General features: G+C 39.0%; 3 protein-coding genes and 1 long non-coding RNA gene across 5 annotated transcripts; 2 read left to right on the top strand and 2 right to left on the bottom strand.

Moving 5' to 3' along the window:
- Positions 1 to 131,470: 131,470 nt before the first annotated feature.
- Positions 131,471 to 176,430, bottom strand: exoc5 (exocyst complex component 5). Its single transcript, XM_052038715.1, is given in 19 exon segments — positions 131,471 to 132,872; positions 134,897 to 135,112; positions 136,902 to 137,010; positions 138,675 to 138,761; positions 139,369 to 139,489; positions 140,370 to 140,478; positions 140,681 to 140,828; positions 144,000 to 144,072; positions 144,075 to 144,208; positions 146,085 to 146,167; positions 150,529 to 150,669; positions 150,851 to 150,895; positions 153,372 to 153,481; positions 154,337 to 154,365; positions 154,807 to 154,871; positions 158,293 to 158,487; positions 163,242 to 163,389; positions 168,388 to 168,482; positions 176,132 to 176,430. Coding segments are annotated over 19 exon segments (2,124 nt in total). The 5' UTR covers positions 176,159 to 176,430; the 3' UTR covers positions 131,471 to 132,683.
- Positions 176,431 to 176,433: 3 nt separating this feature from the next.
- ap5m1 (adaptor related protein complex 5 subunit mu 1) lies at positions 176,434 to 193,629 on the top strand. The gene is made up of 9 exons (XM_052038839.1): positions 176,434 to 176,590; positions 178,181 to 178,844; positions 179,686 to 179,913; positions 181,556 to 181,695; positions 186,146 to 186,231; positions 187,207 to 187,334; positions 188,001 to 188,097; positions 188,713 to 188,833; positions 191,588 to 193,629. The coding sequence occupies exons 1-8, from the start codon at positions 176,523 to 176,525 to the stop codon at positions 188,793 to 188,795; spliced, it is 1,494 nt and encodes a 497-aa protein (XP_051894799.1). The 5' UTR covers positions 176,434 to 176,522; the 3' UTR covers positions 188,796 to 188,833; positions 191,588 to 193,629.
- On the bottom strand, positions 187,277 to 258,875 carry LOC127583237 (uncharacterized). 2 transcript variants are annotated; one of them, XR_007958232.1, is made up of 5 exons: positions 258,585 to 258,823; positions 239,515 to 239,669; positions 237,123 to 237,570; positions 219,890 to 220,130; positions 202,053 to 202,124 (listed from the first exon to the last, which is right to left on the bottom strand). It is a non-coding gene; the product is annotated as an uncharacterized LOC127583237 (long non-coding RNA). The 2 variants fall into 2 exon arrangements; XR_007958239.1 differs by lacking the exons at positions 202,053 to 202,124; positions 219,890 to 220,130 and adding an exon at positions 187,277 to 187,374 and having other exon boundaries at positions 237,409 to 237,570; positions 258,585 to 258,875.
- A 48-nt stretch (positions 258,876 to 258,923) lies between these two features.
- On the top strand, positions 258,924 to 280,684 carry naa30 (N-alpha-acetyltransferase 30, NatC catalytic subunit). The gene is made up of 4 exons (XM_052038951.1): positions 258,924 to 260,052; positions 272,292 to 272,415; positions 276,935 to 276,990; positions 278,888 to 280,684. The coding sequence occupies exons 1-4, from the start codon at positions 259,303 to 259,305 to the stop codon at positions 279,023 to 279,025; spliced, it is 1,068 nt and encodes a 355-aa protein (XP_051894911.1). The 5' UTR covers positions 258,924 to 259,302; the 3' UTR covers positions 279,026 to 280,684.
- The last annotated feature ends 7,674 nt before the right edge of the window (positions 280,685 to 288,358 follow it).

The following is a 288,358-nucleotide window of genomic DNA, read 5'->3' as shown; positions in this document are numbered from 1 at the left end:
TCTTAGTCTTGGCCCTATTTTTTGTGAGTTTGCATGCATGCACTGCTCGACAACCTCCCTCTCCTCATTCATTTTTTGCGCTTATGGTGCATGACCATTCAGGCTGTTGTGCAGGCTCTGATATCTCATCACACATTCTTCTGCAACTGTCTCCTTTCCATAGTCATTGGTGGCATCGTCCTTCTATTCCAGATTTTGCTACAATCATCATCAGGGAAAGTGGAGAACAACTTACCAATTTTTTAACTTACTTTCAGTTTGCCCTTGTTTATAGCATGATTTATGATTCAGTATGAAAACCCTCAAGACCATTGTTGTGGAAATATAGCTGTTCATGCCTGTAAACAGCTAATTGCATCTCCTTTGATGGTTTCACAGCTCAGCTGAGTAAATAAGAGTCATAGGTTCCTTCCAGAAGAGAAACATCTCACGGAAGAGAAGGGAAAGAAGTAGAATAAACCATATGATGGAAGAAGTTAGGGAGAACTATGCAATCAAGGCAACTTGCAGAACACCAGCAATGTTAATAGAAAATTATAACATGGGAACATGGTTGAGCATGAATATCTAAAAGTTTACTTACAATATTAGAAATTTTAACTCTTAATTATGTTAATTAAAACTACACGTTGGTTGAGATCTACCAATTAATGATAACCTCATGTGATGAGATCTAAATATTTTTTATTCTTCCCTTATAATTTGCAAACCTTGGCAGTTAATAGTTATTTCACATTTCCACTTCATATTTCGTCAACACAGCCATTATATGAGACATTTATATCATTTACTGCTGTAATGCTGCAGCAGCATTCCATTGTGTTCTCAACCAATATATCGGTGATGCTAAGATTTTAGTACACTGCACATTGTCTGTCATTATACAGCTACATCCCCTCCATCTCTGAGGAGCAATACCACACATTTCAACTACACTTTCCACTGCAGAGAGTTGCTCTATTTACCTAAGACAGTCTCTACTCCCCATACCTTCCAATGAGTTATTGCTAGAACCTCAGATTAAGATGTACAATATGGGTCTTCCATATTTTTGCTGTCTATTTGCAGTAGGAATTTTAGAATTTTAAATGAATCTTGTTTTTCATAAATAAACTACTGGCAGTCAAATGGGCACTGCACTGCAGTCAGCAGACATTCCACTCTATTAGTGAATTAAGGGCCTACCAGTAATTGATAGTAGCAGACCAAAGTCTACCAAATTCCTTAGCTAAGCTTCTTGGTCATTGGTGGCAGCTTTCCTGTTTCCTTACTAACTATCTCTCCTCTCCTCTGCTGATGTCAATGAATCTCTTACCCTGTCCCTGGGTGCTCCCCTGGCCCATGCTCAAACGGTGGTTACTTATCAACCTGGTTAACAATGGTTACTGGCAATCCTGTCTTTACCCTCTGTCCACATATCTATACATCCTGGAGACATACAAGATAACTAAATGGGAACCCTCACTAATTTTCTATCCCTGGCACAGGGCTATATGTTTAGTTATAATAGCTCTTCTTCACTTTCCTGGCTGAGATTAACAATTCTGAATGAAATAGATCAATGATTTGCTAAGTAAATTCACCAAGGTAATCAGATATATTGGCTACTCCTTCCTGTTTCATTTTAGATAGTATTCAGGGATTTGCTCTCAGGATCTGCTCTGGAATTCCATTCAATCACAATGAGGCTCATTGGTTTATGTTATTTACTATTCAATTTTCTTATATTGGAGCACATGAGTTCCTGGATTTTTACCTGTGTTTTTTTTATGTTGCATTTCAATTTTCTGTCTATTTCCTGTGAAAATGACAAAATATTTCGCCTTTTTCATAGATAAAATGCTATGAAACTGGAGAACTCTTTAAACAGGCTGCTAAGAAAGTATCATACAATAAATACAAATCCTGAAGGATATTTTCAGAGCTTTTACTTTGAGTTGTCCTTGTGGATCCCTAAGCCTAGTATTTTAAATGGTTTACAAATAAAAAGCAACAGCTGGAAAAGGTCACCAGATAAAATGCCCTCCAGCATATTAATATGAAATATTCAGAAAGCCAGGAAAGTATTCTTACAGGGGCATCCTTTATCTGCAAGATCTTAGTAATTGAAATAGTTTTCCATTTGCCATACAATTGTTTTGCAAGTTGTTCTAATGGACCAAACAAAATTGGATTGTTATAATGGGTTAATTAGATACATATATTTACTATTCCTTTTAAGCTTAATACTTATTTTCAATGCCATGCTTCTTGTGCTAAATCTACAATCATTTTTATCTATTTCTATCTCAATTAAATATATCCCCAATTTTTACACTGTACAAGCAACTGCGGTGATTTCTGGTATTTCTTTGCTTTAAGTACTGATAGCGGCATTATTAGCAAAGCTCAAAAGAAGCAGAAAACTGGCATGGCTAATTCAGGCTAATTAGTATGGTGGGAGCTGAGCCTTGTACTTCAGAGGTTCCCATGCCCTTGCATGCCTCTACCTGATTGCCTTGTCCAGAAGCGAACCCAGGAGACACTTCCAATTATATCATAACCTCTCAAAACACCAAGCCACTCAGGCTAATTTTATCCTATTAAACATACTGAAGGATTCAGGGAAAAAAGATCCCTCCATGCACCAATTACCAGTTGCTTCAGTGAACATCTCCACAGTCCTTTCTGTTACAGTACTCTTCAATTGCCCTTTCCTTTTTATGCAATAGAGTTGGATTAAATACAACAGAACACTGACTGCCTTTTTGACAACCTGCCTATGTGGATTTTGATTTAACTCACTTCCCAGAAATTCTCTGTTTAGGTTTTTGCTTGTTTCCACCCCCACCTCCTCCTCCTCACCCCCATTACCACAAGGCCTCCCAACCCCCAATTCATGCAAATTAAGAAAAAAAATTGGAGAACTCCAGCACAGTTTTGCACAATTAATTCCTTTTTGACAAAGTCAGCATGTCATTATCTATCAGACAATTGGTTTTATGCAAGAGAGTTGACATCTAAACAAGATTCCCCTATCTCTGTTTGGACCAATTTTCTTAATGATTTTGCAAAGCTTAATCTGTTAGCGTAAATGTTTAGTTCCATTAGCAACTAAAGTCTAAGAGTCCACAACTCATTCTGCTGAGAGTAAACAAAGAATTCAGGGAAGAGGAGGGAAACAATGGCTAAGCTGCTGAAACAATTTTGTCATCAGATGCTAAGAGTTTACGTGCTGATGATTTTCCTCCCACTACCACTTTAATTCTGTTTAAGATAACGACCCCCCAGTGTAACATTATAAGTCTAGTTATTTGTTTTCCCACCTCTCTGACCAATCCTAATAGCAATGCAGGTGTGAACTCATGAGAGTGAAATGAGCTGCAGCAATTAGTTAAAAAAGTATATGGCAATAAAGTTAAATTTGTAAACTTTCCATGAAGCAAGCCAGAACAGTGTCTGTTTTCTGCCAATGGTCATCCTCACCAGAACTTCACTTTCATTAAAAAATTAAGTTCCTTGTTTAAATAAAAAAAAGTTTTCTTTTAACTAACAATTACAAGACGTATTGCTTTGCAATGCAGATTACAATCCCTTATCCCCCTCCAAAAATATTATTCAAAGCAAGTAAAACTTTGTAAGCTCTGTCAACAAGTTAAATTGATTTTGTAGTTTTGAACTAGTTCTAAACAGTTGAAAAAATCAGTAACTTCTTAATCTCCATGCAATAATTATTTCTACATTTACATTCTAGATGACCAGTCTTGCATGCAGCAGTTATCTGAGTCTTATAATCTATCTTGTTTTGTGTTGAACCACATAAAAATGAATCATTTAAGTTTTCACTGCAGCTTTCAAACCATGCAAATGCTTTCAGTAAATTTCCAGTACTGAATATTATTCCAGAGAAGTTGTGAAATATGTACAGCTGGTAAACTTGGACAATACTATCTGCATTTAGGCAAAGCAACATCACATCAGGCAATCATAAATACAGAGAGGTGCCTTCAAATTGAGATTAAGGAACTAACTCAATTAATTTAGCTTTACACTGATTGCAGTGGCTCGTACAGTACTGTTAGCCTCACATTCTTCCAAATTGGAATCTCGTTTCAAGCCGGCACTTACATTTTAACAGACATTAATTGCAATTTTTGTCCTGGCTAACAACCTCGCTGGCTTTAAAAAAAATGTACACCAAACTAAATCAACAGTTTTATACAAATAGTTGAGCCAAGTTTCTTTATATCAGATATTGATCGAGCACTTTGTGAACACCCAGCATAGGTAAAATGGCTAATCTGTTTTTAATTGCCAATCACATTTGTGTAAGAACCCACCTTGAGCTCTTTGATTTGACATACAGATGGAAGGCTGGGCAAATTGGAGCTTTGCTCCCCTGCTGGAAATTTGTCTTATTTCTGATGTAGGACTGTCAACAGGAAAGAAAGAAAATAATGGTCAACGAGACAGCCACAAACAACTGTCTTCTCGAGCTCAGAGTAGTGAACTGTGCCACAGTTATGTTAAAATTATTGTTCTGCAAGTAGAATGTTCATGGAGATTTGTAAACAAGTTACAATTATTCAAAAATGAAATCTTTGACAGAAACTTTTAAAGAATTATAATGAATGGCTAGGCATATTCTGAATAATAGTCACAGAAAGTATTAAATTTGCTGGCTCCATATGCTGTAAGAAGTAAAGCCAGTAACCATTGTCAAAATGACTAAAAGAGAAAAGAAGTAATTAATCAGAAAACTGAGGGATCAGAAGTAGTGTAAAGTTCATTGATGGCCCACTGAGTAGAATGTACTGTATACTGGAGGCTGATATCACCAAAGTCAGTAAATCCAATTGAACAAAAAAACACTTTGAAAAAAAAGGTGAAAAATTGCAAGAATGTAACTGATATGTTGTTGCAAATATAATCTGCAAAATAGCCTGCCAAGTACATAGCTGTAATTTTCTTAAGCAAACAGGAAATTAAAGGCATCACCAGAGCACAAAATCTCACCTCAAAGACGCATCACAAACTGTGTACCAATGTGCATGAGTGAAACTGGAAAGTTGAGAAAGGAAGCATTATTCATGTTAAACTCCATGGTTAACTGGTATAGAATCATCATCCTGGTTCTTACATAAGAAATGCGCAAAGGTGCCGAACAAGAGGCAACCGATGCCTAAGAGAGCTATATCTTGGCAACTTCATACAGGAAGGAAGGATGATTGCAAAATTGCAGGATATTAAAGATTTATAATTGTCAATGTCCATTAAACCGAGGAGTAAATAGCTGCAAAGATGACTCCTGACTTTAGATCTTTCCACTACTGGATGGTGTACGTCCACATTACAGGGTACATGAGTCCCAAGGTCCAGCTCCCAATATAAACACAACTGAAGCTAATTCTCTTACCCTTATAAGGGAATGGCAGGCTCATGATTAGCAAGCAAAAGCTGAGTAATCTTTTTGGAAAATGGGGAAGCACATAAATTCTTTGATTAAAGTCACAAAGGTGTCTTTTCAAACTGAGAAAACCACCAGCTAAGCAACAGCCACAAAAGGTCTCTTCCCACAATGAGTCCCTGACCAGTTCAAGAGGTGCACCATTAACACAATTAGAGCTTGTGGATCATCCAAGAAGAGGACTGAATTAATTTCAGTCACAGGAGTTTACAGCTGGAGCTGAGGGTAAGCTGATGTTGGATGGGCTCAGAAAATCAGGTAGGTTACAAAACCAGGAGGTTCAATTTAACATCAACATAATTTATCAATTGAAGGGCCAAGTGATCTTTTCTCATCTGTTAGAAGCTTATCTTAAATAGACCATTGCAATCTCCGATTTACAAAATTCCTGCACTAATTCAGTATGGATTAGATCAATGAAACAGCATTTTATGTGGTGATTTTGATAGTTCAGATGCTCTCTGTTAGCTATAAATTGAATCAAATAAATGTTTCATACAAATAAATGTTTCATGTTGCAAAGAAAGGCATAATTCTTTGCCAGTGCAATACATTTACTCAATCACTGCAAATGAATAATTACAAATGAAAATCAATAGTACAATTATCAATAAATTAAACATAACATTAATCAAAAATTACAGCATCCTGTTTGTATTGCCATCATTTTAAATAATACAGATGGATGTTGAATATAAAAGAATTGAAAGCATTATGAAACAAAATCTAAGTTTTCAGCTTATTTAATGACAAAACTGCAAATATATCTAATCATCTACTTATTCTATGTTTTTCAAGGAAGGACTGTAGTAATTTCTTCCATTCTAATAAATTCCATGGACAACCAGATTTCAAGATACCACTCCTAAATATTGCTAACAAGAGTTCCTGGTGTTCTCCAATTTAAAGGAAGTGTAAATCTCTTTATTTTAGATAGGCTAATGTCACTACCAAAGTAAGAGGTTGCTAGGAATGCCATTTGAATGTGTTAAATATTAACCCACTAACAATGCCAACGATAACTTTTATCTTTTGAAAGCTGGGATTTGAAAAAGGATGAAATGTACCACTAACGTTGCTCACTTCAGTGCTGTCATAAGCCATGGCCTCTCAGCCTGGCCAATAATGGCTGCCACTGTCGCCTCTATGGGCTTTGGGACATGCAGGCATATCTCCTCTTCCAGTGGCTGCTGCTATAATCTGGTGAGCTGCAAGAGGAAGGGAGGTGTCACAATGAGTAATGCATAATCTGTCAGTGATGTATCTGACATGATGACAGGGGGTGCAAGTTATAGCTGTGGGCCTGAGCACTTAGTGTGTGAGGACGTGGTGAATGGTGAAGGTGAGGTACAAGTCCTAATTGATAGGGATTCTTGCTAGTTGACAGGGGTGTGGTGCTCGGTGCAATGCCTGAGGACAGTGGGCCAACTATAAGGATCTGGCATTTGAAACTACATTTGCTGACCTGGACCAATCATGTAAACTTATTAACCTCCTTGTGCACTGATGTCCATGACCTGAAGATTTGACCCCTGGCACTGCCCCCCGCCAATTCCCTACTCCCATTACCTTCTGACCATATCTTTGAGAGTCCTCCTGGCTCCTTAAAGATACAGAACTCATTTCTTTTTTCTACTTCTAAAGTATCCAAAATGTGGGCACCCATTCTTCGTCCATGTTGTGGCATTTGTTAGATTCAGTTACAAAACAAATCTAATCAACCACTCCAGCTGCCTGCCATTCTATCATTCAGGAGGCTAACCGAAGGAGCCATGTACAATATTGGCCCCCTCCTGGTGCCTCTAGCCTGATGAACTTTGCAGTTCGAGCTGACTGAACTTGGAAGCGAGAAGGTAGCGTGCTGTTGGGATTGCATTCAATAGGTACAGGGTAACCACATATCAAATCCCCTGCATCATTTCTGAGACTATTGAATTTAGTCCTTGGAGACTCTGGCTGATCAGGTAACAGGATCCTTTAAAGAACATAACAAAAGAAACAGGAGCAACAGAACTGGAGAGGGCCATAAAGACATAGTCATACGGCATCGAAGCAGGCCCCTCGGCCCACTGTACCTGCCCTGACCATCAAGTACTAGTCCCATTTACCAGCACTAGGCCCTTGGCCTTCTATGCCATGGCATTTCAAGAGCTCAGATAAATATTTCCTAAATGTTGTCAGAGGACTTGCCTCCTTCGGGTAGTGAATTTCAGATTCCAGCCACTCTCTGGGTGAAAAAGTTCTTACTCAAATCTCCTTCAAATCTCCTACTCCCTGCCTATGCCCTCCCATTATGGGCCTTCTCCATTGATGCTTCTGCTTCTCTATTCTATCCAAACCCCTTATAATCCCAATCAGATGCCCCCTTGGCCTCTTCCGCTCCAAGGAAAACAAGGAAATCTAGTCTTGTCATCCCCGGCAAACATCTTGACAAATCTTCTCCAGTGCAATTACATCCTTTCTATGGTGAGGCAACCAGAAATACACACAGTATTCCATGTGGCCAAATGAACCTGTTCAGCCATTTAATAAGGTTGTGGCTGATTCAGTCTTGCCTTAAACTCCATTTTTCTGACTGAACCTTATAATCCTTGGCTCCCCCATCCTGGCCTTGAAGATATTCAGTGATTCAGCCTCCACAGCTTTTTGGAAGCAGCAGGGAGGCAGGAACATAGAGAAGTCCAAAGATTCCTATTCCTCTAAGAGGAGAAGTCCCTTCTCAATTTCATCTGAAAAGGGTGACCACTTATTCTGAAACTATTCCCATTTCCTAGAGTCCCCCATAAGAGGAAACATCTTCTCAAAATCATCCCAATTGAACCCCCTCTTTCAATAAGATCACCTCTCATTTTTCTAATCTCCTATGAGTACATACCCAGCTTCCTCAATCATGCCCCATGAGACAACTCCTTTGGCTCAGGAAGCAGCCAGGAGCTTCTCTGAAACAACTGAAATGCAAGTATACCCTTCCTTAAATGTAGAGAATAAAAGTAAATGGACTAGTGCAGGTATGGTCTCATCAATGCCTTTTAAAGTTGTAAGACATCCCTACTCTCAAATTCTATCCCCTTTGCAATAGAAGGGCCAACATTCTACTTGCCTTATAATTTCTTACAGCTTCTGTGTACGCGGACATCCGGATCCCTCTGTGCAGCAGCATTCTTTGGTCTCTCTACAGCTATACAAAGTTCCATCTACGCTGCTTAGACTTTTGCCTATCTTTGCATTGTTAACAAAACTTAGAATTATAGCTTTCCAATCTACTGTCTAGGCTGTTATGAAATATGGTGAATAGCTGGGACATCACTGACAACAAGGGCACATTGTCAGTTAGAGAAACTGGCCATAATCCCTACTTTTATCTTCAGCTCTCAGCTAATTTCCTAACCAGGTCAATGATTATATCTTCCAGTGAGTGGACAGGAAGACCATTGATACAGGCATCAGAACCATCAGTGAAGAGCTGTCCCTCGTGAAAGGAAATGATTTGTTAATCACAATCCTCTTTGGTGATTCCCACATCTCAAAGTCAATACAAGCCCTGATATTCAGTAATAGTCAGACCTGTCTCAACAATAGCTCATTCAGCCAGTACTAAACTTTGGGCAGCACAGGTGCAGCTGGTAGGGCTGCTGCCTCACAGCTCCTGTGATCCAGGTTCAGTCTGGCACTGTTTGTGTGGAATTTGCACGTACTGAATATGTCTTCATGGGTTCTGGGGAAGAACCCAGTGCTCTAGTTTCCTCCCATATCCCAAAATCTGCTGGTTGGTAGGTTATTGGTATCTGTAAATTGCCCCTACTATAGTGTGCGTGTTAGGATCTAGAGCTTCAATTAATAATACAGGACGAATACATTCAAATCCCATCCTGGTGGGTGAAGAATTTGAAAAAAAATTAAGAAATTGGCCTTGGTAAAAGTGTCTATAAAGTAGAGTATCATGAAGGCCCTTTTACAGAAGTAAATCTGTTATTCTTATTGATCCAGACTGTGATAATTCCAATTGGCACTTTGCAGTAGATTCTATCAGACCACTACAAAATGGACTGCAGTTAATGAGAAAGAAAAAGAAAAACTGGAGGAAATAGTCAAAGTTCCGACAGCATCTGTTGAGACAGAGAAAAGAGTGATATTCCAGGTTAATGGTACATGGAACCACCGGGAGATCCACTCCCTACTGAAGGAGAGGACTGCTGCACACAAATCTGGTGATCCTGATCTGTACAAGAAATCGAGATATGACCTTTGGAAAGCTGTCAGGGATGCCAAGAGGCAATACCAATTCAAAATAGAGTCCCTGACCAGCCACCAGTTATGGCAGGGCTTACATGCTATAACAGGCTACAAGACGAAGTCGGGCTGCATAGCTAACAACAGCGCATCCCTTCCTGATGAACTTAACGCATTCTATGCGCGCTTTGAACAAAAGGGAAGTGGATTGTCACCATCCACCCTGACAGCCACCAACGCAGCTGAACCTGTGATCACAGTGGAGGACCTAAGATCAATCTTCCGGAGAGTGAACACAAGGAAAGCACCTGGCCCAGATGGCGTCCCGGGCCACGTGCTCAGATCTTGTGCTGATCAGCTGGCAGAAGTATTTGCGGACATATTCACCCTCTCCCTGTTTCAATCTCAGGTTCCCTCCTGTTTTAAGAAGACCACTATCATCCCGGTACCAAAGAAAAGCAAGGTAACATGCCTCAATGACTACCGACCAGTGGCTCTGACATTGACCATCATGAAGTGTTTTGAGAGGTTGGTCATGGCACACATCAACTCCAGCCTACCAGACAACCTGGACCCATTGCAATTCGCCTATCGCTGAAATAGGTCTACAGCGGATGCCATCTCTCTGGCCCTACGCTCAGCTCTGGAGCATCTGGACAGTAAAGACACATACGTTACACTATTGTTTATTGACTACAGCTCTGCCTTCAATACAATAATTCCAAGCAAGCTTGTCACCAAACTCCGAGACCTAGGTCTCAACACCTCCCTCTGTAACTGGATCCTTGAATTTCTAACAAACAGACCGCAATCAGTGAGGATAGGCAGCAATACCTCCGACACGATTATTCTCAACACTGTTGCCCTACAAGGCTGTGGCCTCAGCCCTCTACTCTACTTCCTATACACTCAGGACTGTGTGGCCAGATTCTGCTCTAACTCCATCTACAAGTTTGCAGATGATACCACCGTTGTAGGCCGTATCTCAAACAGCGATGAGTAGGAGTACAGGAAGGAGATAGAGAGCTTAGTGGAATGGTGTCATGACAACAACCTTTCCCTCAATGTCAACAAAACAAAAGAGCTGGTCATTGATTTCAGGAAAGGGGGCGGTGTACATACACCTGTCTACATCAATGGTGCTGAGGTAGAGAGGGTTGACAGCTTCAAGTTCCTGGGAGTGAACATCACCAACAGCCTGTCCTTGTCAAATCACATAGATGCCATGGCCAAGAAAGCTCACCAGTGCCTCTACTTCCTCAGGAGGCTAAAGAAGTTTGGTTTGTCCCCTTTGACTCTCATCAACTTTTACCGATGCACCATAGAAAGCATCCTATCTGGATGTATCACGGTTTGGTATGGCAACTGCTCCGCCCAGGACCGCAAGAAGCTACAGAGAGTTGTGGACACAGCCCAGCGCATCACAGACACCAGCCTCCCCTCCTTGGACTCTGTCTTTACCTCTCGTTGTCTTGGTGTAGCAGCCAGCATAATCAAAGACCCCATCCACCTAGGATATTCTCTCTTCTCTCCTCTTCCATTGGGTAGAAGATACAGGAGCCTGAGGGCACGTACCACCAGACTTATGGACAGCTTCTACCCCACTGTGGTAAGACTATTGAATGGTTCCCTTATACAATGAGATGGACTATGACCTCACGATCTATCTTGTGACCTTGCACCTTATTGCACTGCACTTTCTCTGTAGCTGTGACACTTTACTCTGTACTGTTATTGTTTTTACTTGTACAACTTTAATGCACTCTGTACTAACTCAATGTAACTGCACTGTGTAATGAATTGACCTGTACGATCGGTTTGTAAGACAAGCTTTTCACTGTACCTCCGTACAAGTGACAATAACAAACCAATACCAATACCAATACCAATGCTGAAGCCATTTTACTGAGGCTTGGTTAGGAGGAAGGCAGGACTGGCAGCTCAACATTCCAGGATTCAGATGTTCCAGACACAATAGAGAGGGATGTAAAAGAGGTGGGGGAGTTGCACTACTGATCAGGAAGAATGTCACAGCAGCATTTAGAGGAGACATCCTGGAGGGCTCATCTAGTGAGGTAATATGAGTAGAGCTCAGGAATAAGAAAGGTGCAATCACCATGAGGCCTAGGTTATACTATAGGCCTCCCAATAGCCAGCTGGAGATAGAGGAATAGATATGTAAGTAGATTATGGAAAGATGTAAAAGCAATAGCGTTGTTGTAATGGGTGACTTTAACTTCCCCAATATTGACTGGGACTTCCTTAGTGCCAGAGCTTAGATGAGACAGAATTTGTTAGGCTAACAGTCCATTTTTGGAAAGGCTAATTACAACAATATTAGGCAAGCATCTGGGGAGAGTAGAGTCAGTATTCAGGACCAATGTGTTCATGTGAGGAAGAAAGATAAGGATGGCAAGGTTCAAGCATCTTGGATAACGAGAGATGTCACAAATTTTGTCAAAAAAGAAAATGGAAGCATATGTAAGGTTGGGGAAGCCTAAATTGAACAGGCCCTTTGAGGAATAGAAAGGAAGTAGGAGAAAACTTAAACACCGAATTGGGAGGGCTAAAACAGGCAATGAGATGTCTTTGGCAAGTAGGATTAAAGAGAATCCCAAGGCATTTTATAAATACATTAAAAACAAGAAGGTAACTTGGGAGAAGGTCGGACCACTCAAGGATAAAGGACAGAAATTATGCCTGGAACTAGAGAGTGAGGTATTAAATGAGGAGATTGCTAGGGCCTTAACAGAGATCTTTGTATCCTCTTTAGTCACGGCTAGGTCCCAGAAGACTGGAGAATAGCCAATGTTGTACTCTGTTTAAGAAGGGTAGTAGAGACAAACCAGGAAATTATAGGTCAGTGAGCTTTACATCAGTGGTCGGGAAATTATTGGAGAAGATTCTTAGAGATAGGATCGACTTGTTTCTGGAAAAGCATGGACTTATTAGAGATATTCAGCATGGCTTTGTGTGGGGTGGGTTATGTCTTACAAACGATTGATTTTTTTGAGGAAGTGACAAAGACGATTGATGAGGGGAGGGAAGTAGACGTTATACACGTGGACTTTAGTAAAACTTATGACAAGGTCCCTCATGGTAGGCTGATCCAAAAGATTAAGGCACATTGGATCCATGGAGACTTGGTAGAATGGATTCAAAACTGGCTTGGCCATTGAAGACAAGAGGGCAGTGTTGGAGGGGTGTTGTTGTGACTGGAGGTCTGTGACCAGTGGTGTTCTGCAAGGATCAGTGCTAGGACATCTGTTGTTTGTGATATATATATATACAATGAGGATGGTTGTCAAAGGATTCAGTAGGATGTAGACCTGTTGGAAATGAAATGTGAGCAGAGAAATGGCAGATGGAGTTTAATCCTGATAAGTATAAGATGTTGCACTTTGGGAGGTCAAATTTAAGAAGAAAGTATACAGTAAATGGCAGGATCCTTAGGAGTATTGATGTACAGAGAGATCTTGGGGCACAAGTCCATAGCTCCCTGAAAGTGGCAACACAAGTAGATAGGGTGGTAAAGAAGGTGTACAACATACTTGCCTTCATCAGTTGTGGTGTTGAGTATAAAAGTCAGGAAGTCATGTTGCAGCTGTGTAAAACTTTAGTTAGGCCATGCTTAGAGTATTGTGTGCAGTTCTGGTCACCACATTACAGGAAAGATGTGGAGGCTTTGGAGGGGTTCAGAAGAGGTTCGTCAGGATAAGATAAGATAAGATATCTTTATTAGTCACATGTACATCGAAACATAGAGTAAAATGCATGTTTGCATAGTGTTCTGGAGGCAGCCCACAAGTGTCGCCACACTTCCGGTGCCAACATAGCATGCCCACAACTCCTAACCCGTATGTCTTTGGAATGTGGGAGGAAACCAGAGCACCCGGAGAAAACACACGCAGACACACGGGGAGAATGTACCAACTCCTTACAGACAGCGGCCGGAATTGAACCTGGGTCGCTGGCGCTGTAATAGCGTTATGCTAACTGCTACACTACCATTGGATGTTGCCTGAATTAGAGAGATAATTTTGCTATAATGATAGGTTGGACAAACTTGGATGGTTTTCTCTGGAGCATCAGAGACTGAGAAGCAACCTGATAGAAATATATATAAACTCTGAGAGGTATAGATAGGGTAGATAGAGTCTTTTCCCAGGGTGGAAATATCGAATAGTAGCGGGCATAGCTTTAAGGTGAGAGGGGGAAAGTTTAAAGGATATTTACAAGTCCAATATTGTTTTACATAGAGGGTGATGGGTGCCTGGAACATGCTGCCAGGGGAGGTAGTGGCAGTAGATACAATGGCAAAATTAAGGAGGAACTTAGACATGCACATGGACAGGCAGGGAATGGAGGGATATAGACCTTGTGCAGGCAGATGTGATGAGTTTGGATTGGCATCATGGTTGACACAGACATTGTGGGCCAAAGAGCTTGTTCCTGTGCTGTACCCTTCCATGTTCTATGTTAACGGTGAATTGGTTTCAGGGAGTATTACAAGAATCAGAATCAATCATAACTTCATGAACTTTTTTTGACAAAAGTGTGATGCTTTGTTACGACAAAAAAAGACATGACCTGACAAAAATACAGAAGAAAAGGGTCTAAGCCTGAAATGAAAAAGAATGAATAAAATGAACCAGCTGGGAATGGAAACATTAGAAACCAGCATTTGTCAGTTTGGAAGGCTAAGCTCCATCAAAGTGACAGTTTTAGGTACAGTGTATTTTGAGGGCGGAAGTATATACTGGTTATAAAGAGAACCAGTTGCACACTGGTAAAGATGGTGAGTTTAAATTAATTCAGTACAATGTTACTGGAATTAGTTATTTCCTAAACTCTTAAATCATGCAGCAATGACCTGATTATCTTAATTTTTTAAAAACAAATTAGTGTCTATAAACTTTTGCATGGGTCTGAATACTCTTACGATTTTACTCAGTGGAGTTATCCATTGTCAATGGATAAAAGTCCAGTTCTCAACTGGTAATGCTAGATTATTGATGATAAGCCCACATTGCTAGTATTAGCATGCAAGATAGCCCCCAGACCGTACAGTACACACCAAGTGTCATCATGCTTTAAAAAACCAAGCTGAACCGTACTGAGTGATGAATTAATTGGAGTTGGGCCTTAATCCAACAAGGTGGTTAAGGTAGCAAACCTGTCAATTTAAAAATCCCAAAGACTGTAATCATTAGTTATTCTGTTTACCCCCACATTAAATCTGTCTTAGTGTGACTAACCCTTTTAGAGCAGAAATACTACCAAACCTTTAAGCCCACAATAATTAGATAAAATTACAGGGCAAGGAAGATGACTAAATGAAAAAAAGCGCACAGATAAATAAAGAAAAAATTGTAACTACTGGAAATCCAAATTAAAAATTGGAAACATTAGAAATGGACAATAAGTCAATCAGCACACGACAGAAAATTGGATTAGTCCTTCAAGTGTGATTCTTCAACTGAATTGAAAAATGTGAAGAGAATGGAAGTTCACTATTTATGTCAAGTGTAGCGGTTAGTGTAATGCTATAACAGCGTCATCAACCCGGGTTCAATTCCGGCCACTGACTGTAAGGAGTTTGTACGTTCTCCCTGTGTCTGCGTGGGTTTCCTCCAAGTGCTCCAGTTTCCTCCCACATTCCAAAGACGTACGGGTTAGGAGCTGTGGGCATGCTATGTTGGTGCCGGAAGCGTGGCGACACTTGTGGGCTGCCCCCAGAACACTCAACGCGAAAGATGCATTTCACTGTGTGTTTCAATATACATGTGACTAATATAGATATCTTATAGTCCAGTATTTCAATGTGACTCTGTGCTAACACTACCCACATTTCAAATCCCACCATGGTTAATTAAGTAAATCTAGAATTATAAATCTATCCCTAATAGTGATAGTTAAAATAAACATGTGGTTCTCTAATATGGGAAGTTCACAAATATCCTCCAGACCCCAGCAACATGGTAACTCTTAACTGCTTTCTGAAACGTATCAAATTCCTACAAAAAGTGCTGTGAGAGGAAACCAGACAAACCATTGGCATTGACTCCTGCACCAGACTGAGCCTGGAAAGATATCTTCACTAACATGTGAGGGCGGCACGGTAGTGTAGCGGTTAGCATAACACTATTACAGTGCCAGCGACCCGGGTTCGATTCCCGCCGCTGTCTGTAAGGATTTTGTAAGGATTCTCCTTGTGTGTCAGCGTGGGTTTCCTCTGGGTGCTCCGGTTTCCTCCCACATTCCAAAGACATATGGTTAGGAAGTTGTGGGCATGCTATGTTGGCACCGGAAGTGTGGCAACACTTGAGGGCTGCCCACAGAACACTCTACCCAAAAAGATGCATTTCACTGTGTGTTTCGATGTACATATGACTAATAAGTAAATATCTTATCTTATCTTAAGTGCAAAAGTACCTAAATTAGGCAAACAATTCCACAGGCTAGTCAAGCATAGTCTTCACAGAACTGTAGTTTGCAACCAATTCCCAGACCCTTCCATTATGCGCACTGAGAAATAACCTGTCCCAACAGCTGGACATCAAAGAGAGTTGAATACACAGTTGTGCACATTCAGGAAGCAGTAACCCTGAGAGTCATGCCGATTGCCCAGAACTCTCATGGTACAAGGTCAACCATATGCAAGGAGCTCTCCTGCCGAATGCCTCCTACCATCACCCCTCTGCTGATGATTCAGTATTTCTCCGTGTTGAAAATTTCTTGGAAGAAGCATAAAGACAAAGTCCTTAAATATTTTCTGTGCATGATACTTCAAAGCCAATGTCATGCAGCTCAGTCCTGCCAGACTGGTCCTCCAGCAGGTGATGAGTAATCAAGCACAAGAATAAAAACTACCTGACCTTGTCCTTATCAATCTTCCTACTGCAGAATGATCTTAAAACTGGGCAACCATGAAGGCCTGTGGATCTTCAGCAGAATAGCAGTCCTTTCAAATCTAAAGCCCCATGGGTTAACATATGTCTCACTCTGATATCACTATCCAGTGCAAGAACCACCCTGCTCCAATGAAGAATGTAGAAGGACATGGTAAGGGCAGCATCTGGCTTACCTAAAAATATATGCAAACTTGTTTAACCTGTAATACTTACAAACTAAGTAGTGTAACTAGCAACTTAAATACAGTAATAAGTGATCTCACCACCAATGGATCTGATCAAAGCTCTATGGTTCAATGACCACACATGAGTTTTTAAAGTAAGTGAATGTTTTGAAGAAGGTGTGTCCCGCTAGCCTCATTGGGCTCAATTCATTCTGTCCAAATCACCTATCACAATCAGTCATCATACCAAGCACTTATGGGTTTATCTCTCCCTCAGGCCCTTGGAACTGCTGCAAGACACACCCACATTTCAAAGCTTGCCAAGTATTCCACTGTGACAGCCACATCGCCCAAATAAATTGTGTGGCCTACCTAACCAGTGTGGGGCAGCTGGGGCTGCATCATCGTAGCCATTGTTGAGCCATCATATCAAGTTTCACTTCTTCCCTGCACAAGATTTCTTCTGTTTTATAAGCCACAGACAGTATAAACATCTATCACTTTTATCCCTCCCCTTACCAATACTCTGCCCTTGTGCCCTTATTCAGATATCTATGAATTGCAATCCAGCCAAGCAGTGGTGGAAGACCAACCTACTGTAGAGCAAGAATACAGTCGGGATGAAGAAACACTATCACTCAATTTCATTCTCAGGGCCACCAGTTTAGATACAGGCACAGTGTATGATTTAACAGATAAATAAGAGCTGGGATATCTGTATGGTGACACACTGGGTTGGAGTGGCCTGCAGCTAGGTCAGGGTCAGGGGCCAAGCAGGTGTCATTTTTCTGGAGGCTGAGGTTGCACATGGGTTCTGCAGCGGAAGGTTCCGATGAACACCTTGATGGAGATGTCCACAGAAGAAGACTACTGGGTTTCCACAGTGAACTGCTTGGCGCATTATTAGATCTGAGATCAGTGCCAAGGAGCGGGATTTCTGCAGAGATTGAAGCCTGTCATTTTGAGAACTGAAGTGGTTGGCAGCTCCATTATAGAAAGGATGTGGAAGCTTTAGAGAGGGTGCAGAGGAGATTTACTAGGATGTTGCCTGGATTGGAGATCATGTCTTATGAGGAGAGGTTGAGTGAGCTAGGGCTTTTCTCTTTGGAGTGAAGGAGGATGAGAGGTGACTTGATAGAGGTGTACAAGATGATAAGAGGCATAGATCAAGTGGACAGTCAGAGACTTTTTCCCAGGGCGACAATGGCTAACACGAGGGGACATAATTTTAAGGTGATTGGAGGAAGGTACAAGGGGGATGTCAGGGATAAGCTTTTTACACAGAGAGTGGTGGGTGTGTGGAACGCACCGCCTGCAGAGGTTGTGGGGGCAGATACATTAGGGACATTTAAGGGGCTCTTAGATAGAAAACTATGAATGATAGAAAAATAGGGGGCTATGTGGGAGGGAAGGGTTAGATAGATCTTAGAGCAGGATAAAATGTCTGCCGAAGGGCCTGTACTGTGCTGTAGTGTTCTATGTTCTATGTCCATTAGCACAGGTGATGCCTCAACCACAAGGAAATGAATAATGGCTGATGACTCAGCTTCTACTGCAGCACAGAATCACACATTGGCTACTTCAGTGGAAGACAGACTGCTCTCAAGCCAGCCCAGGTTGCTTCCATGCAACTCAGACTGTGCCATCGTGGTTATGGACACCTGAATTCATGGGCTTGCAGAGAGTAAAAGCAGTTTGACAGACTGCTCCAACAGTCCTCCAACAGGTTGCTGGTATTGCTGAGGCAACCAGCAGTGACTCTGTGAAACAACCACCCTTGTGCCCTTGAATTGCAACCTGGCCAAGCAGTGGTGGAAGAACCACCTACTCTCAGGAACATTGATGTTTTTCTTGCCTCCTCAGCCATTCCACTGGCACCCTTGCAGTTGCTTGTCAGCCACCCAGACCAAGCTGTTGCCACACATCTCAAGATGCCCATAGTCCAAAGCAGTTCCTTCAAAGCCCAGAGATGCTCAGTGTTATCATCCAAGGCTGTTTGCAATCTAGCCCATTGAAATTCGGTAGCCTTTCACCAGCAACGCTGAAGGAGCATCAAGAGAAACAAAGGCACCTGGAAAGGAAGGGCTAAATGGAATACACAAGGAAATTGTTTGACGTTTCTATAGAACGTGGAATGTTTGACTTTCAAATTTGATTTGGTGAGTATATTTTATGGTTCATCCACTGTCTGAACCATAAAAAATTTCCTTGTGCAAGGAACTGCTTTGGACTATGGGCATCTTGATATGTGTGGCCACAACTTGGTCTGGGTGGCTGACAAATTATTTGACATTTCTATGGGACGTGGAATGTTTAACTTTCAAATTTGATTTGGTGAGTATATTTTATGGTTCATCCACTGTCTGAACCATAAAAAATTTCCTTGTGCAAGGAACTGCTTTGGACTATGGGCATCTTGATATGTGTGGCCACAACTTGGTCTGGGTGGCTGACAAATTATTTGACATTTCTATGGGACATGGGATGTTTAACTTTCAAATTTGATTTTGTGAGTATATTTTATGGTTCAGACAGTTGGATCATTGTTTGCACAGGTCAGTGTTCTGCTCTATCATGCTTCACGTGGCATCTGTTACTTGCCTGGTTACTCCATTAACATTTCCCTAACCCATGACCTTTAGCAACAGGAAGACAGAGGTGCATGGGAGCTGCAGGCTCCCCTCAAAGTCATCCGTTATTCCGACTTGGAAATATGTTGCCGATTGTCCAACACCACTGGCTCTGAATCTTTGAACTCCCTCCCCAACGGCACAATGAAAGTCCCTTCACCCAGGAGGAATACAGCGGTTAAAAATATGGCCCATAACTACCTTCTCATGGACAATTCAGGAGGTGCAATAAACATTGGCCTTGCCTACAATATTGGCAATGCCTACATCCCAGAAAAATGAACTAAAATAAATCAAGGCTTTCATTGTACTCATGATTCCCATTTTTGTGGGTGGCACCGTGGAGTCATCAGTCACATCAACTGCATGTAGTTCTTGCCTCCCAGTAGTCTTTTATTTGCCATTGTGGCTCTAATATAGATGGCCCTAGACACTGCCGTAGAATGAAGGTATCATCAATGCATCCAGGATTCTGGGTACTGACCTGCATGATATGTTCTGCATATTATGATAATATGGTCTGCATAATATGACCTGCATAGCCTGGTCACACATTAGTTGCACAGTAAGGGTGTAGAATTCTTCTCATTTATGTATGTTCCATTTCAGAGTTAGCATTCAGTAAAATGCCTTCATCATGGGGAAGCCTACAAGCTTTACTAAGTCACATGATCACTTGCCTGCTGCTTTCTGATAAGAGGGAATGCAAAGTAATGAACACCACTGACCTCCTTCACACAACATTGGAAGGTAAATTGCAAGTTGCTGCAGCTTGGAAAATAAATGACCTATGGCTATGGCCATAGTCACAGTTGCTTTGACAGCCATCGGCAATGTAGACTTGGCCCCTCTCTCATTTCAGAAACAGTTTCACACAATTCATTCTCCCATAAGAAAATTGCTGCCTGAACACCTGGTGCATATGGCCTCCCATGGAAGTCCTTCCTCCTTCTTCTGCTTACCTGCCCTCTTCCACGAGCTCCCTGATCATTCCTTCCTTTATGCTCTTCTCCAGGGCGATTCCCACCAGTATCTCCAAGTCTGACAGCAATGGATTTGTACAGCGGCTTTGACATCCAGACCAAGTAATTCAACAGCTGGCACACCACTCCTATTAGGATTGAGCAATTTACTTTTTTTCAGTTAACCTTTTTTATGTCAGTGATTTTTTACCAGAACTAGGAAAAGTCAGGAACTTCTCCTACGTGCCACCCTGTTACAGACCTTTTGTTTCATTCCCTCCACCCTTCACGTCTTCTTTGCATCTAAATTCTGCTTGTCTAATTTTCCCTGTTCTGATGAAAGATCGCCGATCAGAAATGTGAATTTTATTTCTCTCTCCACAGATGTTTCCTGACCTGCTGGATGTTTCCAACATTTTCTGTTTCTATTTAAGATTTCCAGCGCCCGCAGTTTTTTGTTTTCATGGCAGTGTCACATGATTTCTTGTCTCCAGCCATCTATCCGGCTGACCATCATTCCCCCATCTATGAAATTCTTTAGAGATTATGAGCAAAAGAACAAATTTTTAAATTACCCCTATGATTTTTCTTTTGCTTTGTTCATAGGGGTACCGGAAAAAATATCAGTAAATCCTGAATTCACAGGAGTTGTCCATGCTACTTCTGCAAAAGGGGTATTTAGGTCTCTGCAAGGAAAGCTGAATGAACACATCCTTGAAAATGTGCTGCAGCCTAGCTAGTAATAAACTATTTCATAAAATGGAAAAAAACACTGGTTAATTGACATTTGATCTCTGTGATGGTGTTGCTCTTTAAGTCTTGGATGGTAATTCAGTATTGTATGGTTTTCATAAAGTTCTTTGTATTCTGCTATTTAAGTCCTTTCCACAAACTTGTTGTTTATTGCTTGCAAATTGATTAAAAGAATGAAATAACATTTCCTTGTGCAAGAAAATTGGATTTGAACATTGCAATCACTTGTTCTAAATATGTTGATGAGTTTTGTAGCTCAAACTCCTACTTAATGCAGGTTAACATCAATGCACAGAATACAGTAGCAGGCCTTTTAAGAAGATTTAATGTGAAGGAGACAGTCAATCACTATGGAAATTATACGTTTCCTCCATAATATTCCTCACTGAACAATAAAAGCATCTTTAACAAGATTTGTAAGGGCCTGCTATACAAATATTTATTTAAAATGTTAATTGGGGGAGGGGAAGAGGAAGAGGGACAAACTACTTCATGGGATTTTTGCACCATAATTATTCACTTTTTACTCACATATTTTCTTCTGGGCAATATATCAAGGGTTAAAAGATTTTAAAATATCCAGCACAGAAATTATCTCACAACAATATTATTTTTAGCAATATTTATCATTCTTGGAATGCACTGCGGTAAAATTAATTTAGATTTTCTAATTGTTCTAAAATGTTCTAATTAACAGTTTATTATATCTTATAGTATAACAAGAAAGTAGTACCTGATTTATAAAATCCTTAGTTTATGTCTAACATAACAGATATCTAAGTGAAATATGTGGATGTCTTTCTGTTGTTCTCTTCGAATTTTCTGCTTTTCTTTTTGTACATTAAACTCATTTCCCAGTCTTATTTCTACACTGTTGAATTTGTTTTCCACCTGTACTCTCTCTGCTACAATCTAAAACATGCAGAAATAAAATTTTAAATTTTAAAAATATTCTTGCCTCCTGCATCTGGCAAGCCATCTTTCTCCTTCAACACTCTGACTCAACAACTGAGTGCATTTTTTTTGTCTGTGTGTTCCAAAATGGCCAAATTCACTAATTATACATTGTGAAAGGAATTTGCTTCAGTGTAAGATGATCCTAGCGATATGCTAATCCCCTTTTCTGCTTGCTGCTGCCTGGAGCCTGCGTTTAATATTGTTTTTTTTTCACTGTACAACAATAAAAGTTGAGGCAACAAAGAAAATAAATGGGCAGCTAAGAAGGTGCAGCTCCAACACATGGCAGGGCATTTTTCTCCTCTCCTTCTGGCTGCTCTTTTGTAGGCAAGTGACAAAATACAGCGCCTCGAAGTCAAAAGCAGAAATCCAACCACCTTAGCAACTTAGTGTGACACACTGGCCCTCACACTGAAGATCTATGAATAGTCAGCATCAACAGACAAAACGGAACTAATCTTTTGTGACAGATTTATTCGTTTTCAGGGAATGGCTTGCTAAAGACTCAATGCACTCCAAGCACATGCATCAACAATGGAGACCTTCTGCATGAAAACACTTGTCAGTCTTACAATTACCCCATCCTCAAAAAAGCAAGATCAATTCTTAATTATTGTAAACATTGAATGGTTTCAAAATAATATTGCCAAAGTTTACAAGTCAAATATGCATATCTACCAACTAAAGTAGTTGCGTGCACAGGGTTACGCCAAAGGTACAAGCAAGCCACAATGACCAACACTTGTATTTTTTTAAAAAAGGCTTTCGAAAATGTTGCTTCTCTCTGCCTGACAGAGCCATTTAAAGCCTGCAGCAGGCCACGAGGAAATGTGTGAGTTTGTAATGTGGCCTCAGCAGCTGCAGCAGTGCCATTTAAAATTCAGCTTACTTGCAGGAAGAGGGCTAATCCTACCCCATAATTCCCTACAGCCAAACTGTCCCCCTCCTTGACTGACAGTGAAATGCAAAGACACTACCATGCTTATCTCACGCAACCAGATGGCAGGCTTGGATCAATGCACACATGCCACGATCAATGTGAGCGATAAAGAATTAGGAAAACAGTACTACATGCTCCCAGAAAGCTTGTACACTGCATAATTATTTTATGATTCTACACATGGTTACATATGATACTGAAGTCGAGGAGGAAGGTGATAATGAGAATGACAGAAATAATTTTTTACTTGTACTTTAAAACACTGTGAAAGCCAGCAGTTTGGCATATGGTAGTCACGCTGCCTTTCCATCAAACTTATCAAATGCTTAAAGGATGTCGCAAGATCTCTTTAAGCCTTGTGTTAAAGAGCAGTAAGGTTTATGGGTTTTTTTGAAAATGAACCTAATATTGATTATGTTGCTGTAATGAAATGTCATTACTTCACTGTAAAAGTCAAATAGAGCTAGTGAAAAGGAATCTATTACACTCCATGCACATGAAGGAACCTTCAGAGGCTGCTGTTCATGATCGAAAGGGCATCCACAAAATTCTTTGATCTCTGATTGTAGAATTTAGGAACTAGCCAAGTCCAGGCACATAAATCAGCTGATACATATTTTACCTTAAAGCTGTTTATTGTGCAGCAATGCATGCAATGGGATGCTTGATGTGCTTTCGCCTAACCATACGTTCCTTGTCCTTTGATCCCATCACCCATAGCACTCCTAGAATCTATTCCTACTGCAACTTTTATCTTAAATAGGAACATATGGAATTCGGCTTTGGATACTGCACTGTGGTTTCTGTAGTCTTACACCTCTTGCTGAACCTGAAGGCAGGTGTTAGGCTATACAACATAGAAGAAATTACATAAATTGCCCTGTTGGCAAAAATCAAAAAGCAGCTAATTAAGCTATTATAGTAAGTGAGTGCTCTCAAGCTGGTTTACCTGGTTTTGCAAGATTGTGTGCATGTGTGGGGAGGATTCCTGAATAGAGCATTCATCCACTGCACTGCCACAATCCGAGTAGTAAAGATTTCTGGGTTAGCTGATATCTACATGTCATGTAACTCCAGCAAAAATCAAATGCAGGGAATAAAAGCAATGTAGCAGTTATGATGTTTTGACAGGACAGGGTTGATTAGAAGCCAACAGGGAATTGCAAAAGGAGGGACATTTCTGGTGGCCTCCACACAACAGGAAATGGATTCCATTGACTGACTGCAGTTTGTAATGCAGTTTCTGGGAGGTCAAACATTTGTCCTTTAGAACCAAGCAAAACATTTGTGCTAAATGTAAAAGCAGTTATAGCATCTTGAACTAATGCAAGCTTATATGCTAAGGGCCATGTAGACAGAGGGCGCCACCAAGAGGCTTCTTTGTAATGCTTGTCATTTCAATTGCAGTAGTTTGAAGATCACAGTGCAGTGATCGAGGCTGTTGAAGAGAACATCAGTCAGCTGAGTAGAAACGTAATCGCTTCCCTTTTGCAGATTTTATTTTTACAACGCCAAGATCACACAACCTGCAGATCCTAGAAACACATAGATACCTGAAATTTAATGTTGTTAATTCTTTCCTGAAGCTTTTTATGGGAAGATATTTTACACAACATATAAATCAATGGTAAATAATCACAATGGGAGGTTAGGATCCTTCCTGCAGCAAAGTCAAAAAGCTGCATTTTCCAGTAGGTTGACATTCAGCCTCAATTCTTGAAACAACGTTAACATCACAAAACAAACTAAGTCTGAAGTTTCAGTGAAGCTGCACAGATTGAGCAAAGACCACCACAGCCTGATTGATATTAGTTCCTTTTTATCTTGGTATGAGGTAATGGGCTGAAAATAATAGTTCTGTCTGCTGCCTCCTCCAGATCCTTCTTAATGGCATTCAGTCTGCAAAGCACAATCAGCTCTGGTGAAGGGTTCCTTTTGAAACATTAAGCCAACCTTATTTTTCAAATGCTGATTGATTTGATGTAATTTTTTTTACCTTTTTAGTTAATTCAGATCTGGGATATTTATGGCTTTAGTAGAACTCTAGCACGTTACTTCAGTAGCTTATTCCTGGATGTCTTTCCTAAATAATTGTTTACTTATTTTTAGCTGCCATTGTAGAGCTTTTGTTTGCTAGCATAGCAAATTGTTATGATTTGATTTTTTTTTGATTTTTTTATTTACAGCGTGGTAACAGGCCCTTCCAGCCCAATGAGTCCACTCTGCCCATTTTTTTAAAAGCCAAATTAACCTACCCGTACGTCTTTGGAATGTGGGAGGAAACCAGAGCACCCGGAGGAAACCCACGCAGACACGGGAGAACATACAAACTCCTTACAGACAGCGACGAGAATCGAACCCCGATTGCTGGCGCTGTAATAGCGTCGCGCTAACCGCTACGCTACCGTGATGTGGAATACAATGCCTGAAGGATAAAAGTAGATTTAATGGTAACTTTCTAAAGGGAATCAGATACATAATTACAAAGAAAAATAAATGCGGAGCCATTCAGAAAGAGCAAAGGAGTGGGACCAATTAGATAGCACAGACATGATGGACCAAATGACCTTCTTCACTGCTGCATGATTCCATTACAAGAATACGCTGCCTCAACCACTCTCTGTGGTAAAATATTCCAAGCAGCAAATACCCCCACAGAAAATGTATCAATTGTATACTCATGACTTCTCTCACCCTGTACCAGAGGAAATAGTTTTTCCCTCATCAATCTCTTAAATCCTTTAAATTTAAAAAAAAGCTTTTTTGCATTTCAACCTTTTCATTTCCTGTGTTTCAAGTCTCACAGTCCTGGCAATATTCTTCTTTTACTTTTGAACCCACTGAAGCACTCATCTTTATGCATTGGTATTTTTCCACTTTGCACAGGAAGACCTACAATTATTGTGCGGGGACCTCCAGGAATGTGTCACCTCAACTAGCTATTCTACCTCATTTTCTAAGGATATCGTGATATTAGCTGCTTGTGAGCTGCTCTCTAATGTGTTTATGTGACACTCAGCAGAAATGGCTATATTGGATAGTGCATTGTGTGAATGGGTGACTGCATGATTTTCACAGAATAAGTATGAGCCAGAATATTGTAATCTGTTCATTTATGCATCCTGTTCTGCAATTAATGTTTTGCAGAAGTTATCTACCATAGCTGATAACCAGGGGAAAGAGACAACACTTAAGGTGCAGTTAAAATTTGTGCATATTTTAAAAGTAGGGAACTTTTTTGCATGTTCTGAAGAGATACCTAGTGGTGCAGAATACCAGGTTAACTTTAAGGCTTATAAATTGCTTCATGCATGCATTGTACTTTCAACCAACCATAAACAATGTGTTGGTCCTTGATTATAAATTTAGGAGGTTTATTTCACTTTGGATGAAATCAAATGCATTTGACATGTTGGAAAAATCATTAACAACAGGAATAAAACCATTTGATGATTGATCACAAAGTAAACACCAAAATTTTTAAGATTTATTATATTTTACTTTGTGCTCTCTATTTTTCCCACATGAGTTACTGCTGTGTATGTTCAATTAATGGTGGAGTTAAATTGCAGTGATACCGGTTTCCCCACATCCCAGCAAGCCAACTGACAGAGAGTTGTCTGTCATTTCCTTTCTGATAACACATCTGTTAAGCTTGACTAGATACTTCAGCCAAATCAACGCCAACCAAAGCTGAACTGGTTTCATAGTCTGAAAGGTAGCTGGAGCCAAGCTTTGATTTTAGTGACTGTGGTGTAAAACTCTCCATTTCCTTATATCCTTTCCTCAGTTTCATATTTGGCCTAAATTTCTGCTGACATCTCACATAACTGTTGAGACAGAAGGAAATCAGAACCCACGACATGTCTGTGATGATTGTGATGATCATTCAGCCCGTCTACATCATATGTTGACTCATACCAAATTATTTACACAGGTGTAAAATATTGTGCAGCACTGCTGATATTAATTTTAGCTATGGGTGCAACAAGGTCGCTGATGTCAGCCAATGTGGCAGTTTTAACAAAGTGATTCTCAAGAAGTCAGGATTACAAATATCTCGGTTTTGCAGCAGTGCTTTTGCTATTGTTTAATTCATTTCACCCATTGGTGTGTGCGGCGATTAAACAGACATACATATAAGCACGAATTAAAACTTAATAATACATCCTGTCATGCAATACTTAGAACAAATCCAATATCTATCGATTTCCAACAGCATCTCCCAAACCTACAGCCACCAAGAAGGACATGCCAACCAGCCACATGAAAACACCACCAACCACAGGTTTTCTTCCAAGTCAACGACCCAGGCAATAGAATTGTGGGAGTACTTTCACCAGAAGGAGTTCGAGGTGGCTCATCACCATGTTCTCAGTGTTGGTTAGGGGTGGGCAATAAATGCTGGCTTTGCCAATGATGCTCACATATCATAACTTGAAAAAAAGGCCAAACACCACCATGGGGACCTATTGCAATATGAAATAAACACAGATATTTCAAGGTTTGAACCAGAACACAGCTATGCTTTATATCTTAACTATAATTTTAAGACTTTTTAGCTGTATTTCCTAAAAAGGTCATTTTTTGATGTTGCTATTTATAGATTTTACATAACCTCAGCGACATTTACCACATCAAGTTTACAGATGTAGGAACAGAGGTGCAGTCTGCAACATTTTCTCAAAATCACAGCATTTGGAGGAGTGGCAGCTGGAAAGCATTTCACTTCCTGAAATTGAGATAACAAGATTCAATTGAATCACGAGAAATATGTAAGTGGCTTTCCAAGACATTTAGCATTGAGATGAAGAATTCTATAAACCATCGAGTCATAGAGTAATACAGCAAGGAAACAAGCCCTTCATCCCAACTCATCCATGCTGACTGAGGTGCCCACCTAAGCTAGTCCCACTTCCCTGCATTTAGCCCATATCCCTATAACCCTTTCCTATCCACATTTTTATCCAAATGTCCTGAGATTATGACCTCCATATCAACCTAAGAACTTCAGAAATAGAAGCAGGAGTAGATTTTTTTGGCATTTGTTCACCAATCTCCTGTCAAAATTGTACAACCACTAGGTGCAAAGACATTTAGAAAATCATTGATTGCTTCCCATTCAATGGCTATTCAACAATCCAACCTTACTTGGATCTGCAGCACATGAAGCCATTTGACCCAACCTGGCTACGCTCTGGCATACTTTAGTTAACCATACCAAATGACTGCTAATATATGTTGCAAAAATATCTTATAAAATCAAGCAAAGTAACAAACTATATATTTGATGCATTCTAATCTTTCCAATCTTGCTCTGGGTAAAAAATAGTCTTCACATTTTCATATTCAATAATTGTAATATTGGACATAGCATCACCTTGGAAAAACCCATCCTTAGATTAAGATCTTAATTTTGTTCTTAACTGTTATTCTTGTATCTGATTCTATGGTGTGGGTATGAACAAAACTCTGGTTTCAGATGCTAGAATTCTAAGTGTGGAGCTAATTATCCTTATCTCACACAAATGTATATCTAGTGTTGACTGTAGTATGAATATCTGTTTTCTCCACAGTTACATGTGTGTCATTAGCCTTTATTTATAAAGAGATCAACACTTAATCAGCCTGTATACAATATATTTGAATGAATTTATACCTATTTAGAAGCCTTGCATTCCTTTGTTATAGAATATATAATAAATATTTAAATCATAAAAGAACAAAGTCATAAAACAGCTGCACATTCTACAAAAGTAGTGTAATTCTAAGATGTTTTACATCTATCAACATTAAACATGGCCTGTAGAAACAACACTGTTAAGGAGGATGGAATAGACTTTGCTTTTGTGAAAAGGAACTAACATATTCTGGAACCCTATCCTAATCCTTGTTTTGAGTTGACTGATGTAGATCGGATTAGCAAGACTTACCTACCACCCACCAAACATAACTTCTGAAACAACTCGACAGAATCTGTGCAGTCCAACACACATGTACAGCAATCTGATGAACAGAAATAAGTATCAGGCATTGAATGGGGGTTTACATCACATGTAACACTGAAAAAAACTAACTACAAGCTTCAATAATTCTTCTGTAAATAAAAACAGTGATTTCAGAATTCGGGAATTCCTATTTGTTATTGTTTGAAGGCCTGTCTATCAATGTCTGAAGGCCTTCTTTCTCTTGATAAAACAATTTGTAACACAATTCTATTGAAAATTAAACCCCATTTCATGCAATATGTTGGAGTGGCAGTGGAGATCACAGTTATGTGGCTGAACACCAGAGAAGTTTCTTTCATACTTAAATCCCTCCAAGCTGCAATAAGCACCATACTGAAGTTTTTATATAATATTTGGTGGGCAAAATATTATCTGCAATTTCATTTTGGAAGAAAAAGTACTATTAGAGATGGCGATCATTGTCATAAAAACCCCTAATCAATACAGAAAAAGGAGTTCAAAGGCATATGGTCTTTGACTGTTAAATTAGGGAGAAAATTTATGCAATTTATTGTATTTAGGTTCCCATGATTTGTACCAGTGAGAGAAGTTTACTAAGAGTTGACAGTGACACAAAGCCTTGCACAATAATTGTACTAATTGTGTACTAATTACTCCCAACATGTTGCCTACTCTTTTTATAGATGGAGCCAGGGATCTTGACATAACTCCTTCAACCACCCACTCTTAGAATCAAATGGTTTCAGGCAAAATTGACAAGTTAATTAATGCCATTTTCCATTTCTGTATCAAATATTGACACACTTCCAGTAAGCTGTATCCATCCATCCCTATCTTAAGTTCTAATGGACAGTATCAACTATTCAAAAAGAAATTGTCCATGTTGCAAAAGTGTCTTTGCCTTTAGTATTTAGAAACAACTCGGAGCTGATTGGGTCCATAAATGTTCATTTGGACACGTTCAAGTCACATTCTGGACTTTACATAGAATAGACAGCAGACTGATTGGTCCAATTTGTCTGAGTTGGTGCTTATATTCCACACGACTTTCCTCCCTGTACATTCACTTTATCTCAGCCATTCGGCATGAGTTTCTACACCCTTTTCCTCTCCTGCACTCATCTGGTTTCTTTTTGATAGCATTTAAATTATTTGACTCAGCAAGTTTCACATTCTAACTTTTCATATTCATTCCATGGACTTTCCCACAGATGAACACACTCTTTCCATGTTGCCATGTCCAATGCATAATTCTAAATGTCTGCAAGATGCTCTGGTTAATATACCTACCTCAACCAATGCCTCCGTCCCACATCCCCAAAATAATTTAACTGGTGTCTTGTTTCTGTTTCTGGAAGCTTGTGATATAAATCGCCACATTCGTTTGGTTATAAAACAACAATAACTATACTTCAAAAGTAATTTACTTGCTTTATAAAGGAAGTTCTTTCATTTGCACCCTCCCAAAAATTCCTCATAAAGTTGTTTCAAATCCAGATACTTTGACCAGGGTTCTCAGTCAATTCTCCTAACTCTTTACTCAGCACATTCTCTTCAGTGTCACCAGTCTCTAAACCCACTGAAAGTTCTGTGGCATTATAAATGGAAGTAAGCACCACGAAAATAAAGAGCTCAAAATTAATTGAAGCAAATCACTGATGATATTGTATAGTCGCAAGAGGGCTTATCATAGCAAGCCTTATACATGCCTTGCTGAATAAACATTCACCTCTGCTTCTCATTCAGCTGGAGGAGCACATTAGTTTGATTCCATTGTTCTGCTAATCTCAGCTGGTGATAAGGGCAGCACTGTTGGTCTTAGTGTCTATGGTATTGGGAGCTGAAAATCATCCTGATCATTCCTGACTTTTACTAGAAGTCTGTGCTCGTGAGCATTGGGAAGGCAGATGAGGGGGTGGAGCTTTTAGCAACAAAATAATCTGTCAGCATTCATTTCTGAAGGCTAACACATGAATATCAGCTACCTGAATGAGGTGGAGATGTCTGTACCCCAGCAGAAACTATCATTCAGAAGGAAGGAAGGAAGAAGATTTTCAAAGAAAGTAGAGAAGTACATTTAAACAATCAAACAAATTTTTGTGCACTAAACCAAATGGTATCTTATAGAACATAGAACAGGCCCTTCAGCCCATGATGTCTGTGCCGACCATGATGCCAAATTAAACTAATCCCTTCTGCCTGCACATGATCCATTTCCTTCCATTCCTTGCATGTTCATGTGCCTATCTAAAAGCCTCTTGCATGCCATTTTCATGAATGCTACCATCACCACCCCTGGCAGCACATTCCAGGTGCCTAACAATCTTTGTGTAAAAACTCGCCCCACACATCCCCTTCCAACTTTCCCCTTGTATCTGAGTCTGATTAGCTAAAATGTAACCAAAACATACCAGCCATTTTGAAGTTAAATTTTGTTTATGGTTTTAAATAGTTTAGAAATGTGCCTCCCAAGGATTAAGTGTCCAATGACAGAGCCAATGGGCAAATGTTTCCAGGATGCCTGAAATTTCTACACCACTCCTCATCCACTTCTGTTTTGAAATATTGAATCCGAAACACATTGAAATCAACCTTCATTTCTTTTACAAACAGTCCATGAGGGTTTGCACCTCGTAGCCTTGTGCACTCTGAGCTCCAGCGAAAGCTGCTGATAAAAGAACTTTCTTTTGTTGCAAGAATTTTACTCCTGGTGGCTGACAGTGGAGAAACTATAAATATCTAAAATTATTTCATTAAGATGGAATGATACGAGACAGAAGGAAGCTATATAGCCCCAAATTGGCTTCTTGAATGAACTATTAAATTAGTCCCACCCTCTCTTTCTTATAGTCCTGCACACCTAATATTTCATCTAATATATCCAATCCCCTTTTAAAAGTTACTATTGAGTCAACATCCACTACTCTTTCAGGCAGTGTGTACCAGACTTGACCAAGAGTCACTGACCTGAAATGGTAACTGTGTTCTCTCCACAGATGCTGCCTGACTTGCTGAGTATTCCCAACATTTTCTATTTTTATTTCTGATTTCTAGCATTTGCAGTTCTTTATTCAATTCCCCCTTAACCTCCCCCAGAGAACTTCCCACCTATCCCAAATTCCTCCACATAACCTCATCCTGCAACGACTTCAGAGTGGTGACTTCATTTCTGAAGCATGTCGTCCAGACTATGCAGCAATAAATGCATAGTACATGGCCATAAAGATTAATAAAAATTATAATACATTTATTACAAAAACACAAAATTTTGCTTTAAGTGTTTGAAAATAAAATATAATAAAACTATTGGACTTGCAATGCAATTGATATGGGGCATAAATCTCAGTTTGCAAGGAACTGAGCAAGGAAATGGGCACAAAGATATCTCAGATGTGCTCACCCAAGCCCTTACATCTCACTATGCCCCTGCAATTGGAGAGGCCCAACACTAAGTTCAGTATTGCACATCTACAAAAGCCTCTTGCAATATTTCCAGATTTAATAGAGTCCATGACTCTAATAGCACTTATCATCTTAACTCCCTTTAAGATAAGCTGGAGATGATTTAAGAGGAAGCTAGAAAAACTCACAGAGAGAAAACACCATACCATTAGACTGATAGTGATAAATGAAGAGGGGTAGGAATAGTGAAGCATGGTCTGGAAGGCCCAGAGGTCCTATCATTGTGCTGTGTGTGTTGTGCACATTAACACAATGGTAATCAATGCTTAATACTGGTTCTAGATAGCTTTGATTATACTTTTCCTCTGCCTTGAGATGCCTGCTGTAGGTAAGTCCAGGTCTCAGAAGCAAATAGGAGGGCAGGATCATTGCTGCCTGGTAGACCATGAATTTCGTGCCTGGTCTGAGGTGTTGATCTTCAAATATTCCACATTCAAACAAAGGCTATACTGGTGGTGAATTTCATCACCAAGAGGTGGCTTTGGAGGTAGGGGAAGTGGTGGACATTTTCTAGAATTTTGTCATGTACCTTTATTGTTGGAAGGCTGTGTGGTGCAGCCGTGGCAGGTTGGTAGAGTGTCTTGGGAATGTTGAGTGTCAGGGCCAATCTCTCATGTGCTTTGGTGAACGAATCAGTCATGTCTTGAAGCTTGGCCTCCAAGCATGCACAAACATATGTGCCAACCACATACCCCAGCTCGACTTCTGAGGTTTGTATGACCTTGGTTCTAATGTATAGTTGCCATTGATTGAACACTTACCCATTCGTAATTAAGATTAGCTCTACTCCAATGCCCCTCCTATAAGCTTTAGAGTTCTGGACTACCCACAGCAGGTACCTCAAAGCACTGGAAAAATACTGCAAACATATGATAACATTTTGTGGTAATTGCACTTCAGAAACAAGGTCATGTGAACCTCAGCAGTCAAACTGTAGTAATCAGATAATGCTCATATTAAACTCACTGAAAGGGTAAGTGAAACAATGTCAGTATCCTCTCACAGGCCGAAATCCTCTGCACCAGGGTCATAGTTTGACTCAGTCTACCACGTTGGGCAGGCCACATCATTTGTATGTCCCATTCCTGAAACAGACATTGTTCCAAACTGTCATGGAAAGAGATTATCAGGCAGACAGAAAAAGATTAAAGTGCTCAAAGGTTCCTTGAAGATATATGACATCTTCACCAACGCCCTGTGATCAAAGGTCATATATCTTCAAGGAAGCCTATGACTGCTCAAAGTGGAAAAGGAGCATTTAGGATGGCATTGAGAACTCATTGAGGTGATACATCGGTAGCGCACCTCATTGAGGTGATACATCGGTAGCGCACCTCATTGAGGTGATACATCGGTAGTGCATATGTGGTGGAAATGGAGCACCACTTCACGAACTACTCGCTTGCCTTTCAGTCAGGCTCCTCCTGCTCCACTTTAGCCCCTTCAGCCAACTCAGAACCCACAAAACTCGAGCAGAAATAAGTCGTCCTCAATCCCAAGGGGCTGCCTAAGAAGCAGAAGATATATTCCAGAAAACATTAGCGAAACTGCTCTTCAGGACTTCTTCATTTCCAATTACTCCTTAAAACTGCAAAGTGCACATGTGGAGCTTTGCGACAGATTTCCCTGCATCATCAAGCTGAGTCTAAGAAACAGATTGAAGCAATTGATTTATTGCATCCTTCTCAATACCTGGGTGTAACCACCATATGTAAACACCATATTAAAAAAAAGTGCATGAAAATAATAAATGTTATTTCTTGTTACAAATAGCAAAACAAAAATCTTTCACCAAAGGTCATAAAATATTTATTACAATTAACTAATATTTGAAAGTAGCTATCAAACACAAGAATGTAGGTTACATGTGACAATTACACAGACAATGTTGATTCTGACAAGCTTTAGCCTGTCAAATTCCTGTAATGATATTTAATGTTCCCTGGTGTTAATATCTGCCTCAGGTTTTGTTGTGTCTTATGCATGATCAAAGAGAGATTGCTTAGTCAGTGTGATATTTTAGATTTAGATAAGAGGAGAAAGGACTAACTATAGGTGAGATATCTTGTTATATTCTCCTTGATATCCTGATGATTTCACACTTCAAATCCCCATTGAAAATAAAGCGAAGTATCACAAAGAACAAAGTGAACATTAAAATTTGTGCACCAATTGATGGGTATCTGTTATTGCAATTTTAAGCAAAGCGGAGTTAACTTTAATCATTTGACAGCTTTGCTGTCAATGCATCTCACCTTGAGGAAACTACTTGCATTAGAAAGCCTTGGTTATCGTTCTCTTCTCATCAAAATATAAAAGAGCAGGTAAAGAGTTTTTAGCTTAATACAAGCTGTCTATATGGCATTTTACACCAAAAGCTTTTTACTGAAAATAAACTCAGCATTGCATGAATTGATAAAGAAAATCTAAGCTGCAAGCTGACTTGATCAAAATATATATACTTTTTTTATGATTACTGGAGGTAAAAATAAAGCTTTGTAGAATGGTCAGAAAGCCCTAATGTTCTTTGAAGAAGTTGTAATGCGAGGGATCTTTATTCTGCTGTAGCCTCTGGCCATTTCTCTGAACCAGAAAAGCAGTGATGGAGTGCCAATAGATTTGCCCCTTGGCAAAGCTGCTGGATGATTTCTACTGGAGTGGACAGGGAAATAAGAATTTGTGTTAAACAAATCTGTTATCTGGAGGGCAAAGACTTAACAGGAAATCTCTTAAACCTTTTGAAGGCTAACTGGTGTTCTGACCTGCACCTTCAAGTAACATGGGTATAAGTGAAGCTTTCAGACACTAATGATCACTCTGAATCCTTGGCATCACTAAATGAACAAACATGCAGACTCTTCCACTGAAAATTTAAAAGATGCATGCATTATGCAAAGAATTTTCAAGATCTCAGAGTGACTTACAGCCAATTAAGAACTTTCGAAGTCTAGATATTGTTGTAATGTAGGAATTTTGGCAGTTAACTTGTGCACAGCAAGATCCCACAATCAGCAATGCAAAAATGATCGTGTAACGAGGGAGAAATTCTCTCGGTCACCAGAACTAATCATGTATCAGACCTGCCTGGTTGAAGTCAATACAACCAAATATGCAGAGGTGAATACGATAATAGAGCCATAGGGTTGTACAGCACAGAAACAGGCCCTTTGGCACAGCACAGCCATGCTGACATTTTGTCCATCTATACTATTCCCATTTGCTTACAGTGGGACTGAATCCTTCAATGCCTTGCCTATTTAAGTGTCTGTCTAAACTCCTCTTAAACACAGAAATTGTATCTGATTCCATCACCTCCTCTGGCAGCGTGTTCCAGCTGTAAACCATTCTCTGTGTAAAAAACTTATCCCTCGCATCCCCTTAGCAGCCAACACTCGTGCACACATTTATTGCTGGCAATTAAAGATGGATTTCTTACTCAAGCTCTTTTGCCAATGTTGAATGAGGGATAAATATTGGTCAAGGAACCCTGTTTGTTTGCAAAATATTGCAATGGTATATTATATGTTCACCTGAGAGAATAAATAGGCCCTTGAATAACATTTCACCTGAAAGATGGTGCCTCCAACAATGCTGCCCTCCCTTGGTACTACACTTGAATGTCGGCTTAAGTATTTATGACCAGGTCTCAGGAATTGGGCTAATTACTGTAAAGACTGGTATGAATGGATTAGTAAGTAGAGAAATAGTCATCAATTCAGGGGTATTTCTGCTATTAACTTACTTGAATTATTTTATTGCATTTTCATACATTTCTCAAAACTTACAGGATAACCTAAAGATATCTAATAAAATAGAATGTCGGTGTGTCCTGAGCATAGCTTAGTAACAAAACAACCTCTACATTTGAAATTTTGCCTGTAAGTTATGTTTAGCATATGAATGTGCACTACACTCTCAGTTTTTACTAAAACCCCCCTAGGAGGCCCTCCATAGCCCAAAAAGGAGCTAATTTTAATTTTCCCCATTGAAAATTGATGATATTATTTTCAGATCTATTTTTGAGCTACTATTTAAGTAGACCTGACCTAAGTACTTTTGGTCTACCTGAATCACAAGAGAAACTGAAAATTTGTGTACTGAGTTTCTGCGGGAGACCAGCTATGATTTAAAACAGTTGGATGAATATATCCGAGAGAAAGAACCAAGTTTAGTGAGATACCAAAGAAATGCCTTAAATACAAATACAAATGCTGTTTACAATGACCAAGGAATTTTTTTTTGCATGCTTCTGGTGGAACAGTAAACATTTCTTTATTAATCTACCTTTGGCTAAAGTTCAAAGACATAACACAAATGCCCTGGCCATGCCATCACCAGGCATTGCTTCATCACTTTTGACAAGGGGAAAACATTTGGCTTTTAAGCTCCCTTTAAGTTTGACAAACGTGAAGACTCCAACATGTGACATTGCTCGTGGAACTGCAAAGGAGAAAACTCTAAAAGATTGCAAACTTATTGTCTGGGATGAATGTACAATGGCTCACAAGGCAGCCATTGAAACATTAGTTCAAACATTGCAAGATCTTAGACACAATAATAAATTAATGGGAAGTGTTACTTTGGTGCTAACTGGAGATTACTACCAATAATTCCATGAGGTACTAAATCAGATGAATTGAAAGCCTGAATTAAAGCATCACGTTTTTGGGAAAAGGTTAAATGACTCCGCTTGAAAACTAATCTGCCAGTGCACTTGACAGGCGATCCAAAGTGTTTGCTTCAAATTTACTCAAATTAAGAAATGGGGAAATTAAACACGAAGATTCAGCAGGAATGATTTTGATGAAAAATGTGGTCCGAATTGTTACATCACTTCGTGATCTGATGCAAGCTGTTTTCCCAAATGTCACGCAACACTATTTGAATTACCAATGGTTGCATTAAAGAGCAATTTTAGGAACAACAATGACATAGCGCAGGCCATGAATAAAGACCTTCTTTTGAAGCTTCCTGGAAAACCTGTACAATCTGAGAGTGTGACAGACATTGATGAGGCTGTACATTTTCCTCTTGAATTTTTAAAATGCTCTGTCACCACCTGGTGTGCCTTCACATAATCCTGAACTAAAAGAAGCAGCTCAAATCATGCTATGCAGGAATTGGGATCCACCAATACTAGGTAATGGCACAAGCTTGTCTATTCAAAACTTACTACCACATGTAATTGAGGCTACAATAATAACTGGTAATGCTATTGGGGAAACTGTTTTCATCCCTCGGATACCAATTATCTGATCTATCTTTTCAATTCAAGTGGTTTCAGTTCCCTGTTCAACTTAGTTTTGCTAAGGTGCAAGGACAATCATTAAAAGTTGTTAAACTTAATCTCAAAACTCAATGCTCGACCTATGGTCAGTTATATGTTGGTTTCTCCAGCATTGGAAAAAAAAATCTGTATATTTTTACACCGGATTCAAAAGAAAGAAATATAGTGTATTCTGAAGCCCTTCAATATTGAAATCAAGTATATTTACACATTGTGCATAGGTACTATATAGTAAATTAAAGAGAAATATATAAATGTAACTTTTATATACTTATTTATTTTCAGAGGATGATTTTTATATACATATTTCAATCTCCCAATAATATTATTAATGGAATAATTGTATATTTAAGTTAGATTTTATTTCATTTACAAGGAGAGTTATGAAACATGATAGCATGGAAATAAATGCAAATATAACAATTACCGGCATAATAACCTGAGCAATGCTGGGTATAGTAGTTAGGAGATTATAATATTAGTTGGTTCAAAATAACTTATTAACCAAGGAACATGGTGGAAATGTAACATTAACTTTGGAAGATGGGCATTGGGATCATGATCTGTAATTAACCCCTGCCTGTTAGGCCTAAGAGGAGCCATACCTAAAGCTCATGCAGCCACGTGATTCCAACAATTTCGGCACTGTCTAGTACCTGCCACTTTGTTCATTTCCTTAGTTATTCCTAAGCCACACTTCAACACCAGCTTAAAGCCAGCTCTTCAAGGCATAATATGAGAGAGAAGAGACTCCACAATTTTACAGTGCAGCATCTGAGGCCTTGGTGAGAACCAGAGAGGAAAAGGGATGTGTTCTATTAGAAAGGAGCCAGGCAACCCACATGACAAAGGTTGACAGCTGTTGCTTTGAATACAAGAAGCTCAAAGACCCAAATGCAGTGCTGCAAAAAGTTCAGTAACATCACAAGTGGTCAAAATCAATGATTACATCCTCAGTGTTATTTCCCACCACCAACATGACCAGACTCAGTTACTGCTCAATGCACCACTTCCCCATCACTGTTATAACAACAATCTCTATCAATAACAACTAACATTCATATGTTCCACTGTCCAGTTCCCCAAGCCTCACATCCATACCACACAGCTCACAAGCACAGCCAGTTAGTCAGCCTTGAAAGGCACTTCACTGAAATATATTGCACTCATTCTCCCCACCTTGTAGACGATGCCAGCACCTTGATGCCAGCACCTTGATGCCAGCAGAACAGACAGCTGGAGGATAGCTATAACTACATTGGAGGCACGGTGGTGTAGTGGTTAGCGTAACACTTTACAGCACTAGCGACCCGGGTTCAATTCCGGCTGATGTCTGTAAGGAGGTTGTATGTTCTCCCCGTGTGTCTGTGTGGGTTTCCCCTGAGTGCTCCGGTTTCTCACACATTCCAAAGACGTAGGAGTTAGGAAGTTGTGGGCATGCTATATGGGCGCCAGAAGCATGGCGACACTTGTGGGCTGCCCCCAGAACACTCTACGCAAAAAGATGCATTTCACTCTGTGTTTCGACGTACATGTGACTAATAAAGATATCTCTTATTTCCTTACCCCCATGTCAGAGCCTGTGGCCACCTCAGGAATGACGCCACTGAAGATGACAGCTTGCTGGTACTTGGCCTTTCTTCCTTCTTCTCACATCACACTTTTACTGCACCACAGAATTTCATCTGTCTTACAAACTGCTGATTACATCATTGTGCACCGGTTACTTTCCCCACCTCTCTCTACCACAAGTCTAAAATCTTGTTCTGTTATCCTTTTAGACAGCCAACTTTAACCTGGCCAGGAGGTGGATGAAGAATAAGAGAGGGAAGATGAAGTCACGCTATCACTCTAGCTGACATTTCCAGCCACCAGCCCAAGTACAAACCTTCTGTGTCCTGCATGACCTTGTGTATTTGGACCGCACGTGGTGAGCCACTGAGCACATGTGTCCTGTGACAGTGGAGGGGGAGAAAGAAGGCCAGCTTCCAGCTCACAGGAGGGCAATTTATTCCACAGAAAACTCAGAGGAGGCCAAATTGAGGCCAGGTGCAGATTGGAGGAACAGCACCTCGTAATCTGCCTTGGTAGTCTCCAACCTGATGGCATGAACATCGGTTTCTCCAACTTCCGGTAACCCCTCCCTCTGTTCCCCACCCCAACCCCTTTAACATAGAACAGTAGAAGCCCCTTATTTGTTTTCTCTTATCCCACAGGCCCCTATACCCCTTCTCTTTCGCCTCTGCCATCCTCTTGGTCTGTCCATCACCCACACACTCCACCCTCTTTTTTTCCCCTCCTCACCCCCTTTCCCTTTATTCCATGGTCCACTGTCCTCTCCATCTTCTTCAGCCCTTTGTCGCTTCCACCTATCACCTTTCAGCTTCTGACATCATTCCCACCTCCCCCCTCCCCCACCTGCCTATCTTCCCCCTCTCACCTGGATCCAACTATCACCTGCCGGCTCTCACTCCACCCCTTCCACCCACCTTTTTATACCGGCTATCTCCCCTCTTTCTTTCCAGTCCTGAAGAAGGGTCTCGACCCAAAACGTCGACTGTCCATTTTCCTCCATAGATGCCGCCTGACTCACCGAGTTCGTCCAGCACCTTTGTGTGTCACTCCAGAGGAGGACTTAACATGTATTCTCAATGAAATGCTTGGTACAGTGGCAGGTCTGCCTGAAAGACCACATGTAATCCCAAGAATGTTGCAATTTTTTAAAAATTGCCAGCAGTAGAAGCCATCCTAGTACGGAAGTGATTGCCAGCTCTGAGGCAACACTTGCAGACAACGATAATGCAGCTTCGAATGTTTGATGTTTCAGCTCCTATTACAGCACAGGCAGAAGTCAGCTGAAATCTCTGTGCTGCTGTGGAAGCTCAAGCTTGTGACATGCAAGCTCTGGCAGTGGATAGCAGTGTTCAAAGGAGTTTTGAATTTCAATACAACACTCCAGCAATCTGTTCTCCAACAGATGGCCCAGATTGCTGAACTGCAGCCCAAGTGGAGTGGCAGAGGGTGTGAGGAGCACAACCCTGTCCTCTCTCACGATCAGAAACACAAGAAATTCTGCAGATGCTGGATGTATCTGGAGCAATACACAAAAAGTGCTGGAGCAACGCAGCAGGTCAGGCAGCATCTATGGAGGGAAATAAACAGCTGACATTTTGGGCCGAGACCCTCCATCAGGACTGGAAAGGAAGAGGGCAGAAGCCAGAAAGGATGGTAGGGCTTGGTTTCCAGTCCTGAAGAAGGGACTCGACCCAAAACGTCGACTGTCCATTTCTCAGGATGCAGTTATGACTGTCCACCTCTCAAGATAGTAGGGTTTGAGATCTCACTGTTGCTGGTATGTCAGTCAGCCCAGACTAATGCCATTCAAACTGAGTTAAACCTTCTAGAGCCAGAGCTACTGAGGCCATCTGCAGCTTCCTCCACTGAAAGTCAGCAGTCTTTCACTGGTCATGTGCAGCCAGTACTGAAGGACCATTTAGGGGAGCTAGTGCAGGCAAAGGCAGGCACTAAGGGAAAGCACCAGTATGTTTCAGTGACATTTGTTAATGTATTTGACACAGTTTAAGATGTTTGATTTTATGTTGAAGTTGTGATCTGGTAGTGGCTTTGATGGTCAATATCAAAGAGGTGCAAATTGTTAGGAAATGGGAAATTAAGGCCTGTTTATTGATAGCACAGTTTGATGAGTTTGTCTCTGACTGCTTGGGAGGGGTGGAAATGGTATATCACCATCCTTTTGTTTCTTCCTCCTCCCCACCACAGCCAGCCTTTAAATCTGGTAACAAGTGCTGAGCATCCTTGATTGCGAAGTTGTGAAGCAAACATCACACCATCGTATTTCTCAAGGCTCACTCCGCCGAATATTGAAGTCTCCTCGAGAGGAGTTCAGGCCACAGAGTCACTGCTTGAGCACGCCAGTGATCTTCTCCATCAAGTGGCTGCTTTGTGCACCTTGTCCTCAGGCACACGGATTGCATCTTTGAATTAACAGCCGTGTGGTAGCCCTTGTCATCCATTTGCTCTCCTGTGGTTTGCTGGTGTGTCAAATACGGATGGTACAGCAGAAGAATGGAGAATGAACACATCATGACTGCATCCTCTCCACGTTGTGATACATGTGCTGTCAGTCACTCCATGGATCATCAGTAGTCCTGGTGAATCTGTGTGCTCGCCCAGTCTGATGCTGTCTAGCAAGGGAGAATAAGCTGAATTCTGCTCTAATGAAGCAGAAAGTATCTGTAGTCTCCCATATACACAATAGAACATAGAACACTACAGCACAGTACAGGCCCTTCGGCCCACAATGATGTGCCAACATTTTATCCTGCTCTAAGATCTAGCTAACCCTTCCCTCCCACATAGCCCCCTATTTTTCTATCATTCATGAGTCTAAGAGTCTCTTAAATGTCCCTAATGTATCTGCCCCCACAACTTCTGACAGCAGTGCGTTCTACACACCCACCACTCTTTGTGTAAGAAAACTTATCCCTGACATCCCCCTTATTCCTTCCTCCAATCACCCTAAAATTATGTATACAGCAAACTGGGAATGTTACAGATACCTTCTGCACTGGACTGGAATGAGCCCAAATCATAAAAGTTAATTCCCATGTAACCTCAAGAGCCACTGGAAAAGCAGCTCAGGTCCAGATGTGATGTTTCAGTGAGGTCCGCCTTACTGAACCAAAGTTGCCTCGTCTGTTGCTTCACACTGAGGTGGGCCTAGAAGAATTCCTCTCAAATGGAACTTCCCGATGAGGGACTTTCTCCTTCTCCTCGTCCTCCCTGCTCTACAATTTGTCTGTTCTGTCGCCTTTCTTCCTATTCACCCCGTTTTGCTGCACTCCAGGAGAACGGCAACAAAATGTCAGGGACCAATTGGGATTGACAAAATCTTTACCTTTGGCGCAACACCGATAGATCACACAAACTACGATGAGATCTGGGAAGACTGGCCTATTCCAATGAACATTCCATGCAAATTTATCAATAACAACCCTGCAAGTAGTTGATGATGTCTTTAAATATTGCAGGAGAGGTAGTTCTTGTTCAGCCATGCAAGGTTAGCATATGGCATTAGCTTCTTCATTGAGGTTCAATTTGCCCGTGCTGGCGTCACATCAGCACCACACTGACCGAGGTCACAATCTGCCAGTTCTGATGCTTCCAGTGGGCATTGGTGTCCCACAAATGAGCATGCATTGGCCAGCAACCTGGCAGCTGCAGAACCCAAGTAACAGGCACCGATGGCCAAAGTCTCAATAAATCATAACGTTTCCAAAATAGTTACTTGGGGTTTTGAAGGGACCATTTAAATCCGAGCGCTATGCAGAATCTAATAGAACCACTCAGGCAATGTTAACCTCCTATCGGCTCTGGGTAAGTGTGAAGTTAAGATGAATGGAGCAATCTTACATTTCTATGCTGCCTATTGAACACATACATTGAAAATGTGCTGGCCACTATTTGCTATGCATTGTGGCTGTGCAACATATACCCCAGAGAGCTCATGTTCTGCCCATGAGCAAAACTCCTGTTGACTGCAGAGACTCTCACAAATGCTGTTAAAGTGCCAACTTCAGAGTTGTTTACAGTCAACAATTACTTCCAGGTCTATTTAGAGCACATCTGGGCCTCTAAGATCCCTCCTACAGCCATCGACTGAACAGTACTGTAAAATATGAGCAATTTTCCAAATTTCCGCTTGGTAAACGATCTCATTAACTATCTCTTTTGGCCTAGGTCCACAGAATGTAATAAACTTAGATATTATGTCTGGATTTGCGATCAGTATGGAAGTAGAACTCATACAATCAGATTGTCCTTTTTGCAATAAAGCATCTGTTGTTGTATCTTACATTAGGATCACACAGAATTCTTCCCTTTGTCCCCTTGGAATAAATAAAATATTGCAATAAACATAGGTGAATTTCTATCATTATAAATTAAGCACACATTAAGTTATTGAATTGACAATGCAATTTTAAAACAAACAGTGTGCCAATTTGATCTGAATGTTATGAATATTTATATATTTAAATTTGCATGAGTGAAGTCTAGGTAGGTCATAATGAGACATTGTTTAATAAAACTGCTCATTTTGTTTGTCAATTAAAATTGATTAGCTTATTACTGTGCCATGTAATTAGTTAGATATATCTTATTTAGCAATGTTCTTTTCTCACTGGAGATTAATTAACGTATTGTAAAAAAAATGTGCATTGCTCTTCCGAGTTAACCTTGCAGCAATTTTGTTTGTAATGAACAAACTATGGTCCCATCTTTCTTAGCAATACTGTCCTGGTTCCTGAACTTTCTACTTCAAATGTAGATTGTCCAACAATGATTGGCAAGACAATTTTTAAAAGTTTGATTTTCAGACTGGGCACTTGTCACTTGTTGTAATGAAGAAAGATAACTCAGTTTTGATGAGGAAAGATAGCTATGAACCAAAGAAAAAAATGACATTTCTCATAGCAATTGTCAGCACTATCAGTGTCACAGGTAATCTGTGGGAGATACCAGAAGTACATGATTAATTCGAAGTACAAAAGTAAACATGAATATTATTTCATAGCATCTGCCTTAACATATGTAGGAAAGTACTATTTTCTAAAGATATCAATTATAAAAAATCACCCAACAGAGAAACATTAACAAAGATAGAATCAGTAAAGTAAGTGAAAATAAAAGAGTTTTATATGGCATTATATCTGACTTGATAAAGAGAGTGTGTGTTGCTGGAAGAAATCTCCCAGCACCAATTAACCTGTTGCAAAGGCTTAATAATTCCCAAGATGCACTAAAATGCATGGAGTAGATAAACAATACTCAAATGAATAAGCAAGTTTATTCAAAACATACTTTCTGATCCAGTAGATTATAGCATCAATCATCACAGATAATGATATTCATGAAAAATCATAAGGTAAGATGCCAGGAACTGTTATAGAAAGTAGAGATCTGGTCATAAATGGTGAGTAAGTATTTTGTTCGCAAGGTGCAGCGAGCAATGGAGTGCTCCTAAATTGAAAGGGAGCACAGTGGGACTTGTCCCCTTAGTCAGTACTTCATGAAGTAACCATTGAATCTAGAAGTTGTCTGAATGGTGCTGAAAACATCCATACGAGCATTAGTATCTCTGAAGTGAATGAGACAGATCAGGCAGTGTTTATGGAGAGTGAAAAACTGAGTTAATACTACAGATGGAAAACCTTACAGCAGAACTAGCCAGTTTTGATACAAATGAAAAAAAAGGCTAACTGAAATTGTTGAATTCTATATTAAATCCCAGTGACTGTAATGAGCCCAGACTGAAGATAAGGTGTTAGGAGGATGAAGCTTACACTGGACTTCATAAGAACAGTGCAGGCTCACTGATCTGCAGGCCACTTACAGTATTCTCACTTTGGTTTTAGGTTTCATCAGTTACACTGATCTACATTTCACAGTTTTAGCATGCCCCTTTGTTTTAATTCTCTTTCTGGATGCCCCCTTTAATCTATTAATCAGGAGGCTCTGTAAACATCGGCTGGACAACCCAAGCTCACCCTTTCAGAGATATCCGCTTTTTCCTATCTATCACCCCACCACACTCTCTGCATTTTAAAAATAACTTCCCCATTTCTGACAAAGGTCTTCAACCTGTCATGTTAACTCTGTTTCTCTTTCTATAGTTCCCTGATCACTCAGGTATTTTGTTGTTGCCCTGTTTTACCTTGAACTGAGATTCAAAATCCATCTATTCCCCAAATTCCCTCAAACTTTCCTTCAAATTTTCATCCATGTCTTCACTGATAATTTTTCCAAGCCTGACGTCCATTGAGTTCAATGCTGCAGAAACTCGATGTGTTCTTTGTACCCAATCCTGCCTTGTGTCCAGCACATCAATCACTTTTGCTTTTGCTGACTCATTGCCTCCCATCTCTTAACATAGTAACTTTAAAATCCTTAACAGCGTTTTAGTTCCTTCGCTGTGTTGGAGTGAAATATGGAACGCAGCTATGATGGCACCACAGTTGAACCTTAAATAAATGTTCCCCATTTCTCACTTTCTCTCATGTGCTGGTAGGTACTTGGAGATGTGCTAATTCTAAAACTAGCAAGGAAGGTAAAATATCTATTAACACTTGCTGTCAATATTACACATGATAGGAAGAAGAGGCACAAGTTGAGAACATTAAAAATATTAAAATCATTAATAACTATCCAATTGATTTCAGAATAAAATGCCAAGGACAAAAAAATAAGGAAACGATAAAAAAAAGTAAAGCATGGAACAACTGAGTTCATAAAATAAAGTGTCAAGTTTATATTGTGCTATAAAAGCGAACACTTTCTGATATTTACTTCTCTCATAAGAAACTGAGTGATAAATCAGTTTTATGAATGATATATTAATAACAAAATTTGCTCATCTTATTAACTTTATTTTAGTTGGTGTCTATTTTCATAGCCTGAAGCTGTTATATTTCCTGAATAGCTTAAGTGATCAAATATCAGCAAAAATCCTCAACAGACATTTATGTCATAACTCTACGCCTACTATGTCTGTTAAAATAATACAATGAGAAATTCTAAATAAAATCCATGAAGTGGTTGGAAGCAACAGAAAACACACTGAAGATTCACTTATTCATGCCTTCACATTTTAAATTAGTATCATTCACATAACAAATACTTTCAGGTGATTTACAGGAGATTGATGGAAAATTAGCAGGAATTGGGTGAGATATGGAAGGTTAAGGAGTAGGCGTTGGGTGGGTTTTACAGATGGCAAGATGGAGGAGTCTGGACCAAGAATTCCATAGAAATAATTTTAATGACTGAAATTCTTGCAAGCCATAGTGGAGTGAGGGAAGCATATAGAAAAACAGAGCAGGGTTACAAAAGCTCAGTGTATATAGAAACATGGGCCTGGAGAAGGTGGCAGAAGTAAACTGTATCAAAGCCATTAAAATTTTTTTAAATATCAAGGATTTCGTTGAAAGATAGGGAAGCAAAGAAAGTGGGGCAGTACAAAATACTTCCAGATGCATGGAACAGAATTGATTAGGAATTGATACACGTGGAGATCATTGGTCAAAAGCATTGGAAAAATTGATGGTGAAGACATAATAGAGAATTGTAAGGGAAGTGTGGGAGAATTGAGGGATAGATGGACTTGAATCTCAGCTCAGAGTCAAAAAGGAAGTAAAGGATATGTCTAAGCGATCAAGGAAGCAAACAGGATGAATCTTTGTCTTAGTGATGTTAAGTCAGCCTTAAAATAGTGAAGGAGGCCATTTGGCCCATCATGCCTAAACTAGCTCTGTGTAGGAACTATCCAGTTTAGTTCCATTCCCCAAAATTTCACTGATAATCCTTCATACTAAGCACACGCCCAATTGCCTTTTGAAATTTCCGATGGAATCTTCACCCTTTCAGGTAGTGCATCACGAATCATAAAAACACTGCATGAGAAAAGAACTCCTCATTCTTCCTCCAGAACGTTAGCCAATTATTTTAAATCTATGATCTTTGTTTACTGACCAAATTGCCAGTCGAAGCAGTTTCTCCCTACTTGCTCAATCAAAACCTGACATAATTTCAGTTTCACCTCAGCCACCTCTGTTTTAGAAGAATAATCCCACCCAGTCCAATCTCTCTGCAAAACCGTTCTTCATTCCTTCTATCATCTTGATAAACCTTCTCCTCAGAAACCCTCACAAAGATCTTTGCATCCTTCTTAATGTATGAAGTTCAAAACTCCACATGATCCTCCACCTGAGGTTTAAATAGAGAGTTTTTAAAGGTCCAGTGTGACTTCAAATTTTGAATTAACAAAACCAAGTACCTCATACTTTTTTCTTAACTGCCTTATCAACGTGCCTGCCCACCTTCCTACATCTGTGAATATGCAGCTGAGGTACTACTGACCTTGAAAAGCTGTTCAAAATAGGGCCATTTAGATTATACTGTCTCTTCGCAATGTTTGTTCCAAAGTGTAATACCGCTCATTTGCCTGTTAAATTTCAGCCATCTTGTGCCCACATATTTCATTAGTCACTCCATTACCTCCTAATGTTAGCAAAAAACTGCTTACTATTTACTACATCGGCAAGATTTTTTTAACAGCCACAAACTTTGAAATTGCACTCCCAACAATGAATTCCAGGTCCTATCTATAACAAGGAAATTGATCTCTAGTTACATTTCTGCACATCTCTCTCCAGTCAGCAAAAAAAAAATGTATGTATTACCACTTTATGTGTTCTGTCATTGATCAATAAATTGGTCAATCTGTACCCAAATTATTACCATCACATAGATTATTCCATGCACTATTCTTTTTTGAATAGGCATCTTGTGCGGTAACTTATCAACTATCTTTGACAGATCATATATACATGTTATAAGGTGAAGCCATTGCTGAGGTGATCCCAATGTTTACAGTGCTATCTGATTGATAAATCAATGAAAGCTGTTAAAATGAGAAAACAAACAAAGCTGTGAACTGTAGTTTAGAACTGCTGTAGAGAACTGAAACTAAGGGGAGATATTGGAACTGCACAACAAATCAGGCAGTGTCTGTGAAGAGAGAAAAACTGAGTAAACACGATAAATGGATAAATTTACAACAGAACTGGCCAGTTCTGATGGAAATAGGAGAAGCAAATTAAACTGAAATCTTTGAATTCAATTGATGGAAGTTGAGATGGGGCTGCTCAAGCTTACAATGGGACCTTGTTGAAACAGTACAAGAGGCCACAAACAGAAAGGTCAGAGTGGGAACGCAGAGGCGAATTAAATTTACTGGCAGCTGGAAGCCTGGAATAGTTCAGTGGACTGAATGCAGGTGTCCTGCAAAGCAGTAAACTCAGTCTATGTTTGGTTTCTCCAGTGTAGATGAGACTCCATCTTTCGCACGAATGTAGTACACTAGATTGGCAGAAGCGAATTGTTGCTTCATCTGGAAGGACTTGTTTGGGACCATGGAATGTGGGAAGGGAAGAGATAAAAGACCAAGTGTTGCATCACCCTGATTGATGGAGGTGGAAGAGTGGACCTGCAAATCTCAAAAAATGAACACTACTTTGCATTTAGAGGCCATAAAGTATGTAACAATTTACATACTCATTGTTTTAACATTAAATATTGTGACATGGCCATTATTAATGAGGAAAATATCAGTGAGTAAACCATAACCTTTTGTTCACTCCAGTGTTTTCAAATGTCAGAGATTAATGATGATTTTATAATCAGATAAAAAAAAAGGTGCAGTGATATACTTTTCTAAAATTGTGGAGTTACCTAGAGTGCAATTTTACTTAAAGAGAGTATTGTGTATTTCCTAGCTATAGTTACCCTTAATGGAAACAATAGTAACATCACATAATTTCACTTCCCAGGTGTTAGTTTACAGTCAACAATGTGGTGGTTATATATATGTGTACTAAAGTTTAATAATAAGAACAAACTTTTTATGAAATAATCTAAGGAAGCACAATATCTTTTTGTGTTGCAAATGATTTAATCTTGTACTTATAGTATGTTTTTGCCTTTGCTACAAAGGTGGATTTTGCCTTTTACCATTTAATATCTTGTCACAGTTTGTTTGATATGCACCAAGCGTATTCATCTAATGAGGGAACTAAAGATAAAGATTTAGGGGGAATTTATTTTACTATCATGAAGTCAGCCAGTCTTGTATTCACAATTAATATGTGGCCATGAGGAACTTTTGTGCTAATGCAGGTTTGCTCTAATAGAACTAAAGATCCCTAAAAGCTAAGTCCATTCTCCAGGATAAAAAAAAACGGTGGAACGAATAATTCTCTTTCATCTCTGGATCCCCATTGGGCTTTCATTTTTTCCTTTATTTGTTTTATGGAGACTGCACACTGTGAGAACCTCATCATCGTACAGGCCAGAATTGATTAGTTGGATTTATTCCAGATATGTCTATAAGTACGTGTACTTCTTTTTATTCTCATTAGGTAGATGCTACTATTTATGTAGTTGAGTATCTCAATCCCTACCCTTCAATTCAGCTTCATATCTCTTACACTGCCTTGTGTATTTCCTTCAAATTATTTTATCCTGGTAATTTTAGTAAAATCTGCCATTACTAAGCCCTGCAGTTTTAATAAAGCAAATTAAAATATGTTAAGTAAAAAGGAAGCTGTAGTAGAATATTTGTAATGGTGTCCTTTTATGCATTACAAGTACACACACATTTTTTGCAAGCTCATTTTGCTACTGTTATCATACTATCAGCTAGAGACCCGAAGACCAACAAATTTGCATTTCCTGAGAAAATTGATGATTGTCGAAATAAATATCCACATGCATATTGCACTGCTCTGCTTGATAATCCCTAACATTCAACTGCTTAAAATACAAAATCCTAGGAAACACAATCAATCAGCTACACTGAATTAAAATTATTTGGAAAAATTAAAAACATCAAAATAGAAAAGATGTATTTGCTTTTCAATTTAGTACATCGGAATCATAGATGCCTTTCCAATTAAAACATAATTGAAATGAAAATATCACAGCTTATCTAAGCAGGTTCTTGCATTTGGGGTTAGAACAAGAAAACTGCACCTAATCTACAATAATTATTAGGTATAATGAAAGTCTAGATGAATGCCAAGTGATAATCTTTTTGAAATTAATCTCAAAATTTCTATTCCATGAAGAAAGGTATTTTCTAAGAAATTCATCCAGGCCACCCACTACATAAATTGGATGAAAATTTGGGTGGAGAATTCCGAGCTTATAAAGCATTCTTTTCTTACGTTGTAACCTTCATAGTTACAAGATCCGAATGCCAGAGAGATGAAAACAGTTACCCCAGATACCAGTCTAGAAATACTGAAATCAATGGGTGTGGGTAATTGAGGGTGGGACAACACACTGGAGGCTGGATTATATCTGATGGCGAGAAGATGGCTGTGGCTGATGGAGGCCAGTTATTGCAGCCCTGAGGATCACTGCAGGAGTTCTGCAGGGAATTATCCTTGGCCCAAACATCTTCAGCTGCTACCTCAATTAACTTTCATTCATCTGTTTATTTCTGAGTCCACAGAGTTTAGGTCCACTCATAAGTCCTCCATTAATGATGCAGCACCTGTGAACCTATAGTACAACTAGATAATATTTAGCCTTGTATTGACAAGTGATAGGTAACATTTACAAGAAATGAACGTCCAGAAATGATTATCTCATACAAAATAAAGCAAACTCATATCTTCCTTAATTGCCAATGCAGCCACAGTTGCCCATTCTCCTAGAATTAATATCTCTGGAATCCACCATTCATCAGATCTGCCTTTATGTTGTTTATTTAAAATGCTTAATAAAACATAAAAGGAAATGTTGTAGAAGCTTCTGAAACACTGCGCCTAAACTTCATTAATCAAAGTATGTATCACAATAAATGTAAATACACAATAGTTCTGTAAACATAAAGAGTTAATAGTTTTATTATATCTGCCAATACTTTCTTGCATTTTTCTGTTTTTTTGTTTACGGTAAATAATCTTCAATTATATCTTTGAACATTCAGGAAGGACAGCAATTTACGAGGACATCTTTTCTCAGAACAGCATTTTCCATATATCAAGAAAATAAAGCATGACTCTATCATCAGCAAAATTAGGTCTTTTTTTTTGCATTTTTGCATTTTTTTCTACTTGTGCCTGTGTTTCACATTTTGCAGCATTTACATTAGTAACAGTGAACCAACAAAACCAATCACATGCAGCTACACTGAGTGACTACATTATCTCCGACATTAGCATTCTGTGTTGGTCTGAGATATTAACTGCACTTAGACTACACCAACAAGATGATAACAACGAGAAAGATCATACCTCATTCGCAACTCACTTTTTTTAATTTGTCAGATATCATGCCTCAGACTAAAGGTTTCTCCAAAATGTATCTTTATTGGTTTTGAAATGAACAAAGGTTTCTCTGCACAGAACTGCCATGGGGCCAATTATCCAATCCTTCAGCTGCAACAGCTCTTTTATGCTAAATGTATTTCTCTTTAATATCTGAGCCAATTCACTCCTTATTACAACCACAGAACATCTGCAGCTGAATATGCAATCAGTTCCTTCGCATAGTGACAGAGCGTACCACCTTAAACTCAACAACCGTTAGCTGGAGACGGGGGAATGCGGGGTGGGGGGTGCAGTGTGTGTGGGGGTGGGGGCAAAGTTGGATGGGTTCTGAGGAGTACATTTTTCACACAAAGTGTAGTTGGTGTCTGGAAAGATCTGCAAGAGGAGGTGTTGGAGGCAGGAACAGTAACAACATTTAAGAGGCATCTGGACAGGTACTTGAAAGAGCAGGGCACAGAGGGATGTGGAATTAATGCAGGCAAGTGGGATTACTATAGATAGGCATCATGATCGACCTAGACACAGTGCACATAGGGACTGTTTCTATACTGTACAATCATATGAGTCTATGACTCAATAATCTTGCAAAACAGTCGAAGGGAATCACTTTATCCGATTTATCGACATCCATTGTTTTACTTGCAGCATCAGACCAACTCATTTGCACGTAGCCGACACAAACTACACTGTTCGTTGGCTACACTCCTCAGCAGGGGGCGAACATAATGAGTGTAAAACACCAACTAAAACTAACTTACAATACCTAACATCGGCCGGCACCCCTTAAAGATTACCTGCATTGTGGATGCAGTAGGTACTGGCTGGCATTGGACAACTGAAGCTGATCTGAACAGCACTACACAGGAGATAGTGAGCTTGAAGGTTTTCTGATGCTACTTTGGAGGCTTGGAGGAGAGGCATACCTACAGGGCTAGAAGGCGCTCTTCAAAATCTCTGTGAAGGCCGCTAAGATAGTTAGCTGTGGCAATCCATGCAAGGAGTCATACCCCAAGGACTTTAGTGACCTCACTAGCACAATAACGAACATTTCCACAGGCCAAAAATGGGGCAGCACAGTGGCGTTGCTAGTGTCTCACGGCTCCCGTGACCCAGGTTCAATCCTGACTTCTGGTGATGTCAGTGCGGAGTCTACATGTCCTCCCTGTGACTATGAGTTTTCTCAGAGTGGTCTGATTTCCTTCCATGTCCCAAAGTCGTGCAGGTTGATTGGCCACTGTAAATTGTCCTTAGGTGAGTGGTAGTTTATCAGCTGATTTGATCAGAATGTTGGAGAATAAAATGGGATTAGCGTAGAATTAATGTAAATGGAGGCTTAACGCAGTGTGCTTCTGCACTATACCACTCTATCGCACCATTAGCCTCCACCACTGATCATCGCCGCAGTAGAAATTGGGAATCATATTCAATGCCCATGTACTTCACACCTGGCACTGCTGGCAACCTCATTGGTAAATTTCACCCTGCCTGATATGCAGCACATCACCCAAACATATTGTGTCCCCGTTCTCACACCTTTTTCCCAGCAGGACAAAGTGGTGCAAAAACTCTCTGGAATGGCTGCATGAGTCTGGATGAACAGAGCACTCACCGTAATTGAGTGGCCTTTGCCAAAACTACGGCTGAAGCAATGGAAGCTGGCCGTTCCTCAAACCTAATCCACTCACTTCACATTTCCTCCCCATTCCACAATCTTTTCTGAAGTTTTAAGGGCAGATGGTGCGTGTATGCACCAGCCTACAGTGCACCCTACCCTCATTGCAATCTCACACTCTCATTTCTGATTGCCTGGTCAGGTTGCAGTTCTTGGCTGTGGTTAAAGAGCCAGAAAACAGTAAAGATGGAAACGCACCATCACTCGATTTCACATTCACAGCCTCCAAATCAGACGCCGGCACTATGTATAAATTAAAGATCAGCTTAAGGGCAGTATCTGCACTAGCTGAGATACTGGGCATGAGCAGCCTGCAGCCATGGCAGTGGGAAAGGAAAACCCTGATGCCAGCTCCCCAGGGGCAAAGTTGGATATAGGTTTCATTGCAGTGGACTCAGATGTGAACTTCAAAGGGGCAGCCTGTGAAATGCTTTAAAACATTGTCAGGCCTGCCAGAGATCGTGTGTGCAATGTCAAGATTTATGGTGAACTCCAGCAACTATCTTGCTTTGGGCAAAGCTCAGAGGCCACCCTTCCCACATGGAAGTGAAGACAAATTGCATTTGCATCCTTCTGGGCTCAACAATAATACAGCTCGAGCAAATGTCCAATATCTGGGCGCAGACCTCCAACAAGCAAAGGCAGATAGGAAGGGAATGCACAAGTGTGATTAGTTGATAGTTATGGGATGAGCAAGCAATACGGGATGCTTTGATTTACTAATTTGATTTGGATATTAATGTTGTATTGGTTCTTATCTTATACTGTGGCCAAGCAGATAGAGCAATGATTGACAACTGCAGGAAGACCTTCTGTGTTGTGAGATTGTGAGAAGACAAATGGGATTTCTAGTGAAAGGAAGTTGAAGTTGAATTTAATGGAATTCCAGTCGGAAATGTTGCCCACAGACAGCTCAGGGAGAAAGGACTATGGGATCTTCCTTCTGCTGTTGTTCTCATCAGTTGTGGTCACATCTACCACAACTCCAGCTACAAATGTGCAATGGACAATCTTAATGGAACCAACTTACCACCCACAGCACACAAAGAAGTGGGCACATCACTCTTGAATTTTAAGCCCATTGCATTAAATATATGTTATCCACCAGAAGCGAAATAATAACGTTTGGTCTGATACTGGTCAATTGCTTTCATATTACTTCTCTTATTTTCCGATGGTTGTTTAAAATATCATTAACAAACTGACACCCCCTCTGACCACAGCAAGAAGGTGATATCCCCACTCCAATCCATCCTGAGCTGGTTGATTTTAATTTAAAACTGCAGGTAGTGAGGACAACAAAACCCACAGCTGCCTTTTAAAATATGCAGATCAGGCTCCGGTGAAGTCATTGCGGCCTGACAGTTATTTTTACCTGAAGCCTGAGCAGGGGAGCAGCGATGACTTTTCTTTAGAAACAGGAGCCAAGTCTCCATGCAAAATGGAGTGAATGCAGGTAATCTAAAATAAAAGCAGAAACTTCTGGGGATACTCAGCAGGTCAGACAGCAATTGCAGAGAGAGAAACAGAGTTAAAATTTCATGTTGAAAATATTTCATTAGAGCTGGAAGATTTTAGAGATGTGCCAGATTTTAAGGTGCAGGAAGGAGCAAAGATCAACAGGGAACATCTGTTGTAGGCAGAAGGCAGGAGAGACAAGTGGGATGATGGTGCAACAAAAAGGGGGATGGTAACAGTTCAGTTACAAGAGGAACACATTGGGCTCCCACCTTTCACCACCTTAGCATGTTCCAAGGCATTCAACAGTCCTATGAAGTTCTTTTTAAAATAATTACAGTTGTAATGTAGGAAATGCACCAACCAATTTTGCACACAACAAGGCCCCATTAATAAGCACTGAGACATTTGACTGATGAATGAACACCGACCAGGACACCAGAGAGGGTTCTCCTGCTTTTCTTCTGGTGGTGCCATAGGGCCTTTTGTATTTGCTTCAGGAGATAATTTGGGCCTTCATATAACTCAGAAAATTCTCTCAGCTCTGCAATGAAGTGTCAGCTTGCATGAAATACTCAGGTTTCTGGAGTGTAAACTGAACTCACAGTTTTTCATTTCCACAAGGCTGCAACTGTTGAGTCAAGACTAGCACCCTACACTTTACAGTATTAAACTCTGTTAAACACTGTTAAACACATCCCAAATAAATACAGGGATAAATGAACATTCATGATGAGGGCAGCATGATGCCATCAAATAATTGAAATATGACATTTTTTACTGTTGATAAAATTGTATGTCATTCCCTATAGATATGGTTTCATTTATGTCTTTCTTGAGGGTGAATGGAAACAAAGAATCTTTCCTGGACTGGCTTCTTGAATTGTTTAGTTCCATGATGGATTTCACATCAACGTCAGCAGAAGCCCAGGACCAGTTTAGCTGCTTCCTCCATGCACTAAGAAGCTTTAATAAAATTCCTGCATCAGGTCAGGGATTAGAGTTCAGAGGCCAGAGTAATTTCAGGAGTATAGCTTCAGTTTTTTTAAGTGCAACTAGCCCAAAATTGACCAAACCTATGCAAAAGATCAAGGAATTCCAAGCACAAACCTGCACAAATTATGTTCGACACATCAAATTTCTGCAATTTTTTGTGCAATTAAAATAAGACAAATGAAGTAGGCTCTTCCCAAAACTGGACAAATCCCCATAGTAAATGAATTGTCACTGGTCTCCACTAAATATTCTCATTTGTGGACCTTCAAGGGGCCTTAAAATTAATCTTTTACTTTAGGCACAAGGAATTAAAAGGCTTTTTTAAAAAGCTTTTGGATACTTTGCTTAATTTGCTAAGGAACCAATCACTCTACCTCAATATAACTAAACAAATTAAACTAGTAATTCAACTGCCTAAGGCACAGATCTTAAATATGTCAAGGACTATTTTAAAAGATCACTATTTTATTAAATTGTGTTCTAGATATTTAATTGAGCTGGTACATGGGAGATACGACATTTAGCAATATGCCAAGTGAGTTTGAGATCAATAGAAAAGTGAAAGCTTTTATAGTTTTGGGTGTACTTGGTGCACAATAGACCACTGAACTCAAGACAGAAACTCTGACCCTTTCCCCTCATAATACTCCCAGAAATACACTCGTACATTACTGCAGTTATCAACACCCCATCTTTCTAAATTCAGTGTTGCTCCACCCAATCATTACCACATAATGTTAAGTGATAAATTAGTTTAAGCTCCGACTTTGTGTTAATTAAAAGTCTTCATCAATCAGGCCACACCTCTGGATATTTAAAATAAAAAAAAACATGGGAGGAGGTTGAATCAGGATGGGCAAGATTTTTATTCTTAACAGGTCAATCTACCACACAATGCAAATTAAAGACACAAAGATGTTCCAATGCTTCAAATTCCAGTTTCAGACAAAATAATCCCAGTTTCAGGACATCATCTGAAGTCAGTAGATTTTCATTAAACGTCAAGGGTTGTAGAATGTTATATAAAACAATGAGAAAATATTGTATGGGTACATTGATGCTGAGGACTAACTTTCAACTAGGCATTCAGATACATTGTTGAAAAATCATGAAATCACATCTGAGGGAAGATGTGCTTTTGGATAATAAACAGGTTGGGACCTTTGAACTTTTGCTTGATTGACATCGAGTGCTTGGGTGGTGCTTTTCAAACAAGTCTTTCTTTAAATGTCTCATACGACTTCATTGCTCACCTCTCCTAGAAACAAGATGAAGTGAAGAAACAGTGATGACATGGACATGAATCCAGTGTAAAATGAGGCTCCTTACACATTTGCTCAATTCTGTTGTAGCTTCCAAATGTACTTTACCAGAACACATTTAACACTAAAGTAGTGATCATAATTCATCGTATTATGTTTGTTGACTATTTAAAAGTCTGTGCCTTCTATATTATTTTATCTGAATAACAAAAGGTAGTAAGATCATTGGAATAACAAAATAATTGGAAATGTTCCTGAAGTGTGCCCTTCATGTTTTCTTTGATAACTGCAGATAATAGTTGTTTCTTCCATTTATGCCTTCTCCAGCTTGATTTTTTGTTTCCTTATGCCTTGCAACCATAGTTTTTTTCTTTTCACAATTATCCATTTAATCTCTCCTACCTTCCACCTTCTCACAGTATTTTTCTTTCATTCTCTACACCCTCCCCATCTTCCCTGCCCCAGAAAGCCTGTATATTTCTAACTTCCCCAGTTCTGTAGTAATATAATTGATCTCTAATATTTACTCTATTTCACTTTGCATAGATGCTGCCTGACCTTGTGGATATTTTGAGTATTTTATGTTTTTATTTCCTAATTTTTGTTGTCCATGTTAGCAATAAGTTTCTATTGCTTTGAAATATTCAATCAATGATCAATAACTTTCCTGTTTGCTTTATGAAGCTCCACTTCTGTTTTCTATACAAACATACATTACAATGCACATTTCCCATGTTCTTTTTCCTTAAAAAATGACACTTTGAGTCCTCCTGGAATCCAGTAAATTAAATACCCATGTAGAAGCCTTTTCAGCACTTTGCTTCAATACACTCAATGGGATAAAGATTCCAAAGGAAAATTATGTGTGGTGATTCAATGATCTGAAACAAGCTCAGCAGTGTACACCACATTGCAGAAAAATGATTAAAGTTTCGAAGTCTCTGTAAATTTTCACTATCGACATCTTAGAACTGTTAGTTACACAAAAATGCCAGTAACTTTATAGAAGGTTTGTCATGCAATATCACTTCAGTGCAACAGCAGCCAGAGCATTTTTTTGAATATCCATAGTTAAACTTTTCTAAATCCTTGCTTGAAATAGCAAATAGTATTTTCATTTAAAATAATTTTAATTTTAAATAAATCAGATCCTCAAATAATTGAAAAGCTACCCTAGCAAGTTTGGTTTTTTTTTACAAATCTCATGTTTTTAAGACAATGATTCTATAGTCGCATCTCCACAAATAAAGGTAGCCATAACTTTGCACAACTCCTATATATCTATATTGTATTTAGATTAGATTTGAATTAGATTAAGCCCTTTGGTTACAATCACACATATAAAGAGTGATAATACAGCTTACCAGAAAACTACCTCAAAATTGAACATAACAGGAGCACTTATTTTCCAAGCAGTTATAATCTACTTGCATAATTATTGATTACTTAAGATAGGTAGAAAAAGAAGCATTATTTATTTAAAAGTCAGTACACGTTTCAGTTACCTGCGACAAAGTGATGGAAACAGTACAGATGAATATGTAGAGAATTATGAAAGCTTTCTATTGTTAATTCTCTTGTTGGCTGAGAATAGGTTGAAGATTTATAAAGATAACCATAACAGGGAAAACGATAATAAATATTTGAAAGAGCTGATTCAAACCCTTGTTTGTTGGATATCTGAGAACCTTTGATGAAAACACAATTATAACAGGTTGTTGAGTGGAATGTAATAATCTGGAATAGCAATTGGTATGTTTTGATCTTCCCTGGTTCCTTTATTCACTTACAATAGAAAAATTATCAGATTACTTGTTCAAAACGAATGTAGATTTAAAACGTTATTTGCTTTTAACTTTACAGAGCACAGCAATAATATTGTCACCTCATTGTTAATCGAAATACATTAATGATGCCAGTACTTCTGAATGGCATCCACAAAGCCTGTGGGAAACATTTCAGGCAGCCACTAGAGAACACCCCCACCTGCAAATGGATGACAGCCAATTTGTTGGCTAATATTATAGCCTTCTGTCCCGTTTTCCCCCTCACTGTCTAAAGCACTGTAAGTACAACTGACAGGCCTGCCGTACTACACAGCCAGATACTAGCATATAATGAACTTGTTGTTTGGGTATGAACAAGTCCAACCAATAGAGACCTGCATCTCAAGGCTGTCAATCACAGGGAGGGCAAGGGGCAAAGAGTTTTTTTTGTGACTGAGAGATGCTGCTTAGGGTGCAGGAATCTGATCTTGCTGACAAGATGCCCCTCTAAGGGATCCCTACATTACCTTGAGCCAACAGAAAGCTTAAGTCCTGGACATGAATCTAAAACTGCTGTCAGGGAAGCCCTGTCAAAATGCTGGCAGCTCTCCATGAAGCACAGGCCAATCTTCCAAACCAATTCGAGCGCAGAAGGAAAAATGTTTGTCACCCTTTTCACAACATTTCCACCTTTACCATAAAATAAAGGACTTACTTCTAAGCATAATATTTTTCACAGGTAAGATCAAATTTGCGCATTTTATCCAAGTACATTTCATTGTGCGAGTCAAAAACGTATGTCCCTGAACATGACATTTTTCTCAATAGAAAACAGTATGAAGATTAAACAAGAATTGTAAACCAAATAACTTTTAAGTGTGTGGGCAGAAAATAGGATGTTGTATATACTCATATTGTGGAAATCACAACTTCATCCAGTTATCCCAATTAAGCAGTGGCCTTGCATACATCAGGCTTGTTTAGGAGTGTGGTCAATGGTTCCATAAACAGTGCCTTCAGTTTGTTAGCAGGTATCATTATACACAAAGTTATAAACGATCTTCACAAGAGGCCACAGAGAATTTGAAGAAACTGCTTCATTATCTAAATACTTAGAAATACATCATATCAATAACATTTATGGTACAGGTATAAAAGATTTTAAAAAATTATGACAGAGTGGTGATAAATCTGATAAGGAAATGGGATTTACGGTATTGCTAAATTCCTGTTAATTCCCACTAAAATAGATGGAGAGGGTTAAATTCATATGACATTGTACTTCTCCAGATGTAATGTATCTCGTCAGCCATGTATAATATGCCATGATATTATGCACTTTAATATTTGCAGCAGACTTCTGCATTACTAGATGCTGGGAACATATCTTTTAAGTGTTTAAAGTCCTCTCAGTATCATTGTTTGTGCAGCTTTGAGGTACGGCTATGCTTGTTTAAAATGTAAAAAAAAATTCCATTTTGCCATGGATGTCATTCCAGTTGGATCATCTTGAATGAATCTGCTTTAATTAGAATTTTCTGCATAAAGTAAGCTCTGATTGGTGACTGCGATCATCTGTTGACACTGAAGGAGCCGACACAGCAGTCAAGCACATCTGTTACCCAGGAACCCAAGTGATCAGTTAGTGTTCAAAGAGTAGACTTGATAGTACTGCAACAGAAGAATTCTGGTTATCTTGCTTCTCGCCTGTTTTGCATCATCTTTAATTTGCCTGTTATCTACATGCAAGTTTTCCTTTGTATTTTTGGTTGTTTAACCCTTCCAGAGACGTAGTAATTTTTCAGTACCAAAAAAATAATTAGGAATAAGGTATCCTGTTAGCATTAAAGATATTTCCAAAACCAGTGACATTTCTTGATAATGCAAATAAAAATGAGTTTGCGTACATATGAGAAACATTGCCAAATATTTCAGTGTCCAAGAACGATCTTAACCACCAGCCAAACAATGGCCATGAAAGGAATAGATTAGCACACAATCCGATGGATGTGTTCCAACTGCTCCTTCATTCGTGATGAAAATATTCAGGGAGCCTTTGTGGTCTAGAGTTACAGGACTATTACACTTACACCACTGTGTCTTTAGTTGTGATTTTTTTAAAACTTAAAGATCATTCAAAATTCAGAAAATTCTCTTATTATTCACAAAGCTATTTATTGTTATTATTAATTATAATCACTTAAAAAGAAAAAGCAAAATAATTTTTCAAGTGTTACTTGATGCAAAGTATGCCAAATACTGTAGTCGAAGGTTGTTTGTAGTCTTACAAGTCCATTGAGCATTCGGCAAGTTTATTCATCTGATCAAACTGTAGCATCATTAGGATGATTTTGACATACTACATCATGTAGAGGGAATGTAGTTATTGATTTTTTTTTATATACTTAGCTTTACAGGACACAGTAAGTTCCAGTTCTCTTCCCTAGAAATTTTCAACAAAATACTGAAACATATTTGGTTTATTTTATAAATAACCAATTTCCCTCATAATATCTTTCTGTCCAAATAACATGAGTTTCCATCATAAATATTCAATACTGTACTGGGGCTTTTGCATTTATTTTCAGTGATCATGTTCTATATTCTCCTAATCCCAGTAATTTGAGATCTACAGTTCCTTCACTTCACTCATACATGAATATTCAATTATATGTTACCTGACAGGTTATGCTTACGTGCTATAAAAAATCCCTTTGTTTTATATGAAAAGAATTGATGGTGGGAATTCTTTAATGAAATTCAATATGCAAGAGTTTTGAATGGAATCATACAAGCAAAGTTTGAAGAGTTACGAAAGGTTTTGGGACAAGGAAACTGAGCCATTTGGATGCAGCTTCACCACTGTCAAAGGGTTGCTTGGTTTGCTGTGGATTTTGTGAAATGAACAGATTATTCAAGGAGTGAACATAAAATAAAGAAATAATTGCATTTATTGCACATTTCGTGGCCTCAAGAATGTTCTGGGGTGCTGCTATACAGCCACGCAAGAAGATGCACAAATTTTATAATGTACGAGTTGTAGCTAATTTCTCCGAATCAAGCTTCTAGAGATATGAAATAATAATGACCAGAATTTATGTGTTGTTGAGGGTTCAGTAATGGCCAGGACCAAAGTCATGATTTTTTTTACATTCCTCTGAGAGGGAAAGCATTGGTTTAGTATCTTAATTAATGGTGCAGTATTCACTCAGTATTATGCAAGAAAGCCAACATAGATTTTTCACTTAAGGCCTTGGGACTAGACTTGAACCCACAACCTTCTAACCCTGAGATGAGAGACCCACCAGAGAGGCAAAGCTGACTTCTTAGGAATAGTTTGTGCTGACAAGAATTAAGAAGGCTACTTGGCAATAATGATCATTGTTTTCTGAGCAATTACGTTTCAGACAATTCAAGGAGAAAAATCAATGTCATGGAATATGTACAATTTTTTAAGTTGTTTAACAGCAATTATTCATGACTATATAAAACATGGTTCAACATTTTTAGAACACAAACATGAGAATTTTAATTTTCATACAGACCTCATTTAATTTTACTTTTACTGATATCAGTTAATCTGTATTGATAAAACTGAAGTGATTTAGAATTCCAAATTGTAATGCAGTCACCACTATCACTGACTGCTGTTATGTCACAATTAAATTATAGCTTAGTGTACATGTCAGTAGCTCAAAGGCTAGCATATAGAGTATTTAGTGCAAACTGATTAACATAAGCATTTTATCTTTACATAGTGAATCAATGTAATTTCACTGGCTTACATTATTATTATAATTTGCCATGATCCCAGCATGACCCAAAATCTTTGTTTTTACATTTCAGGGAATGATTTAATTCATTACAATCTTGCTGCCCATTTTTTCATTAAAGCACTCCGATTCCTTAAAGATAGTGGGAGAAAATAAACTAATGTTCTCAATGCACCCCAAGTAGAACTTAAAGCAATCTACCTTGCAGTACAGATTGCATTAAAAATAAAACATTGTAAAAGCCTGTAATATTAGTTAATGCCAGTTCAATCAGCAGTCTTCTTCCATGTGGCCAGTTCAAATAATGGCAGGAAAGTAAGTGTTAAAGTCTTGAGAATTAGTGATGGCATTAGGCTTTCATATGGATTCATTCCCTTCATGACATACAAGCTCAGGGAAAGCAGTTGCATTGTGGTAACTGATTTCACTTCGCTGCCTTGGCAGTTCAGTGACATTGTGATGTCCTATTTGTTCAATGAACAGGAACACCTTCCACGGGCTATATAAATACAGTTCAATGCAGTCCAATATTTACAATGCAAATAGAAACTCAGGTGCTTGTTGAAATGCAGAAGATTGTTAACCACATTTTATTTTGACACCGATGGTGCAGATTAGATTTTGCATTATCAGCCTCGGCATCCAGACCATTTGACAAAAGGGTTCCATGACTTACGTCTACATTTTAGTTGGTGGATGATATTTTCACATAGAGGATCAACCATCACTTTTTTGTACCCTTGAAGTGCAACAAAATCTCTTCTCATGGTACAAGAAATGATATTGAAGAACACAACAGCCACAGAAGTGGCATGGATTATCGCACGCTACCTGCTACTCATCTGTGCAAGAGTCCCTGGGAGAGCTGCTCTTCTGGTGAAGGATACAAAGGAACTATTTGAAAAAGTAACAAACAGTAAAAAAGAGGGCGATAGAGAAAGACAGTGAGAGATGAAGGATGTGTGGAGGCTGGAGAGCAGAACTATCAAGGCTGAGCAAAGTTTGGCTGATTAAAATAGGAACTCCAATTCAAGAGTTGGGAGAATGCACAGTCAAGAGTTCCGAAAAAGCTTCAGCATTTTCAGGGTTAACAATCTGGTTCAGCAGGAGATGAAAGAGTAAATCTTCTGCATCTGAGTCTTCACAGAGCACTTTATCCATCAGGAGTGGAAGTTGAAAAGTTACACAATCCCCACAAGTCTTGATCTTAACAGATGTAACAGGGTTTTGCTGGCATGGCTTTGTGATGTGCACACTTAGCAGGTAAGGATCCAGGTCCAGAGCACAGGAATAAAACACTCGCCTGTAAAGAACTGCTCATGCCTTAAAGGATCAGATATAAACTTATTACAAATTTCCCTGCAGAAATATTGCACATGCTGCATCAAAAGGTTGAGGATTGTCCAAAAGGGTGACATGAAGAAAGAGTTGAAGAGTTGGGCTGCCTCAGATGAAGGTTGTTATCTATGGTTGGTGGAGCTGCCTTTCTAAAGGTTAGGCAGGCCTGCCATGTTTAAAGAGAATGACAGGGTAATTGAGGACTGCAGCATGAATGAAGAAATGCTTGCCAAATGTTTCCTGAAGAATGTGTTTTTATTTATCTGTCACCAAAACACAAATATCACTGGTAAATCCAGCATTTACTGTCCATCCTAATTGTCCCCAAAATGTGCGGCAGCTAGGAGTCAACTACATTGGTGGAGCTCAAAAACCTGCAGATGCTGGAAATCTGAAATTAAAAACAGAAAATGTTGGAAACGCTCAGCAGGTCAGGCAGCACCTGTGGAAGGAGAAACAGAGTTCCCCATCCTTCATCAGAACTGGGAAGTGTTCGTTCCCAATTCTGGAGAAGGCCTACTACCTGAAATGTTATTTCTGTTTCTCAATCATATTGTTGGGTCTGGAGTCAATATAGGCCTCACTAAGTAAATTTTCTTCCCTGAGAGGCTTTAATCAACAACATGGGTTTATATTGCAATAATTTTATAATCACTATCACTGATACTAGCTTCTTGTATCAGAGCTATTCAATTACTGAAATTTAATTTCCTTGCTGAACTTCTGTCCCCAGATGAACAGTTCAAGCCATGGAATGCTAGTCCAGTAATGTGACCATTATGTTTCACATGTAGTGTCCCTGGAACAACTATTTTAATTTTGACCTTGGACAAAGGTCACTGGCTCTTTTTCACCCTATCAGCAGGCAGCCGATGTTCATACACTTCCAAGAAATCCTTCTGAGGACATGCCCGTTTATCAGGGAACTAGATAGCAGCTGTAAAAATGAGAAGGGATTCTTGACTCTTTCTAGGGGTTACCTAATCATCCCAAAAGGCAAGACAAAAGTCCAGATCTCGAGCATGGAATGGTGGATGCTGAGATCCCATGTAAGAAAGAAAAACAGGCAGCTCAGAAACAATAATTGACACTTATGTAGTACTGTCAATAGAACATAGAACACTACAGCACAGTACAGGCCCTTCGGCCCACAATGTTGTGCTGACATTTTATCCTGCTCTAAGATCTATCTAACCCTTCCCTCCCACATAGCCCTCCATTTCTCTATCATTCATGTGTCTATCTAAGAGTCTCTTAAATGTCCCTAATGTATCTGCCCCCACAACCTCTGCAGGCAGTGCGTTCCATGCACCCAACACTCTCTGTGTAAAAAACTTACCCCTGACATCCCCCTTATACCTTCCTCCAATCACCTTAAAATTATGTCCCCTCGTGTTAGCCATTGTCACCCTGAGAAAAAGTCTCTGACTGTCCAGTCGATCTATGCCTCTTATCATCTTGTACACCTCTACAAGAGAACCACCTCGACATGTGGAGAATATTTCAATGTGTGGATAAAAAATAAATATGATCAAGGAACAGATACTAGCCACAAAGGGAAAGTTAGGAAAGGGAACAAAAACTCTGGTGAAAAGATGGGTTCAGAAACAGTGGAACATCAGGAGCAAAAGTAGGGCATTAAATTAGATAATGGCAGGTCTGCACATTTAATCCGTTTTCCTGCTTAGATCTATATTGTTTGACAAATTTACCTAATGAAAACCTGTTAATCTCAGTCCTGAACTTTCATCTGTCTCACAGTCAGCCTCTACTCAGTCAACTGGAGATTTTTCTGCTAATTTGAAATTAGCCAAAGATGAAGGTATATGGAAATTCTCACATAATCATTCTGAAATCAATCGTTTAATCAAATACTTCAGAGTGACATTTCTACTTATTTGGTGAAACAGCATTGTGGTAGCAATTGACCTTTGTCAATAGTTACATCAATATTGTCTAATTCATTGTAACATACAGTAATATTTACATGACTCAGTCAATGCTTAGGCACCAAGCTGACTTTCATTCTTTCAGCTGAAATATCTTCATTGACATTTTCTTACAATATTTTATGTAATGGAATGGAGTTTTCATGTTACGCACCTACTAAAATATAAAGTGGGTAGGACTTGAGAACCGTGTTACCAAAAAGATGTAATTCATTTACCATTCTACCATACAAACTAATTCTTCTTCCAATCCACATGGGTAAAATTTAGCAGGTGATGATCTCAAAAATACACCTATTGAGCAATTGATTCTATTGTAAAGCACAAAAAACCAGTCGATTATAGTTTAAAACAGATTATCACTGGATATGTTACAGTGATCTTAACTAAACAGAATAACCTCAGCTTTCAACGTAAATACATGTTTAAGCTTTGACAGTTATCATGCTGTTCTCTTTGTATGAATACCTGTAATTACACCTTCCTAAACTTTCTGCTTCCTCCCGTGTCTGCAATGTGGAAGTCAGGGCAGCTCATTGGGAGATCTGTCTCCTGCCCTAATTCAACCTCATCTAGAACCTAGAACCTCTCAAACTCAACCCCTTTGCTTTTCCTTCTTTCAGCAATCCTTTAAAAGACTACAAAAATAAAAAAAAACTAGATGTCCCCAATCATTAGTTTTTGGTTTACCTCATTTTCCACCCTGGTCTGTTCCTCCCCAGGGGTTTTCCGCACCATTGCTGTTCGACCCATCCTCTGGGTCCAAATTCCAGAGTTGGGGTCCACTGCTACTGGCATTTAACCCATCCTGGAACAATAAGGTAAAAACTATTCTTCCAGTTAAACAGAAGTTTGACTTTAACATTATTTTCCTTGTTTTCAGATCCCTCCATAGTCTTCCCCTCCTTACGTCTGTAATCTCCTCCAGTCCAACAAACTTCTGGATGGCTGTTATTCTGCTGTTTAGATTACCCATGGATGAATTACTTCACCAGTGGTGGCCATGACTTTGTTCATTCAATTTCTGTACCTGGGTGTCACTGACAAGGCCAGTGTTTATTGCTCATCCCTAAATGCCCCTGAGAAGATGATGGAGAACCACCATCTTTAACTGTTGGAGTCTTTCTGGTGAAGGTACTCTTTCTGTTGAAGGTACTCTCACAATGCTATTAGTTAGGTGGTTCTGAGATTTAGACCCAACAGCGTTGAAGGACTGGTGATATATTTCCAAGTCAGGTTGGTGTGCAACTGGATGGGGAATCTAAAGCCACTGTTCCCATGCATTGCTGACTTTGTCCTTCTTGGAGGTTTGGGATGTGCTGTCGAAGTAGCTATGCAAATAAGCACAGTGTGTTTTATAAATGGTGCACATTGCAGCTTCTGTGTGACAGCGGTGGAAGGAATGAATGCTTAGGTTGAAGGATGGGTTAGACTGCTTAGTTCTATAGGAGACATAAGAGATTGCAGATGCTAGAAACTGGAGCAACAATCTACTGGAGGAACTCAGCGGGTCGAGCAGCAGCTGTGGGAGGAAAGGAATTGTTGATGTTTTGGGTCAAAACCCTGCATTAGGGTCAAACTTATTGGGAGCTGTTGAAGCTGCACTTATCCAAGCGAGAGGAGAGTATTCCATCATACTTCTGACTGGTGCTGAAAAGCCTTTGGGATGTCACAGAGAACCCATGGTGCTTGATTCTAAACAGTCAAAGATATTACAGATCTTTGAAGGAGACATAGCTATGGACACTGGGCTCACTGATGAGATGGATTAAGCATGGGAGATAACACCTCATCAGGAGTCCTGAAGAAGGGTCCTGACCCAAAACGTTGACCGCCTGCTTTTCTCCACGGATGCTGCCTGGCCTGCTGAGTTCCTCCAGCATCATAGTGTTTTTCACCTCATCAGGTTTGTCATATCCCAGCAGCATATAGATCAAGATTCCTCACAGCATAAATGAATAAAACTTCAGAGGGACCTTTTGAAGCCTCAGTTCAATCCTCCTTTATTAACTGAATGTCTGTTCTCATGTGCAGTTAACACCTCTTTTAGCTTCATCATCATTTATTGCCTTACCACTTCCAACTGCAATGACGTGGATTAAGATGCAATTTGAGGTTCAGACATCTCTGAGTAAAAATTAGTTGTTTAAATTTTCCAGCATTTTGATGTCCATCATCTTAAGAAATGCAACTTAGCAGTATTAAATTCCCGCTTTTCTCCACTCAGTACAACTGCAGTCAATATATTTCATTCCATTTGTTGCTGCTTTATAAGAAGAATGTATCTCTTTACTGCTGGGCTTTTGAAAATTATTAGGTGAAGATCTCGATCTCCTGTCTGTTCTCATTTCATCCACAATGTTCTGTTTTGTCTTGCTCTGTGGCCTTGGAGAATGGCAGCTGACTGACCTGAACTATTAAAAATATTGTCTTTTGCTGAACACAGTATCACTTATCGCTTTCATATTTCTGTCAGCAAATTCAGCTTCACCAACGCAGCAAAGTTCTGTTCTTTCTTGCTCCCTCCACAGCTGGCTGTGTGCCTTTCTCACCACTTATATCAGCAGGATGACCCAGCAGCTGACTGAAAAAGATGAAAGGTGTTACTACAAACATGTCAGCAGTGACTTGTTTTCTAACATTCCTGGTTCCAAATTCATTCCCCCTACTCAATGGACTCATCTGCAAAAAATGTGGCTGCTAAAGTGATTTTCAAAGTAATTAACAGAGGAAGAAAATAGTCAAATGTGGAAGAACATCCCCTTTTTCAGCAATGGAAGACTTCATCAAAATTAGCACACAAAAAAATTCTGGTTAAAGGGGTACATTATGAGGGCTATCTTCAAATAAAGCCATCAGTCTAAAAACCAAGCCTTACTTCTGTTATAATATTCTTTTTGCATTATGGAAAAAGTTTTCCTCTTTCCATTCCCATCAACAACAACATGACCCACAGGCAATAAGCATGTGAAACACATTTTGTAGATTTCCTGCTGTATTTTCAAGGAACTTCGCACACAGAGTACACAAATCATTTAGTGAAATATCAATATTTATACACATTAGACACCTGAATCTGTTCCTCAGGTTCATCTTCTGCTGTCCTACAGACAGAAGCTGTGCACAGCAGTTGTGTGTTGCCTTGTCAATTTGAAAGCTAACAATGCTCAGTTAAGTAGAAAGGTTGAAATGTTTGAACCACTGGCAAGTGTATTGCTATACATTTACATTGGTTGTTGCCCAGAATGTGGGTCGTACCATTTCAAAAATTTCTTTTAAATATCAACTTTGACAATCACTGGCTGAGTTAGTTAACATGTACTTAAGCTATGTCCTTAAATAAGTTGTTTGCAATTTATTATGCTTCAGGAATTTTAACATTTGTTCTGTGAGCATCAAATCAGAAAAAGCCATATTTATCAGTTAGTTGCAGTATTACATTTACACTTACTGAATTTGTTACTGTCATTCTCAATTCAAATAAATAATGCTGCACTGTTAAAAATAAGTCGACTCTGCATTTCATGCTCAGGATTATTCCAAATGAAACTCATATTGTTTTGCCATCATCATTGCAAATTATCGTTATAAAGGAGAAAGGTCAAATCTTTAGGCCCTGGGTACTTGATAGTTTAATCAGTCACGTTTAAAAATCATTACCTCATCAAGCCTGCAAGGCACTAAAAGATGCATTCAAATTTACATAATATACTCTGCAACTTAGTAAGAAGTCCTTTAGGGTACTTAGAACAAATGTGTACAAAGATATACCTAATCCAATATCATTTCAGCCTTTGCTCTTTTAAATCTGTAAAATTAATGAATCATGATACTTTAAATTACTGTGAGCTTCATGGCCATAATTTTGTTACTTTTAACCTATTTTTTTTTCAAAATTGCCTATCGGCATATGTGCTAATGAACAAGCAATAATAAAAAAGTTGAAAAGATGTCCTACTTTACAAGGAAATGTAAAATCCTATTAGTGAGATCAAATACATGTTCAGACATTCTTAAGAAATGGATAATTCAAATAAAGGAGAAACTGTAAGGCTAACAAATCAATTGACAATGCATTGAATGTAATCACCATTGTACTCCAGGTCAGTACATGGAATTAAACATATCTGTTCAGAAAATATAACAAGTAAGGCACTGTCATAATTTAAAAGTAGGAGAAATATTACACAAAATGGTTACCTTACATCAATGATTTTCATACTGGTTATTCAAGCTTATTTAGTTGCTGTTCCATTTATTAGATAACCATGTAGTTGTGTTTTGGTAAGATACTGTCGGGATTGTATAAATTAATGGGATTCCTGGCAATAATTCAGCAAATGGGTTTTGAACATCCATTCCTGAGCATTTCCCTCAAAGAATCACATGTTGAAGTAAAAATTACATGTGCTATGTTTTATAAAATCAACATTGGACTTTTCAAATCCAAAGCTGCTGATATCAGGTCACTCACAAAGTAGAGCATCTTCAAAAGAATGTATAATTTGTCATTTCTCCTTTCATCATGCAATAACAGTATTATGTTAGCCTTCACAATTTATGGCTTTTCTGGAGGCAACATTTTAATTTTCAGTCAATAAAACAGTACTATCACAATTTCTGAAGTGTGGTCTCAGATTTTAAGCAAATTATCCTATGTATTGGAACTGGAAAGCTGCAGATGTAAATGAAAGGTAAAAAAAACTGCAGATGTTAGAAATTGGAAATAAAAACTGAAAGTGCTGGAAATATTCAGCAGGTCAGGTAGTGCCTGTGGAGAGAGAGATTTAATGTTTCAGGTCAATGGCCTTTCTCTGCTGCTGATTCTTCCAGGAATGCCCAATTTGAAGAAGTTTGTTTTTCTCTCCAGTAGGACTTCAGTCATCTCTTCTGCCTTGCACATCTATTTGTTTCCATTTTAAAAGGTCATTTACCTGAAACATTGATGTTTCTCGATCCTTTGACAATACCTGACCCACCAAGTATTTCCAGCGGTTTTTGCTTTTATTCATGGAAATCGAGCTCCTGGAAAATCTCCTGTGCTACTTGAAGTACAGCAAGTCAGGAATGAAAAGAACTGTCAAAAGGGTCCGACATTTGAACTTTGCCTGTTTCCAAGGATCTAATGAATCCCCGAGTTTTGAACTTAACAATAGCCCACCTTTTATTTTCAGAATCAAAATCAGGTTTATTATCATTGACGTATGTCATGAAATTTGTTGTTTTGCGGCAGTACAGCGCAAGACATAAATACATAAAAATTTGAAAGCTAACATGCTTTAATAAATAAAAAATTGTAATTTATAGCAACTTTGTATGTCTTTTTTATTTTCATAGCTTTTCAGCACTTTGGCCTCAATTTCTGGAACTCCATTTTCTCTCACCTTCTATCCTTTCAAAACCCATCTTGCCATGTCTTCAACACTTTATGGCTACAAATCCACTTTTGATTTGCCTTGGAAGTTGCAATAAAGGGGTTCTTGCTGCAGGCACCTGTTTATATGAACTGAATCAGTACAAGACCCTGCTGACATTGAGCAGTATTAAAATTTGCAGCCCCACAAGGCAGCCTTGTATAAAGCTGATAGCTGTTTGCAGTAATCAAAGGAAACTGCTAAATCTGATAAAAGTATTACTTCAGCTTGTTTCATCATAAGGACTATGACAGACTACCAAAACAGACACAAGAATACCAGGCCTTGGTTTTTTAAGGGTGCTTCAATAGTACATGTGTTAGATGACAGGATATTGGTAGAAATATCAGAGACTTTATTTTTAATAGTGGCACTCTTTAGTAAGCAAAACATTTCTTGTACTTAGCAGATACTGGCCATTGACAAAACCAAAAGAAAAGCATTATGACTCAAATACTCCCATTAACCCATCGAGTAGTGAGATCTTTGGATAGCTCACTTGTGTTCATTCTCCTGTGTTTAACTAGACTTAACCCCCACTTAGCACTCACTCCTTACACTCCCCAAACCCACTCTCATGCTTAGATGAAGGTCCCCAGTCCTCAGTCCAGGAGTAAAAGCATGGAAGATTTCCTAACTTATTCTGAGACCAGAAATACATTGAGTCCATAATCCAGTGAGTCCATTCAGCTGGACTGATAAATACGATAGGGAACTTTACACATTTATCATTCTGAAAAATAAGATTAAGCAGCAGGTGGACAGAAATCCATAGCTGCCAGCAGCTCAAGCAAAATGGAGGATTCAATGAGGTAAATGAAACTTTGAGGTAATTTTAATTGAATATTTTGTTTTAGTTGTACAAATGAAATATTAGCATGTGATAGCAATAGCAGGATGAGTTATTTAGAGTGCATGTCCAATGAAACAAAACCACGAGCACCATTGAAATAATGCTTAATCAAATCTTCCCCCGGCTCACTCAGACCTCTCTGCTTGTACATACATTCTATTCCACACACATGAAAGGTTATCAGCGGCACAGAGAACAGCACCAATGCAAATGTTGTCAGAAGTTTGTGTCACCCTGGAGGTAATTATTCAGATCTATACATAGGATTTCAACGTAAAAGGATTAGAGGGGCAAAGAAAATTGACCATGTCTCTAGGTTACAGGGAAGGCAGCAGATTCTGGAAAAAAAACACTTGATTGTTTTATGCCTCCACTGAGCCACTGCTAGAATTTTTTTTCTCAGATACAAACACCATATGCATCACAGCCAGAGCAATGGCAAGAGCTTCACATTGCGTCACGATGTGTGTCATTCCACAGCCTCTCCCTGCATCCATATTGCCTAGACCATCCTAGAATATTGAAAATACAAGAAAAACTGTACAAAAAAAATACTCAGTAAAATTACACTGCATGAACCTTACTTTTAGTGCCAGAAAAAGTGCAGCATGTGCTCCATGCTGTGAATCCAAGCAATATTTGTGAACAATTAACTGAGAAGTCACCTTATCCCAAACCAGAAGAAACAATTAAAGTCTGAAAGTTCAGTCTAGAGGCAACACATCCGGTTGTTTATGAAAATTAGAAGCCAGCAATTGTCACTGCTACTTCATATTTTTTTGCATACAGAACTGTTTGTAGGATATCCAGTTTAATGAAACAGTGCTTTACAATATAAAGAAAGTAATCAACATCAAAAGAGAGACTATTCCCCTTTAAGAGCAAATTACAGGAACAGCTGAAAAACATTGTCATTATCTCCAGGAAGATAATTAAAAGGTAAAACACAACTGCTCTGCATTGCTGCTACCAAAATCTTCCACAAAATAGAAAGGAAAACAATCTGATAGTTCATTAAATCAATGAAGAGTAATAGTTAAACATTTTTTATATGTAAGAACTGGTCAGCTCAATTATTATTGGGTAAATCATAGCCCTGCAGTTGTACTACAAGTCATTGCCCAGATGCTGTCAACTTGGATGATGAAAGCAATGAAAGATGCCTGTGCTCTTTACCCAGGTGATTTTGAAGCACGCAAATAAATTGAGACATGAGTTGCATGGCCTCCACGGGGGGAGTTGTCAGTGCTGCAGTCTGGAATGTATACTGCTTTACACCCATCTCAGCATGGGATGAGAAATATTGGATTTTATTTTTTGCCCTGCGCAAATAAAAATTAGGAAGACAGAAAGCTGGAATGAGGCCCTTGTTTTGTCCTGGTGACTCACACAGAGTCAGTGGCACAAGTGTTTGGAACTGCCGTCTCTCTACAGAGGCTGCCATTCATTTCTGTGGGAAAAAGACCACTTAACGCGATGATTGTTTCTGCTCAAATTAACAAGACATGAATAATAACAAAAACTAATGCCCTGCTAAGTGTTTGAACTTTTACGCTGATCGCTAATACAGCAGTCACCTATGAGCCTTTTGCTGCCTGAAGGAAAATGATTGGGGCAACAGTGAGGCAGACAGTGAGAGAGAGATGTAGCATGGCACTGTTCACCTTCTCCGTCAGCAGCTTAGATCTGAGCTTTACATCTGTTTGTGTAAACATGGGGTTGGCGCTCTGGTGACAGCTGAAGGCAGGATCTCTCGCTGGCCTTTTCATGACTCAGACCCCAAAGAAGATTACTGAAATAGACACTGATCAGCATTCTGGCTGAATATTCATTTCCCCAAAAACTGTCAATTCCATCAGTTTAAGAAAAATGAATAAAGCCAGCAAAAGCATGTCTTCATTCCCTTCATCTGTAGCTTTGAGTACAACATATACCAGCAGTTCAGAACACTAAAACACACCACTTCATTCTCTGCATTTTCAATTGTTTTTGGTATGCTATTCCAAATGCCATCATAAAGAAAATAGAATCAAATCTTTGTATTCTGCCTTTTGATTAAAGTTCTCAAAGTTATTAAGAACTGCCTTTTTTAAAAATTGGCTTCAAATTACAACTGCACACATTTCCCTTGCATCTCTCCAAATGTACAGGGGTGTTTTTTTTAAAGTTTTCCATTATAAAATAGTATCTCATTCCTGCAAAAGGTGTGCAATGCTCCATATATTCAAGCCCAGTTCCAGAGCTGCACTGAAGCAGAATACCTGCTTAATATGGGCAGGCACAGTAGTGTAGCGGTTAGCATAATGCTATTACAGCGCCAGCGATCTGCGTTCAATTCCGGCTGCTGCCTGTAAGGAGCTTGTTCGTTCTCCCCGTTACTGCGTGGGTTTTCTCTGGGTGCTTCGGTTTCCTCCCACATTCCAAAGACATATGGGTTAGGAAGTTGTGGGCATGCTATGCTGGCGCCGTAAGCGTAGCAACACTTGTGGGCTGCCCCCAGAACACTCTACGCAAAGATGCATTTCACTGTGTTTTTCGATGTACATGTGACTAATAAAGATATCTTATCTTATCTAATATACACTCTCCCCTAGACAAAGAAACATTTGATCTGAACTAGGCAAGGTCTGCTGATGCATAGCCTGAAATGTTATTCCTATTGCTGGTGGTTCTTACCTCTCAGCAACTACTGGAATCTGCAATCCCTCGGCAATACTTCCAGATATAGACATTACCCCCACAGGATCATGAGAAGTCAGGCAGATTGGTCAATCCTCCATTGCTTATCAATCCAGAGAGACTTTTTTAGTGCAAGATCCCATTTTTAACTTCCACTGCACCACACGGTGGTCTGTTCTGTGTGGTAATCACCGAGGATCTTGACCTCTGCCTGACTCCGAAGTGAGGAGGTCCTAGTCTTGAACTTCTGAACTGATAAATTTGACAGGTGACCTCCGGGTGCCTGACGAACCACCCTCAGCGTCTCAAGTAATTGAGAACTCACGATTGGGCAGGACAGCTTTAGCAAGGTGGGTTGCAGGATGAGAGGGTTTCAGTGACAGAAGGTGGGAGCACCAGGGTGAAGGAGGCTTAAATAACTTTTGTCAGCTGAAATTCCTGGCTTTAGGATAAATGAGCTTAAGCAAACCTTATGCTTTCCATCACCTATACCCACTCACCAAGTGACAAATCAATACTCCTTCATGGTTAACATCATTTGAAAGAAGCTCTAAGGACAAGCAAGGATATGGAACATACTCTGGTTAGGGAATTTAAATGGCCAACGCAATGAGCAGCCTGGTAGTACCACCATGGCCGCAATGAGTCCTAAAGGTCATGGATACCAAACCAGGCCTCCAAAAGATGAAGGATTTAACATGATTAAGAAATCTACCACATCCTCATGAGTGTCCTGCTCATGAGAGCAGTGACTACTGCACCTTCCTTCTGAAAAAAACCTTTCCTTCACATTGTATGGAGTATACCCACACTAAGGGCAAGTATGGATCTAACTCCTAAATGAGACATCCAGGAGCACTGCACACCACCAACAAATTCTTATTCTGCAAAATCCAGATCCAGAAGTTAAGAACAAAGGTTCTTAACTCTGGATCTTTGACAGACCAGTGGTAAAGGCCATCATCTCCTATACTGTGAAGGTGCCACTGTAGTGCTGCAGTTAGTGCTACTCCAGGGACCTGGGTTTGATCCTGACCTTGGGACATTTTAGTGGAAGATCCATTTTTAACTTCCCCACTGCACCACATGGTGGTCTATTCTATGTGACCTGGGGTGCCGTCTGTGTCCAACAGCTGCTTTGGTTTAAACTCCACATCCCAAATATGTGCCGGTGAGGTAATTGGCTGCTGTAAATTACCTCAGTGTGGTGAGTTGTGAAAGAATCAAAAGGGGGATTTGATGGCTGTGAGAAAATCTGATGCAGGGCTAAAGCAAATAAGGTTAGGAATGAGACTGATCGGCTTTGTTCTGCTGATAACTAGCATGGATTTAATGAGTAGAATTGCCTCCTTCTGTGTTGCAATGAGTAAGAAAGATGTTTGCCATCACCTGGCATGACACACTAATCTGACATAAGGATGTTCAGATTCCAAGGAAGTTCAGCCTCTGTCTGTAGCTCCTGCCTTACAGATACTGCCTCCATGGCTCCCAACTCTGCTGTCCAAACACTGCTCTCTGAGGAGCAGGCTGCTGCAGATGCTGCTCATGTTAGTCTTTCTCTGATGACCAATCCAAGGTTAAAGTGACACCAATAAGTGTTGCCTCACTGTTCAGTGACCTGGCTTCCACCCTGACCTCTGGTGCTGTCTGTGTGGAGCTCGCACATTCTTCCTGTGACCACAGTCTGGATTTTCTGGTTTCCTCCCGTATTCCAAAGATACGCAGGTTGGTAGGTTAATTTATCTTTGTAAATTGCCCCTAGTGTTAGAATCTGGGGGAGTCAATGGGAACGTGGGGATCATAAAATGGGAATAACGTAAAATGGGTTCTTGATGATCAGTCCATGTGTCGATGGCCAAAGGGCCTCTTTCTGTGCTGTATGACTCAATGGCTCTATCCTGATGAGATTTGGATGTCATCCATATTCAGACTGATTGTGAACAAACCCTTCAAGTGCATAGTCCTTTGAAAGCGGTGTCACAGGTAGACAGGGTGGTGAAAAAGGCATTTAGCATGCTGGCCTTCATCAGTCAGGGCATTGAGTACAGTTTTTGGGACATTATGTTGCAGTTGTACAAGTTGTTGGTGAGGCCGCACTTGGAGTACGGTTTACAGTTTTGGTCACCCTGTTATAGGAAAGATGTGGTTAAACTGGAAGGAGTGCAGAAAAGATTTACCAGGATGTTTGCAGGATGAGTGGTCCTGAGTGAGAGGGAGAGGTCGGTCAGGCTAGGTCCTTATTCCTTGGTGGCGTGGGGGTGACCTTACAGAGGTTTATAAAATCATAAGGGGCATAGATAAGGTGGATGGTAGCAGTCCTTCCCAGGGCTCGGGAGTCCAAAACTAAAGGGCATAGGACTTAAGGTGAGAGGGGAAAAATTTAAAAGGGACTCAAGGGCAACTTTTTCACACAGAGGGTGGTGAGTACATGGTACGAGCTTCCAGAAGAAGTTTGAGCAGATACAGTAGTATCATTTAAGAAGCACTTGAATAGGTACATGGAGGGGCGTGGCTTAGAAAGATATGGGCCAAATGCAGGAAATTGGGAGTAGATGGATGGGCACCATGGTTGGCATGGACTTGTTGGGCCGAAGGGCTGGTATCCATGTTGTATTGTTCTATGACTCTGCCACCAAACGGTAAGAAGGCAACTGTACATACACTGAGGGTTTGCTGCAATATTTTTGTGAGATTTAATCAACACTCACCCTCGCCAGCTACCATCTGTGATATCAGGTTGCTTTCGAGTATTTCAGGAAGCTCTAGAAATACACCTTTAAATATGAAAACAAGTAGAAATCTTGCCCCATTTGAATGATCAGCATTTGTTAATAGGGCTATGAAAAAGAAACACACAATATCCTTCAATCAACGTGAGAATGTACATAAACCTGAAGAAGGCACCAGATCAGATACGAGTTATTTATACATCATTTACCACTTCAGTGGAAATACCATGTAGATGTTCTCAAATAGCCAGCACCAATTAGTAAAGTTACTCTGTGGTTGTGTGTCTGTATTTCCAATTAAAACCTAACCAAATATGACAAAACGGTCTACAGACCTTGGCAACAATCATGCTACATAAACTGATGTATATTTTTGAATTTGTTGATGTGAAGTAGATATTGCTGGAGAGGTCAACATTTATTGTTTAGCTTAGTTCTTCGCACAGTTGAGCGGTTTGCTGAGACATTTCAGAGGGCAATTGAGAATCATTTATGATTCTGAAGTCACAAAAGGACAGGCTTAGTAAGAATGGCAAATTTCCTTGCTGAAAATATACTGTATTAGTGAACCAGATAGTTTATCCAGTAGTTGCATGCTTAAAATAGTTTCATATCCAAATATACTTAAGTACTTGAATTTAAATGCCCCAGCTGCCATAGTGGGACTTGAATTAACTTCTCTGAATCAAAAGTCCAAACTTTTGGATACTGGTCCAACAATTTTCTGTTATGCTGCTGTACTCTCATCTATGTCAATGATTAGTGAATATCAGAATCAATTACATGAAACATACTTAGACTGATTAATCCATTATCCAAGAGCAAAATTAAACATCTTATACAGTGACAGAATCCTGTCAGTAATGGGGAAATGAAAACTGAGCCACATTTATATATTAAAGCTCATCATCTTATATTAGGATTCGATGTCTTAAATTATGTGCTAATTATTTTTAATTGCAAAATATCATGGGAGGATTATGTGTAACCACCTCTAACCTTGGACACTGTAATGTCATACAATATGTAACATCTGTGACTCCTCCCTTAATTGTTCATATAACGAGTTTGAACTGTTTCATGCAGCTTCTGCTGGAAACAAGCTTCACCAGTCCAAATAACTCAGAATCTGGCTAAATATTACTGGAGAAAAATGAAAACTGCATTGGACTGAAATGGGGGTTGTGATTCTTCCACAGTATCGATGTAAATAAATGTGCTAATGGACAGAATATTCCTGCCTGTAAGTAGAAGAACAGTAGAGTTTGTGCTAGGTGAACTGTGCAGATTTTGTTGGTTAAATACATTTGCATGTGCATAGACTTTGGTTCTTATCAACCTTCCCTCAAAGTCCCAGGCTCTGAGGGTAGGTGGTGCTACTGGATGGAGAAAGTATCAGCTAAACGCAAGTTCTAATTGCTCAGATTTCTAGCTGTGGTTTAAGAATTATCTTTCACACTGCAGTGGGTTTTCGTGCTGGCTAAACACAGAAATAAAGGAATAACATGACAAACAAACTTCCATATAAAAACCATTTAGCCTCTCATACCTGTTTCTGCCTTTGACAATAACAATACAACTTACATTTATGTAGCATATTTAATATAGTAAAATTTCCAAAGAACATTATTAAGAACATTATTGTCACTGAACCACAGAATGAACTAACAGGACAAACAACCAAAAGTTTGGGTCAGAGGTAGGTTTCAATGAGCTTCTTAAAAGAGGAGAGGGAATTAGAGAGTTGGAAAGGGTTAGGGAGGGAATTCCAGAGCTTAGGAGGCAAAGCAGCTGAAAACATGTTGCTAAAGATGTAAGGATTTAACCGGGGATGCACAAGATGTAAGAATTTGATGAGTGGTAGGATCGTAAATGTTTGCAGAGCTGGAGAAGATTACAGAGATTAAATCAGATCATGGTACATCCATAACTCAGCTTCAACCGTCTGCCTTTGATCCATATCCATGATACCCTTAACTGACCATTTTCTAATGACTTCAGCTTTGAAAATTTAATTGACTCTCAATTAACACAACTACTTGAGAGTCCCTGTTTCTACTATCCTTGTGTGAAAAAAATCACTCTTAATTTTGTACCTTGGTGGCCTAACTCTGACTGTTGTATGGGGCCGATCTTTGTCTACCTGCCCTTGGGTCATGCTCTTTCTTCCAAAGTGGCTCTGGGCAAAGCTTTCTAAATGAGACTAAGTAATACTTGTGTAAGTTGGTGCACAAGCGTCCCAGCTTGCGAGCTGGGAAACCTGTGGATGTTTGCACTGCCCCATCAGACTCTAGATGAGACTGTCCTTTTGTTATTCACTGACACCCTCACCATCTATTTTCACTTGCCTCCATCATCACTTCTATCATTCAATCTCTCCCTCCCACTGCACCCCCTCCTCTACATCTTAAAACTTGCTTTATCGCCACCTTTTCTCAGCTCTGATGAAAGTTCATCAATAAGAAAGGTTAACTCTTTTTTGATGCAACTTTACAGGCCCACTGGTGAGACCGCACTGGGATACTACAGACAGTTTTAGTCTTCATATTTAAGGAAGGATAAACTTGCTTGGAGAATATTCACCAGGTCGATTCCTCAGTTGAAAGGATTGATATGAAGAAAGACTGAGCAGGTTGTGCTATATTCATTGGAGTTTAAAAGAATGAGGGATGATCTTTTTGAAACATTGAAGATTCTGAGGAGATTGACAGGCTGGATGCTGAGAGAATATTTCCCCCACTGAGCTATCTGGAACCATGACATATGGGTTTGGAATAAGGGTCCCCACTTAAGATGAAGCTGAGGAACTTATTCTTGCAGAAGGTTGTGACTCTTGGAAGTTCTTTACTACAGACAGCTGTGAAGACAGACATATTCAAGCTGGGGATTGATGTATATTTGAACAGCAAGAGAGTCAATAGGTATGGGGAGAGAGTGGGCAAGTGGTATTGAGATCAAGGTTGGATTGGCCCATGACATTAATGAATGGCAGAGCAGGCTCAGAAGGTTGATCAGCCTACTTCTGCTCCTGTTTCTTATTATATAGATAGAAGATAGAGTGCAATATTCCAGAATGAGGTTTCAACCAAGAATTTGTATAACCAATGCATAACCCACCTTATTTTTCATTCAAACCATTTGAAATAAAGTCCAAAATTTCATTATCTTTTGGAATATTTAGTGCAAATTTACAGGTACAAACTTGGTGGGTGAACTAAATTCAAGCCGTTTCTCCACAGCTCTTGGTCTGTCATCTTTAAGAATATATGATGATTTTGTTTTCTAGATCCAAATAGATGTCCCTGTGTTTCTCCACTGCATCAAGTCTGATATCTTAGTGGGAGTAAGTGACTGGAGGGTTAAAACAACCTTGCTTGCTGAACAATTCATCAAAGAACCAGAAACTCACCTACTTCAGCTCAAAAGGTACCCTACTAATTTCCAACTACTTCCTTGCAACTTTTTTTGAGTATTTTTAAAGTCAGCATGGCATCCTGTCCAACCTGTGACCAACTCCTATCTCGTCCATCCATTTCCAACACATAGGCTTATATAATACAAATTTGAAAATTAGATTTTTTTTTGTTTAATTTGTTGCAGATCTCAGCAAATGTTTACAAGCCATTCAATTTTTACTTCTGGTTATTGATCCTCTTCAATAACTGAGTTGGGCAATAGTGAAGTTTGATGCCATTCATTAAATCTGTTGTGTGGCTTTTTTTGCATTGTTAGTCCACGGGCTAAGTCCTGCAAGGCTCCATTCCCTGGCAAATGCCCCTTTTGACGGAGCACTGATCGAAGGGGTAAGGAGCTAAGTCCAGCCCGTTGAAAGTGCCCCTGGTCTTCCAACAATTAAAATGAATTAGTAGGAATTTGGAAGAGTCTGAAATTGCACGCATTATTTCCTTTTACACGGTGAAGATACGTTGAAGCCTTTCAAAATTTAACCCGCCACTCAATCGACATCTCAGGGGGTCTACAAGGATGGCTGATGTGAGAAATAACAGCAGTGGAAGGGCCGCAGTAGGGAGCAGTAATCTGGAATTGGAATTAAGGCAGTGAGGCTGCCAATGAGAGTAAAGGGGAGCTTTACTTTACATCTGATCATGCTTTATCTGACCTGCTATACCTGACATTGGGTGACGAAAGGGATTCTATAAATCAGTTTCCAACTGTTTTTCAGCACATCACATTAGTATTAAGCAGTTAGCCATAAACGCAATGAAATGGCATGCAATTTAAATATGTTTTCATAGAAAGCCTTATCCGTGACTAAGATTGCCATTTACCTTTACTGAGTGGGATGCTAAACAATATGCAAATAAAATCATAGAGGGTTTTCAAGATTAGAAAGGGATTCTGTACACACTAAGTCATGATTGTCAATCACTGGCCAGCATTAAGGGATACAATTATAAGTCTTAAAAGCAACACTTCCCTCTAGCTCTCACTGATTAAGGTTTTGAATTTATACCCAAAACAAACGTATATCAAAACAAGGCTGCCTCCAGCCTGCTGTCATGTGTAAGTACAAGTGGATTCAAATGCAGTCCTCATAAACATAAAATGGGTACAAGACTTAATATTTTACAGATATCAATAAATGCATAAAATAATACATCAGAAGCTTTGTTTCCCCCAGAATCACTAGTGTTGCTCAGGTTTAATATATGCTCAAATATCTGAGTAAACAAAAATCATCCTCACCTCATCTCTTTAATATGAGTGATAACCCCAAAATGACAGCCAGGTGCACAGGTTGGAAGTAAATCATTCTCCACGTAAGAAAGGTCTAGGGGAGGCAGCAGAATGGCTGAGGAAGCTTAATACAATATTATAATGAAGGTACTAACCTGGCACTACCATAGAGAGGTGGTGTAGATAGTGAGTGTAATATAGAACAGAAAAATTAACTGTGGAATGAATTCCTAGGGCTCTCCCCCACTAGAGTATTATATGTCTTGTTTATCAGTCTATCGTCACCCAGTTGGGAGAGATGATTGTTATGATTGGTCATCTTGCATCTACTAATTCCTACATTGGGAGGTAATTTCATATACCACAGAATTTTTATAATTTTATTGTACTTATACATTTTTAAATGTATGAAACAGGGTAAGATAAAAAGCAGTAGATGAGATCAGGGCCTCTAGAGTAGCATCAATCTAAATGACCTTCCTGGCATGGGACACAGGGGTCCTCGTTCCCTGGAGACAACAGCCAACCATCGCATTCATTGCTGCCATCTGGGTAACACCTAGGAAGAGCTCTACATTAAGGGTTCAAAAATCAAATACTGACAAAACGAAAAACATGGTGTTAAGGATTTTAATTGTGCAAATGTTGTATGGAAAGTAAATAATATTCATTGTGCTTGCATATGTTGTGCTTATGCAGACTTGTAAATGATTTTGATAGGTTTTCCTTTATTTATTCATGCGGCATGGATATCGCTACCAATGCCAGTGATCGTTGTTCATCCCTAACTGTTGCCAAACCAAGGCAACCACTGTGGTAAGTTTGGAGTCACATAAGGATAGCGGAGTCCTGACGCAGTGTTTTGACCTCAAACATCAACAATTCCTCTCTCCCCTACAGATGCTGCTCAACCCACTTAGGACAGAAGATTTTATTCCCTGAATGACATTAAAATTGGTAAATTGGTTTTATTATTATCACATGTACCAAGGTACAGTGAAAAACTGTTTTCCATGCCATCCATACAGATCATTTCATCACATCAGTGAATTGAAGTAATACCAAGAGAAAAACAATAACAGAATGCAGAATAAAGTGTTACAGTTACAGAGAAAGTGCAGTCCAGGCAGACACCAAGGTGCAAGGCCATAATGAGGTCCATCTTATCATACATAGGGATCATTCAACAGTCTTATCACAGTGGTGTATATAATATTAGTAAACCAAACAGGGGGTTTGATTTATTTAAATGGGAGTTTTTCTGGGTTGCAAAGAAGAAAGTTTATGTATAAGCTAAGCTACAATTTTAAAATTATTTGTACTTGCTTTAATACTTTTAATTGTTGAGAAATGTTAAGCATGTTTTGTGGCATGAATGGTGGACATGCAGACTGAACACTGCAATAGGGTACGAATGGTTAAGGTACTGACAGGATGTGGTTGTACAACAAACATCTCCGATATTAAACTGACATCAATCTTCATCTTTCTGATGTCTTTCCTCAGACAAAAAGTTTTCTCTGCTACCCCTGAGCCTGTTGCTCCCTGGGTGGGTGATCTCACTGGTTTCCTTTGCTGGGTTCAGGACCCTTGACCTCACTATGGCCTTGCACCGCACTTTCCCTGTAACATTTTATTCTGCATTCTGTTATTGTTTTCCCAGCAGAGTGTGTGTTGCTTAGCACAGGAGATTTTCTTCCCTGAATGACATTAAAATTGGTAAATTGGTTTATTATTATCACGTGTACCGAGGTACAGGGCAAAAACAAGCATTCAAGTGAAGGCTCTTTGACTTGACATGTTAAATCTGTTTCTCCCACCACAAATGCTGCTTGACTGTTGAGTATTTACAGCAATTTCTGTTTTTACTTCACATAGTCCTTGAGACAAAAACTGGCCTACCTTACAGAGCACATGCAGTTGAACTTGGTGGAAGGCTGGGACTAAATGTAGAATTCTATCTGGTCTTCTGGAAAGGTAGACAGGTCTCATAAGCTATAACCAGCACTGAGTAGCCTTCACCTCTTATCAGTCACCCAAAGACTTGCCTTTCTAGATAAATGAATGTTGTGATAGCACTTTGAAATGAAGGTAAGCATTCAGTTGTTTTGTTACTGTGCTGCCCACTGAAAATAGAAGCACATTGGAACGGTGGAGGTGTTTCCAACTTACATTTGGCATATGGTATTGGTTATTATTGTCACTTGTACCAAGGTACAGTGAAAAACTTGTCTTGCATACAGTTCGTACAGACCAATTCATTATGCAGTGCATTGAGGTAGTACAGGGTAAAAACAATAACAGAGTAAAGTGTCACAGCTACAGGGAAACGCATTGCAGGTAGACAATAAGGTGCAAGGTCATAACAAGATAGATTGTGAGGTCAAGAATCCATCTCATCATATAAGGGAATTGTTCAATAGTCTTATCACAGTGGGATAGAAGCTGTCCTTGAACCTGGTGGTATGTGCCCTCAGGCTCCTGTATCTTCTGCCTGATGGGAGAGGGGAGAAGAGAGAATGACCTGGATGGGTGGGGGTCTTTGATTATTCTGGCCGCTTCACCAAGGCAACAAGAGGTATAGACAGAGTCCATGGAGGGAGGCTGGTTTCCATGATGCGCTGGGCTGTGTCCACAACTCTCTGCAGTTTCTTTTGGTCCCGGGCAAAGCAGTTGCCATACCAAGCCGTGATGCATCCAGATAGGATGCTTTCTATGGTGCATCGGTAAAAGTTGGTGAGTGTCAAAGGGGACATACCAAATTTCTTTAGCCTCCTGAGGAAGTAGAGGCGCTGGTGAGCTTTCTTGGCCATGGAGTCTACGTGGTTGGACCAGGACAGGCTATTGGTGATGTTCACATCCCAGGAACTTGAAGCTCTCAACCCTCTTGACCTCAGCACCATTGATGTAGACAGGTGCATGTACACCGCCCTCTTTCCTGAAGTCAATAACCAGCTCTTTTGTTTTGCTGACGGGTGGAATATGTCAATCCTTGGGCTTTAGCAACCCTGTTACACTGAAGTCCATCATCCTCTCATTTTATCCAAGGTAGTCTAGAAACAATATTTTTGCAATATTATTTCATATTCATTTAAATAAAGTTGATTTGTTCCTGCAGTAATCTAGCGGAATAAAAATTGATTGTTATCATTATGACCACTGCCAACTTGGTGGTTGTGGGAAGAAAGAAAAAATAAAAAAACCTACAGACTCTGAAAATCTGAATAAGAAAGTGCTGGAAACACTCAGGAGGTCAGGCAGCATCTGTGGAAAGAGAAACAGTTAACACTTCAGTCATCAGAATTGGGAGAGAAAAACAAGTTAGTTTTCACTAGGAGAGAGGGTGTGGGGAGGGATGGGTAGAATAAAGGCAGTAAAGGTAGGGACATGTTCGGCACAGCTTTGTGGGCCGAAGGGCCTGAATTGTGCTGTAATTGTTCTATGTTCTAGTATCTCTGATAGGGCAAGTCCAAATGGGTTGGTGGGTGCAGTTACAAGCTTTGTTGCCTGTATAATGTTTTTCTGATGGTAAGGCTATGGGACATGCCCAGGTCAGACTAAGTGTATAGAATACAAAAAACTAAGCCAAAATGTTGGCAGGCGTAAAGGCCGGTTCTGATACAGGCAGAAAGAAAGTAGTAGTAAGTTATCTAAAGTTGGAGAATTCAAATCTGACTCCTGCCAGCTGCAACTTGCCCAGATGGAAGAAGAGGTGTTGCTCCTCATGCTTAAATTGGGCCTCACTGTACAGTGTAGGAGGCCACAGACAGAAAGCTGGAGTGGGGGTGGGATGGAGAATTAAAGTGGCAGCCAATCAGCAGCTCAGAGTCACTTCTGGGGACTGAGCGCAGGTGCTCTGCCAAGCGATCACCCAACCTGCATTTAGTTCTGCATTTGCAGTTCTGGTTGTCTCATTATAGGAAGGATGTGGAAGCTTTAGAGAGGGTGCAGAGGAGATTTACCAGGATGCTGCCTGGATTGGAGAGCATGTCTTATGAGGATTGGTTGAGTGAGCTCAGGCTTTTCTCCTTGGAGCAAAGGAGGATGAGAGGTGACTTGATAGAGGTGTACAAGATGATAAGAGGCATAGATCGAGTGGATGTTCAGAGACTTTTCCCAGGGTGAAAATGGCTAACACAGGGGGGCATAATTTTAAGGTGATTGGAGAAAGGTATAAGGGGGATGTCAGGGCAAGTTTTTTTTTTACACACACAGAGAGTGGTGGTGCATGGAACGCACTGCCGGCAGAGGTCGTGGGGGCAGATACATTAGGGCCATTTAAGAGACTCTTAGATAGCCACATGAATGATAGAAAAATGGAGGGCTATGTGGGAGGGAAGGGTTAGATAGATCTTAGAGCAGGATAAAATGTCGGCACAACATTGTGGGCCAAAGGGCCTGTACTGTGCTGTAACGTTCTATGTTTCTCCAATGTAGAGAACACCACATTGTGAACACTGAATGCCATACACTTAATTGGTTATGGGAGGAGACAGCTGTCAATCAGGTTTAGACCACTGCTTGAAAAGTGTGGTAGAGGCAGTGAACCTCATATTTAATAAGTACTTGGATGTGCGAAAGAGGCATGGCCTGCTGAACTATGGACTAGTGCTGGAAGGTGCGATAAGGCTGGCTAACGCTTCTTCAACCAGAACTTTTTCTACGTCATACATTTCCACGATTCCATTTTATGGTTCTGTGATACAATCATGCAAATGGTTATTTTCATCTAGATTCATACAATTCTACAGCATGGAAACAGGCCCTTTGGCCCAACACATCCATGCCGACCAAGATGACATTCTAAGCTAATCCATTTGCCTGCATTTGGCCCATATAAATCTTTCCCAAGCATGTACCTGTCCAAATATTTTTTTAAGTGGTGTAATTGCACCTGCCTCTGCTACCTCCTCTGGCAGCTCGTTCCATCTATCCACTACCTTCCATGAGAAAATATACTCCCTCAGATCCCCGTCAAGTCTTTCACCTTAAACCTATGACCTCTGGTTTTAGACTCCCGTACCCTGGGAAAAAGGCTGTGACAATCTACCCTATGACCCTTTTAATTATATAAACCTCTAAGATATAAGGTCACCCCTCAGCTTTCCTCACTCCAGGGAAAATGGTCTCAGCCTATCCGATCTCTCCTTGTCCCTCATCCAGGTAATATCCTTGTGAATATTTTCTGCACCCTCTCAAGCTTAGTCACATCCTTCCTGTAGCATGGCAAGCAGAACTGCACACAATACTCCAACTGTTGTCTAACCAACGATTTGTAACATGACATCCCAACTCCTGTACTCAGTGCCATGGCCAATGAAAGCAAGCATGCCATACCCCTTCTTCACCACCGTCACCTGTGTTGCCACTTTAAGGGAACAATGTACCTGTACCCCTAGTTCTCTCTATTCAACAACACTCCCCAGGGCCCTGCCATTCACTGTGTATGTCCTGCCCTGGGTTTAAACTTCCCAAAATGCATTACTTTACACTATTTTCAATTATTTTCTTTGCCTCATCCAAAAAATCCCATACTTCAAATAATGCAGCACCCCCTCAATACTACGCTGGAGTATCAGCCAGATTATGTGCAAGTCCTGGAGTGGGACTGGATCCACAACCTTCTGACTCAATAACAAAATGGTACCACTGGGCCAAACTATTGATTGTATAGCAGTTTTCAGTTGTATGGTTAAAAAGATCAAAATCAGTTGAATGAATACATTTTTGGTGGATCTTCCCAAAACGAAAGATAACCTTTTAAATCAGCTTCCTTTTCTACTTATTGCCTGGCAACACTGAATACCTGTGTCATATGGGTGTGATTGACACCCAGAACTAATGAGGCAGTAATGATGGAAAATGGAACAAATTACATCAGCAGGTCATTACTGTCTCATCCATCCCAGAGCACGTATTTCCATTGCAAAATTGGGTGGTGCAGCAATTAATGGGAATATAGTCGATCATACAGCATTATTGTCCAAAGATTGAGTGATAAGTGGAGACCTGTGTGCTTTTTTAATTAGACACAAGTAGATCCTGACAACCGTACATACCAACCACATGTACGTGATTCCACGAAGAGACTTAATACAATTCACTAAGTTAAAACACTGCTAAATTTTAAATAAACCACAGTAGTGGCTTTGGTGTTATGAAGACACAGGGTTACTTTCTCAATAAACATTACAGAAATCATATGAATGCTCATAAGTATGAACATCCATAGATATCCCAGTTCAGTCCCATCAAAATGCTTTATCAAGGCTGAGCAAATATCATAGGTGACCACCATTCATTACACACTGCAAGAGTTCCTTTTAAACATAAACATGCTAAATCCCCCATGCATTTCTAATGACTAACTTAATTACTCTGGACAACTAAATTAAATTTAAAACCAAACACATTGTAACGATTACAAAAAAAAGGAACCATATATTTCCATTAATAGCACAATGAAGACCGACTTGCTTTGCCTTGTACAATGATTTACCACTGGAATTTGCTAGAACAGTAAAAACAAATTGCCCAATTGGCCCATTGCGAATCATGTAATGTTTTATTAAGTGTGGAAACTCACAAGATGAGTGTTGATAATAGTTTTGGAATCCAGCCATCATCTCCCAGTTAGAACAAAGAACGGTATAACACAGGAACAGGCCATTCAGCCCAAGTTGACTGGGCCGACCATAATGCCAAGCCAAACTAATCCATCTGCCTGCACATGGTCTGTACCCTACAATTCCTGCCTGTCTAAATGCCCCCTTAAGCATTGCTATCATATCTGCTTCCACCACTTCCCTGGCAGCACATTCCAGAGACCTACCACTCACTGTGTAAAAAAATCTTGCCTTGTAAATCTCCTTTAAACTTTCGCCCTCTCACCTCTAGTATTTGACACGTCCACCCTGGTAAAAAGACTCTGACCATCTACCCTATCTACCCCTCTCATAGTTTTATATACTTCTCTCAGGTCGCCCCTTAGCCTCCGAAAGTCCAGAGAAAACAATCCAAGTTTAATCCAACCTCTCACTGTAGCTAATACTCTGTAATCCAGGCAACAACCTGGTGAACCTCTTTTGCAGCCTCTCCAAAGCCTCCACACCCTTCCTGTAATGTGGTGACCAGAACTGCAGACAATACTCCAAATCAGGCCAAACCAAAGTTTTACAGCTCCAACACAACTTCTCAACTTTTATACTCAACACTTCAACCAATGAAGGCAAGTATGCCGTACACCTTCTTTACACCCTATCTACTTGTGTTGCCACTTTCAAGGAACTATGGACTTGCACCCCAAGATCCCCCTGTACATCAATGCTAAGGGTCCTAGCCTTTACTGTACATTTTAGTTGTTACATTATGAGATGAAGTTTAACTTTGGTATCTCTGAGGGGTCAATGGCAAAGAAATATTAATATTAATCAGAGAAGAGAGTATTGCTTTATCCAACACACTGAAGATTGTGAAAACTTCCAAATATCATTTATTTATTTTACGTTTTCAATAAATCCACATCCACAACATTATGAACTTTTGGTCCATTATTCAGCACCCTCCTAACATTCTACTCATCTGTTTTCTCAGGTGAAGATTTTTTTTTGTTTGTACAACAGTTCTTTTTAATTATTTAAATATTTTGTGTTTTTCAGTGATTTTATTTTTTAATATTCAAATGTTTTAAATAATTTATTTCATTTTAAATATTTTTTAATATATCTCTGTATGTTAAGGTTATTCAAATCAGCCTTACCTGCTGGGTGCTCTTGTTCAAAGTTTCTCAGAGGAGCTTTGTCAGCTGGGCTTATTCTGACCTACTGCGATGTGCTAGGTCCATACACCATGGCTCCAGCTGGTCTCAGTCAGTAAGAATATCTTCTCAGATGCTGAAAAGATAAGTGGTTAAGGAGGTGACTTTCACAGCATGGACTACTAATTTGCTTCTATATAGCAAATGTATGTGAATATTAAATTTAATCAACTGCCCTTCTGTCCTGAATACTTGAAGACAAACAAGACAACCTTGTCAAAAGGTGGACCTTTCTTGTTGTGTAAATTATATTGAATTTGAAAGTACAAAAGTCAGAATTTGGAAATACAACTAATCCCAATCAACAAGTAGTAGATGCATCACTCGTTCATGCCTTAGAGGTGCTTTCAGTGAGCTTTTGCAATTAGAAAGTTACAGTGAGGTAATCCAGCAGTTTTATGGATGACTGCTTAATACCAAACAGAACGCAAGAAGTTCAAATCTCAGGAACACTCGTCACCTGAATTTGTTTCTTTAATGTTGTTGGGACAAGTTTGATCTAGACTCAATTTGACTACTTTGAGTCTCCCTAACAGTACAGCCCTTTGACGATTGGTTGGAGTAAAGGGTTTTTTTTAGAAAAGAAAATACCCTCAGGTTGCCTTTCACAGAATTTTACTGTTATTTTTTTCAAAATAGCAATCAATTTTGCACTGTCCAAATCTAACCACTGTTGGGACAATTTAAAAAGAGCAAAGGAAACTAAATATACAGATGAAAATGAAGCTCAGAGTTAAAGTGGTGGGAGGGTGGAAGTTCTAGTCCAAACAAACCATGATATAAAGTTGAAATAAGAAGACTTGAATAGCATTACTGTAGCATGAACAAAGTCTGATTAAAATGCAAAATGTTCACCCTGTGATTCCATGCGATTGCAGTAACATGGTCTTTGAGTACTTTCTGCAAATACCTGCAAAAGGGCTGTTTCATTATATTCATTTAACATTGCACAGAATGCACAAAGTATGCTGAGAATGTTAATTTGTGAAATTTTGAAAATACCAAACTAATGAGAAGATTACAGCAGGATTCTTTGTTACATTAAAAAGACATTTAGCATTCCAGAAAGCCTCCATATGAATAAATGAATGCTGACCCATACAGCAGGTTTTCAATGCACACAGCTTAAAATTCAATAGCCACTTTGTCAAGGCATCAAAATTTAAAGTTAATTAATAAGCTTGCTTCTGGTTTCCATAGATTCCTTCAAATGCAAGTGCCATAATAGATGAACAGTAACTTATGCAAAGTTCTCATTAAGCAACCCCTTTAGTAGTCACAGCCACTGAAAAGGACGACTAAAAGTATATGCTGTGACTACCATTTATATTATCCTTTTGCCAATTTTATTAGGGACTTTCATTCTAGAACCAGTATAATTGTTTAACTGCAAGAAAGAATAAGATTATGCCTTCTCATGAAATAATGCTGAACAAGAGAAACAGATAATTTTTGAAGCCCATGTATTTTACAAGTCTAAATATTTAGCCTTCTTAATATAGACTCTACCTGCATATACTCAATAGATACACATACTTTTGGCTAAAAATATACAGAGCATAATTAAAGAGTGTATGCGTTTTGTATATCACCTGCAATTAATGTTCACAATATCAAAGTTTTGCCTCCTGCTTTGAGTTGTATTAAATATTTTCATTGCAAAATACATTTGCAACCATAAGAACACAATAAATAGGAGAGGAATAGCTTATCAAGCCCTTCGAACCTGGGTGATCTTCTACCTCTGTGCCATTCCCTTAAAGTCCTTGTGGATTGTCCTTAATGTTTCAGATGTTTAATAATTTGTTTTATAATGTCTCAACTCATGTAACAAAAAGAAAAAAAACTGGGCAATAGAAAATTAAGAGGAGAGAATGTAAATACAATTGAATTTTTTAGGAATTAATAAAGAGAGATTATTAATGAATCAACAAAGAAAATCTCTTTTTATTACATTATCAAATACTTTCAAGAGCATTTCAAGTTATAGCTGCTGATCATCCAGGATTATCTGAGCCTTCTGGAATTAAAAGGTAGTGTCTGGTACTAGAAGAAAAAAATCAAAAGGGACATTACATATAGAATTATTTGATTCTCTTTGAACACTTAATTAGTAATAAAAAACTGAGGTAAAATGATAGTTTGACCAAGACAGTTGGAATCAAGAGGATGTGATAAAACTTCAAAGAATAAGTACATGTTGGCAGTCTCAACTCAGATCTAATCGACTAATTCCAGTTGATTCTGGGTACGGTATGATTAGTACTATCTATGACACCAATACAAAATCAGGGCAAAATGTTCGCACAGCTAACAGAAAAGAATTCTGTTCTGGAGGAAAAGCTACTAATTAAAAATGGCATTTGGCTGATGCCCTGGGACAAATGTGGACGTGCACAATCATGACACAAATTAACATAATGTACAGCATTGGGCAATCAGAGGCACAACAGTCACCCTGAGGCAAACATCAACTATGTGATAATAAGAGAATTGCAGAAATATAGAGGTAATGATAGAGTGCTCGTGGTCAAGGAGACTTATGGACTAAACCGAGAATTACATGGCTTTTGGAGATTATTGCCATAATACTAATCCTGAGTTTAGTTAAACCAGTAATAAGCAACCCTGGGTGAGTAATGGTCTAGTGCAGAAACAAAATTGTGCCACTGCTGTCAACAGGTTTAAAGTTTTAGGTGGTACACTCCTTTGTAGCTCTTAAATTGATAATAGTCCCAATTTCTCAAATTTATCATCACTGCTTTCAAATCCCCAGAGGCAAATTTAAGGTTTACAGCCCAGAAGTCAGAAAGCATAGAACAAAGTAACGAAGAAAACCAGGGTGCACAACATTCAGTGTTGGCGGAGCACAGAGTTGAAGGGTTGGAGGGAGGGAAGAGGTTGCAAGGATGAGGAAGAGCAGGGAGCTTGAAGTCAAGAATAACAGCACTTACAATGTTATATTGGTCAACTAGGAGACATAACAGTTCAGTAAGCACAGGGTTGATAGGTGGGAGAGACATGGTACAATTAGAATACTGACAGCAGAAGTTAGAATGAGCTGTAGGGGTAGAGGATCAGACACTGCTAAGGAGAGCTTTGGGACAGTTGAGTCTGAGTGGAACAAAAAAAGGATGATGGCAGAAGCAGCAGGTGATCTGAGGCAGAAGTGGAAACAGGTGATGTTAAAGAGGTGGAAGTAGGTGGGATTTATGATGGAATGGATAGTTTCTCCATAGCTCAGTTCAGGGTTAACTGGAATACCGTGATTGTGAACAGTCTGGCTCAACCCGAGATAGTGACCAGGGTGAGGGACACTATCAGTGACTAATGAAAAAGCTGGTGAGTACAATAGCCTTAATCTGGCCAATATTTAACAGGAGGAAATTGCTGCTCATTTAGAACTGCATTTCAGGCAAGCTGTCTAGCATCCCAGAGTCTATGAGGGTGACTGTGCGCTAGAACTGGGCGTCATGCTTATGAAACCAAGTTTTAAGTAATGCCAAGGGCAGCATATAGATGCAAAATAGGTGAGGGGGAAGGATATGTCTATACAGGACTTCAGAGGAGCGAGAACTGTGAGTAATGAAGCCATTGTGGGAGATTCACTATGACTAGAGAATCGAGGCCGTCATTGCTTTGAAAAAAAACCTCCAGCTCATTTAATATCGATTGACCAGTTTTATTTTAAGTGTTTAAAACAGAAAATTTAAAATGAAAAAAATCAAAGTATCATTATAGTAGATTAAAATAAAACCTTCTGGAGAAACCTTCAAGTCATCGAAGTCCCTGAGTAAGTAATTGGAATCCTAATATGGGAATTAATTACAATGGTGAAGATAATTTAATACTTTCATCATTTAGGGAGATACAAAAGACTGCAGATGCTGGAATCTAGAGCAACAAACAGTCTGCTGGAGGAACTCAGTGGGTCAAGCAGCATTTGTGGAGGCAAAGAGATGGTTAACTACTTACCTCCAAACATTGTTCTGCTGGGAAGTCTACGTCTGTTGCATCTTTGGTCTCCCAAAATGCTTCATGACCAAAGAATATTTGGTGCAGCACCTTCAGGGGCTCAACCCGAAACACTGACTATCCCTCTTCCTCCACAGATGCTGCCTGACCCACTGAGTTCCACCAGTAATTTATTTTTGACTTTTATCACTTACTTCTGCATGTGCTCAGTAACTATTTCTTCTTCCTCTAGTCGGGATGCTCTATGTTCACTTACTTTGGTCAGAACAAAATAAATCATGACAACTTTCTTTTCAAGTAATGAATGAAGGTTAGAACGGCCAATTTCAGCCATACTTTGAGTGTGCCTTTAGCCTTCATTGTGCCATAATGCAAGTGCAGAAAATCCAAGTTCTACCCCAGGACATCATCAGAAGACAGTTTCAACATTTTCAGTTGAAGGTCCCACTCACTCTCCTTCTAAGGTGCCCCCACTGCCCCCACCTCATCACAGATGCCAGTTCATTACAGGACATTAAAACGTAACTGGGTGTCATGGTATGGGGACCCAAATTACATTCCAGCTTTAGGCCTATGCAACAGAACTAGCTACTCTCCTATGTTATTCCAGGACAGGCATGACAATATCAGCCATCTAATAATATGGAAGATCCTAAATACAAATAAAAAAGGGTGGAGCTAAATCTGGCAACAATTGCATCAAGCTTCTTGTAATCAACAAGAAAAGGACTGAAGCTCAAAATCTTCTCAGTGAAGTAAAGGGAAAACCCTCCAATTCTGATGAAAGAGCACTGACTTGAAAGGTTAGCTATGTTTCTCATTTTCCATTTTCCGCCCAGTCTAAGTACTCAGATAAATTTCTATTTTATTTCAAGGTTCCATCATCTGCAGTATTTTATTTCTGAATTCCCTGCCTAACACCACTTTATGATTATCATCAGAAGTATGGCAGCTATTCAAGGAAAGCCACTCCCAACCATCTAAAACAGGTAGGATGGGTGAAGATTTAAAAAAAATTGCAGATGCTGGAAATCTGAAATAAAAACAGAAAATCCTGGAAACACTCAGCAGGTCAGATAGCATCCATGGAAAGTGAAACTGAGTTAATATTTCAGGTCCCAGACCCTTTGACAGAAGTGATGGGTAATCAATATGGCATCGCTGTGTCACCTACAACCCAAAAATGAACTTAACAAGCCTGTGGTAACTCTGTTTCAAACCATACAATTAACATGTTGGTAATTAAAAATGTTAATGCTGCACATCGCAGAAATGACACTGCAGCACTAGTTAAATTAAGGTAGATTTTAACAGGTTTTGAGGGTGTTAACATCCAAAAGGTGAATAAAAATAGTCTACATCATTCAAATGATGTGAAATGACTGCAAGTCAAGAAAACAAAGAGATAACTTTGGAAAGGGTCATGGTGTATAATGATAAATGTGGGATCCAAAAAATCTATTTATCAGAAGATATCAAACAATGTGAAAATGTTATATGTAGTAAAGAAAATCTTTTAAATCCTTAGAAAATTAACAAAATTACATCCAATACTACTTACCTCCAAACATCCTTCTACTTGGAAAATGTATATCTACATCTGTTGAACTTTCAGTCTACCAAAATGCTTTATAGCTAAAGAATATACTTTCAAAGTGCAGCCTCTGGTGTAATGCACGCAAGCACAACAACCAGTTTGCATACAGCAACATTGTTCAAAAAAAGAACAAGAGAAAACATTAATTTGTTAGTGCAGGGAAAAGTGTTGGTTTAAACCCCAGAGAATTCTTTGTTTCCTACAAGTAATGATACATCTTTCAGATCCACTCTACAGGCAAACAAGACCTTGATTTTAAAATCTCATCCAATAGATGGCAGTAGTTCCTCAATACCACACAGGAGCCTCAGACATAATTGTGACCCCAATATCAATGCGACAGCAGCTTCTAAGTATTATATGGTGATAGTGGTGAAAATGGATTGGCAAAAACCTGGAAATTAAGTCAGCAAGATTGGACATTTTGACTTAAGCCTAAATGACAATAAATATGCTGGGTTTCCCAACTCCAGTTTGTGCTATGGGTGCAAGAAAAGCCTACATAACTCAATCTCAGCTCTCTATTTGAAAGGACAATGTAGAGATGGAGTTTGAAAGTAACAGGAAATCTATATGGTGGAGATATGGTGATTAAAGGTGTGGGGGGGGGGGGGGGTGGTGACAAGTTCGTGGAATTACTGTAAGACCCACATTAGACCCACCCAGAGCAGGAGTCATGTACCATTCAACCATATGTTAGTTGGCAGCTCAGTCAGCATGTTGTGGCTTTAAGATACTCCAGAGAAATGAGCAATAAGTCTAGTCCATTGTTTCACTGAAGTACTGAGGAACTGCTGAGGAGACATCACACCAAGGTCCCATTCTTTCTTCCAGGTGGATGTGAAAAAAAATCAAGGCACTACAGTGAAAAACAGAGGAGTTACTCCCAATGTCCTGGTCAATTTTTGTTCCTCAATCAATATCACCCAAAAAAAACCACATTATACTTTGAGCTTGCAGTGCACAAAATGGACACCATGTTTACTACACTGCAATGTGATTTCATTTTGAAAGTTTTTCATTGGTTGTGGAGCACATTGGGATTTTCAGATTGTGAAAAGCTTGATACAAGGGAAAGGTTTTCTCTTTTTCTATAATTGAAGGTCTTTCTTTCAACTTTTCCCCAACAATGGGAAGAAAAAGCTTGAGGGACTCACCAGGAAGGCATGGTGGGAGAGAGCTGAAGAGACGAGCAGGGCAGTGTAGCAAACAATATAGTGATCCAGCCAAGTCAGTGAATGCATCTGCTGTTTCACCTTTACCTAGGGCTTTAAACTCTCACCCACCATATCACTCCTCACTTTCAGCAACAGCCAGCCCTCTATTTCTGTGCAGTCCTTCACATCCATCCACCATTCCCAATCCTTATGGAATGTGATGGAGGTGAATAATTCTAATCCCCCAAACCATGCACCAGATTGGAAGCGGAAATGTCACCAGTTTCCTTGCAACTCGATAAAGCCCCGAATATGCTCACCTCCAGTTTAAACTGAGATGGGACACAGGGTGGGAGACAAATCCACTCCCAAGAAGTAGATTGAGAAACTTTCTTGGGATATTCCGTGTGCCTGGTGCATCTTTATGCTTTTACTCAACAAGCAATCTGCTGGAGGAACTCAGCAGGTCGAGCAGCAGCTGTGGGAGGAAAGGAATTGTCAACATTTCGGGTCAAAACCCTGTATCAGGACTGAGAGTGAAGAGGGAAGATGGCCAGTATAAAAGGGGTGAGCAGGAGGGGTGAAACAGGACCTTGTCGCTCCAGATTGCAGCATCTGCAGTGTCTCGTGTCTCTTTTCTGCTCTTATGTCAACTAATCTTCCATCTGAGTGAATTGCCCTATCATCTGCCACCTTTTCCATAATTCACCACCTCCTCCAATCTTTCCCAAACACACCCCATGATGTCATCTTCATTTCTCCACAGGTTTATTCTTCCCCAAACCCAGCTGTAGCCACAGTTTACCCTAGCCTCATGACCTCTATACCTACCTGTTCCTTGGCTGTGGCCTGGTACACTGCCTTCCCTCTTCAACAGACAGCCAAGCCTTTCAATCAAGGTAGGAAGCGAAGGCGAAACATTTTCAAACCCGCTCTGAAGCTGAAACTCTGCTGCTACATGGAAGCCCACAATCAGAAGAGTGTTCAAAGAAACACATACCTCCAACATTCTCGATCATCTCTTCCCCTGTTCTAAATCTCAGTCTGCTAAATATCAGGATCATTGTAACTACCAGCATTGATCAGGTGAATAACTCCATTCGGTCACTCGCAGGTCACACTGGAGACAGGTTACAGCATGGATACAGGCCCTTCGGCCCAACAAGTCCATGCCGACCACGGTGCCCACCCAGTTTGTCCCAATTTCCTGTGTTTGGCCCATATCCCTCTAAGCCCCTCCCCCTCCATGTACTATCCAAGTGCTTCTGAAATGATACTGTTGTACCTGCCTCAACCTGCTATTGTACCTTCCCAGGTTGTCCAGATCACAGATGTAGAGGAGGGTGCCTTTGTGTTTGGCTCAGCCCTCTCTATCTGAGACAGAGAGTTAGGGGCCAAGCAAAGAGCTGGAGTCAGAATTACATACATTTTATACGCTGACTCCTTCACTGACTGAACTATGAGAAGACAAAGTGTGGTGATTGTAATCATATCCCTTTCTTCAGTTTTACAGTGCTTTCACATTTACAGGAAGTGTCCTAGTACATACGTGACAATGGTTCCTCAGAGGACCTTATTCTGTCTGAGGAAGCACCACATAACGTAGATCAGCAGTTCATTTGGTTCAGTGTGAGTGATGGGTGGGCTTTTCTGGTGATTCAGAGTTCACAAGTGCACAGGAACAAATACTACATGACTCATCTGCATTGAGTATGTGTGTGGTTAGCATACCCTTTAGTATAAAGGGATGGGAGGAGGTTGGTAGCAATGTTGAATGTGGGCTGGAGGGTTTCATTTGTGAAGTTGTTCCATGTGACTGGCCACTAATTGAATCTTCAAGCTATACTTCACCCTCAGTGCCCTGAGTAAAGCTGTAGACAGCTGATTCTGTCAAAGCCAGCCAAAGTTGGCCCACCTTCAAATGCATTGACTTCAAAGCATTCCTTTTCTGAATACAAAGGTTTACATTTTTCCCATTACAGCCCCAATCCTCTTGTTGCATAACATAGTGCAGGATGTGGCCCACCACTATTACTCTGTTTATCTTCTAAAGACCATCTCAGGCATTCAGGGATAGTGGCGACTTTCACAGCCACTGGTATCACATGGTTGCCAGATCAACAGGGCATCCAGCTTACCTGGTGAAGTTGCACATGCCCTTGACCACTTGACACAACAACATGAATCAGCAGAAGCACCAGTTTCATAGTCACAGAGTTGAGGAAGGTGATCGGCTATATGTCAAATGGGAGAGCAGATTCGGAAGGCAGACTTCTATTTATTAAGAAAGCTGAGCCCCTATCGACAAGCCCCATGACGTGGGTCATGGACTGACACCTAAACCAAGGGTAGAAAAAGTAGAGGTTGCTAGAGAACCTGTGCCCTCAACCCTAAAAGAGGTATGAAAAAAAATTGTACAATCTTTAAGGTTAGAACTAAATAGATTTTTTTTTGTTTGTATTACTTTGACTATTATAAAGTGCATACATTTTGTATTTTGAGTAAATATTGATTGTGAAATATTTAAGTAGTTTAGTATACCTCAGTCTGTCCTCACACAAATGCTAAATACACCAGCTCCACCACCCTCCACTGCCTCTTCAGCCCCATCCCACTTCCCACCAACAAACTTCACCCTCTCACTGTGCAAGTTTCACCCTCGCTGGATTCACACCTCCTCCAACTGTACCCATTCTTCAATGCACCTCTCTCCTGGGCACCTGCTGATTCCATGTCATCACTGGTATGGACAGTAATTACTTTTGTCTCCTGATATACGGTCACAAACCTCCAAAGGCACCCATACCAGTGGATTCCATTTGAACACCTCCGATGTTCTCCAAGAACTGTACTGCGACAAAAGAACAACAAGCATTTAAGAAATAGCAGGAGGCAGCCATATGACTCCTAGAGCTTGCACTACATTTGAATTTAATCATGGCTACAGTTAATCACTCCCTCATCCAATTCCTGTCCCATTCACCTATTCTTTAACTCTCTCTATGCCCAAAAATCTACCGATCACAGCCTTGAATGTACTCAAAGGGCATCTACAACCATTTTGAGGTGGAGAATTCCAAAGAGTTACAATCCTCTGCATAAAGAAATTTCTCATTCCAGTCCTAAGTGCTTGATCCCTTTTCCTGAAAATATGCCAGTAGTTCAGAGCTATCCAACAAGAGACAGAATTTCAGCGGTTAGCGCGACACTATTACAGCACCAGCGATTGGGGTTCGATTCCCGTCGCTGTCGGTAAGGAGTTTGTACGTTCTCCCGTGTCTGTGTGGGTTTCCTCCGGGTGCTCCGGTTTCGTCCCACATTCTAAAGATGTACGGGTAGGTTAATTTGGGGTTTAAAATGGGCGGGCCTGTTACCACGCTGTAAATAAAATTTTTAAAAAATTTAAAATCCTCAACAACCTTGCATGTGTCAATTAGGTGACCTTCTTATTCTTTTAAATTCCAGTGAGTAATTCCAATATTACTGCATCACTCCTCATAGGGTAACATCCACGTCCCAGGAATCAATCTAATGAGTGTGTTATAATGACCCGAAGGCAAGAGTATCCTTCAAATTGCATATGGTACTCCAAATAAGGCTTCTCCAAAGCCTTGTATAACCTCAGCAAAACTTCCTCTTTCCTGTACTCTAACTCACTCTGCACCAAATCCCCAACTTTAGCACTAAAATTTTTTTACTCCTTTGCAGTTTGTTCATTGCTATAACATTGGAAGGAACTTTTACTAACCATTTGTCAAAGAGAACTAGGAAGGCAGCTGTAAGATACATTATCTTTGGCTTATCGGGTGCTAATAACCCTCAGTTAAATGCACATGTATCTTGTCTTTTTACAGCTTGGTTTCTTAAATATTAAGAAATTTTCAAATTTGAAGGGTTATGTTCTTGCAAAAAGACCCTCATTTGTCTTCTATTATCACTGAAATGCTGCCTTTTTTCGCCAATGGTAATAATCACACCAACTCCAGTGAATAAAGAACTCACATGCAGCCAAACCCATGTCAATAAAACCCAGCAACCTTCCCAATCCAGTTGCTGTCACAGTTATTTTTCCTTCAAGTTTATGTATACACTGGATACCAAACCATTTTTATTTCCTATTAAAATCCCTCCCACATGCTCAGACTTGTAGGTGAATGCCAAACTGAAATGGATTCGGACATTAATTGTCATTGCCTTTAACTGTCATGGTGCAATGGCATTTACTTCTTAGAGTCCAATGACTGGGTGAATTTTCTTAATTCGTAGACTGAATAACTGCTGCTATTAGTACATAGCAGGATTCTTTTGAAAAAAATATGCAACGTTTTCAAGTCTGTCCAGTGACCAACCACTGTTACGGTAAAACAACGATTCCTTTATAATTTTATGACATTAATACTTTGGTTAGTGGAGCCAAAGTGCAATGCCCCACCTCCAACAAAATGTAAGAAATCTAAGAAGTCAATAAGAATCAGCAACAGATATATGCCTTGTTTACCAAGCACATTATAATTCCACATTTGTAATTCCACACACAAGTTACCACAATACTGGTTTCTTTGCACAAAAACAGATTTCATTTTATGTACTTTACTGGCAGGACTATCTGAGTAATATCCACCATCAAACTAAAGCAAACTAACATAATTATGAAATGACACACAATCAATAGAGGGATCCAGCCTGGTGACTACAAAATAGTCTTGAAAATTGCTGTTTTCTGTTGTAAGCAGAATGTCAACATTCAAAGACCAATAAGACAATTCCCTGCCATTTTCCATGAAGGGCATACTGCCACAGAAGATGAAGTAAAGTGAAAAGTAAGCACGGGTTATATTATGTTTACATTTAGTAACACACAGATAGGATTGTTTTTTTTTCCAAAATCAAAAGCACAATAATTTCTTCCCAGTATTCAGTGAGACGTGTAGCCGTGTTATCTACAATTACAGATGCCTTGTCAGAAAGCCTGAGGAACCATAGTAATTATCTCATTATTTATAGAAATTCATTGGATATTGATATTTGAGGTCCAGATTTTGATTTTTTTTCCATAATGATTTACTAACAATGTTGCCAAGAGGAGTCTGTATATCTTTGCTGATCAGGAGGGGGACTAGAATTTTTTCTTTATGCCTCCAAAAGGACATACATTCATAAATCCAAACCCCATTAGTCTGCTGAGAACACAGATGCATTTCTCACTGTGAAGCCAGGGAATATAGACATAAACATACCAATACCCTCTGCTAATGGGATGCCTGTATCACCAAATCAACAGATCGCATCGCATCCGGTGTATTGATGTAAAATTAGTATCAAGTCCTCCACACTCTACTATTTGCACACTTACCAGAAAACTGTTTCCTTTTTTATCTTACTTCAAGATAACTCGTACTGTAACTGGGAAACATCATGTTTATGAAAAATTGCCAGGAGGCTGCTATACCTTAGAAAATTACACAAGAAGAAGAAGAATTACTACAATTATAAAGAGGGCAACAAATTCAAAACCCTGAGCCATGGACACGGACAAGGACAAGGCACAGGTCCAATACACTGTTGGATCTGCTACACCTTCACACAGTTTTGTAACCTCCAATTTTAGCAAGCACAGCTTATAAATTAGTGTATTCTTTTGTTTTTGTTTGTACTAAAAATGACAACCACAACATAAAAGTAATGCTTATGGATTGAAACAATCTGAACTCAAAATGTCACACTGGGCACCATCTAATGAAGCAGTCAATAGCCAACCCAAAGAAGCCTTCAAATTGATACAGGGGATAACATTTGTAAAGGAGGCTTTTAAGGAGCAACACAATCAACCCATCTGGCATTTGTTTTAACAGGAAGTCTTGACCTGCAGAATAAGGAAAGCAAATCATTATTTTTAAATGTTGTACTTTAATGTTTTAAATGATTGTGGTTTAATTTATATTTTACCTTTTTAAAAATGTAATGATTTGTTTCAAAACTTTAATAAATTTTAAGTAATGTTAGAAATTTAAAAACTCTTTAAGAAAAATCTACACACCCTTACAGATGTCAAAGCTCCTGCCCCTGGCTTTGGCTTCCATCAAAGCCTGTCAGTTGTGATCCAAAGGTTATGCCCCTTGTGGTCACCCATCCCTGAAACCTCGATTCAGGCATCAAGGGTGGAGGTACAAACCCAGCAAGAACTTGTCGCATTAAACTAAATGGTGTCAAGAATATGATGGTCCCAGAGAGTTTTCCAACTGGTCACGTTACAACATCATGGCCCAAGTTTTATATTAAAATTAACGTGAACCCTGTCATCATTACTATGGAATAAATTGGCCAGCAACTGCCAAAGTATATTGGTGTCCAAGTTATTCTGCTCCTGTAACAGAACATTGTTCATACATTTAACACCGAAAACCAAGTAAGAACCCACTATTTACAGTATCTGTCAAATACATGGCAAGAAGGAGCTGGTGCATTGAGGAGTAAGCAGACTTTTAGGCGAGTGATAAATGATAGTTACTGCCAAACAACATTGCCAGGCCTGAAGATTTAAATAGCTAATCATTCTTTCAGCAGGCAATTATGGGTGAAAATTTCAAACTACTAAAATTATACATCTTCGCTTTTACTGTCACTTCTCCTTTTCTTAATCCCATCAATCCCTCCCAACACTAAGATCCAGATTATGCATCCTGCATCATAGTTCCTGGTTTAGACTTCATCAGTCCAAGCGAAAATTCCTTTAATTTGTTTAAGGAGCCTAGGGATCTGTTCAACTATCCATGTGCACCAAAGATCTTTTGCAATGGGAATTCTGCTGTCTGATGCCTGATGACAGCAAGACTCTCTGAAATACCCATGGGTGGTTTTCAGCAACATGTTTTATGAGCAGAGTGGCGCATCCACTCCTTTCCTGTGACTTTGCATGTTCTGCCTCATTCTAGTCTTCAATATGTCCTTAAGAATAGAAAGAAAATGCTATAAGAAAATAGCCGTGCCTAAATATTTCAAAGGGAAATTCAGTGTAGTTAACAGATAAATCAATTAAAAACTGAATCCAAAATTCCATGTTCTTTTAATTATATGCAATTGTATGTGGAGAAAAATATTGACTATATTGTCGATTTGAACCTTTGAACTCTTTGAAATTGCACAACAGGGTCTGAATGGATTCCCAATGCAAGAAATGACTGATTGAAAAAGAATTTTCCCCTCAATTCTACGAAATGATTGATTGCATCATAGAGATCTCAAATACACATGCAAAGGTGTGTGTTACCATTGCTCTCTGCATTGAATGTTTCTATACAAGCACAGTATGGTGAATACATATTGCTGAAGACTATTTGCTACTACTTCCTGCAAGTGATCTGTGGTCATTTTATTACCCATCTCCAGCAATGATACAAACTCATGATGAAATTGCAGAATTGCCTGCCCTATTTGGCATCAGTTAAGTTCAGAAAATCATATTGAGTCTGATTGTGAAGATCAATTTGACTAGTCTGTACAGTTTTCTGTGGCAGACTACGGGAAATATTTTGCATTAACTGGCATTATCCTTTACACATGATACTTTTGAAGTAAGTGCAGCGTAATCTTGCTGACATATCACACACACACTTGCACTCTTCTGGAATTAAATTGAAGACAATGAAATAAGTCAGTTCTTGGGCAGGCCAGAATCCACTTCTAATAGTACGAGATCTTGGTGATCTGCTCTGATTGATAGCTTTCAACAGAAGTGATGAGCCACCTTTTAGAGATGATAGAAATCTAATGAAAAGTAATGTCCCAGGAGTATTTTCATATCACCATTAAATTAATTACGTTCTTGCCATTTATTTCAGTATGAATTATTTCAGTTTATAACTCTCCAGCTCTTCAATTGATTGTAAAGCAACCTTATGAATCAGCTGTCATTCTGTATCGACAGTGAATAAATCCAATTCTCCACATATTATTGCGTGTAGTTAAAAAAATCCTAAATTTTATGTTAAGTGCAGTGAATTTCCCTTTTCCAAACTGATGAGTGTAAACACATGCTAGATCTCATAGCAGTACTGCATTTTCTAATTTTTAGGGAAATTAAACAAGATTGAGTCAGAATTTGGGAAGCGATAGGGAGGAAAGAATTCTCTGTTCTGCTCCTTGATTATAGGATGCAAAGTAAGATGACGGATTCATTGCTCCTCCACAAGGTATGCTGTAGCACCATTTGATGAGCCACTTAACACAGAAACAGTGAATTAACAATAACTTCAACATTTATGAACGATTCTCTTTGTAAAACAAACATTAAAAGTGTTATGCTTTGTTGAATCAGCATACAAATTAGCTACAATCACAACTAAATAACCTCTCTGGCCTTGAAAAGCCTAACTTTGTACATTTATTCCCTCAGAATTATAATATCAAAAATCCATTCATTTATTTTGAATTTTAAAGTGTGTTTGTCATTCTTTAACTTTTCCCATAATCCATCTATTTCATTCTCTGTAAAATGTTTGGAAAGCTAGCTAAAAATTGGTGGGACTTCTTCACTTCAGTTTCATTGACTGCTTAGCCAACATAGCAACACAATTATTGCTGGATGCCATACAGTCCCTCCAGCAGCATCAGAACAAGGGAAATCCACATGTCCAAAGCCCAAAAAATGCTGTGACTTGCATCTGATTTCAAACTTTAGGCTAATGTTCTTAAAGCTTACAACACGTTACATATTTCAGATGTGTGGCAACTCACGTGCATTCTTTACCCTGACAAATCATGGAGTATTTAACCACAACGGGCTTTTGTTTGATTTCATTGACCAAAGTACTCTCCAATCAATGCTTCTATATATTCAGCACCTTACCTAGCTTTTCTTAAATCAACAGATTATCTTTTATTAGAAAATATCAGCTGCATTGGGCCACATAATTAAACTGAACTTCCATAATTGTGTCATCATAAATTGCATTTTGGTTATTAGCTTTTGAGTTAAGCTGTGATTACAGAACATACTCAAATTGGGATCTGCAGCAAAAAAAACCTTCTGGCTTGTATCTGATTCATATTTGACAAAGTCAAAATCTATCCTGATATTTATATTTCATTGTTTTATTTAAATATTTCACTAAGGTCACCTGTAAATTTCCATTTTTTTAAAAATATGTACAGTAATGGCACATTACACTATTCACAACACCACTCTTTGATTATTAGTGATTGCTTCCATTTCCTTCTCTGTCACCACCTCTGTTACCAGTGTCATTCCCTTCAGCTCCACATCACCAAAGCTGGAGGTATCTTTTGTTGCAAGGGCAGACATGCTTCAGGTTTACTCCCAAGACCAAATCATTCTCCGATCTACACATTGGATAGCAGAACTGATATAGTGCCAAGTGTGGTATCTTCTATCTCTGAATATTACCACGTCTGCCCATAAAGAGATCCTAATGACTTCATCACCTCAAAGTCAAGCTCTGTGCACATTGACCTCCCAGAGTAGAGATTTTAGCTAATTCAAGACGATGCAGTTCACATCTCCTACACAAAATGACAAACATTTGAAACCAGATTAGTACTTTTGCTACACTGTCAGGAATTGTTTTTCCATCACCTTTTTCCCAGCCACTGAAATTCGCTTGCCAAAATACTTTACCTTGATATTTTCCTTGCCATGTTCGAAAATCTGTTTTTCTTCAATTACCCTTGCTAAGTTTTCAGCTGATTGACTTAAGCATTCCAAAACATTTTCTTTTACATGGAGTGACAATTACTTCACTGTTAGTTGCTGGTACATAACATGATTGAAAGGTTACAGTTTATCAGAGCGAAGATTTGCAATCATCCCATTTCACAAGTCTCAATTCCTTTCTTCCCCTTCCCCGCTATAAGACATTTTTATTAGTCACATGTACACTGAAAACACATAGTGAAATGCATCTTTTGTTTTTGCGTAGTGTTCTGGGGACAGCCCGCAAGTGTCACCATGCTTCTGGTGCCAACATAACATGCCTACAACTTCCTAACCCATACGTCTTCGGAATGTGGGAGGAAACCGGATCACCCAGAGGAAACCCACGCAGATACGGGGAGAACGTACCAACTCCCTACCGACAGTGGCCAGAATTGAACCTGGGTCACTGGCGCTGTAATAGCATTACGCTAACTGCTACACTGAATCCAGCTACCCAACAGGTATTAGCCATTTGCTGTTAACTCGTCAGAAGCTGCTGTTCATGAATGCGCAGCTCATTGGCAGGCTACTTAAACACTTAGGACATGATTGCAAGTCCCAATTCTTTCATCCCATATAAACCAATTATGTAATGAAAAACAGAAAATGGTGGAAATACTTAGCAGGCCAGGCAGCATGTGGAAAGAGAAACAGAGTTAATGTTGCAAGTCGATGACCTTGCATTGGAACTGAAAAGTTTAGAAACACATTTTGAGTTGTTGGAAAGGGGTGGAGTGGAGCCAAAGAGAGGGTGGATGATGCAAAAGGTGATGGTGCCAGTTGTGAGAGGGTGGTCAAGTCTTGTTAACCACAGCTGATTTGTCCGGAGGAGATGAAAATGGATAAGGATGGAGGAGAGGGAAAATAAAAACATGCTAACTGTAGTTGATGGAAATCTGAAATAAAAGAGAATGCTGGAAATATCCGGAGGGTCAGACATCAGCTGAGAAAGAAAAACAGAGTTAACTTTAGACATTGACGACAACTCATCAAAATTGACCAATTCTGGCATAAATCGGAAAGGCTGAAGTCAACAATAAAATGCATAAATAATGTTGAGCTCCAGTAAGTGCAACTTGCCTGGTCAGAAGATGAGATACTGTTCCTTGAACTTACGATTGATTGTGTTTGAACAGTGCCACAGGAGATATGTCACACTGGGAATGGGATTATATAGAATTAGTAATCTGTATAATTTTGAGCTTCTGAGTGGACTTCTTGAATAATTTATCAGCTGATATACAATTTTTGCTTTAACAAAATGCAAAGAAAAATAAAATTCATTAGTGATATTTTTCAAATATATTTCACATTATTCCTCGGATTGCATTTACTGTTAGCCTAGTGCTAATCTTTACTTTCTCGTAATTACTGCTGTGTCTGAGAACAGGGGTGAATCTATGATAATCTATTTCAGCCCATCAAACTTCCCTGTTTACACAGAAAAACACTGTAGAGTGGGGAAACCAAATACATTTTTTGCAAACCTTTGTTGAAAATGAACTGTTGGCAGCACTGTAATATCTGTCACAATAATGCAGAATAGTGAATGTTATCAACAAATATGTTTACAGTAATGCTAATCCTAACCACCTGCTCAAATATTACCAGCAACAATTTCATCATATTTATAAGGCATTGGTGATTTCATTCCAGAACCTTTGTCTTTCATATGAACAGCTGTTTTGCCGAGTACTTTGTCTGCATATAAAGGCCAAACCAGCTTCTATTTGGTGTTTATATGTAATATTAGTTACAACTAAATTGATACTTTGAAAATAAAGAAACACTGCTAGCTCTTAATACCTAATCAGGTGGTGAAAATATCTCGAAGCATTTCCTACAATAAATTGCTTTGAGAATCACTTTTCTTCAGCCAGTCATTCTATGAGTGTGCTACTCCTTGGTCAGGGAGGAATTTAATGGTGAATAAAAAGGTTTGATTGTGTAGCTTTGGTTAGTGGAATAATTTTGGACAGTGGGTAGTAGCAATATTTGGAGATGACACAAATGTAAGATGAACAGTTAATTTGGAGGGAATACTTAGTAGCTAGAAAAGGTCGTAAACAGATTAATAAAATGAAGAGATGTCCAATGAAATTTAATGCAGTAAAAAAAATGCAGAATAATATATGTGATGAAGAATAACACCATGTAAACAGTGAATAATAATATTTTAAAAATACTACAGCAAAGATACAGATTCAGATAGACAAAATATGAGGACAAGTTAATGAATTTCAAATGAAATCTTATGTTTTTATCAATATGCTTTGTCAAGAACAAAAGCAGATATACAACTAACTTTATACAAATCATTGTTTAGAATTAAGTTAAAATAGTTTTGAACATTAGTCAAAAGGCAAAACATTGCAGATACTGGAAAACTGAAAGTGCTCAGCAGGTCAGGCAGCATTGGACAAGAGAGGAAAACAAAAGTTAACTTCTCTCGTCATTGAACTTTTATCGGAACAAGGAAGATAAGATGGTGTTTCTTGAGCTTATGTTGTACTTTTTTGGAATAGTGTAAGCAGCCAAAGAAAGAGGTCAGAGTGGGAGTGGGACTGGAGAATCAAACAATTCAATTCAAGGAACAACATTCCATGATTCAATAACCGTTAGCAATAGCTCAATTTTTTTTCTCTCCATAGATGCTTCTTGACCCGTTAGGTTTTTCCAGCATTCTCTTTTACTTCAAGTTTGCATTAATGTAGCCCACAGTTCACCATTTTTTCTCTTTCCTCTGACTTCATTTGTTTCCTTTTACTTACATTTCCTGCTGACAGATCAACTGTGATTAGTAAGCCTTCATCATCCTCTCTTCACCTCCAATACCTTCTCCTGTATCTCGCTTCCACCCTATCGCAGACATTGCTTTTGTCTCTCCAACTGAAAACACATTCAATTATTAACTTTCTGCAGAGCTGTTGCAAGGTCTTTGACCTGAATTGTTAACAGAACACCTCCTGAATGGAAGCTGCCTGACCTGCTGAGTATTTCCAGCATTTTCTGTATTTTTTTATAGCTTTGAACACCTTACTTTATGAAAGATATCAAAACCATTGATAGGGTATAGAAAAATTTACTGACATAATATCACATGTTTTATTAATAAGTAGAGATGCAAGAATGGCAGTTTTTCGTTAAAAGAAAAGTAACAGGGATTTGACAAATTGATTCAAAATTATGTGAGGTTTCAGCTAAATGTGGAAAACTATTTTACTGATCAATAAACTGAGAACAAAGAGCTAAGATCATCACCAATCAAATGGGAGGTTAGGAGCATAGTTTAAAAATAAACATACATTCTTAATAGCAAAATGAATCATCCGAAACAGTGACAGGCAGAATTCTTGCTGCTTTTGAAACATTTGAAAATGACATTTTTAAACACGTGGGAATAGAGGAGGAGTAAGGGATAATCCTACAAGAATTGCTCACTGGCAGAGTGGATTGAACGGCCTTGTCCTGTTATGTATCTACATGTCATTACAGCTCAACTGGGCTGTTATATGCTGAGGTTATGAAAGATGGACACAGTACCTCCTCAAACCTGTCAATCAGTGATAAGTGAGTCATCTAGTCAGTTGTGAATCAGTTAGGATTAGGTAGAAGTAGCTAAATTGGGATCTAAATGAACCATTAATCTTCTCCCTGTTGTAAGTTAATTGAATGACTAAATAAATACAAACTGCAAGCAGAATCAAATGTAATCTGACTAATGGGAACCACTATATAAAACTGTTCAAGGCAATTATACTTTATGAGTGTAGCATACGGTTAGAGGGAGGGTGACAGAGTTCGAAGAGTTTAACAGTGAGCTGATTCTAATTGCACTTCAATCATAACATTTGTTTTTAAGAGTTGGTATTTCTGCAGCAAATTTAGCATCAATGTTGCCTGTTGAGTGTTGTTTTCTTCCTTGGTATTCAGAACTGTGTTATCCAATACTTTATTTAAGTCTTTTACTGATGTTTTTACTGTTATTGTGTTCTTCTGTGCATCACACATGCAGAAAATGTCAAAATATCAGGATGTGAAAGATGTGTGATCATTATCAGCATATTAATATTGCAGTTAATATGTGCATGCTTATTACAAGTAATGTGATTAATTTAATATCTGGCACAACACAAAAGAACATTAGATTGGACACAGTGGGAAGATTAGTACCCAAAAGACTTGTTCATGACTATTAGCACTAAAAACCTTAGCTTTCTGTAGTTCTGTTTATATTAATAAACCAGCAAACTAAACCCGAAACAGAATGTTACATAGTTCAAAGCATGAAGAAAGTGTTTTTTTTTCCCCCAATTCATAATACTATATTTGTTTTTAAAGATCACAGGGATATGTCTTGCTTTTGCAAATGACTTGAAGCGATCCAGTACATGTGTGTGTGATGATTGTAAAGATGCAAACTTTCTATTTCTTGCTCTGTGTGGCTTCTTCATACTTAGAAATGCAAATGCTCTTGAATATAATGCTACATCTGGAGCATGGAAGGGGCAGCAGTTTGTGCCTGCAATGGATCTGCATGGTTGGAGCAGCTTGTGCTGCCTTTATCCAGTTTTCACAGGACCAAGGCCAAAGAACTGCTCTCTGTCTGATAGGCTGCTGTTGCAAACTTATGAGCATGTCTGGCAATGCGCCCAGAACACGATTCAGGGTCTCATGCCAGCTTATTGCTTCTCATGATATGTCCCCAATCATTTTTTTTTACTTCTCCATTAGCAAAATGAATCAAGGAAAACAGGATAACAATGACATTGCTTGGACATTTTGCTTGATAACACAGCATACAATCTGTTAAATTATGTTTAAATAGCATGTGTTACTTATGGCTGGCAAAATAAATTCTGGAATTATTTTGAAATCAGACAGAGAGCAAGAGATCCTGATGCTGATTCACCAGCTTTGCTAGATTTCTCCCTGCGAAAAGCTCAAAAATATAAAAATCCCTCTGTATACAAGAGTGCAGGATCTCATCCATGCACGGAAAGGTCAACAATCAATATATGAAGCATGCACCAATATCAATATTTTTTCCAGGTGTTAACAAAGTAACAGAAGGTTTTAAATGGTGACTCCACCATTAGACAGAAACTGAATCACAAAATGGCAGCTCGCCATTTTAATTTCCCCAAAATCCATGGCAGAATTAGTGCTAGCTTTTATCTGGAAACCTATTCCTGCTAGAGGTTGGTGACTTATCTTCACTTCTAGCAGTAGAAATAAACAAATCTACAGCTATTTTGTCAGACATGAACAAGATATAGAGTTCCAGAAATTGTAATAAATAAAACTGATCTGTCAAAGAAATTGTAATTACAGCAGTTTGCACAACATTGCAAATGTCCTGCCCTTCCACCCATTCCCCTAAACCATATCAAGGTAGTCAGCTGCAAAGTCTGTTAAAACCAGAAGAAGCATATTCATTGCTTATCATGGCAACCATTACGCTCAACTACTATGGTCTCTCCCAACCTATTAAACATGCAGCAGTTTCAAAAACTTTGTTCCATCATAAATTAGGTGCAGTGCCTCACACTACCACAAACCATAAATTAAAATATTTGCTATCAAAAACTTTGACCATGTCCCAGCAAGAAATATGATGTGTGGAGAGGGAAGAACATCTAAGATCAAAGATCTCCCATCAGATCATTTCATGCCTTTTCACCAGTAAGAAATAATAGACATCATTTGAGCCTGGAGTCTGTGTGTGGGAAGAGAGGTGGGTGGATATGGGGAGGATGGAGAGGAGATGGGTGCTCAAATATCCTAGAGTTTATCTGTAGGGGTCCTCCAGTTGCAACCTGATTGACGGAATTGGGTGGGAAACCTACTTCCGGGCTGGAGCCTATGAAAGTGGGTGGTAAAGTAAATACACACAAGGAGTGACAGAAATCATGGGAGATGTCAGATCGCAGAGGAATCTAAATTGTGGAAATGCTTGTGGAGTTGACAAATAAGGATCTGTTCAAATAAGAATGAGTGTCATGTGGTGATTGGGATGCAAGGTGTGGTAGCCAAGATGATAGTTGGCAGGTGCAGTTTCTGGCTGGGGTGGAGGAGAGGGAGGGTGGTAGGACTCAGATAGTAGTTGTTGTGGGCATCGCCAATAGATTGGTGTTTACTCTGTAGCTTGCTGGGCTGGGAAGAATACTACTGCTCTTCCTGGTCCACTATCAGTGCTGTAGATATACTTATCTCATGGATCAAGCCTTCTTGGTTGCTTTTAGCTGTGGTGTTCGAAATAGAATGACTGTTATAATGGAGGGTCATTACATTTAATTGACTACACTCACTTTGTACGAGAGGATTGTTTGCATGGACGGAACGGTCACTCAGTATTCTTCTGCATTAAACCTCTGACTTGACCCTAAACTACCAGATTTTATGTTCCTTTTATCCTCACAATTAATTATATTCTTGCAAAGTAAATTGTCCAGCTTTGAGTTAAATCAACATTCTGTGATGTGACTTTTTTCTAATCCTTTCCTGCCCTCAGCAACCTGGATTTTAAGGGAAAATTGGAATGCTCACACATGGATTTGCAAGCATGTTGTGCGTAGGTCACTTTAAGGAGATAATGCTGAATACAAAACACAAGAAAATAGGAGCAGGAGTAGACCACCCAGCCCCTTAGCCTGTCCCAACATTCAATATGATCATGGCTGATCTGCTACCTGCCTCAACTTTTCTATGCCAGTTCCACATAGCCCCAGATTCCCAATCTTTCAAAAATTTATCTGCCCCCTTTAAGTGCCACCAGTGATCTAACCCCCACAAACAGAGAATTCCAGAGATTCACCAACCTCTGTTAGAAGCAACTCCGATGCAGTTTTAAATGAGCACACCCTATCTTGTACCCATATCCCCTCGTTCGAGAGTGAAAATACCTCAACATCTATCCAGTCATGCCCCCTTAGGATCCTGTATGTTTCTTCTAAACTCCAATGAATACTTTTTTGTTCCCATCCCAGGAATTAATCTACTGAATTTCTTCTGGCCTGCCTCCAATGCTAGTATATCCTTTCTTAAAGTAATAGGATGAAAACTGTATACAGTCCTCCAGGTGCAGCCTTACGAATATCCATCTCTCACCATAGAGATAACAGTCTGCCCCTTGATTCCTCCTACTGAAGCCCACGACTTCATACTTTCCAACGTTAGACTCTGTTTACCAAGTTTTTGCCCACTCACTCGATCTACCCTTTCCTTTTCCTTCTCACAGCATGCTCTCCCTCTGATTTTGTCACCTGCAAACTTGAACATCTTATGCTTTGCACCCTCCTCCAAGTCATTAATAGATTGTAAATAGTTAAGGGCCAAGTAATGATACTTGGGGCACTCCACCAATTACATCTGTCCATGCTGAAAAGACCCATTATTTGCATTTTTTTTCTTCTCTAGGATAACAAGTCTTCAATCCATGATAATACAATTCCCCCAAAGTCACAAGCACCGGTCTTATGTCACATCTTATTGAATGCCTTCTGGAAATCCAAATTCACTGCATTTACAGGTTCCCCTCTATTGATTCTGCTGTAGTAATCATTGAAGCAAGTTTATCAAACCTCATTTTCCTTTTATAAAATCATGTTGATTTGCTTTGATTACATTATGCTTCTCTAAATGACTAGCTATTTCTTCCTTGATAACAGACTCCACTATTTGCTCAATAATAAATGTTAAGCCAACAGTTTCCTGCTTTTTTTGGCTCCCTCCCTTCCTCAACATTTGCAGTTTTCCAGTTCGTTGTTACCCTCGCAGAACTGAATGCTTTGGAAAAACTTCAACCAATGGCTCTATTTCTGCAGCCACTTCCTTCAAAACACTTGCATGCAGGCCATTGGATCCTGGCAAGTCATCTGCCTAGTTCCTTTAGTTTTCCCAATACTTTGCCCCTCATGATAGGAATTGTTAAAAGTTTTTGGCTTCTGTTTCAAACTAGCCCATCTGTTATTGTTGGATATTTGCAGAGTCCTCCACTGTGAAAAATGATGGAAAGTATTGGTTTGAATTTCTTTGCTTCCTGTTATTAATTCCCCAATTCCTATACTTACCTTAGCTACCTGTGTGTTCTGCCCAATCATGAGTCAACTTTGGGGGACTGTAGTCCACTCCCACCTACTCTTTATTTCCATCCAAATTGATTCCTCACCATGACCCACTGCACCTTTATCACTGCTCAGCACTGCACTGAATACCTTCCCTGATTAACAATGCCACCCACCTTTTCAGAACCTGTCTGGTGTCACATTAAACAACATAATAATGCTTCAGGAGTCAGAATGAATTTGGATCAACTGCCAAGTGAATACCACGCAAAATCGGCAGCATTCATGGAAGTGCAGCCAGAAATCAGAAAGTTAACTTTCCCTCTGTGAATGCATCTTCATTATACACTTAGCACCCACTCTTTGGCATGCTAATAATCAGCAAGGCTTGCACATTTATATTTAGTCAGGACACAAAATGTAAGAGAGCTCAGAGTCACATACTCCTAAATTTATTTCACAAAACTCTTATGGATACAAGGTTGGTTATGAAAATACAAGCTTTTAAGAAGCTGCATTCTAAGGAATAAAGAGGTATTCTTCTTCTTTGAGTGTCCCTCAAGTCTTGCTACCAGTCCAGTTCTGGGGGTTCTTAGGTAGTTGATGAGGCTAATGCAGACTCTACATTGGGTGGGGCAGATGGTGTTTGATGAAGGAAGGAATCCCAAGGTGCAAGAGTGAGGAAGGAGAGTCTGAGGAAAGTTAGGAAATGTTAGTGTGGGCAGGGAAGGGAGATATTGATTCAAGGAGAAGGTGGAGAGAGCAGTTGTCTTGCATTTCCTTGCCGCCAAATCAAAACCTCACCCTGTCAAGACAAAGATAATGTGACCATTCTAGCCTTCAGGCAATTCATAGTGAAGTCACTGAATTCCTGTTGGTACTTAAAGGTAACCACTGTTCTCTTATAATGATGTCAAGCTTGCACCTCAGAGTTGATGGACACCTTTGGAAGGTCAATGCGAATATACAGTCTAGCAACATAATGTCTGTAATGTGTGTAAAGAAGTTTTAAAAGGGTTTGGTTGGATTTAACTGGTAATCTTACTTTAAAGGTAATAATGATAAATAATTGCTGTAAACTAGGCTAATCTTGACAAGGTTGAACTAATGTTAACCGTCTTAATGATCCTTAAAGCTAATATAATTGTTTGCTATTCAATTGACAAATTTGTGTAGAGTGAAATGGGAGAACAAAAATTTGTAAACTATCTGGTGACTATTAAACATTTGTCTTCCAGTCAGTAATGTCTATAACGTTGCATAGAATGGGATTGATTTGCTGCCAAGGTAGCTAAAAGCTAATATACGGTTAAAATATGAAGTGTGTATCAAAATGGAATGTTCCCTCAACAGCAGGATATAAGTAAACATTCAATGGATGGAAAGAAATGAATAGTTTTGTTGCAGAATGTTCTAAAAATTATACAATGAAAACAGACTTGAATCTATGACAATCTTTGGATATTCCCAGGTGCTTTACAATGACTTACATTTTTTGGCTGTGTGGCCAACGTTGCAGCATAAGTAAGCCAGGAGTTAATTTGCACACAGCTAGGGCCTGTAAACAGCAAACAGAGAGTGATCAGATTATCTGTTTTAATCATGTCGGAGGGAGAAATATATTTGAGATGATGTTTTTGAAAGACATTGAGAAATCATTCACTCATACTGAACAGACTCAACATTTTGTCCCTAACTGCTGAATGCTTCCACTAACCTTATGAGACTGGAGAACCTTCACCAGTCAGAGGCTAACTCAGCTTTGCAATGTTGCTTTCTTTTGCATAAAATATTCAGTTATATAATAAATATATAACATACATGACTCCCACAGCCACCTCGGCTATCCCCCCTCCCAGCCTGCCTCCTGTAAGGATGTTTTCATCAATTTCTCTGTCTCCTCTGCATGTTCTCAGATGAGAACTTCTACCCTAGGGCTTCTGAATACCCCCATTCATCTGGAAATGTGGCTTCCCCTCTGCCATAGTTGATGGAGCCCTCACGTACATTTCCTCCATTTCCCGCAAGTCTGCTCTCACCTCTCTCCCCAGACAGAACAACAATACAGTTCCCTTGGTCCTCGCCTTTCACCCCACCAGTCTCAGCATCCAACACGCATCCTCCAACATTTCCAACATGATCCCACCACTAATCCCATCTTCCCCCCTCTCCCCCCCTTCTGCTTTCCACAGGGACCATTCTCTCCACGACTCCTTGGTTCACTCATCCCTCCCTGTCCCCTGGCATTTTCCCCTGCAACTGTAGGGGTAACAACTGTCCCTTCACCTCCTCCCTCACCATCATCCAGGGACCTAAACAGCCCTTTCAAGTGAGGCAGAGGGTCACCTGCACTCCTTCCAATCTGTCTATTGCATTCAGTGATTGCAATGAGGCCTCCTCTACATTGATGAAACCAAGTGTAAACTAGGCAACTGTTTTACAGAGCACCTGCACTCTGTCCACAATGGCCGTCTCAAGCTTTTAGATGCATGTCATTTTAACTCTCCTTCCCACTCCCACACCGACCTGTCTGTCCTCAGCCTTCTTCATTGCTACAGAGAGGCCTAATGCATATCGGAAGAACGACATCTCATATTCTTCCTGGGTAGTTTACAACCTAACGGTATAAGCATTGAATTTTCAGGTAACCCACACCCCCGCTGTTCTCCCACACTAACCTGTCCACCTAGGTTTCTTCTCCGTTTCTTCACCTCTCCCATCGCCTCCTCCTCTCAGACCGCCACCTACTGACAACCTTTCTTCTTCCCTCAGTCCTGATGCAGGATCTCAACTCCAAATGTCAACTGACACCTCTTGCCTCCACTGATGCTGCTCGACCTGCTGAGTTCCTCCAGCATTTTTTGCTCGACATTCCAGCATCTGTAGTCTCCTGTGTCTTCATACAATAAAGTATGAATGTCTTTACCAGTACTTTATATGTAAATATTACTTCTGAATGGAAGGTCAACAATACAAAGATGTTATTACTAATTTAGTTTGAAGCTTTGTTCAGTTCATATGATACAAACGCTTTCATTTGAGAGAAATCTTTAATTCCAACATAACCATTTTCCCCTTGTTAACCTGGCTACTACAATGAATCTGAAACATACCAAATCGTTGGCGTGCAGAACAGGTGCAAGGTGGCATACCTGTATCCCGCCTCTACCCTAGATTGGCGCCCAATATGAATCAGCTAAATCTGACAAAGAACGACTGATGTTGAACCCCTCCTACTCAGCACCACGGCGTGCTGTAAAAGATGTCACACTTCCCTCGTACACAAGCTGCCATTTTAGTGAAAGGGCCTCGAAACACCGAGGGGCCTTTCCGTTCGTGAACCAGGTCATATGGGGTTGCCGAAAGGAGACAAAAGCTCGGGCGATGAAACAGCTAAAGCTTGGACCACGGTCTAAGCCACGTCCCGTGGTCCAGCTAGTGGCCAATGTACCAAAACACATTTCTGGCATTCAGAAACATTCCAAAACAATTATAAATTACACTTAAGTAAAAAGTCAAAGCAAAATGAAGCACAAAAAAGTTTAAATAATGATTATTAATAAAAATCTAAAAGTACTAAGGCTCATTTACATTCGAATTCGTTTTCCAATGAAAATACTATTGGAAAACTCGCTGCATCCCGGCTAACCTACCGGAGGAATTTTTTGAGCGGATTTCCTCCTTGATGCAGGAGAATTGATGGAACTTACACTCCACGGTTGCACCGGAGAGTCCGAAATCTGAGACAGGAACTCCCCGGCGAACAGTGACAATCGAAATTTAAGACCTCCACGTTCGTACACACATGTGATCATCCGCAACTTGCTTGTATTTACAAATGGAATTGCCAGCTGTTCTCCAAACGAAGGAGTGGGTGGATTTTGAAAGGGAAACACTTAAGTAACCTAAATTCATTTCACATAATAGCTCCTCATAATTTTTTTTCCACCCCAGTCGTTCTATGTTCACACTTCTGTATCTTTCCAATGACTAATACATCCTCTCCGCTCTCTGGTGCCTTCTACACCAACAATCAAGTGGTAAAGTGCTCGATTCTTTCAGTTCAACAGTAACCATTTAAAACATTTCGGCACCTGATTTGCTTTGATCACTTTCACCAAGCTCCAATTTATTGTTAATCAACACCTTTTGATTTTTTTTGGTTTTCATTCTCCATACCTTCCAGATAGTAAATCATCCTTCATTTTCGGCCCCGATCTGAATAATTTAAACTTATTTCAGCAGAATGGATCTGGACGCTGTTTTGATATGTTTAGGAGATTAAGCGAATTGTTTCCTCTGCAAAATATGTTTTTTTTATCCCCTACTCCCGCATTAAGATTTTCGAATTACAGGAATGCAATGACATTCATTACATTCCGTACTAATTTTCCTCCTTGAACTGGATGGCCCGCTAAAGAAATTTATCTTCTGTGATAAATGCAACTCAAACTCAACAACATTAATTAGTGTGTGAAAAACGGCAGCAACTTTTTATGATACGTTGTAAGAAATGCTACAGATCACTATTTTTCATTTCATGTTGTGTATAGACAGACTGGCTTTTCTGTTCTTGATACAACAATCAGTATTCTATTATTAGAGACACTTTACCCCTTCCGTCAGCTGACGCATTGACGTTTTCCGAGCACACAAACCATGGGGAAGAAAGGAAGATAAAGTCCTGAAAATTTGGACCGCACTGCAATCATTTGCCAGATCATTAAAGCCGCAAGAGTTCAATATGGCGTGCATTGCTCACTAACCAGGGATGTATTGGTTCGGGCTATTCATAAACATTCAGGGTGTACAATGCTACAACTTGGGAAGCTAACCCAAGTTACTTTCCGGTTTGTTTTTATAGTACGTTTATCTTTGGAACCTTTTATTGCTAGCCTGCTCCAATGCATGCAAATCCCGGGTTCCAGCGGTATTTGTATTTGCTGGACTTTTTTTGATCCACTTTGGAAACAACTTATTTCACTAATGGTCTGAGAGCTATGGGTTTGGGGCTAGTGGGACAGTCAGGAGGTCAGAAAAGGCAGGATCAAGTGGAAGAAGAGAGAAAAGGAGGTCCGGTGCTGGAGATCCAGGGTCTGCAGGAGGCACTCATGGAAAGCAGTGGATGAAGAGTTTAAACTTTAGAGAATGTTGGCACTGAGCCTCCGTCGTTTGCTCCAGCAAACAAGGTCATTGATCCCTCAACTCTTCAGCCATGGGGTCGCCCTAAGATGCAACAGATAAAAAAAACCTTGCAGTTTGTTTAGTTTTTATGTCCCATTAATCATTGATTGAACAATGCAGGGCAAGGGAACGCTTATATTGCAGGCTTCATCAGCAGAGGAGGAGTCACCAACCCACAATGTCCAGCATGCTCATCGGCAGCCTGGCATCTTTCTCAATACCAAAGACTATCACTGCTTGAATGTGTGGCTTGTTTGCTACCAGATGCAGTGCATATTACAGGCTCTCACCCAGTAAACTGCCAGCTGTCATGATTTGTTCATCATGTTCTAAAACTCAGCCACCTTCAAAAACCTAACAGCTTGCTGTGGATTGGTAGCCCACTGCCGTAAGGGACATTCCTTCTGGTGAGAACTGCAAGAAAGGCAGATCACATGCTCTACATGGTGACCTCCTTGCTCTGTGTAAAGCCCTGATGACGGAGCTGGATTCCTCTATTCTGGGCTATTGTGGGCAAGTTCACTGGCAGGATACCAAGAGAACCTGCGTTCTTCTGTGAATGTCCATCAGTCTATTATAGTCAGGACCCAACTTGTTTGCAAAGATAACTGGCCAATGGAAGCTGCTGCAGTTTATCATGCAGTGGACTGAGGGTCCATCATACCTCTGTTGGTTCTTTGAAAGAACTGTCCAATTTAGTCCCATATCTAAAAACCAAGGAAGATTTTACACCTCTCCAGACTTTTGCATTACCTAATCTCCCCTGCCTTCTACCCATCATACACCTTCCCTTTTGGCTTCTCTTCTCCTCACACCTATCTTACCATCTTAAAACTTACTTACCTCACATTTGCCAATTCTGATAAGAATGAATGTTTCAGGCCAATTAACTATTTTTCTCTTCACACACATGCCCTGACCTGAACATTTCCTATTTTTATTACAAATTTCCAGCATTCGCAGTATTTTGTCTTTGTAAAGATATGTAACAGCTCACCATGAATTCCTCAATTCTGTAGGAAGTTCATCATCACTTGACCAAAACCTGCAGTGGTTCAAGAAGGTCACTCAACACCATCACTTTCTAGGACAATTAAGGATGGGCAGTAAGTGCTGGCTTTGCCAGTGACAACCATTTCTTGAAAAAGTTTTTTTTTAAAATCTCCATTTACAGCATCTGGTAACCTACACTTTTGTGAATCTTCATCAATTTACCCCGTAATCCTGAGAGAATTGTGAATATGTACCTTCATGTTAAAATAACACCACAATCAATCAAAAGCAGTCGGAGTGCTTTACTTTGCACTTACCCTTTCTTAATAGCATGTTCACATTTCACCTTTCTCTATCCTTAAGTCTGCATTACAATGCTCACAATTTATTACACTGTGTCTGCACTGTTAGCAAACACCAGACCAGTATTCCCTGTACCAAAGCCACAGCTGCTGTTGTGAAAGAAAAAAAATGGACACATGGGAACTTTATTAGTTTTTCCATTCAAAAAAATCCACTCACCAATCCACTGTTCCTTTACTATAATGTTTCTATTTTTCAATTTTCTATCTTCTATTTACCTTCCCTATTATGAGGTATTTTATCAAATGTTTTTTGGAAGTCATTGTATACAATATCAATTGGACTACCATTATCTGTCTTCCTTATTCATTCAAAAACTGAGAGACATGATTTTCCTCTAACAATCCAAGACAGTGTTCCTTTTTCAGCACGTTTCTTCAAGTGAAAATATATTTTGTTTTTGATAATTTTTCCCAGCAGCTTTCTCATCATAGATGTTGGACAGATTGGCTTGTAGGTACCGGGTTTATTCATTACCATTATTTTAAAAAAGGATAACACTTGCAGCAAAAAAAAAACACTTGAACTCTGAGTCAAGCAGCATCTGTGGAGGCAAGAGGGGTCATACACTTTTCACCTCCACAGATGCTGCTTGACCCATGGCGTTCATCCAGTGTTTTGCTTTTTGTTCCAGATTCCAGTACCTGCAGTGTCCTGTCTTCAAATCCTCTGGCAGCACTCATTAAAAAGATTGAGAAAATGTAATAAGTATCTCTATCCCAATATTTCTCTGCCATCCTAGATCCATCCCATTAGGACTGGTTGACTTGTTAACTTTGAGTGATGCCAACATTTAGCACCTCAATTCCTTCCATTCTCAATCTTATTTGAATAACTCTACTCCATTCTTCCACTATTGCAAATAACGTCCTTTCCCCTTGTGAGTACAGAAGCAAAGTATGCATTCATTAGCATACATTGTTTCAATTTTTATTTTCGTTCTCTAATTGCCCCTACCTTTCCTCCAACCTTCCTAATGTTTAGGAAAAAAAGTGCTCTTTTTTATTATCAGTAAAACTTCACTCATACCCTCTTTGGTCTTTGTGTATTCTTTTATTCTGCACTGTACTCTGTGATAACTATTTTATCTATTGTATTCTATTCCTTATGTGCCATAAATTTTATTTTGTACCACTTTAACCTCTAATTTCTTTGTTCATTCAGAGACCCTTGGCTTCAGATGATTTGTTTCTCTCCTTTTCTGAATATGAAAGGCTTCTACCTGAAGTATCTCCCCCTTCAAGGCCTGTCTTGCTATTTACCTCAAGAGCAATTTTTGTTCTGTCCAGCTACGCTGAATCCCTTTAAAAATCACTGAAATTGGTTACCTTCCATGTGGGCATTTTCACCTTTGATTTTCTGCTGTCCCTTGTCAATTATTTAAAGCTTTTGATCACCATTACCCAGATGGTCTTCCATTGAAACCCACTCCATTCCCCCATTTTACTTATTAGATCCTACACTTCCTCATCTGGCTTCCAAATCATTTGTTCCAGTTTTGAACAATTTCTCGTCCCTAATTGTCCCACCATTTTTAACTATCCTGTCTATAACCTGTGTACATAACTGCTTTAAAAGGTATTAGGCCCCTTAAAAGACAAAATTGCATTTATACCCCATCAACAAAGCACAAGGTCAACAAGGAGCTGGATGGACACCAAGGCTTAAAGACACATCCATATGCACAGGTGGTGCAGTGCATGCTCCACCCCCAAGCCACAGAATCTACAGAGAAGTGGCTTGACTATCCCCACTACCTATTTGACCTGGCCTCATCCTATCACAGATATTCATTTTGTACAATCCATCTCTGTCCCCTCCTTCTCTGCAACTGAAAACACAGTTTTTCTCTTTCCCTGTTCTGATGAAGGGTCTTTCACCTGAAACATGAACTGTTTCTCTTTTCATAGATGCTGCCTTACCTACCTTGCATTCCCAGTATTTTCTGCTGATATAGAAGGGTGTTCTAAACTCCTACTATTCTTGTACACAAGCATTTCTTAAATTCACTCCCAACACATCCCTAATTTTACACTTCCCAAACAGTGGAAGTAATCTCTCCCCTTTAATCAGTTACCCTCAATATCTTGAAAACTTTGATCATTCTTTCACTTTTTAAATTCCAGGGAAATAACTCCAGGTGAAGAGCCAATTGTATAAACATCACTGCTGCACTGGCTAAATAGAAGAGTTGTTAATTATATATTATGGGGAGGAAAGGTCAGCCTATCACAATAACAAAACATTTGCAGAAACAAAATATCCTGGTTAAGAAATCAATTCATTAAAAAGCATACACTTCCCAGAGAAGAGGTGCAGCAAAGATTCAAGTATGTCATAGGAAGGGATTGTGTAGCTAAGCCTCTATTCTTTGGAGTTTAGATGAATGAGAGGTGACCTCACTGGAACATATGAGGGCTCAGCAGGGTGAATGCAGGTAGGATGCTTTCCCTGGCTGAGGCATCTATTACGAGAAGTCAGTCTCAAACTAAGGGGTGGGCAATTTCAGACTGAAAGGAGAAATTTCTTCACTCAAAGTGTGGTGAATCTTCAAAATTCCCTACCCTGGAAAGCGGAGGAGGCAGAATCATTCATTTCATTCAAAAGTAAAACTGATAGATTTTTAGATGTTAAAGGAATGAAGGGATATGGAGATGAAGCAGGAGATACAGGGCAGGCACGGTAGTGTAACAGTTAGCGTAACTCTATTACACCGCCAGCGAACCGGGTTCAATTCCGGCCACTGTCTGTAAGGAGTGGGTTTCCTCTGGGGGCTCTGGTTTCCTCTCATATTCCAAAGACGTACGGGTTAGGAGCCGTGGGCATGCTATGTTGGTGCCGGAAGTGTGGCGACACTTGCGGGCTGCCCCCAGAACACTCTACGCAAAAAGATGCATTTCGCTGTGTGTTTTGATGTACATGTGACCGATAAAGATATCTTAGCAGTGAAATGACATTGAGGTGGAAGATCATGATGATCATGTTGAAAGGCATACTCCTGCTCCTCTTTTTTGTGTTTTATATAAAAATAGATAATAAGTCAAACTAGAGAGACATTAAATATCTGCTGAGGTACTTTAGTACATCTAAATAGGAAACATATTTAATTGCACTTTGTGTTCTCTGAAAGTTAATTAAATTTAGTTTTAAATCTGTTTCTTTAAATAATTCAGACACGATTGAAGATGGAGGCACATAATTTAAAACAAAACTACACACTGGGTCATCCTTTGATACTTGTCACAGTCATTAAATTTTACATTTCACACTCAAATTCTAACCACAGTTAAGACCATAAGATATAGGAGCAGAATTAGGCCATTCGGCCTGTCGAGTCTGCTCCACCATTCAATCATGGCTGATTTTCTTTCAACCCTATTCTCCCACCTTCTCTCTATAAACCTTGATCCCTTTACCAATCAAGAACCTAGCAATCTTTGCCTTAAATACACCCAATGACTTGGCCTCCACAGCCTTCTGTGGCAATGAATTTCACAAACTCACCACCCTCTGGCTAAAGAAATTCCTCCTCATTTCAGTTTTAAAAGGACATCCCTTTATTCTGAGGCTGTGCCTTCTGATCCTAGGCTCTCCTACTCATGGAAACATCCTCTCCAATCCACTCTATCCAAGCCTTTCAGTATTTCATAGGCTTCAATGAGATTTCCACTGCCCACCCACTCCCAATCCTTCTGAACTCCATTGAGTACAGGCCCAGAACCATCAAATGCTTCTTTGACAATAAGACAACAGCCATTAAGACTTACATGCACTTCAGACTTATAGTTTTGAATCTGAGTTAAAATTTTATTTTAAAATTTCAATGGCTATTCTATCTTTCAAGGATTCTACAGATATTTATTCTTCAACTCATGTTTTCAGGATACAGAGTTATATTGCTCAATCTGCAGCTACAGAAGGTACCTCAGATACAGTCGGGTGAGTAACAAAAGCTGGAGTAGCTTTTAAACTTGGATATCTACTAGAGCAGTTAGAAATAATTCACTCATAATAACTGCTATTTAGATATTTGGATTTGTTTTAGAGATTCTAGAGAAATTTCAATTTAAAATTTATTTTTTTGTTGGAAAAGGTGTACTGGAACTGACAGCAGTTATCAAAGCACGCCATCTATGGCTAAAAAGTGAAATTACAGTTGTGGCAGTGGAAGATATTTGGAAAAACAAATATAAGTTGGTGTTCTGAATAACTGTTACCGAATTTGCGGCTCTGTACATAACAAAAGGTATGTCTATCGAACATTGTTAATCTCAACAGTTGAGCAGTAACGCTTACTCACACTTTCAATATTTGGCAGCGTTAATGTGAACATGCTGCGCAAGTAATAAGCGTAAACAAAATACACACAAATTGTTTTGTGCACATTACAAAATGAATGTTATTCATGAAAGTGACCTAAACTTGATGGAATCATTTGTACATACAAAAATGATTCCTTTTAAAACTAGAAAATAACTGGGAAGGCTGTACAAAATTGATAACTACACCCACACCTCCAAATTTACCAAAAAGGAAACAAGATAGAATTAAATTCTTCTGTATTTTTTTCTACTTTTAGTGCAGATTGTGTTGGACTGAGCCAAGTGGCACCCAATAGCCCTCAATCCAAAGCTAGAATGAAGTGATTACTCTACCCCAAGAGAAATGCAATAGAAAATCATTATTTTATACATTACACATTCACATGGTTTGCCTAAATACAAACACATACACCCGCTTGCTAAAGCTCAGGGCAAACAATCATGAACTTTTTCTTCATAAATGTGGCAAATCTACATGGCTCGAGAATATCAAGTACAATCTACATACTTTAATCCTTCCAGGACAAAGGTGAAAGTTTGTATTTAAAGCAAAATTATATGTCAAAATTTTTCTGACAATATAAACATTTAACTAAAAATACAACTGTTTGATAAAAGTGTGCAGAGTAACAAGATTTCTTATATATCTTAATTTTTGACCAACTCAATAAAAGCTTTACATGATAAGTGAGTAAGTGAAGGAAGCAGTACTTCCTGAAAAATAAGTGTATGGATATAATTGGCCAGCAAACATGCTGAGTTCTGTTTGAAGTTAGGGTGCCTAAAGCTTTAGTAAAGACCAAAGAGACAGAGGATCTTCTCATTTGGGCAAGGTGCTGCATTTAAAGTGACTGTAATCCTCAAGTCAAATGAAATTCCAACACAACTTGGGCAGGAATCTGGAATGAGAACACAAGTCATCGTTATCTCCTCACCTTAAAGAGAAAGTTGTTCAACCACAAAATCATGGAACACAGATTTATTTGGCTAAGACAAAGGCAGCGCAGAACAAATCTTCCAGGGTGCCAGTTTTAGAGGAAAAGCAAACATAGACTCAAAAAGGATACAAGAGCTTACGGAGTGTCAGTTTAGGTCTGTCAAAACAGCAGGAGCTTTGATGTGTTATGTTATAAAAAAAGATCTAACTGGCCTACTTATCCTTTATCTGGAGTGAAGTAGTGGTATGAATAGCCACCACACTGCAATGGAAGCCAACATCCTTCTCCCATTTACCACACCTTGTATCATAGAATACAAGCTAAATCACAAATTGCTAACTGAGGCATCTTAGCAAATCTCTTCCAATCCATTTCAGAAGCCTTTCAGTGATAGAATCCATTGTGAATTCTTCAGATTAGAAAGATCCAATAGGACAGAACTGTGCAAGCTAGGCAACTGTTCTATAATCCAGTTCTTTAAAGTATAGCTGGGTTAGCAAATGAAGGAGTACTGATGTGCAACCTTCTTCTGGTGTATTGTAAATATTGCTGAAATCATGGCACAGTGAATAGGTAGAAATGTATTTTGAACAATTATTTAGAACTGGGCATTTAATACAAATACATTAATGACAACGTACATGCGATTTTGTGTAGAATTTTTTAAAAATCATCTCTTAGGTCCCATTACCCTTCACCTCATTAGTTGGTTTTAACTGCTAATAATCATACACTTTCCTATCAAAAGCATAGGACTTTTTTCTTTACAACTTCCAGCATGGCATTCCATGCTCTAAGAACCCAATGCATAGAGAAATGGATGGAGAATATGGTTTCAAATTTAGACCCCTCAGAATGAGAAGTCCACAATTCTTGGAGCTTTGGTTACCTTTAGTTGCAGGTCATATTCTCAAATTTTGAATCCAAAAGCTCACCTAAACTAACTTACAATGTAGGCACTAATAATGGAGCAACAGATGGAGGAAGGGATAGTCCAGACATTAGGGCACAAAATTAAAGGAAATGTCCATAGGGCTGATCATAAGGCTGGGCAACTCCATGGATAAACCTCATTCTGTTGAAAGGTCATTAATTTTGAAATATCAACTGTTTCCCTCCCCACAGAAGCTTCCCAACCTCATGAGCATTCTTAGCATTTTTTAGTTTTATTACCAATGCAGCTTTGTTCAGCTTGAGAGAGTGGATGAATGACAAAAAAATAGAGATTCAATGGCCGGGGTTCAAGGACAGATTCTTTAGTGTTCCTAACACTTATTGAAAAGTAACAGCAGACAGATAACAAGGAATTTAATAGTAAAGAGGAAGAAGATGTATCATCAATGTAGAAGTTAATCTAGGAAAGATGGCACAAAAGGCTGCACATAGATGAGGAAGCCATGTGAGACATGTTGACTTGGTCAAATGAGCAAGAGAGCATAAAATGCTTCATGTTTTTATGTCAGCCAAAAACTAAGGATCTGCTCTAATGACATGTACCGGGGAAAACAATTAATGGAAAAAAGGTCAAAAGTAGCTTCATCAAAACTGCCAATACAACTGCACAGTGTTATTTTGATTAACAGTAATTATCACGAAGGCTAAGATTTTGTTTCAAAATCTAAAAAAATAGTTACCATTACAACACAGTCTATAAGCAGGTAACTGTGACACTAACTGCATCAGGAATATCACACTAAAAAAGGTGGTGCAGCAACGGTTCATCTGATTGGTTCTTGGGATGATGGGCCAGATGAGATATTAAACAGACAAGGCTTATACTCTTGAATTTAGATGACTGAGACATTATCTCATTGAAATATTCAAAGTTCTTTTGGGGGCTTTACAGGTTAGATGCAAGGAAATGCTTTTCCAGCCTAGGATGTCTAGAATCTGTGGTCACAGTCTCAAAATAAATGGGCTGCCATTTTAGGACAGAGTTGAGAAGTAATTTGTTTTTTCAGAAGGTAGTGAGTCTTTGGAATTCTCCACCCAAGAGGGCTGTGGAGGCGTAGTCACCAAGTATATTTGGGATACAGGTGATAGATTGTTAAATATTAAGGGAATTGGGTTATAGGTCAACTAACAAACTAAAACTTTACAAAATAATCCCAAAAATGATGCCAGAGGAACATGTCCTTCAAAGTTCTCATTATTTATCCCCAAATCCAAAAACCTTAGAATGGATTGACCATCAACAGAAAGACTACAATTTAGGTTTACTTTGGTAACAAGCACGAGGTTGGGTTGTGGAGAGGATGTCTGGCTCCCATCAGTAAAGGGGAAATCTGTATATAGAGCAGAAGCTGAATAAAAGACACAAGAAGACAAGGCATAGGGATAGAGAGTTATTATTATTATTTAAGTTTAATCAATATTTAAACCTTGAATGTAAAACAACCATTCTAGGTCTCAATTTGGACAAGTAGGCATCATGAATTAATAGTTTTGCAAATTAAATTTTAATGAAATAGTTAATTCAAAACAGATTTAAGAAGATTGATTTAATATTAACTACTATATGGTTAATGATGTCAACAATGGTAATAACAACATGTTTCCAACATGCATTTCATTACCCTTCTATCAAGATGTCCATTATCAAAAGGACTGCAAAGTAAATTTAATATGGGGGAAATATAGCACCTCATATTCAATAGTTTCAAAAGCACCTACAAAAGCAGTTTCAAAAATACAAATGGACTTCAGTGGATTTGCCTTGTCCTCTTTCTTTAAAGAAACTATTTTGGCCTTGCACTTATTAGATGTGGAAGATATTTTCTAATTACATTATGAAAAGTCATTCCTGTTTACCAAATCACATGGCCAAAGTTGATCTGGATTTAATGTTTTCCCCCCAAATGAACAGTAAATAATATTAGAACTTTATGGCAACTAACAACTTCTTTCAGCTAGTTATGGAATTATAGCGAATGCAGTAAGCCAGCTTTAGGCCTTGTGGTACTCTTATTCTGGTCTTATCTAAAAATTTCAATTACAGTTTTAAGAATTTTCTTTATCGTTAATTAAGTTAACCTCAGTAGAGGTGACATAGGTACATTAGACCTATGGTATGCACATCCTGAGCCGTGTAGGAACTGCAGAATACTTCGTGTGTACTAGACACCAAAGGTGCAGGATGTGGCATCAACTAGAGGAGTCCGAGCTTCAGGTTTTGCAGGTTAAGGAACAGCTGACGTCACTGCAGTCCATCTGAGGCTGTGTAGTTCATGGAAGGCACATTTTAGATCATTGTACAGCTCAAAAAGGATGCTGACAGGGAAGGAATGGGTGTTCAGAGAGAAAAATAAGTGCAGGCGGATGGTTCAGGAGACCCCTGATGGCAACTTGTTCGCTAACAAATCTTCAATTCTGACAACAGAGAAGGCAAAGGTTTCTTCTGAAGCATTGGGACTAGCTCTGGGCAATCTGGAAGCATCTCAACAGATTTGGCACCAATGACTGCGAAGAACAAGGTGGGCCGAAGGGCCTGTTTTGTGCTGTATGATTCTATAGAACACTCAAACTAATTTGACAGGGGGAAGATAGCACTGAAGAGACTGGGGGAGAGAACTAGCACAAGAAGAAACTAAAAGTTTTTAAGATAGGACTAGACTAAGAGAGAGTACAAAAAAGGTCTTAAGATGCATTTACACATACTACAAACCTAAGCAGCATATTTAAAAATGTAGTCGAGCTGCAGATTTAATCAACCACTCAATTAGGATTATGATATTATGGCAGTAACAAAGACCTTGAGGGAAAAAAAAGGCAGGAATGGGTTACAAATGGACAAGGTGTTCAGGAAAGATTGGGAAGAATGGTGAAAGAGAAGCAATATCAATTAGGGATAATAATGCAATGTTGGAGAAAATGTCCTGGAATGATCAAGCTATCTGTTTATAGAGTTAAGGAACAATAAAGGTTGATTACACCACTGGGGACTATTCTAGAGGCTGCCATGCCAAGGAACAAATATGCAGAAAATAACAAAAGTATAAAAGCCATGGAGTAGTGATAATGGGAGACTGCCACCATCCAAATATAGACCGGGATAGCAATCACACAAGGTGCCAAGAACAAGTACAGTTTTCTGATGAATATTCAGGAAGACTTTCTTGATCATTACATTTCAAGCTAACAAAGAAAGGTGGTGTAGCTGGACTTGATTCTGGGAGATAAGCGGGGCCAAGTGGACCAAGTATCTAGGAAACAGCAATAAATCATGGAACAGCTGTAGGAAAGGATAGAAACCATTTCAAGGTCAACTGGTGTGGGGCTACTTTCAATGACATAAGAACAGACCTGGCCCAGGTAAACTGAAAAGGAAAAGAAAATTAAAGCCCAGAATCCGTGGATGAATAAAAAGATAGAGAAAATGGTGCTAAAAGAATGAGCATCTGACAGAAGCCTGGCTTTTAACAAAGTGACCACCAGGCTAATTACAGAAAGTTGAGGGGAAGTGAATAAAAGGATATAAGAGGCAGACGGCAAGGACTGGCAGAAAACACAAAAGGAAATCCAAAAGTATTCTATAAGCATGGGAACAGGAAAGGCTTGCAAGATGAGTAGAGGAGCTGATGAGAGACCAAAAAGGATATCTAATCATGAAGGCAGAAGGCACAGCTGAGATACCACCAAGGAAATCTTAAAACAGGAAGCTGATGCAGCTGGAGTCTCAAAGAAAGATGTAGTTGGGCTTCTGGAGGGGGTGTAAATAAGTGAATAAGTCACTTGGTGCAGATAAAATACATCCTAGGTTGCTGGGGGAAGTAACTGGCCATAATCATCTAAGCATCCATAAGATTCAGAGGTGGTGCCTATGGACTGGAAAATTAGATATTTTACCACAATAACCATAGACTAGCCACTTTAACTTGCATGTTGGGAAAAATTCTAAAATTAAGAAATCAGGAATAGAATTAGGAGCGTGGATTGATTGAGAAAGCCAGTATGGATTTGTTAAAGGCAAATTTTAATTAATGATCCAAATTGATAGTGTAACAGAGGGTCAATGAAAGAAATGCAGCTGATGTAGTATTCTGTGGTTCTGTGATTCTCTTTCCCCAAGTACACATTGCACAGTATTTTAGAATACTGAGAACAGTAAATAATGAGAAATGCTTCTCCACATTATAGACGAGGTCATTGGCAGTTTAATGAAGCAGTATTTACAACTTTTTCCATCAGTGAAAGAATTCTGCAGTTTTTCCACCACTTACTGTTTCTAACTTTTTACTCTTAACTCAAGAAGAAATACTTCAAAGCATGCTTGCACATAAAATCATTACAATATAAACCTTCAGGTATAAAGCAAATCCATAATATAGAATGTCAAAAAGGAACATTACAAAATGTGAAAGTTATCAACCAGTTCTGTTTGTGGTCATAATGCCAGCATATGGAAGATCAAAATTTATTCAAAGGACAATTAAATGATATACAAAAATCAACTTGTGTTTTGTTGAAATTACTGTGTTTTATTTTTATGGCAAATGCAATTAAAACTGACCAACACTGAAAACCAAATTCATTCCCTCCTACAACTTACAGTCCAAAGACTTCCAAAATCCTCATTTCATTTTTCTCCTTCAGTAATCATGCATTATTGCCACAGTGGAGAACAGTAACCTCAGAAATGGCAAAGGGAATATATATTTACTAGAGCACTACTTGCAGAGCTCATTAATAACTAAAAATTGCTGCATTAACTTACATATGAATGGCATAATCGTGCTGCATTGCATCCTCAACCACTCATCCCACTTTCAGTCCAAGAAAATATCCCATGAAACAATAACTATGTTTCATATGCAGAGGCACCTGCTGTAGCTGATTAATCAAAAACCTGTATAAACAAGTATACCATTAACATAGTGTTACCTCTGTGTACAGCAAGAGGAAGTGAATCCATCATACCTGGATAAAACATACATTTTTAAACAAGTGTTCATTGAACTGAAGGTTAAACTTAATATTCAGTGCTTCAACAACCTCCCTGATTGAATTTATAAACATGAATATATCAACATATGCAAAACTTGAATTACATTAGTGGCTTCTGAGAGGTTCAGCTCTGGATAATTTACTGTTAGAGCATAAATTGTGCAAAAATATTACTTGTATTTAGCTTGAATTAACGTAGCCTCTTTTTCAAATGAAACACAGTTCAATAATGGCTGCTCTTTAGTGAAGTCACGTATTTTCCATCAATTACATTTGTAAATGGCTATGTAACAGGGGTTGGGATACCCTGCATTTAAAGCTTCCAAAGATCCAAACAGCCTAAGCACAAAACTCCCGATCAAGCTCTGACACTATATTCCGATTTCAAATGTCAAGGATTTCAGCTGAAGTGACGACCAAGACGCGCTGATCTGTAGTCGGACCTTAACTGCACAAAGGCATGAAGGATGTTCTTGTCAAGATTAGTTAGTTGCTCTCCAGAACAGACCTGCTTAAGGTTGTCAGGTGCTACTACCAGAAGATTACAGAGTGCATGTAGCGTGTCAAAAAGTTGTAACACCAAGGGGATCTGTTAGGAAAAGCAGAAAAAAGTTCAATTATGAAAAAAAAAAGTAGCAGCAATTCCACAGATATCAAACTACACCTTTTGGGGGGGGGGAGCAAAAAGGGAAGGTGAATCTTTTGTAACCCACACAAGGTATGGACCAAATTGGAAGAATAGCATTTTGAAATTTATTTCTCTGACACGTAGCACTGAAAAAAACATTTTGAAAATCATATTTTCTAGGATCTTTTATTGGGAAAATATCATGCGTAATCTGGACAAAGTTAAGCGTGATTGAGAAGTACTGCAGGAGAGTGCAACACAAGATAAATGGTAGTATGCAAAATTATTTAAATGTAGCTGAAGGGCTATTTATCTCTTTATAGAACTGTCACACCAAGTTGGAGAATATATTGTTATACAATAAAACTCAGATAATCCAGTATCTGATTATTCAGAAATTATCCGCATTGGCGCACCAAGTCCTAATTATCTGCAGGCCTGCTATCTACAAATCCGCCATATATTACTGTTAGTGTGGGTTGAGTGTATGACCAGGGCTGGGCTCAGGAACACCAGGGGTTGAGAGAGCGAGAGAGCAGGTGGTGGTGGCTAGACTAACATCCAATGATTCAGAAATTCACAAAATGGATATTTAGACAGATTACGGGTCAAACTGGAATTCACAGTTTATGAAGAAGTTGACAACTTTTAAGTACTTGATCTGGAAGGTAGATATCAAAATCTTTGATGTCAGTTTATCATCTATGACATGGAGTGATGTACCATTTCGAAAATCTGGCACTATGTGAGAAGTGTTTAAAAATTAAAGTACTTCAGTACTCAACTTGCTTAGGTATAATATAAAGTAAGCATAAAAATAAACTGAAATGAAATAAAATGTACATGTTTTGTAAAAAGTTATGCAATTACTACAAGTCAAGTAAAGGGAAGGATGATCTGTGGCTATCCAAATCAGACCAGCAAACCTGAGTGTCTTTATAAAGTCAGAATAGTAATAGCAAGCTTAAGTTTAATGAAATGAAATTAATAAAATGGGTTTATAATGTGAGCAAATTATATTTCAGTTGCAAGACAGAACTGCAAAAACTGGAAATCTGAAACAAACAGAAAAGTCTGGATGTATTTGCTAGTTCTTTCACCATCTGTTAAGAAGTTAATATTTCAGCTCTACAGTCCTCATTAGATCTGACAGTTCCATGAAAGAGTTGCACCTTAAATATTAACTACTTCATTCACAGGTACTGACTAAACAGAATTTCCTGCTACTTTATATCACCAAGGTACTCAAAAGTCTGCAAGATTAAAACATTAGTTTTTTGGCAATTGTATACTTCTATAATTCACAATGTTTCATTTTCCTTTATTATAATGTATACAGAACATTATAATTAGGATAAAATGCAACATTAAAAATTCTTTTGATCCAGTAATTAAAATAGTCATATATAATTCTTCCTTGTTTTTATTAAGTCCCTAGCATTAGACTGAAATCTAAGACCATCTGGTGATACAAGCACAGAGATGCATCAATTAATTTACTGAAAATGGAACAGGCCTGGCTGATCTCAATTCTGAACGTGGATTTGCTGTATAATTTTTACCTACTCTATTTAAATGTCTTTCTACCATGATTTCTAACATACAAGCAAACAGGTTTTTGAATTGAAGATTTTAAGCGAAAACAACATTTTACCCAGTTTTAAATACTGTATATTAATTGAATGAATATTCCCCTCTTAATTTATAAATGTTAAGACTTTCCAAGACAAAACCTTCAAGTCGCTCTTAGTACTGAATTTCAATTTTGGTACAGTGGTGGTGGGTGGCTGGAGATTACTCTAAAAGTAAACTGAAATGAACTGAATATGTTTAAGAAATATTTTGAAAAAATCTCTGCTATTATGTGCAACTTTAATTTGAACTCATTCAAAGAGAATTATTAGATAATCAAGAAAGCAGCACAAAATACCAACAATATAAAATCTCATCAAGTCAACCAGTGGCTAATAGAGGGTATACAACACCTTAAACTCTTTGGCACACTTGCGATACTCAGCTACATCACAGATTGCCAGCATGCCACCCATTGAACTGTATGTATACTGCTGGAGATGCTCATGAATTAAGCGGTGGAAACGAACTCCAAATTCTGTTAGAACAGTATCCACATTCTTCCCATCCATTGAATTTCGATTTTTTTCTACTTGCTTCCCAACATAGTCACAGACTTTGACACAGGCCTATTCAAAAAGATTGCAGAAAGTAAGATATTAATATTAAAGTAAAACATTGCAGATGCTGGGGATCTGAGAGAAAAAACAGAAAATGCTGGAAATGCTCAGAAGATTAGGCAGCATTTGCAGAGAGTTAATGTTTCAGATTGTGGTGCTGTCTGATCTGTTGAGCATTTCCAACATTTTGCTTTTATGTGACAGTAATATGGTTTGTGTTCTATTAAGCAGTGAAAACAAGATTATATTCTATGCTAACTACAGTTGCTCTATTACAGTACATCACAAAGCATTTGATTTGTAACTATTTTAATGCTGGTGAACAGCAGATCGATTTTTAAACTCGCTGTCACTTTTTATTTTAAAACTTTTAGTTCATGAGAAATGATTACTAATGATCAAGATTCGATTTCTAAAACAAAAGTGATACATGATTATTTTTCAAATATTTCTGAGGGAATAAACACACAGCAGTTGTCAACAAAACATTCATCTCAAGTTAACAAAGACACTGAGCTGCTTTTCAATCAGACTCCAGCTCAGATTTAAACTTAGTGTTCTGAAAAACAGCTGCTCCTTAAAGCAACAAAATGAATGGACACTCCAGAAAAAATATTATCATGTGTCTAAAAATCAGTGAAAGACATGCAAACACTGAAGAGAATGTTGTGTTCCAATACTTCGCTCTGGCCTAAATATTGACAGGTCAATCTATTATCCCAGCATTTACCAAAAAAGATATTTTAATTCAATGTATGCGACTTCAAGAAGCTTAACTGTATAAAGTGCATTTATATGATATGTTCAACAAGCCCAGCAAGAAATTTGTGCATTTAAAAATTTTCAGGACAACGTTTAAACTATGATCAAAATTAGATTAAATTGCTTCTCCAGGGAAGCAGTACCTACATCAAGATCATGGACGATAAGATCCCATAGCATTAATATAACTGAATGTGATGAAAATCAGTAAGGTCAAAATTGACAATCAAAATCTTAGCGTTTCTGTGGATCATGTAGTCGAATTACACCTGCCAGTTGGGGAAATTTCCCCCAGAAACTGAATTTCTATGAACTTTTCAGCAGGTTTCCATGCTATGTTAGATTTGGGCTCCAATGGCAGAAATGCGAGTAGTGCCATAAATCTACAATCTGCCTGCAGCTTGCTACATAATTCTCTAAATATTCTATACCACTTACTGTTATAAGGGGAAAAAGAATAGCTGTGTCATTCATTGCTCCCAAGGATGAGTGACAAAATAAAAAGTGATCGGCATCGTGGAATTTAGCTAAAAGTCCCACTCATTGTTGATAATTTGCATCAGATTTGAACCTCTCCAGATATTTTAAAGTCCGAACATCTAATAGTCTTAAACACACCATGCAACAAACTGGCACTGATTGAATCCTGCTGTGTGGAAAATGGTCACCATGTTTTCTAACAAAGTGATTGCACTTCAAAGTAATTTATTGGATGCAAAATGTTTTTGAATTTTCTGAGGATGTAACATTACAATATATAAATGCAGATTTTCTCTCACCATAGAAGTTAGAAAATGTGGTTGAATAAAAAAAGGGTCAAAAACATTTGCAATAAAAATTCAGACCGAAGGCAGCAGCCAACAAGATAATAGATGACAGATCATCAGCTCCACTTTAAATCTTTTAGCATAATCATGTTGCATAGTAATTTGGAAGAACTAAATATAATGTACAACCTTTTATATCTGCAACAAATTTCAGAAATGAATTTTTGCAATATGCTCTCAAATCAATGCAGTGGTTTGTAGATACATACATTGGTATACTGAATTAATACATTGTTTTCATCCTCTGGTTTGAAGTCGGTCTTCTTCTGTTCAACAGTCAGAATATGCTTCATATGTCCAATCATGCAATTCAATGTCCTTCACAGAATAAAGTGGATACTTTAATTATGAGATAAAGCTGCTATTCGGTTGGTACAGGAGTAGACTACATTAAATAATGCAAAGACACTACATGACAATATTACTGATGGTGTTAAATTTTAATATTAGCTATATTAAAAGTAACTTGAAATAAAATGCATATTCATGTACCTACATTAACAAATCACATGATCTTACAAAAGTTATAGCAGATGGGGTCTCTGATAATATTCTGCTTTGCTACTTTTATTAATGATCCAGATGCAGTTATCAGAGGCACTATCTGAAAGCTTGTTTATGATCCGTAAGTTGAGAGTGTGTCAAGAATTTTGATGTTGTTCAAATGGTTCCGGTGGATATTCAGGGATTGGGCATATGGCAGACACAATGTTTCAATTGGTAAAGTCCATACAGGGATGAATGTTCCTCTCCAGGGTGGACATCAGCTTGCACAGAAGTTGCTGCACTAAACCAGGGCCAGAGAAATTTCAACCAGTTTTAATTACCCAAGCAGATCAAAAGAGGAATTTTATTCATTTGTTTTTTTTCTCCAAATTAATTGGGTTCTCATCTATCCCATGACATCATATGGTTTGGTTAGGGTACAGAGTGTATGTGATTGTGTGGTTCAGGTTGGACAGACCAGTCTCAAGTCTGGTAGTTATTTTTTTACATAAGCGCAAGGCTACAGTTATGGTACAGAGACCACAGAAACTGGTATTTTCATTTGAGCAAAAGGGAGCTTTAATAGAGATGTTTCAAATTACAATGGATTTTTATAGAAAATGGAGAAGCCACTTTCCATGCAGGTGGGTTAGTAATCAGAAGCTAAGGACTTAAGACAACTGGAATAGTACCAGGGAAAGACAGGTTTTTATTTAAACGTACAAATTTAGGAAATTGTGAACTGGATTACATAGTCCAAAAAAATGTGACATAAACAGATTCAACATTAATTTTCAAATTTGACTAGGAATATTTGCAGCATTGAGATGAAAACATCAGGAAAATTAACCCAATAGTATTTCCAAGAGCTGGCACAGACAAGATGCACCAAAAAAAACCTCTTGTGCTTTGTATTTTTGTGACTTTATAGATCTAAATCGTGGGGGACTATCAATGTAGTATCAAAATTGTCATATCAAAAATTCAAAATCATTTATTCCACACAAGACCATTTGCAAAAATTATTGGAAAATGGCAGAAGAAATTCAGCTTTCACATAACATATTTCAAAGACAGAATCAAATCATTAAAACATTTACCACTGTATTTGTCAAGTGCAAAATGTAAAGCAATTTCATCAATTTCAATTCAATAATAAATGTCAGTTCTTTTATTTAGAATCCAAGTTTTCTTGAAAGTCCATTTACATCATAAAAAGAAAATGTTCTCTATGTCCAGTCAACAAAACTTTGTAATCTCCCATTCATTTGAATAAATGGCCATCTACAGTACAAAACTGAATTTTTATGGAAGAAAAATGTTATTTTGCTTTAGGATTAAGCAGTTTAAAAATAACACCCTTGAGTGAAAGGGCTGCATTTAACAGATGTTCAGTGGATGATTAACTGAACGATAATGAGATACTGTATACAACATGAAAAACTGAGTTTAATGACATGCTTTAAATGGATATATTGCAATGAATTTATATCTACCTGTCAATGCCTGTATCTAGTTTTACTTCCATCTGTTCAATGACCTCTTTCTTCTTCTGTAGGCACTCAGTAAGCTTGGGAGAGGAGCTGCAAATACAAATACAGAAAAAGAAAAGAATTTATTTTGTTAGCAATATTTCAAATGAAAGTAAGTTTAAGAAACTGTAGTGAGGCACTGCTTTTTGCAATTTTATAAAATACATTTTCTGTAATTTAGAAGTCAGCTGAAACAAATGTGTTCAACATGGGTACTTAGGTTATTTGACAATTTACCACAATGATTAGATTAACATTCAAATTAGATTTTTTTTAGAATTTTAAGATCTAAATCAAACTCATTGAATTACATGTCATTAACATGGTTCTCAAGTACATTTAGAGCCAAATCCGTTTTCTTAACTGGCTCAATTTGCTCAGATAGTCATCATTTTGATGTTTATTCCTCATTGTAAAAACCTTTTCTCTAGCTATATTTTGTTTCAAATTGTGTCCCAAATTGCTTAAAAAGTATCTTCATTAGAAGTCATTCTGCTTGCACATAAACACTGAGTGCAGCAAGTTCATAATTATGCAAATATGCCACATTAAGCATGCAAGTGGCAGATACTCAAAAGTTAAGATGTTTTATTTTAATTCTTGCTGCAATAAATGAGCTTTGTATGATTACCACATTCATTTAACTAAATCTACTCACCTTATTAGCGGCATGAGGTGGTCATTAAATTGTTTGTCAAATAAATGAAAAATAGTATTTGCCTGTTGTACGACATCTAAAAAGTAAAGGCTTGCAGTCTTGGAATCTGTAGATGGGATTGCTGAGGAAAAAGACAACTTTTTCTCATATTTAAATGATAAAGGACCAGCAATAGTCAGAACATAATGAATAGTCTGCTTCATTAAGTTAAGCAACCAGTTCGCAAAAGTAAATTAACATGTTACCCAAATAAGTGATAAATGATATAGGCAACCGAACATATTAGTTCCAATTCAATTCACAATTATATTGATAGTCAATAAACAACAATCAACATCATCTCAGAAAGGGAAGTTTCTACCTCGCCTCTCTCAATCTGTCAAGAATACTCAAGTGGAATAATTTGAACCACAACTTCAAAGAGCTACAAATTAGAATCCTTATTATGCACTGAGAGTGGCAAAGAAATTTTCTGACAGATAACAAGTAATTTTTTTCCCCCAAAATATTGGAATTGTTAGAGGATTCAATAGAATACTGAGAAGTGAATGAGCGTTCAGGTGGTGGAAAACTGGAGCTTGTAGTCAAGGAACAAATAGATAACAAAAGTGTTAGCAATCATAAAAGTATTAGCAAACAGAAAAGTGTGGAAAGTGGGAAGAAACCTAGTGAGGAAGTTAAGGGTCTAGGTCTATTTCAGTGCTATCCAAGGAAAACAAACTAGAATGTACAAGAGAAACAGGAGGTGAAATGTTCAAAAACTTGGCAGGGAATGGAAGGTTAAAAATGCAATGGCTATTGGTGAGAACAAGGAAATTAAGAGTGATCCATATTGGAGTGGTAGCAATGATACCAACTTTGAAAGGAGATAGGATAAACCCGAGGAAAGTGTTTACATTATTAGCTAGGAAATCAAGTGATCATAAATTTAATTGAAGCATGAAACTGAATTAATGTAGTGAGAATCAATCATACTATGAACAAATTAATGATAGAATTACCTGCGAGTCCAATCTCTAACGCATAGTCAATATGTTCAACGCACAAATACTCCACAAGAATAGTAAATATTCGAAAAGCATTCTTTGGTAAATCAGAAGGGTCAGACAACTATAAATAAAAAGATTAAAAAGTGAATGGGTACTGCTCATACAATAGTTATTTCTGCCAGCTCAATATAAAAGTTTGCGCAAAATAATTTCTTGAAAGTCTCCCCAAAGTGGAAGACACAGCCAAAAGCAGTGAGAATTCACAACTTGTGACCTACTTGAAGAAAATCAATTCACAATTCAAATCTCAAAAACTTTCTCACCCTATGACACCTCTCAAAGGCCTGTCTGGTCTCCTGCAAAAGATTGACAACCACCTCCTGTGACAGGAAAGTCTCACCATGTGTGTCAATACTTGGTCCAAGCGGTAAGTTGGTACGTTGGCGAATTCGCTCTTTTAGATCCTGAATACTACAAAATGAAAAACCATTTAAAACAAAGCCCACAATTCATGTAAAGGTTTAAAACTACTTAACTAAATAAAACCACATACAAAAGCATTCAGTAGAAATAAGTGCATAGTTACCTATTAAATCTCATTATATTTTATTGATACCAATCCTGACTGATATTTTGTAGAGATTTAGAAGTGTGCAATATTATCGTAGGAATTATCCATTGTGGAGAAATCAATACACTGGGTTACTGATCCCTAGTCCTTTGAAGTTCACTTAGTGAGTAAAAACAACTTGTTTAACCCTTTTCCGTAGTGTAACTCTGATCCTACATAAGGGTTTAGCCTTTCAACTCAGGTTATAACACACTACACTTTTCAGTGGTTATCCAACTGTACAATACGACTTATCTATGAATCATTTCATCATAATAATTCTTTATTAAAAAATGGCAGAATTTCTGAGAGATGGATTCACAGTGCAGTGTTTGTTACCACGGCAGCATTTGTTGAAACAAAATTGCTGTCACTCAGTTGGACATTAGCAAATGCTAGTCAACTTTTAATGGATAAATAAAATGAAAGCACTCACAGAAGCTAATAAAGTGACCCCAGAAGTGATAAATTGTTCTCATCAACTCTGCTATATTACTTCAAGTTAACCTGCCTCTTCATGTGTTCAACTTTGACGAAGCTGAGGTTTTCTGGAATTTTCAACTGGTCGACTCTGCTTCTTTTGTGACAATGAATATGTTAGTAGGAAATAAGGACTCTTAGTGGCTGATGGCTGAAAAGTTGACCACTTCTCTCCCCATAGATGTCACAGTTTAGAGTGTTAATTTTATGAATAACAATTAAATTTCTGGTATGGAGGTTTTGTAACTTGTCAGTCTTCCAGACAACAGCACTTTTAAACCGTTGCCAATGGATGCTGGGGTGACAAATTATTCATGAACCAAATTTGTGAGTTCATGGCTGGAAAAGGAGTAGCTGCCTAAGGATTCAATTTGTTGGACGTTATAAATGCTGTTGGGCTCTTAGTGGCATGCTAACATTGCAAACTATTTTTGCTCTTGTGTATGCCCAGTAAAGGAGGAAAATTTGATCAAGTTTGAAGGAATTAAAGGCATTGCTGTGCTATAGAGAACTTGGATGTGACTCAAGCATATACGATCCTACTTGTATTCTTCAATCTATGATCACAGCTTATTACTGATCTATAACTGATCACCCAAACACCCTTTTGCCAACCTCAACCCAAAATAAGTAAATGAGGCAAGAAAAATTTTGCAAATGATGATCCTGTTCTTCAGCAGCATGCTCCATTTTGACCTCTGACAATTACAGTTGTGCAATATTGATCTACTGATTTGTTTCAAATAAATCAGCCTGGCAAAAACTAAGGAATTAATAGTTAACAAATAAATTTTAAAAATAGTAAAGTAACAATTAAAGTAATAAAATTTAAATAATGAATTTTAAAAATTCTTATGAAATTGTAAATTCCTTCATAACACCTTCAGACCACTCACAAATGTTTTTAATTATATACCTCCAAGATAATGCCTTGAGGAAAGTTGTGGAAAAAAATTCCAAGTTCTCAAAATGCACTGCTTTAATACTGCCAAAAATTTGTGTGGCACTTTGATTGTTGTTCTGTCACCAATGTTTTAAAAGATAAACGACAAGATCTACAGCCAGTTTTGATGGAGTGCTGATAGTTTTGAAGTCTGGTTAAAAAGTTATTGAAAACATTTTCAGACAAGGGTGACAGTATGGTGCTAATGTTTGTGGAATGAATCAATCATAACAAATAGGGTTGTATTATCAGAGGGTACTGGTGCCTTCAAATGTCCAGCCTTTTTCAGTGGCTTTGGAGCACTGCAATGAATAAACAATTGCAGAAAGGAGATTTAGCATTTTGCATCGCCTGAATTAAACACATTAATTTTTCACTTAAGGGAAATGAGTGCCATTCAAACTGAGAGACAAAATTAATTTGGGGAAAACAAATTTGGTTGCATATAGCTAATAATGCACACACTTGAGTAAATTAGACACCTAAAAAAATCAGCTGCATAGAAATTACAAATTAGTTTCGTCACACTTCACAGTACTGCATTCGGAAATTATTTTTCAAAGTACTGTCCCTTAAATTTAATTATGTAATTGTACAGAAATACCAAGCATTACAAAAGGGCACAAACTGATGCTGAAGCGCACCTGCTGTGCATTCAGGTCATGTATTTAATTAGATAAATTCATAAATCCTTTTCATGTATAGACAAGCTAAGCTTGTTTCTAGACCCTTCTGTGAAATCCAAATTGGATGTCAGGCCTGAAGTAAATTCAAGTCACCAAAATAATCACTGAACTGGCAAGCAAATTTCTGCCCAGTGAAAATGAGAAATCCTTTTGAAACAATATTGAAAAAAATTCAGCTCAAAGTTTATTAGCAAATGTAAAGAATGGAACATAAAGAAAGTTTTCTTCATTAGTATAATATGTAATGTTGTTCAACTTTTCAGGAAATTCTTAACTTGCTTGATCCAAGTTAACACATACTATAAAAGGCATTACCTTTTTGTTTTAAAAAAAAAACAAATTTCTACAAGGTGCCATTTTCAAAGGAAAACAAAACCCCTTTTCCTCTTTTGGATGACCCATTGTCTACTGCCTCCACTATTGTGATCCAGTTTAATCTTAGGGAAACTGTTTCAAATGCAAAATTTTGCTAAGGTTTCACAAACTTATAATAATTGATTCGTTATTGAGGTAACTGATGGAGATCACATAATTCAGTAAAGATGGAAAGAATATTTATTGCAAATTACAGCAGTTTAAGAAATTCTCTGTCTTGGAAGTTCTGATATCAAAATTCCTTTTGGGACCTAAAAAACAAAATCACTTTGGGGATAAAAAAATGTCCAGTTCTACAATGTATGATTTGATACCATCAAGTAAGATTAGTCATATCACAGCTTTAACGAATACTGCTTGTTTCATTACTTCTTTGAAATGCAAGTCACCTAATATTCAAAATCTATTTACAGCGAAGGCCCCAGTGTCATCACACTGTTAATCTGACCCATCGACAAGTGAGGTACTGATCAGCAGTAAAGAATAAAGTGTCAAAAATACCAACAGTTTGAAGAAAAATGCACTTCATTTTCAAGTAAGCCACTCACCCTCCAGAGCCATAAGACCGCTTTTGATGATTTTTGGAATCATAATAACGCTGTAACACCATACTACTTCTATCTTCAAGTAGCCCGTCTCAATTTCTATATAATTTTCCAAATATGAAATGAAAATGCCTTTGATCATCTTAGCCAGAAATGTTTGCTTATCAGTGCCAAGGTCAAATTCTGCTAATTTGCTTGCTAGATTTGTGGTCCTGAAGGAAAAGAGACAACACAGAAAAGGTTGCATTCATTGCTTGTTCCCAAGCACTTACCAATGGTACTCAACCAACTGCTTGATAGCTTGTTTCTTAAATATCAGACCAAACTAATTTGACCTTTTCCTTTCACTTCTGAAATATCCGACCTCACATGACAAGTTCTACAAGGAGACCAATTGCGATTTAAATGCAGGGTAATATTGCCATGCTGGTTTTAATTTCAATCTGTATTCCATCTTTCAAGGCATAACCTATCAATCAAATCTGTTAACAATAAAAGTTCTGGAAGAAGTAGATGTTTGTGTTTAATCTCTAATGATATTAACTACATACCAATGAAAACAAAGAAATCACAGGTAAAAAAAAGGTGATATGGAAGTAGCTTGCTGCTTTATTATTCCAAAATATTTAATAGCCTTAAGTGAACTCATCTCCCTCAATTGAAAAAGATTAGTAAAGCACTAACCTGCTTTGTAACTGTTGTACAAAAAGTATGTAGAAATCTATTTCATATAACAATCACTGCATGTAAACAATCTTTGAAATCAATTATTTTGCTATCAAAGGTTTAACCATTTGCTTCTTTTCCTAAGCCCGAAATCTAAACGGAATTAAATTTGTTTATGCAGTGTATTCACAAACTCAGGATGTCACAAGGCATTTTTACAACTACCTGACTATAACAGTGACTGCACTTCAGAAGTAATGTACAAAATTTAACATCCAATTTGCACACAGCAAGACCCCATAAACTTTAATGTGATAATGGCCAGGTAAATATATTTAGTGATTCTGATTGAAGACTAAATATTGTCTACCCAGACTTCCACTTCCCATTGATACTCTGTTGACATGTTTTCAATTAGGCAGAAACACATTTCAACCACTCATGAGGTGTTATATTGGTAGAAGTTAGTCATCAGCATTTTTTCCTCTAACCTTTCAAATAATTGTCAGAAATCCTTCAGTTAATCCTCTTAATCCTCTTTTTCATGTTGTGCTCATCTGATACAATAATTACTTTTGATATCAGTTAGTGTCTCAAGGTTTTGTAGGATGGTCAGTCACCATTTCTTTTCAAATAAATATCAAGGGTATTTCAGACAGACCACTAACAAATTTGGGACAGTCTCCTCAAAAGGTAAAATGTCTCCCAGTCAAATCACTATGAGATAGTTAATGAGTGCAGAGAACTGGTTACAAATTATTTTCCAAACCAGAGGGGGGGGGGGGGGGGGGAAGCAGAGATAATTAGGTAATTTTCTGCAGCACAGGCCTGACAAGCTATTGCAGGACGACCAAGAAAGATTTGAATTTGTTCCAATTAAACACCAGGAAACATTACCATTGACAATGATGGGTCAACACAACTGTTATACAGAGATTGCTTCCGTGTAATCACAAAGCTTCAAAAATATTACAATAATAAATCACTTAAAAATATTGAATATCATAGAGATCAATTCAGTTTCAAAGATTACATTTTGAAGATGGGATGGATTTCCAAAATGCAGCTTTGGAATATATATGCAAATTGCAATAATAAAGTACAATTTCAATTAAAGGGGAAATCTTAGATTTCAATCAATGTCATGTATCACACCGTGGGTAAAAATTACATTTTAAATCAAAGTGAGGCCAGGTCAATTTTCAGAAGGTCAGCAAGATTCTTACCCAAAGATAATTAACATACATGCAAGGATTAATATCTCCATCTCCATATCCCCTTTTAAGGTGTTTATAAGTAGCAATTAATATAATTGCTTCCTAAGAAATGTTTTTTTTTAATAGCCCATTCATTTGGTCTCTAGGACAATATTTGAAGTATGGGTTTATTAAATTTAAAATGACATTACCAGTAACATCTTACCTTGTGTACAGGTCATACAAGTTCTTTAAATACTGTTCTGCATCAGACCTTTTACTTTCTTCTAATCTATCTCGGATAAAACTCTAATAGATATGAAAAGAAAAATTGTTTCCAATATTGAAGGATTTCCATATTGACAATGTTACTGCCAGTTAAAATCACCACATTGTGGCAGCAACACAGCTCAATCACATCACTATTACAAAAATGAAAAAGCAGTCACAAAAACTGGCAAATCGGAAGTTTTTTATTTCACTTGCAAGAAGTAATTAGTTAAGAAATTTTGTTGATGCTGACGCAATGTGCACAGAGAAGATATAATACAGCTCATGGCAGGCAAGAAAAATCCCTCGTCCAAATTATTGTCAAACTGCCAAATTTTTATTTATTCTTCATAATGAGACAAAGATACCCAAGCACAAAAGGTTTTTTCTTGATCCACTCTGATTCCTGACAATAAAGGGAATCCTTTCTTTTTATAGCAAGGTTGAACCAAATTAATTGCAATTTTGGCATTCTAATGAGCATATTTGCTCCATCATGAAGTCTACCCATATCCAACGTCCGCCTCATTTCATTTTCTGCCAAAATCCATGACTTAATTACCTATAGATTTGACTATTAAAAGGATCTACAGGCCATCATATCACTTTGATCCTTTGTAAAGCTGCATTGCCATTCCCTATTACCCATGTCCCACTCACCTATTACTCATGTTTGATGCCCTACTCTGACTAATCACATTGGAGGACAATTTTGAAAATCTTCCTTATCCCAAATTCCTCTACGGGTGTGCCCATCTCCAATTTTAACCCTCCCCCATTCTTTAACTCGGAGACATCTGTGCTCATCCAATTATAATCTCTTGAGGACACCCAATTTCTTTTGTCTACTTTATATTTCAGTGGCTTCAGGTCTGGAATTTTATCCCTCAATACCTTCACTGTTCTTCTTTAGTGACAAAGCCCATCTTTTAAACAAAGCTAGTTTTCCATAGTCCATTATTAAATTTTGTTTGAAAGTTCTGACCTAGATCACCTACAACAATTTATTTCTAAATTGCAAACAATGTATTCTTTGGCTACACTGATATTCTGCTTGTGTTACTCTGCAGAGCACTAATTGCTTCAGCACTTCAGGACCTCCATTCGAAACACTCACAGGTATGCACCCACTCTAGTTTGTGAAATGGCATCTGATTGGACTGCATGCTGCTATGTTGGGAAACTCTTGTAGCAATGAAGCAACCCTGGCTTAGTGTGGAGAGGGTGCCTGTGGGTGCTGGATCAAGCAGTGCGCTGCTCAGAGTCAAGATGTCAGGCTCAGGGCTGAACCCTGGCCAGCAGGTATGAGTCCAGGCATTGCCAGGAACTGGCAGTGTTTGCTCCAAGTGTTGACAGAACAAGCAGATCCTACAGTCTCTCTCATCAAACGATTGAAGTTGCTGTTTGTCCCTCTCTTTGTTTGACTGCCCGACTCTCTATGGTAACCAGCTTAACAGTGGTCGCTGGCCATTGAGCTTGTTACCATAGAGAAATCCCCAGGCTGGAGAGGGATGTGGGAGTCATTCAAAAGTGAAATAATGATTTTGCAGGGCCATTGTGTTCCCATAAGAGTGAAAGGTAAGGACAGCAAGTCCAAGGAACCCTATATGTCTCTTGACGTCTATGGGTTGATAAAGAACAAAAGCATATGGCAAGTATGGAGATGAAAATGGGGGAGACCCTCCAAGAATATATAAAGTATAATGAGGTAACTGTAAATGGAATTAGCAGGGTAAAGAGGGGGGCACAAAACATCACCAGCAGACAAGATCAAGTAAAATCCCAAAACAGATTATAAGTACCTTAAGGGCAAAAGGTTTACTGGGGAATGAGTAGAACCCATCAGAGACCAAAGGGGAAATCTGTGCAATGAGCCAGAGGATGAAGGCAAGTTCTTAAATTAATATCTGCAAGGACACAGTAGTTTGACAATTCAGGGAGTAGTATAGTGAAATTCTGTAACTACTTATTAAAAAAAAGAGGTATTAGATGTATTAGTGGGCATAAATGTGGATAAGTCCCTAGGGCCTGATGAACTGTATCCTGGGCTTCCATTGATGGTTGGGAAGGAGATTGCTAGGTCCTGACCTGAATTTTCACTGACCTAGGCCGAGATACTAGATGACTGGAAGACAGCAAATGTCATACTTTTATTCAAGAAGGGTAGCAGCAATAAGCTGGGTAATTACAGCATGCAGGTCTAACATCAATGATAGGGAAATTGTTGGATAAAATTCTGAGTGGGATCCAAAAGTGAGCTTGATAATAGAAGATAGAGGGCAATGGAAGAGTTATTTTTATGATTGGAAGCTTGGGACCAGTCTGTACCACAAGGATCAGTGCTGTGACCCTTAAGGTTTGTTATATACATTAACAATTTAGATACGTAGGAGGTAAGTTTGCAGTAACATGATAATCGGTTATCAGCGAAGAGGATAGCTTTAGGTTTACAGCATGATATTGCTCAGTTGGTAAGATGCAAGGCAATGGCAGATGGAATTTAATCCTGGTAATGCATGAGGTAATACACTTTGGGAGGACCAATAAGGATAGGACACATACAATGAATGGCAGTACAACTCTGGTAATCCACTATTCGATCCTTCAGAAATCCTGATGATTTGGTAACTGGCTTACTGGCTGATGTTTCCCCCTCTCCCTATAAACTCATTGAGGCTCTGTTTCCTATGCTCCATTTAAACCCTTCCAGGGCTGTGTTCCCCACACTCCCCTTAAACTCACTAGTGAAGAGTCAACACAGTTTTATAGAAGGGAAATTAAATTTGACAAATTTAGAGTTCTTTGAGCATGAAGCTAACAAAGTACATAAAGGGGAATTGGTGGATATAATGTATTTGGGTTTCCAAAAGACATTCAATTTCATGCCATGTAGAAGATACAAGCAAGTGAAAGCTCAGAGTTGTATATTAGCATGAAGAGAAGGCAAGTTAACTAACAAGAACTATAATTGGGATAAATGAGTCATTTTTAAAGTTGGCAAGCCTTAACTAGTCAAGTGCCACAGGCATCTGAGGTAGGACCTCAACAATTCCAAAGAAGGAACCAAGTACACTGTAGCCAAATTTGCTGAAGTGGGAATGCAAGTTGCATTGATCACTCAGAATTTAAGAAGGGATAGGCTAGGTGTAGGCAAAAATTAGGCCGTTGGAGTACAACGTGGGTGAATGTGAGATCATTCACATTGGTAGGAAGAATAGAAAATAGAATTCTGTTTAAATGGAGAGAAACTACAGAATAAAACTACAAAATAATACAAACTACAGAACTCAAGGACAACTTCTATCCCACTGTGATAAGACTATTGAATGGTTTCCTTGAACGATGAGAGGACTCTTGACCTCACAATCTATCTTGTTATGACCTTGCACCTTAGTGTCTACCTGCACTTCCTTGTAGCTGTGACACTTTACTCTGTATTCTTTTATTGTTTTTACCCTGTACTACCTCAATGCACTGTGTAATGAATTGATCTGTACGAACGGTATGCAAGACAAGTTTTTCACTATACCTCAGTACATGACAATAATAAACCAATACTACCGTACATGCGTGATGCATCAAGTTAGCATACAGGCGCAGCAAGCAATTAGAAAGGCAAAAGGAACATTGGCATTTATTGCAAGAAATATTGAGAAAAAGTATGGAAATCTTCCTACAACTATCCATGGCATTGATGAGACCACATCTGGAATATTTAATACTGTTTTGGTCCCCTTATTCAAGGAATATACTTGTTGTTGCAGACAGTTCAGAGAACATTCACAACCTTGATTCCTGGGATGAAGGAACAACTGAGTAGATTGGGCCTGTAGTCGGTGGAGTTGAGAAAAGTGAGAGGTGATCTTATTGAAACACAAGATTTTGAGGGGGCTTTGCAATATCAATGATAGGGATTCCAGATCTTTTGTGGGGAGGGGGTGGGGGGGCAGGTTTTCAGCATAAGTAATTGGCAATTTTATTCAGAATAAAGAAGATTTTCTTCTTTTACACAGTCACTAATCTTTGAAATTATCTGCCCCATAGAGCTGGAGGCTAAATCACTGAGTATATTCAAGGCCAAAACAGATCCACTTTCCCACTTTTCAACATTAGGGGAGCCAAGGGTTATGGAGAATCAAGCAGGAAGGTGGAATTAAAATCAGGATCAGCCATGGATCTTATTGGAAGGCTTGCTCCTCCCATTTTTATATTAAAGCTGGGTTCTACAGCAGAGTAATTTGTACCATGGGCCATTATCATTATTGAATTATTTCCTGGAGTACAACAGCTTTTAGTTCATTGGCAAGTTAATACATATTAGTAATGAAACCCATTTACATAGCTAAGATTTTTACCATTTTCAATTCTTTAAAATATGTTTTGTAATAATGAAACATTACCTGAAGTTTAATCTCAAAAATGTTTTGAATAAGTTTAGCCATCACATTCTCTGGGCTACTGAAGACTTCCCGAACTTCTTTGTTTACTCGTTGGCATAACGTGGCTGTATCTTCAAATAAATCATTCCTGAAATACGAACCCTTCATATAAAACATTTTAATTATATTTCAAATAATGGAATCCACTGGATTAAGATATTGCAGAGGAAAAGACAGCAGAAGAATACATTATACACATCACATTCTCAGCATTAAAAATTTAATGGAAGGAAACAAAATGTCACAAAAGGCAGACCACAGCAAAATGGATTACAGCAATTACCTCCTGGCATTGTTTTATATACACATCCACACAGTGAGAATAACCCTGAAAAAGAGAAAATATGTTCAATATTTCAAAAAAAGGTTTTAGAATGACTAAACACAAACATTAGTTTAAATTGGAACTTCATTCCTCCATTAAAAAATACACAATTCTTGGGTCCATAACTGGAATGGTTTCCCAAATGAATATTACATTCATAGATTGGAAGTATAACTTTGAAATACTCGAATCAGATAATATGTTCATCTTACTAGATGCTGCTTGTTGGGGAATTTATAGCACTGTTTTATGTCATATTTGCAGTACCCACAGCATTTTATCCTTTTGAAAATAGGTAGAAGTATGACAGAGACAGGAGCAGATGCATGCAATAGACAATCATGGAGATAATTGTTTCAATATCGTGCATTTGAAGTGGAGAAAATCGAAACATAAAATATGTACTTCAGTGTCTTTCATATGGTAAAGTTTCATAAGCTGATTTTGTATGATGAGAATCTGGAATCAGTGAGAGGGAAACAAATGAACAGATTAAAATAAATGAGAAATATGAAATAATTGAGTTTGTTGATAAGATGGATACAAAGGGATACTAAAAGGTGTGATTAGAGGATCAGAGATCCAGAGGAAAAACATAACTGCAGAAGCAAAGCATGACTAGGATTTATTTTAATGCACCAACAGTGAGGGAGAATTCAGGAAATTAATGACATCAAAGCTTAGAAATGTACAAACATCTCGGAAACAGAAGGATGAATATAAAGAAGACAAAAAGAATATACTCTCCCCTCAAAGGAATATCTTTGCAAAAAGGAAGACCTAATGAAAAAGGTGGACCTCCTGGACAATAACTTGCAATAAGACAGTAAAATGTCACAAGATGTATAACAAACCATGTTACCAAACAAAATTTTAACTGTTGCAGAAGGAAAGTTTATGGCAGCTGATCAAATATTTGGTCAAAGGGAGATATTATAAGGAGAATTTTAGAGGAAAGGAACCAGGAATTAAACAGACCTTGACAACTGGAGACAATCATCAATGTTGTTGCAAATAAATAAATATTCAAGAACCCAGAATGCAAGGAACATATTATATAAAGCTGGAGGAGATTAGAGATAGGGAGGAGGTAGAGCCAGGGTGGGAATTGAAAACAAGGGTGAGAAATCAGATGATTGGTTCAAATAAGAACCAGCACAGGTTAGTGAATGAAGTCTTAAGTGAATAGACCTGATAGAAGTTAAGATCCAAGCAGCAAATTTATGGAGTGTAAAATGAGGGGAGGCCAGTCGGGAATGTGCCAACATAGTCAATTCTAGAAGTAACGCAAACACAGTCGTAACCCTTGGGAGACAAAATGAGACACGTTTGGAGTTGTGCAATGCTACACAAGTGGAAATAGACAATTCTGGTGCTGGAACAAATATGTGGCTGAAGCTACCCTCCGATAAGGCAGCAACAACCTGGATCAGTTTTAGACAATTGCCAACAAGAATAGTTGATAGTTGTTAGGGCCTTGATCCTAATTACAATGACTCGTGTGTTTGTGCCATCACATACAAAAGTACTCATCTACTGTGTTGCATCATGTTGTGCAGTGAGTGACCTTCAAAATATGATGGTGCCTCATCTGAGGAGCAAGTAATACATTTGGTGTAAAATAAGTGGAACGACAATTGGTGATGAGGATATTGTGATTCTGCCATAGGATACAAATAGATTCAATGAATGGGCAAAAAGTTAAACGGAGTTTAATGTTGGAAAGTGTGAGGTAATGCACTTCAGTGAGAGGGATGAAAAGGTAGATTATCCAAATAGAAAAAGATCCAGGTATTCACAAAATTAGCAGCAAATGGTTAAGAAGACATACGGCAAATGGGTCTTTATTGCAAAAAGGGGTTGCAATCTAGAAATTAGGAAATTTTGCTACTTTTGTCTACATCTGGAGTAAAGGGCAAAGTTTTGGTCCCCTTAGCCAAGAAAGGATAATAGCAGCATTGGAGGCAATCCAAATGAGATTCACTGGGCTAAATGCTGGGATGAGAGGGTATCCCTACCAAGTGGTTAAAGAGGTTAGGTTTGTATTCTTTGGCGTTCAGAAGAATGAGGGGTTATTTTAATGAAGCATTCATGTTCTGAAAGGAGCACGGTAGAGCAAATGTTGAGAGGTTTTGACAAGTGGGAGAATCTTCTAAGCTTTTGCTTATTCATTCAATCTATCCATAGGTCAAGGAGGGCACGCATGATGGTGCAGATGGAGGGACCACAACTACACATAAATTTGAAGATCTGAATGTATTAATTACAGAATCAACTATGATCTTAATTAAGTTTATTTAACAACAGTGAAGCAGATTTATGCTAAGCAAAGAAAAGCAATGTCCTGGATTTTTGTATTTTAGTAATTTCAATATTAATATTGAGAAATTTGAAGTTGAAATAAATAATTTAAACATAGCTTCATCCCTTAACACAACAGGTTTATTAGTACACACTCAGCAAAATTTAAAACGAATACCTTAAAATGGAGTAAAACTGCTGCAACCTCATGCATCCTGGAAATTTCATTTTTCCTCTGTGCATTTGTAAATTCCTGAATCAACTGCAATTCCAAGTCATGATATTTACCTAGTAATAACACAGGCAGTCATACAACATGGAAATAGTCCCTTTGGTTCATCAGGTCTGCGATGATCAGCAAGCACCCACCCAGATTAACCCTACATTAATCCCTTCATTTTTAAATTCTCCAAATTTTCATTTTCCAAACAACTGCTGCCTAGATTCTACCACTCACCAATACACACTAGGGGCAAATTACAGTGGCCACTTCACCTACCAATTCACACGTCTTTGGAATGTGGGAGGAAACCGGAGCACTTGGATGAAACCCACATAGTCACAGGCAGAGCATGCAAACTCCACACAGCAGCACCTGAGGTCGGGACTGAAACCACGTTGCTGGAGCTGTGAGGTAGCAGCTCTACTAGTTGTGCCACAGTGCGACCAAAATGACCCTGATTTGCTGCAGATCGCATGGCAGGGATGAACTGGGTGGGAGGCTAGGATGGAAGGTAGTCAGCAGTTGGTGGCATTTGTGCTATTACTAACAAATCTATTTATTTTCTTGTTATTTGCGAGGATTGTTGGAAAATTATTACATTAAGGTGTTCCTCATACTCAAAATTTAACATTCATATGCAACTTTAAAGACGTCAATTTCCCTGCTATTGTCAGAATATAACATTTCGATCAACATAAATGTGGTGCAAAGAACATTTGGAAATTTAATTTTACAACTCTTAGACATTCTCCAATATCTCACTAACCTGCCAGTGAAGCACTTAACCATCAAAGGTTAAATTTTGTTTGTACAATGTTTCATTAACACTGCCTGAATTTTAGTGTCTAAACTGTTTTTGAATATCTTTCTGGGAGCTTTCCTGCTATTGTATTCTAACAGAATTAATTATGAGAACTCACTTGCGATTTTTGACTTCACCTCAGCAAACCTAGGGAAAGAAAAAGACTCTTACAGATCATCTACTGTCACATTTTAATGTTTAATGAATGTCAAACAAAAAATTTTTCAACAGATGCCTGATGAAGAAGTTTATCTATACATAAAAATTGAATCTTTAAGAACTGTGCAGTGAAGATAGATCTACAATAGATTTCCATATCCATAATTAGAATTTTTGGAAACTTTCAAAGTCTCACTGTTTCAGCAGTCAAATTCTCAATGCAATTCTTTTCTGAGCCCCAAAAACAGCTTACAAAAAAAATTGAAAACAGCAAGTAAATAACCTGCAGGGTTACTTGGCTAACATGATTTTTGTAAAAAACCACTTGCTTTATTAGATTCAAGTTAATAAGTAATCATTTACTGATTTCAGATACAGCTACCAGTTTAAAGTTAAACACCATCTTTCTAATTTGAACGTTTGTCTTACCTATCAAAGGGCAGCTCTTGAGCAATGAGATGCAACTTCTGAATGATATCAGCTGCCTCCTTAATCTGAAAAACATCATATTCATATTAACTTCATGATTATTTTTAATGCAAAAGGAAGAAAGTTTGTTCCATTCAAGAAGAACAAATGCAATGGTTCAAAGCAGTTCACTAAGAGCTTCTCAAGGGTAATTTGGAATGGGCAATAAATTTAGTCTTGTCAGTGACACCCACAACCCATTATTCAAACTGTGAAACTGGCTCATTAAAACTTAAGCAACCATTTCATTCCACTAGAAATTCAGTATGGAAGTGAAGAAAACAAAGCTATTTTATTTATTGTACAACATGGAGGTTAAAAACAAGACCAAAAGCTTGAAAAACAGGCTTAAAATTTTTGGATAAAGACAATGCAGAATCCTATTCTTCAATATACTCTTCAAACTGGCCTTTTTGGATTACCCAAGGTTAGCACCAAAGTATGCCACAATGTACAGATGAGAGGCAGATTACTAACACAAATGTAGCTTAGTCACCAGCGCTATATGGTTCTCCAGTGCTGAATCTTTTCAAAAATGATAATGGTACTATATTATTTCAATTTACCATGCAACTTCAAAATGCTGGTTTTCAACAATGGGGAAGAGCAATATACAACTAACATTCAGTTTGAAAAGAAATCGCAGTAGTTGTTACGATATCATCTTTTTAGTAGTCTGCATCCATCTATACACTCTGCTGCTACTTGCCAATGCTCAGCCCCTAATAGCCTTAAGCTTTTAAGTAAACAGAAGCAATGAATATTCCCAAAGAGGATTAATAAAAACATAATCCAACAAAGTGCAACAAAACTCTTAATAGGATGTGTTTGGGACAAGGTATACATGAACAGTTGAAACTATTTAAATCTGTGATAATTGATATGATCTCATTAGGCTTTTAAGTGCAAGGATGAGTGAAAAATGTATCACTACATGTTAACACATCACTATGCAAGGATGGTAGAATTACACAAAACACTGGTTGACGTCCACATTGTTTAGCAGAGGACTCAAGACTCCGCCCAGTTGTCAAGTAATGCCAATTAGAAAACAGATGATTAACTTGAGCTGGAAGTGAGGAATACAGAGACAGGTGGGGGAGGCAGCAGCATACATAAAAAGGAATAGGTGTGGGGGAAAAGAAGGGAATAGTAAACTGAGGCATCAGCTGGAAAGAAAATGGAAGATCAACCAGTTGAGAAAGGAGTGGATGGGGGGGAACAAAAAAGGATGAAGAATAATGGAGATTGCAGCAGCAGCCGCCAAGTAGGAGGGAACAAAGGTAGTAGTAACCCAGGAGGCAGGGTGGATAGGAACTAATAGAATAGGAATAGAATAGACCTATTGAGTGAGATAAATGAGAACTAAGAAAGGATGGAGTGAAGAAATAAAATGGTAAAATGGAAGGATGAAAAGGCATGGATATTTTTTTTGGAGACTCAGAGAGAGAGAGACACACACAGACACATTGAAGAGCTCAATTCCACTCTAAACTGCAGTGAGAACGAAATAGATGAATTTATTAATCCTGAGTTTACGCAGAAATTGTCAAGCTGCAAGTTGAAGAAGGCATCATAGCAGCAATGTACATCCAATGAGACACACCTATCTCTGCTAAGACAACAGTTCCACAACTGTGGGATGGGAATCTTTGTCATTCAAAGAAACATAACCATTCCAATGATTGGAGGGAGCATTGGGAATGTGAGAGTTTGAGGGTGAGTGGGGGAGAGGGCTGCTTGAAGAATCTCAAACAGCTTGATTCTTTTTAATTTAGTTGGACTATTCCATATTCTTTATTGCACTATGGATTTGTTGTTTCTGTTTTTATACTTTCGTTGGTCAGTGATTTTCCTAGTCTTAATGTTACTAATCTTTTGATTTGATTCTTTCTTGATGCTTTTTTTCCTACCTTCTTTCTTTCCCAAGATGGTGGAATTCTTCGTGATTGCAATTACCAGCAACAATCTAACGAGATTGAGGGTGAAGAGTACTAATTCATACTTCACAAACTCTCATAAATCATGTTTGAATTATGTCAGCAAGAGGATGAGCCATTTTTTTCTGATTTTTCCTACCACACTTGATCAGTCTTAAACTATATAAAAACACTTGTGACTTAATTACTAGTTGTGAACTGAGGCAGATCAAGTTGAAGTACACCGGAAATATTTTCTTTTGAAATAAATTATAGTAATGATTTTTTTTAAACTGAACAGACCTAATTTATGCCGCTGATCCAATTTTATTAAAATTCTTCAACTACATAATTAAGATCAAACTGAAAGGCTGGTGAATGAAATATTGGGTGGTGGGGGGAGCTAATAATGATAGGAAAATAGGTGGAAGGGCATGTTATGATGATTGTGATCTATGACATAATATAGAGTAATTGGGTAAAAACCTGACAAATGGAGTTTAATGTGGGCAAGTGTGAGGTCAGCACCTTCATAAGGGGAATCAAAAGGCATATTATCTAAATGGAAAGAGACTGCAAATGAGTGATCTAGGTGTTCTAGTGCATGAATTGCAAAATGGTAACAGACAGGTCCAACACGTAGTTTAGGTGGCAAATGGCATCTTGGCCTTCATTGCAAAGGGGTTGGAGTTTAAAACCAACCAGGTTTTGTTAAAGTTGTACAGGATGTTGCTGAAACCACACCTGGAATACCATGCACAGTTTTGATCCCCTTACCTAAAAAAGGGGATAGTAGAAATTTGGGTCTGTATTACTTGGAGTTTAGAAGAAAGAGAGATGACCTTATTCAAACATACAAGATCCTAATGGGGCTTGACAGTGTAGATATTGACATGTTTCTACTAGTGGGATATTCACAAATATGGGGACATAACTACAAAATAAGGGGCCGGTCATTTAAGATTGAGGTGCACAGAAATTTCTTCTCTCAGAGGGTTATGAAGCTCTGGAACTCTGCAGGTGGTGGAGGCCAAATCTTTAGAAATATTTAAAATGGAGATAAATAAATATTTGAAAGGTTGAGGAATTGCGGGCTCTAGGGAACTGGCACTGAAAGAGGAGTTGAGGCCAGCATAGATCAGCCATGTTCATACTGAATGGCAGGGCAGGCTTGAGAGACAGTGGCCTACTCTTGCTCCAATTTTCTTGTGTTCACACCTTTATACTTGTGAATATGATTAAGCCAAGAGCCAAAATTCTTAGCTTCATTAGCAAAACTGGAAAATAAAATTAAAATATACCAACCTCATCACTTTGTTTTTTTTTTGTGTACACAAATGCTTTATCAGCACTCTGCAGGCTACCATTTTTAATTTATATTTCTGAACAATGAAATTGTTAAACTCTGAACTGTTTGGACTCTCAAGTGGTTTAAAGCCTGACTGTAGAAAAGTCACAGTAGCAGCTTGTAATTAGAGCAGTAGTGTTTACTACTTTTAACCACTTTTATCCTGTTGGCAGGACTTACCTTTTCTGGATTTGTAAAAATATCAGACTTCAACTCTCCATCCAGAAACTCATTAAAATATTTCATCAGCTTTTGTGCTTCTACAGCCCGTTGCCTTGGTGTATTTACTCCCTCTAGTTGGTCTCCAAGGTGACAAACCTTTGTTGCGACATAGCTGATATGTTCATCCAGCTCCTGGAAATGCTGAAATGCAATCTATAGGAAAAAAGTGAAACATTCTCAGGTCATGATTGCAAAAGTACACAAACTAAATATTTCACTTTAATATTAAAGATACCAATTCCTGCATATTATTTAGGTCCAGCAGTCAGTGAAAAAGAAATAGCTTTTTAAAAACAGCATGAACTTTATTAGATTTCTCCATTTAAAAATAATAAAATTCCATTCTATTATTTTTCCTGGCCATTTTGGTCAACAGAGATCATTGCAGTTTCTGTTTGCTAATAGTTTCACATTTCAAAGATTAAAAAAGGTCTTCAACCTGATCTTAGCCACTTCCCTCATCCCCAAAATGTTGCACAAGTCCAATAAAAAGTGTATTCTGGTTCCTTGCCACTTTCAGAGCTTCTTCAAAATGTTATTCACCACGAAGAACATTGACTCACCAGCTGAGGGTAAATGACAATCAAGTGTTTCTTCTTAACCATGTTTGACCATGAGAATTCAGAGAGTCTGAGTCAATGTTGATGTCTGTAAGGACTACTCCTACTTGTGGTGGGTCTGACCTGTCAGTGGCACCCAGATATTTTGATGAAGGAGTCTGGCACATTGTCTGCAAGGCATAATCCTGAGTGGCTGTTACTTGACTAGTCTATGGGACAATTTTGCCAATTTAGAGACGTTACCATATATTTGCTGGGAGTACTATGCAGGGTCCTCTGGGCTGAGAGTAACTTGGCCACGTCTGAATGTTAAGCTTAGGTCAGTTCCAGGCGGACCATCCAGTTTTATTCTCTGTTTGAACATAATGCTAAAGGGACAATGGTGAGCTTTGTTAATTAAGAATCAACCACATTAATCTGGGTACACATGGAGGCCAGACAAGGTAAGGAAGGCAGATTTCCTTCCCTGAAAGAGATCAGTGAGCCAGATGGACTTTTATGACAAATTTTTTGTTATCATAGCAAAGACTTGATATTAGTTTCATTATATTTCAGATTTTTAACTGGATTTAAATTCCATAGATCCTTCTGGATTGATGGTCCAGGTCAGTGGATTACCACACTGTATCTTAAACTCTACAGTTGGTAATCCAGTGACCTGGACCATCAATCCAGAGGGATCTATGGCATTTAACTCTGGTTAAAAATCTGAAATTTAATAAAACGACCATTGCCACCACAGGCTTTGTGGCTTGGTCCCTAGCAGTTCACAATCTGTATCAATGATTTGTAAAGGGGGGGGGGGGGGCGCAAAAATCACATGCAAACTGATGCAAATTTGGAGGAGGATGCAGAGAGACTTCTGGCAGATGTGGACAAGTTCATCAAATAGGCAAGGATATGGGACATGGAATATAATGTGGAAAAATGTGAGGTCATCCACAATAGTAGAAAAAGACAGAAAATCAGAATACTTCTCAAATGGAGAGATGAAAAGATGTTGGCGCTCAGAGGGACCCGGGACTGCTCCTGCACAATTTGTTAAAAGTTAATGTGCAGGTACAGCAAGCAATGAGGAAGGATAACAGTATATTTGGCAAGAGTGTTTGAGTGCAGAGTAGAGACCTCTTGCTCTAATTAAATAGGGCCATGGTGAGACCACATTTGGAAATGGTGTACAAGTCCTCCCTAAGGAAGCATGTGTTTGCATTGGCGAGAATGCAGCAGAGCTTCACTAATATCAGATGTTAAATAACAATTGCATGAAAAGATACCTGTTTCATTTTTCAATCAAGATATTACACCCTAGCTCAGGTGAAAGTGTGAAAAAATGGATTAAAATTAAATTTATTAATCTTTTGTATACAAACTAAAAGTAAAAAATGCCTTCAAAATGTGCCTAATCTCCAGTAATTCAATGAAGTGTGGTCAAGCTGCATTAACATCTACTTCCACCACTTCCCCTGGCAGCACGCTCCAGGCACCTACCGAGTTAAAAAAAAACTTGCCTCAAATCTTCTTTAAACTTCTCCCTTCTCACTTTAAAACTATGCCCTCTAGTATTTGAATTTTCCACCCTAGGAAAAAGAATCCGACCATCTACCCTATCTATGCCTTTCATAATTTTATACATTTATCTCAGGTTGGCCCTCAGCCTCCGATGGTCCACAGAAAACAATCCAAGTTTGTCCAACTTCTCTAATTCAGGAAGCATCCTCAAGAACCTTTTCTTCACCCTCTCCAAACCTTCCACATCCTTCCTGTAACGTGGTTAACAAAACTGCAGACAATACTCTAAATGTGGCCTAAACAAAGCTTTATAGAGCAGCAACATAACTTCCCAACATTTATACTCAATCCCTCCACTGATGAAGTATGCCTTCTTTACCACCCTATGTTTTTGTGTTGCCACTTTCAGGGAGCTATGGACTTGCTCTCCAAGATCCTTCTGTACATCAATGCTCGTACGGGTCCTAATCCTTACTCTATATGTTCCTCTTACATTTGAACTCCAGAAGTGCAAGCATTAACCTGCTACAGTCATACTCACAGAATTGTACCTTTCAGCCAATATTCCAAACTCTTCCACCACAATGTCCCATCCCATTGATAGAAACTACTGAGTACACAATAATCTGAGAATTCACAGTATTAATTCCAGGTTACATATAGTCTCATGACATTAGATCTAACGAGGAAAACCTCTTATTGATTGCCATATGCCCTTCTCCCTCAGTGGATGAACCATGTTAAACACCACTTAAGTCACAGCTCCTCAAAAATAAAGATAAGCCCCCATAAACAAAGCATTGGTAACCATCGCATAGTTTTAATCATTATCCATTAGAAATAGTAGACTGTATGTCCTCTTAAGCTTTCACTGCCATTCAAAATCATAGCATGAAAGAATCAATCCATGAAGAAATATCTTAAATTGGAACATAGATTTTGTATGATTTTATCAAAACCATTGTGAACAACTAGTAAAAAACTTCGCAATTTTAATTTGTTTAATAAATCTATACAACTTGTGCACATCTGGAAATCTGCTGCTTTATTGATTGTTAGTAAATGGTTAAGTTTTAAAAAGGAATTCACAACCTGCAGCAAGAGGGAACTTATTACCAAAACCAATGCTGTTGGCATTCTCAAGACCAGGCTATTAATTCTTTACTGAATTTCTGCAAATGACAGGATGCACTTAAACTTAGAAATAACAAAAAAAAGTATTAAACTCAGGTAGACTGCTTGCCTGGTCCCATTCCAATTTACCAATTCATGGCCAGAGAATCCCCTACAACTTCCATTCTTTACCTTTGGAATCTCAGAACCTCATGTACCAAGCTGTGGCATACCCCTTTTTCACATTTATGGAATATTCCCCAGCAATATTACATGAAAATACATCAAGTTCCATATGTGCAATGTCAAAAGCTCTACCTCACAATCAACTCTCTCCTTCCCTGCAGCATATCTGATACGTCAGGATGTTTGCCTATTATCTTGTCCAAACCTGGGTTGATGAACATCACATAAATGCAAATGACATATTACAATGACTGAAACCACTGGCTTCAGTACCCACCACAAACTCTGGTTCCCTTGTCATCAATTCCATCTTTTCCCCCGGTCATGGTTTAAGACTTATGCAGTCCATCCGCAAAATCTACGGTCAAATTTTTAGGCATCTAACTTAATATCTAAACAAAAATCAAATCTGTTTGATTGTTCACTTATGAAGTATCTTGGCCTGCTTTTCTACATTATAGGCACTTTGTTGTTATTGAAAGCCTGATAGTGCCCATAGATCAATAACTGAACTAAGAGTCACCACCTTAAGGTGAGGAGCATAGAAATTAGATACTGTTAATCCTAAATAGCAAAACAAAAATCAATTCACTTCCTTCCTCATCTGGCAGCATTGCCTAACCCATTCTTCCTAAACATTTGAGGATTTACCTTTGGTTAATACCACTAGCATAATAGCACAAAGATGGAGAATTTGCTATAAAAATTCCTGAACACGAACTATTAATTTTTTATTTAAAAAACAGCATGCAGCCTAATTCTACACAAAATAAAGTAAATTTGAAACTCAGGAAAAATAAATATACATTTTAATTTGATTCATTATTTGACAAGCGTTTAACAATCAGTGCTGTAATCACTACAAATTTACTCTTGCAATTCGTTACTGAATATTTGCATATCTTAAGAACAAAAAGATTAAAAGATAAGTGCATAAGCAAAAAAAGATTGGTCAACAAGTCAGAAATTAAACTACCCACACATTTCACCCATCAGGTCCTCTCCCCCATCTGGTTCCATCTGCCATTCATCTTGCCCCTAATGATTCGCATTATCACCCTCCTTACTCATCAGATTCCACTAACGGTAGCCTTTGTTCCCTCTTATCACTCTCCTGGCTGCTTCCACCTTCACACTCCCCTCACCCCCTCCCTGCTTCATTTGCCCATTTTCCTTGTCTGCTTCCACCTATCACCACCTCCCTCTATTGCCCAACTCCACCCCCCAAACTGGCTCTATTGACCTGTCCTCAGTCCACCTATCACCTACTGGCCCACCTCACTCCTCCCCCTTTCCTCTTTAAACTTGCCATCATCCCTCTCCACTCCTAGTCCTAATGCAGAGTCTCAATGCAAAATGTCAACAATTCCTGTCTCCCCGCATCCCCCCCACCAACCTTTTGACATTAAATTATGGAGGGGGGGGGGGTGGGAAACAAAGGAGAATAGAAAAAGAGAAAATATTGCATTAAATGCACTGCCAAAGATATAACATTTAATCCAATATAATAATCCAATATAATATTCCAACACTACTGACCTGATTGCTTTTCTGTAATTCTTGAACCTTCTTAGCAAACTCCTTAGCTTCTTTCTGGCACTGTTGTTCCAGCTTCTCCACTCTCCTTTGGATGCGTTCATCCAGCATCTTCAGTTCCTCAATGTGGTCCACAAATTCTTCCAAAAGCCTGCGGTATAAGATTATACTCGTCCACTGTTTTTCATATGTGATTTACACAAAACAAAGTTAGGCGTTATCTAGAAATACAAACCACTTGTAGTTTCTAATATATACCAATACCATTACATAATTTGGTTTCCAATATGATTATCTACATTGTCTCTGACAAATTACTGGAATAATGTATTTTATCCATACCTCTAATCACCTCTGCATGGCTACATTATAAAAAGCTTTCATAGATAGCATTGAATGAATTTCACCAAAGTGACGGTTGACTAGACTTGTGTTCAAATTTACAAACACCAATTCTTTTGATACTATTTTATATTCAAAATGCAAATAATCAAACGTTTCAATAAGTTGAATAGTTGCCACTAAACCATTTCTGCAAAATTTCCATCCTTAAACATTTCTCGTATCCCCATCTCTTGCGGCTGGTTAGCATATATTTGGACATTTGTCTTCCTATTTCCTCTCTAATCTTGATTGGTACATATGGATCTGAGTGATTCAATGTACTAAATTTATCATACTTGTTAGGGCCCATCATGACATCCTTCCCTTTCAATGAAGGAAACTACTTGGTTCGTTCCCTGCTCTTGCTCAGTACATATGCTGGAGTTGAGGGGCAGGGGAGACAGGGTCACATCCTGTTAACCTGCTTCCTATGCTGTTCACCTCACAAATTTCAAATACCATTGCCTATTCCACATTTCCATTGCCTTTTTGTAGACGTCTGCATCAATTTTGCACCTTTGATTGAAGGCTGGTTCACTGAATTTTAAATGGCTACAATAACCAGTTAAACCACATCCTTTCTAATTCAGCATCCCACAATGGCCGCTCTGTCTCCTGCCCCCACCAGCTCCACCCAAATTTTCTGAACCTATTTGCTTTAAAATATACATTTTCTGGACTCCATTGCAGGTCATCTTTTTCCCAAGTACCCCCAGACATTCTGATATTAAAGTTGAAAATATAAGAAACACATCTGACCTTCTGTGGCATTTAGAGGCACATTAGAGTCAAAGTCACAGAGACATACAGTAGGGAAACAGGCCATTCAGTCCATCACATCCACACTGACGCCCTCTCCTAGCACTCAGCCCATGCAATTCATGTGCTCGTCTACAGATTTCTTCAATTCTGTCAGCGACCTCACTTCAACCACTCTCTTAGACAATGTATTCCACACACTCACCACTCTCTGGGTACAAAAAGGTCCTCATATCTCCTCTGAATCTCTTGCCCCTTATTCTAAATCTCTATTTTTTTCTTGTTTTATCTACCTCTGATATGGGGAAAATTTTCCTGCAGTGTACCCTATCCAAACCCCTCATAATTTTATGTACCTCAATCCCGTCCCCTTTTAATTTATTCCACTCTAGAGAGAGAAGACCTGCCTTCTCCAGTACTCCTCATAACTGAAACACTCCATCCCAGGCAGCATCCTGGTGAATCTCCTCTGCACCCTCTCTAGCACTATCACATCCTTCCTATAATGTGGCACCCAGAACTGCACACAGTACTCCAGCTGAGGCCTAACCAACATTTTACAAAGTTGGAGCAGAGCCTCCCTCCTTTTGTATTCAGAGCTCCAACTGCCTTCCTAACCACATTATCTACTTGCTCTGCCACGTTCAAGGGTCTCTGGATTTGTACTCCAAGGTCCCTCTGCTCATCAATGCTCCCTGGAACTCTACCATGGTGTATGTTCTAGCCTCATGAGTACTTCCAAACTGCATCACCTTATATTTATCTGGATTGAACTTCATCTGCCATTTATCAGCCAATTTCACCACTCTGAAGCCCAAGATTACCCTCTACATTATCTACAACTCTGCCAATCTTTGTGCTATCTGCAAACTTACTGATCATTCCTTGGTTCTGCAAAATTAGGAGAAGCCCATGTTAAGACTGAGAGTTTTTATTATGGAGATCTCTCTCTCCGGGAAAATTTTGATCTTGGAAAAGGTCAACTCCTCCCAAGGATGAAAGGGTTTCTAGAAAGAATATCCCAGCACAAGTTGAGAGAAATGAAAACACAAACATCAGCACTGGGATCAAGGAAAGGGCCAATGCACAGTTGGCTAAGATCGGAGTAATAGAACTGATGAAAGTTAGAGATAAGGTGGACGAGGCCATGAAGTGACAAACTCAAAATGGAAGCAGTGGGGAACTGGGAACTAATCTTATTCACGAAGGATAGAAGTGATTGGCAAACAGGATTTTGAAGATATGATGGAAGAGTTTTAGATGAAGCTGACAAAATGCAGAGGATCGGAATCTGGCCATAAGACAACAGTTTTGGCAGTAGAGGTGCCAAGGTGGGATAGAGACGGGTGATGTTACAGAAGTGGAAATGTGCATTCAAGCTACAACTACAGAGTCAGAGATGCATTGACTACAAATGATATCAAAGATGAAACCTTTGATGGGATATCAGACAAGATGACCCTCTGCCTTGTGATTCCTGTTTCTTATAACCACAGAAACTCAACATGACCTTAGGCAACAGCATAGGGAGGAGAGAATCAAGGCAAGATTTTCTTAACTTACAAAACATCGAAATATATTCAATCTAGGTTACATTCAGCAACATTTAAACAGGGAGTATGCCTTCAAATAGTATGTTCTGTAGAAATAAGAAAATTCTACTTCTCTGAGTAATCAGGGGCTGGCTTCAAATTTCCCAATGTGCATGTCACACTAAAACTTGCCAATCTGTACAAAAGGAACACTTTTCATCCACCCCCCCAAACCCCCCCCCCCCCCCCCCCCCCCCCCCCAACCAGTGCAAAACTTGGCCTACCCAGGAAGATACTTTCCATAAAAGAATAAACATTTGAGCCTCCGTATCCAACATATCATTCTCTGCAACTTCTGCCATCTCCATCAGGATCCCACCACCTGGCACATCTTCCCCTCCGCTTTCTGCAGGCACCGCTTTCTCCGCAACTCCCTCCCCACTGATCCCCCTCCAAGCACTTATCCCTGCAAACATGCTAAGTGTTACACCTGCCCCTACACCTCCTCCTTCACCGCCATTCAGGGCCCTAAACAGTCCCTTCAGGTGAAGCAACTTCATTTATTGCATCTGGTGCAGCCTCCTCTACATCGGTGAGACCCGATGCAGATTGGGGGAAATCACATCGTCAAGCACCTTTGCTACGTCCACTGGAACAGCCAGCATCTCCTGGTAACCAGCCATTTCAATTCTATTTCCCATTCCCACACTGACATGTCTGTCCACAGCCTCCTCTACTGCCAAGTTGAGGCTAAACACAGATTAGAGGAACAACACCTCATATTCCATTTTAGTAGTCTCCAACCTGATGGTTTCAACATCAATTTCTTTAACTTGCAGTAACCACTCCCCCTGTTTCTCCCTACCCCCTTGGTTTTTCCTCATCCCTCTGGCCCCTTCACCCCTTCTCTTTCCCCTACCCCGCCCTCACAACCTGCCCATCACCCACACCTTCCTCCCTTTGGTTCCTCACCTCCTTCCCTTTATTCCATGGTCTACTGTCCTCTCCTATCAGACTCCATCTTGTTCAGCCCTTTGCCTCTTTCACTTATCACCTCCTAGCCTTTCAGATCATTCCCACTTCCCCCTTCACCTAGATTCACCTATCACCCACCAGCTTGTGCTCGTCCACTCTTCCACTCCTCCCCCCGCCACCCCCTTTTTATTCTAGCTTCTGCCCTTTCCAGTCCTGAAGAAGGGTCTTGGCCGAAATGTCAACTATTCATTTCAAGGTGAGGCAGCTAACAATATTCACCAATCCCACTGATACATCAAATTATTTGGCACTAAAACTTATGGTAGCAATTAAAGACCATAGACCTGAAATTTTGTTTAAGTGTCTGACCTGAATATTTACAAGATTTTCAGTTTTTGTTGAATTTGTAGTATTTCATTAGAAAAAAGAATCACTAAATTGATGAGGTTAATATCGAAGCAGTGACAGATATTTCAAATGTATTATCTTTTGCTATATTCACAAAATGTAGATAAGGTGAGGTAGCTAACAATATTCACCAATTTTACCACTACTTGAACTTGTTAATGTCATTTTAATTTATTGGTTAATTAAAGATAATAAAGAACCCACGAAGGTACGGTAATACAATGAGCAGTTCAGATAATCCGAAAAGTGTATGGTAACTCTGCTCGTCATCTGGACAAACCAAGAATCTTATTAAGAAATCTGGATTAGTAAGACTTTTTTGGATGTGGAGACTAGCCTTCACGTATGAAGACAGTCTGAAACACATGACAACAATACTTACAATCAGTAAAAGAAACCCTGAATTGTAAATTCACAGAACACAAGTGGAATAAGCAGACTTACTAAATATACGAAATGTTTTCAACACAAGACAAATCCTAAATTCTTGTACTTCCTTTCAGTTAACAAACTCTCGGGCAGAAATTACATGGCTTTGAAAATTCCTCATACATAGAAAAAAAGCCAAAGAAATGGAGACACCAAGAAAATCAATGCATTTTAAAAGCATTTTTCTCTTCTGATGAAAAAGTGGACACATTGAAAGCTCCCCTGGCCAATTGCTTTAAATCCTTGAAGAAATGGGCATCAGCTTCTAGTGTTCACAACTTCCCATAAATATAATCCAGTAAATAAAGATCAAATTTTATTTAGTAAATGAAATTTGTATATAGTAAATATTCAAATTTTAGAATTATGCCCTCTACTCATATAACATTGAAGCAATCAATTTAACTGAACATTAAAAAAAATTATAGTACTTCAATGACTCTGAACGGAAAGGAATTTTATCATACTTCCTAACTAGTCACCCAAAGATGTATTACGTTAGTCAGCCAGGTGCATATTTTCAGGCTCAAATAGCAAATGTTTGGTAGTTCTGTCACTTAACTGTACAATTTCATCCATGCCAGAGGGCCAGAACACTATTATGACAAAAATCTCTCTCACACTTGGAAAGTCAGATTAAAAGCCTCACTAAAATCCAACACCTTTTTGGATCAAAGGCTTCTGCTCCACCTCTGGAACCTCCACCCGGTGTCCTCCATGCCAGGCGTTCAATGTACTCATCAACATCAAAAGGTTCCTGAGAACAGAATAAACACCTGTGTTACAACAGCCAGCAGAAATGCACATCTGAACTATCAAATATTAAAAGTACACTAATACAAATTGTGACACAATTAGGATACATTGGCAGCATGTCCAGTAAGCCCAAGTCAAAGAATTTAGGGATTTTTCAATTTAGGGATATACCAGAATGAGAAAACATTGAGACTACATTATCCACAAAATCTGACAAAATTTTCTTCAAATTGATTCATGTTGCATTGATATAGAGAGATACATCCATAAAGATCATGTGTGTATAACTACAACTTGCATTCCTAAAGCACTTATAAAATGGGAAACCAACAAGTATAATAGTAGGACAGCTGCCAAGTTCTGTCAACGAAGACTCAAAATTAGAATTCTCCCAGTTGATGCTCCTCCATAATATAAACAGAAACAATGTACTAATTGAGAAGGCCAGTTCTGATGAATGTATGGAGGGAGCAGGTTAACAAGTGGGTGCAGCACCCAATTCATTTCAGCAAACTGGTTAAGTTTTACATAGGCCACAAATCAGAAAAAATATTACTATCGCAAGAAATACTGTTCCGAAACAGCAATGCCATTATTAGGTGACAGATGCTGCACCTATTTCTTTGTACATGAATCGATGCCAACATATTATTTACATAAATCTAAGAAACTTGCATCAGCTATTTTAGTATGGGAGGTACAGGCATGCAAATAGCTAATGTATTCTGAAACTACACAAATGGTTGAGGGCATTTCAGCATAAAAAGTGCAAACAAAGTTCCTTGGGATAGAAAAATAAAAGGCACATCCCCTTACACCAAATTTTGTCTTGAAAATTTCAGCCCAATTTCAAAAGGCAGCTTGAGTTAACTTTACAAAAATAACATCATGTGGCTATTCAAGATAGAGCTAAGATCAAGAGGAGACACAAGACACTGCAAATGCTGGAATATGGAGCAACAAAATCTGCTGGAGGAACTCAGCAGTTCGAGCAGTGTCTACAGGGAAGAGAGAACTGTCGACGTATCGAGTCAAAGTCCAACAATTTATGCAGATCCTTACGCAGGGTTTCGACCTGAAATGTTCACAATTCTAACCCCCCCCCCCACCCCCAAACAGATGCTGCTCAACCTGCCGAGTTCCTCCAGCAGATTTTTTGTTGCCAGAGCTAAAATCAGCCTACCAATATTTTTTTTGCTAGTTATAGAGAACTGTTTTATTTCTATTCAAAATTGCCAATATTGCTTAATCCAAGTAAAAATATATTGCAGTAATAATTTCTTCATTCAATGTAATTTGTATGCAAAAATAGTGTAAAAGGATTTTATACCTAGAAGTTAGCCTGCCTAACTTTGAGAATCATCCTGGCTTATCCAAATTCATTTCACTTGATTCAACACAAATAATTTGGAGTAATAATAAAGTACTTAAATAGAATTGTAGAGTCAATGTAACATGTTTTGGGCAAGGCCAGAGAGCTAATCTTCCTATTACAATATTAACAAGGAGCAGTGGAGAATGGTTATGTTACTAAAGCAGTAATACAAAAGCACATTAAAATTCCATTTGGGCAACTGGGGAAATTAATAATTAATTAAATCTGTTATGAAAGGATACCAATAATGGTGAGCATGAAACTAATTGCTTGCTTTAAAAACCCACTTGGTTCAAAGTTCATCAGGAAGGCTGCCCTCTCTATAATCCTATACCTTTGAAATGGCCAATCAGCTCAAGGACAATTGCATGCTGGCCTGGAAAATAAAGTCCACATTCATGGCAAAATGGCATTTATTACCCGTCTCTTATCCTGAAAAGTATATGGTAAGCCACATCCTTAAACGATTGCAGCTCTTCACATGATACTGAAAGAATTTGGAATCATTTTAAAATTAACCTACCTACATATTGTATTGACACTAATGAATTGATGCAATAGATCTCAACATTAATTCATAAACTGATACACCTCAGGAGATTATTGGGTCCATTATGCCCCCACTGACTCTTTGAAAGAGCTATCCAATTGGTCCCACTGCCCAACTCTTTCCCCATAGCCTAACAATTTTGCCCTTGGTGAAATTTTATTTCAAGACTGGCAGCACATACCCATTAGTCCCTTCTGGCCATGTTTACAAAAGTACTTTCCACCTACGTTTGTGCTCAGAAAGCAGTTCCCTTCTCCAATTATGATAAAGAAAAAAGGTTGGCCTTGGAGAATTCTTTTTCATTCCCCTTTACTTAGAATAAACACCTAATCTCTACTAGAAGTTTCCCTTTGACAGCAAAAATTAGAAAATCGCTACATCGACCCTAGTAAACCGTAACTCCACTTGCTGAAAGCCAAGATGTACCACCATGCCATTCAAAAAAGATTTAAAACCCGAGTTCATGAGTAGTTTGCACCGTTGCTACTAATCTTTGTCACTACAGCCAGCAGCAAATCTCTGCTCCAGGTGATTTAAATATTTAAATCAATTGAGTAAATTTTAAAGATCTAATAGGATTTTCTTTGCATTTGTAAACCCACATTTCACACAGCTTAGCACAAGAGTAATTACTTTAAGATTCACAATTTATATTTAAGGATCTAAATGAATGAAATTCAAAAAATATCCAATTAGCATTTTTGTGAATCTAAACAGACTCATTGCTGATGTGCCTTTCCTTCCAATGGACAATTGAAAAATAAAACAAATGACAAAAAGAAAACGCTTGCATAGTCATTATGCACTGCATGACCTAAGCTAATTGATGAAATATGGCCATCTCTGGCAATGCCATCATTAATTGCCCTTCATGAGCTGCTGATGAGACACTTTCTTCAATGTGCAATCTAAGTGGTACTCCCACAAGGCTTGGTATTTTAGATAAAAGTGACTTCGGAGATCATTTCAGAAAGCAACCACACATCTGCATGTCTAGAGTTAATTATAAGCCTAACATTGGGAGGGTTTCAATGATAAACAGTAATTTCAGGATCACCACTACTGACCAGCTTTTTAAAGTTAGTTAATTAAATAAATCTGACAAATTTCTCATTTTCCATGGCAGGATTGAAACTCATCTCTCCTAATTATTAGCCTTGAGCTCTGGTTCACCAGTTAAATTGCTCACACATTATGTTACCATGCCCTGAAATAGCCTGGCTTCATATTTTTGTCAAATAGTAAGTCATAATGAAGCTGTAGTCATGAGTACATTACAATAGACAAAATGTAGTTTTGCCACATGATATATGGTACCAAAGAAAACCATTATGCACAACAAATCCAAAAACAAAATGGCAGGGGGGGAAGGGGAGGGGGGGAAGGGGAGGGGGGGGGAGGGCAGGGGGGGGGAGGGCAGGGGGGGGGAGGGCAGGGGGGGGAGGGGGGGAGGGGGGGGGGAGGGGGGGAGGGGAGGGGGGGGAGGGGGGAGGGGGGAGGGGGGGGAGGGGGGAGGGGAGGGGGGGAGGGGAGGGGGGGGAGGGGGGAGGGGGGGAGGGGGGGGAGGGGGGAGGGGAGGGGGGGAGGGGAGGGGGGAGGGGAGGGGGGAGGGGGGGGAGGGGGGAGGGGAGGGGGGGGAGGGGGGAGGGGAGGGGGGGGAGGGGGGAGGGGAGGGGGGAGGGGAGGGGGGGAGGGGGGAGGGGGAGGGGGGAGGGGAGGGGGGGAGGGGGGAGGGGAGGGGGAAGGGGAGGGGGAAGGGGGGGAAGGGGAGGGGGGAAGGGGGGGAAGGGGAGGGGGGGAGGGGGGGAGGGGGGAGGGGGGAAGGGGGGGAGGGGGGAGGGGGGGAAGGGGAGGGGGGGGGAAGGGGAGGGGGGGGGAAGGGGAGGGGGGGGGAAGGGGAGGGGGGGAAGGGGAGGGGGGGAAGGGGAGGGGGGGAGGGGGGGAAGGGGAGGGGGGGAGGGGGGGAAGGGGAGGGGGGGGAGGGGGGGAAGGGGAGGGGGGGAAGGGGAGGGGGGGAAGGGGAGGGGGGGAGGGGGGGAAGGGGAGGGGGGGAGGGGGGGAAGGGGAGGGGGGGAGGGGGGGAAGGGGAGGGGGGGAGGGGGGAGGGGGGGAGGGGGGGAGGGGAGGGGGGGAAGGGGAGGGGGAGGGGGGGAAGGGGAAGGGGAGGGGGGGAAGGGGAAGGGGAGGGGGGGAAGGGGAAGGGGAGGGGGGGAAGGGGAAGGGGAGGGGGGGAGGGGGGAGGGGGGAAGGGGAAGGGGAGGGGGGGAGGGGGGAGGGGGGGAAGGGGGGAGGGGGGAGGGGGGAAGGGGAGGGGGGGAGGGGGGGAGGGGGGGAGGGGGGGAAGGGGAGGGGGGGAGGGGGGGAGGGGGGAAGGGGAGGGGGGGAGGGGGGGAGGGGGGGAGGGGGGGAGGGGGAGGGGGAGGGGGGGAGGGGGGGAGGGGGGGAGGGGGAAGGGGAGGGGGGGAAGGGGAGGGGGAGGGGGGGAAGGGGAAGGGGAGGGGGGGAAGGGGAAGGGGAGGGGGGGAAGGGGAAGGGGAGGGGGGGAAGGGGAAGGGGAGGGGGGAAGGGGAAGGGGAGGGGGGGAGGGGGGAGGGGGGAAGGGGAGGGGGGGAGGGGGGAAGGGGAGGGGGGGAGGGGGGGAGGGGAGGGGGGAGGGGGGGAGGGGAGGGGGGGAGGGGGGGGAGGGGAGGGGGGGAGGGGAGGGGGGAGGGGAGGGGGGGAGGGGGGGGAGGGGGGGGAAGGGGGGGAGGGGGGGGGAAGGGGGGGAGGGAGGGGGGGGGAGGGGGGGGAGGGGGGGGAGGGGGGGGGGGGGAGGGGGGGAGGGGGGGGAGGGGGGGGAGGGGGGGAGGGGAGGGAGGGGGAGGGGGGGAGGGGGGGGGAGGGGGGGGAGGGGGGGGGAGGGAGGGGAGGGAGGGGGGGAGGGAGGGGGGAGGGGGGGGAGGGAGGGGGGGAGGGAGGGGGGAGGGGGGGGAGGGAGGGGGGGAGGGGGGGAGGGGGGGGAGGGAGGGGGGGGGGGAGGGGGGGAGGGAGGGGGGAGGGGGGGGAGGGGGGGAGGGAGGGGAGGGAGGGAGGGGGGAAGGGAGGGAGGGAGGGGGAAGGGAGGGAGGGAGGGAGGGAGGGAAGGAGGGGGGGAGGGGGGAGGGGGGGAGGGGGGAGGGGGAGGGAAGGGGGAGGGGGGAGGGAAGGGGGAGGGGGGAGGGAAGGGGGAGGGGGGAGGGAAGGGGGAGGGGGGAGGGAAGGGGGGAGGGGGGAGGGAAGGGGGGAGGGGGGAGGGAAGGGGGGAGGGGGGAGGGAAGGGAGGGAAGGGAGGGGGGGGAGGGAAGGGAGGGGGGGGAGGGAAGGGAGGGGGGGGAAGGGAGGAGGGGGGGTGGGGGAAGGGAGGAGGGGGGGTGGGGGAAGGGAGGAGGGGGGGTGGGGGAAGGGAGGAGGGGGGGTGGGGGAAGGGAGGAGGGGGGGTGGGGGAAGGGAGGGGAGGGGAGGGGGGAAGGGAGGGGAGGGGAGGGGGGAAGGGAGGGGAGGGGAGGGGGGAAGGGAGGGGAGGGGAGGGGAGGGGGAAGTGGGGGAGAAGTCCTATATTCAACCTGCAGTTCAGGATCAGGTCACAGGTCCAGAATTTTCAGTCGACATTCGGTCTACCTCTGAGTACTCAACATTAGTGATTCTTTACTTCTCCACAAGGAGAGAGGTACAGAGTTTAATTATATTCTAATGATAAGCCATTGACCTAAATGTTAACTCTCCCCGCAAATGGTGCCCGACCTTAGTATTTCCATTATTTTATGTTCTTGTTTCTGGTTTCACACATTTACAGTATTTTGCTTTTGGAAGGCAATCAGTCTGACTGTAGAACATTTGGGAACTAATGACCAACAGTATACAACCTACCCCTCTCACCTACACGACCATTTGCTTTTCAAATACTTAATCTGGAATGAGCTATAATATCCTCATTAAACACCAGGAGGATCAAATAATTTCTTTAACTACCATTGACACCTCCAGCACATCCACCCTGTGAGACCAAACAAGACTGCTTGAATTCTATACAAACCAGTTTCCAACCCCATAATATCACAATCATAAAGCAGTTTCTACTCTAACTTCATCTACTCTGCCCCTCTGAACTCATCTAGTCCAAAAGCACTATCCATACCTTTGTAATCTACAGGTTCCGGCACATCAATAGTTTCCTCAACAGTCTCCCATCTTCTAACCTTTAAACTATATGCCATCAAAAATCTGCTGCCCCTCCCATGTCCCAAGGAGTTCTGGTAGCTGTTCAGAGAAACAAAGGACTGCAGATGCTGGAATCTAGATGAAAAACATGATGATGCTGGAGGAACTCAGCACGCCAGGCAGCATCCATGGAGAAAAGGAGGCGGTCAACATTTCGGGTCATGACCCAAAACAATGACGGCCCGCTTTTCTCCATGGATGCTGCCTGGCTTGCTGAGTTCCTCCAGCATCATCATGTTTTACTGGTAGATGATCACTCCTGCAATAAGTGAATCTCAGTCCCCCATTGTTTCAGGTCTGAAGTTCTCACTCGTATGGAGTGTATCACTACATGGAAATCTAACAATGAGCTCATCCTTCCCATCTTCGTAACGCCAATCCTTCCTACAATAAATTCTGTTCATCTGGTAAGTCTCTATGCACACCATGCTTACACTTCCCCCACCTCAACTGACAGTTTTGCTTTCCAAACATATTGGCCCTAGCTGTGGGAATCCTATCAAGACCTCCTTTCTCATAATACCCATAATAAAATCCACCCCTTTCACCAACCTTTTGATAACACAATGTCTTTCTTCAACCAGGGAACCCAATTTTAAAGGCAACTTTAAGTTCCTACAGACATTTATCCATTTTAAAAAGCTGCATTTTTGATGTTAAGTTGCCATGTTAAAGGTGGTGCAGAAGAGTAGCAAGGATTGAAAACTTACAGCTTTCATAGTAATGAAAGTGAATACATGGAGGCTTTCAAAAATACGATGTTTGAATATTACTGTAACATTTTCATTATTTGGTAAATCACTAGAAGAGATCATAGGCCAATAATAGCTGGGAAATGAAATATTTCTAACAGATATACTGAAGTATAAATGGCTATTCAAAATGTCAAATTAAAATTGGATAACACCATGAACACAAAGTTTTAATACTGTAAATGCTCTCATTTGGCATGATAGACCAAGTGGCATCCTGTGCATTTGTTTGTACACTTGGGTAATAATATATCATGGTATTGATCCATGGTATGTTCGACTGCATTAGTTTTGGAAAAAAAACTTTAATACTGCACATCAAGATATGATACTAAAAATTTTCTTAGATCACTCCTAAGCTTTGCAATCCAATCGCACAACTGAATTTGCTGAATTAATCTTGACACACTGAGTTGTGATTGTTTACTAGGCCTGTTGAAAGGATACCCACCTTTCGCAATTGATGTTGTCTGACCTGCAGCGTATTCATAATACTTTCTGGTCTTTATTATAGATTTCCTACAACCCCAATATTTCGTCGTTGTCGTCACATCATTTGCAACAACATATAACTCACTCCAACAATGATGCTTAACAACTGAAACCCATTTCTACGCCCAATATATCTGGATCGTCAGCTATTTCCCCAGTTTACCGGCTGCACCGAGATCCGAGTTGAATCAGATTCGGTGGCACCAAAACAACAGCCGAAACACCGGAGCCGGAGCTGGACCCACCTCGAACAGCTCCGCTGTGGTAGCCATGACGCCAGACGCGAGAGTTGTCCGTTGTCCGTCAGCCAAGGCGCCTACATAATGAAGAGTCCCAGAAGGGCCCAGAGGATGCTGTCGAGTCCCAGAGGGCAGCCCGAGGTCTGGCTTCACCGCCTGACACCTCCTCACCTCCCCCTCCGCCGCTCCTCCATCTTTCCGCTTCACCGGAAGTCGCCGGGGTTGCGCGAACGGGACGAAGGAGAGCGACTGCGCAGAGCGGCCGCCCTCTGACCCGCTGGGCTGAGGATGCGCAGGAGCGCTCTCCCTGCAGCCTGTCAGGCGGTGGCGGCGGCGGTTCCCGCTCTCCCCTGCACGTCGCCCGCCTTTCCGCATAACTTCCGTCAGCTCGGCAGAAATGAGCGTTCGGGCGTTTTGGCTGGTGGGGCTGGAGAGGGGAGAGGCGCCGTCAGTGAAGTTCTCGAGGTAATAATGTGAATGATCTTTGGGATTTGCTCCCCTGACATCCTCTGCTAATCAGAAGAGACTTCCCGGAAATGTGCTTTCAACCAAGTGTCTTGTACAAATAAACACAGGCAGTTTGTACCCATCACGGTGATCAGTATTGGAAAGTTGATCCTGTTCGGGGAGGAATAATGTTTGAGTTTCTGCGAGCAGGGAATAAAATCCAGCGTTTATGTTACATCCTTCCGACTGTTAAATTCAGTTCGGTCTAATGGCATAGCCTCTGCATAGTGAACGAAGGAGTTTGATAAATAAATGGTAGGAATTGGAGCAGTGCAACATTTTCTTCCTTCAGTTAACTAAAAAACAAACGTCTTGCATTGATACAGAAGGATGCAAACTCTGGGTTTCTTGAATGATGAGGAAGGTCGAGAATATGATGCAACCAAAAAAAGGGATGCATGATGCATGCAAATGAATTTTACAAGTGATACAATAAGTTGCCAAGGGAAAATAAGTCTGGCAAACAGAATGTGAGAATAGAATGGCAATTAATGTAATGGGGAAACCAAAAATTGTGCATGAATTCGTTTAACTTGGGATGGCTTTTGCACACCAGCTAACACAGTCTGAACAGAGCAAGGTCTTGTTCCAAAGGTAAGGAGGTCCAAGATGACTGGAGAACATGCTCCACTGCACAGGCTTACACAAACACACACACACCTTTTCATGGGCCTGTTTCCTTCCAACCTCCTTCAGTCCCACTCACCTTTGTCTCCTTTCCCCTAATTGGCTGACTCCCTCAACCCCATTACCTCTCTGTCTCTCATTCAATTCCGCTCATCATATTTTAGTAAGGTTGTGAAGTTCTTTAAGAGGGTGCAGTGGAGATATATCAGTGGTTCCAGAGAAGTGTGGCTTTAGTGCAAGGTTTGGGTGGAGAAGCTGGGGTTGTTCTTGCTGGAGCAAAGGAGGTTGAGAAGGGATTTGAGAAAGGCATACAATATTATGAAAAGTTCAGATATTATAGGCAAAGAGCAGCTGCTCCCCTTAACTGATGGTACAAGGGCAAGGGGACATATTTAAGATTTTGAGCAAGAGATACAGGTGATATGACGAAGAGCATTTTACACACGAGTGGTAAAGACTTCACTGCCTGCAAGGGAGGTAGAATCAGCGATGATCAATACGTTCAAAAAGAAATTGGATTGGTATTTGAGAGAATAAGCTTGCATAGCCATGGCGATGGAGTGGGGAAATGAGACTGACTGAATTGGCCCACAGAGAACTGGCTTGAACTAAGTGACCTCCCTCTGTGCCTGTTGGCTTTGTGACTCTGTAGCATCTTTGAAATCTGGGCATTTTTGTTAGTTTCCCAGTACCAGTACTGCTGGTTTTAAAAGGCCTGTCCAATGCTATAATTGATGTCAAACCCAGTAGTGTTGCTGCCTTCAGGATCAAAGTTGATCAGAAAAAGCAAAATGCAAATATATTGCACGTATAATAGCAAAATACACATTTTGCACTAATGTTACATTTTATAAATTAAATATTAGAAGTAATCATTCAATGGTGTTTATTATTAAAAGAAAACATGCTTTCTTTTTATAGACAATATCCAACAGTTGAAAAAAGAGCCAAGATTTTCAATGGAAAAAGCTATACAGAAGTGCCAGAAGACAGGATCTTTCTTAGTGCGCTGTTATGTGAACTTGGTATGACTGATCTGGACAAGAACTTTGTGGAACACAGAGATAGCTGTTGCAGAATAAATAGGACATCCATTTATGAAATTGCTGTTGGAGATGGTATTCTTTGGCCTGTCCTTGTAATGACACAAAATTCAATCCTCTTTGCTTGTCTTCCTTTAGTTGAACAGTCTTTGAGTCCCCATCCACCATTAATAAACCTACATGGAATTTCTGCTGCATTTGCATTACTAACGGGATTAATGGCCTTTCTAAATTTGTCACAGAGAAATGAGTCAGAAGTTGCTACTAAGGTGGCTCAGCTCCCTGCAATGTTGATGCATGCCTGTCCATTGGGGACTCCAACAGATACTGATTTTGGATTGATGCAAACCCTCTCTGGAAGCCATGGTCCCCAGAATTCAGTCTCATCAGTACAAACCCAAAAACAGCCAGCTTGGAAGCCTGGTACATACAAAGGGAAACCACAGGTTAATGTCTATGTCACTGAACAAATTCGGTCAATGCAGTATGGCAAGAAAGATGTAATTGATGTATGGCAGGAGTACGGAACTGTAACATGTAAGGTTAGTACTGTGTATATACATTGCATTGTTCAGAAATCACATTCCTGACAAAATTGAGGAAGATGTGTTGTTTGTTAAAAAAAGCAGTTTATATTTTTAGTACTGAAGTTATATATCTATGGATTATTACATTTTATTTTATGTTTTTGATTTATTCAGGGAAATCACTTGTGCCTGTAAATTTGATTGTTTTTCTCACTTTGTTGAATCCTAAGTAAATGATAAGGTAAATAATTGAATTGTGGCTTCGTGCTTAGTTTTATTGTTAAAAAGAACAAGGGGACGTTCAAACATCAACAAATTATTAGGGATCATTTGTGTCGCCCATAATATGAGGGAATTCTGCTCACTGACAGACTTTTTACTTCTGAGTGAGAATATTATTGATTCAAATCCCACTACAGGATATGAGCCCTAAGATGGCACAAATGAAGTGCTGTATTTCCAGAGGTACAGTCTTTTTAAAGAGATGCAAAATGAAGGTCTAGTCCATCTTATCAAATGGGTGTAAAAGATCCCATGAATCATTACGAAAACAGTCAGACAGTGATGCTGTTGTTCAAGTCAAAATCTATTTCTTGACCAAACCCAATGGATGCATTGAGCATTTGTACAAAATTCTGTGCAAACTAGTTGCTTGCTTATAACAGCAACAGTCACAAACTAAAGTCACTTATTAGCTGTAAGCACGATATAAATTCATTTCTTTCCGATATGTGTATAGCTTAATAGAACTTACTCCAGGTTGTCTACTGTCCATGCTTTCATTATTTAACAAAAAATGGTTCTGATTTCCTTAAAATGGTTTTGTTTCTAATTTGCTGTATTTGTTCCAATTTAGTGTGATTTGGAAGGAATAATGCCAACTGTTACTGTGAGCCTGAATTTACCCATCAATGGATCTCCTCTCCAGGATATTCTTGTGCATCCTTGCGTCAGTGTTGTTGATTCCACAATCCTTACTTTTAATAGTGTTGATGATATGGATGATTCACTGTTCAATGGACCATACAAGTTTCCCTTCACACCGCCGTTAGATGTATTTAAACTCTGCTGCTACACCTCCCAAGTCAGTATACATTTTACTTATTAGACTTGAACCAAAAAGTGTATGTGAATTTTGATTCAATTTACATAGTTTCTTTTTGAAAGCTTTGTGTAAGTAAAAGGACATTTTCGTTAAAATTATTTTATTCTGTTTGATTTAAATTGGTTTCTAGCTTTGATTTATAGTCTTGGAGTCAGACTTCACTCAGCAAAAGCATTCTCACTTTTAAGTCAGAGTGTCATGGGTTGAAGTCTTAACTCATAAGCACATATAATCTAGGCTGACAGTTCTGTAACAGTATACAAGGAGTGCTATATAATCAGAGCTGTCATCTTTTGGATGAATTGTTAATCAGGCCAGTCTACTTATTCATGTGAACATAAAATTGCTCATGCACTTAAAAGAATTGTAGAGATATTACTGTTCTTAATAATTCTTTCATCCAGCATCACTACCGATCATTTATTTTATTGTCATTTATGAATCTTAATCCTCCGTGCTTGCTGTATTTTGATGTCAGTTATTTACCTTTGGATATTTTGATTGTGTTGATATTTTTAACTGTTGTTACAGAAAACTGGAGAAGCATGTGTATGTAGGTTTATTGATTTGAACTGAAAAATGGATGTGCTGTAGTTGGAATGCATGGGCAAACCCAAGAATGGTTGTCAAACCTGGGTTTGTCTGTGGCCTATTCCTTTTCACTTCATCTCACCCGAATCCCAAATTCTAAAATTGGAGCTTGAATCAGGGATGCAAGCGTGACTTGTAGCTACAAGTGCCTGATTGAATTTACAGAATTTTCATTTCAATCATATAAAGCTTATATAAAAAAAAGTTTACAAGTGCATCTTTAAGTCCTGATGTTGTCCCAGATTTTGTGACATGCCAATCAACCCCTCAATAGTGTAATCATGGCTGATCTGACTGAAATCTCAACTCCACAATTCAGCCTGCACAACACCACCTCCCCTCCCCCACTGGTAATGAAGACTCTAACTAACTCTGCCTTCACCATACTTTGAGGGAGAGAGTTCCAAAGACTCATGGCCCCCTGGGAGAAAAAAAACCCTGTCTTAAGTGGGTGACCTCTTATTTTTAAACAGATTCTCCCACAGGAATTGCAAATACCCTCTCTATATACAGCCTGCCAAGACCCTTCAGGATCTTGGAAATACAAGAGACTGCATGTGCTAGAATCTGGAGCAACAAACAAGATGCTGGAGGAACCCAGCAGGTTACGCAGCATGTGTGAAAGGGAATGGACAGTCAACTGTCCAGATGAAGGGTCTTGACTCAAAACTTCGAGTGCCCATTCCCCTCCACAGATGCTGCCTGACCGGCTGTTGTCCCTTCAGGATCTTGTTCTTCAATCAAGTTGCCTCTCACTCTTCTTGATTCCAGTGGATGCAAGCCAAGCCTGTCAGATATACTGAAATGTTTTAATAAGTTAGGTTTCTCTAATAGCTTTTTTTCTGTTCAGGTTTACAGCATTGCGGAATCGTTTGGAATTAGATAATTTTATAAGATAAAAAATGCAGCTCGAGTTGAACAGAAGAAATCAGATTGTTAGTTCTTATCCAATTAAATAGTCATGCAAAATAACCAGTTTGATACATAGAGGCCTGAATAATTGAATAATGCCTCATCACCTTGTTTGCAGGCACCAATCCCTCCAATTCTTGGTTTCTATCAAATGAAGGAAGAAGAGCAACAATTAAAGATTGCAGTCAATCTAAAACTACATGAAAGTGTCAAAAATGGATTTGAATATTGTGAAGCTCACATTCCCTTCTTCAACAGGTAATGGAGGTGGTAGCTTAAGAAAATTTATGCTGTGTCAAGGTTTTGTGTGGAAAATGTGCCCAATAACTAGCAAATTTGTGGGATGGGGTAAATAGTAAAATGGTAGATTAAATTGCCCATTTGAACGTGAAGTGTATTATTTCATTGGTTGGCTTTCAGCATTTTTAATGTGTGTCAAAGGTTGGTAAATTGGTGACAGGTGATTGGCCTTTAGTTGGGATAGGATATGGTGAGTGAATTGGATTCTTTGCTGGGTGGAGTTTGGAAGGCAAAGTGGAGCATCTTCTCAAGTGGCAGATGTAGGGAAAAAACGTCCAGTGATACATTTACACTTAAAATATACTACAGGAAATAGAATACAATTGCAATTGAATAGATAGCAATTGTTTTGTAATGACATTCTGAAATTTCAACCATGGTTCAAATTTTTTCATCTGTTGCATAACACAAGGTCCCTGAATTGGTTTTCTTAGCAAGTTGCCTTTCATCGTGAATTTTCCTCCCTGGGTGCACTATACACAGTTACTGAGGACTGTTTGTTGAAGGGATTTTCTTTGGTAATTTAAATAGGTAGTTACAGCTACTGCAAACAAACCTGACATTTAGAGATACCAGTTACATTTGCAATATTGATTCACATCCAAACCATTAAAACAGTTTTAATAACTATCTTTACATTTCAATATTGATTCTATTAGAACCAAATTATTTGGAGGGGTTTTCAACCGTGACCACTTTTGACTTCTCTTAATCTATCATCTATTTGTCCTTTATGCAGAGTGGTATAATTTCATTTTGCACAGCATGGTTTAAAGAAAAAACTACTACTGCCAGAAATTGTTTAATTTGATGATAACTATAAACTTTAGTTAAATTCCAAAGACATTACAGAGTCAGTCCTACAAGGCATTTGAGTACGATGTTACAAAAATATAACCGCAACAATATTTGATTTCTTTCTCTTTAACAGATGCAAGATTTTTAATAGTTGCTACATTTTCTTACCTGCCCATTATAGTTGTTTATCTTAATGTTGTTGGTCACTTAAAGTCTTTCTTGTTGTATTGACTCTGTGCTTTTAATAAATTGTCCATGCAGATAATGTGCAGAACATTTAACAACTTTCATACAAGTTCCACATTGAGATTCATTAAAGACATAATTAAGCCAAGAAATATTTGTCAATATGAAAAACAGCTCAGTGGTTCTGTTTAGAACATAAGAATTCTGCAGAAGCCTGCTCAGAATCTAAAGTTGATTTGTGTCATTTAATATTTATATTGAATTAAATTCGGTCAGAAGTATAAAATCTACTTCTTCTATTCAACAGATTGAGATTTTTATGTTTCAAAGAATTACTACATGCTATGTTATTCTGATCTTTTTACAATATATCGCAGATAGAAATTACACAGCATCAAAAGTCATTCGACAATGTATCACTGCACCTACAGCATATCATTAGAAAACTAATAACAGATCATAAATTCAGTGTTGATAGTTATTGGGCTTTATTTAACTTCTTTAATTCAAGTGTGGTTCATGGGCCCAATTCTGTCAGATTTATTTAGTATCATAATAGCAAGGGCTTTTATGGATATGCAGAAAGGAAGAAGGTATCAAAGGTAAGAGTGGGACCCTTTAAAGGTGAGACTGGGGAATTACTAATGGGAAACAAGGAAGTGGCAGATAAGTTAAATCACTTTCTTGCATCAGTCTTCACTGTAGAGAGCACTGCAAGTATCCCAAAGATATCTGATGGGCTAGTTTCAAATAATATAAAAGAACTTGTAACAATTCCTGCCATGAGGAACAATTTAATGGAAAAACTGATGGGAATTAAGGCAGACAAGTTGCCAGGACTAAATGGCCTGCATCTGAGGATTTTAAAGGAAGTGGCTGCAGAGATAGTGGAGACATTGGTTGAAGCTTTCCAAAACTCATATTTCCAGGAAGGACCAAGCGGATCGGAAAAACATAAGCATACTCCCTTGTTCGAGAAAGGAGGAACACAAAAGATGGGTCTGTTAGCTTAATATCTTTTGTTGGCAAAATACTGGAGTTTATGATCAAGGAAGAAATAGCTAATCATTTAGGGAAGCTTAATATAATCAAACCAAGTCAACATGATTTTATAAATGGTAAATCATGATTGACAAATTTGCTAGCATTCTTTGAGGATGTAACAAGCAGAGTTGATAGTGAGGAACTTGTAGATCTATTGTATTTGGATTTCCAGAAGGCTTTTGACAAGGTGCCACATAAAGAGCTGGTGTACAAGATAATAGTTAATGGCATTAAGGGAAGTGTGTTTAGTTATCACGCAGAAGACAAAGAGTCTTAAAAACAGGGTCGTTTTCAGGAAATGATGCAACTACTTGTGTGCCCCACGTATCACTTTTTGGCCTTCAATTGTATATGATTTATATTGATGACCTGGAGGAGGGGCAGAGTGTAACATAGCCAAGTTTGCTGCTGACAGGAAAATAGGTGGGGGGGCATATTGCAATGAGGATATTTGGACTCTGCAACAGGATATAGATTGAGTGAGTGAGAGAAAAGTTGGTAAATGGAGTTTGATGTACGAAGGTGTGAGGTAATGCAATTTGGCAAGAGGAATCTAAAGGTGGATGATTATCTAAACAGAGAAAGATTGCAAAGTGCAGAAAGATCTTTGATACTTTGCGATCCCATGATCCTTGGCCAGAACAGATCTAATTATGGGGTGCTACATTTAAGAAGTACTCTCCCCATTAGACTGCTGAGGTCGCTGACCACATAATAGATCACAAACATATCCCAGACAAGCCCCCAAATGTTGTGACTGTGACTAAACCTTCTGCTGGTTGTAAAGGGTCTTTATTCATCACAATAAGCAGACATTCTCTTGGACACAGTCTCACTTGAATCTCTCCGTACTCGAAGTACATCAAGTTTTTATACTCTTAAAAGAACAAAGATAACAGCAAGTGATTCAATGTAATTTCAATAGCTGTAATAATATCATTTACTTCAATATTTTGAATCTAACAAATGGTTCCATTGAATTACATATTTACAATGGGAGCACACTGTAAATGAGAAGAAACCTCTGAATGTTCAAACACCTGGGACAAAATAATTCACATTGATGCTTAGATGCTCTATCACTCAGATGCCCAAAATTAGTGTTGCGAGGGCTGACTCTCTGTGAACACAAATATCCCAATTATTGATAGAGCAAATATGCCTATGACCATGTTTAATGTGCTAAGTGACAAAGTAAGTCTGGTCTGGAACCTCCTTTTGATCTTTATCGCAGTAATGCAAAATAACTTAGCTGAAGGTGTCTGATTGGTTTGATGGAAGCCAATTAACATAGCCCCCTTGTCTTGCATTTGGCTGATGAATACAAGAACCCATTTCATGGTCACCTCAGTTTACAATCCTTATCTCTTGAGCAGTCTCCTGCTGTGTGCCAGTAGCCTGTGCTCTGTAGTCAGACCTGTTTGCTTACATAGCTTTCGTTTTAATTTCAAAACTGATTACTGCTTATAGCTCACATTTTGTTTGAAGTCTGGTTCTCCTTTGTATTAATACCTGTTATCCACATAATTCCTGAAGGATGTTGTATGTTTAACAATCCCAGACAGTATCTAGGTGTTCCCATGCATGAATTGCAAAAAGTTGGCAGGCAGCTGCAGCAAGTAGTTAGGGAAGCTAATAACATATTGGCCTTTTTGCAAGAAGGTTGGAGTTTAGAAATAGAGAAGTATCGTTACAATTGTACAAGGTGCTGGTAAGGCCTATGCATAGATTTTCATGCCTTATTTAAGAGAAGATGTACTAGTATTGGAGTTGTCTAAAATAAATTCATTAGGTTTATTCCTGAAATGAGAGAGTTGGCCTGTCACAAGCAGCTAAAGAAATTAGATCTATATTCTTTAGTATTTCGAAGATTGAGGGGTAATCTTATTGAAACATATAACATCTTATTGACTGGGTAGATGTCTAGGGGTTTTCACCAGTAGGAGAATCTTGAATGATGGGCATAGTTGCAAGATTAGGGAGCAATCATTTAAAACTAAATTGCATGGGAATTTCATCTCTCAAGGGGTGGTGAAATTCTGGAATTCTCTACCTCAGTGGGTTGTGGAGGCTAGATTGTGAAGGAAGTATTTAAAGAGGAGGTAGATACATTTTTTGAAAGATCAGGGAATTGAGGGCTATGGGGATCCAGCACAGAAGAGAAAATGAGGCCTGGGGCAGATCAGCCATTATCACATTGATTGGCAGGGCAGGTTTGAGTGGCCAAGTGGCCTCCTCCTGTTCTTATTTATTGCTAATTTTAAACAGATGATTCCTAAAGTAAATCAAAAATATACAAATGTTTTGAAATAAATGCATAGAAATCATATTTTACTTTTAAAATATATCTGATTATCCTGGTCTCTTCATTTCTTGATAGGGGTCCAATTATAAACACTGATTGTAAGGTGAGCCATGGGCAGCTGGAGGTGGCACGAGAAAAAAGCTTACTGGTTTGGATCATTGGTTAGTTTGCGAACTGTTCTATTTCACTTAAACTTGATTCAAGGTGCAATATTTCTTTAATAACTTGTTACTTCAAAATGATTTAGTCTTCATAATAAGTAAATGAAACCTTGCATTTAATCACATATGTCACCATGCTTTTCATAGGTGGTGTTGCAAAGAGAAACAAAACTGAATCTATTAAACGGCCTTAAACAGACTTATTTTGTACACAAGCATCACACTTATTCATAAAACTTGCTCCAATTCTGTGCCTGCTAGCTTGTTTCAACAAGCAAATTATATTACACATATGATGACAGATATTCTGGTGAGAAGTAATTGCGAACACTGTATCAATTTAATAAAGCCAAATTATTTTGCTTTGTATTGGATTGTTCAACTGGAAAAATCTGACCAGAGATTAAAATTTCACTGAATTCTTGCATATTACTAGTGTTTGATCAATGCAGGTTTGATTAATACAGGTCTTCTGTCTAGTTAACTTATTTTGTATGAAAATCACAAAAATTGTAGATGCTGGAAATCTGAAATAAAAGCACAGAATGCAGGTCAGGCAGCAACTGTGGAAAGAGAATCAGAGTTAATGTTTCAGGTCAAGGGCTTTTTTTGTCAGAATTTCCACAGATGTTGCCTGGCCTGCTTTCCACCATTTTCTACTTTTGTCGATTTATTTGTTTTACTTTTTTTTAAATAAATTTCCATCTTGCAGAAAAACAAATCTTGTGGAAAATCAAAGCTTCTATGTTAGTTATTATCCAGTAGAGTTGTTGCACAGACTTGACACTTTATATTATATTTTTCAAGCCAATTAGATCATATTCAAATGGAAGTTAATTATGAGGAATCATCTCTATTGGTGAATCTTTCAGAGTACTTTCCCAAATAAAAATATACCAAATATGGAAAGTGTTATTTAAAGTATTTGGTGTTGACAATCTTTTGCAAATGTACTTTATTTTATTCTCTTCTTAGGTCAGAAATTCCCAAAGTCGTTGGAAGTATCTTTAACTGGTGCAGTAATGTTCCCTGAGGTTGGTGCTACAAACCATTCAGTGCAGCCAACTGATCCATTCTGCGTCGGACTTACAGCATATGTTAAGGTAGATTGGTGCTTTTCATTATCTAGTTGGTTATTTAGACCTGCCAAAGGAAGAAATGGAAATGTGTAAATTAGTAAGGAATGCCAAGGGCACTGATTACTTTAATTTCTGTATCACTTTTACCTGCCATAAGTTTTGCCCAAATATGGCTTTTTATAGCAACAAGTAATATCTAATTCTTCACATTTTTGATGATTGATTTTAGGTAGACTAATTGTATCAGAAATTTAATCAGTTGAAGGAGTCATTCTATTCAACATCTTGGAAACATGGTTAAGTTGGTTTGAAGTCAGGAACAATATTTAATCTAATTAGATGAATCTGCTGATGGTCTAAGATTTTCTTAAGCAAAGATACCAAGAAGAGCATTATGGCTTCAGTAAGAGATGGTACTTTAAATGTTTATATCTAACTCATTTATCAACATGAAAATTGGACTTGAGTTAATTCTTTCCATCCTAAAGATGGGGTCATTTGATCTATTAGCAACTGATCAAAGATTGACATAAGTTCATTTTCACAAGAAGAATTATTGTGACCATTTTAGGGTACATGGAAAGCAAGCTAAATAATGAAATGTTTCAAGATTGGCAATGTCAAGATGATAAAACCTGATTAAATAGTTCTGAAACTATTAATCATTCAATTTTTTCATTATCTATCCAGCTTTACTTTCGAATCCCAGATTATACATTGACCGGTTGCTATGTGGACCAACATTCAGTGCAAGTATACTCTTCAGCAAAACCTAGAATCATCACGTGTAAGCTTCAATTTTCTTTATTTATTGATTGAATGATAAATATTTTGGATTTTCCTTTAACCAGAATAGATATCTCCTGCAGGGGTCAGTCTTGTCTGCAATTATCGCTGAAAAGCAACATAGTTTAGGACAGAAAAGACCGACATGTTCATTAACTTTGTCATATTGTGTTTCTGCCATCTGCCTTTCATTAGGCTGATGTTAATCATCAAAAATATATGTCCTTACAGCTTTGATGGTTAGAATTATTGATCTTTACTCTCCCCTCTCATCCCAATTTTAAGCTTTTCAGAAATTTCTCTGGTTCTTCATTGTGGTCGTATCGCAAACCAATCATTAACCAAGGGGACAATGAGGCTGCTGCTTACAGTAATTGATCAAACCTGGTTCTGAGCTGATGGATCACTGAGGAAGCAATATCCTATTCACGTGCAATTTAAGCTGACGTATTTGTAGCCTATTCATTATAACTGATTCATTGCAAATTCATAAATTATATATTTTTATTTTTCAGAAATGTTATATTTCTATAGAGTAACAATTACTTTTGCTGGATGTTTACTATTGCTAGTGAGCTCCACACTCCACTAACTGACTAATTATTTAACTTTTTAGCCAAAGAGCTGCTTTCTTCTGAGTACTACATCTGGAACTCTAAAGGTGATGCACCCATAGCCAGCAGATCCTTACCATCCTGATGCAGTTTGGACAAACAGATGGACGAAAGTTTCAAAATGTAAATTCTGTTCGATTATACATTTTTAAAACATTACAGTGGGTAGTATTTTAGTGCTCCAGAACCTGATCTGTTTTAAAGTGTATAAAATGGGAAACTACTGTAGTAATGTTACAATGAAGTTTGTTCATGTTATCATAAATATTGTAAATATTATGATTAAAATATGGTAAAACTGATTCTGAGAGTACAAAGCAGTTTATTGCAAACATGATGAGCTGCAATTTTTTGAGATCTTGCTGGTACACATCTCTCAAATACATTAACCCCTTGCTGAGATACAGCTCCACTGATTCTCCAATACCTTAAACAAGTGGGCCAAGATTAATGTCTAAATTGTAACAGTGAATATTAGAAGATAATTTATTCCGTGCTCTCAATTCATATTGCCAACAAGTTTGTCATGAGAGAGCAAGGAATAGAAATAATGTTGGATTTTATTTACTCCTGGCCATCCCTCCCAATTGTAGTGTTACTATCACTATATCAGTACAAATGAAGATGGTGATGCTGTCCATGGATCTGGATTCCCTGGTCTGTATGATACAGCTATTCATTGATTAAACTGGCTTTTTTCTGGTTTGTTTAGTACAACTATTCAACAGATGAGCTTTCTTGGGTTGTGTGGTGCAGCTAAGCATTTGAATAAATTCACTAGGCCATTACGTAAATTGGGCATCCTAATGTTTAATTTTAATTACAATCTTTATTTCAACTAGATCTGTGCTACTCCATATAATTACACAAAGTCCAGAAATAATCTACACATACAATAAGCTTTGAGTGTCCATTTTTAAGAACAATTTAAAATATTGCACACTACCAAATTAAGCCATTAGAATGTAATGATTTATTAATTTTAGTTAAATAATTTATGTAATTAATAGATCAACACTTAAAAAAAGCAACTTGCATTTATAATTTAAAAAAAGCAATGTTCAAGTGTTGTCCTATGTAAAAGTGGTATGCACAAAGCATCGTCACTAAAAAGAGTAGTAGATTGAAATGGAAGTTATGGTGCGGGCAGAGGAAGAACTGTGAATATGTGATCTTTATACTAGATCTGTCATTTAGCATCTGAATAATCCAGCCACAACAAAACCATCATCACCATTCCCTCGAAGAGCAAACCATTTGGAAAAAGTAGAATACCTTGGGTCATTTTTCACCTCTCTTTCGAATAACATCTCCAAGGCACTTAATGTCAAGTAAAAGCTTATTTTGATACTCTAAACATTTTGTTCCATAGTTCACTTAGATATACAAGAACAGGTCAGCAGCATTCAACTCTCATTAGTCTAACTTCCTCAGAGTTCTATTTATGAACTCTTATCACTTTATTGATGCAGCAGAAAGAAACTATTTCTGCTGATCTCAAACCCAGATAAACATTGCACACATCTCCAGAGATTAATTATACTCTAATGACTTGTTTTACTTCAAGCACATAATAATCACCTGACAAAATATGCAAATAGTTTAGTTTTCTAATGCCAAAAATACTGTAACATTGAAAAATCTTCCTGCAAAAATATCAAGAGCTAGATTTCAACAATGGCTCTATTATACTGCTTTGTCCCAAGCTAATTGATTAGCTTGAAAGCCCACTTAAAAATAATTCTCGCAGAGTTAATCTGTACTTCACTGCACTTTGACAAAAACATTCACAAAATGGTCAGCAACTTTCCTCCTTCTGGCTTTGCAAAATGATTAATACAAAATGATACAAATGTTGGTATCATAAGAACAGTTACCTGGACAGTGCATTGTAAAGGCTGATTAGAACCATGAGTCAGCATTCGTGAATTAAGTTATTATGACTAGCCTAAGCCATACTTCCTCACAACAGCTGCCAATGACTTGGCTATACTATGCCAAAAGCAAAATGTAGCCCTAAATATAAATACTTTCTCCCAATTATTTGATCAATTTTTTGAAACATTTACATTATGTAGGGATGTGCTATCAAGATTTTTTAGAGGTACATTAAATATATATGTACAGAGTTCTAAAAATATATTCCCAAGAATTCTATGTTGACAACCTTCACCAAATAGATCCTGTTATCTGCCAACTTACATACTTAGCAACAAATGATTAAGCTGAGGACATCAGCGTTCTAACAACATTTGATTCTCTTTCTTGTGTGTGAGCAGTACAATTCAAAAGCTCTTAGTAACTATAGAGAAATGTTCGGTTTTCGGCATCTTTATTTTAGTATAATTACGTACGTAGCACATATCTAGTGTAAATCCCATAATATATTAGCCTTTAAGAATTTTGAGTGGGTCTGTAATTGTGAGCTATTGACATCATTAGATTAAAGATATTGAGAAGATTAGAACAGCAAATATGTTCTCAACTAAATGATGTTCAAAAATATCCTCCATATTTGTTACGGCTCCATTTTGGGAAAATTGTGAACAAATGGGAAGGCCGATGCCATCTGCAGGTTCAGTTTTCCCTCCACCAGGCCTCTGAGGACAAAGAAAGCAGGAGAGAAGCCCATGCTTTTTTACCTTTTGTAGTCAGCTGATCCCACTGAGTTGTTTTTGGTCATGTCTGGAAATCTACTACTTCAGAAAGATTTTTTAAAGAGAGAGTCTGTTTCCAGTTTGGTAGGTGACCTGTTTTGTGTTTTCAGTGTGTCTGGGAACTCCTTAGTGTAATTAGTGACCTTTGAACTCTGAAGCTAATCCTGAGCTGTTTTGTATTCCTTACTCATCTTTAAGGCCGGTCTCCTCTCTTTTTCAGTATCCGTTGCCACAATTAAAGAAGAAACAGCTGCATTTCAAAGGGATTCCGATTCTAGAAGCTTAATCGTGATTGACAAGCCCTTCTTATTCTGGGCAATAAGAAAACTCTGGGAGTCCTTTCTTCTACTGAAACTTCAATCATTTTCAAAAATTATCTCATTTGGATTTCATTCTATTCCTTTTATAACTATTCTGCTATACAATTTTACAAAGTTGAAAGATGCTTAGTATTTGCAGTGTATATGAAATGCATTCATCCCAAGATTGGTGCCAGACCTATATTGTTGATGGGGAAAAAGCTAAAATCCATTTAGCTTCACAACACAGTTATAAAACATTGTGCAAATCCTGCACACGGTCTTCTGTCACAACACTTTTATCTATGTACATAAAAGCAGCTTGCAGCATGCTATTCTATAAGGTAAAATGTCCAGGAAGTGTGCACATTAAAGCTACTGTTTTAAGTATTTTCATGGCTTTTTGTAAAGGAGACAGCACTTCGTCATGTTGAGGAGTTGTAAGTAGATTAGTAAATGAATTCTAGTGTATAGCCTTGTTTTTGTCAACTGTACCTTTTCAATAATTATTCTTAAAGGTACCAGCTTTTGGCTGTACAGTTGTCTTCAATTGTTATCTTATAATGTCTGTGTCAGGTTAGTACATAAAAGCTAAATAAGATTCAAAATAAACTACCCTTTTTTTTAAACCATTAATAAGATAGCCTTTATTCGCAGTTCCCCTTACAACCAAAAGTAGGGCTGAATCTTTCTGATGTAGCCAGACATCTGTAACTAAAGTAATCCTATGAGTGCAAACAGTGAAAATCTAACCAACTGCAGAGACCATCACGGCTAAATCAAATCCTACCTTTGCTTCACATTCAGGCGTAGATGTTAGCAGGGATTGCCGGACAGTCTCTGCTGCAGAAATCCCGGAGGTTTTCGTCCTTCTTCAGCCATAAAGTGTCTGGGGTCAATTGTAGGATCCCTATATCCATTCCAACTAATATAATGCTCTGGTGAAGTACACTAGGAAATATATTTATCTTGTGAGCTAAGACAACAGCAAATAAAGGCACTTAAAAGGATACATGGAGGCGTAATTATCTGCTCAAATTCTAGCTAAATTAACATTGGAATAATTTCACAAGAGATAAAGATAGATAATGATGGCTGTAAACTTCAGCAGAGATTGATTCCGGTTCATGATGTAAGGGGCACATGAATGATCAGTGCAAAGAAGATTGTCAGAACAATGCTTGGCACATGTCTGATTATAATGACCAATACTCCGAGGCAAATGATTTAATTATAAACCTACTAATTTCCTTTTGTATAATGAAACATATCATGTCTTTGGCACTTGTAATTTTCATTGTATTAAAACTCATAACTTTAATTTCCTATTTACCGCTAATGTATTATAGTTCTGAGTTTGAAATTATAACATGCATGCATAAAAATTAGGTAATATATATTTTATATTGTCAAAAAGCTGTGCAGTGTTTAAAAATATCTACTAACAGTGTATGTACTTTCCAAATTGATGTTTATATAAAACAGCCTTGTATTTTAATTACAACTGAAAAGTCTGTTTTGTAAAGGAATGGTCTATTATCCAATTTTTTAGTTTGCTGAAACAACCCAACATCAGATCAGTCCAAATTTTAGTCATAAATTATTTCAATGACAAACTTCACCAATTTTACATAATATTTTGACAACTACCCACCCCTAACCCTTCCCCTATCCCTAAACTCCTCAAATCTCCATCTAAGAAAATGTCGGCAATATATGTCTGGTACCCAATAACGACTCCTTGTTCAAGAGTAGATGACTGGTTCCCAGATCACTCTGCAATTAATGATTGTGAGAACAGTCTGCAAATAGCTTGTTTGACTTGTCCCTAAATATCTTCTTTCCAATTTGAAGATACTTCCCTTTAATGGTTTAACTTAAAATAAATTATTCTCATGCACAAATCCTAATCAACCATGCCTTTCTATTTAGCCATTTCTATTCATTTCCAATACACCTAGTGGAATTTTTTTGATGAGCAACTGCCAAGCACTCCAATTCCAGATCAAATTTTACCAATCTGAATAGTTAATTATGCCTTATTGACACTTTAAATATATATCATAGTTCCACATGAAAGATTCAAAGATTATTTTAAGCCTCTAATCATGCTCATGTTCTATTCATAAAAGCTATTTTAACAAGCCTCATTTAGTGCTGTCATTGCTACAACATTTACTATTTAGTTCAATTTTACTATGCACATACACAAATTCTATAATGATTACCAAAATACAAGAGTAGGAATGCAGATCTGAAATCAACTGAAAAATACTCCATAATGTTAACCAAGTCTGTACTTCTTGATGTTTTTAAGTTGACTTTGCAAGGTTAAAATACATCTGATGAGAATGCAGATGAAGTATCAGAGTAAATCACAATAGCTCAATATTGCAAAATAAGATGTATTTGAAAGAGGAAGACAGTTAACAAAGATGTTGAAAAACAATTAACATTGTTCAGATTTCAGGGACTTCTTGGGATTACATGTTAAATGCCCACAAATCAGATTTGCAGTAACTGAAAGTGAAACCGATACTTCCTTCACCAAAGTTTGCAAAACTATCCAATTCCAGCCAACGTCCAGTCAGTTGGTTGTATTATCAGATTAGAATACATTGTAGGGATTGTTATCTGTTCCTACAAAAGGGAACTGCTACCAAAAAAAAAGCTAAATGTTGGCTGAATTCTGAACCTTTTAACCTGGCTCAAGCCTGTTGCTCCCTGTTATGCAAATGCCTTGAAATCCCCCTGTTTAGTTCAGTGGAAATAATTTTTTGAATGACAGGTTTACTTTGTGTGGATTCAATTGGTGATTAATCCCCCTTTGATCTAGGGTATTTTGCTAAACTACCAGTTACCTCTTCTGACAGAGTGCAACTGAGATTAGGGAGATCATTGGAATGCTATCAGGGTGTAGGTTTATTTTCCATAACCTCTGAGAGCAAGGGCGAGGAAAGCAATCTATTTGCAGGATTTAATGCCGTGCAACACTGTCAATGGAGTCAGGAAACCGATTGTATTTATTTTAACACTGCAACTGTTTTTTTCAGCAAATAAGGAGATTTTTGTTAACCTTACGTATCCTTGTTGATCAGGCAGTTACGTCAACCCTCAAATCAACTTGGTAAAGGGAATAATGTTCTGCATTCATTACAAAACATGAAACTCTGCGTAAATGTCCCTTAACCCTAGTCAAGATTTAAGCAGATTTTCCCTTCAAATAGCTGTCATGTTAATGGCAAAGTAGCATTGTGAAGATAAAGATTTTAAAGAGTTGAATAATCAAAGTCCTGTTTGTGAAAATGTTATTGTACAATGCATTCCCGTTAGTGTCACTTTCTGTTTGCTTGATAATGACAGGACAAATGCTTTCCTTCATTCCACTCTTGTAATTTTCCTCAGACATCTTCAATAAGAACTGCCTCAGCAACTCAGTATTAATGAAATTAGGTGACTGGTCACAATTCCTGAATCATGAGAGCCACAAAGTTTTTGTTGCAATTGGTTATACAAGTGTATGACTTGATATTTTGTCCAACAAATCCACATTACTGCATCACGAAAATATTTGAAGGACTTAGTTAAAAGAATAATATATGAAGAAAGTTTCACAAAATATTTCCTTTTAGTGGCACATCAAACAGACCAGTTTTAATTTCAAATAAGAATTTTATTTAGATTTTATTTTGAATTAGCCTTATTTGAAAAAGTTCTTAACACAGATAAGAAATGACATAACTGAACATTTTATAGTTTATTGTCAGTGATAAAATTGAGAGTTCAATAAATGATAATTAATTTTAAGTAGTAAGATAATTATGTTCACTCATCTTCCTCTAGTGATATTTTACATGGATTTTTAAAACCGCATTCTGATAAAGCACCTTATTGTGTACATGAATTCATGGTAATTTACTTGGCTTTAGGGAGTCATTTGGAGAGGTTACTTCCATTTTCCTGTAGAGGAATACGGAAGGCATTAATGGGAAAACTTAAGAAGGGGACAAAAGGACTGACTGGAAGAAGAAAAACCTACTGAAGGCCATCTTGTAGACAGTTCAACATTACCTGAGAAGAGGCCAGGGTTAAAGTTATCTAGTCACCCTTTCAGAAATATTAGAAAAGATGGGAAAAAAGGCAAGTTGGATCAAGAAGTCATGCTCTTAAATAAGAGGTTGCTTTAATACGTTTCACGCACATGATTGTGTTTTTTTCCCGTGGATCTCATTTAGTCAATCCTCTGATGTATATTATCTGACTCACTCCATATGAGGACAAATCATAGCCAACACACCAAAAGAACTGCTCTGTTTATCCTCAAATGGTCTTTTGCATTACTTGAACAGGTTAACCACATCTCCTTTTAAGAACACAAGTAGGAGCAGAATAGGCTGGACAGACCCTCGAGGTTGCCCTGCGAATCAATAACATCACATTTGATCCTTGACCTCAACTCCACTTTCCCGTATAATCCCCATTATTACTTGATCATCTTAGGATTCAAGAAATCTATCACTTGGCTTTAAATATACTCAGTAAATGACAATCCACAGCCCTCTGAGGTGGAGGACACAGCACCAAGGACGCACTTCACCTTGCAGTGAAGAATATTTCATCATCTCCATCATAAATGGATTATCCCTTGTTCAAAGACCACTCCTACTAGTTCCAGACCCTCCAGCAAGGGGGAAACAACCTTTTATTTATCATATCGAGCCCTCTCAGAAGCTTATGTTTCAATGAAATCTCCTGTCAACTTTCTTAACTTCAATAAGTACAGGCCTATCTTGCTCAATAACTCCTCAGAGGACAACCCTCTCATCCCATAAATCAATTCATTATCACATTTGAATGCACAGTTTGAGAATTATTTTTTTTCCATGGATCTCATGCAAGCCATTGTGCGATGAATGTTATCTAACTTACTCCATCCCCTGTATCGGAAGAAATACACCTCAATTACAGCACTCTCTAATCACAACTCTAACTTATCAGCCTCCTTTTGTGCTCTCAAGTCTTGACATTTAGGGTAACTCAATGACATTTTCATTAAAAACTGACTAAGTTATTGTTGAGAAAAGCTGGCCCTGCATTAATTCTAAATCTATTTCAATTGACCAAAATAATTCTCCAGCTCCTCTCAAATAAGCCAGATGCTTATCCATTCATTTGTTGTGTGCAAAGGAGTGGGAAATTCTCATAATTTCTTTAAAGGGTGACCCTAATCGGAGGAGGTGCAGAGTGGAGCTTACACTTCACACGTTTCTATAGATGCAGCTCAGATGATGGTTAAAAAACGTGCTTATTTTCCCAGGAAATAAACATTGCACTTTAATCAGAATTCTAACTGCAAAATTTTTAACCTGGGCAGAATTCAGCACAGTGCAGAGTTTTACTTTAGGTGTAATCGGTTATTCAAAATATTAGCAAATTGTGACAACTGGAGAATTCATAATAATAGCAATAGTAAGTAATAATAATAATGGTAAGTCATTTTTTAAATCAGATAAATGTAACAAAATAAGAATTCTGAATAAAATTTCATACATTAAAACATAAAGATGATGGGCTGAATCAAATTGGAATCGGCTTGTCCCTGGAAATCCAGCTTTATCTGGGCTCGATGTGGAGGGAGGTACAAGCTGACCCCCACACCAGACAGTGGCTTGTGAGGTGCAGGTGGTTATACTGAGTGGCAAGAACTGCTGCTGCCCTGGATTACTCCAGTTTTCAGAGCCATTTGAAAATTGTTAAAATTACTTTAAGCAATGAAAAAAATAAAACAAATCAACGACATCTATTAAAAACACATGAACACACAAATAAATAATTTAAAACATTAAAAGTTACATAAAATTAGTTAAAATGAAAGCATAGCTTACATTTTTCTACCTAATCTCCCAGTCAGTAATCCCAAATGAAAGAAATAGGGATTCTGTTCCTATATCAGATCTGGCTGGTGCAGGATTGCAGAGGCACATTCCCCATGTACAGTGCTTCCAGGCTCTAGTACCGGACACCACAAGTGAATAGGTCCACAACATATTGGAGACAGGTGATTGCCTTCAGAATCGTTCCCCATAATCAGTACGATTCATTAGAGAACCTGCACTGAACTAAACACCATTTACCGTAACACATGGAATTTATTGAAATACAGTCTTTTATCTGTATTAAAACAGTAAAAACATTTATTGATGTTGACTTTAACAAGTGATAGCACAAATGTGATGTAGAGGTTAAATATTAGAACTGGAAGCACCCTTTAGCTGAGCTCAAGAGGTGAATTAAGGAGAATGGAGTTTTCTCATTTTTAATTTAGCACAATTGTTATCCTGTAATACCAGAGGATGACCCAAACCCTTACACTGATGTTTCAGCTGGAGAGCTGACCACCATAGTCATCCTGCAAGGTGGATCAGGCTGTTCTCTACTGTCAAATGTTATAGAACAGTTTTAATTGCATCTGACAAATAGAGACATTTAAAAACGGAGACACAAGAGACTGCAGATGCTGGAATCTGGAGAAATACACAAAACGTTGGACAGATGAAGGGTCTCGACCTGAAACATCGACTGTCCATTTCCCTCCATAGATGCTGCCTGACCTGCTGAGTTCCTCTAGCATTTTGTGTGTTGCGATATTTAAAAATGGTTCAAATAGATTTAGAAGACAATGCAGTAATAAAAATATAATAAATCCACTTAAAACACTTTAAATGACTAGAAATTAATTAAATACAAAAGGATGAAGTAAAATAAAGAAAAATAAATAGTTGCAGTTATATTTTCCGTCAAGGTCAATGACCCCACTCAAATGAGTGACCCGTATTATATCCTGGTCTTAAAGCTGAGGGGCTAGATGTGAAGTGCATTTGGGCTCTCGGGTCAGGACATTTGTGCTTCATTCCTGGACTCAGTGATGAGCCCCAAGGTAGAGTGGGAGGTCAAGTGTACCGGCATGTGATCTCCAACTTATTTTTGACTTCCTAGTTGCAATGCACTGTTGTAGAATCATAGATGGGCTGATCTGAAGGGAGGATATCGCTAATGTTTCTCTGGAGAACTGCTGACCAAAAGTAAGCTCATTTAAACCCAATATTCTTGACATATTTAGCCCCTTGTAAATTCTACTGATAAAAAAAATGCCTGGAACTTGTGTATGGGATCTTTGCTGAAGTCCTCTAAAATCATCTAAAATGTTTTAGGGATCTTGGGGTACAAGTCCATAGCTCCTTGAAAGTGGCAACACAAGTAGATAGGATGGTAAAGAAGGCGTACAGCATACTTGCCTTCATCGGTTGGGGTGTTGAGTATAAAAGTCAGTAAGACATGTTGCAGCTGTATAAAACTTTGGTTAGGCCACATTTGGAGTAATGTGTGCTGTTCTGGTCGCCCCTTTACAGTAAGGATTTGGAGCTTTGGAGAGGGTGGATTGCCTGGATTTGAGAGTATTAGGTATAAGGAGAGATTGGACAAACTTGAATTGTTTTTTCTGGAGTGTCAGGGGCTGATGAGCAACCTGATAGAAGAATATAAAATTATGAGGCTTAGACAGGGTAGATAGTCAGGGTCTTTCTCCCAGGGATGGAAATGTCAAATACTAGAGGGCATAGTTTTAAGGTGAGAGGGGGAAAATTTAAAGGAGATTTATGAGGCAAGTTATTTTACACAGAGTGGTGGGTGCCAGAAAAGCACTGCCAGGGGAAGTGGTGGAAGCAGATGCAATAGCAAAGTTTAAGAGGCATTTAGATAGGCAGGTGAACATGCAGGGAATGGAGGGATATAGACCAGGTGCAAGCAAATGAGATTAGTTTGGATTGGCATCATGGTCAGCACAGATATCGTGGGCCGAAGGGCCTGTTCCTGAGTTCTGCTGTTCTATGTTTAAGCTACATCAGTCAGAATATTACTTTTCCCTCATTTCCCCCAACATTAAATAACTTGATTTTAAGAGTTATCTTTAAAATCATTGAAGTCCACTTAAACCATTTCTATCAATGGAATTTTAATCAGTTCAATACATTAGATAGAAGATAGGATTATAATGGATGGCTGCCCACAGGATAGTATGGACAGGGTGGGCTCAATAGCCTGTTTCCATGCTGTATTTCTCTATTACTGACTAGATCTTGTCAATAAGCATTATTGTGAAAAGGCTTCCTTGGTAACATGTTTCATGATTTACTCTCACTTAACATACGGGATTTTGGCTTTTTTAAAAAATTTATAATGAAGTTAATACACAAACCTACATAATATGTCTCACTTTTAAACCATTGGGCATAGCATGATAACTCCTTCAGTAAATAAAGTGAGATTTAGGAAAGATTAAAGCTAAATACCATGCTAAGTTGTAGAGCAAGTTTCTGTTGCTAGAAGCGTTAATAAATTTGCACTGACTTCTCTGAAAGGACACATTTAAAAATTAATATTCAATAAATAAATTAAATGTATAATATACATCAAAATAAAAACATGTTCTTCAATCCCCCTTATATATTTTCCTAACCTAACTCAATTAACAACCATTTTTAATGTAAAGTACCACTTTTTGCAATATAAGGCCCCAACAATCATCATGCATTTATTTTTAGAGTCATTTTTAACTTTCCATTTCTGTCACAGGCTTGCAGAAGAATGCTTTCTTTTAATATTACTTTACTTTTTTTAGCTAGGATTTACAGACCTCCTTATTATTATCATTATTTTGGACATCAGCCTTAACAATACCATCAATCACAATAACAAGGAAACAAAGACTCTATATACTTACCAGATTTAATTATTTTTAACAGAAATTTGTAATAGCTTTTCCCATGATCCCTAAATTAACAGTTTGTGTTATTGTTACAGTCTTCAATTAAAATCAAGATAATCAACAGTTTGGAGGCACCTTTGCAGTTCCATGGTATTTACTGTATGATTTGACACACAGCGAAGAATGAGATAACGTGACAATGGGCCATTTAAACAGTGACTTATAAGGCAAAAAATTCTATATCAAACTTCTGCCAATTGCAACAGCTGGTGTAAATTTGACAGTGACTTTCTCATCAATTGAATTGGCAAAGTTTTGAAGACTTATTCTAGATTACATCATAAAAACTGTTCAAGAACAAGCTCATTGGCAGATTTGTGTAACTCCTTGTTTACAATAATGCCTCTCTAAATACAGCTGCAAAATTTAGTTAATTCCTTGTAGAATTGAATTGAGAATTGTTTTCTATTTAAAAATGCAAACCTACAAATGGCATGCCGGATGTGACAAGTACTCTTGAGCTCTGAGTTTGGCAGTCTGCCTGCTTCTGACAGAGAACTCTGCATTAGTCCGGTCTGCCCTCCAGTGGCTTGTTTGGTTCATTGCAGATTTTAAAACAAAACCTGCATTCTCCTTGGCTAAAATCAAAATTATTTTTTTATCTGCAGTGATGCCATTTGGACACAGCTATTTCTGACCAAGAATTTTTAGCTTCAAGAGCAAAAAATGTTGGGTTGCACAATGTCCTTTAAGAAAAATACATCAAAAAAAATAAGCAGCTACCAATGCCAACTAATATCTAGAAATTGCATACACTTTAAATTTTAAATATCATACTTACAGAGGATCTGATAATTCACAGCAAACAGAGCAATGTCATGTCATAATTAGGAAAAATAATGGGGATTTAATGGATCCATCTTCTTTTGCAGTATCCATGTATCCCAACTGTAGGCACTGTGGTAAGTTTTTATTGTATGGATTTGGTTTCTTGGCCTCATCTTCGTCTCTTATCATTCCTCTCCTTATAATGATCTAGTGGCTCTGGGATTCATCACTGTTGGGCCACAGACTAACACTCCACTGAACACTGCTATCAAAATGTGCTCTTCATCTGATGCTTTCTTTTCGTTTACATTTTCATAGAATTACAGAACAGAAGCCATTGTCCCTTCTACCTTCACTCCTGTTGCAGGGTCTCAACCCGAGACGTCGACATTTCCTTTTCCCCCCACAGATGCTGTTTGGCCTGCTGAATTCCTCCAACAGATTGTTTGTTGCTCCAGATTCCAGCAGCTGCGGTCTCTTGTGTCTCTATTTTATGTGATATATTGATTTCTAATGGGCCACTTGGTTAGGTTTCTTTCTCCTAAGTAAAATAATAGATTTGGGTTTGTGTTGTTTTCTAGTCTTGCCAGGTATATAAATGGTTTATTCAGACTGGTGGAATCTGAGGCCAGGTCCATGTTCTTTGACTATGTGGAACTGAAGGTTTAGTTGTGCTCTGCAAAGCTATCAATTGGTCTAGGCAGGATATTTATTTTCTGGTGGTTTTTTTCCCACCCAGGTGGCCCAGTCACAAGATAGTATCAGACCACTGATGGTCGCAAGTGCAGGATTGTTTGGATTATAAGGATCAGACTACAACTTCACAGTTACTTGAATTTCCAGATTTTGGAATCAGATGTTAAAACCTGAGAAGATGTACACAATTAATACAAAATAGATAAGATAAAAACAGACAGAAACACATAACTTATCAGCAAATTTCAATACCAACGGCTATATCAGCACCAGATTAAAATGTCTGAATGTAGGTTTTAAGAGGCATTTAGACGGACACAGGAACAGGCAGGGAATAGAGAGATACAGACTATGTGCAGGCAGATGGGATGAGTTAGATTGGCATCATGCTCGGCACACACATGGTGGGCCAAAGGGCCCCTTCCTGTGCTGTTCTATACTCTATGTTCTATGTTTATCATCTATAAAAAGTATGCACAATTTTCCTCATCCTAATTGTCTGAAATTTTGTGAACAAGGCTGAACAATTTATGGAGTCACAGAGCACTACAGCACAGAAATAGGCCCTTCAGCCCATCTAGTCCATGCTGGCCTGGTTTTCTGCCTAGTCCCATCTACCTGCACCCGGACCATAGCTGGCCATGTATCTGTCCAAACTTCCCTTAAATGTCACAACTGAACCCACATCTACCACTTCTGCTGGCAGCTCATTCCACACTTGCACCACCCTCTGAGTGAAGTAGTTCCCCCTCAGATTCCCCTTAAATATTTCACCTTTCACCCTAAACTTATGACCTCTAATTCCAGTCTCACCCAATCCAAGGGGAAAGAGCCTGCATGCATTCACCCTATCTATACCCCTCATAATTTTGTATACCTCTGTAAGATCTCCCCTCATTCTCCTGCGCTCCAGAGAATAAAATTCTATCCTATTCAACCTATCCCTGTAACTCAGGTCCTCAAGTCCCGGCAACATCCATGTAAATTTCCTCTGCACTCTTTCAAACTTATCTTGCTTTGGCCTTCAGAGGAATATCTCTATTATTCACCAGAATTTCTACATTCACCTGATACATGAGAGTGTCCAGTTTATATCCATTGTAAGTTAGTTATCCCTAAATATTCTTGATTCAACACATGAACTATGCACTTTGATTCCAGATCATAATAACACTTTCTTTTATATAATAGGTTTTAAACAGTGGAGATATGGGATCCAAAATATATCTGTGAAGTTCCAAAAAAGTGTACAAGTATATCACTGTTACTACTGAGGATTGCAGTGCCTTTTACAAAATACATCAGAAGCCTGAATCCTGCACTAAGAGCTAAAGTATCGCTGCCAGTACTCACCATTATTAAAGAAAGTTGGACAGCAACTTATAGAATCTGCACATAAACTGTTAAATGTGATCAAGATTACTATACAATCTATTGCAGTCATACAGAACAGAAATCATCTATCTATACTAATCCTATTTAGCAGCACTTGGTCTGTAGACTTCTCTGCCTCAGTGATTCAAGTGCTAGTGTAAATACTTATTAACTGCTGTGAGGGTATCTGCCTCCACCACCCAGGCAGTGTGTTCCCCCTCTGGGTGAAAAAGATTCTTCCTCAGAAACACACAAAGGCAAATAGGTGCCCAGGAAATGTAAGACAATGTTACACTGCATGTCTTAAACACTGCCAAAACAATGCACCAGCACAGAAAATTTATTTTTACAGGTATAAAGTTACACTTCTTCAGATTTTAATAATAAGATCTGAAAAACAAACATAATATTGCATTTACCTTATTTTTCTGTCTCTTTTATCTCTTTTTATTAACCCCATCTTTCATTCCATTACTTCATTTCATTTCTGTGCATGACTTAACTTTGAATTTAATATTCTAATTTTTACATGTTGGCAAAGTGAAGCTACCTCAGTCTGAGTGGAGAGCCAGATGCCACCCTGAAGAGGATCACTTTTGCTAGAATAAGTTGTTGCTCAGAAGTCCATACATAAATCTGTGGGTGTCTTTAATTATATGAATGGAAAGTGCCATTTCTTTGTAGCTGCCTGCAAAATCCAGGCCAATATCTTTACAATAATTACTTTTGACTTCATTATATTCAGTCCTATGGTGTTGTTCCAGTAATATTATTGTATTGGTCAAGTTCCATTGGCCAATGCTTTAGACAATTGATATCAAAGGATTGTTTTGGACATTATGCCTTTTGTGTGTGTACGTGTCTCCATAATATTCATTTGTGGGAATATGCGTAGTACTGGCATGGCTAGCATTTATGGACCATTCCAAAGTGCCTAATTGTACATGCATTCACAGCAGGGTAATAGTACAGCGAGAAGCTAATAATATTTGACTAACCTTACAGTAATATTCAACAGGCTAATAACATCAGCATTTGAAAACTATAATACTAAAAAAAACAATGACTTTAAGGGTGATTGTTTATGTGGTTATTACTAATGGAATTTGCTGTTATACATGCAGAAAGCCACAGCTGCTCAGGCAAGGAGAAGATGCCTTGGTAAACATGGGAATCCATAAGTTTTCATACAAGATGTAATGTTCTACCTTAAGCTTCAGGGGAACAGCATTCCCTGACCGAAATGCAGTGAATGCAGTGAATATTATGAAGTTCTACCTGTGCAGCATGAACTACACTTGCTACACTTGCCTATTTCATTTTAAGTACTCTTTTATATTCCTCTCTTGTACTTTAAATTAGCTTTTACTGCTGTGGAGTTTCATTCTTTTGAGTTTTAGTCAATGCAGATGTAAAAAAGGTAAAACCTTATGAACATATCACTTCTTTGTCTCTCTCTTGACTTCTCTTTCTGTACCTGATTTGACATTTAATTCTGATTTGTAATTCTTCATTCTGTGATTGAGGAGACCCACAGATGAGTGTCCTGTTCACTCAGGTCCCAAATATTCCTTCTGACATTCTCAATTTGCACTTTCAACAAATTGCTCAGCAAAAAAAAGTTGAAACGTACTAAAATAGGGGCAAGACTACTGATCTTAGATGGCACTGGATAACCCATATTTCAAACTATGAGACAAGTTTCTATTTGTATGCAATTAGTTTCCAAAGCATAGGTATGATTTAGATTTCATGTTGCCACTTCATCAGAAGATGAATTTTGTGATTTATGACCTTGTACCCCGATGATTGGAAAAACAGAGGCTCTACTGTTCAGTTATTAAATACTTGTAACAATATTAGAATTCTGTCTAATATTGCCAGCATTTTACACCCTTCTGTGGTGCTTTTCAACTGTACCAATGCAGGCAATAATAAACAGAATTATAGTACTGTTACAAGTATTTAATAACCCGTTAGGTAAATTACTTAAGACTTTGTGCGTTTCTTTTCTTGTAGAAATATATTTTCCATAAATACTGCTTTACTGCTGGTACTCATTCAAATCCAACAAAATCTAGTGGAACTAAGACCTAAACCAATCATTCATCACAAGGCGAGACCCTTCTGACTTTCTGCCTCATGTGCTTCCTGAACTGGAAGCTCATAAAGAAGCTTCACTGAAAGAAGCCTTAAAGTGAAATTTTAACCAAACTAGCCCCTTATATTAGAGATCTGAACTCTGATTGAAAACAATAATTGTTCTGAGATTCCAGTGTAGGTTCTTTAAATCCCTGTGCCATATATACATTTCAAATTTAGTTTCATAGTATATACAGGCTCTGCAGCAGGTGCATCATATCCATTTCTGTGCAGGATAGGGGAGGTTTGTTTGCTGTGTAACTAAAGATCTAAGTGCAGGGTGCAGGTGCCACTTCTGATTCACTCCAGTTACCTCTTCACAAGATCACTGGCAGAAACTGAATGGAATTGAAGGTGACGAGAACTGAAATCCACAAAGCCAAATTAATTTCCAAAGAAGAAGCCAAATGCTGGAATAAGCTGAGCACATGAGAGCCCTGCAGCCTGTTTTACTGAGCTGCCCTTCAGGAAAACTATAACTGAGTCAGATCGGTGATGACAAATGCTTTCAGCACACTGGATGTTGCAGCTTCAAGAATTAATTATTCCCATTACACTTAAAGCCCTTTGCTGTGCAATGGGAGGCAAAGCCCTTGCCTTCCTTGCTTTGCTAATATTCTTTCCTGAGCTAGTTGACATCTTGTTCTGCACTACAGAGTGCCATGGATGATGCTTGAAAGTGATTTTTATATTTAGTCCCATTAACAAGCACTGTATGCACATTAACCTTTGCTGGGAGCAATTAAAATGAATATTAAGAAAGCAAGGAATCATGAAATAAATAAGTGTCACTCATCACATTCAGCCACTGACTCAATATGTCATGCATGCTTTACCCTAAGCTACATGGGACTCTATACCAGTCATTTACTCTAATAAGCAAAGGTTCTATAAGAGATACCAACCGAACACTAAAACTTCATTAAATATAATTTCAGGTTAACCATCCCTAGATCTTTACTACATAGCACCACCTGCTGCCGTCTCTTCACAATTTCTTAAAAACAACTTGAATTTGCATGCGTGGGTAGATTGAAAAAAATCAAAGGAATCTGGTATTTTTATTATAGAAGATATTCTGAATTTTTGCTCTCCGTGGTGAGGATACATCATTGTACACCCCCCCCCCTTCCTTGAGGTCCCACATGCCCCTCCACCCCACCAGCATTATAAAAGGTAATTTCAAACAATTAAGAAGGAACAACTAAGGTTTACCAAAATTGGAAGTATATCTCCAGAGAAAGGGAAGTAAAATTATGAGGAATGACTTGAGATGTAAGATTATTTAGGATTATTTCCAGTGAAGCAGAGAAGCCTGGGGATTTATTTTTTTCACATGGAGCATGTTTATAGAGTGAACTGAGAAAAATTATTTCTTTTGGTAATGGAGTCAGTGACAGGGGTCATCAATTTAAAATCATTACTGAGCAGTAGAAAGAGGGTTAGGTGAAATCTATTTCTGCACAGGGTTATTGGAACATGGAAAGCTTTGCCACAGGGAGATGTTAAGAGAAATTATTTCATCTGGCAAGGGAAAATGAAATAAAAGTGTGAAGCAGAGCTATGGAGGGAATGTTGGCAGTCAGTAACGGTTTAGATTTCTTCAGTAAAGTAGTAAAATAATGAATGGCCTTCTATTGTATTCTAAACCTTTCTGGTCTTCAGACAAAAAATTCATGTAAAATAGGATGAATTGCATGTAAGGGAAGGTCCAATTGAAGCTGCTAAACCACTTGTTAATGATTAATGAACTGTTAATTACTTTAAAACACACATTAATCCCACAGTGATACTGGAAAGTTGACACAGAGCAATGTATTGAAATAACATGGGATTTGAAGATAGTATCCATGAAAACCAAGTGAGAATGGAAAACTGAACTCGATGGTAGCAGAAAACATTTCTGGCCTGGAAATCAACCAGATAGAGTATTGAGAGCTGATACAACAGGATGAATTGAGCGAGAGCTAGATTCAGAAATTTTATCCAAGTTGGACAGTTCACTGTGCTGGCAGGGACAGTCCCAGATGAAGACTATGCCTTCTCTGAGAATTATCATCAAAACATTTTGCATCACCTTTAAGCAGCGTTCAAAAAATACTCATCTCACAGGTTAGTAGTGAGTTTGAGGATGACACTGAGAGAAGAAACACAGGCCATGACTGAAAAGGAGTTAGGTTTGATGGGTAAAGAAGAATGACATAGAATAATTATATGTCAGGAACCCTATTACTTACCAACTGTCAATTGCTGCAAGGATCTAAGTGGCATGGAGGAAAAGCTCGCTTGCAGGCTAGAGGTTCCCAGGAATCAGTAGTAATACATAGAACAGTACAGCACAGAACAGGCCCTTCGGCCCACAATGTGGTGCCAACATAGCTCATACCTCCTACCTACAGAATGCCCATATCCCTCTATTTTCCCCTCATTCATGTGCCCATCCAAACTGCTCTTAAAAGCCCCCAAAGAACTTACCTCCACCACCCTATCAGGCAACACATTCCAGGCATCCACCACCGTTGTGTAATGTTGTGCATTTTGAAGGAAGTTTTGAGCACGTCCTTGAATCCTCTTCTCTGTTTGCTTAGCAATCTTATCCCAGGACAGAGCTCAGAATCATCCTGAATACTCCCATCAGTATTCTGAGATCCATTGGGCATACTTTCTTAGAGATAAAATACTGATGAAAAACTGTCCCAAGCATGACCCTGGCCTTTGAGTCTGCTTCATAATTCATTAAGGTCATGGCTAATCCTCTACCTCAACTCTATTTTCTTGCACTGTCCCCATATCCTTAGATTCACATAATATCCAGAAATCTATCAACCTCTGATTTGAATGAATTCAATGACTGAGCCTCCACAGCCCTGTGATGCAGAGAATTTCAAAGATTCACCATCCGCTGAGTGAAGAAAATTTTCTTATCTCAGCCCTAAAGGCCGATGCATGATTCTGGATTGCTCAGGCAGAGGAAGCATCAAGCCTACATCAAGCCCCTCCTGTAAGAATGTTGCAAGTTTCAATGAGATCTCCTTTCATTCTCCTGAACTCTAGTTACAGGCCTTGGCTGCTGAATCACCCAGAAGCCAACCTACCATTTCTTTGTTGCACTACCTCTTTGGCAAGTATATCCTTTTTTAAAGTAAAGAGACAAAAATTATATTATACTGTAGGCCCTTATATAAATGCAATAAGATATCAATGTCTAAGTGAAGATGCAGAATCCTCTGGGATTCAGTTGAAATGATCAGCCAATGCTTTCCTAATAAGTGATCGAGCCAACTTTAAGTTCGTCACCACACCTCCTCGTTTAGTGATGCATCTACCAGAAGCTAACAAGTTGTTAGATGGTACATAAGTTGTTGAGTCTGCTTACTAGTTTCTGTCAGACATATTTAGGTGTTACACACTTAAATTACTAGAAATAAATAGAAATTTAAATATTAAAATCATTTCACTAACTTTAAGAAAGCAGAGAGAACAAAGTCAAAATACAAAATTACAGCAAACAGATATAACATCTTGGTCACCGTTCATTTTATTGTGCCATTACTACGAAAAGAGGGTTTCACTGACCACCTGGTAAGGATTTGTCTCCTCTCCTACAATGGCGTTACTCTCTATAGTCCTTCTGGTCACATCTTGCTTTCATGAATTTCCTCAAATTTTTGCTATTATGGAATTATTTCCAGAGGGAATCCTGCAAACTCTAAATAACCCTTCACTTTCCTCTGAGCAAGCCATTGTAGCTAACTGTTCAGATGCCCTAATGATGTTCTGAACTATAAGTTCAAAACTCCATATCAACTGTAAGAAAACAAATATAAGCTAACTCGCCCTTGGGACAACTTAGGCTTTCACTAATGTAGACAATTTACAATTTATATGTGTATCCTGGGAAGTAACCATCAATATGCATAATATTCATCCTGTAGCCACAAACCATTTGAAAGAGCAAAAGCATTTACTATTTATTAATTTGTGGTGTTTCATTATATATTATGCCATGAATTAGAATATGGGCACAGATAGTTCTGAGCTCTAATTCCAGGAATTTATGATTATAGAAGATATTGATTCTTATTCAGGTAGAAAACAATAAGAGAGATCGTTCACTGGTAACTTGTTGGGCTTACAACATAGCTTGAGCGTAATAGGGACAACACAGACATCCTTGATGCTATCTTAGGTGAACATCCAAAGTTGGACACTTTAGCAATTTGAAGCAGGAACATTGGCTGACCTTGCCTCTTTAATCCAGACACAATGTTAATTTGCAAATCATCTTGCTTAGTGAAGCACAAATCATTTTGTTACATTATAGTGGTTGCACTTATAAAAAACACTTTGTTAATGAACAGATCCCTTATATACTATCATAATAATTGTTTTAGAAGACGTAAGCTTCAGTGTTATTCGAGTAATGAGAAATAGCTGCAGAGAGTTAGTGAATCAATGAACATTTACAGCAGCTGCAGTGGCTATTTCAGTGCATACCAGCAGGGTGCAGCACGAAGACAGCTCTGCGCAAATGGTGCAATGAGCTGCTGAAGGAGAGAAGAGAAAAAGCCGCAGTAGCATAAATTAACTCTTCTTAAAGAGACCAGTAAATGACCAGTAAATCTTAACTAAATGAAATTATGGAGCATCACTGGGATAACCAAAAGAACCATAACCTTTAACTGTTGAAAAAGAGTATAGTTTTGGTGCAATTGGATTATTAGGATTTTGAAGTAATATATAAATAATACTAATAGAACAAAACAGTTACTGCATCAAAAGGTAAAACAACTTTCACAACCATAGCACCCAAAAAAAAAACTTACAACCAAAAAACGACCTTTTTGGTAGGAATCGCTATGGCAAGATAAAATAAAACAAAAACAGAAAATGCTAGAAATACTCAACAGGCCGCATCTGTGAGAAGAGAAACAGAGTTAACGTTTTAGGGATGGAGACCCTTCATCAGAACTGAAAAGGAAACAAAAGAAGCTTGTAAGAGTAAAAAGCATGAAGCCCCCATGGTTCCTTGCACTTGTTCCACTCAACTGACCTCTACGCTCATTGACTGAGCATCCACACTTCTTTGAGAAAGAGAATTCACAACCCTCTAAATGAGGAAATTCTACCCCATCCAATCCTAAGTGACCAACCCATTAACCTATATCCATAATTCTAGTCTCACCAGAAGGGAAAGCAAACTATGTCAGATTATAACTATATCAGTATTTACAAGTTGAAAGGTTTTTCAGTCAGAAACAATTTTATTAACTTCTGTTGCAACCTCTCTAAAGCAACTATTATTCCATGATTCAATAAATTTTATTTATTAAGTTTCCCATTTTTTTTACCGAATGTATCTTACCTTGCACTTAACTGGCACTATATGAAGAGAGGTGGTAGAATCTACCAAACATGTTGATTAGCAAAGCAGTGCTGCAACAGGAGGTTGATGAGTCTGACAATTCATTGGAGATGGGAGGGGTGAGCTAAATAATTTAAACTAAAGAGGTTCTATGTTCATATAAACATTCAGAGTAATTATTTGTATCTAGATGAAGCATATAAAGTAAATTGATTGGAAAGTTATGACCCCGTTCAGCTAAGACTGAGCCAAAGACATTGTCCTTTCCAAGGTGTCACTGAGCCAGAGATTTTCATCACTCCACGCCGGTACAAATGTGCACGTCAGTGTAGCCTAGATCACTCACAGTGGAAGCAGTCTTCCTACGCAAGAGCAGGGATATTCCACCTGGATACTGAGTACCACAGTGATCAAAAATATTTGGGGAAATTGGAAGCTTGGTGGTTTGGCAGAGGCACACATCTTGACTGAGTTGTCAGCCTTCTTACACAAAATGCCAGGAAGTGTCCAACAATTACTGCCATAACTACTATCAAAGGTTTGCCCTGTTACATCAGGTTCCACCTTCTCCATCACGATAATTACACCCTCATAAATACTCACAAAGATTGCTCAAAAATGATTTCTCTTTCATAAACCCATGCTGAGTTTAGTTAATTATTCTGTGATTTTCCAAATGCTCTGTTACCACATCCTGAGTAATAGATTGTCGCATTTTGCCTACAGCTAGAGTCACCTGTAGCTCCTGTGTTTGCTCTCCCTCTAGAAGCACTTTTCTGCCCTCCGATCTGCAGGAATCATTATAGGGAAAATTAAGACCGAGCATCCAAACTATCAGCTGCCAAATTTCTTACAATCTAGGAAGTTGGCCAATAAATCCAGAGCACATGTCGTCTTATAACCCAAAAGAAATTCCAGTACTTTTCCTTTGTTAACATTATTACTTCAGATTACTCATAATTTCCAGTATGTTCTCTATGTCAATAATTATGAAGACAAACAATAAGTAAATTAGATTTTGACCTTGCCATTTTCTTATTCCCCTTTACAATTTCTTTTGTTCTCTCCAAAGGACCCATTGTCATTAATCTCTTTCTTCTCACATATTTATAAAAGCACTTATAATGTTTTCTCATGTTCAATCTTCCTTCTTTTCATTAATCTCTTAGTCATTCTTCACTGATTTTTAAAACCCAATTTTCAAGCTTAATATTCCATACTCCACTTTTTTGGCAACATTGTAAGCTTTTTCTATTAACTTTGTATTATCCCTAGATTCTTTAGCTCTACCATCATTTCAGCTTTCCTTCCTTAAGATAATGTATATTCACTGAGAATTATGAATTATTTCTGTAAGTGTTTATTACTGTTTACCTTCTGCCATTTAATGTGATGCAGAACCAGCAGCACCCTACTGCAGTAAAATCAGCCATGGATTACTAAACTAGACCTGCCATGGATGACAAAAGCAAAATCAAACAAATGGAAAAGGTTCAATGCGTAATAAAAAAATGACAAAACAGATCAAAAGGGATACAAAAAGGAAGTTTGAAAAAAAACTTGCAAGGAATTTGAAAATCAATACAAAAGAAAATCCGTTGAAAATAAACCAGGAATGATATTACAAAAAAGAGGACAGTCAAGAGCAATGAGGCCCCATGAAAATTGATAATATTAATAATGCAAATGAAATAAAGAAATGGCAGAGTGTTGAAGTATTATGTTACTTCAATGTTTACAGTAGAGGAAGAAGAAAGCATGCAGGATATTCCAAGATAACTAATATTAAATTGGAAATGGGGATTCAACAAAATTTACACGAGCAAAACGAATATAAATGTTAAAAAGAAAATGTGCCAGAACCATGTGATTCCCATCCCCGAGCTTTAAAGGAATTAGGTAAGACTATTACTAATACCTCAGCTAAAACATTTCAAATTTCTCAGGATTTTAAAACAGTTCCTTTTGCCAGGAAGATTGTACATTTCCTTCCTCTATTTAAGAAATTTAAGAGGGAGAGAAATAAGGGAATAATAGACCACTTATCCTAACAACAAATATTGTTAAGTTCTTCAATTAATAAGATGGCAATTGCAGATATTGAAAATTCTCAGCTGATCAGAGAGATACCCAGCATGGATTTGTAAAGTGTGAAGAAATTTTACCAGAGATGACTGACACTGAGGACAGATCTTTGTCTATGAATCTTATTTATTTGGATTTCCTGAAGAAATTTGATAATGTTCCTTTAACTGACTGTTAAATTAAACTAAAGTTTATGGAATTGAAGAAAACTTATTGGCGTGTTTAGGAAATTGGCTGAGTGTCAGGAGATTGAGATTAAGGCATTGTAGTTGAACGCAACGGTATCCAGTTTGAACGTGATAAGGATAGAATGGAGTGCTTTTCAAATGGTACATAGACTGGAAAAGTGGAAATCCAAATATGTAATGGACAAAACATAAAATATTTGAACAGGCTAATATAATCCTGCATTTATATCTCAGAATCAGAATCAGGTTTATTATCACTGCCATATGTTGTGAAACTTGTTGTTTTGAGGCAGCAGTACAGTGCAAAGACATAAAGACATAAAAATTACTATAAGTTACAAAAATAAATAAATAGTGCAAAAAGTGAGGTAGTGTTCATGGGTTCATGGACCGTTCAGAAATCTGATGGTGGAAGGGAAGATGCTGTTCCTGAAATGTTGAGTGTGGGTCTTCAGGCTCCTATACCTGAAGAGGGTGGTGGGGTTAATGATGGATGCCACCTTCTTGAGGCACCGCCTCTTGAAAATGTCCTCGATGGCGGGGAGGGTTGTGCCCGTGATGGAGCTGGCTGAGTCTACAACCCTCTGCAGCCTCTTTTGATTCTGCACAGTGGACCCTCCATACCAGTTGTTGATGCAACCAGTCAGAATGTTCTCCACCGTACATCTGCAGAAATTAGCAAGAGTCTTTGGTGACATATCAAATCTCCCCAAACTCCTAATGAAGTAGAGCCATTGGCGTGCCTTCCTCGTGATTGCATTAGTGTGTTGGACCCAAGATAGATCCTCTGAGATGTTGACACCAAGGAACTTGAAGCTGCTCATCCTTTCCACAACTGACCTCTCAATGAAAACTGGTATGGTTTGAAGCTTGTTGGTTAGTACTGAGGGGATGATGGTGTTGAACGCCGAGCTGTAATAGATAAACAGCAGCCTGACGTATGTTTTGCTGTTGTCTAGGTGCTCCAAAGCCGAGTGGAGAGCCAGTTTAATTGCATCCACTGTAGACCTGTTGTGGTGGTAGGCAAATTGCAGCGGGTCCAAGTCCTTGCTCAGGCAGGAGTTAATTCCAGCCATGACCAACCTCTCAAAGCACTTCATCACAGTAGATGTGAGTGCTACCAGACGATAGTCGTTGAGGCAGCTCACCCTCCCGTTTTGTCATTTTTTATTACTCGTTGAATCTTTTCCATTTGTTTGGTGCCCTTTTGAACCAGGTGGAAACCTCTGACTGCAGCAGTGAGAGGTTGAAGATGTCCTTGAATGCTCCAGCCAGTTGGTCAACACAGATTTTCAGTACCCGGCCAGGTACACTGTTGGGGTCTGACGCCTTGCGAGGGTTCACCCTCTTGAAGGATGTTCTGACGTCAGCCTCTGAGACAGAGATCACAGGGTCTCCAGATGCCATGGGGATTCGTACAGGTGTAGTGTTATTCTCCCTTTCAAAGTACGCATAGAAGGAGTTGAGCTCATCAGGGAGTGAAGCATCACTGCCATTTATGCTGTTAGGTCAAGGATAATAATACAAGGGTGTAGACGTTATGCTGTAGCTGTACAAATCATTGGTTAGATCAAATACTGTGGCGAGTTCTAGACAACGCATGATCCCTCTGGAACTGGATCCTTGACTTCCTGACCAACAGACCGCTATCAGTAAGGATAGGTAGCAACACCTCCAGCACAATCATTCTCAACACTGGTGACCCACAAGGTTGCATCCTCAGCCCTCTACTCTACTCCCTATACACTCATGACTGCGTGGCCAGATTCTGCTCTAACTCCATCTACAAGTTTGCAGATGATACCACCGTTGTAGGCCGTATCTCAAACAATGATGAGTCGGAGTACAGGAAGGAGATAGAGAGCTTAGTGACATAGTGTCATGAAAACAACCTTTCCCTCAATGTCAGCAAAACAAAAGAGCTGGTCATTGACTTCAGGAAAGAGGACAATGTACATGCACCTGTCTACATCAACGGTGCTGAGGTCAAGAGGGTTAAGAGCTTCAAGTTCCTAGGAGTGAACATCACCAATAGCCTGTCCTGGTGCAACCACATAGACACCATGGCCAAGAAAGCTCACCAGCACCTTTACTTCCTCAGGAGGCTAAAAAGATTTGGTATGTCCCCTTTGACACTCTCCAACTTTTATCGATTCACCAGAGAAAGGATTCTACCTGGATGAATCACGGCTTGGTATGGCAACTACTCTGCCCAGGACCACAAGAAACTGCAGAGAATTGTGGACACAGCCCAGAGCATCACAGAAACCAGCCTCCCCTCCACGGTCTCTTGTCTATACCACTCACTGCCTTGGTGAAGCAGCCAGCATAATCAAAGACCCCACCCACCCGGATCATTCTCTCTTCTCTCCTCTCCCATCAGGCAGAAGATACAGGAGCCTGAGGGCACATATGACCAGGCTCAAGGACAGCTTCTATCCCACTGTGATAAGACTATTGAATGGCTCCCTTACATGATGAGATGGACTCTTGACCTCACAATCTACCTTGTTTGACCTTGCACCTTATTGTCTACCTGCAATGCACTTCCCTGTAGCTATAACACTTTACTCTGTATTCTGTTATTGTTTTTACCCTGTACTACCTCAATGCACTGTGTAATGAATTGATCTGTATGAACGGTATGCAAGACAAGTTTTTCACTGTACCACGGTACAAGTGACAATAATAAACCAATACCAATACCAACACTGCACCTTAGGAAGGATAACTGGCCTTCAAGGGAGATCAAAGAATAAGTTATCCAAAGGAATAAGTTATATAAATAAATTACTTAGACATGTGTTGCAATTCTTGGAATTTTGGAATTTAATAAGTGATTTGACATGAAGGGAAACTGATATGGTAGATAATTGCAGACTCTAGAACTAAGGACAACATAAGGAGGGAGGACATTTGGCTATTGTGTCAATACCAAATTTCAGAGCATCCCACTTCCCTACTTATTTCCCTGTAGCGAATTCTCTCTTCCCGCCTGTCAACATGTACTTCACCCACCACCCACCCACACTAAGGATAATTGACAATAGCAAACTAACACACTTCTTTTCAATGGTGGAGAAAACCGCCACCTGTGAAAACCCACACCGTCAAAGGTAAATGTGCAAGCTCCACACATTCAGCACCTGGGGTCAGGATCAAATCTGAGTCCATGGATCTGTGTGGCAGCAGTTTTAACTGATGCATCATTGTGCAGCCCTGGGATTAACAGAAGTCGACAAAATCAATAGCCATCACTTTGATACCTCAGCTAAATCTGGAAACCACTGCATAACTTCAGGTGAATTCTTGCTGTTCAGTAGTTTCCTTCATACTTTTCTGCTATTTTTCTAACATTCCTTGGAGAAATACATTCTGGTCCACATCTTCACAGTGAATTTGTTTTGTTCTGTCTTCTGCCCTGATTGTCAAATCCATTATAGTGCCGTATGAATGATGAATTGAAGCAGTCACATCTTGAAAGATTTGATTGTTTTCATCAGTGGATTGGGATTGAGGACAATGAACTGTATGTCAAGTGGCAGGTTTGTGTCAATAACAGTGTGATCATTACTCGAATGTCAGGTAAGATTTCTAGTTTACCCTTAATGAACTCTCAGTAGTCATTCATAAGCTCAACGTCATGAAGAATTGCTTCTGTCATGTTAATACTTGCTGAGGACACAGAGCCACTTTATCAGGATCAATCAGTAGTTTATCTGCAAAAAGAGCTTTGAAATGCAATTGGTGAACTGTGCAGTCTCTGAATTGTATTTTTACTTAAGCACTGTATTTGTAAACTCTGGAGAAATGAATGTGTCACCAACTGCTACATACTTTGCATATTATATACATGAAATTATATAGTTGTTGCTTTAGAACATTATCATACGCTTGAGTACAATGTATGCCAATTCCTGTCACAAGACTGGACAGATGTCAAATTATTTCAAAATGTGTCATGAACTTAATGACAGTTTGCAACACAGTTGAATAACTCATAACTTCAAGAGCAGCACTGTCCAAAAGAAATGCATGTAGCTTATCAAGCCACATATTTGAGGTACAGCAACAAATGCTGAACATAAGTCATCGGTTGACTCATCAGACACAATAAATACTGAAGCAGCTTTCTTCATTTGTTCTGTCAGTTTCTTTTTGTGAACTTCAACCACTGTGAGTATGTAATCCTAGCAAAGACTGTAGCAGAAGGAAGAGCAACTATGCTGGGGTTCTGTTTCTGAATGTATTCACATGACACTGCATTATCCAATTTCTTCAGTAATATTTTTGTGCTTGAAAAAGCTTTCACAAATTCAAAGCATCTCACATTTCGAATATCATGACTTTTCGTGCTGCAATGAAACATGAACACAATAGTTATAACTTTTGCTTTTGCTGTTGTACTAAATTAAACTTTGCATTTGACATTTTGATGCCGTACTGAAATGTGACAGAAGGGTTGTGTCTATGCTTATCTGATCTGAAATAAGCATAGACACAACCATTCTGTCACATTTCAGGTTGCACAAAACAATCTTTGTTGGCATGTGCTTCCTTGGGATTATACCTTGTACAATCCACAATAACTACACAGGCAAGTATTGTGTCACAACCATCAAAGTGTATGCAAAACTGTTAACGGTGTAATTTTAATGAAATAATTCATTCATTTAAATCGCATCTGCAGAGTGCTTTACCTTAGTAACTATTCTTTTATCATAACACAATCCCCAATGCACTGCAGTTCCTTGGTCCAATCCAAGAACCTGATTGATTCACTCACAGATGAGTGAGGGATCTCGGTCTGACTGATCAGACAACAAAGGCAAGGAGTGGCAAAGGAACCAGAGATCCTGAGAGTGGCTCAGATAAAAGCCAAAGACTGAGGTCAATAAAGTAATATTGTTGTATATAATCTGCAATGTGATGTTACAGCAAACTTGAAAATGGTGTGTCAATGTTCATTTAAATAAGATCACTATCCAAATGTCACAGGCAATGAGAGGGAAACCAGAGACCATGGCTGTTGTCAAGAGGGAAGTCAGAGACCACGGCGGCAAATGAGACAGAGACAGGGCAGGGATGGAGACCAGAGACCACATCAGCGGCTGAAAGGGAGGCCAGAGATCATGGGAATGACCGAGGAGGAGGCTGGGAACTATGCAGCAGCCAAGAGAAAGTCCAGAGACGACAGGAATAAGAATACACTGGGCAACCTGACCTACTGGAGCAGAGGCCTGACGCTGTAGAATCTGCGATTTCCATAGTATCAATTTAGAGATGGCCTTAAAATACTTTAATTTGCTTTCAACTAGATTTTGCATCAGAAACAATCAGAATGATGTGAGAAATTGCACTGTAATAAGAACAATATATCGTGCAACATAAGATTCAGTTCAATAACTATTAAATGTAGGAATGTATAAATGTAGTGATTGGGATATAGCTAAAGTTCCAGCAAGGAATTAATACAAGTAAATGTGATTCTTTACATTGCTGTAGAAAGTGAGCTTCTGCTGTTTCCGATGAAATATCGCACCTCCATAGCAGCGCATTTCTTCAACGTGGGTGTTCCAGTATTATACACAGGGTTGTTGGTAAACTGAAGATTAAAAACTGCAAATGCTGGAAATGTAAACAGAAAATGTTGGAAACACTCAGCACATCAACTGGCATCTGTGGAAAGAAACAAAGTTAATGTTTCAGAACTGACCAAGAGTCTTTGACCTGAAATGATAACTCTGTTTCTCTTTCCATAGACGCTGCCTGACCTGTTGAGTGTTTCCAACATTTTGTTTGTTGTTGTTAGTAAACTGTTGTATTGCTCATTCTACTAAAATATCATGTTGAAATTTAAAAACAAACTGTCTGCCAGGGACATTAACCTTCTGCCCACCTTCCTTCTTCCTTTGGCATCAAGAAATATGAATTTAGTTCAATAAAAGAAGTGAGCCAACTTTTATTTAAATTCTAATTACCATGTAAATAGAAAAGCATTTACCTCCCTTCAGTTTCAATTTCTGACTCACTACTGTCTCACTAATTACCTTGTGCCACAATGAAATGAAGAAGCTGTGATTGATGGAAATGCCATGGATCAATGCAAATTAAGCCTTTTACATTCTGGTAATAATAGTGGGAAACTCCATGGAATCAATAGACACAGATTTTAGATTTTACACACATCTGTTGGGGAAGATAATTACTCCTCTAGTCTACTTGTTTGTCATAAATATGCAATTTTGACTATCTCCAATTTGTTTCACAAAGAGGATTATTGCTGGTAAATATCAAATCAACACACACAGCTATATATGTAAACAGTCAAAAGGTGAAGATTCTACTGTTAGCTCAATGAATTTATTTGACGAGTGGTGAAGTCATTTGTAGAGAAGTCTAGAAGTCCAAAATTCCTGGCTGGTGGCAAGTTAGGGGATGTCAACTAGGATACTGGCGGGGATATTCCACTTAATCTTACCACCCTAATTCCACTTCTTGATTAGGAGCAAAACAAAAATTAGCTGTAGTCCCCATCCTAATAAGCATCTTGTGTCTTTTCTAGGTGTACATACTTGCGTATCTTGTGTGAGAACAGGCGACAGTCAGCCTAATATCCCTAAGTGCTCAGTGACCTACTAATCCTCATTGTCAGTGGTCTGCAGTGCAGTTAGCTTCAGCAGTGCAGATATAGCCCTACTCCAAAAAAAACAGTAAAATTGCTTTAAAGGAGAGAAAATAACAAGCAACAAATTGAACTTATAAAGAATTAAGTGCTTACGTCCTTGTGTTGTGGATTCAAGTTTTCTTTGGCGGAGTGGTTTAGGAGAGGAAAGATGATTTTCCAGTTCCAGTTCTTCCTCAATGGCTCTCTGTTAACAGAGGAGTACAGATGGCAAAGGTTGATCCATTCTCTAATGTTCCTTCCTTCTTTGTGAGTGTATGCAGAAACTCATCACATGGGAAAAGTGCAGGTCCAAGGCACCTGTTATCATCCAGTTGGTAGTAACTTACTTTGCAACCTTAAGAGTAAAATAATAACAAACATGAAGTCCTAAAATCTGAAAGCACTATACAGAATGGTGTCTTGGTCTGTAAGAATTAGGGTGATTCTAACGGATATTGTAATGTAAACATTTTTATAATTTTTACACCTTAATTATTTTTTAAAACCTGAAAATGGGAGAAGTATGACATTTATAGTGAAATAAGAAAAGTTAGAAAATCAAATAAATTGCATTTGGTGGAAAGCTGAAACAGAAAATATAACCACTCACCTAGACAGACAACATCTGTGGAGAGAGGAGCAGAGTTAACATTTCAGGTTAAAAATAGATGAAGGGTATTTGAGCACGGTAGTGTAGCGGTTAGCGTGACGCTATTACAGCGCCAGTGATCGGGGTTCGATTCCCGTCGCTGTCTGTAAGGAGTTTGTACGTTCTCCCGTGTCTGCGTGGGTTTCCTCTGGGTGCTCCGGTTTCCTTCCATATTGCAAAGACGTACCGGTAGGTTAATTTGGGTTTAAAATGGGCGGCGCAGACTCATTGGGCCGGAAGGGCTTGTTATCACACTGTAAATAAAATCTTAAAAAAAAATTTAAATGTTAACTCTGTTTTTCTTTCCTCAGATGTGTTCTGCTTGAAAACACTATGCAGCTTTCAAATGGATAAGGTTATAGAAATTGCTAGTGAACGTAGAAGTGTTATTAGGACACGACAATATAGGTGCATTGTAGAAGAAGAAATTTCTTGCAGCTTTCACTGATCTTGACCAGGCATGAGCTGATTTAACTTTTTTTAGTGCTGTAATCAGATTGTCAATGCATTAATTTCCACCTTTCCCCATAAATCTCCTCTGACTGCTGCTTTATCTCAGCCCTAGGGGCTTCCTGGTGTGCAGAAGCTCACTGTGATAGACTTCTTCTGTCAATATATCTTGCTCAAGAGTGCCCAGTCTGTTGCCTGTGCTGACTTTCCTTGGAAAAGTGGGCTCCACACAACACAATAAATCAGATCCTGCTTGAACGAGCCAGCATCTTGCATATCCCACTCCCAACGCCACATTAGCGCTGTGGCTGTGTAAATCTCATGCAGCTGAGCAGCCCCTAAGTACCTGCCAGCAGAACTGTCTCAGAACTGCCCAAGATACATTAGGCTGCACGCAGTAAATGGGCTACAGGTAACAGAAGGCAAAGCACTTTCTAGGGACCACCCTGTCTTGTGACGACGACTTCTATCAGAAAGCCTTCTCACTCTTTCTGAAGGTCAGACACAAATAACGTATAAATGACTTTAAACAATAAACATTCAGATCAATAGGGCAGCACCAGAAGTGCCAGCTACATCTGGCATAAAGCTGAGGAGCCTATATAAAGTGTATCTGGCCCTTCAGCTCAGTGAGTTATGCAATGGCTCTGCAGCCAATGTGCAATGCACAGACACAGAAGTGCAGAATACATTGTCTCTTACATTGGAACTAGCCAGCAGTTATTTGAATCAGTGCTTATCTCACCTTTAAGAGATTCAGACAAGATGCCATTCAGAGCTGGTTAGATTCTTCCTGAGAGTTATGAAATTACTCATGCTTCGTATGTGCTGATGGGACCATCAATGCAATAGGCACTTCCAAAGCAGACACGCACTTGGATGAGATACTCCCACAAAAATCAGGCATCAGAACCAACCAATACAGCAGCATTTTATTGGGGCAATACAATTACCTGCCACTTCAAAATCTTTCATGTTCTTCTATACTTTTCAGCTGTTCTATTATAATTCATCATCTGTCCTCCAATGCCATGTTGCTCCTAGTTACCAGGACAGCTTCTGTCCCGCTGTTATTAGACTCTTGAATGACAAAGATGAACCCTTTATCTCTCAATCTACCTCATCACGGCCCTTGCACTTTATTTGTCTCCCTGCACTGCATTTTCTCTGTACCTGTAACACTATATCCTGCCTTCTGTTTTTTGTTCCCTTTCGTATAACCTGATGTACTTACAGTATGTATGGAATGATCTGTCCGGATGGCATGCAAGGAAAAGCTTTTCACAGTACCTCGGTACATGTGACAATAATACACAGATAACTAATTATTTCTTCTCTAAGATCAGCAGGCAGTCATTCACTCACTTGCCCTCTGGAACTCAAGTCCTTCAGTTCCACTGCTTTGTCATCTCCCACATTGCCATGTAAAATTTCATCAAAACTCTTCTCTTTACCTGTCCATTTATTTTTATTCCACACACCTTTATCCATTCACCTCAAACCCAACCATTTTCTATCCTCCATTTTCTTAACATCCTTGAATCACCTTTCTACATACAGGGGACACAATGGGAATGTTATTGTGCCCTATTATTGTAATTCTTAACGTCCAATTGTAAGATTATAATGGCAGTGCAATAACATTTTTAGAAAAAACAAAGGCTTGCTTTTTACATATACAAAAAGTGCTGGAGGAACTCAGCAGGCCAGGCAGCACCTATGGAGGGAAATAAACAGTCAATATTTCGGGTCGAGGCCCTTCATCAGGACTGGAAAGGAAGAGGGCAGAAGCCAGAATAAGAAGGTCAGGGGAAGAGCACAGGCTGGCAGGTGATAGGTGAGTCCAGATGAGAGGGGGAAGATAGGTGGGTGAGGAGGGGGGAGAAGTAAGAAGCTGAGAGGTGATAGATAGAAGAGACAAAGGGCTGAAGAAGAAGGAATCCGGTAGGAGAGGGCAGTGGGCCATGGAATGAAGGGAAGAATGTGGGGGATAGATAGGCAGGTCATGAGGGCGGGGAAGGGGAAAGAGAAGGGAGGGGGGGGGCCACAGGAATGAGGGGAAGACAGATGGGGAGGGGAAGGAGGGAGAAGAAAGTGGGGGAAGAGGGGAAGGCTACCGGAAGTTAGAGGAATCAATGTTGAGGCCGTCAGGTTGGAGACTACCAAGGTGGAATATGAGGTGTTGTTCTGTCTTGGTAGTCTCCAACCTGATGGCCTCAACATCAAGTTCTCTAACTTCTGGTAAACACTCCTTTCTTCTGCCCACTTTTTTCACCCTCCTTACTCCCACCCTTTGTCTTCCCTCATTCCTGTGGCCCCCTCCGCCCTCTTTCCCCTTCCCTTGCCCTCATGACCTGCCCATCTATTCCCCACCTCCTTCCCTTTATTCCATGGTCCACTGCCCTCTCCTACCAGATTTCTTCTTCTTTAGTCCTTCGCCTCTTCTACCTATCACCTCTCAGCTGCTTACATCCTTCCCCTTCCTCCAACCACCTACCTTCCCCCCTCTCACCTGGACTCACCTATCACCTGCCAGCCTGTGCTCCTCCCCCACCCCCAACCTTCTTATTCTGGCTTCTGCCCTCTTCCTTTCCAATCCTGATGAAGGGTCTCGACCTGAAACGGCGACTGTTTATTTCCCTCCATAAGATGCTGCCTGACTTGCTGAGTTCCTCCAGCATTTTGTGCATGTTGCTCCAGATTCCAGCATCTGCAGAATCTCTCGTGTCTCTGCTTTTTACATATACATTGTCCATAGGAAAATATCTTCCTGTTGAGAATGTCCCTCCATTTTAAACCCTCATAAACTTCAAATATTCATATGAGGGATGCTCACTTGAGCAAGGAAGTGGATGAACTCGGTTCTATAAGCCTAGAGAGATGGCATGAAAGGTTTTGCTTCCTGTTCATTGCAAATATTGGCAGTATTAAATCAGTTTCTATAGTCATACACATACTGTCAGAATTATACCTGCATTGCAGTTACAAATGCACCATTATTCCATCTTAGAGTGCAGATAGTTCAGCATTGTAATAACTCTAAATTACTTTACAGATACCAACGCAGCAAAATTATTTTGATTCAGTGAAAAAAAGTTATATTTTACAGTTTCCTGGTAGCTGATTCAAAATAATATTCAGAGACACTTGGGAAGCAAGCTGCTTACACATCTTCATCAACTACACTGGTGAATGGTGCCAAAATACTGGGAAGAAATGTAAATTTTTGGAAGAGTTAAGTATTACCTACAAGAAGAAAAAATATGGAGAAAATGATGTGTGGATCTGTTCTTGATGCTAATCAGAGAAATGCAGGAAAGGTGATATGAAGAAGAAATTTCAGGCAAGTTCCTTCCAGGCACATTGCCAGGGAAATAATCAGTGACTGCTCAATTGTAAATATCTGAGAGAATTTTCATGTCTGTCTTTAGGGTAAAATCTAAAGGCTGATAAACTTTAGTGAAAATCTATACTTCAAAGCAACATCATTAAAAAAACAGTAACAATATTCCTAGTGGTGATAGATAATGGAACAATTTCTCTTTTATCTTCTGAATACAGACACTTTGTATGACATCCAAAAATAATATGCACTCAAACTCTTAGGCTCCTCACACATAAACAAAAATGGTCTGCAAGATCCATATTTGGAACTTCAATACTGTTGCTGGACAGTTATCTTTTTCAATCATGTTTAGTTAGTGCAGTAAGTCAGTGCAACGTTCAGCTAACCAATAAACTCAACTTCTTTGATGCACACACCAAACAGGTCCTGAGCTCAGCAAGGGTGTCGCAGGAAGTGAGTGTAGGGAATAGCTGCATTCCCAGTGGGTCAAATTAGTCCAGCTTTCCTTCCGAACTGTCCAGTTACCAATTGTAGCACAACATGGACAAAGAAGGAATCAACCATTCCAAGAATCGCCATGGAACAGGTAAAGCTCAGTGGACATAGGGTGGAAATAGTGAAAATGCAGATTATGTACAGATAAATATAAAACTGAGGCATTACCTATGGCAGCATTATTCATACAGACATTCATCCTTTTGAAAGTCATGTAATTCTTCACAAATTTTAATGCACTATTGTCTCTCTCTCACTCTTTTTTAAGCAGATGTTAATCACTAAACAAAAGGATTGAAAAAAATAATTTTCAAAATGAAACTCTTTCCCACTATTTCAACAAAGGTAATTTATTCTAAATAGGTTATCACATTTGTTAATATACTGGACAAAGGAATTTCATGCAAATGATTCAACACACTTATTAATGTTATTACACTACTTATTTTCAATTTCAAGGTTCAAGATTTCCTTGGGGGGTTCTCTAGTCTCCAGAGATGTGTGACTGGAATCCATCGGATGATGCAGGCTAATCTGAAGGTCTGAGGATAGATCCTTCTCCTGATAGGGAAATAAGCATTTTAAACACAGAAGTTGCATCCCCAAGGACAGAGTGCCATCAATGGCATCTGCCTTCATCAACAGAAAATGATACTGCTTTATGAACATTCAAATAGTGTGGGATAACGGGCAAGGAAAAAGTGGGAAATGCCAGCTTTTCCACAACGAACTGCCAGCAGTCATCCCAGACAAGAACCAGTAAATTCAGGACTTGCACGCAAACGTGGAAATCCCAAAGCTGTTGGCTAAGATCCACTGACGATTTCACAGCTGTGTTCCACTGCTGCACTCTGCATGGAGTTCAGGATCACAACATAAACTCATCGGATTCCCAAGTATTTACACCGGGGGATTTGACATAGAACTTGCACCAATTTAGACATGGAACAGGATCCATGAGCCTATTCATTTGACTGGAGATTTTTATAGTTTCAAGGAAGAAAGGTAAGAATAAACCAAATTTTGAAATAATGAAACTTAAGCATATTCACCTGCTTTCTTACTATTTAAAGGTATCCTAAGTATAGCGGGTGACTTAATTTTTCAATATTTTTGATATATTTTAGTGGTTTATTGGGGAGCAAGCGATCAACCTTATCATCACCCTCTCTGTGAGTACCCAGCTAAGTGGCCTAGTCAATACTTGGAAGGAAGATCACCTGAGAATTCCAGACTTGCTGCCAAGGTGAGAAGTTGATCCAACCAGCAGACTGATTTTCAAGTCCCAAAAAGAATCTGTCACAATGCATTGAATAAATAAAATTATTAATTTGACTTTTAATAGTGTTTGAAAGCTTCTTAATTTCAGGGGCATTCAGAAAATTTTAAAAAACCCTGATAACTTTGACAGATGAAAACGCTGGGTCACGGTTTTGCTAGCATCAGAGGGTTCTAGATGGGTTTCATGGACAAGCCTGCTCAAATCCTTTGTTGTTCAAGGTCCTACCCTCCTTCAGGATCTTGTCACCCATCTCTGGGGTACTCCTGGAGGGAAAGATAGGTCCTCTACATCTAGATTAGGTAATTGTGATAGATACTGATTGCCTGTGGCAATTGCAGGTGGCAGGCACATACCAGTGTAAGTCTGGTCATTAAGGTTAAGATTCTTTATTAGTCACATGTACATTGAAATACACTGTGAAATGCATCTTTTGCATAGAGTGTTCTGGGCGCAGCCTGCAAGTGCGCCACCTTTCCGGCGACAACATAGCATGCCCACAACTTCCTAACCCGTACGCATTTGGAATGTGGGAGGAAACCGGAGCACCTGGAGGAAACCCACGCAGACACGGGGAGAACGTACAAACTCCTTACAGATGGCAACCGGAATTGAACCCGGGTCGCTGGCACTGTAATAGTGTTACGCTAACCGCTACACTACCGTGCCTGCCCCTAACTACGCAACTGCATTATGCAACTATTAAACCTTACTGATTGTCTAAAGCCAGGTGGGAAAGTGAGTTTTGACAAGGATGCAAATGGAATGGGAAGGTAAATAGGGATGTTACAGAAGCTGACAAGGCGGCAGATCAAATATATTGTGGGATATTGTGAGGATATTCACTTTGGTTGGAAGAATAAAGAAGCAAAACTTCTTTTGTGGTGAGAAACTAGTAAACATTTATTTGCAGAGGAATCTTTGATGGGCAAATAAACATGCAGTTATGCAAGTGAATGGTACATTGGCCTTTATTGTAAAGGGTTAGAGTACAAAATTAAAGAAGTCTTGCTGAGACTGCACAGGACTTTCATGAGACATCTTTTGAAGTACCATGCACTATGTTGGGTTTCCTTATTTAACAACAGATAAAGTTGCATTGGAGTTAAGCAAAACAGATTCACTAGATTGATTCTTGAGATAATGGAATTGTCCTAAAGTCAAACTAAGATTGGCAGATGATCTAATTGGGATGAATAATTCTTGAAAGGGATTGACAGGGTAGGTGCTGAAAGGCTGTTGCCCCAGATGGAGAGTGTAGAACTTCTGGGGTGGGGGGTGGGGGCATAAACTCAGGATAAAAAACAATTAGGACTGAGATGGGAAGAAATTACCTTTACACAGAGGCTTCTAAATCTTTGGAATTCTCCACCCCAGAGGTCTAACGAACATCAACAATTTTTTGGACATTAGGGGAGTCAAAGGATCGTGGAGATAGGGTAGAAAAATGAGGTTCCAGGGTCACCCACAATGGCAGGTTTGTGTAACCCACTCCTGCTTCTATTTTTTATATTCTTTACTGCACTCCATACAATATTTAGACTGCTATTCAAAATTTGAGCAGTTTATTTCCTGGTTTGTTGATTGTAAGAATGAATCTATGTGATTGCTACTCAGCCAGCTTGAGGACTTTATTGTTAGACTCTAACTAACTCATGACAGCAAAAAATGTTGGTGAAGGTCATACCTATGCTGTATGAAAAGAAGATTCTTGCAAACAGCTTCTTTATGTTCAATGACAGGTGCCATCATTTCACCACTGACTACAAATTCTGGTTAACATTTAACTCTGTTTCCCAATCCTAAACCGCTTCTGATGTGGGACAATTTTCCAACAGCCAGCTGTAATCACTCAAGAGAGGGATTGTATCTTAAGAAGATTTTTTTTTGTGCTGGACTGTGATTGTGTCAAACATTTTGCTGAAACATTATGGAGAAAATTGAAAGGCTTGTCAAAGATCAACGTGTGAACAATGAAAGTAAAAAATAATTTAACAGAATTTGCTCTGGGCCTGGACATAGTAGATGTGGGTTAAGTGGTAATTCCTTCCTGTCTCCAAGGAGAGAACGTGGTACCTTTCTGTAACAACCCTTCTTTAAGTACTGAAGATCATAATATATTATGATTTAGGCTCATTAACTTCTGGCACTGTATCACCACATTTAAAACCTTAACTTTGCTCTCTTCTTGGTAGTCTTCAACTGGGTTTAAGGTCTGGCCTAATTTTTTCCCCACCTTATGAGCTCAATATCTGATTTTCACTCAGACTCAGAATCGAGTTTATTATCACTGACATATGTCATGAAATTTCTTGTTTTGTAGCAGCAGTACAGTGCAAAACATAAAGACATAAAAGTTACTATAAGTTATAAAAATAAATAAATAGTGCAAAAGAGGAATTACAAGGTAGTGTTCATGGGTTCACAGACCACTCAGAAATGTGAAGGCGGAGGGGAAACAGCTGTTCCTGAAACATTGAGTGTGGGTCTTCAGGCTCCTGTACCTCCTCCCTGTTGGTAGTAACATGCAGAGGGTATGTCCCGGGTGGTGATGGTCCTTAATGATGGATGTCGCTTCTTGAGACACTGCCTCTTGAAGATGTCCTCAATGGCAGGGAGGGTTGTGCCTGAGATGGAGCTGGCTGAGTCTACAATCCTCTGCAGCCTCTTTCAATCCTGCACTTTGGAGCCTCCATACCAGGCAGTGATGCAACCAGTTAGAATGCTCTCCACCATACATCTGCAGAAATTTGCAAGAGTCTTTGGTGACATACCAAATCTCCTCAAACTCTTAATGAAGTAGAGCCGCTGGCGTGCCTTCTTCGTGATTGCATCAATGTGTTGGGCCCAGGATAGATCCTCTGAGATGTTGACGCTCACCTTTTCCACTGCTGACCCCTCAATAAAGACTGATGTGTGTTCTCCTGACTTCCCCTTCCTGAATTCCGCAATCAATTCCTTGGTCTTGCTGACATTGAGTGCAAGGTTGTTGTTGCAACACCACTCAATCAGCTGATCTACCTCACTCCTGTACACCTCCTCATTGTCATCTTCCCCTTCTTCCCAAATTCAATGATTTCAATCTGTATTCTGTTTGACATACTTGCAATATAGCATATTTTGTTTAAAGTAACTGGTATGGATAACTTCAGCCTTTGATGGCTTTTGTTTTATATTTATTCAAGGGACGTCAGCTTCGCCAGCTGAGCCACCATTTAATTGCCGATCCCCAGTTGCTCTTGAGAAGGTGGTGATGAGCTGCCATCTTGAACCTCCGCAGTCCTTGAGATGTGGGTATCCCCACAATACTGTTAGGAAGAGAGTTCCAGGATCTTGACCCAGCAGCAGTGAAAGAACAGCAATATATTTCCAAGTGAGGATGGTGTGTGGCTTCAAGGGCAACTTCCAGGTGGTGGTGTTCTCGTGTTTTTGCTGCCCTCATCCTTCTAATTGGTAGAGGTTGTGGGTTTGGAAGGTGCTATCTAAGGAGTCTTGGTGAGTTGTTGCAGTAGATGGTACAAACTGCTGCTACTGTGCTTCAGTGGTGGTATTGGTTTATTATTGTCATGTGTACTGAGGTACAGTGAAAAGCTTGTCTTGCATACGGTTCATACAGATCAATTTATTACACAGCGCACTGAGGTAGTACGGGGTAAAACAATAACAGAATGCAGAAGGTGTAACAGCAACAGAGAAAGTGCAGTGCAGGTTGACAATAAAGTACAAGGTCATAACGAGGTAGATTGTGAGGTCAAGAGTCCACCTTAACGTACTAGTCTTATAACAGCGGGGAGGAAGCTGTCCTTGAGCCTGGTGGTACATGCTTTCAGGCTTTTGTACCTTCTGCCCGATGGGAGAGGGGAGAAGAGAGAATGTCCAGGGTGGGCGGGGTCTTTGATTATGCTGGCTGTTTTACAGAGGCAGTGAGAAGTATAGACAGAGTCCATGGAGAGGAGGCTGGTTTCCATGATGTGCTGAGCTGTGTCCACAATTGTCTGTAGTTTCTTGCGGTCATGGGCAGACCAACTGACGTACAAAACCATGATGCATCCAGATAGGATGCTTTCCATAGTACATCAATAAAAATTGGTAAGGGTTGATGGGGATATGCGAAATTTCTTTAGCCTCCTGAGGAAGTAGAGGTACTGGTGAGCTTTCTTGGCCATGGCATCTACGTGATTGCACCAGGACAGGCTATTGATGATTTTCACTCCTAGGAACTTGAAGCTCTCAACCCTCTCGACCTCAGCACCGTTGATGTAGACAGGTGCATGTGCACCACCCCCCTTCCTGAAGTCAATGACTCAGTCTTTTATTTTGCTGACATTGAGGGAAAGGTTGTTATCATGACACCATGTCACTAAGCTCTCTATCTCCTTCCTGTACTCCGACTCATCGTTATTTGAGATATGGCCTACAACAGTGGTATCATCTGCAAACTTGTAGATGGAGTTAGAGCAGAATCTGGCCACACAGTCATGAGTGTATAGGGAGTAGAGTAGGGGGCTGAGGCCGCAGCCTTGTGGAGCACCAGTGTTGAGAATAATCGTGGCAGAGGTGTTGCTGCCTATCCTCACTGATTGCGGTCTGTTGCTCAGAAAGTCAAGGATCCAGTGAGTGAATAGTTGTGGATGGGATGCCTATCAAGTGAGCTGCTATGTCCTATATGGTATTGAGCTTCTTGAGTGCTGAAGCTGCACTCATTCAGGTCAGTGGAGAGTATTCACACTCCTTACTTGAGCCTTGTAGATGGTGGACAGGCTTTGGGGAGTTAGGAGGCGAGTTACTCACCACAGCATTCCCAGCCTTTGACCTGCTTTTGTAGCTACATTGTGTATATGGCTACTCCAGTTGAGTTTGCGATCAATGGTAACCCACAGGATATTGACAGTGGGGGATTTAGTAATAGTAATGGCACTGAATATCAGGCGATGATAGTTGGATTTTCTCTTGTTGGATATCATCGTTGCCTGGCACTTTTGTGTCATGAATGCTCCTTGCCACCTATCAGCTTCAGCCTGGTTATTGTCCAGGCCTTGTTGCATTTGGTTATAGACTGCTTTGTTACTTGAGGAGTTGCGAATGGCACTGAACATCCCTACTTACGACCTTAGAATTGAAGGAAGATCATTGATGAAGCAGCTAAAGATGAAGAACTACCCTGAAGAACTCCCGCAGAGATAGCTGATGGCTGAGATGACTGACTTCCAACCATATATCTTCCTTTGTGGAGGGTTTGCCCTCTGATTCCCATTGATTCCAGTTTAGCCAGGGCTCCTTGATGGTACCTTGACGTCAAGGGCAATTACTCTCACTTCACCTCTGGAGTTCAGCTCTTTTGATATTGGTATTGGGTTATTATTGTCACTTGTACCGAGGTACAGTGAAAAACTTGTCTTGCATACCGATCATACAGGTCAATTCATTACACAGTGCAGTTACATTGAGTTAGTATAGAGTGCATTGATGTAGTACAGGTAAAAACAATAACAGCATAAAGTAAAGTGTCACAGCTACAGAGAAAGTGCAGTGCAATAAGGTGCAAGGTCACAACAAGGTAGATCGTGAGGTCATAGTCCATCTCATCGTATAAGGGAGCCGTTCAATAGTCTTATCACAGTGGTGTAGAAGCTGTCCTTAAGTCTGGTGGTACGTGCCCTCAGGCTCCTGTATCTTCTACCCGATGGGAGAGGAGAGAAGACAGAATGACCCGGGTGGGTGGGGTCTTTGATTATGCTGGCTGCTTCACCAAGACAGCGAGAGGTAAAGACAGAGTCCAAGGAGGGGAGGCTGGTGTCCGTGATGTGCTGGGCTGTGTCCACAACTCTCTGCAGTTTCTTGCGGTCCTGGGCAGAGCAGTTGTTGTACCAAGCCATGATGCATCCAGATAGGATGCTTTCTATGGTGCATCGATAAAAGTTAGTGAGAGTCAAAGGGGACAAACCGAATTTCTTTAGCCTCCTTAGGAAGTAGAGGCGCTGGTGAGCTTTCTTGGCCGTGGCATCTACGTGGTTTGACAAGGACAGGCTGTTGGTGACGTTCACTCCCAGGAACTTGAAGCTCTCAACCCTCTTGACCTCAGCACCGTTGATGTAGACAGGTGCATGTACACCACCCCCTTTCCTGAAGTCAATGACCAGCTCTTTTGTTTTGTTGACATTGAGGGAAAGGCTGTTGTCATGACACCATTTCACTAAGCTCTCTATCTCCTTCCTGTACTCCGACTCATCGCTGTTTGAGATATGACCTATAACGGTGGTATCATCTGCAAACTTGTAGACGGAGTTGGAGCAGAATCTGGCCGCACAGTCATGAGTGTATAGGGAGTAGAGTAGAGGGCTGAGGACGCAGCCTTGTGGGGCACAAGTGTTGAGAATAATCATGCCGGAGGTATTGCTGCCTATCCTCACTGATAGCGGTCTGTTGGTTGGAAAGTCAAGGATCCAGTTACAGAGGGACGTGTCCATGTTTTTGTCCATGTTTGGACCAAGACTGTAATGAGGTCAGGAACTGAGCTTATGTGAGCAGGTTGTTGCTAAGCAAGTGCTGCTTGATAGCACTATCAATTACCCCTTTCATCACTTTGCTGATGATCGAGAGTAGACTAATGGGGTAGTAATTGATTGGGTTGGATTCATCCTGCTTCCTGTGGACAGGGCGTACCTGGGCAGTTTTCCACATTCTTGGGTAGATGCCAGTGTTGCAGTTGTACTGGAACAGCTTGCCCAAGGGTAAGACAAGTTTTGGAGCACAAGTCTTCAGTACTATTGCCAGAATGTTGTCAGGGCCTTTGCTGTATCCAGATGCTGTGAAACTGAGTTTTGTAAATTGCTAAAGGCACGTATCCACATGAGACTTTACGTCTTATAAATTGCTATAGGACAATACCTACTAACATTGATTGGCAACTTTTCCCTGTTGTAAATGACAAACAGGAATTCATTTATCAACATAAAAATTGCAATTGTGATATTTAAGGTGTGACTTCAGTAAAATTGATTTTTATTGATTGTGGAATTACAAAATCTCATGAAAATGTCACATTAGAAAGTAATTTATTACCATACAGAATTATTATAAATACAAAAACTAAATAAGATAGACATTTTATTAAGTGAAGACAAGGGCCAAATAAAAACATACATTATTCTTAAGGAAAGCATCTGAGTGCAATACGCTGGCTAGGACTAAAGTAGGGAAGAGTGATTTTAATGAAATTAGGAACATGGTTTGAGGGTGCAATTGTGATATTTCCCCACTGGTACATTTAAACATGAGTTATTTCATGGTTCCAGAGCACCAAATGAAACTAACTGCACTAATCCATGTCATACATACACCCCTTAAAGAGAAGCTGCCCACTTAACGAAATGACTGACTAGATGTCATTCCTCTGAACATCCATCCCACTTTTCTTAGTGAAGAGATGGACAACCAGAGAGAAAGGCCCTGCATGCGCAAGGTCCCAAGGCCACGAAAGGCCAGAATGAAATGGCAGTATGAGATAGTGATCAGGACATTGAATGCCTTAAGTTAAGCTTTGAGGATCTGGTCTCAATACCAGTGGAATATTAATGCTCTCACATACCTTATTAAGGCCAGTGGAAATGGAAACAACCTTCATTCTCACATACCCACTACACTAACACTCATACAAAAAGTCTCACTCATTAAACACATTTCTTACAATTCAGCCACAATACAGTTAAGATGCATCCGTCTTGCAACACACTCACTAAATCCTTCCCTCTCTTTTGCAGGAGAAGGTGGCTGCCAGAAGAAGCGGAATGGAGGAGCATTATTGTGTCCAAAGACTAAACTCTCTGGAGGAAAGGATTTTAGTGACAATTATCTTGGCCATCATATAGATAATAGCCAGCAGAGCATCAAGTTAATTGAAAATGGTAGCATACTTTAACACATCCTGAATCTTATAAGGGAGAAGAGGTTATGGTTAGTTTACACATGCCCATCCACTTCTTCCCCTCAATATGATAAATCCCTTATGCTTTCCTTATTTTAGAAAAATATCATTATCCAGGACCCATCCATGGAATGATCTCTGTAAGGATTTTGCTCCTTATGGTCACATCCACCAATTCAGATGCTGCAACTTCAAGGCAATAGAGGCAGAAGCTGCACATGGTTAGTACCATATCCTCCAATATGGTACAGATCAGCTATCCTATCTCAAGATGACAATGTTCATGCTCTTCAGGCTTGGCCACCAACCAGTTAGTTCAGACAGCTGCTACGTGTGGCAAGAGATCCAGTCAGAAACATAGCCATCTAGTGGCCCTTCATAAGCATCTGCAACCTGCTCCAGTCCAAGAAATTATCATTTCACCAGCTGGGCTACAGCTAACATTGTGATATGATGGACGAAGACTCATCAAAGAAAGAAATGCACAGTGAAACAAAGGACTGCAGACGCTGGAATCCAGATGAAAAACACAATGATGCTTGAGGAACTCAGCAGACCTGCTGAGTTCTTCCAGCATCATAGTATTTTTCATTCATAAAGAAATGCACAGGGTTGTTACCTTCATTTGGTACACATCACAAACTTTAGATATTTTTGGACGGCAGTGAAAGCTCGTGTTGAGCTATATGGGTAGCAATGCATCTGGCATTCTTCAGTAACACAATATTCTTTAGGAGTTGAATCACTAGCAGTGGTACTCACAGCTATACGCTTGTAAACCCACAGTAATTAAATGCCTAGTCCATGTAACTTTCCAATAAATGGCAATTCCCAGGAAGTTTATTTTGAGGAAAAGGGTAATGGTGATGCTTTTGAACATCAAGGGAAAATAATGCGACTTCAACAATGCAGATAGTGATTTTCAGGCATTAATACTATTTCTCCCAAAAGCCACTGGCCGGAGAACTTGCAGATGGTCACCCACCCTGATCATGCCATTTTCAGGAGGTGTTATTTCAGAAGAAAACTGTGGTGTTCACAAAGTCTTTCGGCCACTTCAGTGGGAATGGGAACTTTGGTTACTGTGAAGATCATATACTTGCTCAAGCTGTTGAGCAAAGCTTGAGACTCCAAGCCTTCTCCACCAGTGAAGGATATCAGTATACAGACTGAGATGGAAATACAGTATTATCAGTCAAGTGCCCAATGAGACCAGCTGGAGTGGGATGACCTACCACTGCAAGTTATTATAACCAGGATTACTGTCCAAATTCTTGATCAAATTGGATGAGTCAAAAAGGACATGAGCCCCAACTCTTTGGACTATGTTCTAACAGATTGGACTTGGTTGAAGAGTCCATAATGAACTGATTTTGAATAAACCCTACTGCAGAGATCGGAACCACATTATAACATCAAAACTAGGTCTTGAATGTGGCATCTGGCATATTTTGTACATGGATTGCTTAATTGTCTTCATGCAAAGTAAGTACATTGCATGATGCGAGTTGAATAAATCTGATTTTCACACGATGTAGATACAGACTGGCAAATATGAACTAACTTACAACAGTGATCTAGCTCTCTACACGTATTATGTTTAGATGCCAATCCCTGGTTGGCCAGTAAAGGAACAGCACCTGTGTCTCTGGTTTCAAGAGCTGTTGCAAGAATACCTCATGACTGCCAATGCTATCAAGTACCTGGAGCCACCATGGTCTTTCAGCATAGTTGAAGAAGCCACCTAAAGATTCAGAACTGGGCCAACTCCCATCAGTGTGTCCACATGGTACAGGTGCAGGATTTCAAACTGCTGTTCAAAACTATGCTCCTATACTTGGTCCACACAGTGCATTAACTGTACACTTGTATACACAAATCAATTTCTTTTCCTTGGAAACTATCATCTAGCCATGTTTTTATATGTGGTAAAATTTCACAAGTCACTAGTGCATGGAATGGTTGAGACAATAGCTTTAATGCATTAAAATGGGAACTCTATGAGGGAGAAAGGAATAAGAGGAAATGTTGAAAGGGTTAGATAAAGTAAGGTAGGAGTTTACTGATATGAAGCGAAAATATCATCAGGAACCTGATGTGCTGAATGGACAGTTTCTGTGCTGTAAAATTTTATACAATGTTGTGAAACACAGGGCAACATTGTTCTTGCTACAACCAGCAGTTCTGAAGGAAATCTCTGTCATTCAGCTGCTCTGAGTTGATTAAATCCTGGATCCATGTGGACCAAGCACAAGTCTACAAGGGGTTTAATAATGGAGCTGAGCTTTATACTATATCAGTGGTGCTCTGATCCTAGGACAGGTCCATTACATGCAAGTTAGACCTGTCATACGATCAGAGTCCCCATACATGGAGATTTCTAGCTGGAGTTAGGAGGAAAAAAAGTTTTGTTTTAACTTTATTTCAGTTTAACATTATGCCTATTTTCTAGTGTTTAATGTTTTTAATAAAATGTATTTTATCAGAGAAACCTTTAAAAACTTCTGAACTACAGTCCTTGATTTGACAGGTGACAAAGCTCTGTTTCATTTTTGCTTCACGTCAATGCTGTCAGGAAGTTCTAGTTCACTACTTGAAACCTACCTGCCATTGAGGCCTCACTATTCCTTGCTGCCTGACTTCTGGGTGCAGACTGTCAGTTTAATCAGCCTTCTGTGTCCTGCCCAAATGAGAGTGGGCAGGGACACAGGTGGTAGGAGAAATCCAGTTCAATTCGACCCAATGTAGCTTTCACTATTTATCCCTGATGCATTCAAACATAACTTTTCTGATGTAAAAGAGTTCTGCATCAAAACATTTTAATTTTGACCCAAACAGAAACTAATAATCATTTCTTATCTGAAGTAGCTGGAAACATCGAGTTGCATCACACAACTTCATGCTTCTATATGCAAAGGAAATAATCGGTATTGATAAATGTGACAAATAAACATCATTAAGATCACCAATGTGCCTTTTTCCAATACCCATCTATCCAAGCGCATTTCCTGTTCATAAATGCTAATACCATAGGGCAGATTTCAACTTTTAGCAGGGCCAGAAAGGGAGTGAAAGTAAATAAGCCACATGATAAGTCATTGAAGTCAGCAGAAAGAAAACCTGGGTAGGGACCAGGACGAGCAAGCAATTTATTACCATATATTTTACGCCACTACAAAAAGCTTATAAGTACCCCTCAAATACCTTCTGGGTGAGAAGCTCCATGGAAACATACTGTGAGGTAATTCAGAGAGTTACCATTCTTTACATACAGAAATTCTTTGTGACATGAAACTAGAAAATGCTGGAAACACCCAGTAAACCATGCAACATCTGTGAAGAGGGAAACAAAATTAACATTTTGAATCTATGACCTTTGATCAGTTCTTTCAGATATTTTATTTAAATTTATATTTTACTAATTCATGCTTAAGATTTCACAATCCACCATATTCTAGATTGACTGTAAGCAATGTTAAGTATTATTTACCTCAGCAAGCACACCTTTTAAATGAATTCACTGCAAGATTTAGTGATTTGGCATTCTTAACATATTTTAGTTGATTATCTCCACGCATTTAGAATTGTTTGCGTTTCTCCTCTCTCCAAGCAGCTAAATTGTATGCAACTCTTGTATGTCATGAAACAAAACCTGAAAGAAAGCACATAAATCACTTTGTAACTCAACCCAAATAATTCAAGCAAAGCATTAATGTGAAACCTTTAATAACACGTAATCACCTATCACCATACAAAACGTTGAAACCAGCTGGTGGTAAAAAAAGAGAACAACTATAAGCTCCATTCAACCAAGTTGCTCCTTCTGAGGTCTGTCCAAGATTGTTGTGGTTGATGATTTCCCAGGCCTCCTACACTCTATAACAAACACAGTGTGTGTTCCAGTCTCTATACTAAGCAGTGTTAACTTTAAACTGAAGCTGTACTTTGCCAACCCCCTGTGGAGTCCAGCACCTGTGCCCTTTTCACATCTGTAACCAGTAATCACACACTGATGTCTGTCTGATCACAGCTTCTATTTGATTATTTATGACTCTTTTACATAAAATTTATTTCAAATATGCTGTAAAATCATTATAGAAAGGTTAGGATTTAACCACAATCATGCAATTACAAACCACATGAGATGGGGGAGAACTCATTGTTTGAAGCTAAGAATTCCAGTCACATCAATGATAACTTTTACTTACAAAATGCAGTTTGGTGATTACTGTTAAAGTACAATTGAAATATTAAACATATAATAATATTTAAACGTGTCTATGGAAGTAGGAAAGCTCGGCAGAGTGATGTCAAATCAATTTTCTTTAATTATGTTTGATATGTTACAGTTATGGTTTTCAAGCTGTGCAAATATCTATCACGCTCCTGACTGTGTTCTTTATATGGAGGAGAGGTTTTGGAGAGTCAACAGATGAGCCACTCAGTGCAGAATACCTGATGTCTGAGTTGCTCTTACTGTTTATATAGTTAACTCTTTTGCACTTCTGATTAATCATGACCCCAGAAATGTTGATAACAGAGGGCACATTATGGTAACAATGGAATATTCTTGCAATGCTAAATGTTCACTTTAGATGTAACTGGTTCCTTTATGGATTGTTAGATCTACAAATGGAAGTGAACAATGTGCAATTAAAACTTCTGCCCTTTTGACAGTGGGGACAAAAATGTCAGCTTATGTTATTTGGCTTCAGGATGTTACTCTGTTATTTTGTCTGCAGCAGTATCCTTGACATGATTGACTCCAAAATGAAGGGCATTTCTACCTACAGGGCAAACCTGACCAGAATATTTGATTACTTCTATGTATGCTTTTCCAACCTGTATCTTCCATAGAAAAATGTAATGATAATATCAAGACCAATTTCTTCAAGAGTAGCAGAATAGTGCAGTTAGTAGTGCTGCTGCCTCACAGCTCCAGGGACCTGGGTTCAACCCTGACATACAGTGCTGTCTGCATGGAATTTGTACATTCTCTCTGTAACCACATGGATTTCCTCTGGGTGCTCCAGCTTCCTTCCACATCCCAAATTCAAGGGGGCTGGTAGGTTTGATTGGCCACTGTAAGTTACCTCTAGTATAGGTGAGTGGAAGAAGCTGGGGAGATTTGATGAGAAAGGGGTGAGAATAGGTTACAGGAAAAGTTAGTGGAAGCGTGGTATTGCCTGTTGGGGTGGCATAGACTCAATGGGCTGAAGTGGCCTCCTTCTATGTCTTAAGGAAATACGGAAAAATGGTTTCCATCCTGGATGTGAAGGAAGATTCAAGGATTTTTTTTGGATTTGATCTTGGAAGGATTCCAGAAGTACCCCACCCCCCACCTGCCCTCCGGAAGAACTGACCCTCTGCACCCACCAGCAGTCACAGGGAAGGTGGGCTCTAAGAAGTAAGTAGGCCCAAGGCATTGTATCTTGATGCCTCATCTCATAACATGCTGATTGCCTTTGACAGTTTGCAGGCTTTATGAAGGTTTTGAACAGTTTTAAAATGTCTTTGATAGAAACATTATAGCTCTGACACCGAGCTCAGCAGTGAGCAGAGGCAGCACAGACAATCAGGTAAGCGAACATCTGACCTTTAGTTCAATTTGGATTTCCACGGAAGGCAGAATTCTGAGGTGTGCTGAGGCCTTAAGAACTGATAGAAGATTGTCCCATTCGGAACCACCACCTAGCACTCCACACAATTCAGGCCATTGTCTCCATTGCCTTTGAGTGTGGAGAATATTATCTTAAAAAAAAACAAAATAAATTATTGAATGATTTGTGGAAGTTGATTTTAACCCAACCTGTTTTCCAAAGCAAGGGAATGACCTGGTGTAAATTAATGTGGCATGGCATTTTAACTTTTTGGGCTTATCGTCGAGTTGACAATCAGCTTGCTTAAAATAGCTGGAAAATACCCACAGGCTGGGAGGAGGGAAGGAAGTTCAGGTGGGAAGAAGCCATCAGCTGGCACTACTTGGCAAGCAGAAAATCAAGGGCAAAGGATTTTGGGAAGAAAAAGGAGAAACGTAGCTACAGTTTTCGTTGTCGGGCTTGGGAGAGCACTTATTATAACTGCCTCCTTGATCAACCCCAGATAAAATGAAATTTGGGTCTATTTGACTTAGTAGACCCCTAACTCATAAATTTATCACTAACCATTGACCCACCACCCATATCCCCATACCAACACTTTGGGCGGTTAGGGATAAATTTTAAGGTGTTAAGTAACGTCCTGGCTTTCCAACAACAATGACAGTTAAAACCACAGTAGGTAATCGTCTGAGTATACATTGATGAGAATTAACTCCCCGATTCTGCCACTGGTACACATTAGACAACTTAAGCAGCCTTCCTATGATGTTTCTGATGAACATCACTGGTAGGCAAGATTCCCAACCATACAGAAATTAAGTTGATGCTGTATTTTTAAAGACAAATGAATTGTTGCTGTGCCCTACAGCTGCATGCCAGGATTTTGTTCTATACTTAAACCACAAAAAGAGCTGCATTCCATTAGAAGTATCATAAATTCGCTAAAGTTCCTATTATGACATGCTATAGCCCTCTCATTTATTCTTCAGTCACTGCCCTGCGTTTTAATGAGTGTTTTAGACATGGAGAAGCCCAGTGGCAGTGTACGATATACAAGTGGATTGAATAATTATTTCACATATAAGATGCAGTGGGATCTAGTTTGTAAAAGAAACAATTTATGATCCTTCTAATGAAGTTAGACATGCTGAGTAATTAATAAATTTAACCAGCTGGTTCATCTGTTATTAAAAACAACACTTCATAAATAATAGTAAAACAAAATACAATTCTTTGATGAAATAAGAAATTAGAGTTTTTTAAATTCTTTCAGAGAATGGATTTACTGGCAAGGCTAGCAGTTATTTTTCATCTTATATTGCCCTTGAACTGAGTGCTGCCTATCAGGCCATTTCAGAGAACAGTCAATTCATTCAAATCTAAGATCCATTATGTTCCCTGCCACCAATAGTTCTTAAATTTTCTTCAAACCAATTAGTTCATTACGCATATTAATTATTTTCTAACATACCGAGGTCTCACAGTTTTATTGGTTCTTTCAGAAAAGAGAATTCTTCTGTGATCTTGCTATGTACTCACTGAACCCACCGACTAACACAAATGGAGCTTTGCAGAAATTGTTGTCACATTTTAAGTAGAATCTTTCCAGCATCTGACCTTCAGTAGATTGCTTTCTATTTACCATAGTAATCAAGTACTATCAGTAATAGAATGGTGAACCCTTTTGAAGTTTCTACTGAAGCCTCTGTTGCAAAGCTCAAGCCACATAAAACATTGTATCTTTATCACATGTTGATCCCTTGATCCACCACAGTTGATAAAACTAGAATTTGTTCTTCAGCTCGTTGGATGATACAATGATCCCTGTCCGCTGTAAGATTCTGAAGTTCCTGGGCCTGGGGAAGACAAAGGATGGCTGCTGCCATACACAGAATTTTGGGTGAAACCCAGCTGTATGAGTATTCTGATTCATTTGACCTGCTCCTTTTCATTCCAACAGCAGGAGGTAGTTTCTGCTTCAAATTGGAGATCGGATTTTCAGTGGAAAGTCTGCCTATCTGCCTGGGTGCAAAAGAACTTAAGTCTGAAAAGAGTTTGAAGCTAAAAACAAACTGCTGGAGGAACTCGGCGGGTCAGGCAGCATATGTGGAGGGAAATGGACAGTCGATGTTTTGGGTCGAGATCCTTCGTAGCTTACTCTTTAACATTATCATAACTCCTTTTAAATGAACAATGGAGAAACAAACTGTATATCCGACCCTACACACATTTTAGATTGCTCTAATTCATTGATGCATGGTGGGGATAGGGAATGAGTTTAACTGGATAACACCGCCCACCACAACCACCCCCCCGACACAAAAAAAACAATTAAAGGGATTGGACTGAACAATTAACTCATGCCTATTGACTGAAATACAGGCAGGATGTCAAATTTGTTCAGGCAGGATGTCAAATCTGGATGATCAAACGATCATCCAGTGAGGTTTTATGGGTGAAACTGAGAAATAAGAAGGGGTGATCACATTGTTGAGATTGTGCTATAGGCCCCCAAACAGTCAATGGGATTTAAAAGAACAAATATGCAGGGAGATTGTGCAGAGTTTTAAGAATAGGGTTGTCATAGTAGGGGATTTTAACTTTCCTAACATACGTACACTGGGACTGCCATACTGTTAAGGACTCAGATGAGGTGGAATTTGTTAAGTGAGGTAGCACGGTAGCGTAGCGGTTAGCGCAACACTATTACAGCGCCAGCGATCGGTGTTCGATTCCCGTCTCTGTCTGTAAGGAGTTTGTACGTTCTGAGGGCAGGGTGTACGGTCTGTACATTGATGAGGGCAGGGTGGTACACATGGTTTATATGGACTTCAGTAAGGCCTTTGATAAGGTTCCACACAGTAGGCTGCTCTGGAACATTAAATCACATGGAATCCAGGGAGAACTGGCTAATTGCATACGCATTTGGCTTGATGGTAGAAAGCAGAGGGTGATGGTGGAAGGTTGTTTCTCAGACTGGAAACTGATGACTAGTGGTGTGTCCCAGGGATCGGTGCTGGGTGCATTGTTGTTTATCATATTTATTAATGATTTGGATAAGAGTGTACAAGGCATGGTTAGTAAGTTTGCAGATGACACTAAAATAGGTGGTATAGTGGACAATGAAGGAGGTTATCAAAAGTTACAGGGGGGTCTTGATCAGCTGAGTAAGTGGGCCGAGAAATGGCAAATGGAGTTTAATTCGGGTGTTGCATTTTAGGAAGTCAAATCCAGGTAGGACTTTCACAGTGAACAGCAGGGCCCTGGGGAGTGCTGTAGAACAGAGGGACCTTGGAGTACAAATACATGGTTCACTGAAAGTGAAGTCACAGGGAGACTGGGTGGTGAAGGCGGCTTTTGGCACGCTGGCCTTCAAAAGTCAGAGCATTGAGTATAAAAGCTGGGAGGTCATGGTGCATTTGTACAGGATGCTGGTGAGACTGCACTTGGAGAATTGTGTTCAGTTTTGGTCGCCCTGCTATAGGAAAAATGTTATTGAACTGGAAAGAGTGTAGGAAAGATTAACAAGGATGTTGCCAGGACTTGAGTTATAGGAAGTTGGACAGGCTAGGACTTTATTCCTTAGAGTGCAGGAGACTGAGAGATGATCTTATAGAGGTGTATAAAATCATGAGGGGCAGAGATAGGGTGAATGCACTCAGTCTTTTTCCCCAGGGTTGTGGAATCAAGAACTAGAAGGCATAGATTTAAGGTGAGAGGGGAAAGATTTAAAAGGAACTTAAGGGGCAACTTTTTTTTTTACACAAAGAGAGGTATCTATGTGGAATAAGCTGCCAGAGGAAATGGTTGAGGCAGGTGCAATAATATCTTTTTAAAGACAGTTGGACAAGTTCATGGATTGGAAGGGTTTAGAAGGTTATGGGGCCAAACACTGGCAAATGGGACTGGCTTGGATGGGACATCTTGGTCGGCATGGACCAGTTGAGCCAACAGGCCTGTTTCCATGCTGTATAACTCTATGATTCTATCTCACTTCAGTTGTCAAGGTCAGTAAGTGTTCAGTTCACCAACACCCCCTCCATACCAATACCCCCATGCCTCATCACTGGACCTATGAGCAAACAATATCAATCAAATCATAACTAATATTCATGTGCTTTAAAGGGAAAAAAGTTGCAGATGTCAGAAAATGCTATAAATACTGAGTAGGTCAGGTAGCATCTGTGGAGAGAGCAACACAGTTAACATTTCAGGCTGACAAAGGGTCATCAACCTGAAATGTTACCTGCTTCTCTCCCCATTTATTTGCTTTACTTCTCTTTCTCACTTAACAATGTTCCAAGCCTCACACCTGCATCTTCCACCTTGCACACAATGTCAGCTATTCAACAATGACAACTGTATCTCCTAAATGTATTGCTGAGCATTCACTGACACACTTCTCTTTTCCTTTCAGGAGAATGTAACACATACAGCAGACAGCAGTAATTAACAGGGGGATATAAGATGTGCCTACATGTTTTAAGCCCATGGATGAGATGGTATTGGCTATTATTGGAAGTTCCATTGCCAATACCATGGTTGGCAAAGGGGCTGACGTAATTGAAGATGGGGATAATTGTATACCTAATCCTCCTCCTTTCATCCTTCTGATTTCCAGCTGCAAATTCAGGGTAGGTCATTTGTGGTTTAAGTGGTATGTTGTGCTTATACATGTTTTCAAAGCCAATCATGCATTAATATTAAAGTCTTGCTTTGAATTTGTTAATAGAAATTAATTGTTAATCCTAAATATAACCTAGAAAAACATTTTTTTAAATCTTTGTAGAATTTGTCAAAAATTAACTCTATACAATTGCAAATTTTACATTCTGCTTTGCTTGTCTTGCAGTTGCAGGCACGGTAATGTAAGGCAGGCACGGTAGTGTAGCAGTTAGCATAACGCTATGACAGTGCCAGCAACCCAGGTTCAATTCCGGCCGCTGTCTGTAAGGAGTTTGTACATTCTCCTTCGTCTGCATGGGTTTCCTCTGAGCACTCCGGTTTCCTCCCACATTCCAAAGGTGTACGGGTTAGGAAGTTGTGGGCATGCTATGTTGGCACTGGAAGTGTGGCAACACTTGCGGGCTGCCCTCAGAACATTCTACGAAAAGATGCATTTCACTGTGTGTTTCGATGTACGTGTGACTAATAAAGAAATGTTATCTTATCTTATATAAAGCCCAGGTTTTCAAAGTATGTAACTAAGAAACCCAAGAAGACAAAAAACATGAATACTCTTCAGTAGAACATAGAACATTACAGCACAGGAATAGGCCCTTCAGCCCATGATGTTGTGCCAAACTAATTATATCAATAATCAAAAGCCCAACTAAACTAATCCCTTCTGCCTATACAATGTCCATATCCCTCCTTTTCGAACACCTCTATCGTATTTGCCTCCACCAACCACCCCTAGCAGAGTATTCCAGACACCCACCACTCTATGTAAAAAAACTTGCCCTGCACATCTCCTTTGAGCTTACCGCTTCTCACCTTAAATGCATGGCATCTGGTATTAGACATTTCAACACTGGGAGAAAGATATCGGCTGCTAGTCTATCTATGCCTCTCATAATCTTATAAACCTCTGATCTTTTCTCAGCCTCCACCACTCCCGAGAAAACAACCCAAGTTTGTCCAACCTCTCCTTATAGCACATGCCCTCTAATCCAAGCAACATCCTGGTGAACCTCCTCTGCACCCTCTCCAAAGCCTCCATATCCTTCCTGTAATGGGGCGAGCAGAACTGAATGCAATACTCCAGATGCAGCCTAACAAGTTTTATAAAGCTGCAACATAACTTCCCGGATCTTGAACTCAATTCCTTAACTAATAAAGGAAGCATGCCATATGCCTTCTTTACCAGCCTATCAACCTGTGCAGCCAATTTTAGGGAGTTATGGACTTGGACCCCAAGATCCCTCTGCACATCAATATTCTTAAGGGTCTTGCCATTAATAGTGTACTGTCCCTTTATATTTGATCTCCTAAAGTGCAACATTTCACATTTGGCCGTGTTAAACTCCATCTGCCATTTCTCCGCCCATATCTGCAACTGATCTATATCCTGCTGTATCCTTTGCCTTTGTGCTATCCACACCACCACCAATCTTCATATTGTCTGCAAACTTACTAACCCACCCATCTACGTTTTCATCCGGGTCATTTATATGTATCAGAAACAGCCGAGGTCCCAGTACAGATCCCTGTGGAACACAACTAGTCACAGGACTCCAGCCAGAATAAGTCCCATCGACCACTACCCTCTGTCTTCTATGGGCAAGCCAATTCTGAATCCAAATGGCCAAGTCACCTTGGATCCCATTCATCTTAGTCTTCTGGATGTGCCTCCTATCAGGGACCTTATCAGACGCCTTACTAAAATCCATTTAGACAACATCCACAGCTCTACCTTCATCAATCACTTTCATCACCTCCTTGAAAAACTCAATCAAGTTAGTATGACACAACTTGCCCCGCACAAAGCTATGCTGACTGTCCCTAATTAGGCCATGGTTTTCCAAATGCTCATAAATCCTATCCCTAAGAATCCTCTCCAGTAATTTCCCTACCACTGACGTGAGAGTCACTGGTCTATAGTTTCCAGGATTATCCCTATTTCCCTTCTTGAATAATGGAACAACATTAGCTATTGGCTATTGCTCCAGGACCTCACCTGTGGCTAGGGAGGACACAAAGATATTGGTTAAGGCCGCAGAAATCTCATGTCTTGCCTCTCTCAATAACCTGGGGTATATCCCATCAGGCCCTGGGGACTTATCCACCTTAATGTTCCTTAAGAGACCCAACACTACCTCCTTCTTTCTCAAAATGCCCTAGCACATTAGCAGGCTCCACACTGATCTCCCTAACTCTCCTCCACATCCTTCTCCTTGGTAAATGCTGATGCAAAGTACTCATTTAGGACCTCTCCCACATCCTCCGCCTCCAAGCACGTGTTCCCTCCTTTATCCTTGAATGATCCTACCTGCTCCCTAGTTATCCTCTTGCTCCTGACATATGTATAGAATGACTTGGGATTCTCTTTAATCCTACTTGCCAAGGACTTTTCATGGCCCCTCCTGGTTCTCCTAATTCCCTCCTTGAGTTTTTTTTTTCTGGTTTCTTTATAATCCTCAAGGGCTCTGTTTGATTTTAGCTTCCTAAACCTTACATATGCTTCCTTTTCCTTCTTGACTAAATTCACCGTCTCTCTCATCATCCTAGGTTCTCTTACCTTGCCTACCTTGTCCTTCCTTCTTACTGGTACATACCTGTCCTGTACTCTGTGCAGTTGGTCTTTAAACACCCTCCACATGTCAGATGTGGACTTACCCAAAAACAGCTGTTCCCAATTAACTCTCCCTTGTTCCCGCCTGATACTCTCATAGTTTGCCGTGCTTTCAATTTAATACTCTCCCACAAGGTCCATACTTATTCTTATCTACAGCTATCGTAAAACTTAAGGAGTTGTGGTCACTGTTCCCTAACTGTTCTCCCACTGAAAGGTCAGTCACCTGACCAGACTCATTACCCAACACCAGGTCCAGTACAGCCCCTCCTTTTGTTGGACTATCTACATATTGATTTAAGAAACCCTCCTGGATGCACCTAACAAATTCTGCCCTGTCTAAGCCTCTTGCACTAAAGAGGTCCCAGTCTATATTCAGGAAGTTGAAGTCACTGTTGTGAGAAATCCACATGGCTGTCACGTGACAGTAACGACACTGACCCCCCCGACCGGAGGACAGCATTGCTCCTCTGATCGGAAGTGATACTACTGTCAATCAAGGTGCAGCTCCACCCACCCCTCAGGTGTGAGAGTACCTTTTGCCTCTGAACTTGCCTGACCAGTACCCTTTGACTCTGAACCTGCCTGACCATTGACTGTGGCAGGAACCTTTGTCTTTGACTCCCACACCATTGGCTCGTTTAAATCACAACAGTGAGGCTCCACCCAGCCTCCTAGCACCATAAAAAGGGCTGCATGCCCTAGCCCTTCCTCTTTTGATGACCCCAGGAGTAGTGAGACAACGCTGCAGAGATCATTGGTAAGAGTGCATCACCACATGGTCAGGGAGTGTTTCACTCAGATTCAGGGAGCGTTAAGGGCCAATGCTAGTGTGGGACAGGCATTGAAGTGTTATATCCTGAAGTTGTACATTGTTATTGTGCGCTTGTTTGTATGTGTGTGTGTGTGAGAGAAAGTGTATTTTACCCCTGTTGCGATTTCCTCCCATGTTCGCGGTATCCTGTGCATGAGTTAGCGTGTGTCTGTTCCCATCCATTCTGTCCCACGTTTGCCTTTGTGATTAAACTAGTTTTGGTCTACAAAGCTCATGTCCAGAGTCCTTGATCCTTAAGACAACAAGAATGATTTCACACAACAGTCACCTACTACAACAGCCCTGTTGTTTTTACACCTTTCCCTAATCTGCCTGCATATCTGTTCCTCAATGTCCTGGTGGCTATTGGGGGGTCCATAGTATAATCCAATCAGAGTGATTGCACCTTTCTTATTTTTGAGTTCTGTCCATATAGACTCAGTGGATAAGCCCTCCATTATGTCCCCCCTGAGTGCAGCTGTGATATTGTCCCCGATTAATAGCACAACTCCCCTCCCACACCCCCCCCCACCACCTTTTACCTCCTTCTCTATCTTTTCTGAAACATCGATACCCTGGAACATTAAACATCCATTCCTGTCCCTCTCTCAACCAAGTCTCTGTTATGGCCACAACATCATAGTTCCATGTACTGATCCACGCCCTAAGTTCGTTACCCTTACCAATAATACTCTTAGCATTAATTTACACACACTTCAACCCGTCCATGCCATTGTATCTATTACCTTGTCCTACCAGTGCTTACTGGTCATGATATCTACTTTCCTCTCAATCCCTCCACTTTCTGACCTGGTGGTCTGGTTTAAATCCCCCTGCCAAACTAATTTAAACCCTCCCGAGTAGCTATAGCGAACCTCTCGGCCAGGATATTGATTCCCCTCCAGTTAAGGTGCAACCTGATTATTTCTCTATTTCATTATTTCTTAATTGGATTAAACCCATCTATTTTTTGCTAAATAAAACTGATATAAATAATGTAAGCTGTAAAACTGTGACTGGCTATATTAGGGTATTTTAACTTCTAAGTCTCACGTGAATGTATCAGGACCAAGTTGTGTCAGAATCCCAATGGATGCAATAAGCCAGTCAACGTGTCAACAAGCAATCCAGATACACTGCAGGTACTCTGAAAAACTGAAAAGTCTAGGTTTATCTAGTGCCTTCTATTTGGTGAATGCAAAATAAAAATGTATAATTGTAGTGGGAATTTCTATTAAAGGTATCTAAAATAGTGAATTTGAAGGTAACCAAGAATTAAATCATTTTAATCAAATTGCAGTAATATACATACAGAATATTCAGTTTTAATTTAATTTAGATTGAGATAAACTCCTTGATTCTGATGCTGAAAATTTGATACTGAAAATGCTTTTCCTTTAATTTTGTCACTTTTCTGTCAATCACTTATTTTACCATGTCATTGCTTAGTTTTCACTGGAAAGGACAGCTTTTGCTGCCTTTATTGAAAGCTGCCCTCCTGTGGTATTTATATGAAGTGCATATTTAAGAGTGGCTGGTTTACCTTGTACTCATCACATTGTCAAAATATGAAATTAATTCAATAACTGAGTATCTTGATTAGTAATACAATTATTTTTATAGAGAATCATTTTATATTTGTCTCTTTTCCAACGAGCGCCTAAGTAAGTGATCAAACTAAATTTATTGTGCCATCTATATAAAGCACTCAATCCATCTTAGGAGCTACTGCAGAATACACAGACTAACTTACGGGTTTATAAAGCGGAATTGTTGTTTTAATTTTAACCACATAAAGGACCTTGAAACTACCTTCGTGAGACTGCTGCAATCCTCTTTCATCTACTCCAGTGTTGTTGGGTAAGGAGTTCCAGGACTTAGACCCAGACACAATGAAAGAATGGTAATATATTTCCAAGTCAGGATGGTGCGATGAAAATGCTGGGGTGTTTCAGTGTTTTGATCCAGCTATCATTAAGGAAATGATATAAACCCAAGACTTGGAAATGGAGGTGGGGTGGGGAGGAGGGTTGCTCGACAGGTTTGGTGTTGTAATACAGCCCTTGTCCTTTTCATGACTTTGGAAGTTGCCACTGAGGAAGTTTTACAGTTTTTGCAGGGTATTCTGGTTAAAGTACACACTGCAATTGCAGTGTGCCAATTATGCATTTTTGGTACATATTTGGGTTAAAAAAATCAATTTCATATACTGTAGTCAATTTGAAAGAAATGAGTTATTGAATGCATGTGATTTTTGTGACACAGAAGTTGTGCTTCTGCATTAAGAATTTTTTAATATTTGATATTAAACATTTTTGTATGGCACAATTAAGTTCAACTGTGCCAGGCTTTTGCTATCGTAATGAATGGTTTAATTGAAGGAAAAGGGACAATATATCCAAATTTTCTGATGACACCAGATTAGGTAGCAAAATCATTAGTGCAGCTGGAGCAGAAAGTTTCAAGAACACTTTGACAGATTATCTGATTGGGCAAAATAGAAGCACATGGACTTCAAAGGTTGTGTGAGGTCATTCCCTTTGAACAAGGATGATTGTTCAAAGTATTTTATGAATTCAATAAAGCTAAAACCTGCGTAACAACAAAAGGATGAGACTTTCTTGGGGTATCACATGGATCAGTGCTTGAACCATCACAGGGATCAGTGTTTGGACCCCAGCTATTCATACATCAATGATTTGGATGAGGAATGAAATGTAATATTTCCAGGTCTGCAGATAACATAAAACTGGGTTGAATAGTAAATTGTGAGGACAACGCAACAAAGCTTCAAGTTGATGTAGACACGTTGAATGAGTGGGCAAAAACGTGGGAGAAGCAGTAATAATGTGAATAAATGCAAAGTTATTCCCTTCAGTAAGATAAGCAGAAAGGCAAAGTATTACCTCCATGAAGGCAAAGTTGCACCTCCTACAGTTGCAAGGGAAAGCACCAGGGGACATGGATGGATGGGTGCAGAGGGATGAGCAGACCAGGGAGTCACAGTAAGCAGAAAGGGGGAAAGAGAGGGGAAGATAATGACTGGTGGTGGGATCCCATTGTTCTTTGCCTCCACAGATGCTGCTTGACCCACTGAATTCCTCCAATTTGTTTTTTGCTCCAGATTCCAGCACCTACAGTCTCTTATGTCTCTAAGAACAGACAGACTTGCTATCGAATGAGTGCCACAAAGATTCACCAGTCTGATTCACCAGGCAGGATTGTCATATGAGGAAAGATTGGATTGACTAGGCTTTTGCTGACGTTTAGAAGAATAAAGAGGAATTGCATTGAAACGTACAAAATTATAACCTGGTTGGATGATCTGGATGCAGGGAGGAAACAAGCATTCACAGTCTCAGGATATGGAGTAAGACCTTTAGGACTGAGTTCAGAAGAAACTTCTTCACTCAAAGGGTGGTGAACCTGTGGAATTCTCTACCAGAGAAGGCAATGGAGGCCAAGTCACTGAATCTATTACAAGATTGGTTGATCTCTGGACACAAAAGGGATCAAGAAGTATGGGGAGAGAGTGGGAATATGGCAATGGGACAGAGGATCAGCCATGATTGTATTGAATGGCAAAGCAGGCTTGAAGGGCTGAATGGCCTACTCCTGCTCCTACTGTCTATATTTCTATGTAGAGGTCCTGGTAATGGAATTGTTAAAAGCCACAAAAGTACAAAATTTAACAAGTTATTATAATTTTTATCTCTGTGTTGGAATAACAAAGGGCGAAAGTTACACAACAGCTGTACAAAGGTCTGGTTAGACTACTTACTAGTACTATTTTCAATTCAGTGCATTGCACATCAGGAAAAATATATTGGCTTTACAGCTGATACTGTGCAGATTTATTAGATTAATACCAAGGCTAGAAGGGATAAGTCATGAAGGGACGTTGCATGGACTAAAATTAAAGTTGCATTGATGAGGGTGTCATTTGGAATATGTTTTCACACAAAGGCTATTCAAAAGCTGACACATTGTCCCCAAAAAAATCTCTTTAGGCCAGGTCAGCTGAACTTTTCAGAATATAAATAAATATAAAAGTTCTGAAATGAACAATGCAGCCAAAGATCTAAAGATATCATTTTCAGTTCTGTTTCAGTAACTTGTACTTTAGATTCCATTGGCCAACACAGAAATGATACTTCCATTCGGAATGGGACTATTGTTGGTTTGGAGAGACTGTTGGTTTTAACCAAGTTTCATGATATAGGGAATTATGTAATACATTCCAGAAAAGAGAATTTAACCTCTTGTAGGCAGATTTCATTTATTTTAAGTCAATATGTTACTAGTTTCCTGCTGTGTCTCATTGCTCTATGCATTACTTTGTAATTACACTTATTGGTTTTAATGTGAATCTAACTCTCTGACTGTTCAACATGTCTCTAACGCAAAAGATGGAACAACAGTTGCCATACTCAAGTTCTGGGTTTGGCTCATGCAAGATGTCATTTATGTTAAAAGTCCTACTGCATTACAAAAGTGATTTGTTGTGTGAAGTTTGGAAATAATGGCACAGAAGAAGTCCATTTGTTTGTGAACAAACTACATGCTGAAATTAGTCATGTTAATGTCACATTTCTAGGAGTAGTGCAATTTCATCAATGAAGGGATAAAATCACATAGCTATATCCTAGTCTCTGCATTGACAACAAAAAGAAAATTACATTCTCCCAACTGAAAATATTCTGAATATATCAGAATAGGGAGGACCTTTTGAGAAAAGCAGACTATTTTGGGTTACAGAATTTTTTTTCGATGAATTTACTTTTTAGGAAAAGAGCACTTCAATGTACCTTTCATTATTTTGCTGCTGTCCAATCTTCCCAGAGGCAAGTTCTAATTTCTGTATGATGTATTGCACCAAAACTGAGACTCAGCAGTCGAGTCACTTAGTGAAAATCTCTTCCAGTGCTTCTTAGCACATGCCATTGAAAGAAAAACTCTTGTATCTTTCATGACCTCAAGAACTTCCAAATTGTTTTTAATCAATCAAGTACTTTTCAGTGTGGTCGCTGTTATAACTTGGTTATACTACCGACAATTTGAGCATTGCTTATGCTCACAAACAATATTATGAAAATGATGAGTAAATCTGTGGTAATGTTGATAACTGATATCTATTGGATAAGACACAAGAAAATAATAACATGGTCTTTCTCATCCACCTGAAGGGGAAAACAGAGCCTTAATTTAATATTTCTTCCAATAGTACTGCAGTGGTGTGTCAGCCTTGATTATGCACCAGAGCTGCTTGAATCAAAGGAAAGTGTTCTAACAGCTTCTGACTCAGAGGCAAGTGTGTTACCAGCTAATTATGGACTGGGGGTTGCTGGACCGCCATTTGGAAAGTCAGCCTTGTTTGAAAGTCTTCCTGAAGACTTTTTTATGATCATTCAGAGTAATTATAAGAACATCAGAAGCTGTTGACACCTTTACATGTTTTTTATCTTATATGCCATCATCTGAGTAGAATTTCATAATTTTTATGCATAAAGACATTGTAAGTATTCTTTCCTTGTGTTATATATTTTTAATTCTAAAAGTTAATTAAATGTAAATTTATAATTTTCCATACATGGGAATATGTTTTTAAGCACAACACTGCTGGATCTACAACAAATTACTTACATTGCACTTTGCTCGATCCACAAAAAAATGAATGACTTGACAATTGAAAATGATCTAGCCATTAATTATCAATAACTGTTCATTTAAAAATTCTGAATATATTTCAGAATTAAGCTGCTCACTTTCCTTGGTTAATTCCTGTGCTCTGTTTGAAAGGCCAGTTTGGTGATTTTTTTTCAATACTTTCGACTATTTTACATCCAGGAAACATGAGAGGAATCTAGGTCTATACCCATAAATTTTCCTTCCCTCTCTTTAGGGAAGCAACTAGCCACTGCACAGCACTTCCCAAAAAACATAATTGACATGTGTAATTCCACATGGGAAATTATGACAACAAATCCTGCCAAGCAATCATTTCAGTATATTGTTATTTCCTATTAATGATATCCTCATTTCAGTAAATAGTTATACTTATCATTGTTTAAATTATTATAAATTAACACTTTTAATTCTGTCGTGGAATTGGGAAAGATAATGGAAACTGTCTTTTTTCCAAAGGTCTCCAGTGAATTTTTATCAAAGAGTAAAAGAATGAACAAAAAAGCATTCTCTTGCTAAGGCTAGTTTTGCATTTCCCTGAAAATAATTGAATGTCCTCATGTAATAGTAAAATGTTGCTCAGTTTTCAAAATTCTACATGTTCACAGTTCCAAATATACACACACCCAAATCAAACAAAAAATCTGCTGTTTCCATTAAAAAAATAAGTTAATGCATCTTGTTCTAAAGCAAAATCAATCATTGTACACAAATTATTATTGAAAAGAAAATAGACTATATTTAGTCTATATTCAAGCCAAACAGCTGATAAGGCTCTACCCTTCTGATTCACCTATGTACCTCCCATTTTTGTTCCCTTTCCCATACCTTCTACCCACCCCCATCACCCATTTTTGTCCTCCTCCCCCTCCTGGGTCCATCCACCTTCCACCAACACATTTCACCTACCAGATCCCCTCCCCCATCCATTCCCCTATCTCCCCTAATGATTCTGATTAGCACCTTCCTTACTCATCAGATTCTAGCACTGGTAGTGTTTGTGTTCCTGCTTATCGCCCTGCAGCCTCTATCTCCATTTTCATCCTCCACTCCACCTACCTGGCTCCATCTCCACCTTTTTTTTCCTTATCTGCTTCCACTTATCAGCCACCTGCCTCTGTCTCCCAAATTCACCCCTCCCCCTCCCGGCTCCATCTGCCTGTCATCCTTCACCCCTCCTTGATCCACTAATCACCTACTACTGGCCCCTGTCTCACCCCTCCCCCTCTCATATTGGCTATTTCTTTCTCTCTCTCAGTCCTGATGCAGGGCCCCAGGACAATTCCTCCCCCCACCCCAGATGCTGCTCAACCCACTGAATTTCTCCAGCAGTGTGCTTTTTTTTAAAAAAAAATGCTCCAGATTCCAGTATCTGCAGTGTCCTGTGTCAGCCACTAAGATCAAATTTGATAGATTACACTCGTGTGCTAGCCAAGTCACTCAACAAATGACTATAACCTTTTATAATTTGCTCTTGGTCCATAAAGCCACTTTAGAAACTATTTTACAAGCATTGAAAATAGGGTTTTGTAATAACAGAAAGATATTGATCATTTGTAATTCAATGGTGCCACTTTATTTTCTCATTATCATAATGTTCCACTAAAATAAAACATCCATCAGGTTATCGCATCATATATATGCAGGAGCATTTTTACAATATTGATTAATCTCTCCAATCTTGCTGCAAAATAATGGGACATATTGCCCATTGTGCCATTATACAATTTTGTTTTTAATGGCAAGTGTCCTTCCAACAACTGCCTGTACCTCACTGCTTGTCTTCTGTACTGAACTCTCAGTGGAGTCATCACGCGACTGATGATGACCCATCAACAATCCAACCAAGACCTTAACTGTGGAACAGGCAGATGAAGTTATTTCAAACTCAAACGGCTGTGAAGGCCGCAACAAATCCATCAGCTCCAATCGTCATGGTTTCCATGCCATTGGAATCAGTTGGTGATTTGTGAAGTATCGTGTGCTTTTTGCAGTGCAACATCAAGTGCATGTTAAACAAATACACGCACAGGCGTCTTCGATCTGTGGGCTGCTTCTGATCAACGGAACAAAGACCATCAGCCCCCATCTTGAGGGATAGCCACGACGACAAATGAAAGCACCCCTAATTTTATACAACAATGGTTTCAAATTGGAGGCACAAGGTATTTTTTTTAAATGCCTTAGGCTGCAGGTATTGCAATCCAAGTCAATTGGATCAATTGATCCAATTGATTAATTTCTACATGATCAATTTCTACATGATTTTCAAAGTAGGTTTGAGGGATTTCCAAGGGATGTACCAGAAAGGAGTTCAGTGACAGTTGAGGTGTAATAGAATGAAATGCATTTTTTAAGTGATAAACAATAATGTTTTAGATAAGTCTTCCACTAAATGAATAAAAATAAAATCCTATTATTAGTAAGATAGGAAATCACATTATGGCAAGCCCTGCTCTATGGTTGGGGAAGAATTATATAAAAATCTGAGAACCATTAGTATAGATCCTTTAAAATCAATTTCTTTTATCTTCATCATAAGAAGGAAGGGAACAAAAGCAATCTTAAAGAATCTGATCTCAAGGGATCATAACATTTTAATTTATCCAGTCACCTTTGCCTCACCCTCCTTCAGGCATTCAGCTGTTTCTTGAGTAATTTGTATTGGTATCTTCACTACTGCATAACTAAAGATTTCTTTCAGCTCTAATTATCCTTCAACAGTCTGTAAAAGGAGCTGATTTCAAAAGTCATCCAGAGAATGACAAGTGGCATACTGATATTAAAATGCTATTTTTTATGCCCTTTGGTTATGGAAAAGTTTCATTTAATTACCATTAACTGCATGACATAACACACAGGATTCCACATTGAACCTGTAATGGCCTGATGAAAAATAGAGGAGTCTCACTAAGACATACCCCATCCTGGAATCTAACTATGGCCAAGTACTCACCTTTGCTTCCCTAAACTCCTATTAACTTCCATGATATCCCGCCATTCCTGCGGGTCAGGTGCACCAATTCATGTCGGCAGTGAGTTCACCACCTGCTGGCAGAAATGCTGGGAGATTCTCTGTGGAATGCTCAGTACTGCAGAGAAGGTGCTGGTGGATCCATGAGAGGCTGGTCAATAGAGACAAACAGGCACTTGCCTTTCTCCTGGTAAGAAAATTCAGTCAGCAAAGTAAAGGGAAATCAGAGTTATTCAGACACTGGCTCTTCACCACCAACATTATTGCCCATCTACACTAATCCCTCCTGCATGTAAAGGGGAGATGGCACTGATGGAATTGCTCTGCTGGGAACCAGCATGTACTTGATTGGTTGACTGGCCTCTTTTTGTATTGTAATAAGTAGCTAAGTGTAATAAGCTGTAATTTCCAGTGGCATGGTGAATGATCAAACTAAATGCTTTGAGATTTTGGAGAATAACTTCAATAGAATTGCATTTTAAGGTTATTTTATTAAATTCCATCCAACTCTTTCACTTTACAATGAGAATTTCAATGATGGGGAAAGTTACAAAGGGAATATCTGACAGTCCAAAAAGAGCCACAGCGAGTTGATGATTGATGTTATCCGAAAATACAGTGGTCCAAAGATAGCTAAAGGCAATTTTAGTTCCACACGTCTCAAAATCAAGATAAAAACTGCAGATACTGGAAATCTAAATTGATTGTTTCAATTTTTGTACAAGCTGCCAAACTTGTAGCTGCAACACTAATGTCCTCTCGCTACCCTCAGCCCAAATTTGGCCAGATCTCAATATAACTGGAATAGTGCCAGACTTCAGGACTGAACCCTGAGATCTACTTTTTGTGTCAGTGTCCAAGGCAACATCTAATTTGGCTTCTATGCAACTACAGGGTGTACAAACTGGTTGTATTTCTTATTCACAAAACAAATATTTATCTATTAAAAACATTTAATTGTGAGGTCTTGAGATGTATAAAGGTAGTATATAAATGGAATTCCACACCTGCTTTGCATTTCACTCCAAGAAAGGGACCACCTCATCAGTGTATGATTTTATTTCTCTCTCTCTATGGCCAAATTCTGAACGTTCAAAAGACTTGTATTCAAGTTGGGATTAAACCTTCTTTAGGTAAGAAGTTAATTCAAATTCAAAGAATATTCAGCACAAAAGTTTTAGATATTATATTAAATTGTGCTGACTTACAGCGAAATTGTACCATGATGGCATCACCCATATGGGACCCTTTCTCCTTTTAGCAATATTTACCGTGTATAAACCATCTAGTCTTCCATGCTTCAGTCCCATACTAAATATTTAAAAATATACAAAAATATACATAATTCTAAACAATATCATGTATAGCTCATATAGTGCACCATTTGACTTGCTGAATAAAATCCTGAGACAATGCAGGAGGGAAAAAAAGAGAAAGGAAAATGGAAGTCAACAGGATGAGAAGTATAGTAAAAGAGGGGGAAGTATGGTAAGGACAAAGGGCAGAAATAAGTTTCATCATTAACTTTTCAACATATTGCTATAATACTAATACTTAAAATGTTCTAGTTCTGTGGAAGAGTGACTCTGTATGTGCATTTCTTTGGAGAGTGTCCCCTCAAGTGGGCTTTACTTCAAGATGATGAAAAATCTTTGTTAAGTAAGAGTAAATATGCAAAGAATAGTACTTTTATGAAACCACTTCTTACCCAATGGCATATTTATTGATCTTTACGTTTACAATAGCATCAGTTCCCTAGAGCGGGCAACATCACCAGATATCTAGGACCACATTCCTCTCAACCTTGGTATGTACCCAGATTCAACTAAAAGCTATTGCTATGGTTTGTAAGTAGTGACACATTGCACATTTCTGAAAGGTTTAGAGGCTAAACTTTGCTATAGAAACATTAAGTCTGAAATAAAAATATATTAAAAAATGGAATTTGTCAACGGGTCACTCAAAGACCTAAAATATTAACATTTTTTCCCTCTCTGATGCCTGACCTGCTGAGTATTTCTATCATGTTTGTTTTTTACCCCATAGAAATTTTTGAATTGCCCATCATCCAGCCAAGGAAGATGATAAGATTTACAGTGCCAAATTAAGTACTCTCCACTTTAAATTGTAGAAACATAGAACAAGATCCTAGCTTTCGAATGTCTTACTTGATTTCTGTCAGAATCAGGCACAACATACGACCTAAACAGAAAAAAAACTCAGCGGGCAGGACTGCCTGTAACACGTTGGTCAAAAATGAACATTTAAAGCATTTTGCCAGCAGCACAGCCAAACTCACAGAGGCAGACCCTGAAATGACAGAAACACCCAGGCAGGTCTCCAGCGTTGAAGGCGGTGTACAGTAACCGCAGCTGTGAACGCGTCATGGGGGAAGAAAGTTTTCAGGCCGGTGTTGTTGTTTTTCAGACAAAGCAGACGGACACCTGTATTTATCCCAGCAGAGGAGGGGGAAGACTTTCCCCCACCCGGAGGACATCAGCCTGGCCCCTCGGCCGCCAGCAGCCCCCAGTCCATCAAAGGTCAGCGTCGTAAAAGAAAGTTAATAAAGGCGGCGAGTGTGCCGTGTTTACGACAGCGGTTGACGTATCCGGGGGGCAGTGAGGTCGCGCGGCACATTTCATTTACGGCAGTGCCTGGGTCGGGAGTGGAAACGGCCTCGAGTGACGGGCTGTGTGTCGGTGCCGCCTGTGCCGGGGTTTTCTCTCCGTCCTCAGTCTCTTTCTTCCCCCCCTTCCCTCCCCCCCTTGTCCCCCTGTATCCGTGCGGGTGTCGGCCTTCACCTGACAAACCCCGGCTTTGGCCTGGTCCGGTCCACCGCGGGATGTTCGAGTGCTGAGGGCGGCGAGTTTCTTCCCTTCCCCCCCCCCTCTACCCACCCACCCACCACCCCCCATCCTCCCCGCCCCACCAACCCCCCTCCCGCGGTTGGATCCGTGTCTTCCCCCTCTCTGGCCGATTTGTCCCCATGCTGTCGCTGCATTGCTTCACTCTTTAGGATGTCGGACCTGCCAGCTGGGCCCAGCGTGCTCTCCCCACCCCCTGCTGAAATCTCGGCCTTTCCCGCTGCTCTCAGTCACTCCGCAGGCTACGGCCAGCTGCCCGAGCCGCAGCAGAGCGAGGGCAGCGAGAAACCTGAGGCCGCTTTGCACGGTTCGGGGCAGGAATGTGTCGATGAAGTCGGGCCGAAACCGGCGAATAGTGTTCTAGCCTTCCCGGAGACCACCCGAGCGAAAAAGGGTGTCCTGCACCTCCATCACCACCATCAGCAACAGCGGGTACTGAACGGCTGCGTTATTCTAAACCCTGAGCTCCACTACAAAGCGGATCGCACAGGCCGGGTCTCCAGTGCCGAGGCCGACGCCGAGTTTAACGCGGGACTGTCACTGCCCCAAGGTGGCAGAAGGAAACCTGACGCCACCAGTTGTGGGAATCCCGAAGTGAATCATGCGAACCAAAGGACTGCCGAGGCGGCTGAGGCCGATACTCAAATGCCCAGGGATGGACTTGATCGGATTGGTGTCAGCCCGGATGACGAAGATCAGTCGTGCCTGGCCGGCTCGGTAGCCGCTTGCAGTTTGCATGCCCCACAAGAGCCTGACACGAACGAAAGGATACGTTACGTTGGCTATGAGTCAGAGTTGCAAATGCCAGATATAATGAGGTTGATCACGAAGGATTTGTCTGAACCTTATTCCATATATACCTATAGATATTTTATTCACAACTGGCCACAGCTTTGTTTTCTGGTAAGTGTGATGGTTGGGGGAGGGAGGGTCGTTGTGGTGGTGGGATATATGTGTAAATATGTTAAGGTCATCTGAACTACCTTCGATCAAGAACTAATGTTAATCGTCACTACTCATTATCATTTAGTTCTTCTTTTCAAATTAAATCGAAATGTCAATCCGACTGTTGATACAAGACCTCTGGTCCCTCTGGACTCCAGTGGCGTGCCGGTGAACGCCATACTATTCCCTCTCCAAGGACACCCGGGGAGAGAGGCAGGCAATTGAGCCGAGTACCTTCTCAGCCTGATGCCGTTTGAGAGCCCTTGCTTAGGCCAAGGGGGTTAGTCCCCGTATGTTCAAAAATCAGGCGAGAAGTGCGGCTGAAAATTGAGCAGCCCCTTCAAATAGTGGAAGTGGAGCCGCAAACTCTCGCACTTAATGTAAAGGCTATTTCGAGTTTGTATTATTATTTTATTATTACTTTATAAACATTAGACATTTATAGATTTCATGTTTTTAAGTGGACAAATCCATGTAATGCCTCGAATGTTGCCCCTTTTCATAAGGGGTAAATGTCAACTGCAAAACTGTTACTGTTCTATGACTTACTGCATTATGAAACCCACACTCATTTGCTGGCAATTTTTATGTTAATGTGTCCAGTTTTATGCCAGTATCTGGGCCTTGAACTTGCATCATAGAAGAAGATAGTTTTCAATGTGAATGAATGACATTTGACTTTGTAGTTCCATTTAAAATGAAGACCAAATGAAAGTTCAAGGGGTTAGAAGTTTGTTGTAAAATCAATTGAAATAGTGTTTGGAATAGGTAAAGTTGTGTTGACTGATTTTTATTTAATACATTGGTAAGTTTTATTTAAGAATACTAATTGTAGCTTGTTTTTAATGTTACAGTTTTAACCTTTTTTTAACGCCTTGTATTTTGGTAATTGGTATAACTGATAATGTGGAAGTTCATTTTAAACAGAATTTCTGTTTTTCCCTAAAACAATGTTACACACACACTTATTTGATGTCGCTAGTGACCAAGGTTTTATTTTTTTTAAGTTTTATAGCATAATGTGTGGTGCATCTGCCACAGTTCCTGAATGTGGCTGTTGTTTTCCAAGTATTGCCACAATATTCATATGGATGAGGAAATTATGTTAACATATTAATTACAGATGAAAAAGCTATTCTTGTATGGTAAATATCAAAATGCATAAATACTGTTAATTGGAACGTAACCACTATATTTATGTAGAATTGAACTGTGTGCCTGACACTTCTGCTTGCTATCCATCTAAAGTTACTTTAAATCTGTTTTTATTTCTTACAGGTTTTGGTATTCATTCCTGTGTAACTTTTATTTTGTTCTGTTTGACCTGAAACTGTCCAGTTGGTCGATCCTTTTAATAGAAGTGCATTGAATTGAAAGTCTTTTAAAGAAGAAGACATTGTTTAGTGTATATACATTAAGTAATATGTCCTAGTTTTTAAAAAAAAATATTTGGCGCAACCACATCTGCAGTGGTGAAATTGTGGCTTTGGAACTGTTTTGGTTTTCACATTACATTTGGATAGAATTTGATTTTGACCCAACATGGGTGGTCTTTACAGGCCTTTTAAGTCCTCAAACTCACTTAAGTATGTGCAGCATTTTTGAAGGAAATTTTGCTGAAATAATATAAATTCAGAGTATTTGTTTAACAAAAAAAAATACAGATGTACTGGGAGTGGAACTAATTGGGAACTGGGTTTTTATTTTCTATTAGGATACCCAAGTCCAAGCCACAACTTCCATGAAACACCAATCTTATCTACAGTTCCGTTAATTTGTCAATGTTGCTCCATTTCTATAAGCTATTTCTAATTGTTTAATATTCATTGTAGCCTGGTGGTTCCATAACTGCATGTGCTAAGTAGTGTATCATGCATATCAGAAAGATCCTAGATTTTGTCCCTTATTTAATTAGTTCTATCAGTCAGTTGTTGGGGCCAGTGCAATAATGAATCACTTCCTTTGTTTTGGGAGTTGGTGGAAAAAGAGAGGATTCTGACAGTAGATTGCAAGTCAGTGTGTTCGGCTGGGTATATACATTAGAATATTAGCCAAGGCACACAACAATATGACCTCTGATCCAAATTGACGTTGAACCCATCACCTAAGAGAAAACAAGACAAAATGGTTAACTTTTGGTAATTGAAACTGTGATCTAAATTGTACATGACTGGAAAATCATGTTATTGTCAAAACTGTAGATTTCAACCAAAAGTGTTTTTTTTTAAAATAGACATCTTAACATCTAGTAGCTCCAGATTCGCATGTTAATCAGATTGTTGGTGGTGATGGTTGAGTTTTTAAAAACTATCCAGTAACTTCCATGTAATTTTTGGTATCAGCTCAGATAAGTTCAGTGCATTCTGTTTCAGAAACACAATGAAAACTTTTTTTGTTTCTAGCTCTTGAACTGGAAGGCTAATCAGTACAGAAAAGTGATGAAACATCATTTCTCAAATATAATTTTGATTTTAAGGAAAGATCAATCATCAAATAGCAATTAGTGTGAAACTCTATATACTTAGCCATTTTTTCTTGTGTGTATCAATAACATTGAAATGCTTTGTACTGTATTCTGTTTGGTCATATATACTGTGACTTGCATTTTAGCGTCATGCTCCACCATGACCATGTTCCATTTTTACATTTTGATATTGAAAATAATCTGTGCCGTGACCTTAAGTTCCAATGTTTCAAAGTTTAACTTTGGCTCCTGTTTGGACAGAATTATTTTTTTCTAAATATACTGAATGTATTACCAGTACAATGTGTCAGCAGCCTTCAGCATAAGTTTAATGTTTCCTATTGTGTTATCATTATTTGGTAGACTGTGGCTGCAATGTGTTAGATCTGCAGGTAATTGTTTGGTAGGTCCCCAAAGTTGCTTCTTCCTTATGACGTATCAACAAGGAAGATCCACCTTATCTTGGCCTGTTCATACTTTACCAATGCTTCATTGCTATTGGTTAACTTTTGGGTGATGTATCAGAATTATTACACAGAATCATGATACTCAAAATTAAATCTGAGGGATGATGCTCTAGAAAGATTATGTGCATGCTTTATCAATTCCAAGCAAAGCTATATACAGAAAATTGACCAAAAACCCCTTGCATAATGAACTAGATTCAGCTTTGTTTCAAAAGCTATTTGAAAGGTTCCTAATGCATACAGAAGTGCTGATGATATTTAGAATGAATGTGGGCTCTTATAATTTTTCTCGTATTGAAAAGTTATATATTGGTAGTGAAGTTGGAACTTAGAGTTTGTACGTGGCAGATTAAGATTGAGTAGTGGTAATTTTTATAATTCACGGTACATTTTTATATCTTTTGTGAACGCACTCAAGGAAGGTAACATTTTCTGTTTGTTTTACTGGATGTTTAACATTGTTGCATTTTTAGGAGTAATTTAAATGCCTTTTTAGTTTCAGGAACAATTGACGTTTTGACATGTTGCTTTTGAAGTGTAACTCTCTGTGATCTTTTTAAAGAAACACCAAAAGTGACCACAAAAATTCATTAACTTGACACTGAATTATTTCCTGCAAAGACAAATATTGGTAACACTGAGTTGAGTATCTGTTTTGAACAGCAAATCATGTTTAGGTCTCAACATTAATAGCAGGTGGTGCAGCTATTAGAGGTACTGCCTTGCAGCTCCAACAACCTGGATTCAATCATGTGTTCTGTGTGGTGTTTACATGTTCTCCCTGTGACTGTGGGTTTCCTCCAGGTGTTCCAGTTTCCACTCACATCCCAAAGACATGTGAATTGGCAGGTTAATTGGCCACTGTAAATTGTCCCTAGTGTGTAAATAGAATCTGGGAGAAGTTGATGGGAAGGTGAGAGGAATAAAATGAGGTTGGAGAGGGTATATGTAAATGGGTACTTGATGGTCTGCATAGACTCTGTGAGCCAAAGGTCCTGTTTCCATGCTGGATGACTCTGATACTATGTATATTGGAACATATCTTCCAGATGTTTTTTCATCCGTACCACTGAATGATGCAACATGCTTTCACAGAACGTGGAACAGTACAGCACAGGAACAACCCCATTGGCCCATGAAGTCTGTGCGACCTTGATGCCAATTTATACTAATTCCATCTGCCTGCACATGGCCTATATCCCTCCATTCCCTGCCTGTTCATTTGCCTGTCTGAATGCCTCTAAAACATTGCTGTTGTGTCTGCCACCACCTTCTCTGGCAGTGCTTTCCAGGCACCTACTACTCTGTTCTTTTAAAAGAAAACTTGTCTTGTAAGTATCCTTTAAACTTACCCCCTTTCACCTTAAAGCTATGCCCTGTAGTATTTAACATTTCCACCCTGGGGAAAAATATCTGGAATTTTAATTATGAGAGGGTAGATATTTTCAGCCTCTAACGCTCCAGAGAAAACAATCCAAGTTGTCCAACCTTTCATAGCTAATACACTCATATCCAGGCAACATCCTGCTGAACCTCCTCTGCACCCTCTCTCAAGCCTCCATTTCCTTCCTGTAATGTGGCAACCAGAACTGCACATTATATTCCAAATGTGCCCTAACCAAAGTTTTATACAGCTGCAACATGACTTGCCAATTTTTATACTAGTTTCATTTTCAATTTTGTTACAAATTTGCTTGGGAAATTTGGTTTAAATGTAAACATTCTACTGTCTGCACACTGCTATGGATTACTTCTGGAAATAACACTTGTGCATCAATGCATTGTCTGCAAAAAGAAAGCTTCATTTCAGTCTTTCTGTTCATTTTTGCCCAAGGTTGTTGCATATTTTGCATCACTTTCTGACTAACGGTGTCACATAAGTTCTTTCTAGGCTTTTGACTGTTAATGTTGAGCCAGCTGTAAGAAAGTATACGAGTGTGTCTCAGGTTATCTCACTTCAGACCCATTCTTTTTAGCAGTTTGTTAGCAGAGTTTCTGGAGAGATCTGAGTGCTGGAATGAAAGTTGAGTGGAAGGAGGGAAAGATGGGTAAATAACAACCTTTAGTACAATGAGTAGATAAAGTAGGAAACGAAACTACTTTGACAAATTCATAGCCGCTTTTTCTCATTAAAACAAGGGACTGACCGTTGCTGAGAGAGGGTATAGTGATGGTGAGCTTTCTCATATATTTCTTCTAATAATGCTAAGTGAAATTTAAGGAGATATTTGGATATGGCAAGGATGTTTAACTCTTGGAGAACCTGTGTATTTTTAGCTATTGAGGGAAGAAATGGGATTTGGCAGAGAAGAGAAGGCTTGAGTGCTTGCATCAGTTTGACGTTGACTATAATGGTTTGAATTGAAATAAAAATGGAAAATGCTGAAAACATTCAACCTGAATAGGCAGCATTTGTGGAAAAGGAATGAGTCAACATTTCTGATTAACAACCAATCAGATTTCCAACATTACAGTTTTGCTTTTGTAACTGTGTGATTTCATTTTATCATGACACTATCTCAGATATAAATGAACTTCAAACTGAGTTCAAAGACTCATTTGACACCCAAGTGAAGAGCACCAAGATTTTCTGAATGAAGCTTTACTCTATTACTTTGCACTGTTAATGTTGGCCAAACTGGAAGAAGCTCCTTGTGAACATTTGTATCTTAAAAATTATGTATTCGTTAGTTTTCAATTTCTATTATACTTGTGTAACAGGCAGCTTTATTTTGAACCGGCTATTATATCTCGCATCCAGTGATTCAAAGCCAGATTCTATAGTAAAATCAGTTTTTGTCATTTACATCATTCACTTCATTATTCAGAAGTCCTGGCCTGATATACTAAACCAAAATGTAAACAAACCAGAGTTTTGTATTACTCTACTTTGAAGTTCCAATAACTGCTTTGCCAGAGCACTAGATGGAGTGTCCAGCGATGGGAGCACTTCTTTGAAATTAACTGATAAGGAAGTGTTCATTGCTGCATAAAACTCATGTCTGCTTGGGATCCGGCAGTTGTAAAAAAAAAATGGAATACAATTTTGAGGGTCTTTGCCATATGGTTTTAGAATGGATGAAACTGAGTAAAGCAATAAGGATTAAGAAAATGACAAAAGACATAAAAACATCAAAGTGTTTTGGGGGTGGGGGGTGGGGAAGAGAAATAATTTTAAGATGAATGAGAAATGAAGCTATGGAAAATCGGCTGAGGAGCACAGTAACAAAGTAGGAAGAAGTTAAGAAGCTTGCAGCATGAATGTGTATTTGACAGTTTAACTTGTCATGGATTTAGTGGGGATATGCTGCAAGTTATATGCGTAACTGCTTGTAAGTGCCAACGTTGGATTCCTCATGGTATTCAACAGTGGAATATTGATTTGCAGCAATTCCCCACCACTTGTATTAGATAACTACCTTGAAAAACATGCAGCTGATTAGACTGCTCAGTGTCTCCATTCATATAATTGGTAAAGAATTGTTTTCGTTCATTTTCAGATGCATTTAAGTGCTTTTAGTATACTTTAAGAATTATATTTTGCTTATTTGTTAATGGTTTGGAAATTTTTATTGCTGCTGAAGAGGAAGTGGCGATAGGACGGATTTTTTTCTTGTGTAGATAAGCAGTGAGTTTGGGTAGCTTGACTCTGACTGTAAAATTCATTCACTGGAATCATAAAGACATGCTACTTGGAAAATAAGTGTCTGACTTGAGGTAAAAGAGCAGAGGCAACTGGAGATGGAAAAGAAGCAACAGAAGTTAATAAACCCTTTTAAAAAGAATGCAAACCAACTAAGCTTAAATAGTTACTCCACAAGTGAGGACTGTAAAGGGTTATGCCTCCATGTCGTAAGTGATGTACTGAAGCACTGGAAAACAAAAGTACACCAAAGGTTTACTAAAATCCTACCAGGAAAATTGGGGTAGGCGGATTGCATTTCAGATTGGAAAAAGCTGAAGCTCAGAAATGGTCTTTAAGGTTATATGTTAAAAAAAAGGTTTGACAGTGTGGACATAAAACAGATGCTGGAAGAACTCAGCTAGCTAGGAAGCAGTAGCTGTGGAAATAAACCAGTTAATATTTCAGATTGAAGACCCTTCATAAGAACACAAACAGTTTTTTCAACTTGACAACAGAAGGAAGTCTGTATTAATAAATCCAAAAGGGGCTTCAGGGGAAAAGTAAATAGATAAATTTAAGGAGAGGCTGAATGGAGCATATGAAGGTAGATGTATATCTTGAATTGGCGGTGGTTTCATGTAAAGTTTAAAAACCATAAAATTGTTGGGATTAATGTTTCTTTTCTCTATTTCCTGCTGTCTCAGCTGCCAGTATCTCTCAAGCATTGCCTTCCCAAACCCACTGCCAAACTCCAATCTTTTTTACTCAAAGACAACATATTGTAAAAATCAGACTTGGATTAGTTAAACAGAGGAAATGAAGGCAGAAGTGTAATTAAATATTTCTGACTTTCTAGAAGCACCTCAGCATTTTCTCAAACAGATGTTGAAGTCAAGAGACATCAACTGTGCAATAAGATTTTTGGGCCATTTTGAGTAGTCTGGGTCTTAACACATGAGTGGTAGATGTGGACAAAGAAAGAAAAAGATTGGTGTGCAAGAGAGAATAATGGCACATTCAGGCACGGATCTATTGATAAAATTAAAATCAGGGAAGAATGCAGGAGTGTCTGAGAAGGAACTAAATGTGCAAAATGCAATGAGTACACAAGTAACCACCTCTTCCTCCAAAGGTGAGAACGAAAGTAAGTTGAAAGAAAAGGAGATCCAGCAGAACCACACAGTACAACTTGCCATAGGCAGTGCCACCTATGACTCATCACTGTGATTCTTAAAATAACCTGGATCAAATTCTCTGCTCAACCTTCCAACATTATGTGCAGTTTGTTCATGTGGATATAAAAGACTGCAAGGACAGAGTAGGAAATGAAAAGAATGCAGCTTAAAGAACAGCTGTAAATATCACCTCCAAACTTTGGAGGGCTCCATCTCAAAAAAATGTAGAGAGAATTTGGTAGCTTAGAAAATTGCCTGAAAACAATGCCATAGGTGAAGACTCCATCTAATATAAAATATTTCATTGGGAAATACTTTGACAGACCAGTTAATAGCTGAGGACTGAAACATCTTCCCACCCTCAACTGCCGACAACCCTTTTTCACTATCCATATCATTCTACTTCTCTCAAATCCCCCTGCCATGATCTAGAAATGCTTTACCCACTTCTCCCACAATTGAATGTAATTTTTCATAGGATGTTTGGGGTTTTTAAGTGAATCATTTGAGTGAAGTTCAGTGCTGTAGTTTGATTAAAGACTGATTTGATGTCTGCTAAATTTTGATCATAACTTTAGTAAAGTAGATTGCGGGTTGCAAGCATATACTATATGTAGCTTGGACACAAAGTTCCTATCAAAAGTGGATTTCATCATTAACCTGGGGCCTGGCCTCATGGCTTCAACATTATAATCTACATGGGTAGAGTGTGAATATGTTTTAGTATTATGCTAGTAATAGGTGTTTCATAGTTCCTTTGCATTTCAGGTGAAATGTTGACCATTCAGTCCTCTTTCCTGACGTGCTTTGGGCCCAGGCTAGTACGAGGACTGGAGTAGCTTAAAAAACACCAGTGTGGCCTTTGAGTAAAATTGCCATTTTGTGGAATTATGCTTAATAGGAGCTGAATTTTATAGCAAGTTCCTTGTTACTCTTTCAGAGGAAATTTTGATCCCGTAAGTCAGACTTGGATTGAAACCCAGATAATTGAAGTGAAATAAAAATTGCTTAAAGTCCAAAGTGCTACCTAGGCATTCTAAAAGTTACATGTTTTTACCTTAGCTCCTCTTAGTTTGTTGAAAATGACATGAATATTAGAGAAACAAAAAAATCCCTTTTTAAGGTTTGAAGGGATATAAAGATTATTGCTGTGTAAAGGAATGCAGTAAAAGGCATGCAATGCTGTTGAAAGCAAAGAGATGTGAAAAAAGACAGTTTTAATCACAGATAAAAATGTGTATAAAAACCATGATGGTCTATGCTGCAGAAACCTCGCCTTCATTGTGAAGAGATTGTTCTCAGGCATAAAGGTAATAAATGAGACTAGAAAACAATTGAGCTAATCAGGAGTTAACACTAATTTTTAACAAGTAGATAAATTAATCTAATTTTTAGTAGCAATTACTGACCATAGAATTAAGCGGAATCAAATAGATGTATATCTGTGCACAGAGTGGCATGATTGAACAATAGAAATTAGGACAAATGAATGTTTTGGAGATTGGTAAATTTTAGCCAGTGAAGTGTCCCAGGGACTATTTATAAGTTCTGTCATTGATTTTGAAGGGAAGCTAAAATTTACCAAATCTATTAGCAATCTAGATACACTAGCATTCCCAATTTTGTAATATCTCTAGGTATTCTTAATGAAGTCTTTGTTGGCCTGATTAGACTCCAGTCTTTCTCATAAAAGAGACAAGGTTGATGCTGGATGATCTAACTGGTTGTATTCTTATTTGGCTGTTAGTTTGATACAATTTTGTGGCACAATCTCAGAGGACAGTTAGCAGTTGAAGTTGACCATGTTGCTGTGGGTGTGGTGTCACGTACAAGAACAGACCACACAAAGATGACAGATTTTCTTTCCAAAAGGATATTAATGAAGCAAAGGGTTTTATTTTCAATAGTTGTGGATGACATTGTGGGCCGAAGGGCCTGTATTGTGCTGTACTGTTCTATGTTCTATGACTATTACTAATAGTAGCATTTTATTTCAGATTATTTAATTAACTGACTTCAAGATAGGATTTGGGATTCAGTCCTTTGGATCTCACTATCTGTAAGCAGATTCTATAGTGAATTTCAAAAAGAAAATTGGGTAAATGGTTGAATAAGAATTTCAGGGATTTGTGAAAAGATGAGAGTAGAAGTCGTAATTGGAAATCTCAAAGGGCTGCCACAAAAAATGTTGGGCAGAATGGCAGCCTCATGTGCTGGAAATTCTGTAAATGGGTTAGCTCCAATCCTAATCTTTCTGATATGGAAATATTTTACATTTTGAACGCTGTGGAATTAATAGGGGAAAGGGGTAAAAATGGAATGCCTTTGCTTTATTCACTTGTACTTCCCAGACATTTTTGGGAACACAAAGAGCTTTTGTTTAATTCCTAGAGAGGATCTCCTTGAACAATTAGTTGGTTGGAATCAAAAGGGAACCTAAATTGTTTGTTTACTTGTTAATCGTGTAAAGCAGTTGTTTCGTGCAAAATATTTTAAATGTCTTGGCTGTTCAGTCTCTACCTGATATTTATGGGTCCTGCTGTTGTGAAGAAGTAAAGATACTCTAGGTAGATGGAGAACCTTGACTGGTTCTCCAGTTAGTTAAATCGTATGCACTCAAGCCTCTTTTGTTAAAATATTTTTTCTTTGAATTAATCCCATTCCCCTTTTAAATGTTGTATTCTGATTTGATAGCTTGTTGTAGAAGGTGACTATCAATAGTTTTAATGAAAAAGATTGGTTATTTTAGAGAGAAACTGATTTTTTTTGGATACAATTTTACTATCATAAAGCTGTGCTGCTCCCCTCAATGTAATATACAAGCTTCATCCATCATTTGCTCCTTCAGGATGTTGTTTGTGCCACTTGAGCAGCCAACATGCAGTGTCTTGTGATCATGGTCTGTTGTCATCCAATAGACTTCCACGTATTCACTGTTCCCTAATCCATGTTTTTAGTCACTTCCTTAGTTATTTCATTAGGCTGCAATCTGTATGGTTGTATTCAACCTTTGCCTACTCACTCCATCCAATTTTTCCTTAGTCTTTTCATCTTGCCCTAAAAGTTCTACCTCTCAATTGAATGTCTGTCATAGATTTGTTTAAATATGTCCATTAGATTATATGATAATTTTCTATCCAATTCTGCATTTTATTTCATTTATTAGCTGATGTGTAATATGAGCACTTGTTTGCCAGTTAATCAATAACTTCTAGTTAATTTCATTGTAACCCTCATTACTTTTCAATTTTTACACTATTCATTATATTTATTCATTGTTCCCATATCCTTTTAAAGCATCTCCATCCATCCCTTTGTGTTCCTAAGTTCAAAGTTGCTTTTTTATCCTTGATGCCAATTCTTCAGCTTGGTGTCTATTTCTTGCATACACTTGAATCCTTCCAGAACTTTTCTCAATGTCAGTCTTGAAACCTACCTTTCTTTAACTATCTGATTTGTTTTTGACTGGTAAAGATTTTGAGGAAACCAACCTCGAGGCTTTGTTTTATCTTGAGCTTTCTTCCAACCTCTCATTCCGTATGAAAGACCCCTCCCTCAGATCTGAGAATATATTAGTATCTACATGCATTATTACTTCTGCCTGCCAGCCCCACTCATTCCAAAATCCATTTGCTATGCCCTCCCCCCCCCCTTCCAAAAATAGGCTGCTACCCTGTCCTTTATCTTGACATCAGAGCTAATCTGGGATCTAAAATGATGGACAAATTTATACTCATCTGCGCTCTGACACATTTTCTCCATCTGATGAATCATCAGTTCCATTTACCAGCACCTATCTTGCACGTTCACTGCTTCCCTCTAATTGTATTTTATTCACAGTCTGCATATTATCCATGAACATTCATGTCTCTCAGAAATTGCTTCTTGTAACTAATCATGAAGAACTCACTACAACACTTGGTTGAGTTCAGTCTTATTTAGTTCCCATTGTGATGATTTTTCTGTTGACTGTATCTCCTCTCTTCCTTCAAACACTCCTTGATACATCTTCCAAACTCTTTTTTTCATATTGAAGGAATCAGTGCCACAGGATATCTAGCCTAAAACATTCCCCTAAGCCTTTGTGTTGTATATTTTAGATTTTTGAAGTGTACCAGAAATGACAATATAGATGGAATGGTACATTATGGAGAAGCTATCTGTGTGATAAATAGCAGTAGTGCTTTATTCTGGTTTATTGCAATTGTGCCAGGCCTAGTAAATTTTACTTTTTTCCATTGATTATGTTGTGCTCCGTATAATTTACTAAAATAATTGATCTTACTGAATTTATAGATTGATGCTTTGCAATTCTATAGTCATAGATTTGCAAAGCATCAATTCATTTTTATTATTTTGTACCTAAATTGATAGGGAATAAATTTGATCACTTGGATTGTATTTGTTTATATTTTATACTATATTGTGCATTTATTTAAAGAATTGTTTCGATTTTGTTTTTACAGGCTATGGTTGGAAATGAGTGTGTGGGTGCCATTGTCTGCAAGTTAGACATGCACAAGAAGATGTTCAGGAGAGGATACATAGCTATGTTAGCAGTGGATTCCAAATACCGAAGAAAATGCATAGGTGAGATTTCAAGTTGGCTATGAAATTTAAAAGTTTTTAAAATAGCCTTGGTGTAGTTGAAAAAGGGATTTGGTTCCAGAATTTAAGGTTGTTTTTCTTTTTGCTTCTTTTCCTATACTCGTCCCCTTGGCAGTCACCTACCTTTTATAAATATAGCTTACTTAGACCTCTGTTGTCTTTATAGCCCCACTTGCTGACTTTTTTTGGTTCCAGTTCCCCAAGTGCCTGAATTGTGATGTTTTTATTCTTCTGTTTAAGTTGCTTCACAGCACTGCCCCTCCATCATTCTATAATGCTACCAGTGTTTCGGCTATTGAGTGAATACAACATTCTTCCAACTGCCTTTGTGTTCTACCTTTAGGTCCCAATGTTTGCATTTGTACTTTCAGCTACCAAGGTTCCATGCTCTGGAATTCTTTGCTTTTCCATTTTTCTTTAACTTCTCTGTACAGGTCCTTACCTGCTTACGAATGACTTGTGTACGGCCCTTGCATACGAATGAACGTTTGGGAGACCAGCAGGATGGATTTGTCAGCTGCTGCGGGGCTGCAGGCATCTTCTGCTGCCAGGAAACTTGGCTTACAGCCATATTTCCAATTTGCAAGCTGTTTGGCTTATGAACAGTTCACAAGAATGGGGCCGTGCCGGGGATGACCTGTGTGACCGAACTCGTATACACTTCATAATCTAGTTCTGTTTGAATTATTATTGATTTTTCCTTATAGATCTGAAAAGTGACTTTAGATATTTTAACTAAAGGTGCTATGTGCATTCCAAACCTCCATCCATCCCCAGATTCCTTTCGGTATTTGGTATATAATGGGATGCTAAATATCTTTTAAATGGTACAGCCTCGTTTTACTCACAACTTACTACTGAAGTTGAGAACATGTTTATGATGCTTAGATTATATACAAATAGCAGTCACTACTATTTCCAATCTACCCCATCTGTAAGCTACATGCTGTGATGTGGCTGAATATACCAACCTAGATATTGTGCAACAGTCAGGAAGCCGAGGACTCCCTCACAGATGTACACAAAGAGAAAAGTCCAGAACTTCCTGAGAGGGGTTCATCGGGGATTTCATATTTCCTTACAACGTAGGATGCAACCCTTTGGCCCATCAAGTCTGTGGCACAGCTCTCAGACTTATTTTCTTGTAACCTATTCTCTCTCAGCTGCCCATTAACTTCCCTCTGATTCTCCTATCACTCCTGTATACAAGGAGTAATTTACATTAGCCATTTAACCTACTTGTACCTCTTGAAAGTGTGAGGAAAGTAGAGCACCTGGAGGAAACCCAGGTAATCACAGGAAGATCCTGCAAACTCCACACAGCACTGGAGATCACAATCAAATCTAGGTCAATGGGGCTGTGGGGCAGCAGTTTTACCTGCAGCACCACTGTAACCCAACATTTTTTGACTGGATTCCACAGTGGATATCTTATGGAACAAAGTGCCAACTTTCTGCAATTGCAATTAATACATTGATAAATCTGCCAGCTGAACCTGGGTTTATTGTTTTAAACTTTTTTAAATGTATTATTGATTAAATGTAATAATTTATAACTTTTGTGAATGTAGGGTGTTCAAATTATTTGATGGCTTTGACAGCAAGATAAGCCTGGGGGCTTGGTTTATAGTCAGCTGTCAAAACATTTATGTGGGCAGAACATGTCCAGGCCCCACCTCATTATGCTATTTGCCACTCTGCTGCACAGAACTTCATTGATTATTTGAGAATCTGCTTTGTCAAAAAAGTTGCCATGGGAAGATCTATGTAAGATACCTGCAGATCCAACAGATGGGAAATCAATTCTACAAGGAAATTCTAGGTCTTTGTATTTTAAAAGAAGCTCCACAATTCAGTGAGGGGAGAAAAAGCAATAGTGAAGATTCATTTGTGAGGAAAATTGTATTTAAATAATTTATACTTCTTTGATGTTTGCTCAAATTTGTAATCATTGGGCAAATGTTTGTATTTTAATTAAATATTAAATGAAACATTCGCAAGGCAGTGAGGTAAATAATCACCATATCTGTCCTAGTCTTGGAATAAATATTGGTCAGGGTCTCGGGAGAACTACATTGTTTCTTTAGTACCATGGGACCTTTTGATGTTCATGTTAGGGTCATAAAGGTCATTGCTTTAATGTATAATTTGAAGTATATCCTGCAGTGTAGTACTACTTTGATGTTACTATAAGAATCGTGCTTCATTTTGTGCTTAATTTGCTAGTGCAAACTATAACCCAAAAGCCTACGACTTAAGTTGTGTATTAATTTGCATTTTACTTGAAGTCATCAGTTAATTTGTTTGTACTGATAGTCATAAAACGTCTTTTGTATATTTCCATTTTCTGTTTTAATGTTGGAACAGTACGCTTCTGCTTCGTACCTTTGCTGGGAATATTCTTGTCTGACATGGTAGCTAGATAGCGAGAAATACAGTTCAGTATATGAAGACAATTGGAATCAACTGGAATGGCTTGTAAACATACGTGAGGGATTGAGGGCAGGCTGCTGTGCTGTAGGCTGATGGGAGACAGCACATGCACAAAATCGCATTGGAATCTGGCATGCCAAATTCAAATTGGGTTATGAAATTGACTATTTTTAGAAAATTTTGCATGAGAATTCCAGTTGCATAAATACTGGATAAAGGAGAGTTTACTGTATATATCACTTTGAAGTTTTACATTTTATAAAGGCAAACACGATATCTAATTTATGTACTGCAGGGAATTGTATTTATTTTGGGTTATGTTAGTTGAGGGAAAAATGTTGGCCAGGTTGCTGAGCACAAATTAATGTTCCACTGAAATTGAGTATCCCACATAATACAGTCCTTGCACTGAAGTGTCAGAAAAAAAATTGTACACTGAAATATTTAGAAGGGTTAACAACACAACTCAACTGACCATAGGTGACCCTTAAAATTAAAGGATGAGTACATCCTGTGCCTGTTTTTGCCACTTGAGGAAATGAATACCCTGCATAGTTAGAAGCATTTCAGTGTAATGGATCTCCTTCAGCTTTTCCATTCGGCTTTGCCAAGTTCAAGTCTATAAATTGTCATGTCTATAGTAGAATCTGCAATGAATGGTTAAATGTGAAAAAGAAAATTATCAAGGAACTTGAACATTTTTTTTTTGCAAAACAGTGGCTTGCCACAAATTTGTCCATAGTAATATATCTGAAAATATGCCATCTCAGAACTTGGATTAAACAGCAGTAAACTTCGTAGAATACTAAAGCAAGAACAGAAAATGCTGGAAGTGCAGGTCAGTTTGCTACTGACCTGCACTTCCAGAGAAAAGAGAAAAATAGTTAATATTTCAGGTTGATGGCCTTCTGGTTCATTTCCAGTCTGTGTATGTGTCCATATGCAGGAAACTGATGCAGAAGCCCTTGTGGCTTGGGCAACACTGTTGGAAAGTGCTTCAGGAGGGGAACATGTCCCCAGTAATCAGGGTTGTGCCAGAGTTGGTTGGGTTGTAAAATAGAGTTGATGTTGAAGCCTGTAATGTGAAGATTTGTATTAGTCCACTTGGACTCAGTTCCTGTGATTTATCTAGATAAAAGGAATTCCCACCTATGATTTTTTTTCTTTGTATAATTTTATTAAAGTGCACTATGGCTGAACATTGTTAATATTGATTTTTGCTCTGTGGTATTCAGCCTTCTTTTCATTGTTGTCTATACATTTGAGAGTGGGTTAATACTATTATGTTAAGGGGTTAGTGCAGATCCTATTCCTTGAATCAGTTTAAACAGAAGGCAAGAAAATGATGCTGACTGACAAGTATAGATGGTCTCCAAGGAAATGGCTTGTCAGATAAATGCCTACGGCTGCTTTTTGCACTTCCGTTGTTGCATCTCTGGACCATTTCTATATATCTTCTGTTGTCTTAATTACATAGTATTTAGAAATATGTTAATTACCTGGTGATTAAGCAGGCTATTCTTAATCCAAAAATACTTTATTGCAAATGGGGAAAAAATGCATAGAATTGGATTTTCCAATATGCATCCTGCAATATGCTTTATTAAATTGACTTCTCATGCTGCCCTTAGTGTAATCTGTTTTTATTGAATTTGATGCTATTCAAATAGCATCTAGATATTTTTTGGGTTTATGGCTGTTTTAGAAATATTAATTAATATTGTGGTAAATTGCCATCTAACTTTATGCATATGTGAGAATCTGTAGCTGGATGGATGGGCATCTTGTTTCTTAACCATGATGAAAGCAAATGCAAAGGAGTATTAAAACAACCCAAGCTGTGCTTCATCCCTGTAGGAAGTGTATGGTCACTTGTTTAGCTACATGACAGCCATCAAAAGAATTGTGTAAAATTCATTCCATGAATGGTATCCTGCCTGCACCACTTATTAGTTCTGTATCTTGTGCGTTCTGATCTTGCACTTGACCTTTCTGTGGAATTTGAGCTTGATTTTATTTAATTCTGTGTGCTTCTGAATGTTCACTTTGTTGCTACCTTGTTTTACAGGCACAAATCTAGTGAAGAAAGCAATTTATGCCATGGTAGAAGGTGACTGTGATGAGGTACAGAATCTGCAAAATCCGTTAAGCTTAAAATTTAAATCTGCCTCGCTCTATTTTTATCATTTGTTTGGAGTAACTTCCATAAATCACTTGACTGCATATGTACTATCCCATAGCTTCCTCTTTCAGCTGGTCTTGCTGTTGGTTGAGTACTTAACTAATACATTACTAAAATTTGAAGGTCAGTTTTACTCCCCATCTCTCCCTATGCCAACTCTCTTCAGAAGGTGGAGTAAGGTATTTATCTTAAGCAAGCGATTTATCCTGCATGTAAAGGTGGCTATTTTGCACTGTTCTGTCCATCGAAAAGCCTGCAAAACTCAGCAATTGAAAGACTCGAGTTCAATTACCGTAGAGGATTCAAACCCAAGTATTAAGTGGGAGTCCAGCATCTTGTATTGTAGTTAAAAGGATGTTGAATTTATATATCCAACTATTTCTAAGGGTGTTCTCAATGCACTATCTGTTACCAGTCATTTATTTTTTACAGAATTGGAAATATAATGTGCTTTAGAAACCCAATGCAATTTTCATCAAAATTACAAAAAGCATGGTTGCAGAAGAGTGGGATGTGACGTGGGTAGATGTAGGCATGTAGTATTTTTTCTATTGGTACTTGATTTGAAAAAAAATTCTTCTTAAAATTGCAAATTAAAAAGAAAATTGTGTGTAGAGTCTGAATGCTTTTTTGAAAATTGTGTATTAAACTCCACATTTAGTGACCATAAATTACTTTTTAAGAGAATAATTACCTTATCACGCAAGCAAGGCTAACAGAAAAATGTTACTTTTTAAATTGTTAAAGTAGAGTCTGTGAATGTTATCTGTATAGGCCTCCATTTTAAATCTATTGTGACAAGTTTTTGCACAAGAGATTTAGGAAAAATTTAAAACAAATGGAATTTGAAGTACTCTTGTGGAATGGACTAAAACTGAGACAATTGGTGTTTCATAGTGATCTGCAATGGATGTTCATACTTTTCAATTACTCTGAAGAAGTGAAGGATTGTATAAATCAAAGTTTGTAGGTACTGAGTTGGGAGGCACAGTGGCAGAGCGGATGGACGTAAGAGATAAAGGCATATAAATTGAGTTGGCAGTTTGAAGTTCATTGTGGGGAGGTATCAAGTTATACACTTGGAATCCAAGAAAGACACTTTAGTGTGCCACCTTAAAACAGAATTGTGGAAAAGCAAATAAATTTGTATGTTAAGGTATGTCAATCACTTGCAACTAGTCAACAGGTAGAAAAGAGAACCAAAGGCTATGTTAGCCTTGATCTTAAACAGACTGATTACAAGAATTTGAAGTTTTGCTTTGGGTATACAGTTTTGGTCATGGCCTCTCTGGAGATCTACTTTCAATTCTAATTGCTTTCAGGGAAGATGTATTGGCTTTAGAGCATGTGCAGAGCAACTCCACAAGAATGATGCCAACACTAAATAATGAGGGCAGATTGGATTAAATTCATTAAAGTTCCTTTGGGTATAGAAGACTGAAGGTGAAGTGTTTAGATGTGTTTAAAATGGTAATATGAAATAATAGTGTGGTAAAGAGAAACTCTTTCCTCTGGCTATTAACTCCAGTACATTAAAACAAATATTGAGATTAGATCCAGTTTAAGGGAGATGTCAAGACTTGCTGCTTCACAGAGCATTATTGAAATCTAAACCCCTCCTATGCAGCCCTTCCCCAATCACTCAAAGATCTGTTATAATGTTGGGACAGCCTCAAACTGAATGGATTATTCCTATTTTCATGTTCCAATGAAATTCACAAAATCATCTGATAGGGAATAAAATAAAACAATCAGTGAAATACTTGGGCACTTTTATTGTTGGTGTACGTGATTTTTGGTAAAATAAAATTTAAACGCTACTTTTCTCTTTAAATGCAGGTTGTTCTGGAAACTGAGATTACAAACAAATCTGCCCTGAAACTCTATGAAAATCTTGGATTTGTGAGAGACAAAAGGCTGTTCAGATATTACTTAAATGGAGTTGATGCATTGCGTCTTAAACTGTGGCTACGTTAAAGAACTAAAAAGAACGAGTTCAATTGAGTCCTTTTTGCATGCACTGCAATTTTTTTATGAATTGCTTTGCAATAGGGCTCTTGATTTCAATGCAGCTCTTATCTGTCTGTGTCTCCATTGAGTGTCACATACATTTGTTGCACTATGGCATGGCGCAATTGTGCTAAATAAAAAAAGGATTTTTTGTCTCAAAATTGTCAAAATATTCATGGATGAATTGTGATACCAGAAAGATGGAACAATTGTTCTGAGATGCATCATTTTGGTGAATGTGAGAAAAGATACAAAGTTGTCTGTCATTTGCAACAGACAGCATCTCAAATGACCTATTGGTGGAAAATGTTTTGTGGCTTCCAGAGAGCTTGTATGTTGATATTTCTCCATGGATTTACACCGACATTTCATTCAGAAATTTGCCAGATTAAATATTGAACTCCACAAAGGGTGTTAATTCTGTTTTTCAGATTTTATTTTTCATATTAAATTTTCCATGTAATAATTCTTGGTACCTCAGCGATCACTGAATGAAGAAAGCACATATTAGGAGTCGTGTGTATGTGTGTGAGCATAACAACAAAGTAACATTGCGTCTGCCAGTGCCTGTATAGATGTGCATTTAAGTCTCATTTCCAGTTTGAGTGCATGCTTTTTTTTTCCAGACAATCTTGCAGCAGAGCTTTTAATTTTATTTGAACAATGGTTTTGGTGGTGAGTGACTCTGCTTTTTCCATGATTAGGATTTTTTTTCCCCTCAACAAAAGAAATGATATTGTTGCTTTGGAAGCTATCTGGTAATTATTTTAAGTGAAAGATTTTTTTTTATTTTGGAGAATTGTCCAGTAGTTGCTATACTTAAAGTCCCCTTGTACACCACTATATTTTGCTGATTCTGTATAATGCACTTTTCTTGGTTTGACTAGATTTTTTAAAATAACAGATTGTATGTCTGTATACAATTTTAACCAAGAATTGATTTGGAATCTTGGAAGCCATGAAAGAGTGGATTTTTAAAGCTATTGGGACACATTTTATTGTCCATATTAGTATGCAAGCAGGTCGTCTGCAGGATCCCCACCCACTAGCCACATAACTTGGCCGTTTCTAAAAGACAAAATTTGAAGTGCATTGTACCAAATTTATGTTCAAAATCTGTACATCCTTTCTGCAGCAGAGCTCTTCTTTCCTTTTGGAGCTAATGGTTATTTTCACTCTTGAGTATATGAGCTACTTGGAACTTTACTGCTTTATGTGTTTCAAAAAAAAACACAATCTGCCTTATTTTTTTGGGAAGGGTAGATGGCCACTGAACAACGGATTTGACACATTCATCAGTTTACAAGTGCAAAACATCAGATGGAGTTTGGAGCAGAGCACACTTCATAGAATGGATCCTTGGACTTGCATAAACCAACTTGATTTCATTGCCACACAGTTTTATTGGAGTTAAGGATAGTATACGAGATTGGGCAATTGTTCAATATCAATGATTTAATTCTGTGTTGAATTATTGAACTTCTGTTTAGTCAGTAAATGTTACTGAATTTCACTGGTATCCCTGCTGCTCCAAAGAGCAGGACTAAATCTACAAAAAGGGGTTAAACAGAAATTGCAATGTTTGTAAGATAACTCTGTAAGATGCAGTAAATAAAGTGAAAAGTGGTTTTAAGAGTCTGAAATTTTGTGGTTTTAAAAAAGAATGTACAGGATATTCCATCAATAATTGCATGTTGCCACAGTAGTTTCACAAAATAGAATAATTTTGGGAGATTTTCTGTTACATTCCATGAACATCTTCAGAGGTGATCTTAAAATTTCTTCAAGGTCCCAGATAATGAAATGATGTACATCACTCAATAAAATGTCATCTTTTAGAAATGTGCCATTCTCCAGATATGCCCAGCAAATACATTTCTATAGGTTCTAGCTGATAGCTTTTGATACAGATGAGATACTTGAGTGTAGATTATAATGCAGTAGCTTCTTGCTATAAAGATAGAGGTATGACTATCATATACTAATCTGTTTATGGATTATTGAAAATGACAAAACCTCTTTCCACTCTCGCCTCCACCCACACCCAACCATATGGAACTAATTCAATCAACCATATCTGAAAATCCTGTGAAGGTGTTGGATCCTCAGATCTAACATTTTCACAGTTTAACACTTGGATTTTTCGGTGCTTGATCTAATGAAATTTCTGTACTGTGGAAATGTTCAAAGTCAAAGCTAAAAGATTAGATTAGATGGCTCTGTATAAAAGGAGTTTTTAAAAATCTAATTGTGACTTCCAGTACCAGAATGCAGTTTGTACTAATTAGGGATGTTATGAAACAGCATCAGCTTCTGAGGAATATTGTTTAAGATCTTGTTTATTTCTAAGGATACAAATGTTATTTTTTTTCTGCTATCAGAGAAATGCTTCGAAGTGAGAAGAGTATGAACAAAATAATTGTGGCAAAAGGCAGCCTAAACTGATGATTAACCTCCAGTTCCTTGTGAATATTGATAAAATATAGGTATAATTCTACATCATTAAATTAATACTAGGACTAATGTTAAGATGTCCTTATTTACAGACTACTGATTTTTAGCTGCACAGCCAGAGTTTCATTGTAGCCTAAGCAGTTTGCAAATTAGAGGTCACGCATGTTGCAGTAAATCTGTAATTCTCCAAGTTTCTCAGTTATTTAATTGCTATTGTAAAAAGTTAGGGTGGATTCATCTTATCAGTAATGTCCATTACATTCTATTTATGTAGCAGATATTAGATGTAGCATTGGTTCTTATGCCTGAGGCAAGGGAACTGAAATGAACATTAGATTTGATTTATCATCAGGTTTCATTCCCTAAAGATACAGAAACGTAGCAAAAACCTTGTTCTTTGACAGAGTGCATCTGAGCGTTGCAGCAAAATGCAGTATTCTATTGTTTTTGTATCATTTTCTTCACCAATTTTACTAAAGGCTGTTTGGATTTGAGTGTTAGCAAATGCTCAAGTATAGCTTACCAATTTGTGAGCAGCATTAATGCGTCTCCTCAAGTTCCAGCCTTGAATCTTTTTTATATTCCTACATGGTAACCTGCAAGCTATGATTTAATGTTGCAATTTTGTGGTAACTTAAACAATTGTCGCACAAAAAAAAAAGAAATTGCTAGGGATGAGTAATAACTGGTGCATTCTTGTACATTATGTAAGATGTGTACCTGTTTCCTGTGCCATTTTCATTCATTAGTTGAAGCTGTGAAAAATTCACTCTGGTGTCAAAGGTGGGAGAGCAATATGCTTGAATTTTATTATTTTAAGAAACATTACTGAATGTGTGAGGCTATTAGAAAGAGATGCCTCCTTTTATTAAAATATTGTTCTATAGGTCATGAGCATACATGAACATGACTGTTCATTTATGGTTATCATAGTTGCACACTGTTTTGGCAGTTTCATAAGATGGAGAACTATAATAAATCTATCTGCTTTTGGTCTGTCAAAAAAGGTTGCATAACTAATGCAGACCAAAGTTCAAATTAAAAGTTTGACAGGTGAAGATTATAGTCCTTGAATAATTTGAATTAAGCTAATTGAATAATTCTTCAAAGCAGCAAATGATGGCCATCAGTCAGTGAACAACAGTGTATTCCTTCAAGAAAAAGGACAAATGAATCAAAGGTGGCATAGATTTATTAAAGAAAAGTCAGGACTAATTTTTGCTTTGCAGTCATGAGGGTGATGTGTTTGATGTAATCTACATGCATTTTCCCTTCATGGTTGGCAAATTTAAAAAAAAGTAGAGGAGCATGGAATCCAAGGGAGGATGGCAAATTTGATCAAAAATTTGTAATAAATGACAAGTGTTTTTGTGACTCCAAGACTGTTACTGTGGCTTCTGTAAGGTTCAAACTTGATTCCTTTTTTTTTGTTTGTATATGTTAATGATTTAAACTTTAGGAGGCATGATAAAGAAATTTACAGATAATACTAAACTTGGTTACGTGGTTGAAAGGGAAGAGGAAAGCTTTCAACTTCAGGTAGGTATAGAAGATCAGAGTAGTTAAGCAGAAACTGTCAAATAGAATTGAATTCTGAGAAGGGAGGTACCACATTTGGGGAGATGCAATGAGGCAAGGGAATAAGAAAATGCCGGAAACACTTGGGTAAGGCAGCATTTCTGAGGGAGAAAAATACAATTAATGTTCACGTTTTTTTTTGATCTTCAAAGCAAGGGAATTCACAGTAGATGGGAAGATATTCGATGTATGGAAGATCTTGGGATGTGTGATCTTGGATCCTTGGATGCAGCAGGACCTGTAGATAAACTAGTTAAACAAATAGTTATGTGGGATGCTTTTCTATATTAACTAAGGCGTAGAATAAAAGAGCAGGAAGGTTATGCTAGAATCATATACTTGTTAGGTAATGAGTACTGCATGCAATTCTGGTCACCATACAGGAGAGGTACAAATGAGATTTCAAATGTTGCCAGGACTGGAATATTGTCCCCAAGAGGAAAAAATACTAAGAAAGCCGAGGGGAGACTTAGATGTATGAAACTGAGAGACAGAGGTTATATAAAGAGCACAAGAAAATTGGAGCAGGAGTCAGTCACTTCAAGCCTGCCCTGCTGATCTGCTCCATGCCTCAACACATCTGTGCCTGTTCCCTTAGTGCGGGAGGTATAGATTTTAAGTAATTGGTAGAAGGATTAAAGGAGAAATGAAGAAGTAAAGGATGTTAGGGTCTGGAACTCACTGCCTGAACGGTGGTATAAATAGAAACACATAACACATACCATATCGGGAAATGTATTTAGATGACTACTCAAAGAGCCATGACACAGATACAAAGGACCAAGTGCCGATATCCTAATGATACAATGATGAGATGAAAGGAAGATTGCATAAGAGGCCAAAGTTGAGAATGAAACTAGCATGAGGGAGAGGGGTGGTACACAAGTGGAGGAGGTAGAGGGATGTGGACTAGTTGTAGGTCTGAAGGTGGTTATGCAAATTAGGGGAGGGATGCAGTTCATGAAAAAGACTTAAACTTAGGATAAGACTTTAAAAATTGAGGTGTTGAACTTGGAGCGTGGCTAACATTCAAACTGTACAAAATATTCACAGGGACAAAATATTCGCAGCAGAGTTTTGAATGAGCTGGAGTTTAGATGATGAGAGTCCAGCATTAAAGCATTCTACACAAATTCCAAATGAGATTTTGAATAGCAGAGGGCTAAGGTGGAAGTGGGTTTTTATGGATATGTAATAATTACTTAAACTCAACGTTAAATAACATTTTGAAAATAAGTAGTTTTCAAAAATATGTATTGTAGCACACATCATTCGTCTTGCAACAAAATACAATGCCCAGGAGTTTGTTGAATTATGCTGGCAGCTCCCAGACCAAGACTGGCAAATTTATGACTCTGAACTTGCTGGCTAAGTTCCATTGATTTGTTCCATTGGTTGTTCTCTTCCACTGGACTTCACCTGGAATTCAGGAAATAAAAATGGGAAATGCAGGAGAAGCTCTGGAGAAAGGAAGTTAGCATTTCATCTCGTTACTCTTTCATCAGAAATGGAAAATGTAAAGACTTTAGAATTGATTTTGGGATGGCAAAGGGAGAATATTCCTGTTCCCATATCTCTTGAACTACCATTTTATTTTCTTGTCCCATTACTCATCTGTCTTTTTGCCTTTTAATCTCTCCAATAGTCCACACTGTCACAAGCATTTGCTTTGGTTCATGCTTCACCATCTTTCCCTCTATCTTAAGACGTGCTTTCTCTCTAATTTTTTTTCCAATTCTAATGAAAGTTCATTGATCTGACACATTGACTCTTTCTTTCTCTGCCGATGCTGTCTCACTTCCGAGTATTTCCATCTTTTTCTGTTTTCAGGTTTCCAGCATTCATAGAAATAGTACATCTTGGATGCTGATGTAGCCTTAACATTTTCAAAAATAAAAATTGTGTGTAAATTGGTTGGAATAAGCATGTCATTTCCATTCATTTAAATTAAATCTTGTGTGAAGAATTCTTCTGTTATGATCATGGTGATAAACAAAATAGATATTTTGTGGAATAAAAGATTTGTATTTATAAAGGACCTTTAATAATCTCACAATTTTCCAGCATGTTTTGCAGCCTTTTTTTTTAGTACAGGGGTAACCTGGGTTACAAATGACCTGACTTATGGAAATCCAACTTAATGCAAATTCTCCCATCCATTTTTAAAACCTTTTTCAAGCTAGTAACAATAAAATTTTTCATGGTATTCATTAATAACTGGATACAGTATATATTCCATTAGTTTAATTATGGGTAGCGTTAGGATAAATATTCAATGAAATGAAAGATTACAGTAAGTGTGTGTAGAGCAATACAATATGGGTTAATGTAGAAAAAGGGCATTTCTGACTTGTGCAGAAATTCTCTTATGGACAGTTCTCTAGAATGGAACACTTGCCTGTACTTTTGAAATAGTTTCTGTTCCAAAATACAGCTGCCATTTTGTGTACTGTAAGCTCCAAAGAAATAATAGCAATGTTATAATGACCACCTAATATGTTTTAGTGATGTTAATTGAGGGATAAAGATTCGCCAGGAAATGGATAGCTCCCTGTACCACTTCAAAATAGTATCACAGTATCATGTACACCTGTGTGAGAATATGGAGTGTGGTTTAACTATCTCAATTCTGCAATACTGAGTCAGCCAAAACTTTTGTGCTCAGGTTTCTAGAGCAGGACCCACAACCTACTGACTTAGAGGCAGAGGAGCAACCCATTGAGCCACAACCAACATTAATACCTCTTTCTTGACACCTTTGTACATTTAATATACAAGTATATTCCTAGTTTGAAATACAACCAATGTTGTGTACTGTTACGGACTCGGTGAAAGTCCCTTTAAGATAGTGAGTGTGTGTGTGGTGTGCTTACGTCAACAGAAGATAAAGGACGTAATGACGTTGTTGAAGAGGTCAGAAGAAGGGAGAGAGAGAAAGGAGAGAGACACTAGCCTGCTAGTTTTCTCTATCGATGGATGAGAAACAATAACTGTCTGCCACTGAAATCCATGTATGGAAATTGGAAGTAATCCGGTGGAGTTCACTTTGTTGCTGACCTGTAGAAGGAAACAGGTATTTGTGTGGATGACCACGATTTGGATGCTTTTCGGGGTGAGGAAGTCACTACCGAGTAAACACTGAGGTGTTATCTGGGTTCCATCGTAGAACATTTGGACTTCGTAATTTCTCTATGTTTCTCTATGTCTACGTCTTATCTTCAGACAATGGTGGTTGTTGAAGAAGCCTTTGCTCATGTTTCACCTTATGGCTTGCGGAACTGAACTTTAAGAACCATTCCTGAACTTGGAGTTTGGGACTTTGCCACACACACACACACGAAGAGTTTAGTTTTTGGGGTTAATGTTCAAGGTTTAACATTTTTGAATTCTAACATACTAACATTTTTACTTTTATTTTACGTATTATCATAAGTAGTGATTAATAAAATAGTTTTTAACACCGAATCATGACTCGGTGTGTTTCTTTTGTTGCTGGTTCGTGACAGTACTGTAACCTCTCTTTGTTTTGGCAGTCCCTCATGGTTGAGTATAACTTGCTTCTACTATAATTCTGAGGCTTGCGAGGCCAATATGGGATCAGGCCAGTGGTGCTTGATGGAGTGGATAAGTGATTAGAAAAGAAAGTGGTATGCTCCATCTCCCACTTTTGCTGGACTTCTGTGGGCTTCTGATGTTTTGGTTTCAGTGCTATTCTAGATAATCCTCCATTTTGATTGATCACTAGCCAGGGCTTTCTATGATCCTGTGCATGTGTTGCATTCTTCCGGGAGGCTTTGAGAACATATCTATTAATCTCTGCTGAGTGCCTGTTTCAGGATTCTGGTGTTGGGCATGCAAATAATGTGCCCCATGCAGCAGGGTTGGCTGAGTGTGACAAGGGCATCGGTGCTGGGGATGTTGGTCTGGAAGAGTACACTATATTGATTTATCTATCCTGCTAATGGAGGGGGGAGGGATTTGGAGGATTTTGCAGAGGCATCATTGGTGGTGTCTCACCAGTGCCTGTTGTTGCTAGTCTAGAATCTCTGATATATACGAGTCTCTGCTGGCATAACAGAAGATGGTGATAAATTGTGGCTCTCAACATACAGACTTAAAATGATGACAGATTTAAGGAGTCTCTGCTGGCCGTTGATGGAGTAACAGCTACTTGCTGCTGCTCTCACTATATCTAACCTCTTCAACCCAATTTGAAATCCTTCCTTTTCACCCTCGGTAGTAAATTTAAATGTGATTTTATCTTATTATGAATACAAGGGATGCTAAGGCTATGAAAACCACTAAGGAAGATGTTCCTCCTGCAACTCTAGAAGCTATTTTCGAGCAGCTTCAACAACTTAATGCCAAATTCAATTCTTTTCAAAGAAGCCTGGAAGATCATGAAGGACGAATTGAAGTGAACGAAGCCTCTCTTTCGGTTTTGGATGGGAAAATTGATGACTTACAGAACCTTTGTAAAAAGCAAGCCAAAGACAATGAAAGATTAAAGCTGAAGATTACTGACTTAGAAAGAAGGAGCAGAAGATCCAATCTTCGAATTCTAGGATTACCAGAAAAGACTGAAGGTAATCAACCTACGGAATTCTTTGCAAAGCTTTTGGCTCAGATACTCCCTGGTATTCTAGAATCTTTGCCTAAGCTTGATCGAGCACAGAGAATACCTTTTTTTAAACCTCCTACACGAGTCAAACCCAGATCAATTATCATCTCTCTCCATGACTTTCAAACTAAGGAGCTTCTAATTCAGGAGGCACGTCGTAGAGGAATGATTAACTATCAAGATTGTCAGATTAGAATCGTTGAAGATTACTCACCAAAGGTTACGAAGGAACGGGTTAAATTTAAAAAGGTTATGTCGGATCTGTATCAGGAAGGGTATAAGCTGTCATTTCGCTTCCCTGCAAGACTCAGGATCATACTGAAAAATGGCTCTGGTTTCAATCGTCCGAAGAAGCCCAGATTTTTCTGGAAACTCCCACTGAATTATTTCATATTCCTCGTTATGAACATTTTCTGTTTTCTATTTTTTTTCCTTTTTTTTCTAGTAATCGCTTACTAATACTTGGGATGATTATGTTTTTTGATTCTTTTTTGTTTTGTTCTTTTTTTTGAATCATTTTTTTTTCAATACATTTTGAAATAAGAAAAAAGCAACATTTAAAAGCTGTGTTGATCTAAGAACACTTGTTTTTTTACATTTGTAACTGTGGTTTCTTTGTTTATCCCATTGTTATGTCTGGGTTGGAA

Source organism: Pristis pectinata, chromosome 1 (genome assembly GCF_009764475.1).
Source record: "Pristis pectinata isolate sPriPec2 chromosome 1, sPriPec2.1.pri, whole genome shotgun sequence".
In the NCBI taxonomy this organism is placed as follows: Eukaryota; Metazoa; Chordata; class Chondrichthyes; order Rhinopristiformes; family Pristidae; genus Pristis; species Pristis pectinata.
This window is presented reverse-complemented; position numbering and strand designations above follow the sequence as displayed.

Bases quoted from the DNA above. Each gene is read 5' to 3' on its own strand.
- naa30 (XM_052038951.1), top strand. From the start codon at position 259,303: ATGTCGGACCTGCCAGCTGGGCCCAGCGTGCTCTCCCCACCCCCTGCT. The intron at 260,053-272,291 runs GTAAGTGTGATG...TTGTTTTTACAG, and splicing joins GGCCACAGCTTTGTTTTCTG to GCTATGGTTGGAAATGAGTG. The intron at 272,416-276,934 runs GTGAGATTTCAA...CTTGTTTTACAG, and splicing joins ATACCGAAGAAAATGCATAG to GCACAAATCTAGTGAAGAAA.
- ap5m1 (XM_052038839.1), top strand. From the start codon at position 176,523: ATGAGCGTTCGGGCGTTTTGGCTGGTGGGGCTGGAGAGGGGAGAGGCG. The intron at 186,232-187,206 runs GTTAGTTTGCGA...TTCTCTTCTTAG, and splicing joins CTTACTGGTTTGGATCATTG to GTCAGAAATTCCCAAAGTCG. The intron at 188,098-188,712 runs GTAAGCTTCAAT...TTAACTTTTTAG, and splicing joins AAAACCTAGAATCATCACGT to CCAAAGAGCTGCTTTCTTCT.